Source organism: Meles meles, chromosome 17, assembly GCF_922984935.1.
Source record: "Meles meles chromosome 17, mMelMel3.1 paternal haplotype, whole genome shotgun sequence".
NCBI classification, from domain to species: Eukaryota; Metazoa; Chordata; class Mammalia; order Carnivora; family Mustelidae; genus Meles; species Meles meles.
In genome coordinates, this window is record NC_060082.1 from 33,005,663 (window position 1) to 33,294,020 (window position 288,358).

General features: G+C 36.5%; 4 protein-coding genes and 1 non-coding gene across 10 annotated transcripts; 3 read left to right on the forward strand and 2 right to left on the reverse strand.

Moving 5' to 3' along the window:
* Nucleotides 1–39,953: 39,953 nt before the first annotated feature.
* Nucleotides 39,954–40,140, reverse strand: LOC123928570. The gene has a single exon (XR_006815776.1). It is a non-coding gene; the product is annotated as a U2 spliceosomal RNA (small nuclear RNA).
* A 12,668-nt stretch (nucleotides 40,141–52,808) lies between these two features.
* On the forward strand, nucleotides 52,809–104,523 carry ZBTB41 (zinc finger and BTB domain containing 41). 2 transcript variants are annotated; one of them, XM_045982424.1, is made up of 12 exons: nucleotides 52,809–52,916; nucleotides 53,567–54,813; nucleotides 63,298–63,505; nucleotides 64,202–64,271; nucleotides 66,709–66,856; nucleotides 70,449–70,578; nucleotides 76,161–76,256; nucleotides 77,627–77,733; nucleotides 79,315–79,420; nucleotides 85,183–85,271; nucleotides 94,663–94,770; nucleotides 98,231–104,523. In XM_045982424.1, exons 2-12 carry the CDS (start codon nucleotides 53,691–53,693, stop codon nucleotides 98,884–98,886), a joined length of 2,841 nt encoding a protein of 946 aa, XP_045838380.1. In that variant the 5' UTR covers nucleotides 52,809–52,916; nucleotides 53,567–53,690; the 3' UTR covers nucleotides 98,887–104,523. The 2 variants fall into 2 exon arrangements, with proteins under 2 accessions (XP_045838380.1, XP_045838381.1); XM_045982425.1 differs by lacking the exon at nucleotides 94,663–94,770.
* Nucleotides 104,524–105,992: 1,469 nt separating this feature from the next.
* ASPM (assembly factor for spindle microtubules) lies at nucleotides 105,993–172,348 on the forward strand. 2 transcript variants are annotated; one of them, XM_045982423.1, is made up of 28 exons: nucleotides 105,993–107,253; nucleotides 108,659–108,802; nucleotides 112,182–113,682; nucleotides 122,858–122,962; nucleotides 123,364–123,510; nucleotides 124,692–124,937; nucleotides 125,453–125,520; nucleotides 129,108–129,249; nucleotides 130,022–130,152; nucleotides 130,660–130,835; nucleotides 133,339–133,484; nucleotides 133,575–133,660; nucleotides 134,124–134,345; nucleotides 135,471–135,678; nucleotides 135,776–135,918; nucleotides 136,015–136,143; nucleotides 142,073–142,267; nucleotides 153,161–155,536; nucleotides 159,801–159,967; nucleotides 161,364–161,460; nucleotides 162,580–162,789; nucleotides 163,787–163,936; nucleotides 164,767–164,958; nucleotides 165,408–165,600; nucleotides 165,735–165,889; nucleotides 167,282–167,458; nucleotides 168,404–168,573; nucleotides 172,109–172,348. In XM_045982423.1, exons 1-28 carry the CDS (start codon nucleotides 106,960–106,962, stop codon nucleotides 172,209–172,211), a joined length of 8,073 nt encoding a protein of 2,690 aa, XP_045838379.1. In that variant the 5' UTR covers nucleotides 105,993–106,959; the 3' UTR covers nucleotides 172,212–172,348. The 2 variants fall into 2 exon arrangements, with proteins under 2 accessions (XP_045838379.1, XP_045838378.1); XM_045982422.1 differs by having other exon boundaries at nucleotides 105,994–107,253; nucleotides 153,161–157,912.
* Nucleotides 172,349–186,282: 13,934 nt separating this feature from the next.
* On the forward strand, nucleotides 186,283–220,140 carry F13B (coagulation factor XIII B chain). Of its 3 annotated transcripts, none has more exons than XM_045983550.1 (12): nucleotides 186,283–186,549; nucleotides 190,352–190,556; nucleotides 192,220–192,405; nucleotides 194,489–194,665; nucleotides 195,044–195,220; nucleotides 198,742–198,921; nucleotides 199,006–199,191; nucleotides 200,251–200,433; nucleotides 208,867–209,067; nucleotides 210,095–210,277; nucleotides 216,104–216,317; nucleotides 220,098–220,140. In XM_045983550.1, the coding sequence occupies exons 2-12, from the start codon at nucleotides 190,442–190,444 to the stop codon at nucleotides 220,129–220,131; spliced, it is 1,836 nt and encodes a 611-aa protein (XP_045839506.1). In that variant the 5' UTR covers nucleotides 186,283–186,549; nucleotides 190,352–190,441; the 3' UTR covers nucleotides 220,132–220,140. The 3 variants fall into 3 exon arrangements, with proteins under 3 accessions (XP_045839506.1, XP_045839505.1, XP_045839507.1); XM_045983549.1 differs by having other exon boundaries at nucleotides 190,352–190,552; XM_045983551.1 differs by lacking the exon at nucleotides 190,352–190,556.
* A 20,230-nt stretch (nucleotides 220,141–240,370) lies between these two features.
* On the reverse strand, nucleotides 240,371–269,133 carry CFHR5 (complement factor H related 5). Of its 2 annotated transcripts, XM_045983695.1 has the most exons (10): nucleotides 268,981–269,133; nucleotides 265,302–265,499; nucleotides 264,043–264,219; nucleotides 257,251–257,427; nucleotides 255,553–255,735; nucleotides 254,917–255,096; nucleotides 253,345–253,521; nucleotides 245,235–245,417; nucleotides 242,099–242,281; nucleotides 240,371–240,612 (listed from the first exon to the last, which is right to left on the reverse strand). In XM_045983695.1, exons 1-10 carry the CDS (start codon nucleotides 269,036–269,038, stop codon nucleotides 240,416–240,418), a joined length of 1,713 nt encoding a protein of 570 aa, XP_045839651.1. In that variant the 5' UTR covers nucleotides 269,039–269,133; the 3' UTR covers nucleotides 240,371–240,415. The 2 variants fall into 2 exon arrangements, with proteins under 2 accessions (XP_045839651.1, XP_045839652.1); XM_045983696.1 differs by lacking the exon at nucleotides 257,251–257,427.
* Between the last annotated feature and the right edge of the window lie 19,225 nt (nucleotides 269,134–288,358).

Consider the following 288,358-nt stretch of genomic DNA (forward strand, 5'->3'; position numbering starts at 1 on the left):
ACCAGGTATAGTAACAGCAGGAAGGGAAGGGTCCCACTGAATTGCAGTCTCATTCATTCGTAATCCTGCTAATGAACACACTGGTGTGATCTTGCAGCGGCAGAAGCAGTCCGGTGTGGGTGCATGGCTGGGAGACAAGGGGATTCCTCCAGAGTTAGGAGTTTTCAGAATGGGGGTAAGTAAGTGATGGAGGGACTCATAAGTGGTTGCAAGAGACACTGGGTACTGAGCTGTGTAATGAAGAAAGTGATTAACAGACAAAAAAGGAATAAGGTCCTATTGGATAGATGGTCTTGATCTGATAGAGGAACCGATGATATGGGACTGAGGTTGATTGAATTCAGGCAGTGAGATATTGACGTGTGTAAATACAAAAGAGATTGCTGATCAGACTTGATCTGGGTTATCTTGGAAACAACTGGTGGAAATTACAAGAAAGTAGATTTGGGGTTAGCCTATGGAAGCTGTGGGTTAATATAGTTTACCTTGACATGAAAGTATTTAAGAAGCTTATGACCATGGGGGGGGGGGACACTAAGTAGAGCTTTCTCCTCAAAGACTTCTAATGTGTCTCCCAAATCTTTTTAATGCAGTATTCTGTGCCGTAGGAAGAAGTAGAATAGGGAAAGTTGAGAAAAGTAGTTTTCTCTTGCTTCGAGAATGTAAAAAATTATATATTACAAATTTCCTCAAAAGACATAGAATCTCTTTTTAGGTAGCTTTATACTACTGGAGCCCTTTTGCATCTAGATTTTATTTTTAAATCCTTAACAAAATATAACAATTCTTAAATTTGGGGATCAGTAGATAGTTCCTGGCACATATGTTTCTGCTTCATATGAACTCCCTTTTCCTGGATCTGGTAAGACCTTGTCATTTGATAATAAGGTTGAATATTATCTCAACTAACATAAATTTAAATGGTCAATATTTCTTCCAGATGGTTGAATATGCCAAATTGCCTAGGACAGTTTTAGGTGTAATGTCTAATTCTCTGAATAATTTTAACGTCATAAACTGTAAAAAGATAGTGCTTAATGATGATCTTAAAATTGAGTTTTGATAAAATACCTACAAGAGATTTTTTTTTGTACTCACTTCATTTTAACCGTGTGGTTATGATTCTATTTTGGATTCCCACAGTCTAATATTTCCTTTATCCATTCTTGTTTATGCAACTGATTTCTGTTATAATTAGGTTGTTGAAGGTCTCCATAATCTTCTTCCCAAATATCAATTATTTTTCTCAATAAATGTTATTTGTAAGCACTATCCAAAAATAAATTTCATATTGAGTTTAAAAATCTATGTATTCAAAGAGGAAGAGCTACTCTTTAATCCAGAGAAGTATTTTAACTTTAGTTCTTTTCCATTCATCTTATTGTTTTCTGATTATATATTAACAATGTTTATAATGTCATTTTCCTGTACTGTTGACTTAAAGACTTTTTCATTTGTTTTTGAACTTTGTTTTAGATTTGGAAAAATTGTAAACTATAAAAACAGAAAAGAAAGCTAGGTTTCATGAATGGATTTTAATTGCTGGTTCAATTTCATCTTTAGCTAAATACAATTAGCATTAATTTGATATGAACATTATCTATAGTCTATAAGAATAGGTATGTCTCCTTACAAGTATAAGAGAAAGAGTATAGAGGGAAACAAGACATTCTATTAAAAATGCACTGAGAATACCTAGTACCAGTGCTAGGGCTCTCTCTTTTACAATGTCATAGCCCCACAAGGAGTCAAGGGCTTTGCCTTCTATTTTGGGGGAACCATCTAAGGAACCTGGTCTTTTAACAATAAGGAGTTAAGGACACATGGGACAAGCCCATAGGAAGTTGTCAGAGAAAGGTCTACTACAATAACCAGGAGAACTGGCCACTTCCTTCACATAAACAATAATGTATGCTCACAAGAATGGAGAAGAATAATTTCAGGCTTTGGTTCAACATTCATATGTCTCCTTGGTGATTAACCATAGTCTTCTGAAGCTGACTCACCTATTACTAATCTACCCCCACCTCCCCCACCCTCAACCAGGTTCAACTTACTCTTTTGTCTCCTGTCACTGACTTCTCCAGAGTCAAGCTGTACTACCCCCTCTCTGTGCCTCCAGATCAGTTGGCCCTCATCTAATAACCACGAGGGTGGATCCTGAGTCTCTGATTTTATAGAGCCCAACGTCCTGCAAATACGAAATATACATATATAAAAAAAATCAAGGAAAATATCAAAAAGCACAAAAAATAACATAATAAATGATAAGAGAGATAAAATGATTAAAGAGGAATGTTGTTAAATTTTTTTTCCCATTTTATTTATTTTTTTCAGCATAACAGTATTCATTGTTTTTGCACAACACCCAGTGCTCCATGCAAAACGTGCCCTCCCCATTACCCACCACCTGTTCCCCCAACCTCCCACCCCTGACCCTTCAAAACCCTCAGGTTGTTTTTCAGAGTCCATAGTCTCTTATGGTTCGCCTCCCCTCCCCAATGTCCATAGCCCCCTCCCCCTCTCCCAATCCCACCTCCCCCCAGCAACCCCCAGTTTGTTTTGTGAGATTAAGAGTCATTTATGGTTTGTCTCCCTCCCAATCCCATCTTGTTTCATTTATTCTTCTCCTATCCCCCAACCCCCCATGTTGCTTCTCCATGTCCTCATATCAGGGAGATCATATGATAGTTGTCTTTCTCCAATTGACTGCATCAGGGAATGTTGTTAAATTTTAAGAGATTACTTTTTGTAATTCTATGTAAATACAGAAATCTAGATTCAGTGCATAATTTTGTAGAGAAATACTAATAATCAAGTCTGAACCCAGTAGAGAAGAATAAAATAATGCTTCTTTGTGTGTGACTGATGAAGCAAGGGACAATTAAGGAAAGTACCATTTTATATTTCCTCCCATCCTTTTCTCTTTCTCCTTTACCTCTTTCTTCACTCCTTCTGCTCTAGGATTAATCCTAAAATAAAACATTAGCACGTAAGCCTTGCATCATTGTAGGAAATCCAAACAAAGACACATAAATATGTAGCATGTTAAAAAGACACTCATTTGAAATGTAATCTTTATTGTTACTCAAGTAGAGTAAGGCCAGTGGATCAGTACGTGATTGCCACTGAAAAGGTAGTTTATTATTCACAGTGTCCAAGACCAGAGGAAACGGCAGACTGTGCAGGGACAGACAAGGAAGCACCATGGTCAGTTAAGAGACAGAGGGAATGGGAGAAAAATGTGGGCAAATGTTTGATTGTGATTTCTGCAAGAAGGAGCAGGTGAGACTGTAAGCGGGTTTAATTTGAATCATTTTAGCAGGCTCTGGAGTGTAGAGTAAGGAGAAGACTGGTGGAAGATGTCAGAAAGGCAAGAAGGGACTGGTTCTTGGGAGGTCCTTTAAGCTATTGTAAATCTGCCTCAAGTATAATGTGTTACATACCAAATAAAAGAATTATGCAAGAAAGCAGTCGGTATAGAGAAAATGCTCCTAACTTTCCTTAGGAAAGTGGCCTCTAAGATAAATCTTAGATTATGAATCTGAATTAATGATCTGAATAAGGAAGTGGAAGAGAGGTGGGGGTGTCCTAGACCAAGAAAATAGAAAGCAAGACATAGACTTATGAAACATTATAATGAGTGTGGAGATGTATACTTCACTTGAGTATAGAATGAATGTGGGAGAATGAGAGGGAATGAAGCTAAGCTAGAAATACTATAGTCAAGTCTTAAAAAGGGAAGGTAAGCAGGCTGGACACCATCCCGTGGAGCATCTGTCTCCAACTGGCTATCCAGTATTAGGTTCTCTGGGGTAGGGCCAGGAATTCGCATTTTAAAGATTTTATTTATTTATTTATTTGACAGACAGAGATCACAAGTAGGCAGAGAGGCAGGCAGAGAGAGAGAGGAAGGGAAGCAGGCTCTCCACTGAGCAGAGAGCCCGATGTGGGGCTTGATCCCAGGACGCTGGGATCATGACCTGAGCTGAAGGCAGAGGCTTAACCCACTGAGTCACCCAGGCACCCCAGGAACTTGCATTTTAAATACTTCCTAGGTGATTCTGGTACAACTAATCTACTTCAGTGACTCCCAAAATCTAAGAGTTTTTTAAGTGGGGAGTAATAGTATATAAATTGGAGGAGGACGGCTTTGAAAGGGAACAATTGAAGGCGGAGAGTCAAAGTATGAAGTCAGCACATTTTTCTTGGCTGAGATACAAGGGTCTAAACTGGACACTTTCACAGAGGAGGGGTCAATTCAAGAAACCCTGGCAGGACTTAGTTATTGATAGAACGTAAGAGTGCAGGAGGACTCTTCTGGCCTTGCAAACGGGGATATTTAATGAAGACAGTAAAGCCAAAGAAGTAGGAATTCCTTTGTGTCTCAATGCTAGGCAAAGTGAAAAATTGAAAGAATTCAAAAATACAGAATTTACTGTCATATATAAAAATATATTTTGCTACAGAAAGCATACACACATGCACATCTATAGGGAATGGACAGGATGCAAATAAATGCATAGCAAAACATGTGTTTTCACCAGCTGGTGTGTAGTTTGCATGGTACAGCAGCAGCACTAGATAAAGAATCATACCCAGAGTCAGGAGGTTTCAAGTTGGTCTGTTTCGAACAGAAGTTCAGCCAGTGGTCATGCTCTAAGGCACTGGGCTCGATCACAGCAGAGAGAATACTGACATGATCTACTTAGGGTACTCAGGACTCCAGGCTCATGGGTTGTATTCAAAACAGGGACTCACACCCAAAATGGGAAAAAAAAAACCAAATCAGCAAGCTCAAGCAGAAATTCAAATGTGCTGAAAAAAGTATAATAGGAATTAAAATGAAAGAACAAGCTTTGTAATCATGTGAGAGAATATTCTAAGGGCAAGCAGACTAATTCCAGTTCCCAGTGTCTACTACTTTGACAAAAATATCAGCAGCTCTGTAAGGCTTAGTCTGGAGTTTAAAAGTTCTCTTGTGACTATAGCTGAGCAACCTGGAATAAAGCAACTGACAGACAGGAAAGAGAGTCTGTTTCTCCAAAACAGGCATATGTGACAGCAATCGAGGTACGTTCAATTGTGGGCTCCTTCTTGCAATTATTATGATTATTTTTTAAGATTTTATTTATTTATTTGACAGACAGAGATCACAGGTAGGTAGAGAGGCAGGCAGAGAGAGAGGGGAGGAAGCAGGCTTCCCGCTAAGCAGAGAGCCCAATGCAGGGCTCCATCCCAGGACCCTGGGACCACGACCTGAGCCGAAGGCAGAGGCCTTAACCCACTGAGCCACCCAGGTGCCCCACCTTCTTGCAATTATTAATGCTCATTTTTAGCCAGGATGTGAACCACTGAAAGGTATTGACTCAATAAATATTTTCCTTGGCTACATTCATATCTAAGAAAGAGTTCTTAGATTATAAGTAACAGATTACCTTAAGAAACAAAAAATTGGCAGAATACTTAATGCCTCATAGAATAGATGTGAGCTCAGGAGAGCAGGTGTGACTAGAATGGAACCATGATAATGCAGAATCAAGACAAGAAAAATCACATAATTTTATCAGGGTTAATATCACTCAAATGAATTTAATTTCCCATCTGTCAAAGTCCAGAGAGAATCAGAGTAGCATACCTAAGGTAGGACAGCGCATGTTGATTTGCACATAGTACTGCCAAACTACAGCAACTGGCAAAGTGATTAAGTCCTCCAAAGGAATGGAGAATGTTGCCATCAAAGAAGAGGAAGTGGATGCAGGCAGCCAAAAGGAGCAAATGCCTATTATGAGCCTAAAGAGAAAAAAATTAAGAAAATCCATGACAAGCTTGAGTATCCTTAAGAGGTTTTTAAATTTAAACAACAACGAAATCCAATGAATAAATCATTATACATTATGACATAGAAAAAAATTAATCCCTACAGAAGAAAAGTCTCACTGCAAATGTATTGGATATTTTTAAAATGTCCTTATTTGTGTTACCGAGTTCTGCAGATGTTCCATTGAGATATTTTTTAGAATTGCAGAGAGAGAGCACAAATATTCTAAATTTAAAATTGATAAATTTAAAAAGTCACGTAATAGGATAAAGCAATTATTTGATTAATTTATTGGAATATATGAATTTAGTATTCTTGGAATATATAATTTAGAATTTAGTATTTTCTACATTTTTTGAACTTAGTATTTTCAAACCCTGTAATTGCCTTTAGAAATTATTGTATTTCATTTAAAGATCTATAAAGACACCTTTTTAAAAACTGATTTACTGAGCTCAGGTGGCAGTCCTGGTTCTAGTTAATCTATGTCAGAAATCTACTCAGAAATTCAAACCGCTGAGGCTTTTTTTGCTCTCTCCCTTCATTCAGTCATCACCACTACAGAGAAGTAGAAATAGCAACAGAGCCAGAGATTCAGGTAGAAGACACAATATGAAAAAAAAAATCTGTTCACATGATAGATCATCGTGACATTATTAAGAATACAATTCTGAGTAATCGTTATTAATGATAAAATATTCATTTCTAAAATCCTTAATGGACTGAAAACTTTAGCACCTATAGTAATTTGTTCTTCTATTTTGATATGAATAATGATTCCACAGAGTTTTGTGTGCATTGCTCATGACAAAGGAGGGCAAAGGGATACAGAGGGATTCATGTGCTGCCTCTGGTCTTTGAGGGGCCCGAGTTGCCTTTCGAGGCGAATAATCACAAGGTGTTCGAGCCTGTAGAATCTCCAGGAAGCTTTTTATCCAATGCATGTGTTGTGGCTTTCTTCCCTGGAATGATGCTTATATCTATAAATAAATTTATCTAGCCTCTGTGTGAAGAAGAAGAGGGGATGTATGAATTGGAAGCTGAAGAGAGTAGAAGGGAGGCTCGGAGTTTGGATCAATAGCCGCCTGAAGCTTTTTCATCATTAGCAGCCCTAGGACATTTGGGATGAGCTCTGAGAATATTTCTGTGCCCAAGTACTTATTACTGAAAAAAAAACTCCCAAACCTCAGATTTAGAATTTTGATCTCACCGGGCCTCCCTATAAGTGATAGTAGAACCTATCGGCACAAAGAGCCCGTTATTTCTTTAAAACCTTGATCGTTTTAGCAACTGAAAGTATAGCCTTAAAAATTCAAACCCACTAGGAAAAAAATCCAAAACAAATTTTAGAGTGATTTTTAATTTGCCAAGTGAGTCTTTGTTTTGCAAAATGACAAACCCCTATACTCCTTTCCTTCCAAAATGTACTATGTATCTTTTTGTTCATTATAAAACAGGGTTTGTGTGAATTATGGCAGATGTGGACATTCAAATCTAATTCTTTTGTGGTAGCATCCGAAGTCATTCATCAAATCACAAATATGTACCAGGTTTTGAGAAAGTAAGAATAAAGTCTCTTACATTAAGAGCTCATGCTGAAATTGTTGTAGATAATCATGGATACAATGCATTATAACAACATGAGATAAATGTTTTAAAGCATGTTCAAAGTGCTATGAAAGCGTGAATGCAAAAGTAATTAATTTTTCCTGAATATTTAGAAACAACTTCATGGAAAGGATGACATTTTAAAATTTATTTATTTTTTTGGAGGTGCTATTTTATTATTTTTTTAAAGATTTTTATTTATTTATTTGACAGAGAGAGATCACAAGTAGACAGAGAGGCAGACAGAGAGAGAGAGGAGGAAGCAGGCTTCCCGCTAAGCAGAGAGCCCGATGCGGGGCTCGATCCCAGAATCCTGGGATCATGACCCGAACCGAAGGCAGAGGCTTTAACCCATTGAGCCACCCAGGTGCCCCTGGAGGTGCTATTTTAAATAGACTTTTAAAGAATAAGTAAAAATATGCCCAGTAGCAAAGCGAGATAAAGGTATTCCAGCCCCAGGAGAGAGTAGAATGTATTAACATATTTGTGGAACTGGCAGATAACTGGGACGGGCTTGACCAAGGGATGCTAAGAGAAAATGCTGAAAGATAGTCTAAAAGAAGTAAACTCACAGATTGTGTGACCAGTAAGGCCATGCCAAGGAGTTTCGAGAATCAATGAAATATCATAAGGTAGGAAATGATAAAAGTAGATTAGTAGTTTAAACTTAAGAATGATAATTCGATCTTCTGGATAATAGGGATTGTGGTTATCAAAGGTAGGAGGAGGGTGAATACACTATGGTTTGCAGACCAACTCTTAACAGCTGCCTATTTTTCTGTAACCTGCCAGCCAAGAAGGGGTTTCTACATTTTTAAATAGTTGAAGAAGTTTGAAGAGAATAATGTTTCATGATGTTTAAAATGCAAAAGTTGTATGAAATTCAAATATCTGTGTCCATAACTAAAATTTTATTAGAGCACACCCGTGTTCATTTGCATGCATATAGTCTCTGTATTCACACTACAATGACAGAGTTGAGTATCTGTGACTGAGACCATGTAGTCCACAAGGTCTAAAATACTTATTACTCAGCCCTTTACCAGAAAAGTTTAATGACTGGCAATCAAGGATATATACCAGCTGGATGCCTAGGTCCAATATGTTCCATTCAGAAGGATTCTACCACCATTTGTAAAGTATCAGCATCACCTAGAAATATTAATTGCTCTAAATATTGACCCAGTTCAGGTTCTGGTAACTGATAAAAATCCTCAATAGAAAAAAATATTAGTACAGTAGAATATTGAGTAGACTGGTAATAAGCAGATAATTTAATTTTCCTCTTTCTTTCTAATTCCACAACACCAACTGGAATGATTTTGTAGAAAACAACATTAAAATATTGGAAAATCCCATATTGCACTGAAAACTCTGGGAGGAAGCCAGCTCTGTGGTACAAATTTTGAGGCATTCTTGACAGAATGTTTTGAAAATGAGACCGAAAGAAGCCAGAGAGAGTCACCATGCTACTGCTTTGGGACAAAGTGATAGTAATTGGTGGGAAGTAAGTAGAAGAGATATTTCGAGAAATAGTGATTAAAAGCACAAGCTTTGATGTCAGCTTTATCTTCAAAATATAACTCGATCCCTATAATCTCACTCATCAAATATGTATTTAATGAGTACCAGCTGTATGCTAGGCAATTACATATTTTATGACCTTAACATCTCTGAACCTGTTTAAAGCAGTACCTTACCCTGTAAAAATGAAATCGCCACCACCATCGTTCTGCATAAAGAAAAACAGACATTTCACAGTGCTTGCTATGTGCTTAGCATTTCTCTAAGCACTTTGTATACAGTGGTCCCACCGTATCGGCAGGGAATGCATTCCAAGACCCCGTAGTGGATGCCTGAAACCACAGAGTAGTTATTTCTGTATATGCTATGTTCTTGCCTATACATTCATACCTGTACTAAAGTTTAATTTATAAATAAGACATAGTAAGAGATTAACAGCAATGATAATAAGTAGAATTATTATAACAATACACTGTAATAAAAGTTATGCAAGGGGCACCTGGGTGGCTCAGTGGGTTAAAGTCTCTGCCTTCGCCGTGGGTCGTGATCCCAGGGTCCTGGGATCGAGCTCTGCATTGGGCTCTCTGCTCGGTAGGGAGCCTGCTTCCTCCTCTCTCTCTCTCCGCCTGCCTCTCTGCCTACTTGTGATCTCTGTCAAAATAAATAAATAAAATCTTTAAAAAAAAGTTATGCAAATGTGGTCTCTCTTTTACAATATCTTATTGTCCTGTACTCAGGGATGTGATGATGTGAGATGATCAAACGCCTTCACGATGAGATGAAGTGAAGGCAATGACATAAGCACGGTATCATCCTGTTGGGCTACTATTGACCTTGTGATGGTTGATGAGAAAGAGGGTCATTTTCTTCCAGACTGTGTAACTGATCCCAGGGAAAGGGGAACCATGGATTATGGGAGACCACTTTAAGCATTCCTTTTAATCCTCATGACACCATTTTATAGATGAAGAAATCAAAGTCCAGAGAAGTTACATAAATTGCACAAGCGTCCACAGCTTGTGACTGCAGAGCCATGACTGGAAATCAGTCTCTACACATTCCTGCTCTTAACTACTGCTCTCTATTTATTGCTCCAAATAAAATAAAATATGCAAAGCTGCGTGAAGTCTGTTTTGTTGTTCAGTAAATGGTGGCTATAATTATATTTGGGGGATAGCATTTTAATGTTGACATTATATATATATATCGTTATATATATTACATTATTATATGTGCTACATATAATATATATTACATTGCTGAACTGGTACAATTTACATCAAGCAATGCTTCAAAGTAAAATCTGAAAGGGGCCATTAACAGAATGTAGGTGGATAGTAAGGGGGTCTGAAAAGAATCTAATCGTGGAGCTTTTGGGAAAATACTAGTCTACATATTCAAAAATGAATAAAGAGAAGAAAAGGAGCTTTGTACTATCTTTGAAATTAAAGAAGACATTTACTTTATTAAACAAGAATTAAGCGATGAGAGAAATTGACTGAATAAAGGGGACAGCATAAGCAAATGCCACAGGAGAATTGAAAATAGTTTTCAAAGTATTTTTCCCTGCTTAAAACTATGCATCAGGAGAAATTTCTAATGGGAGAAAGATTTACATGAAAAAGATAAAACAGGGGCGCCTGGGTGGCTTAGTGGGTTAAGCCTCTGCCTTCAGCTCAGGTCATGATCTCGGGGTCCTGGGATTGAGCCCTGCATCGGGCTCTCTGTTCAGCAGGAAGCCTGCTTCCTCCTCTCTCTGCCTGCCTCTCTGCCTAGTTGTGATTTCTCTCTGTCAAATAAATAAAATATTTTTAAAAATCTATCTTTACGATAAAAAAGAATGCTTTATTGCTAAAAAAAAAATGCTAATTATCCTCTCAGCTTTCAGTGAGCAAAATCTTTTTGATGGTGGAAGGTCTTCCCTCAATGTTGATGGCTGCTGATGGATCAGGGCGGTGGTGCTGAAGACTAGGGTGCATGTGGCAATTTCTTAAAATAAGACAACAATGAAGTTTGCCACATCAGTGGACTCCTTTCATGAGTGATTTCTCTGTAACGTGCGATGCTGTTTGATGGCCTTTACCCACAGAAGAAGTTCTTCCAAATCGGAGTCAGTCCTCTCAAACCCTGCTGCTGCTTTATCAACTATGTTTATGTGATATTTAAAATATTTTTTTGTCAGACCGCCTGGATGTCTCAGTTGGTTGGGCGTCAGCCTTCGGCTGGCGAAGGGTCCTGGGATCGAGTCTTGCTTTGGACTCCATGCTCATTGGGGAGTCTGCTTCTCCCTCTGCCTGTTGCTCCCCCTGCTTGTGCTCTATCTCTCTTTCTCTCTGAAAAGTGGGTAGATAAAATCTTCAAAATACATATATATATATTTTGTCATATCAACAATCTTCACAGCATCTTCAGCAGGAGTAGTTTCCATCTCAAGAAACGGCTTTCTTCATTCATCCATAAAAAATAACCCTTCATTTGTTTAAGTTTTATCATAAGGATGCCCCAGTTCAGTCACCTATTTGGACTCCACTTCTAGTTCCAGTTCTCTTGCTATTTCCACCACCACATCTGTGGTCACATCCTCCACTGAAGTCCTAAACCCCCCAAAGTCATCCATGAGGGTCAAGATCAACCTTTCCCAAACTCTTGTCAATGTTGTCATTTGGACCTCTTCCCATGAATCACAAATGTTCTTAATAGCATCTAGAATAGTTAACCCTTTCCGGAAAATTTTCACTTTACTACTTTGCCCAGACCCATTAGAAGCATCACTGTCTGTAAGAGCTATAGCCTTATGAAATGTATTTCTTAAATAATAAGACTTAAAAATAAACATTACTCCTTGATCTGTGTGCTGCAGAATGGACTTGTGTTAGCATGCATAAAAACAAAATTATTTTCATTGTACATCTCCAGCACAGATTTGGGTGACCCAGTACAATGTCAATGAGCTGTAATCTTCAAAAAGGAATTTTTTTTGAGCAGCCGGTCTCAACAGTGAGCTTGAAATACTCAGTAAACTTATATGTTGGCTAACTGAACATAATAAAAAAAAGAAAAGATATTCAGTACACCATGTTGTAAACAGACATCCTATCACTAAGGCTTCTCCCCCGCATTTATAGAGCACAGAGTGGATTAAGCATACTTAATTTTCAGAAGGATTTTCAGAATGGTAAATGAGCACTGGCTTTTAGAGAAAGTCATTAGCTGCATTACCCCTAACAAGAGAGTCAGCTTATCCTTTGAAGCTTTGAAGCCAGGCATTGATTTCTCCTCTCCACCCATGAAAGTCCTAGATGGTGCCTTCTTCCAATATAAGACTGTTCCTTCTACATTAAAAATCTGTTGCTTAGGGTCGCCACCTTCATTAAGTCTCTTAGCTCACTCGCTGCAGCTTCTCCATCAGCACCTGCTGCCTCACCTGGACCTTTACGTTATGGAGATGGCTCCTTTCCTTAAACCTCATGACCCAACATCTGCTAGCTTCAAACTTTTCTTCTGCAGCTTCTTGACCTCTCCTAGCCATCACGGAATTGAAGTAAAGGTAGTGGTTTATTCTGAATTAAGCTTTGGCAGATGAGAATGTGTAGCTGGTTTGATGCTCCATCTAGACCACTAAAATGTTCTCCACATCAGCAATAAGGCTGTTTCACTTTCTGTTGTTTGTGTGTTCACTGAAGCAGCACTTTTATTTCTCTTAATTTTTTAATTTTTATTTATTTACTTATTTTAATTTTTATTGTGTTAGGTTAGTCACCATGTCATTTGTTTCTGATGTAGCGTTCCAAGATCCGTTGTATACGTATAACGCCCAGTGCTCCATGCAGTACGTGCCCTCCTTAATACCCATCACCAGGCTCACCCATCCTCCCCACCTGCTTCCCTTCTAAAACCCTCAGTTTGTTTCTCAGAGTCCACAGTCTCTCATGGCTTATCTGCCCCTCTGATTCCCTCCCCTCTTCACCTTTCCTTTCCTTCTCCTAATGTCCTCCATGTTATTTCTTATTTTCCACAAGGAAGTGAAACCAAGACTCTCTGCTTGACTTATTTCACTCAACATAATCTCCTGTAGTCCCATCCAAGTTGATGCCAAAGTGGGGTATTCATCCTTTCTGATGGCTGAGTAATATTCCATTATGGACCACATCTTCTTTATCCACTCATCTGTTGAAGGGCATCTTGGCTCTTTCCATAGTTTGGCTGTTGTGGACATTGCTGAAGCAGCACTTTTAATTTCCTTCAAAAACTTTTCCTTTGCATTTACAACTTAGTTAACTGTTTTCTGCAAAAGATCTAGCATTCAGCCTACCTCAGCCTTTGACATGGCTTCCTCACTAAGCTTGATTATTTCTAGTTTTTTATTTCAAGTGAGAGATGTGTGATTCTCCTTTTCACTTGAACACTTAGAGGCCATTGTAGCATTATTAACTGGCCTAAGTTCAGTATTGTCGCATCTCAGGGAATAGGGAGGCCTAAGGAGCGGGGGAGAAATGGGGTAATGGCCAATGGAGCAGTTAGGACACACACATTTATTAAGTTCATCATCTTATATGGGGCGTGATTTGTGGCACCCCAAAACAATTATAATAGTAACATCAAAGATCACTAACCACAGGTCACGATAACATATAATAATAATGAAAAAGTTTGAAATATTTGCGAGAATTAACAGAATGTGATACAGAAACATGAATGATGCTGATGCTGAAAAATGATGTTGATAGACTTTTCAACACATGGTTGGCACAAAGCTTCAGTTTGTTAAAAAAAAAATGCAGTGTCTATAAAGACCAAAGTACAATAAAATGAGGTATGCCTGCCTTTGAAATACTGTATTATTTGGAGTTGTTTACAGTAATCACCATTTACCTAACCCTTAATCCAACCCTGTATATTAGGTAATATTGTCTTATTTTATAGATGAGGGAACTCCCAAGGGAGTTAGGTAATTAAAAAGATTCAGAGCCTGGGTACTTCCCACTCAGCTATATTTTGTTTTGTATCATTTTAAAATTATTTCATTTGCTAATTTTATAACAAATTAGGAGTAAGCCCTTTGTAGATGGAAATACTAACAGTGCTCAGTTTTGTCCTTCACAGCACCAAGCACAGCTGTGAGAACTTAATCATTATTCATAAAATGCTTTTGCATGATGGGGACATATTTTGTTGAAAATCATGATATTTGGGAAAAGAGCCATTAAATATACGTTTATAATTAAAATATGAAAATATACTTTCAGGCTTGAAATATGCAGTTTTGATTGATATTAATGTAGTAATCTTTTTTGTGTCACAGTACTTTAAAATGGGAATATTTTTAAGAGCTTATAACATTTATAATAATTACTACAGGGTTAAACTCAGAGTATACTTCTATGCTTATGGATTTAATATTAACTAAAGCACCTACTCGTGGTAGATTAATTTATTTAAGATTCAGATTCATGTGATGGTTGCTTGTCCAGAGTTCCAAAGTTCAAACTATTTTTCTTTAACATGCAAACTTCCTCTGAGCACTTTGCATTTTCTAGACCAAACAAACTGACTCAGATAAGATGCTGGCTACTCTCTAGGGAGTTCCTGAAAGCAATGGTGTGTGATACAGCTCTGCTTACTTTTGATGAATTCCTCCATGAAGACCATGTTTTCCCTGCCTTGCCTGTGGTTGATACCACCAGGGAGCAATTCCACTGTCACTGATGAATGTTAGCTAGGTCAGACCTTGTCAGTGCAAATGAAAGTCTTGTGATTAGTATTCTGTACCTTCTTACTAATGAACCTTCTAATCATGAAATCTGTCTGTACTTATAATGCTCTTCTAACTGCTAAGTGCCCTTGAAAGGTTAGATAGGTGGGAAATAGTACCATTGGGTGTTTTTTTCTTTCTCACTTACATCATGCCTTTCCAAATTAGTTTTGGACTTACTGTTTATGACTCCTAGGATAAGAATTGGTCAACATTATGACAGTGACAACCTTGGTTATACAATTACAACATGAAAACAGAATTACAAATACACAAAAAATGTACAATCATAACAAAAAATGTTTTTTGGAGATGTTCAAACTTCTTGGAGAATATTTTGACAGTAGAAAAAATACATAAGAATATTTGTACCAGACTTTGCTAGAAAAACATCTAATTGGAAAAAATTATAGGTGAAAATATTTTGCACCAAGAAGAATTTAAAAAGTAACTTTGAAGTCAATGTGTAAGGAAAACTGATTCAGTATAACCTGAGTAGATTTTGGCTTAAACTCAAAAAGGTATGTTTTCTTAACTGCACAAGAATTTATTTGTAATTGCTCCAGATCATTTGCGCATTTCAATAAATCTAAGACATCATCAGTTCTAAGGTACATCATTAATTGACACATGATTAAGAAAGAAAAAATACCAATTAAACTATGACAAGATAATGGTTGTAAGTCACATCAGAGATGTTCAAATGTGAGAAGTACTTCTTAGAATTGATGAGATAAGGATTGTTGTAAAAAAAAATATGGATACGAGGTAGTAGGAGTAGAGGAACCTTCTGTGATAGCATCATCTTTCCTGACCAGGATTTCAACTAAACCTGTATTCACCAGAGTATAAAACCGAGTAGAGTCTGTCTGAGTTTACACATCCCTTTCTATTATTTTTGTTTGAGGAGGTACTCTACTCAGTTCTGTTAATAAAATGCTAATATTTCATTCCATTAGGTGACCCAAGGGTCAGCCAATTTCTATAAAGGATCAGATAGTAAATATTTTATGGTTTGTAAACCATATGGTCTCTGATGCAGGTACTCAGACTGAGTCTGTATACCACAAAAGCAACTATAGACAATTAAAACTTTACTTACAGACACTAAATTTTAAATTTCATATAATTCTCGTGTATCATGAAATGTTATTCTTACATCGTTGTTTTTTTTTTTAAATCTCTTAAAAATACAAAAATATTCCTGGGACCTGTTCTGGGAAAATGGAGTCACATACTTTCCCTATTCCTTCTGCTAATTGTAACTTAGGACCCTGGGCAGTATTTGTAAAGGAAACATAAAGAGACTCTCAGAAAGAAAGAGAAGTAAGCAGACTGGCTGGTGTACTCAGGGCTCAAGAAATGAAAAGAATTTAGTTCCTTGGGTGTTTTGTTTTGTTTTGCTTTGCTTTGCTTTGTTTTGTTTTATTGTTTTGTTTGCCATCAACATCCCAGACTTGGAACTCAAAAAACCAGCAGCTCAGAAATGCCAATGGGTGCAAACAGAACTCCAAAAAAAAACCTGCCCTCTTCGCCAAAAGACCAGGAAAGAGACAACCTAGCAAGACAGAAAACTTTTAAACAGCCACTCAAGTCTAGCCAAATAACATAGAAAAAAACTGTGGTCCCACTTCTGCTGATTCCAGCAAAGGTCAAGTGGGGAGCCCAGATTTTCATGCCATCAGGCTTTAACAAGTCACCCCAACTCTCCTGCTGAGGTATTGTTGGAGAAGACTAAGCAGGGGACTAGTATTTATACCCACTCAGTAGGTACAGGCCCTTCCTGATATTGCTAGTAGAGACTATGAGGGGAGCCTGTATTTCTAACCACATTCAGTTATGAAGTATCCCTCCTCACTGGGATGGCATCATAGGAGCCTTATAGAAAAAAAAGAATGTTGGCCACTGCCCAGAATTAATGAGATCACTCCCACTGCTATCATGTTAGTGAAGGCCTATGAGAGCAGTGAGACATTTCTTCCTTTCTCAGCCAAAAAAGTTACATGACTCTTGGATGTCAACAGAGACTGAGTGAGTTACCCAGATTTCTACCCCCCTGACAGTAATTATAATACACCTGTCTCATTCCCATGCAGTAGTGTCAGAGGAAGCCAACTAACACAGAAGGTTTAAATAAGACCCAGAATTTCTTAACATAATATGCAAATTTCTGAGTTTCCATAAAAAAAAAATACTCTCATAGCAAGAACCAGAAATATCTCAAATTGAATGAACAAAATAATAATACTAATCACTGAATGTCAACATCACTGAATGTCAACAAATATGTTAAAGCACCCGTAACAAAAATGCTTCATTGAGGAATTACAAACATCCTTGAAGCAAATGAAAGAACATAAACCTTCAGGAAAGAAAAGGTCTCAGTAAGGAAGTAGAAAACATAAAGAAGATCCAAATGGAAATTTTAGAACTAAAAATACGATGACCTAAACAAACAAAAAGCACTATAGATAAATCAAATGGAATTACAACCTACACCAAGACAGAACAAAAAGTAGAGAAATAAGAGAAAACATAAACTGTAAGGGCAGACTTTCACCCTCATGTATCAATAATTGTATTAAATATAAATAGACAAAATTCACCAATTAAGAGACTGAGATTCACAAAGTGAGTCTAAAGTCATGGGCTAATTATAAGTTCTTTCTTTATAACAATATAGGCAGATTAAAAGCAAAAAATGTAAGAGGATACATAATGCAAATATTACTTAAATGAAAGCAGAAGCGGCTATATTAATATTCTTTTAATTTGACTTCAAAGAAAAGAAAATTCCCTGAGAGAAATAATTATACATACCAGAAATAAAAATACAATCTTAAAATGTGTATATACCAAAAATCAGAGCTGCAAAATAAGTAAAGCAAAAGCTGATAAAACTGAAAAGACAAGTAGACATGTCTGTAATTATAGTTAGAGACTTCAACACCCCTTTATTAAAAATCGATGCAAAAATACGGAAAGTCAGCAAAGAAATAGGAGAACACAAAAACACAATAAACCAGTGTGATCTAAGTTACATTTATAGAACATTTTACCCAACAACAACAGAATACGCATTCTTCACAGGCTCACATGGAACACATATCAAGATAGACCATAACCTATGCTATAAACAAACCTCAATTGAAAATAATTGAAATAGCATATTCTCTAACTATATACAAAAAAGAAGAAAGAATAAAAATTAAACAAAAAAATTAGTAACATAAGGATAACAGGAAAATTTCTAAACTTGGACAGTGAGAAACATCTAATGTTGTATCTTACAAGCAGGCTGGTTAGTTTCCTCATAGAATGTTTCAGTGTTATTCTCCATTGCTATCAGTTTGGATTTCCAAGAGCAGCAGTAACTGAATAGATAAACATCATGTTGTTGGGACCATGAATATCTTTTGTTCCTGCGTCATGGCTTCCTATTCCTGCAATCATTTTACTAGCACTGGAGTGGCTGATGACAGAGGCTGACTGATGACAAGTGAGTTGTCATTTGTCTATTTAGTGCTTCTTCAATAGTGGATACTTTTAGATGGTGATTTACAAGCATATTGATAATCTGTTGCTATGTAACAAAGTCCTCCAATACATTTTATTTAACCTGCGTGTATTTGTGTTTGTTCCAGATTTTTTCCTGTGGTTGATTTCTAGATTTATACTTTTTGGTCAGAAAAGATGCATGGTATGACTTTGATCTTCTGAATTTTTGGAGACTTGTTTTATGGTCCAGTATGTAATCTTTCCCAGAGAACATTCCATGTGCACTTATAAAGAATGTGTATTCTGTCTGCTCTTTGAGGATAAAATGTTCTGAATGTATCAGATCCGTCTGGTTCAGTGTGTCATTCATATATATCATTCATATAATTTTTTTTTTTTGATCATTGATGCAGAATATTTTTATTTATTTATTTTTTATTTTTTTTATTATTTGTTTATTTTCAGCATAACAGTGTTCATTGTTTTTGCACCACACCCAGTGCTCCATGCAGTATGTGCCCTCCCTATTACCCACCACCTGGTTCCTCAACCTCCCACCCCCCCACCCCTTCAAAACCCATGGTCCATATAATTTTCTTTTTGAATGATTGTTCCATTGATGTAAGTGGGGTGTTTAAGTCCCCACTTACTATTGTATTACTATCAATGACTTCCTTTATGTTTGTATTAGCTACTTTATATATTTAGGTGTTCCCATATTGGGTGCATAATATTTACAATTGTTATATCTTCTTGTATTGTTCCCTTTATGGTTATATAGTGTCCTTTTGTCTCTTGTTACAGTCTTTGTTTTAAAGGCTATTTTGTTCAACATGAGTATTATATTACCTTTGCTTTCTTTTTGCTTCCATTTGCATGATAAATACTTTCAATCCCTTAGTTTTTTTTCCTATTCACTTTTAATCTGCATTTGTCTTAGGTCTAAAATGAGTCTCTTGTAGACAGTATGTCAGTTGTCTTGCTCTTTCATCCATTCCATCACCTGATGTCTTGATTGGAGGATTTAGTCCACTTACATTCATTCATAGTTATGTACTTATTTCCATTTTGTTACTTGTGTTACAGTTTTGGATTTTTTTGTTTTTTAGTTCTTTTCTGTTAATTTCTTCTTTTGCTCTCTACTTTCATGGTTTGCTGGCTTTTTTTTTTTAGTGATATACCAGGTTTCTTGCTGTTCATTTTTTTGCCATTTATTAATGGGTTTTGGCTTATGGCTACCCTTAGATTTATATTTAACATACTATGCATATAACAGTCTATATTGTTGATGGTCATTTGAGTTTGAACTCCTTCTTTACTCCTTACCCCCTCACCTTGTCTTTAGGTATCATACTTTACATGGTGTCATGCCTTACATCATTTTATTTTGTGAATCCCTTGACAAATTTTGATAGATATCCTTATTTTTACTGCTTTTTTTGGTGCTTATCTTATTCCTTATATATGGTCTTTCCTTTCACTCAAAGTGTCCCCTTTAACATTTCTTGTAAGGCTTATTTAGTGGTCATGAATTCCTTTAACTTTTGTTTTCCTGAGAAACTGTTTATCTCTCCCTCTATTCTGAATAATAGCCTTGCTGGATGGAGTATTCTTGGCTGCAGATTTTTTTCTTTCAGTACTTTGAATATATTTTGCAACTCCCTTCTGGCCTGCAAAGTTTTTGCTGAAATATCAGCTGATAATCTTAGGGGTTTTTTCCCACTTGTATGTAACTCTGCTCTCTCTCTCTCTCTTTTTTTTTTTTTTTTTTGGATACTTTATCACTAGTTTTGCCATTTTAGTCACTATTTGTCTTGGTGTAGACCTCCCTGGGTTGATTTTGTTCAGAGTTCTTGCTGCCTCCTGGATCTGGATTTCTGTTTCCTTCCCCAGATTTAGGAAGTTTTCAGCTATTATTTTTTCAAATAAACTTCCTTCCTCCTTTTCTGTCTTCTCCCCCTGGGATCCCTATAATATGAAGATATTACGCTTCATAGTATCAGTGAGTTTCCTATGTCTGTTTTCATTTTTTATTATTTTTTTCTCTCTCATGTTCAGGTTGGTTGCATTCCATTACTGTGGCCTCCAGTTTGCTGATTTGTTCTTCTGGTTCCTCTAGTTTACTTTTTATTCCATCTAGTGCATTTTTGAATTTCAGTTATTGAGTTCTTCATCTCTGATTGGTTCTTTTTTATGTTTTCTATCTCTTTTTTAAGAATGTCACCAAATTCCTCCACTCTTTTCTCAAGTCCACTGAGTATATTTATGACCATTAATTTAAATTCTCTATGAAGCCTATTATTCATTTTAGTTTGTTTATCTCTTGCTGTGACTTTGTTCTGTTCTTTCATCTGGGACACCTTCTTCTGTCTCCACATTTTATTTAACTCTCTGTGTTTGTTCTGTGTGTTCCAAAAGTCAACTACATCTCCTGCTTGAAAGTAGAAGTCTCATGAAGAAGAGGTGCTATAGGGCCCTGCAGTGCAATGTGCCCTGTTCACCAGAACCTGGCCCTTCATGGTGTCTCCCATGTGTGGGGTGCACCTAACTGCACCTAACTGTTGCAGCTGAGCCACTTTTGGCTTCAGTCCTGTCATCTTCAATGACTCTCTTTGCCTATTCTGAGCAGGGTTTGGTCCCTTTGTTGTTAGTAGATTAGCTTGGGACCACATTGGACTTGAGTTGAGTCAGACCAGGCATTTTCCAGAGATATAGAAGCACTGAACTGTGATGTACTTTCCCTATTTTATCCCCTGAAAAACTTGTTGGTGGGCAAAGTCTACAGTCAGACCAGATGTTTGCCCCCATCCCATTGCTGGGGTGGCAGTGTGTGTGTTATTCTCTTCCCCTGTCCCCAGAGAAGGAGTCACTTTGGAGTGGTACTGGCCCCTATTGGGGCTGTGTGCACACTGCCAGGCTTCTGGCACCTCTTTGAGTGAGCTCTGTCCAAGGATGTGCTGGAAGGGACATGTCCACAAGAGAACATGGGGGCAGGAGGTATGATGTTAGCAAGATTTGAGCAGGTCTTTGTGGGATGGGACGTGGAGCTACTTTAAAAATTCCATCCTCAGGGCTTGAGGAAGCAAGTCTGCAGGAGAGTATGGTGGACATGTAGTACCAGCAAGGTCAGCACGGGTCCACTATAGGAGGGAACATGCAGCTGCCCCAAACTCCCGCCAACACGAGCCATTGGAGTAGGGGTATGCCCAGAGGAGTGTGGGAGAGAGGTATTAGCAAGGTTTGCATGAGTATGCTCTTGGAGAAGAACTGGATAAGGCCTTGCTGAAGGAACATGTACACAGGAGAACACAGGGCAAAAGTGAGGTACATTGTTAGCAAGCTAGGTAGAGAATGTTGGCACCAGGCTGGTTTCTGCAGGTATCTGTGTGTCTAGGCTGGGAGATGAGGAAGGGAAATAGCAGTACCAACCAGCTCCTTTGTTCCTGAAGAAGTCTCCCAATCATACCTGCCCCTGCAGCACATGCTCTAGGATTAGTAAACAAATCTCCTGTGTACCCCAATGTTTTTCAAACTACTGCTTCTATGGTGTATCTCCATGGGGCTGTTTGTTGTGCTGTGTCTTTAAGGACATGGTCTCAGTTTCCTCTTGCCCTCCCAGCACTCCCAGAGCTGAGCCCACTGATTTTTAAAGTTCCAGACGTTAACCCCCACTGATTGTAAGAGTTCATGTAATGATTCTCTTCTGGTTTTCTCAAAGTCAAATGTTTTGTGGATTCATCTTCTTTTTGTGTGTCCCCTGTGCCTGGAGGGCCTGGTGCGGGTATGGTCCCTTCCCCTCTGTATCCTGAAGTGTCCCTCCCTCAGACAGTCCCATGAGTCCATTTAGCTCCAGATTGTATCTCCACCTTTCCTACCCTCTTCAATGTAGCCTCTTCTCTATATTTATCTGTGGAGAGTCTGTTCTGCTAGTCTTCCAGCCATTCTCTGGGTCATTTACACTGATGTGGGTGTTATCTAGTTGTATGCATGGGTGAAGTGAGCTTAGGATATTCCTACTCTGCTATCTTCCCCAGAAATCTAATGTTGACAACTCTATAACATTTTTTAAAAGAAGCTATTAGGTATTTGCTTTAGTATGGGAACCAGTTCTAAGTTGCTGATGATGTATACATTTTATAGTATCTCTTCTCTATAGTAGAAAGCAAAACCCAATTAATAATAATCAACATTTATATAACACTTGGTTTGCAAAACACTACCATTTGTATCTTATCATTTGATCTTCATGATAACTTTATAGAAGATATTATCATTAGCTAATTCCACTAGTTAAAAACTTGATCCCTCCCAGAGATTCAGCAACATGGCCACGTTTTCTTGATTAATGAATTGTAGAACCAAGATTTGACCTATATCTCCTGACACTGAAGTACATGCTCTTCATATTTTACTGTTAACTTTTGCTTGAGTAAATTATCTTTGCCAAGTTTTTTGATGAATCTGAACCTTATTTCCCTCTACAAAATACAGGGAATATTTAATTTATCTTAAAGTATCTTTCCAGCTCTACATATCATTTCCTTTTGGATATTCTTGGTAGATATGGAGGTGGATAACTTTATTTACTTTCTGGGCCAACTATAAATAAAGAGAACTAGACATAATCAGCACATTATCAAACTGAATAATTTGATACCTGATGATTCTTTCCCAAGACTGAATCTAAACCTGAGTTAAAACATTCATCCTAATATCTACATATGGTGAAGTCATAGAAAAATAAAAAAAATTATGAAGAATTTGAATGAATGCTATGACTGTTTCCTTTGGAAGTTACTTCATTTAGTAAAAAAAAAAGTTAAAATGTTAAATTATTAATGTAATAAATATTAAGATGGTGATGTGCATAAATTTACCTTTCAATACTAAGAAAGAGGATCTGAAAAGCATAGATCAAAAGTTATCTTTAATAGTTTTGTATATTTTTCCAATTGTATTTTTGATTTAGTTAATTTAATGCAATAATTGTAACAATTCTCTGAATGTATTATGTTTTTTTAAAAGACTTTATTTATTTATTTATTTGTTTATTTATGAGAGAGAGAATGTGAGCTGGGGGAGGGGCGAAGGGAGAGGGAGGGGTAGAAAGAATCTGAAGCAGGCTCCACCATGCTGAGTGTGGAGGCTGATGTAGGGCTGTAACTCATGACCCTGAGATCATGACCTGAGCTGAAATCAAGAGTCAGATGCTTAACCAACAGAACCACCCATGCACCCTGGAATGTATTAATACTTTATAATAATATTGCAAGTTCAAAAAACATGGGTTCAAGTCCTGTTATTTCCACGTTAGCTGAGTGATCTAGAGCAAGATATTTAGTATTATTGTGATTCAGTTCCCTCAGCTACCTCTCAGAGTATTGTGAAGGTCGAATGATATTACATACAAATCACTTAGTACTGTGCCAAATACATAAGTACAACATAAGTAAGATGGTTTTATTAACAAGCATACTATGTTGCTACTGTTAATTGTTACATATGGCAATCTTAAAACCTGTGTGATCTTCATAATTCCCATAGACTTTTGGTCATCTAATCTAGAATGAAGTTTATGGGGTTTACCCCCAACACTTTGATTAAACCACAAGGAAAGGGCCTTGAGACAACCCTCATTAATCTTTTCCCTTAAATAAGAGGCTGGCAGCAAGTTTAAAGAGAGGACAGCAGAAGCTAGGCTTGTGTCTGAGCAAAGAGGATATGCCAGGAAATAAAGTTTATGAGTTCCTTTATAGAAAATAACTGTGTCATACTTATTCTTACTGCAAAGCCATGATACTAATCTCATAAAATACTATTTAATTTATTTGACTGCAAGAAAAGCTCACCATAGTATTCTTCCTGGTTACAAAAAGGGAAAGATAACCTGGCAAGAATTAAAATATTTTAAATAATTGACAACTTAAAAGTGGGTCACAAATTGTTAACCTGAGTAGAACAATTTGTACAATTAATTTTGAACTACAGGTAGAAATGATCTTTAAGAAAATTATGGTGTAAAAAAATAACCAGTATTACTAGCTTAAAAAATAATAAAAAATAATGTAGTCTGAAAAAATAATTGATGACCTCATAGTAGAGTCACATCTATTGAGTAAGTCAAGGGTCTGGTGTTGATAAGATTAAAAGATAAATGGGCTCCTAGGGGCACCTGGGTGGCTCAGTGGGTTAAGCCTCTGCTTTTGGCTCAGGTCATGATCTCAGGGTCTTGGGACTGAGTCCTGCATCTGGTTCTCTGCTCAGCGGGGAGTCTGCTTCCTCCTCTCTCTCTCTCTCTGCCTGCTGCTCTCTCTCTCTCTGCTGCTCTTTCTGCCCACTCTCTCTCTCTGTCTGCTGCTCTGCCTACTTGTGATCTCTCTGTCAAATAAATAAAATCTTTAAAAAAAAGATAAATGGGCTCCTAATGCTATCAAAATCTGTTAACTGTTAATATAATTAACTACAGTTGCCTATAATAGAAAAATTCAAAATAGAGGCTTAAGGGAGACAGAAGTCCTCCTTCTTGCTCTGTCATTCTGTCATTTATCTCGCCCCAAGGCTCAAAGTGGCTGCTTAAGATCCAGCTGCTCTTCATGCCAGCACTACAGGCAGTGGAAAGAATAAGGAGTAAATATTATAAGGCATGGACCTCATTTTTCAAGGAGAGTCCCCAGAAATCCTACACAACACTTACATAACACTTTATGACCCACTTCCTTGTGCAGCCGTGAATCTCTGAGACTGCGTGAGATTGGGCAATGCAGTCTCCTGCCCGGAATGACATGTGCCAACCCAATATTGCTCTTCTGTCACTGACAGGGAAGATGGGTTGCCAAGGGAGGCGATTAAGAGTCTGTGCCACAAAATCATTTATCTAAATCATAAGTAACAGGAGTTCTAACAGTTTGGGCCAAGTTAAAATCACATTTGATTGATGTTTTTGAGATATTAACCCCACCATGGAAAGTACCTATCTGCAAGTGTCCAAAATAAAAACCCAAGACCTTACTATCTAAGTAGCCCTGGTTGGTACCAGTGAATTTCACATAATTATTAAGCAGTGATTAAGTCTGGGCCATGGATTTAGGCTACCTATGTTGAGTCCTGGTACTAACTGAGTCAACTTGGGCAAGTCACTTGACCTTAGATTCCTCATCTGCGGAGTAGGGGAAATGGTGCCTATTTATTGAAAATGTTGTGAGAATTAAGTAAGTTAAAAATGGAAAGTTAATTAATTTAGAACTCTACCTGACACCAAGCTGGTGTTCAATAAATATTGGCTGTTACTATAATTCATACTCTGTTAGTATTATATCTAAAGCACACATTATCTAATAGCCTTCATACTCTGTGAAGTATATAATAAAAGCAAACATATTTTCAATTAAATGTATGTATTAGTAGCACGTTTATTAAATTTACATTTAATGTTAGACTCCATGTAATTACTGCATGTGAAATCTAATAACGGGAAAGTGATTTATATTTTGTAGAGAATTTTAATGAATACATAGACTGCTGGGGAAAACAACTGCAAAACATCATAATATATAGGTAAGATTGTATTTTTCTTTATTATGAATTATTACCATACACTTTTGCAGTATTAATAACCAAGAGAGAGGTGCCTGGGTGGCTCAGTGGGTTAAAGCCTTTGCCTTCGGCTCAGGTCATGATCCCAGGAGCCCTGCATCGGGCGGGTTCTCTGCTCAGTGGGGAGCCTGCTCCCCCGCACCCTACCTGCCTCTCTGCCTACTTGTGATCTCTGTCAAATAAATAAATAAATAATCTAAAAAACAAAAAATAACCGAGAGTCGTACATAGTATCCAGAAAATAGAATAAAAGAATAAAACATACCAGCTTATAAATCACTTGATTCCAATTATATCATAAGTATATTGTAGAATAAAGCTCAGGTTCCTATTAGTGAAATTTCACTTATTTAAAGTTCATGAAATCTACTCAGCATTCTACATTAGCATCTTGGCAATAATCAGCTCTCTTATATTATTTATAAAGTACACTCATTTAAGGAACTGTGGAAATCTTGATATACTGACAAATTGCACCCTCCAGTGGAAAAAAAATCTTTATCCATCAAAACATAGTGTGTTTCTGCATTGTGGGTTTGTTTATTCAAATGTGTTTGTACCTAAAAATTTTTAATGCAATTGTGTTTTATGACCTACAGTAATGTATATCAACCACTATTCATTTCCTCTGGGTCTCCAGAAAGTTGCTCTGAGTTTCAGAGTCTGTTATGTAAATAGTACATTAAATGTTGGGAAAGTAAAAAAACTTGAAAAGAAAAATTTAAAAAAGAAAAGTAAAAGTGGGGGCCGCCTGGGTGGCTCAGTGGGTTAAAGCCTCTGCCTTTGGCTCAGGTCATGATCCCAGTGTCCTGGGATCGATCCTCCACATTGGGCTTTCTGCTCAGCAGGGAGCCTGCTTCCCCCTCTCTCTCTGCTTCCCTCTTTGCCTACTTGTGATCTCTGTCTGTCAAATAAATAAATAAAATCTTTTAAAAAAATTTAAAAAAAGAAAAGTAAAAGATGAGATTGGGCCCTAAATTAAATATTTTCTAGAAGAATATCCTTGACTATGTATTTAAAACAAAACTATTTCAGATATACCATATCATCAGGCAAATGTTTCCTACTTCAAAATGTGTATATTTTTTTCAATGTAGAAAATAAAAATTACGATTAGTAAAATTAGTAGTTTTTACAAAGGACCAAAAGACTGATTTCATCTCTGTTTTTCACTCTAGTCTGAGAAGCATAAAAGGTCACACTAACAGGATGTAAGAGGTATGTTTTGAACCCAGATCAGTTTGACTCCAAAACTGAACTCATATCACTATATTCTATGTCAATTCTATGGTTAGTGATTCCTTACACTATCTTCTTCTGTTGCTTATGAATTGGGGGCACACGATCAAAATCAGCCACAGGTATCACCTAAAACTGAGGTCCTTTTCTTAACTGTCATCTCTCCTTGAAATCTCTTCCCTCTTGGATGGGATGGGGTGAGTGATGGGCAAAATGGGAGAAGAGGAGTGGGGGATACAGGCTTCCAGTTATTGGAATGATTAAGTCTCGGGGACAAAAGGGAATGTAGTCAACGGTATTTTAAGAGTGTCATACGGTGATAGATAGTAGCAACACTTGTGAGCCTAACATAACTTATAAACTTATCCAGTCGCTATGTGTACACCTGAAACTAATGTGACATTGTTGTCTCAACTATACTTCAGTTTAAAAAAAAAGTTTCCTCCCTCCTTGGCTTTCCTCTCTCCACTGCAACACGACCTCTGAAAATCTCTTCTCTTTCTCTAATTCTTCTCCAGCCTTCATCTTACACACCTACACACTCCAGGCAAAACAAAAGCCTGATAATCCAACTGTGGCTACCTTTTAACCTCAACATGCTCTTTAGAGATTTACAGGTCTCTTTCTTGCAGAGAATGCTGCTAGGAAATAACATTTTCTCTCTGTGTTACCACTCTGCCAAACAAACATTTGGCGTCCTTCACAAGTCAACCTAAACCTTTCTCTGAAAAGAAAGCAAACACAGTATTTCTATCTGTTGCCTAAAGCTCTTACAGCCCATGGACTAATTCTGACCCCTCCTTCTTCCTTCTTTTCCTTTGACCTTGTCTCATCTTTGAAGCTCCTGTTTGGAAGCAGCCTGGACATTAACCTGTCAGGTGAGGTTTGTTCTCACTCCTCTTGGGCACCTTCCTTATCCTAACTCAGTGTTTTGATGTTACTTGTCCCAGGTCTTACTTCTGCTTCTTCTAAGTCCTTTATTTACTTCACTGTTTTACCTATGTATAAATATTTCTACTTTATCATACTTAGATCTTACTTTTTGTTCATCTATTTTAAAAATAGATGAACTTCCACTTCCTAAACTGTTATTATACTATTTTATTCTTTAAACTATTACTATTTCCTTTTATCTCTTTTCTTTACACATTCCAATCCATGTTTTTCTTTTTCTTTTCTTTTTTTTTCCCCTTTCAACTCCACCACATTAGACAGTAGATTAGGCCCACAGTAAAACAAAGAAAGAAGATGGTCTCAGGTCATGTGTGACTCAAAAACACACATGTAAGCTTAAAATTGTAGCTATCTTAAATGCTACAAAGGAGAGGTGTGTCGTTTTATGAGAGCATATTCACTAGGTTACTAGCCTAGTCAGAGAAAATTAGCGAAAGCTGCATTGAGGTCTCATGAAAGGGTGAATATTTGTAAGACAGCAAGTGCCAAAGATGAACAGCAGTACACAAACCCAGCAGGAAGAAGAACATGTAAGTTGATTTGCAAGGAATCAACCAAGGCCCCTGTGACTGGAGCACAGACAGGGGGAATCCTGGCATGAGATTTAGGCGCAAGTGGGGTTTGGATTAAACAGATTTTATTCAGAATTTTGGTGTGTATCTTAAAACCAAAGGGATGGTGTTTGAATATTTTAGCAGAGTTCAGAGTGGTGTGAGGAGATTTCATTTGAAATTGTATTCCTTTACATATGAGCCATGCAACATGACTTTGGGGAACTTTCTTAACTTTTCCTAGTCTCATCTGTGAAATGGCAGTAAAACAGGCATGACAGTAGCAAGAGTATAAAAAAACAGTAGTGATAATGATGATTCAGGTTTATGGAGCATCTACCTTGCATCAGACACTGTTCTCAGTGTCTCAGGCATTGCTCCTTTAGGTCCTGTTACTACTATCCCTGTTCTACAGATGAGAAACTGAGGTATAGAAATGAAATGAAACAAAGCAGCGAGTAAATGGTGGATTCCCCACATCATAGGATTTTGTGAAGACCACAAGAACTGATATATTTAAAGTGGTGATCACAGAATCCAGTACCTGGTAAGCATTTGGCAATTATTAAATACTGTACTGGAGATCCAGCATCAAATTAAAATATGAATCAGATTTTAAAAACACTAGGTTGAATTCTAAATGAATTTTGGAGATGAACCCTTTATCAGAGAGGCCATTTGCAGATATCTTCTCCCCTTCCATATGTTTCCTTTTGGTTTTGTTGATTGTTTCCTTCACTGTGCAGAAGCTCTTTATCTTGATAAGGTTCCACTTATTCATTTTTGCTTTCGTTTCCCTTGTCTCAGGAGATGTGTCTAGTGAGAAGTTGCTACAGCCAAGGTCAAAGAGGTTGCTGCCTGTGTTCTTCTCTAGGATTTTGATGGTTTCTGTCTCACATTAGGTCTTTCATCCATTTTGAATTTATTTTGTGTATGGCGTAAGAAAGTGGTCCATTTTCCTTCTTCTGTATGTGATTGTCCAGTTTTTCCCAACATTATTTTTGAAGGGACTATCTTTTTTCCACTGGATATTCTTCCCTGCTTTGTCAAGGATTGGATGACCATTTCTGGGTCTTCTGTTCTGTTCCATTGTTCTATGTGTCTGTTTTTATGCCAGTACCATACTGTCTTTGACTACAATTTTGTAATATAGCTTGAATTCCAGAATTGTGATGCCTCCTGCTTTGCTTTTCTTCTTCAAGACTGCTGTGGTTAGTCTGGGTCTTTGTGGTTCCACCTCAATTTTAGTATTGTTTGTTCTAGCTATGTGAAAAATACTGGTATTATTTTGATAGGTATTTCATTAAATGTGTAGTTTACTTTGGATGGTATAGACATTTTTAAAATAGAGCGTATCATGCTTAGTGAAATAAGTCAATCGGAGAAAGACAACTATCATATGATCTCCCTGATATGAGGACATGGAGAAGCAACATGGGGGGATAGGAGAAGAATAAATGAAACAAGATGGGATTGGGAGGGAGACAAACCATAAATGACTCTTAATCTCACAAAACAAACTGGGGGTTGCTGGGGGGAGGTGGGATTGGGAGAGGGGGAGGGGGCTATGGACATTGGGGAGGGGAGGCGAACCATAAGAGACTATGGACTCTGAAAAACAACCTGAGGGTTTTGAAGGGTCAGGGGTGGGAGGTTGGGGGAACAGGTGGTGGGTAATAGGGAGGGCACGTTTTGCATGGAGCACTGGGTGTTGTGCAAAAACAATGAATACTGTTATGCTGAAAAAAATAAATAAAATGGGGGAAAAAAAAGAGAAAAAAAATATTTGTTCTTTAGTCTATCAGGAAGGAATGTTTTCCATGTCCTTGTGTCATCTTCAATTTCTTTCATAAGTGTTCTATAGTTTTCCGAGTATGGATCTTTTAACTCTTTGGTTAAGTTTATTCCAAGTTACCTTAACAGGTTTGGGTACAATTGTAAATGGAAGTGATTCCTTGATTTCTCTTTCTGTTGCTTCATTATTGGTGTAGAGAAATGCAACTGATTCCTGCAACTTTACTGAATTCATGTATCAGTTCCAGCTAGCTTTTGGTGGAATCTTTCAGGTTTTCTACATAGAGTATTATGTCATCTCTGAAGACTGAAGCTGACTTCTTCTTTGCCAGCTTTGATGCCTTTTATTTCTTTGTGTTGTCTGATTGCTGAGGCTAGGACTTCCAGTACTGTATTTATTATTATTTTTTATTAACATATTATGTATTATTTGTTTCAAGGTCTGTGATTCATCAGTCTTACACAATTCACAGCACTCCAGGACTATGTTAAACAACCATAGTGAGTGTGGACTTCCCTGTCTTGTTTCTGATTGCAGAGTAAAAGCTCTCGGTCTTTCCCCATTGAGAATTAGGCTAGTGGTGGTTCTTTCATATATGGCCTTTATGATGTTGAGGTATGTTCTCTCTAACCTTCTTTGTTGAGGGTTTTTATCAAGAATGGATTCTGTATTTTGTCAAATGCTTTTTCTGCATCTATTGAGAGGATCATATGGTTCTTATCTGTTCTTTTATTAATATGGTACATCATGTTGATTGATTTTTGAATATGGAAGCACCCTTGCAACCCTTGCAACCCGGGAATAAATCTCACTTGGTTGTGGTGAATGTACCGTTGGATTAGATTTGTCAGTATTTGCTGAGAATTTTTGCATCCATGTTCCTCAGGAATATTGGCCTGTAATTCTCTTCTTTAGTGGGATCTTCATCTGGTTTTAGAACCAAGGTAATGCTAGCCTCATAGAAGGAGTTTGGAAGTTTCCTTCCATTTCTATTTTTTGGAATAGTTTGAGAAGAATATATATTAACTCTTCTTTTTTTTTTTTATATTAACTCTTCTTTAAATGTTTGGTAGAATTCCCCTGGGAAACCATCCATCCCTGGACTGGTTACTGATTCAGTTTCTTTGCTAGGTTATCAGTCTGCTTAAGTTTTTTTTTTTCCTGTTTCAGTTTTGCTAGTTTATATGTTCCTAGGAATTTATCCATTCTTCCAGATTGCCTAATTTGTTGGCATACAATTTTTCACAATATCTTAATTTTTTGTACTTCTTTGGTGGTGGTTGTAATCTCTACTCTTTCATTCATGATTTTATTTATTTGGGTCTTTTTTCTTTTGGATAAGTCTGGCTAGGGATTTATAAATTTTATTAATTCTTTAAAAAAAAAACAGCTCCTAGTTTCACCGATCTGTTCTAGAGTTTTTTGTTTGTTTGCCTCTACATCATTCATTTCTGCTCTATTCTTTATTATTTCCCTTCTTCTGCTGGCTTTAGGCTTCATTTCTTGTTCTTTTTCTAGCTCCTTTGGGTGAAAGGTTAGGTTGTACATTTGAGACTTTTCTTGCTTTTTGAAATAGGCCTGTATTGCTATGTATTTCCCTCTTATAATGACTTTTGCTCCTTCCAAATATTTCAGACTATCATGTTTTCATTTTTATTTGCTTCCATGTATTTTTTCTTCTTTCTTTAATTTCCTGGTTAACTCATTCATTCTTCAGTAGGATGTTTTTAACTGCCACGTATTTGTGGTCTATCCAAATTTTTTCTTGTGGTTGACTTCAAGTTTCATAGTGTGTGGTTGGAAAATATGCATGGTATGATCTCAATCTTCTTGTATTGATTTATGATCCAGTACATGATCTATTCTGGAAAATGTGCACTTGAAAAGAACATATATTTTGCTTTAGGATGAAATGTTCTGAATGGATCTTTTAAGTCCCATCTGGTTCGGGATGTCATTCAAAGCCATTGTTTCCTTGCTGATTTTCTACTTAGATGATCTGACCATTGCTGTGAGTAGGGTGTTAAAGTCCTCTATTATTATTGTGCTATTATCAATGAGTTCCTTTATGTTTGTTATTAATTGTTTTATATATTTGGGTGCTCCCAACTGGGGGACATACTTACAAATGTTAGATCTTCTTGCAGGATACCCCTTTATTATATATAGTGCCCTTCTTCATTTCTTGTTCCAGTCTTTGGTTTAAAATCCAGTTTGTCTGATATAAGTAGGGCTGGCCCAGCTTTCTTTTGACATCTGTGAGCATGACAAATGGTTCTGCAGGTGTCTTTAGATCTAAAATGAGTCCCCATGGGAAAGTATATGGATGGGTCTTATTTTTTTATCCATTCTGATGCCCTGTGTCCTTTGATTGGAGCATTTAGTCCATTTGCATTCAGAGTAATTATTAATAATATGAATTTAGTGCTATATTATTACTTGTTTTGTCATTGTTTCTGGAGATTTTCTTTGTTTCTTCCTAGTCATTGTTGCTTTTTTTCTTTCTTTCCCAAATATTCCTTCCACTTCAATTTTTTGTAATTGTTTGAGAAGTGTAAGTACTACTCCTATTTAGATACTTAGTATAATTCACCTATGAAGCCATTTGGTCCTGAAATTTTGTTTGTGGGTAATTTTTTGATTTCTGGTTGAATTTCATTAATAGTAATCAGTCTGTTCAGATTTTCTCTCTTTTAAAGATTTTATTAATTTAGTTGATACACAGAGAGAGGGAGAGCATGCACACACAAGCTGGGTCATCAGCAGGCAGAGAATGAGGGACAAGCAGTGTCTCAGCTGAGGAGGGAGCCCAATGCGGGATCCATCCCAGGACCCTGGGATCATGACCTGAACCAAAGGCAGCCACTTAACTGATTGAGCCACCCAGGTGCCCCCCTGTTCAGATTTTCTTTTTCTTTCTCCGTTTGGGAAGATTGTGTGTTTCTAGGAATTATCTATTTTTTCTAGGCTGTTCCATTTGTTAACATATAATTATAATCTCTTTATATATCTGTGGTATTGTTATAACTTCTTTTCTTTCATTTCTGATTTTGTTTGGGCATGCTTTCCTTTTTTCTTGATAAGTCTTGCTAAAATAAAGGTTTCTCAATTTTGTTTTTCTTTTCAAAGAACGAGCTCTTATTTCCATTGATCTTTGTTGTCTGAGTATGTGTGTTGTAAGTCTCCATTTCATTTATTTCTGCTCTGGATCTTTCATATCTCCTTCCTTCTAGTAACTTTGGATTTTGTTGTTCTTTTTCTATCTCCCTTAGGGGTAAGTTTACATTGTTTGTTTGAGATTTTTGTTTCCTGAAGTAGGTCTAGATTGCTATAATTCCCCTCTTAGAACTGGTTTTGCTACATCCCGTAGATTTTGGAACATAGCATTCTCATTTTCCTTTGTCTCTAAGATATTTTCTTATTTCCCCTTTGATTTCTTTGTTGACTTACTGGTCATTTAGCAATATATTGCTTAGCCTTCATGTGTTTGTGGGTTTATTTTCAATTTTTTTCTTTAAGAAAAGGTTGTTTTTTTTTTTTAAATAAGATTTTATTTATTGGGGCACCTGGATGGCTTAGTCATTCAGCGTCTACCTTCCAGCTCAGGTCATGATCACAGGGTCCTGGGATGGAGCCCCACATTGGGCTCCCTGCTCAGGGGAAACCTGCTTCTCCCTCTCCCACCACCCCCTGCTTGTGTTCCCTCTCTCGATATCTCTCTCTCTGTGTCAAATGAATACATAAAATCTTAATTATTTATTTTTAAATATTTTATTTCTTTATTTGAGAGGGAGAGAGCACAGAGAGAGTGAGAGGGAGAGGCAGGCTCCCTGCTGAGCAAAGAGCCTGATGTGGGGCTCAGTCCCAGGACCCTGAGATCATGACCTGAGCCAAAAGCACACGCTTAACTGACTGAACCACTCAGGTGCCCCTTCAAGGTTTTTCTTGTAATTGATTTCTAGTTTCATACTATTTGGGTTGGAAAAGATGCTTGGCATGACTTCAGTCTTCTTAGACTTATTTAGTCTTGTTTTGTGAGCTAATACAGGCTCCATCCTGGAGAATGTTGCATGTGCACTTGAGAAGAACATGTATTCTGCTGCTGTTGGATGGAATATTCTTTATACGTCTGTTAATTTCATCTGGTCTACTATATAATTTAAGTTTAATGTTTCCCTGATGAACACAGATGTAAAAATTCTCAACAACATATTGAAAAACCAAATTCAACAATATATTGAGAGAGGGTCGTACATCATGATCAAGTGGGATGTATTCCAGGAATTCAGAGGTCATTGAACATCTGCAAATCAGTAAATGTGATACACCACATTAACAAAAGGTTAAAAACGTATGATTACCTAATAAATGAAGAAAAGCGCTTGACAAAATTTGATATCTGTTCCTGAAAACCTCTCAACAAACTGGCTATATAGGGAATGTACCTCAACAGAAAAAGGCAACCCCACATCTAACATAACAAGCCCACAGCTAACATAGTTAATGTAGAAAACTGAAGATTTTCCTTTCAGACTAGGAATAAAGCAAAGATGTTCCCCTCTTGCCACTTTTTGTATTCGAAGATTCGGCCAGAGTAATGAGGCAAGTAAAAGAAATAAATGCATCCAAATCACAAAGAAAGAAGCAAAATTGTCTGTATTTGCAGATGATATGATACTATATAGAGAAAATCTTACAGCTTCCACCAAAAAGCTATTATTAGAACTCATAACTAATTCAGTAATTGTAGGATACAAAATCAACACACAAAAATCAGTTGCTCTTCTATACACCAGCAACAAATTACCCAAACGAAGAAGAAATTATAGTGGTTCCTGGGAGGCTCAGGTGGTTAGGCATCTGCCTTTGACTCAGGACATGATCTCAGTGTCCTGGGATTGATCCCATGTTGGGTTCCCTGCTCAGCCGGCAGTCTGGTTCTCCCGCTCCCTCTGCCCCTCCCCCCAACTCATGCTCTTTCTCTCTCTCAAATAAATAAGTAAAGCCTTTTTTTAAAAAAAGAAGAAATCATAAAAACACTTTGATTTATAATAGCATCAAAAGTATAAAAAACTTAAACATAAATTTAGCCAAGGAAGTGAAAGATCTGTGCATGGCACATTGTAAGACTTTGATGAAAAATGTAGAGTACACAAATGGAAAGATATTCTGTGTTTGTGACTGAAAAATTACTATTGTTGAAATGTTCATAGTGTGCAAAGCAGTCTACAGATTCAGTACATCCTATCAGCATTCCAACAGCATTTTCCACAGAAATTTTTTTTTAAATCCTAAAATTTATATGGAGCCACAAGTAGCCAAAGCAATCTTGAGAAGAAACAGAGCTGGAGGCATCATGCTTACTGATTTCAAGCTATGTTACAAAGCTATACCTATCAAAACAGTGTAGTATTGGCATAAAAACAGCTACATGAATAAATGGAGCAGAAAAAGGAACGCAGAAATAAACCCATGTATATAGTCAGTTTTGTTTTTTTTTTAAACAAAGGAGCCAAGAATATACAATGGGGAAGGAATTGTCCCTTTGATAATGGCTTTGGGAAAACCACATGAAAAGAATGAAACTGGACTCTGATTTTTACACAATACACAAAAAAAAATCAATTCAAAATGGATTAAAGACTTGAATAGTAAGACCTGAAGCCATAAATTTCTAGAAGAAAATATAGAAGGTAATGTTTTTGACGTTAGCCATAGTAATGATTTTTTGCCTCAGACAACGAAAACCAAAATTAACAGGTGGGACTATATCAAACTGAAAAGCTCCTGTACAGCAAATGAAACATTCAGCAAGATGAGAAGGCAAACTTCAGAGGGAAGAAGTATTAACAAACCACATAACCAATAAGGGATCAATATCCAAAATATTCAAGGAACTAATATAACTCCCTAGCAAAAAAAAAAAAAAAAAAAAAACCAACCCAATTTAAAAATGGACAAAGGTCCTAAATAGACAGTCTTACAAAGAAGACATACAAATGGCCAGTGAGTACAAGAGAAGGTGCTCAACATCACTAACCCTCAGAGAAATGAAAATCAAAATCATGAGATACTGCCCATATCTATTAGGATGTTTATTATCAAAAAGACAAGAGATAAATTCTGCTAAGAGTGGAGAAAAGAAACACTTGTAAAGTGGTGGTGAAAATGTAAACAGGTATATCCACTGTTAAGAAATTCCTTAAGAAATTCACAAAAGAACTACCATATAATCAAGCAGCCTCAATTCTGGGAATATATCCAAAGGAAATAAAACCATTGTCTTGAAGAAACATATGCACTCCCACGTTTATTATAGCATTATTCACAATAGCCAAGGTTTGAAAACAACTTGAGGCATGTAGATAAAAGAATGGATAAAGAGTATTATGTGTGTGTATATATATATATATATATAATATTATAATATTATATATATGTGAATATAATTCAGCCTGAAAAATAGGAAGTCCTGCCCTTTGCAACAACATGGAGGGCATTATGCTAAATGAAATAAGCCAGAAAAAGAAATACTGAATGCTGTCACCTACATGTGATATCTAAAACAAAGAAATAAAAAAAACAAAACCCTTGAAGTTATGGAAACAGAGAGTAGAAAAGTGGTTGGCAGGGGCTCAAAAGTTAGGGGAAATAGGGAGAGATTAGTAAAGGGTACAGATTTTCAGTTATTAGATAAATAAGGTCTGAGAATCGGATGTACAGCATGGTGACTAAGTTGGTAACACTGTATCAAATAATTGAAATTCACTAAAAGGGTAGGACTTAAACATCCTCACACAAAAAAAGGAAATATACGAGGTGATGGACATGTCCATTAACTCAATGGTTGGAATCCTTCCCCTATGTACATGTCTATCAAATCATCATGTTGTACACTTTCTTTATTTTTAAAGATTTCACTTATTTATCTGAGAGAGAGAAAGGGAGAGACAGAGGGAGGGGTAGAGGGAGAAGGAGAAGCAGACACCCACTGACCAGGGGGCCCAGTGTGGGGCTCGATCTCAGGACGCTGGGGTCATGAGCTGAGCAGAAAGGCAGATGCTTAACCAACTGAGTCACCCAGGTACCCCTATGTTGTACACTTTAAATCTTACAATTTATCAATTACACCTCAATAAATTTGGAAGCAATTTTTTCCCCTTTATTTAGCAGAGAACTCCCTAAGACTATGTGAAGTTTTTTTTTTTTTCCTAAATATTTATTTATTTGACAGAGAGAGATCACAAGCAGGCAGAGAGGCAGGCAGAGAGAGAGGAGGAAGCAGGCTCCCCGCCGAGCAGAGAGCCCGATGCGGGACTCGATCCCAGGACCCTGAGACCATGACCCGAGCCGAAGGCAGCGGCTTAACCCACTGAGCCACCCAGGCGCCCCCTATGTGAAGTTTTTAGAGTCATGATATTTCCATGATAGGATGGGGGGAAAAACCCCCAAAACCTTTCTTATTCCTTGCCCAACATATGTGACAAAGCTCTGACTTTGGAGTCTGAAGTCTGTATGAGACCACGAGTACTATGACATTATCTGACACTTATTCTTTATGGTATTTTTTTAAAATTATAAAAACACGTGTTTTCCATAGAAGAGTTGGAACGGTTTTTTGTTTTTGTATTTTTAATTAAAGAAAAGAAAATCTGAGACACCTGGGTGGCTCAGTTAAGTATCCCAACTTTGATATGGGCTCAGGTCATGATCTCGGGGTCATGGAGCCAAGCCCATGGTCAGGCTTCAAGATCGGTGGGAAGTCTGCTTGAAATTCTCTCTCTCTCCTTCTGCTCCTCTGCCCACTCTTTCTGTCTCTCTCTCAAATAAATAAATCTTAAGAGAGAGAGGAAGGAAGGGAGGGAGGGAAGGAGGAAGGGAGGGAAGGAGGAAGGAAGGTCAATCTTACATCACCCCACCACTCAGAGAAGATTTCTATTAATATTTTGGTGCAATGTCTTCCAGTCTTCACTCAGTATAATTCTTCTAAACATGTGACCATACCATACAAACAAAAAGTACTCTTTTTTACACATAAAAGTGATTACATACTATTACAATTACAAAAACAAATATACCATTTTTATTGAGGTATAATTTGTATACCATATGGTTTATCATTTTAAAGTGTACAATTCAATAAATCTCAGGATATTTGCAAAGTTGTACAACTGTTACCACAATCTAGTTTTAGAACAGTTTCATCACCCCAAAAAGAAACCTGTACCCATTAACAGTTATTCTCCATTTCCCCCTTCCTAGCCTTTAACAACTACTAATCTTTTGTCTTTGTGAACTGCCCTGTATATTTCATATAAATAGAATCATAGAATCATGTAAACAGAATCACTTCTTTGACATAACATCATTTTTCAAAGTTCATCCATCTTATAGGATGTATCAATACTTTATTCCTTTTTATGGCAGAATAATATTTAATGTAAAACTATACCACATTGTGTTTATCCATTTTTGAGCTAATAGACATTGGGTTTTTAACCACTTTGGGGCCATTATGAATAATGCAGCTATGAATATTCATGCACAAGTTTTTGTGTGAACATGAGTTTTCAGTTCTCCTATGAGTGGAACTGCTGAGTCATATGGTAACTTTATGTTTAATATTTTGAGGAACTGACATTTGAGAATGTTTTCCAAAGTGGGTGCCCCATTGTATGTTTCCATCAACAATATATGAGTGTTCCAACTTCTCTATATCCTTGCCAATGCCTGTTGTTATCAGTCTTTTTAATTAAGGGCATCCTAGTGGGTGTGAAGTGGTAAGTACCTAATTGTAATTTGGATTTGCATTTCCATAAAGGCTATGATGTTGATCATCTTTTCTTATGTTTCTTGGCCTTTACCTTCTTTACAGAAGTGTCTATTCAAATCCAATGCTCATTTTTAAAGCTGCATTACTGTACTTTGTTTTTGATTTATAAGTTTTACAAAATATATTCTTTATACCAGATCCTTAAATATACAAATATTTTCTCCTATTCTGGGGTCCTCTTTTAACTTTCTTGATAGTGTCTTTTCTTTTTGGTACTTTTACAAGATGGAGGGCTTGAATGTCACTTTCCAACTATGTTTTTCTTATTTCCTCTAAATCTTCACTATTTTTCTCTACTGATAGAGACTAAAGGGAGCCAGCCTGCAAAGCTGAGTTCTAGCCCCACATCACAATGCAGAGTATTGAAGGGTGGACTTGAAGTCAATAAACAGCTTAATAAGTGGCACACAGGAAAGTAATTCTTCTAATGGGTTTGTCAGTTATATGTGGTTTTGTTTTTTACCAGAAGAAATATTTTTTTCGTTGAGCTTGTCTGTTAAATGGTTGTTTTCCATTTTATTGATATCAGTTCTTTGTTATTTCCAGCTTTGTAATTTTTTTTTGGTAATTTCTTGAAATGTATAGATCAATATTTTCAGATTTTTTTCATCTCTAGTATATGCATTTGAATTTAATATTGCAAAAGAAAGTTAAAATTGCCCTCTAAATATGATTTTGGCTGTATCTCACTTGTTTTGATATGTATTTTTTTCTAAAGATTTTATTTATTTATTTGACAGAGAGAGGGAGAGAGATGACAAGTAGGCAGAGAGGCAGGCAGAGAGAGGGGAAGCAGGCTCCCCGCCGAGCAGAGAGCCTGATGCAGGGCTTGATCCCAGAACCCTGAGATCATGACCTGAGCCGAAGGCAGAGGCTTAACCCACTGAACCAGCCAAGTGCCCCTTGATACGTATTTTAAACTGATAAGAACAGATACTACACTTGATCTTATCCAGAAGGCCGAGAAGCGATTGATACATATTTTTAAATTACTATTCAGTTCAAAATATTTCCTAATTTTCATTGTGATTATTTTCTTTTATCTATGAGCTATTTCCTCATGGGCTATGCATGTATTAATGCATTTCCAAATATTTAGGATTTTTAAGTTACATTTTGTCATTAGTAAGTATATAATGATGTTATATATAATAATTAATGTACAAAATTCTACATAATAGTATTCTTATCTTTTTATATCAGGATATAAAATAGTAATTATATATATATACACATATGGATAGATAAATAGAAATGTTTAAATATATGAAATATATATAGATAATTTCATATGGGCATACGTATTTGAAATTACTGTATCTTCTTCATAGATTACAAATTGTATTATTACGAAATGTCCTATCACAAGTAACTCATCTTCTGTTAAATTTTACTTTGTCTGATATTAAAATAGGTAGATCAGTCTATCTTGGTTAGTACTTATATAGTGCATCATTTTCCAAATATTTACTTTTAACTTTTCTTTAAATTTATACACAAGTTTGTCTATAGTAATCATCATGTAGCAAGTGTTGGTGTTTTTTAATCCAGTCTGTCAATTATTGTCTTTTTTTTTCTTTTAAAGATTTTATTTATTTATTTGACAAACAAGGGATGATAAGTACGCAGAGAGGCAGGCAGAGAGAGGAAGGGGGAAAGCAGGCTCCCCGCTGAGCAGAGAGCCCAATACAGGGCTCTATCCCAGAACCCCGAGATCATGACCTGAGCCAAAGGCAGAAGCTTAACCCACTGAGCCACCCAGGTGCCCCAATTATTGTCTTTTTAAATGAATAATTTGGTCAATTTACGGTTAAATAGTTACCATATTTGGTTTTAAATCTACCATCATACTATATTTCTCTATTTTTTCACCTGCTCTGTTTATTTTTCTCTCTTTTCTTCTTCTGGATTCTTTTTTCAATGTTCAATTTCCCCCCTCTATTAGCTTTTAATATTGATTTTAGTAGTTACCCACAGATCATAACAAACGTCTTTGAGTTATTTAAGTTATATGTGAATTAGAACTTTGTAACATACGCTGGACAACACAGGATTTGAGAATCTCTTAATTCCATTCAGTATATCTTGCCTTTTATGTTATTATTTTGTTAATCCCCAATTATTATTATTACTGTTTTCGGAGTCAATATTTATTTACATGTAATCATGTTGTTCTTTATTCTTTTCTTTATTATTTTAGTTCCTCTATGATCATTTTTTTCTTTGCCTTAAAGTCTCCATTTGGTATTTCTGTAACTATGAGTCTGTAGCTAATGAATTCTCTCAAGATTAGTTTACTCCTAACAGTTTTTATTTCCCTTCTTATGTGAAGGGTTTGTTCACAAGATATATAATTCTAGCTTGCTGATTATTTTATTTTAGTATCATTAAGATATGAAGATATCTTTTGGATTCTAAGGTTGCCATTGAGAAGTCAGCTTTTGGTCTAATTTTGCTCTGATAATGCCAATGCCTTTTTTGTAGTTGTTGTTCTGGATTCTTTTGAGATTTCTCTTTTTCCTTATCTGATTTTCAGCACTTTCAATATGACATGTCCAATTTTCTTTTTTCTTTTTTTAATTTTTACTTATCCTGCATGAGTTCCTAGTGTTTCTTGAATGTCTCACTTGATCTTTTTCATTAGTGGGAATTTCTCACCCACTATCTTTTAAAATATTGACTTCTCTTCATTCTCATTTTCCTCTCATTCTGTGGCTCTATTAAGATTTATGTTAGGTCTATTCATGTTTCACTTTTATGCTCTCTTTTCTGTATTATCCATTCTTGGTCTCTGTGTTTTATTTTGGAGATTTCTTCTGATTTATCTTTAGCTCAGTGGTTTCTCTTTAGCTCTTTTTAATCTCAAGTTAAATTCATACATTGGTTTTAATTTCATCATTTGTCTTTTCCTATTCTAGAATTTAATTTCCATTTCTTAGTTGGAATCTTCAATATCGTCTGTCAGTTTCTTGAACATATTACTTACAGTTTCTTTGTTGTTTTTGTCTTGGTCGAATAAATTCATTTTCTTGATCTCCTGTGGAACTGTTTTGTCTACTTGTCTGTTTCGTCCCTTCCTTTCTTGGAAATACCCTTTTCTGTCTATGTGTTTGATTTGATGCAGGATATTGTATATTAAAAATTAACAAGTTAAGAGTGTAGAAGATGTCATTTTAATTGAAATAGGATTAGGTTTTGCTTCTGGCCAACATCTAGGCTGAGAGAAGAAACAATTCCAGATTGCCTTTCTCAAATAAGGAACAAAAATATTAAGGACTTTAGTCTTGTGATTTTGACTATTTCAGGTACATTTTTTACTCATAGGTCAGGCTTTTTATAGTCCCTGCTGAAAACAAGAGATGTTTATTAAGGTCCTTCATTATTTTGTGATCCTTTAATTTCAGTTTTTATCTCCTTGCTTCATGAGTCAAACTTCTCTCATCTTACCAGCTTTTCAGTTGTTTTTCAATAAGTGACTGCTTTGAAGGAGAAACTCCCCCATGTGACAGGATCATCTCTAGGCTTCTTTTTCTTGCTGATCATGACGTCTTAGTTTCCAACACACAACTTCAGTAGCTATCCCATGCATTCAAAACAGAAACTTTGGTTAAAACAGCATTTTGAGCCAAAGTGTGGAAGGAGCCGAGATGCCCTTCAACAGATGAATGGATAAAGAAGATCTGGTCCATATATACAATTGAATATTACTCAGCCATCAGAAATGATAGATACCCTCTGTTTGCATCAACATGGATGCAACTGGATTGAAGTGGAGGGGATTATGCTAAGTGAAGTAAGTCAAACAGAGAAAGACAATTATCATATGGTTTCAATTCATATGTGGAACATAAGCAATAGCACGAGTACCAAAGGGGAAGGGAGGGAAATCTGAAAGGGGAGAAACTGGAGAGGGAGACCAACCATGAGAGACTACGGATGCCGGAAAACAAACTGAGGGTTTCAGAGGAGGGAAGGAGGGAGGGGGTAACGAGGTGATGGGTATTAAGGAGGTCACATGTTGTGATGAGCCCTGGGTGTTTCACGTAAGTAATGAATCACTGAACACTACATTAAAAACTAATGCTGTAGGGGGCATCTGGGCGGCTCAGTGGGTTACGCCTCTGCCTTCAGCTCAGGTCATGATCTCAGGGTCCGGGATCAAGCCCCACATTGGGCTCTCTGCTCAGCAGGGAGCCTGCTTCCCCACCTCTCTGCCTACTTATGATCTCTGTCTGTCAAATAAATAAATAAATAATTTTAAAAAAACAAAACTAATGCTGTACTGTGCAGCAATTAACCAAACATAATTAAAAAAAAAAAAAGAAAAAAAGTAAACCCCAGCATTTTGACCTAGCTGTTCACAGCAGTAGAACTGGTTTGCGCTACTTAATATATCATTACTAATACTAGAACAACTCCCTGCAAATTTTAAGTTTATGTGGCTAATTTAATAATTTTATCCCTTAATTGCTTCTGAATTCTGATTCATGTTTAGAGTGACCATTCCCATTTTGCAGTTATTAGAAGTTTGTGTTTTATTATAGTACTTTTACGGTTTCAGTCTTCATATTGAAAATTTTGATCTATTTGGAATTTATTTCGATCTGCTGATCAAAATATATATACAACTTATATTTTTGATGCCCACCTCTTTATCTATTCTCATTTACTTGACAGTCTATCTTTTTTCATAGACTTAAAATTTTACTTTTTTATATACTAAATTCATCTGTGAATCTGAACCTGTGGGCTTTCTGTTTTTCTATTGCTTATTTGTATATCTCTATTCATATGTCTGACATTCCCTGTTTTTAAAATAACTTTATTTATGATAAATTATCATGCAATACTCTGCATGCCTGTAAAGTGTGTATTTTGGTCTGTTATAACGTGTATACACTAGTGAAACCATCACTACAATCAAAATAATGAAAAAAATTTTCTTTTTGTCCTATTTTAATCTAGCACAAACTGACCCCATTTGCCGTAACCAAGCAACAAAGTAATTGGCTTTCTTTCTTTATAATTTACAGTTCCTAGAATTTTGAAAAATGGAATTCTACAGACTGTATTCATTTTGTCTTTTATTCAGTGTAGTTATTTTCAGACTCATCTATGTTAACTTTATCATAAGTTTGTTCTTTTTTATTATAAAGTAATAGTATTCTATATTTTGAATATACAACTTGTTTATGAAGTCACCTATTGTTGGACATTTGGGTTAATTCCAGTTTTTGTTAAATTTTGATTCCCCTGTAGTTGACATACAGTGTTATATTAGTTTCAGGTGTACAATACAGTGATTCAATAATTATATATATTTCTCAGTGCTCATCATGATAAGTGTACTGTTAATCCCCTTCATGTAATTCACCCATCCTTTCTCTCACCTCCCTTCTGGTAACCATCAGTTTATTTTTTGTAGTTAAGTGTCTCTTTTTTCTTTGAACATATTTTTTGTTTCTTAAATTCCACATAAGTGAAATCATACTACATGTGTCTTTCTCTGACTGACTGACTTCACTTAGCATTATACTCTCTAGATCCATTCAAGTTGTTGCAAATAGCAAGATCTCCTTTTTCATAACTGAGTGAAGTTCCATTGTATTTACATACTACTACTTTATCCATTCATCAGTGGACACTTGGGCTGCTTTCATAATTTGGCAATTGTAAATAATGCTGCAATAAATATAGGGGTGCATACACATTTTTGAATGAATGTTTCAATTTTCTTGGGGTAAACACCCTGTAATAGAATTTATTGGATCATATGGTAGTTCTATTTTTAATTTTTTGAGGAACCTCCATACTGTGTTCCACAGTGGCTGCAGCAGTTTGAATCCTACCAACAGTGCATGAGGGTTCTTTTTTTCCCACATCCTCACCAACACTTGTTTTTTCTTGTGTTCTTGAAATTAGCCATTCTGACAGGCAGGTGTGAGGTGATATTTCATTGTGGTTTTGATTTGTATTTCCTTGAGGATGACTGATGTTGAATATTTTTTCATGTGTCTATTGACTTTCTGGATGTCTTCTTTGAAGAAATGTTTAGTCATGCCTTCAGCCCACTTTTTAATTGGATTATTTATTTGTTGTCTTTTTTTTTTTTTTTTGGTGTTCAGTTATATAACTTCTTTATATATTTTGCATACTAACCCTTTATCATATATGTTATTTGCAAATATCTTCTCCCATTCAGTAGATTCTCTTTTAGTTTTGTATTTTTCCTTTGTTGTGCAGAAGCTTTTTATTTTGATTTAGTCTCAATAGTTTACTTTTGCTTCTGTTTCCCTTGCTCAGGAGACACATTTAGAAATATGTTTCTGTGGCCAATGTCAGATACCTTACTGCCTGTGCTCTCTAGTAGGAGATTTATGGTTTCAGGTCTCAGTTTTAGGTCTTTAATCCATTTTGAGTTTAATTTTGTGTATGGTATGATAAAGAGGTCCAGTTTCATTCTTTTTCGTGTAGCTATCCAGTGTTTCCAGCACCATTTGTTGAAGAGACTCTTTTCCCATTGTATATTCTTGCGTCCTTTGTCAAAGAATTATTGACCATATATGTGAGGGTTTATTTCTGGGAGCTCTATTCTGTTTTATTGATATATTTGTCTATTTTTGTGCCAGTATCAGACTGTTTTGATTACTACAACTTTGTAGTATGTCTTGATATCTGGAATTGTGACACATCTTTTTTTGTTCTTTCCCAAGATTACTTTGGCTATTTTAGGTCTTTTTGGTCCCACACAAATTTTAGGATTATTTGTTTTGATTCTGTGAAAATTGCTGTTTGTGTGTTTTTTAAAAGATTTTATTTATTCATTACAGAGAGAGAGCACAAGCAAGGGGAGAGGCAGAGGCAGAGGGAAAAGCAGACTCCCCACTGAGCTGGGAGCCTGACATGGGACTCAGTCCCAGGACCTGGAGATCATGACCTGAGGGGAAGGCAGACGCTTGACTATCTGAGCCACCCAGATGCCCCTTGTTGTTGGTATTTTGATAGAGATTGCAGTAAGTCTATAGATTGTTTTGGTTAGTATGGACATATTAACAATATTTGTTCTTCCAATTGATGAGCATGGAGTGGCTTTCTTTTTCTTTGTGTTTTCTTCATTTTTTTTTCATCAGTGTTTTATAGTTTTCAGAGTACAAATCTTTTACCTCTTTGGTTAACTTTATTCCTACATATTTCATTATTTTTGATATAATTGTAATTGAGATTATTTTCTTAATTTCTCATTCTGCTACCTCATTATTTATGTATAGAAATGTAATAGATTTCTGTATATTGATTTTGTATCCTGTGACCTTACTGAATTCGTTTATCAATGCTAGTAGTTCTCTGGTAGAAACTTTAGAGATTTGTATGTAGTATCATGTCAACTAAAAATAGTGAAGAGTTTACTTTTTCCTTACCAATTTGGATGCCTTTGGTTCTATTTCTTGTCTGATTGCTATGGCCAGGACTTACAGTACTATGTTGAAGAAAAGTGGTGAAACTGGATATCCTTGTCTTGTTTATGATCTTTGGGGGAAAACTCTCAGTTTTTCACCATTGAGGATACTGTTAACTGTGGATTTTTCTTATATGGCCTTGATTATGTTAAGATATGTGCCCTCTAAACTTACTTTGTTGAGAGTTTTTAATCATGAATGGACATTATACTATGTCCATTGTTTTTTCTGCATCTATTGAAATGATCACATGGGATTTATCCTTTTCTTTTTTGATGTGATATATCTCATTGATTGACTTGCAAATATTGAACCCAACCTTGCATCTTGGGACTAAATCCCACTTGATTGGGGTGAATGTTTTTTTTTAACGCATTGTTGGATAATTCCCATTTTTTCACTATTACAACTAGAGTTGCTATGAACTTTTATCTATAAGACTTTATAGATAGAGTGCTTTTGTTTTTCACAGATAAAGATGGAATAGCCAGCTGTGTGCTTTGTGTAGGTTTAACATTGCTCAACTATTTCCAAAGAAAATGTTTTTATTTTCTTTAAATTTTACATTCCAATAAGAAGTGTATGGGATTTCTGGTTGATCCACATCATCACCAACACTTGATACCATCAGTCTTTACAAGGTTAGTTATTCTAATGGATATATAGTGGTATCTCACTGTAATATTAATTAGCATCCTCTCTAAGATGCGGTGTAAAGATAAAAACAATCTTTCATGTGCTTATCTTCTTTCATGAAGTGTTTGTTCAAAGATTTTGTTCATTTGTTCATTTTATGATATTTCCCCTTCTCATTTGTTGTAAACGTTCTTTTTTTTAAAATTTTGGATATAAGTCCTTAATCAGGTATGCTTTTTAATATCTTCTAATCTGTGAATTGACTTTTTATTTACTTGTCTTTTGGGGGAAAAGAAGCATTTAATATTGATGAAATCCAATTTAATGATGTCTTTAAATCTACACACAAATTTGTGGACAACTGACATCTTCACAATATTGATTCTTCCAATCTATGAATATGGCCTCTTTCTTCAATTATTAAGTTTTCTTTAATTTTTCTGAGGTATGTTTTAGGGTAAAGGCTCAGAAAACAATGGCCAATAGCTCAAATTCAGCTCATGGCTTGATTCTGTATGGTCCATGAGATAAGATTAAATTTTACATTTTAAAGAGTTGTCAAGAAAATAAGGAATAAAATGGAATAGAGATTATCTGTAGCTTATAAGCCTAAGATATTTAATACATGGCCCTATACAGAAGAAAATTTGTCAGCCGTGTTGTAAAGAATTGTGTGTAATGGTCTTGAACATAACTCACTAGATTAATTCCCAGGTATTTTATATATTTTTTAATGCTGTTGAAAAACATCTTTTTATTAGTAAGTTTACTTAAAATGTAACATTCTTGGTACATGTTAGTTCAATGGATATTCAATGAATAAATGAACAAAAACATTTTCACTTTCTCACATAAACTTGTGAAACAGTCTGTTAAAGGATATTGATTTAAGACCATGACAGATGAGCAAAAGGGAAACACAGGGAAGAGATTCTGGAGGGGGTAGGTTTCATTTCTTTTGTGGTTTTCTACTTTTGCTCTTTCCTCATGGGCCTTTTTCCCAACATCTACTTCCTCTGAACTTCTGACACCTTGGAGAAATGGCAGTTGGTGCTATATAATTGAGGAAATTTAAAAGGCATTATTTTTAAATTTTTTATTTCTTTAGTATTCACTGCTGGTATATTGGTCAGGGTTCTCCAGAGAAATAGAAGCAATAAGATAAATGTTTTAAAAAATTGGCTTACAGAAACAAAACAGAGGATCATAGGGGAAGAGAGGGAAAAATAAAACAAGATGAAATCAGAAAGGGAGATAAACCATAAGAGACTCTTAATCATAGGAAACAATGGGGAGGGAGGTGGGACATTAATTAGTGATGGACATTAAAAGGGTATGTGATATAATGAGTACTGGGTATCATATAACACTGATGAATCACTGACCTCTACCTCTCAAACCAGTAATATATGTTAATTAATTGAATTTAAATTTAAAAAACAAAGAAATTGGCTTCATGTTTGATTGTGGGTTTTGTTAAAAGTTTCCATAGGGCAGGCCTGTGGACTAGAAGGTCAGGTAAGAGTTGATGTTCCACTTGAGTCCAAATACCTCAGGGCAATAGGCTGGAAACTTGAGCAGAGTTTCTATGTTGAAATCTCAGGGAAAATTGCTTCCTTTGGGAAAGCTCAGTCTTTGCTCACAAAGCCTTCAACTGATTAGATGAGGTCTAACAAAGATTCTCTCTTGACCAAACTTTAATGAGGCTCCTCTAAGCTGTCCCTCAACCAGGACCTAACTTTTGAGCTTCTGAGTTGATTTCCTCATTGTTCAATTTTAGCAAGAACCCACTAACTCTGTCCAAATTCCCACTATTCTTTATATGTGAAATTAAGGCCAATCTCTATAAGCTGGAAGCCTGTTTCTCCGTCTCCCACTCTCCCTGCTTATGTTCCTTCTGTCACTGCGTTTCTGTCAAATAAATAAAATCTTTTTTTTAAATGTCAAATTAAAGTGAGGACAAAAGGCATTTTTTTTAAAGATTTTATTTATTTATTTGATAGAGATCACAAGTAGACAGGCAGGCAGAGAGAGAGAGAGAGGGAAGCAGGCTCCCTGCCGAGCAGAGAGCCCAATGTGGGACTCGATCCCAGGACCCTGAGATCATGACCTGAGCCAAAGGCAGCGGCTTAACCCACTGAGCCACCCAGGCGCCCAACAAAAGGCATTCTTCATGCATTCTCAATCTCTGTGGAAATCTTGACTTCTTTCTTTTGGTCAAGTATGGTATTTGCTGACTTTCCATTTATCATACCGAGAAGATATTTTTATTTCTAGTTTGAGATATTTTTTTTAAGTCAGGACTATGTGTTTATTAAATATTTTTCTGCATCTGTTGAGTTGGTTTTTCTTCTATTCAGTTTATAAGAATTACATTAGTTCATTTCCAAATTTAAACAATTCGTGCATTCCTGTATTAAATCCAATTTAGTTGCATTGTGACCCTTTTTCCCTCCCTCTCACTCCCACTCCCCATACATATACACACAACACACATATAGAACACTTGGATTTGATTTTAAGACTTTTGCATCTAAATTTTCAGTGAGTTTCACTTGCAATTTTTACTTCCTGCAATGTCCTTCTCAGATTTTGATATTATGATTATGCTGGCCTTGTAATGTAAGGTATACATTGCTCCCTTCCTCTTTTTAAATGCATTTTTTGGAAGAGTTGCATAAAATTGGTAATATTTCTTCCTTAAGTGATAAAATTTATTATCTGGAGGACTCTTTATAATGAATTTACTAAAAATAAGACAGTTAAACTTTTATTTGATTCAATTTTGATAATTTATGTTTTCCTAGGAATTTGTCTATTTTATATAAATTTTGAAATTTGTTGTAATTTGCTTATAGTACCTTGTTATGTTTTTAATGTGACTAGAATCTGTAATAATACCTTTTTTTATACCTCATGTTGTTTGTTCCTTCTTCTGGTGTTGACTATTCTTTCTGGTAAGTATATATCAATTATATAAGTTTTAGTATCTGAATAATTTGTCCATTTTATATTATTGAATTTATTGGAATAACATTCTTATTAACTTTTAATAATTATAGGATGTGTGATGTCTTCCTCCTTTCTTTTTCTGGGGGAGGGGCCTAGGGAGAGGGAGACAAACAGACTCCTAGCTGTGCGGGGAGGCTGATGCAGGGCTTGATCCCAAGACCCTGAGATCATGACCTGAGCCGAAATCAAGAGTCCAATGCCCAGTTGACTGAGCCACCCAGGGGCCCCTGTCCTCCTCCTTCTTGATATAGGTATATGTGTGTGTACACACACACACACACACACACACACACACACACACACACACACGGTCCGTTTATAGATTTTTTTTTTTTTCCTGAAAGAACTAACATTTGGCTTTGCTGATCTGTAAGAATGCTTCCTTTCTTTTTCATTTAATTCCTGTCTTATTCTTTTTCTTGCTTTTCTTTGAAATATGTTGCTAATTCCTTTATGGCTTAATACCCGATTTTTTTTTTTTACCTGATTGATTTATATAAGTGCTCCATATGTATACTGTAACTGTTAGATGCACTATTTCTTGTGGGTCATTTAGGTCAATTTTGTTAATAATTTTTTAAAAATGGTATAGCTCTTAGTAATTTTTATCTTCTGATCTAGTTAGTTACTCTAAGTTAGCATATTAATCTAGATTTGCCTTTCTCATTTCAGTTCTGTCCATTTTTAAAGTACAGGTTGATATTTTGTTAGAGGATTACATCCATCATTTTAATTACTATTGCATTCAGTTATATTCTCTTTATGTTTCTAGGATTTGGCAATCCATCAAATAGATTTACAGCTCATTCAGTTAAGCATGCAGGGAATAACAGGGTAAAGACTAGCAAAGTACATCAGAATAGCTAAACTCTTTTACATATTTAGACATTATTAATAATGGAATGTTTGGAATTTTTAAAGTAAATTCTAAAGAACTCATCTAAATGTCACTTTGTTAACAGTGACAGTATGTGCATTCCACACGATTTATAAAACTATTAAAGAAAATAAACTCTTGGGTTTATATTTGTATTTTCTCTTTTCTTTAATAACCATATCTTCCCAGAAATGTCTCGACTTTTCAAGTATTCTAATAGTCAGATTTTTGTTCTGTTGTTTCTTTTTCTTACATTTCAGTAAGGTTTTCTTTTTTCATTTCTTTGGATATATTCATTTTCTACTTTGTTTTAATCTTTCTTCTGCTTTAATATAAGAATTCATAATTATGCATTTCTATGTTCTAAGTACTAGTATAATGATAGCTTTCATATCTAAGTTATTTTCTTAATCTGCTTGGTTATTTTTAATAATTTTTTGTTAATTTTCCTTTCACTTTTTTTATTTTAAAAAATATTTTAAATACACTTATTTTGTTTTCTGTTTTTGAAAAATACAGTATCTTCAGGCTTTGTATATCCGAAACCTGTGGACATTGTTTTTATAGTTCTTTTACTCTCTTATTTTTTATTTACTCATTTACTCTCATTTTAGACGGCTGGTTTTTATGGGAATGAGTCACCCAGGTGATAGGCATCCTTGTCTGGAATTCGTATGAGTGCTTTTGCTAGGAATTTTCATTAAAAGTTTTAACTATTTACAAATCAAAGAAAATTTGAGTAGGTCAAGTTTCCTCAAGTTTCCATTTTCCTAGGAGAAATTTTCCACCCCTACAAGTTCTTCCACTGAGAGCGGTGGCCCTTCTAGATTCCCAGCTATACCTGTAGGGGAGAGGGGTGATGGCTGGAGTGGGTAACCAATTTGGTTACGCATTCTATTTGGCCTCAGTCTCTTATTTGTCTTGCATCTGTAAAGTCACCTGATCCAGGACCTTGCTACTAAAAAATGTGGTGCTTAGAGCAGCAATTATCAGCATCTCTTGGGACTCTTGTTAGAAATGCAAAATCTTAGGTACCGGTTTCAAAAGTTGTTCTTTGGATTTTTCTTTTTGTTTTGGCTGCCCTTCCTGTCCTAACACGTACATTTTCCAATGTCTTCTGTGTACAGTAAGAAGTTAAAAAATAATTTTAGGAGCAATCGCGTTACCCATTTAACGCAGAAATAAAAAACAAAACGAAAGGACATCGACATCTGTTCTTTACACGCAGTGTGTTTGCTAAGACGGGCTTATGTCCGTTGGCGCGCGTGATCGATCACATGCTATTAAATGTATCAGCGAGGATGAAATCCATTCGTGCTTTCGTGCCTCTGCCAGGTTCTACTAAACTCATAGGTCTCCCTACCCCACCGTGCGCCATTCCCCGGCGAGGTTTCCTGCAAAGGTTCGTCTAGTTCAATCACAGTAGGCCACCAAAACCACCGCGAAAACCCGGAGTAACGGATTTGGGGCGTAGCTAGGATCCCCTAGGGAGCAAGGAGAATTTACAGAGCATGCGCAAAGACGGGTGCGCACACATGCGCAGTGGTCCGCGCAGGGCCGCGCGCCGGTCTCTCCGGGAGGCTTGGAGCCTGCGCGCGGTTGACGTGTTCCGTGGCTGTGAAGGCGGCGAGGCTCTGGGAGGGGAAGGAGCAGAGGGAGGGAGGGTGAGGTGGGGGGCTGAACCCGGAAGTGGGTAGGCGCTGGAGCGAGCGCGCCGAGAGTGGAGCTCAGCGGCTGGGAGCCAGCGGGGGAGCCCTGGGTTCCCGGTAATGGATCTGTGGGGCGTTTGCCCAGGGAAACTGGGGTGGGAAGGGTAGCGGGTTCGCGTCGGCGAGTGCAGTCTTCGCTTGGGCAGGGCCCGGGAAGGCTCTTCTGCTTCCTTTCGTCGTCCCTGCGGTTGACCCTACTCCTCCTGCTCAGCGCCCCTCCTGGGGCCGTCTCCTGCTGGGTGGTTTTGGCTGTGGGACGCTCTCGGTCCCTGAGGAGGTGTGCCTTGCCCGCCCTGGGAAAAGGCATGTTAATGGAGAGACATGGATTTCGCGGCCGCGACGGCCTTATTGTCACCAACCCAGCGCCCCTAAACATGAATGTAGCGCGCCTCAACCTGCACCCTCAGCGATCTTGGAGGGGGTCCTTCCCTTTTTTGCCCTCCTTTTTCCCACCTCGTTCGTGAACCAGGCCTGAAAGGTGTGCCCCGGCTTCCTTTAAAATTATTCTTTTGTTGGCCGTCTTTTATAACCCGGCCCTCCTTGTTCTCCACCCTAAAATCTTAGCCACGAATGAGTAGAACGTGTGACTTTATCCTAATTTAGTTGTGATTTAGAAAGGGTTAGTAGATGAATGCCGCGAATAATTTAGGATTGCTTTGCCATGGAGTTTTTTTCTTTTTTTTACGTGGTTTTACTCTTTTTTGCAGACCATGAAAGCCTCGGGCACGCCCCTCCAGAAGCTGTTAACCAAGACAATCTAGTTTTTTGTTTTTCTAAATAAATCCTTTAAGACACTTATGAAGTTTCTTGTTCTGAAATTGTTGTACTGCAATGAAGAAAAGGAGAAAGGTTACTTCAAATCTTGACGAGAAGATCCATCTAGGCTATCGCAGAGAGTCTTCAGAAGGCGATGTTGCAGTGGAGTGTGACGAAGTAACCTATACTCATTCCATAGAGAGACCAACTCCTGAAGCTCTTCACTGTTACCAGGAACTTCCTCCCTCTCCAGATCAGAGAAAACTTTTGAGTTCTTTGCAGTATAACAAGAATTTGCTGAAGTATTTAAATGATGATAGGCAGAAGCAACCATCCTTCTGTGACTTACTTATCATAGTAGAAGGAAAGGAATTCAGTGCCCATAAAGTTGTTGTTGCTGTTGGCAGTAGTTATTTCCATGCGTGTTTGAGCAAAAATCCAAGCACTGATGTTGTCACCCTGGATCACGTAACACACTCAGTTTTTCAGCATTTGCTTGAATTTCTTTACACATCAGAATTTTTTGTGTACAAATATGAAATACCCCTTGTTTTAGAGGCAGCAAAATTTCTGGACATTATAGATGCAGTTAAGTTGCTAAATAATGAAAATGTTGCCACTTTTCAGTCTGAGCTGGCTGAAAAGTCATCACCAGAAGAAACACTAAGTGAATTAGCTGGAAGACTATCAAATAATCATCAGTGTAAATTCTGTAGTAGACATTTTTGTTATAAAAAGTCTTTAGAGAATCATTTAGCTAAAACTCATAGGTCCCTTTTATTAGGGAAAAAACATGGGTTAAAAATGCTGGAGAGAAGTTTTTCCACAAGAAGATCGAAAAGGAATCGCAAGTGTCCTGTTAAGTTTGATGACACCAGTGATGATGAACAAGAAAGTGGTGATGGGTCAGACAATTTGAATCAAGAAAATTTTGATAAGGAAAAATCAGACAGAAATGATTCCGAGGACCCTGGAAGTGAATATAATGCTGAAGAAGATGAACTAGAGGAGGAAATGTCAGATGAATACTCTGACATTGAAGAGCAAAGTGAAAAAGATCATAACGATGCAGAAGAAGAACCTGAAGCTGGTGATTCTGTAGGAAATATTCATGAGGGGTTAACTCCTGTAGTCATTCAGAACAGTAACAAAAAGATATTGCAATGTCCTAAATGTGATAAAACATTTGACCGCATAGGTAAGAAAAGAAAGCTTGTTTTCTGTCTCTAATAACTTTTCCTGGTATTTTAAAGGTGGTAATGAAAAACTAAACTTTGAGGGTAACTTTTGAAAGGAATGCTTAACTAGGGTAGGTAGGTATTTGATAGTCAATACATATTATATCCTGTTCTTTTAAAATTGTTTCGATTCAGGAATTTATTTTTTATTAGCTTTTATTTTCTCTACCCCATGTCCCATTAAAAGGTGACATCATTAATACAGGTATTTGGTATGAAAAACTCTAGACTTAATAATTATGAATGTAATGTTTTGATTTATATGTTGATTTAATTTCATAGATAAGTGCTATTTTTGAGTGATAGAAAATGGAATTCGATTATATTACTCAGTTTAATAATTTGTGTACTATTTCCCCTTGAACCTGGTTATATTTGATTTAGAAATACAGTCCCTTCTCTAGAATCTAGTACTATATAGAATTGGAATGTTTCAGTTTAGCCTTGTAGTTAAGAATAAAACTGAATTGGATATAATTTATTCTGTAGGTAGAGACTTTAGGATATGTCTTGACTAGTAATAGTCATTGATTATTTTAATAACTAATAAATTGACTTTTTCTTTATTAGAAAAGTATATGCAGGCAATGTGGTCTATAACCTTAAGTTAAAAATATGTCAGTGAACATAATTTCAAGAGGTCTAATATTTGCTAGTAAAATAATTTTTAGAGGTGTTTTACATGAGGAATTCTAATGTGAACTTTTAAATTGCAGCAATTAAGCTGTTTCTATATAAATCAAAGTTATGAAATTATGAAATATATTCCACCACATAAAATGTTAAAAGGAACATTTAAGTGCAGTTTGACCTTGCGACATTTTTCAGTGTTGAGTTACTTATGTTCATTGGTTTAGGTAGAAATTGATTTAATAAGATACTGGTAATCATTTGCTCTCAAAATATTGGACAGTACACACTACAGCATAAGTGGTAACTGCTTTTTGCTTTTTATTATGCCTTGGAATCTCCAAATCAGAATTTTTGACGGTCCAATTTAATAATTACTTATCACTGTTTTTACTGTGTTTGAGACTCAAACATGAATCACATAACTTTTTATGAGTAATTCAGTTGGAAGAACATAGGAATACAAGGAACTTGCTAAACTCAGACTGGATAAATACTTTATCTCTCATAGAGCTGAAACAAGTACTGTGAGAAGAGAATATTTTTGGATTCAGATACCTGAGAGCACATTATCTTTTCAATAGGTTCTGCTTCGACTTTACATTCCTAGTACATGCCTCCTCTGTTCTGCCTTAACTTGGCCTGATTTGGCTGGAGATGAATGAACGGGTCAGGGCACAAATGGCATTATAGGCCCAACACTTAGATTTCTGAACTGTCCTGTTGAACCCTAGGGCTGTGAGATACTTTAAGAGAGAGGATTTCTTGTTCGAGTAAGATTGGAAAAATTATATACTATAATTCATAGTGTGTAATAACTGTCAAATTCTCTAGTAAAGAAACTTGGTCATTTCATTTAGTCTGGCATTTCCTCAAATAATTTTATCATAAGACCCTTCTGTGGTACTTCTTTAATGTCCAAAAAACCACTACAGTTCTTTGCACACAATTTAGGAAAACAGTGCGCAAGATTAAGTTCCTCATATACTAAGAGGAAGGTGTTTGCAGTATCTTTAACCAAGAGCAGCCCAAATAATTGTGAATCAATAGGTTACATTGTAGACATACCTGTAGCCTACCTTTCTGAATGCATTGGATGTTATACCCCTCTTTTATCCACCCCTCTTTTGCTTAAGTCTCACACAGGGCTGCTTGCTTTTCAAAACCCAGGACTGAGAGAGAGAGGGGAAGATTGAAAGTGAGATTATATCATACTGGCTAAAAAAACATGAGCTATAGTGATTTCAGACCATCTGCATTTTTTAATCCAGGTTTTGGGCAGGTTACTTAATCTGTCTGTATTTTTTGTTTTCCTCATAGGTAGAGTGGGATGATGCTAATATAATGCTAATAGTACCATTTCATGGAGGTTGTTATGAGAATTAAATGGGATAGTCTTGTGAATCACTCAAAATACTGTGTGAAATTTAGGTGTTCAAGGAATATTAGCTGCTCTTATTAATTTATCGAATATAGTTATTGAATCGCTCTAATACCAATAAGTAGATGTGAAGTTATATTTTCTGTGTTCTCAAGAATGTTCAGGTACATGCAGAAACACAATCATATTGCAGTAAAGGTAATCTTACCAGGAAAAGTACAAAGGACTAAAGGAATCAGTAAAGGTTTTATAGAGCAGGTAGCATTAGAGCTTAGAACTAAAGAATAGGGAAGAATTTATATGGCAAAAGGACCAACATGTGCAAAGACATCAAGGTATGTTGTGTTCTGGAAATTGCTGAGGGGTGATTTCAAGATGCATAAGGAGGTAAAATGAAAATGATAGATGAAGATTGGCACCTAAGCAGAGGTCAAATTTTGCATGTTTTTCATGCTGTATAGAATGTTTAGATTCTATCCAGTGACTGATAGAAAAAACTTGGACAAAGGAAATGAAAGCCTATTGAAGTTTTAGGAAGGTCATGCTGGCTTCAGCACAGAGAATGAAATTGGAAAGGACCAGAAGGATATTGTAGGCTTGGACTAGTTAGATGAGTAACGTTGAGAATGGGCTGTGGGACAAGGGTAGATCAGAGAGTAGCACTGAATATAGACTAAGTGGACTGGGTGATGGATAGAATGTAAATGTGGAGGGAGAAGATCTGTGTTTCTTAAATGTCCTCCTTTTTCATCTCCATCAGAAGTCCCGTTTATTCTTTAAAAAAAAAAAAAGAAAACAAAAAACAAGGACCATTTTCCAGTAAGCCTTATAGCATCCATATTCCTATCATGATTTAAAAATGCCTACCTAGATTTTTGGTTGTTTATTTCTCATTAGATTTTAAGCCTGAAAATTTTGTGTCTTCTGGTTACTGTCCTTCGTTGATACTCTAGTTATTTCAGATATTAAGTTTTCATTCAGTAAGCTCCTGTTCAAGTGAACAAAATCGAAAGATTGGTGTCTGACTTAACTTTGGACTTGTAAGAAGCCAGTTGGGTTTCTTTATGAGCTTCCAACTTTGGTATCTTGGAGTAGGTTATGAAAATTAATGAATAAGCTGTGAGACCTGCTGGAACCATTAGCTCCACAATTTGTAGTCGACTAATTTGATTCCATTACTTTGGATCTTTTATCCTTTCTGATGTTTTTAATAGTTGCTTGGGGTGGGACTCCCGATCCAGTTATATTTTTCCTAAGGCTACCAGCTGTCTTCCTCTCTGTGTATTCTCATGCAAAAAAAGTCCTTTGACCTTTCCCCTTAAGGTTAAAGTGGGTGAAAAAACCTAGTGGGTGAAAAGGCAAAAATAGGGAAATAATGACAGATGGGGTGAGGGAGAAAATTTGGATAATATATCTTTTTTATTTTTCCTACTGGGAACTAAAATCTTTACTTGGATTAAATTTATAATCTCTTCTAGAGGTAGAAAATGCTTTATATCTTTTTTAAAAATGTGACTCTAGACCAACCTGACAGAGATTCCACTTTGTTCTTAATAGAGAAGAGTTATAGCAGTGACACAATTCTTTAAGGTTAAGTATTTTAGTTAAGTATTCTTTAGAATATGCCATATGAATAAATTCAAGGAATAATAGAAGATTTAGCAATATCAAATAAATAACGAGCTAATTTGACAATGTTTCTCTTTGTAAAAACTGCTCATGAAATCTGACAATGGTAATTTTGCATAACCCACAGTGAGGGGCAGATAATAAATTCTTAAGCACAAGGTCAAGTGTTTTCATGTGAAAATTTCTTTATTTTGGGATGCAGTTCATATTGGAATTCATTTCAGAAAAATTCTGTCGGTGAAATTTGTTAGTATTGTTCATTTTCTTTTGGTGATCAAGAATGGTTGGATATAGTGTATTATTCTCTGAAGGAATACTATTTTTTTATTGAAAGTTTATTTGAAATGCACATTTTGACTTATTGTTGAATTTCCCGCACCCCATTAAAAAAAAGAAGAAACAGATTTAGATGTTGACTGTATTTATGCTGAGTACCTCCCACATTGCTGCCAATTTTTTTAAACATGAAATTTCTTTAGAGATTACAGTTCTTCCCCAGTGGCCCCAGGAGATCTTCCTGACTCTTAGGGGTTCAGTGTTTCCACAGAAGTTGTGTCTCTTCTTTTGTTAAGAAAAGAAAATCCACATAGATAACTGGCCTTGCAATGCTTATGTGCATAAAACTGAATTAATAACTTAAAAGTTTTTTCATCTTAGAGATCCTTAATGTCATAATCAGTCATTCAGTTTTATGTTATTTTCATTCATCTCTTTGGACTCTGCTGAATTTATTGAATTTTTAAAAAATTTTGTCTCTTCTGATTAAAATTGTTTTTCTTGGTTGAAGCTTAAGTCTACTTGTCTGTAGGAGAATAGAAGTTGAATAGTTAAAATTGCTTTTGATTTTTAATTTAACTGTCATTTTGATGGTCTTACTATTCAACTACATGTATCTTAATTTGTATTTGCAACCAAGACAGAATTTATTTAATTAAAGGGAAAATGTTACTAATGATTAACATCTTTTCAGCAAAGACATTTTCATAAAAATTACAAAATTTGGTGAAATATTTTTCTTACTTTTCTTATACTTTAAGATTTTATTAGGTTGCTGGTTTTGTTCACTTGGGTATAAAAATGAGATTTAAGCATTAGATGGTTGGTTTTCTTTTAACTTAACGTGCACAGTTAATGCCCAGTTAAGAGTGGGCCTAGTCTAGGGCGCCTGGGTGGCTCAGTGGGTTAAGCCGCTGCCTTCAGCTCAGGTCATGATCTCAGGGTCCTGGGATCGAGTCCCACATCGGGCTCTCCGCTCAGTGGAGAGCCCACATCGGGCTCTCCGCTCAGTGGAGAGCCTGCTTCCCTTCCTCTCTCTCTGCCTGCCTCTCTTGTGATTTCTGTCAAATAAATAAATAAAATCTTTAAAAAAAAAAAAAAAAAAAGAGTGGGCCTAGTCTAAAAAAAAAAACTTCAAGTTAATCACTTAAAATCACACTACATATATATACTCTTGATTTGTTTATACTTTTTTTAACCACAAATATGTGTCACTTGCATAATTTGAAATTTAATAAAAATGAAATGTGAAAACTTTCACAATCAAGGAAAACTTTTAATTGCATGCAAAGACCTCAATCTTTTCGAAATTAAAATTGTGGGATTTTAATATATATTGATAATGTTTAAATTCTATACTTTATATTTAATTGATATGTAATAAAGGTTAAGGAATCTAACACTTACATGCCATATTATTAAATAGAAAATGAATAAAATCAAGAAAATATTTTCACTTGAGAAAGATTATTATAACAATAATGATCTGGTTATGCCCTGCAAAAAGTAATATAAATCAGTGTTTTGGATAGTTCAAGGTCAGAGATACATATTTTATTATATAACATACATATTTACACATGTGCTCATATATAAATTGAAGCAAAAAACTGCACAAAATTAAGGTGAATACACTCTGGTATTTTCTACTCTTTTCTTTCCCCTAATTCTCGTCACAACCTAAGGAATTTATTTCATGAACACTAATGACCTTTAGTTTGTAAAACACTGATTGAAACCATAACAGCTCAACTCTTGTTCTATAGAACCTACTTACTTGTGCTGTTTCAGATTTCACTTTGGGACACAAGAACACCTTTCCCTCAATAAATTCCAGAATTGAATCTCATCCCTTGAAACAGCAGAGGAAGTGCTGGTAGGGTGTATGTTTGCATGTGTAAGTGGAGAGTATGCAGGGCAGAGAGAGGACAGAGATACTGGCCATTTTAACGAAGGCAAGGGGAAAAGTGAAGTTCTTTTTTTTTTTTTAAGATTTTATTTATTTATTTATTTATTTATTTGACAGAGAGAGAGAGAGAGAGAGAGAGATTACAAGTAGACAGAGAGGCGGGGGAGTGGGGGGGAGCAGGCTCCCCACTGAGCAGAGAGCCTGATGCGGGACTCCATCTCAGGACCCTGAGATCGTGACCTGAGCCGAAGGTAGAGGCTTAACCCACTGAGCCACCCAGGCACCCCAAAAAGTGAAGTTCTTACAGCATTCTCAGCTGAAGCCCTACTTTGATATATTACAGTGGATATTCATTAATCAGTTTTATCCATGTTTATATTTGCAGTATACCTACATGTCTGCACTGTGACTAGTAACCACATAATAACAGTACTAAATGACTAATATTTCTTAGCGCTTACTATGTGCTAGAGTGTCTTAAGTATTTTATGTATAATAACTCATGTACTTCTCACAACCCCATGCAGTATTACTAAATTCAGAGAGGTTAAATTGTTAGCTTAATTAAGATTTACACAGCTAATTTAACAAGTGACCAAACATTGAGTTTTCTGACTATATATAATGTAAATAATGCATCAACCATCATCTCTGTGGTCTATACATAAATACCTAATGGATTTTTCATCATACTTCTGTTTTTCTTTGCCTGTAATTGTCAGCCTTCCCCACTCCCTTGAGGAAAATATTTTGTTTCCCTTTCCTGCCTATTCTTTATGTAAGTGGAGCGGAATTAATTTTTAGGTAATATACTATGTGTTTATTAAATTTAATCATACATAGATATATGTAATAGATTGGTGAACTCATTTATTTTACTAAATAGGAAAATTATTGTGATTATCTTTTTTCTTAAATGGTATGGAATATTTTGGGTTTTTTCTAATTTCCATGCTATATATAGAATTTTTCCTAAGTGTATGAAATGCTGCTACACTTTTTACATTAGCTTTGGCCTGAAGAAAAACTCATACGTTTATTTTGCAGAGCATAGCTAAGCTTTTAATTGAAAACTGTTGTTCTTACCGATAATATTTTTTTCTTATTTTTATTGCTTTTCGCTCAGAAATTTCTACTTTAAACTGCTAGATGTGGGGGCACCTGGGTGGCTCAGTGGTTTAAGCCTCTGCCTTCGACTCAGGTCATGATCTCAGGGTCCTGGGATCGAGCCCCTCATCAGGCTTTCTGCTCAGTGAGGAGCCTGTTTCTCCCTCTCTCTCTGCCTGCCTCTCTGCCTACTTGTGACCTCTCTCTCTGTCAAATAAATAAATAAAATATTAAAAAAAAAAATAAACTGCTAGATGTGCACATTCACAGCTTTGATTCCAGAGTAATAATAGCAAACATTAAGTGATAGTTTATAATGTGTCAGACACTGTAGAAGTGTTTTTTTTTTTTTCAGAAGTGCTTTAATGTGTATTGATTCATTTATTCCTATGACAGTCCTATGAAGTACATATTTTCATTTCGTATTTTCACTTGAGAAAGATTTTAGGCCATAGAAAGGTTATTTTTCCAGGGTCCCACAGCCTGTTATTTTACGTGCTAGCATTTATATCCAGGTGCATGGACCCAGGGTCTGTGTCCTTATCTATTTCTATTCTAATTGATAATGTGAATAAATTTTAGTCTAAATAAAAAAAAAAAATTAAGCCAATTTTTACTTGATTTTTTATCGTAACTTTTTTCCCTGTAAAGTCCACGTTAAAATTTCTTTATTTTTTTTTCCTGCCCTTGCTGGAGAAACCTGTAACATTTGTATAGAATTTAGATATGTATTCAAATTATAATACAAATATCACATTAACATAACTCTTGGTATCTATGCATTATACCAGTTCATCTTTTCCTTTTCCTGCTTTCTTCAATGCTGCCCATATATGTTGGATTTAGCAGTGTAATGTTAAGCATGCACCAAGTACAGGTGATTTACTTGTTTCCTAATATCTTACAAGTTGGAGAGATTTTATAGGAATATGCTGTAGTGAAGTATAGGTTTTGTTGAGTATTCTAGATATGTGGTACCATTTCCAGATTACTTTCTGTGGGAAGATAGATAAAACATACATATAATGTACTTAAGTATATTATTTTGCCTTTTTAAGGTATTTTTGGAAGGACTGTCAAATCTGAAAATTTCTTTCAATTCAATACATGGTAAAAGTGAAGTATAAAAATAGTAAGTCTTAAGTGATAAATAGAACTTTTAGTGAAGGTTAATTTTAAATTAAAAAATACATATATTTTAAAGTTTTATTTATATTTGGAGAATTTGCCAACAGAATTTTAAGCAAATTTACCTGAAGTCTTGATTTTTAAAATTTGTAAACATGAATAATTAGTTTTTTTAAATGCCCCAAGTTTTCAAGGAAAGCAGTGAGATCAAAATAGTAAGTCTTGAGGTTTATCAATACCTATATTTAGGTAAACTTTTTTCTACTTTGTGTGTAGGTGAGTGCGTGTATTAAATATGTTATTAATCATGAGATTTTATTCCACTGTCAAATTTCAGTCACTATGTACTAAATGTACTGAATTTAATTTTATCTCTTTTTATAGGGAAATATGAGAGCCACACACGTGTTCACACAGGTGAGAAGCCCTTTGAGTGTGATATTTGTCACCAGCGCTATTCGACAAAGTCTAACCTAACTGTTCACAGAAAGAAGCACAGTAATGAAACAGAATTTCATAAGAAGGAGCACAAGTGCCCTTACTGTAATAAACTTCATGCAAGCAAGAAGACTTTAGCCAAGCATGTTAAGAGGCAAGTATTATCTTGCTTCCATAATGTACTTTTATTGTGCCTTCCAATTTAAATACGGAGTAAGCTAAAAACATCTAAGGAGTGCTTGTCTCCAGTTCTTTCTTTGCTTAATATTTTGCAAACAATTTTGATTGCAAATATATTTGATCACAAATTTATTAAGAACAAATGTTAGTTTGTTTTTTTTTAGTGCTATTGAGATGGAGGATTTTTTTATATTGAAATGAGAATTATAGAAGTTTAAGACAGCATTTTGGTTATCCTTTTTTATTTTGGATTTTGACAAGTATATCTTCAGAGTACATGGTTTTAGAATCCTAGGAACCTTATTCCTCATGCTCAACTTTGTCTTTAGTGTATAAAAATTTGTGAAAGAAAGCATGTTTAGTACAGTATTGCATATTTAGTTTTAAGAAAGGAAATTTTTTGACATGTGGGCCAAAAAAAAAATCAAGTGATTATCTGTGAATAGCTAGGTTCCTGAATGTATAACTTTTCTTTGACTATTTCTGTATAAATTTAGACATACACATTTTTAAGTGTTAACAATACCTGTATTCTTAAGGTATTTACATGTGCCTATCTCTTTATGAAAGAAATCAGCACCTGATTCTTATAATCACTGTTGACAGATTGTATAGAATATGGACTTAACTAATATAATCTTTTCCTAATAGTCTTTTTTTTTTCTTGTAGATTTCATCCTGAAAATGCTCAAGAATTTATTTCCATTAAGAAGACCAAGAGTGAAAGTTGGAAATGCGATGTAAGAGCTTTTGATTTGTAGTAGAAAACCAAAATAAATGTAATGTTACCTTTGGGGAAGGTAATTAGATTTTAGAGTAATACAAAACCTAGCTTATCTCACTTTTAGAATCTTTCTTTTATACAAAGTTATCCTAATTTTTGTAAATTAAGCCCCATAGAGGTTAGTTTTTAGATGGTGGACCTGATGGAAATCTTAATTTTTATTTTTAATATAAGTACCCTACTGTGTGCTTATAGTTATATATATAAACTGACATTACTGTATAAGTAGGAGTTAAAATTTGTGTTAGAATACCCCCCCCCCCCCGCCCCCTGCTTCTGGTTATCTATCTCAAAACTTAGTGGTCTTTTACAGCCGTTTTATTATATCCCACCATTTTATGGGTCAGTAATCTAAATCTGGAGCACAGCTTTGCTGGGTAATTCTGTTCCACATGTTGTCAACTGAAATCACTCACTTGTTTTCAGCTGATACAGGTGGTCTGGTTTGGTGTGGAGCCACTTCCAAGTGGCTCACTCACATGGCCGGAACTTGGTGTTGGCTGACAACAAGGAGCTCGGCAAGAACAGTTGGCTAGGGACCTTGATTCTTCTCTACAAGTAGTCTACTTAATCTTCTTTCTATCATGGTAGCTAAGCTCCAAGAAGCATAAGTAAAAACTATCAGACTTAAAAAAAAAAAAAAGATTTATTTATTTTTAGAGTGAGCAGAGGGGGGAGGAAGAGAATCTCAAGCAGACTCCCCACCAAGCATGAGCCTGATGTGGGGCTCAATCCCACGACATGATAACCTGAGCCGAAATCAAGAGTCAGATGCTTATCCAGTTGAGGCACCGAAGCACCCCAAAACTATCAGATTTTTTATGGCCTAGCTTCAGAAATCAGACAGCATCACTTTCAGCCCATTCTGTTGTTCTGACAAGTCACCATAGCCAGGTCAGATTTAAGGGGATGGGGATTAGTAGCAAAGAATTTTTAGTAGCATTGCCCTCAGCATGGTTCATAAATTCTACCGGGGCAGTGGGGGGAGTTTCAGCAAAGCTCAGGAGGAGTGGACCACGGGGCATGGAAGAACCCACACGTGCAGCAGGCGGCCCAGAATGCAGCCATGGGGGTGGCCCAGGGTGCTGGGCAAAGAATTTTTGGATAGCCTACCACACCCCCTAAAGTACTTTTTATAGGTACTATTGTTTGAATATAGGTAAATATATAGGTAAATATTGTTTAAGGGAGTCACAAGCTCTCATTTGTCTTCCTTATTTTCAGGCTTCAGTTTATGTATATAGCAAAATTACCACCATTTCTCTGATTTCAGCTTCTAGGGATTAAATTGATTATTAACTATTTGGATCTACATAAGTTGCTTTCTTCTCCTTGCTAAGCTTCATCATCCTCAGCTCTAAAATGATGATAATAATTATATCTACCTCATAGGATTATTGTGAGAATTAAGTAAAATAAACGATGAATTATTTAGCATGGAGCCTGGTGTATAGTACATGCTCTATTACTGTTTTATTGTTGATGTCATTGTCATCCTAGCAGCCCCTTCTCTTCTCCCCCTTTTAATAAAAAAAATACAGACTTTATTTTTTTAGAACATTTCATTATAGCATATTTTTTTAAAGATTTTATTTACTTATTTGACAGAGAGATCACAAGTAGGCAGAGAGACAGGCAGAGAGAGAGGAGGAAGCAGACTCCCTGCTGAACAGAGAGCCCAATGCGGGGCTCGATCCCAGGACCTGAGATCATGACCTGAGCTGAGGGCAGAGGCTTTAACCCACTGAGCCACCCAGGCGCCCCTATAGCATATTTTTTGAGGAAAGTATAATGATTTTCCATATGACCCCTGCCTCCACAAATGCATAGCTGCCCCCATTATCAGCATTCTCCCATCAGTATATCTGTTACAATGATGAACCTGCATTGACCTCCCTCTTTTTAAATCTCATGTCTGCCAGATTTCTTTAAAAAGCTGTATCTCTTACTTTTGACTACTTTAAGAGATAAATTCTGAAATTATTTTTCTGTGGTTTCTTATTCCTATTGCTAATTAAATATATGACAACAATAATAAACCATTTTATTCATGACATATTAAGTGATTTAAAATATAAATTTAATGGATTTTAGAAACATTGACTAGAATTAAGATACTGAGATTATTGTGTAATCCTAGAAATTAGCCTGTTAGAAATGTAAGGAGTTGAAATTCAGCTACCTTTAGTACAAATTTAAAATAATACCATATTATAATTCCTCCAAGGCATTTTTTTTCTGCACAATGAGAATTTGATTATACGTTTGGTAACTTTTCTGTTGGAAGCAATTTCTCTTTAATACTTGAATTTATATGTTTATTTCACATCATGAGTGTGGTATTTTAATTTTTAATCTATGTTCCCTTACATTTTGTGTACGTTTTATTTTAGATTTGTAAGAAATCTTTTACTCGAAGACCACACTTGGAGGAACATATGATTCTACATTCTCAAGATAAGCCTTTTAAGTGTACCTATTGCGAAGAACATTTCAAATCACGATTTGCACGGTTAAAGCATCAAGAAAAGTTCCATCTGGGTAATATGCAAATTACTTTTTCTAAGAGCAGTCATGGCAATTACTTTTTTAATTTTTTTAAAATTTTTTATTTATTTTGGGGGAGGGAGAGGCAGAGGGCGAAGGAGACAATCTCAAAGAGACTCTGCACTGAGAGCAGAGCCTGACATGCAGCTTGATTTCATAAACCTGAGATCATGACCTGAGCCGAAATCAAGAGTCAAGATCAAGATCAACCGATTAAGCCACCCAGGCACCCCAGTCATAGTATTATTGATTATCATTTAATGCTAGAGGAACCTGCTGCTGTTGAACCACTTAGGAGAAGGAAGTCAGCTAAATTGGGAGGAACACTCGTCTTGTTGCTGTTCCTGCAGACGACTAAATATGTTTAATTTCTGTTTTGGTGGCAGATGTGCCTGTGGTCATAAACTCTTTATTCACAGTTGATTGCTGGATAGGTCTGTGAGTGCTTGAATAAGGCATTTTTGTTTTGGAAAAAACTCATTTTCAGGGAATGAAATGAACCTAGTATATGCGGAATTCCGTATTGTGTTTGATGAAACCTCTGTCTAATGTTTATGGCCACGGTGGAAACTTGTGTGCTAGATGGTAGTACAATTAAGTACATTTACGACAGTTAATACTGATAACGAATTACTCTAGTCCAAAGTAGAGGCTATTAGCTCTGCAGCATTTGGTGGTATAGTGTTAAACATAGCTGCCTTCCAAGCAGAAGGCAGCCTTTTGCCTGTCCTAGTCAATGTTTTTATTGACAACTTAGATAAAAATATATACTTTGTGCTTATGAAAAATTTGTGGATGACATAAAGCTGGCAAGGGTAGTTGATATGGCAGGAAATAAAAATGTAAAAAATCTTTGTGCTATAGAAAAGGTTAAAATAAATTAAGTTAAATTAATTAAGAGTAAATACAAAGTCATAAACATGGGAATTATCTGACTTTTAGTCATTGAGGACTGCAGAACTATAAAATGGTACAGAAGTCGAACTCCTCTATTTATAGATGGGCTTAAAAGCAGAAACTTTTTAGGCACAATCTGAACCAAGACAATTGCTGACAAAAACCACTATAGTTTTAAACTATATTAATGAAAATCTGTTGTTCAAAATCAGGGAGGTAATTATCTCACTGATTTTAATTTCATCTGGAATATTGCATTCATTTCTGAATACCACATTCAAGATGGATATTGAGAAGTATATTCGCAAGAGGTGGGTAATTACGGAGGCCTAGGATCTTAAACTTATTTGAAAGAACCTTGCAATAATTTGTCTGGGAAAGGTAGAACAATTGTGCTATAAGGAACCTTTAGTCTTTGCAATTTTATTATATAAGACATGTATGCTGGAAGATTATTTTCTTAGTACGTTTTGAATGGCCTTTAGTAAGTTGTTCTACCAGAGTATTTCATCTTAGCATTTCTAAGAAGCCATCATACGAAGCAGTTTTTATACTAACTAGAACTGTACTTAGAGACATATTCATGATGCATGTTCCATGTGAGAAATTTCTTTATACATTAGTTCTAGGAAAAAGAATTTCTTTTGGGGAGTTGGGGGTTTCTTCCTTTTTGAGATGAAAACCATAGGTAATCTTTTTGTCCCTTGTTATAGAAACATGCAAACTACAGTAATTTTTATGGTTAACATAGTTGCTTCCACTTTCTTTTTCTGTTCCCGATTTTCTATTTCAGCATTTGTTAAATGTATCATTTAGTAAATACATAGACATTATAAGACTAGCAAGTGAATATCCTAAGGTATAAGTTTAGTTTCAATTTAGAAATTTTATAAAGTATTGGAACTTATAAGTTGAAATAACTTATCTTGCACAATATTTATTTTCCTATAAGTAAAATTATACAAGCAGATCCATGAACTGATAGCAGTTACAATTACTGAAGAAAGCATTCCTGAAAAGGTGGTTGAACTAGAACTATGTGCATATGTTTTATATATGTATACTATTTGTATATATATATGTATACTATTTGTATATATATATGTATACTATTTGTATATATATATGTATACTATTTGTATATATATATGTAATATGTAGTATATATGTTTTATGCATACATACATCACACCTCTATGCTTCTGTTTACTTGAATCACTGTATGTTAGGTGAGTGGTTCAAGTCTGAGGGGGAGCCCAAGAATCTGCATTTCTAATACGTTTGCAAGTGATGCTGATGCTGATGGTCCTGTATATTACTGTGTATTATAGACAATGTAATTGCTGCTGTGTGTATTACTGCTTTAGGTTATTCAAGGACATACATTTGGATTATATATTCTGTAAATCAGAGGGAGAGATTTCTAAGAAATACAGTCTGAACAGTTAGGGTAGAAGAATATTTAATATATCTCTGTGTATAAGTATAAAAATCATAGTTGGCTTTAAAGTCAAATCTTCTAATTTTATCCTATTTAGAGAACACAGAAACTGCTTTAGTAACTTCTGAGCATAGCTTCATAAATACAAGTGCAAGGACGTTTAACTGCATGCAAAACTGGGTATCTAATATAGGGGAAAGAACATCGGTATTTCCTTTGACAAACTGGTAGCTAACTGAACATGAAAGAGAATGCTCCTTTCTTTCTTTACCCAGCTGGAGCCTTCAGGAATACTTATAATTATTTCACTGTTTGCCTAACATACATTTCTCATAATATGCTCATCTCACTTTTGTTTCATCTATTTATCTTAACTGTACAAATACAGAATCTCTTTTTTTCCACCTTCTTGGAATTTTTTTCTGGGGTGGGAGAGGGATGTTAAGAGGAGGTAGAGGGATTTTCTGTAGCACTCACTACTTTACTTAAGCCAGTGCTAGATATGAATTAAGAATCAATAAATATTTGTTGAATTAGTTAATAAATTAATAAAAGGCTCAGACCTCATGGAAGATGAAATATTAGAGATTTTAAATGAGAATATGTTAAAGATACCTAATATATTTTGAGGTCATCTCTCAAAAATATGTTGAAACTCCCCCAAAACTACTGAGGCTACTGAACAATTCTGCTTATAGACATAGCTTCTGAATTTCAGTGTCCAAGTGCTATTTTCTTCCCATTGTTCTGTTACAATTAATTTCTCATTAAAGTTCACAGTAGAGTCTACAGTATTTTCAGTCTAGGCAACATCATTAAAAATTTGTGTTTTTGAGGAAAAGCAGTTCATTTCCAGTTTATGAACTCTCTGAAGTCCTTTGTTTATTCTTCGAAAGTTTCTCAGTACCTTCATTTCCCAGAAATCTGGTATGTAATGTTTTTTACTTTGTTCCAGTCTGATTTCAAAGTAGGAATTGGCCATTTCAGGTTATTGACCCATTAGATTATATAACATTGATTATATTAGATGCCACACCCTAAATTCAACTCTAGGCATACAAGGATGATTGTAACTTGGCTTCTAGGAATAAACAATCTAGAAGAGAAGAGAAAACTGTAAGTGAATAACTGCATTGTGTTATAATACATGCATTTACAGTGGTAGATAAACATTCATAATATACCTATTAAATTTAATTTAGTATCTATTCTTTAAACTTTAAATATACACTCTCCTTTCCTTTTTAGGTCCTTTTCCATGTGATATATGTGGTCGCCAGTTTAATGACACTGGAAATTTGAAACGCCATATAGAATGTACCCACGGTGGAAAGAGAAAATGGACTTGCTTTATCTGTGGAAAATCAGTACGAGAAAGGTGAGGAATTATCTACACACCCAGAAAAATCCTGGTATCCGTTATATAGAAATAATTAATGAATATAGTTTATAAGGGTTAGGGTAATGCCAAATATAAGATACTTAAATTATACTTTAATTTGGAATTTAAGGACACAAGAAGAAATAAAATGATGCGGAAGTTGGTATGAAGTCAAGATATGCAGGTTTAGATGGTAATTTTTTCTTTTTTTAAAGATTTTATTAATTTATTTGACAGAGTGAGATCACAGGCAGAGAGGCAGGCAGAGACAGAGAAGGAAGCAGGTTCCCTGCTGAGCAGAGAGCCCGATGCAGGGCTTGATCCCAGGACCCTGAGATCATGACCTGAGTAAAAGGCAGAGGCTTAACCAACTGAGCCACCTAGGTGCCCCCTAGGTGATAGATTTCACATAGATACCACTTTGTCTCTTTCTGAAACCCCACTAAAACTACATTAAAGGTTATTGACTGGTGGACTCACTTAAAAGACAGTAAGCTACGAAGACAGGGAGAACAGAAGTGTGACAAGAGTAACACAGATTGGAAGCTAGAAAGCAGATTGATCAGTGGAAACTGACTTAGCAGATCTAAGAAAATAAATCCTAAGGTGGCAATGGAGAAATCAAGAACATGGTTTACATCATAGAATCCACAAAAGGTATAGGAGTGGGCAATATCAGGTATGTCTGGAACTAGGGCAAAGGAGAGGCAGAACAGGGAACACTAGAGTAAAAACTTCCTCAGAAGTTAGATTATTTGGATTTTCTTCTGCCACCCATATAGGTCATTGCTGCTGGGCACCTACCCCTATCCCAACTTAAAAGATACCTGGACTGAAGTATACCATGTTGTTATATGATGAATGTATTCTGAATGCTGAAAGCAGTGAGTCCCAGGCCTTATGCCTGCTGAGATTTTGGATTTTAGATTTTAGTCCCCAGGCAGTAGATTAGAGAATAATTCCCTGAAAATCTGAAAAACCAAAGGGCAAACATATTCCCTAACAAATAGTACACTCAGGTCACCTACTGTGAAGCCTAGTCACCAAGGCCCACTCCTGCATGCTCTTTGATTGTGCCATCTGCATTTTAGTCTATCACACATAATCATAGACAGATAGAAGAATTAAACACAGAAGGAAAACATTTAACATGGAAGCTAGGATCTAACATAGTCAGGAAGAAAAAGGGAAAAAAAAAAAACCTTGAAGGAAACAGATTATTCAGAAAGAAGAAAACTTTGCAAGAAAATAAGTAAACAACTGGCGCTTCATGAGAAAAATATTCATATTTTGACTATCCTCAGTTGAAGACCTAGAATCCGTTCGACAAGAACAGGATGCTATAACAGATCAGAGCTCTCAGAAATTCAAGGCATAATAGACAAAGTGAAGACCTTAATGGATTAAAGAACAAAGGATTAAAGAACAAAGTTGAGGGAATCTCCCAAAAAATAAAGAGCAAAAAGTTACACAACTGTAAAATAAGGATTAGAACATTAGAGAACAGTCAAGAGGTCCGGAAAGAAAGAGCAAACAATGAAAATAGCAAGGGAAAAATCGTCACTGAGTAATTCAAGATAATTTCCCCAAACTGAAGGACATGTGTTGCCAGACTAAAATTATCCATCAAATGCTTAGGACATCAGATGAAAATAAACCTACTCCCAGATACATCACTGTGATATTTCAGAACACTGGGGACAAAGTGAAGCTTCTGTATGCTTCTAATTGTTCAGGGAAAAAAGTTACATACACTGAGTTATGAATTAGAATTATTTGGACATCTCTCTGAACAGCAACACTAGAAATAAGATGATACAGTGGTACTTTGAAGATTTTTTTTTAAGATTTTATTTATTTATTTATTTGGTAGAGAGAGATCACAGGCAGGCAGAGAGAGAGGGAAGCAGGCTCCCCGCTGAGCAGAGAGCCAGATGCAGGGCCTGATCCCAGGACCCTGGGATCATGACCTGAGCCAAAGGCTGAGGCTTTAACCCACTGAGTCACCCAGGCACCCCGACTTTGAAGATTTTTTTTTTTTTAAGATTTTATTTATTTATTTGACAGAGAGATGACAAATAGGCAGAGAGGCAGGCAGAAAAGAGGGGGAAGCAGGCTCCCAGGTGCCCCAACTTTAAAGATTTTTTTTTTTATTAAGATTTTATTTATTTATTTGACAGAGATCACAAGTAGGCAGAGAGGCAGGGGGAGAGAGGGTGGGGGATGGGGAACAGGCTCCCTGCTGAGCAGAGAGCCCGATGTGGGGCTCGATCCCAGGACCCTGAGATCATGACCTGAGCAAGGCAGAGGCTTTAACCCATGAGCCACCCAGGCACCCCTCGACTTTGAAGATTCTTAAAGAAGCTTTTTCCAGCTAGAATTTTGTTCTTAGTCAAACTGACAATCAGGTCTGAGGATTATTAAGACATTTTTTGTGACATCATAAAGTTGGCCTTTGATGTATTCTTTCTCATGAAGCAGCTGAATTCTCAGTCACCAGAATGAGAATATAAACTGATGAAGAGGAAGACAAGGGCTACAGGAGATAGAAATTCTAATCCTGGAAAGAGGCAAAGGGAATTCATAGGAGGATGGTGCATGAAGTTTCCAAGTTGTCAGATGTGCAACATGTGTAACAATGGGTAGTCAGTCCACGCTAGTAGTAGTAATGCCATGGGACAGATTGAAGTTGTCATTGCCAAGATCCCTGCTGGCATGTTTCCTCTTTGAAATAGGGGGCAAAATGCGAGAGTAGGTCTGATCCCAAAATTTGTTTTTTATTTTCTGAAGAACATTTGACATGAGGTCTACCCTCTTAACAAATGTTTAAGTGTACAATACAGTATTGTTATTAAGTTATAGTATTAAGTTACTAATACAGTATTATTATTGTGTTATGGCACAATGTTGTACAGCAGGCTTCTAGAATTTGCCCATCTTGCGCAACTGAAAATACCCAATGAATAGCAGTTCCCCATTTCCTTCTCCTGATTCAAATTGTTATCTCTACTCTGCCACTGTATAGTACGTGCATGCTAGTGAGGTTCCTACTATTGATTTTATTCCTTGCTACTTGATTTAACCGTACTTGTTTCATTTCACAGAAATGTTCTTTTTTGACCTGTCTCTGAGAATTAGAGGTAGTTCATAGTAAGTTTAGAAGCAAAATATATACAGCAGCCTATTTACGTTGGCTCTATTTCTGTCAGACTTCTAGTGCCTGATCCACTCTAGATTGTCAGATGCTCTAATTGTGATGTACCCTCTTTTCCAGTATTCATTTTTGACCTTACCTGCTTCCTTGTTGGAAAGGACTCTTGCCAATGCTCAGGCAAGCTACAGCCAGACTTTGATACGGAGACCCTGTTTATACTATTCCTATAGGCTCTTTAGCTAATTAGTAGCAATATTGTTAGATTCGTGCTTGCTACTATTTTTCAAAAATACGTCATGTATATATACTGCTAGGTAGTAAAACAAAGAAGAAAGGGAATGGTTAACATAAATGGTTATCTCTGAGAAATCAAGGAGGAACATGTAGAGGCATTCTAAGGTATAACAATGTTCTAGGTCTCATCCTGCATTGAAGTATAATGATAGAATTCTTTAAAATATATATATACATTTTATAGCCTTCATTATATAAAAGTTCCATAATTTTAAAGCATTAGAAGTGCCACGATCTTAAAATATCAAATTGATATGATGGTAAAATAGGAAAATCAGTATGCTATATTTACATGAAAACTTACAGATGGATATAGTTCATTTTATGCATGATACATTCTTTTTTCTTAAAAGTCTTTCGTTAAAAACAAAAAACAAACCCAAAACTAAAACAATCTATCTTTTCACTTTTAATTACCTAATAGGTAGAGGTCTGGAATAGTTCTAGGGATAATTTCTACGAAGCAGAATATGCCTGCAGATGCACCTGTCAAGTGTTGATGGGCCTTGTAGAAGAGCACCATCTACTGGCATAGATCTGCCTTCATTTCAGGTTCAGCCTTAATACTCAGTAGATGTGGGATTAAAATAAATACCAAGTAGTAGAAACAGTAAAAAGCCTGCAGAAGTCAGACACATTGCCTTTTACTGTCTTTCCTCCCAAAATAACTTTGCTGTCCTTACTCAGCACTTTACATATGTAGGAAATTTCTGAGTGTTAGAACTATAGGAAATGCTAGCTGTGTGTTTGGAGCAGCAATGGTTGTACAATACCCGGTTCAGAAGTAACAGAAGTAAAACCAATGCATCACCAAAGTAGTAATTAGTAAAAGCTGATTGTGCATCTATAAAAAGAGAGTTTGCAAACTAGGAACACTCAAACCAAAACACAGAATGAGACTCAGGTATGTTGTTATATGCAGCTTACACAATGAGAAAACAGTGACTGATTATTCTTTACAGTGGTTGGTTGTGTCATTAGAATTTTCTTAAGTGATAGGGGATTGGTTAATGGTTACCTCAATCAGCCTTGGGAAAGGGTTTAGGTTTTGCCTATGGTTTTCAGAGGCATAAACAAATGACCCAGCGCAAGTTATCCTTGCAAAATAAGCTACATTAGGCTTTGTTTGTGGGACTAAACTGGTTTTGTCTACTTGGGGAATTTTCAAGGCTAATCTCTGTTTTTTATTTTAACAAGTCCATCCCAGGTTAGTAGGGCTGGAGGATTTAGGAATGACAGTAATTGTATTCTTTATATGGTTTTCCTTTTTCACATTGGCATCTGGAAGTTACAAGGACCTGTAAAGCTTTCTTTGTCCTAAAACATTCTTTTCACAGATTACTGAGCACATATTTGAAAGGAATGGTACTGATAAACTGGATTGTTTATATATTATTAAATTCTCTCTGCTAAAATTCACATCAGCTTTGCCTAACACAGTAGTACAATTGAGCATTTTTTATTATACTTTTTTTAAATGATTTTATTTATTTATTTGACAGAGAGATCACAAGTAGGCAGAGAGGCAGACAGAGAGAGGGGGGGAAGCAGGCTCCTTGCAGAGCAGAGAGCCCGATGCAGAGCTCGATGCCAGGACCCTGGGATCACAACCTGAGCTGAAGACAGAGGCTTAACCCACTGAGCCACCTAGGCACCCCCTTTTGTTGTACTTCTTAATAGCTGCTTAAGTTGATGGCAAAGGAAGCCAAAGTTAATTTTGTGTATGTGTATGTGTTTTTAAAGGAAAGAGACAAAACAGGCATGATTATGCACTGGTGAGACTAACCCAATAAAAAGCAAAAATACTGTAGGAGAAAGGGAAAATTGTCATAAGATCTGTTAGCTTGAATGCCTTTCTAGTAAGCTTTCTGAAAATCGTGCCTGAGAGAGAGAGAATGCAAGCAGGGATAGGGACAGAGAAAGAGGGAGAGAGAGAGAATCTTAAGGAAGCTCCACACTCAGCATGGAGCCCTATGCAGGGCTTGATCTCACAACCCTGAGGTCATGACCTGAGCTGAAATCAGGAGTCCGATGCTTAACCGACTGAGCCACCCAGGCACCCCTGAAAACCTCCTTAATATAAATATTGATGATAGAAGTCTTTAGATAAATGTATATTTTTTTAACACAGGACTACTTTGAAAGAACATTTGAGAATCCACAGTGGAGAAAAACCTCATCTTTGTAGTATCTGTGGGCAAAGTTTCCGTCATGGAAGTTCATACAGGTAAGTCAAGCCACTTTTCCCCTATATTAGGTAAGAAAAATTATTTTAATTCCGTTTTATCATTGCATTAGTTTGTTGAATTAAAACATTTCTTAGCACTTATAGTAAACTTTATTTACAGACTTTCCCCAACATTACAACTTTTAATAGTCTTTATTCTATAATGCAAAATATTAAATATTTCATCACCAAGTTTGCTAAATGCTTTACTGTCCAAGTAACTGTCATTTAAATGTTTATTGCATTACTTTTATTTGAATCAAAGCTCATTAAAACTCTGATATTCTAACCTCATCATATCTAATGATTTTTTATTACTCGATCATCTGAAAATATTTCAGTATGAAATATGGCAAAATTGAAAACTCTAGGACTCTAAATGTTAGAAAGTCTTCTGTGTATTAGTTGTAACCTGTTTAACTGTTTTTAATAGCTGAATACCTGACCACATTTCCAGTTTATGAAAATTTGGCTTTTTCCTGAATAAATTATAAGTGACTACCTTCTGTGAAACATATGTACTTTTTACATGTTTACTAATGCTCTTGGGGCTTTTAATTTTAAGGCTTTAATGTTTGCACTTTCACTTATTATTTACCTCTTTTACCTCTTTTTAAAAAAATTTTAAACTGAATGTCACCTTTTTAGATGTAGTTCAGTCATTTACTGGCTTTTGTTATGGAATCAATATCTGTTTTGGCAACTTGAATGGGAAAGCTATTCATTTCACTGGGATATATATAGGTGGAGGATTATGGTGCTAAAAATAATTCAAGTTAATTGAATTTTAATAATTTAAACCTTTTATAATCTGTCTTTGGGTGACTATAAAATGAACTACACTTTGGTTAGTGTGAAAAAAGTAACAAAATGTAATTGTCAGAAAGTTGATTACTTATAAAATTTACTAAATTATCGTGTTGATTTGTAAGTGGTATCAATTGTACAGAGAAGGGTTAATTCTTAATTATTTGCTATATCACGAGTGTAAGTCACTTACCCCATTTGTCTGATTTGATTCCTCCCGGCTCATTCCTACTTTTGCTGTCTCTGAAACTCCACCAGTCAGATAGCGACCCTAGACATTTAGTATGTTCCGTAAAGTAGATTTAGGATCTAGGTCAGGAAGGAAGGTCTTGGAGACATAGTGTATGTGCAAATGTTGAGGTGTTTCTTTTTTTGAAAGAGATGAGTAGGAACCCCGGAGTTAGGTAGTAAGAGAGTAGGGAAAGATGAAAGTCATAGAAGTGGAGCAAATAATTTATGAAGGTGGGTGAGTAAACAACCCAGTTTCCCTTACTTAGAGTTAATCAAGATTTTTCCTTTAGTGTCACCAGTTTTTATGGTCTTCAACTTTTTTTTCTTCATAGACTTCACTTACGAGTACATCACGATGATAAAAGATACGAATGTGATGAATGTGGGAAAACGTTTATTCGTCATGACCATCTTACAAAGCACAAAAAAATACATTCAGGTACTTTGTAATGATGTTTACAAAATCCTTTGAAAAAGCATCTACTAGAGGACATACTACATCATGTTTATGTTGGCTATAATTTTAATAATTTGGCACTGATAATGCTGATTCTGAAAACTTTTTTTTAAATATCTGAAAGGAACATAATTTTGTGACATGTTTTTGTTCACTGTAATTTTAATCATTTGGTTACCTGTTATGACTACAGACTATATTTTGATGTTTGTTTTAATCAAATTCTCAAAATTTGCATTTTACATATTGTATGGATGTCTGCAATAATTGGGTAGCAAAACGTATTTGAAGAGAAATGATTATAATTTTGTTTTAAAGTTTATGTAATAGGAATTTTTAACACCCTATTTTTGGAAAAGAGTACCTTAATAATCCTGATCAATTTCAGATCTTTATACCATATTTATAATTTTTATATTCTGGGGCTTTCTTTCAATATTTTCCTCTTGGATTGATGTTCAGGAAGTGCTTAGAGAGTCAACTATATGAGCACAATAAGGGGAAGGAGACAGCTATGAGCACAGTAGAACAGGTGATTATTATTATTATAAACATAACCTAAATATAAAGTATGCAAATTATTTTTATTATTTATTATTTTAATTATTTTCTTAAATGATCTCAGTGAGGTTGCAGGGTGCAATTGTTATCAATACTTTTAAGAGATGCTAACAGTCTGGTGACATTTTCACTGAAATTGCACATTTTCATTTTCAGGAGGAGAATTCTAAATTCCTAATTCTAGAGATCACATGCTTTAATTGCATACTGGATTAAGTTGAGACAGTGGTTTTTAAAGGCAAGCCTTTGTAACTGAATATAAGAATAGAGATGAGAAATGGGACTCATCTAGAATTTTACTTCATATTTGTATTTTGGCTCATTACAAATAAATGTGTGAAATCCCCACAGATGAAAAATACTTTAAAAATAAAGTACAAAGAGGGGTGCCAGAGTGGCTCAGTTGGTTAAGTGTCTACGTTCAGCTCAGGTTGTGATCCCATGGTCCTGGGATCGAGCCCCTCGTCGGTCTCCCTGTTCAATGGGGAGTCTGCTTCTCTCTCTCCTCCTACTCCTCCATCCTGCTTGTGCTCTCTTGCTCACTATCGCTCTCAAATAAATAAATGAAATCCTGAAAATACAGCAAAGATCTGAAAATGTTCAGGTCCCTTTTATCAACAGTAAAACAGCCTCTTCTTGATTCACTATATTTTCATTTGAAGTCTTTGACATCTAGACCTACTCTACTCCCAGAAAGCTACTGAGGTTTGAAGTAATTTCATTTATTTTGCTGTGTTATGTTGAAAGGTAAGATTTGAAATCTACAGCAAAAATCCAAGTGGTTTCTTTTCCAAGTGAGGGAAAAGGGCTCACATCCATGAAAATAAGCATAGATTTCACTGAAGAAAGATATTTGATTAAGGAATATAAAGCAAATAGCCCCGAATAAAGGGTGGCTTTACTTTTCTGGTATGTTTCCCACTATGTTATCTTACTGTTTGATAATATTTCTGGAGGTAAAAGTGAAGTGCATATTATAATCAAAATATTTGGGTCTTTAAGGTGAGAAGGCTCATCAATGTGAAGAATGTGGAAAATGTTTTGGTCGTAGGGATCATCTCACTGTTCATTACAAAAGTGTACACCTGGGAGAGAAGGTGTGGCAAAAGTAAGTGAAAAAGCAGTTTGATTACTACATTAGATAAGTGTAGGTTAGAGGAAAGTTATAACTTGCCTCAGTTTATTTTGTTTAGTTGGTGTAAGTTAACTAGCTCTGTTTTTCTGGCTTCTATTCCTTCTCTGCTGACCTAAAGGAACTGAATGAAACATTTTTGTTTTACTTGTTTTCATTTGACTTAAGGCTAAAGGTGGTAGACATTGAAGTTAATGATTAATAATATAAAATCTTGAAATTCTTTGGGCATTTCATTTATCTTTGGTTGCTGTGGCTCTTACCTAAAAATATAAGTGTGCTGCCTATATATTAATACTTAATAAGAGCAATTATTGGGATACTTTCTAGTCAGAATTTAATTTCTTTTTAACCACATTGAGCATTTAAAATGGTATTTTATTTGAAGGAGGCATGTGCTGTCCTAAACACAAACTTTTTTTTTAATTCCAATATACTTAACATATAATATTATATTAGTTTCAGATACACAATATAGTGCTTCATCAATTCTATACATTATTCAGTGATCATCATGATAAATGTACTTGTAAATCCTCAGCCTGTTTCACCTATTCCCCCTGCCCATCTCTCTCTGATAACTATCAGTTTACTCTCTAAAAGTCTGTTTTTTTGGTCTTTTTATTTTGAACACCAACTTTTTAATAAAGTTTAGTTGAAGTTTAACTGAGATGAGTTGTTGAGTGTAAAATGTTCAGAGAATCTATGTTCTTGGATTAGATGTTGGAACAAACGCTAAGTAATAATTATATATAAAATATAGTAATAATAATTATGTATATAATAATTATATATAAAATACTATATAAAATAAGTAATAATGGTCTAGGGTGCCAAGAAGCTTAGGTTAATATACTGAGCTTCTTATACTATGTATAAGATATATACCATGTATATATCTTTAATAGTATCTTTAAATGTAGTGTGTGATAGACCATTTTGAAGAAGAGTAGGAAGTGCTGATTTGTATCTGTTTTTTATATTTCCATATACTGGTTTATATTTTCTTTCACTGAGTTTATTCAGTGATTCACTCATTGAATCAGTGTATTCATTGTAGTCTTGAATTCTTGTATTCATGAGATAATAGGAATCCTAGTAAGTGCTAGGATAGAAAGATACATATGATACTATATCAAAAAAGAAATAAGGGGGCACCTGGGTGGCTCAGTCAGTTAAGCATCCAACTCTTGATTTTGGCTCAGGTCATGATCTCTGGATCATGGGATCAAACCCAATGTCAGGTCCCTTGCTCAGTGCAATCTGCTTGTTCCTCTTCCTCTGTTTCTCCTGTAGATCAGGTGCACGCTCTCAAATAAATAAATAAATAAAATCTCTTTTTTTTTTTTTTTTAAAGAAAATAAGAAATTCCACATATTTTATGAATGGGTGGAAAATAGACTGAACTGCAGACTCACTTGCTCCTGAGATTCTATAACTTTTTCTCAACCCCTTTATACTTTTAAAAATTGTTCAGTATCTCAGGAGCTCTTATTATATAAATTACAATATAAAAATTACATTATTTAAGTTATGTAAATGTATTAGAAATTCAGTTGAGAAAAAATTAAGTACTTATTTATTAATTCACTTAAAAATAGTAATATGCCCATCACATGCTCACATAAAAAGCAATTTGTGATGAATAGCTACTTTAGAAAACAAATTTAAAAATATTAAAAGAGTGGCATGTTGGGGCACCTGGGTGGCTCAATGGGTTAAGCCTCTGCCTTCAGCTCAAGTCATGATCTCAGGGTCCTGGGATCGAGCCCCACATCGGGCTCTCTGCTCAGCAGGGAGTCTGCTTCCTCCTCTCTCTCTGCCTGCTTCTCTGCTTACTTGTGATCTCTCTCTGTCAAATAAATAAATCTTTAAAAAAAAAAAAGTGGCATGTTTTACATTTTTGTAAATCTGTCTCATGGCTTAATAGAAGACAGTTGGATTACTATATTTACTGCCATGCATTATTTTATTTGAAGTAAATGAAGAAAATCCAGCCTCTCTATACATAGTTGGTAAAAGGTAGAGTATTATGATAGCAGTTTTAGATAATTGTGGCTATTACCTAATTGCTACTACACCAAAACTGTTTAAGTGCTAGTTTCTTCAAGGTAGTTGCAAGGTGCAATCTGAAACAAGATTAATGAAATTGCATACTCTGTTACAGTCTCTTGGTCTTTTACTTGAATGAATTTTTTAACCTATGCACAAGTTGTACTATGCATTTGTCATTTGGAAGATACGTGTTCAGTAAGTTGTCTAAATGTTAGCACATTTATGTCTAATGCCGGTTGTCTAAATGTTAGCACATTTCCCAGTAGCAGATCAACAAATCATGTTTGTTAATGTTGCCTCCAGTCTCTCAAAAAGGTGTACTGGGAAGCTGTCAATGTGACAAGGGCAGCCACAAGTTCTCCAAAATCTTTATACTAGCTCGAAAGCTCAAACTTTATCATTGATGACAATATTGAAGTAACAGGTTTACTTCTTTTAATTTTCAAGAAAGTGTCTGCCAAATACTCAAGTCTATAACCATGGCTTGTCTTTTATTCCTTCAAGCAAAATGGTATTTCATAAGTGGTTCCTTCAGCTCATCCCTCAGACTCATGTACTTCAGTGTGCAAAAGTGCTTCTTGTGTCCTTGTGCCTTCATGACAGAGAACATTACAAAGGCCACAGTCTGAAAGGTTGAAACTTAGTGAAATTAATAATTTAACTCCTTTAGCACATTTTTCTTTTCTTTTTGTGAGTGCCTGGCAGTGAGGAGCACGATGATCATTAGTACACTTTGGTTCCACTGCCTTGTTTAGAGCTCAGATACCAGTACCTTTACCTGCCATGTTTTTTTTGTTTATGCCATTAGTGTAAATGCCACCACAATGAGAAAGGCAAATAATGTTACAGTATTATTTTGAAAATAACTTTGATCTTGGAAACCTTATGAAAGAATTTTGGAATTCCCTCATTGCTACAGGAGCCTGTGGGTCTGTCTGCTGGCTTAGATAATTTTGGAACCAGAACCTGTAGGTTCCACTTTCTACAAGGGCTGGCTAATGGTGGATCTAGAATATGAACCCTTGCATATCATTTAATGGAACCAATACTTACTCCTATGTGATACAAAGCCATTGAAGATTTTAAACAAGAGGGTGACACAGTTGGGTTTCTTTTGGGGTAGATCACTCTTATTGGTGTAGGGAAGCTGGGTTTATAGTGGATAAATTGAGGGAAATAAATCAACCAGTTAGAAAGTTGTTAGAATTTTGGAAAAAGATAGTGGGGGCCTAACTAGGGAGTAGCATTAGTAATAAATAGTAGAAGGTGCTTATTTGAGAAATACTTAATTTTTTGAGAGAAGGGGAGTAGTCATGGATAATTCCTGTTCTCAAGGAATTCCTCTTTTCAAATGGATGGTTGATAAATGAGCCACTGAGAGAATACAGAAGATGGACTCAGTTTACAGAGGGAGATGATGAATTGTTTGGTGTGCATTTACTTTGAGATGCTTAATAGAAACTCAAACATAAAATGTGATAGGTAAATCTAAGTCTGAATCTCAGGAGTTAAGTTTGACCTGTGGATAAAGATTTATCCATGAATACATAAAAGCCCATTATCCAGGAAAAGAATATGGAGTGATGAAGGTTAGCACCCCTCCTCCTACCCATTATTTTCTATGTTTCTTCTTCCCTTTTAAACATTTAAAAATGGTATCTCTATTTCAGTATCCATATCTACTTCTCCACTTTCCATTTAGTGTAACAAGCTGTTGTGATGTGATCTCTGACTTTACTATACCTCTTAAATTGCTGTCAGCATAAGTTCCTTATTTCCAACTCAATAGACATTTTTTAAAAATAATTTTATTTATTTGGGAAAGAGGGAGAGTGCACAGGTTGGGGGAGGGCACAGGAGAGGGAGAAGCAGGGAGCCCAATGCAGGGCTCGATCCCAGGACCGAGAGATCATGACTTGATTCGAAGGCAGACACTTCACCAACTGAGCCACACGTTTTTTTTAAGTCCTTTTCACAATGGGCATCTCAACTTCATTTGGAACTTTTTATCACTCCTATCCTGAAAGTCTATACTCCAGCATCCGTATGAGAAAGAAGAGGTACATGCATAGGGCCTGACCCATTGAGGTCTTTGTAGATTTTATCTTTATCCTATGTTCACTGTGAGACACTTAAAGTGTTTTGAGCTTATGTATGTTTAAAACGTCACTCTGTTCATAGTATAGACCAAGATTTCTTAGTCACAGCAATTCAGACATTTTGGGCCAACTAATTCTTTGTTGGGGAGCTGGCCAGTGCACTTTAGGTTTATTTATTGGTATTCCTGACTTCTGTCCACCAGATGGCAGTAGCACCTACCTAGCCCCAGTTGTGAAAACCAAAAATGTCTTCAGGCATTGCTAAATGTCCTATGCAAGGCAAAAAAGACCCCTGTGTCTTTCTATGTGTGCCCCTGTTTGTATCTCTTTTTGTACTTACTGTGGATATGAACAGAATAAGACAAAACAAGTATACTAGTTACAAGTCTTTTGCTAAGTTCATCAGTGACACTCCCAAGCCACTAAATCTAGATTATCTTTTTAAATGTTTCATCAAGTAGAAGTAAGTTTCTGGAAGACAGGACCTTGCATGGAGTTTTTGTGGCCGCTTTGTAAATGTTAAGTTGAATGGCTTGAAAAGTATGAGTGGCATTTGAAACCTTAGGCGTACTATTGCTGTTGAATATTTGTAACGATATGCTAAACATTCCAGTAAGACTCAGTAGATAAGTTAAAAGCAAACTGTCTTACAGAACATTATAGTAACCTGTGTTTGAGTTAGTTTGGCATGTGCTCATCAGATATGAATTACTTCCAAGGTGAGATGATAGGTTTCCTAATACCCACCACTTAAATGCTAATCATTTTACAATGTCTTAATCCTCACAATGAAATTGGAGTCTAGGATTGTTTAAATCACAAACACATATTCTTAGGTACTGCACTTTACTGCCTGATAAGGTAGATTTGAGTACCTTGTAGTTTCTTATGTCTATTAATCTGTGATAAAAATAAAGGTCTGATATTGTGTTCTTTTAAAATTTAAGTATAAAATTTAAGTTCAAGTTTGTAATATTTATTACTTATTTATTAAGAGAACCAGTTGGAGCAATGTCACCTTTTTGATGGAGGCACATTTTGAGTTGCTGCAGTTTCTCTTCATTCAGCCCCAGCATCTATTTTTTAAATTTAAGGTATACTCTACATACAGAGAAATTCCTTGTTTGTAGTGTATAGTTCTGCAGGTTTGACAGATGCATGTAGTCATATAACCATTACTACAGTCAAGATACAGAATAGTCCATCACCCCTAAATTTCCACCAGACCTCGTTGTTCAACTCCTTTTTTCTTCCTTGAACCCATAATTGGTCTGTTTCTGTCCCTATAATTTTTCCTTTGATATTTTTAATAGCAAATAATAATAATACAGGAGTCAAGTGATTTAAATCTTAAAATTAAGTGGTTTAAAGTCTAAGGCCTCTTTTTATAGATTTGCTTATTGAATGTAACTGGAGGAGGAAGAGCCAGAGGTAAGGTTGGTACTTTAAAAGTATTTCTACATTCCTTTGGAGTTATGTGCTGTATTAATGTGAGAATTTATGTAAACTTTTTAAGTGTTATAACCCATTTTCATTATATTATTAAAGTTATATTGAAAACTCAACCCTTTTTATGTTTCTTAGATACAAAGCAACCTTTCATCAATGCGATGTTTGTAAGAAAATTTTTAAAGGTAAATCAAGTCTGGAAATGCATTTTCGGACACACTCAGGTAAAAGTTAATGGGTACTTTATTTATACCTTTGTGTAATTATTCAGGAGTAAGATATGGACTTTTAAACTAGGTTGTTCTTGGTTAAATTTTTTGTTTTTTCCCCATATGATTTTTACTTACTTTATTAAAATTGAGGTCATGGATGAGTAATATTCTGCCCTTCAGTTCTCTATAAGCTTCAATATTTTTGAATATTATTTTGTAAATTTTGGGCAAATTTTTCTTCATGGGGAATTTACTCACCTTTTAGCTCTAATACTCCCCTTTTCTGGATTTTTTTTTTCCTCTTTTTGAAAGAATAAATCAGATAGGATTTGATTCTTACCAGGTTACCCTTTTTTTTTTTTTTTTATAATTATTAACATATAATGTATTATTTGTCCCTGGGGTACAGGTCTGTGAATCATCAGGCTTACACACTTCACAGCACTCACCATAGCACATACCCTCCCCAATGTCCATAACCCAACCACCCTCTCCACCCCCCCTCCCCCGAGCAATCCTCAGTCTGTTTTGTGAGATTAGGAGTCTCTTACGGTTTGTCTCCCTCCTGATCCCATGTTGTTTCATTTTTTCCTTCCCTACCCCCCAAGCCCCTCACTCTGCCTCTCAATTCCTCATTATCAGTGAGATCATATGATAATCGTCTTTCTCTGATCAACTTATTTCGCTCAGCGTAATACCCTCTAGGTCCATCCATGTCGTTGCAAATGGCAAGATTTCATTTCTTTTGATGGCCGCATAATACTCCATTGTATATATATACCACATCTTCTTTATCCATTCATCTGTTGATGGACATCTAGGTTCTTTCCATATTGGCTGTTGTGGACATTGCTGCTATAAACATTCGGGTGCACGTGCCCCTTCGAATCACTACATTTGGTATCTTTAGGGTAAATACCTAGTAGTTTGATTGCTAGGTCATAGGGTAGTTCTGTTTTCAATTTTCTGAGGAACTTCCATGCTGTTTTCCAGAGTGGCTGCACCATCTTGCTTTCCCACCAACAGTGTAGGAGGGTTGCCCTTTCTTCACATCCTCTCCAACATCTGTCGTTTCCTGATTTGTTCATTTTAGCCATTTTGACTGGAGTGAGGTGGTATCTCAATGTGGTTTTGATTTTTATTTCCCTTACCAGGTTACTCTTGTATACTTTCCTTTTCACATAGTGAGTTGTGATTTGTAGGTAGTTTATAATAGAATGATTTGTTTTAGCTGCTTTCCAGAAGATACCATTTTCTAAACCCTTCTTTGTTGCCCCTTAGTAATGCTACCATATTTTGAAATATACACTGTGTTGGATTCTTTCTTAGATGTTGTCATAGTCCTTGTTTGACTTCCCATAGAAATTAAGAATTCTTTTTTTTCTCTTCATTTTTTTTTATTAATTTCTTTTCAGTGTAACAGAATTCACTGTTTCTGCACCACACCCAGTGCTCCATGCTATATGTGCCCTCCATAATACCCACCACCTGGCTCCCCCCTCCTCCCACTCCCTGCCCCTTCAAAACCCTCAGATTGTTTTTCAGAGTCTATAGTCTCTCATGGTTCATCTCCCCTTCCAATTTCCCTCAACTCCCTTCTTAAACCTAACCTTTCTTTCTTTAAAAAAAAAAAACTTATTTGTGCATTTATGGCTGTTTTATTTTATATTTACTTGGACTTTGTCAAGCTGCTGTTGTAGAAGAGAAAAATAATTGATTTCATAAATACCAGAATGGCAAATAACTGGATTTGGGCAATTTCATTTATTGCTTGTACAGTGCTGCTATTCAAAATAAAATATATCCCCCCCCAAGGAAAAAGTCATAATTTGGGGGTACATAAATAAGAATATAAAATGAGGAAACCATATTAATGCTATCTTCCATATTATTTATGAATAATAAACTTAATAAACTTATGGTTTGAAAGAGATGAACTTACAGGAAGTTAATTCAAGACCATTAATGATTTAAGAATTGTAAAACTGTAGGAATTATTTAAGAGGAAAAACTTAATAAGGGCTGGCTTCATAAATATTAAGTTTTTGAAAACATTGACTTACAGTAATTAGTCAGTGACCAGTGACAATGTGGAATTTCCATCTCTGAATGTCTCAATTGGAATTAGGGACAAGTCACTCTGCCCATTGAAAACTGCAGAAATGAACTCAGTTACGGAATAAGATAAAGTTTATGGCAGTTAAGAAATGAGAGGGAGGGGCGCCTGGGTGGCTCAGTGGGTTAAAGCCTCTGCCTTCAGCTCAGGTCATGATCCCAGGGTCCTGGGATTGAGCCCCGCATCAAGCTCTCTGCTCCACAGGGAGCCTGCTTCCTCCACTCTCTCTGCCTGCCTCTCTGCCTAGTTGTGATTTCTCTGTCAAATAAATAAAATATTAAAAAAAAAAAAAAAAGAGAGGGAGAAATCACCTAAAGCAGAGGTCAGTGAACTTTTTTGGTAAAGAGCTAGATGATAAATGTTTAAGACTGTGGGGCGCCTGGGTGGCTCAGTGGGTTAAAGCCTCTGCCTTTGGCTCAGGTCATGATCTCGGGGTCCTTCAGGGTCCTGGGATAGAGCCCCACATCGGGCTCTCTGTTCAGCAGGGAGCCTGCTCCCCCCCCCCCACCCCCACCGCACTCTCTGCCTGCCTTTCTGCCTACTTGTGATCTCTATCTGTCAAATAAAATCTTTAAAAAAAAATTTTTTTTTTAATTTAAAAAATGTTTAAGACTTTGTGGCCCAGACAGTCTCTATCACTCAGCTGTGCTTCTGTAGCATGAAAGCAACTGTGGACAATGTGTAACCAAATAAACATGGCTATATTCGAATAAAACTTCATTTACAGAAACAGGCAAGAGGCTGTATTTGGCTTTTGGGCTATAGTTTGCCAACTCCTAATCTTAATTTAATCATCAGGCTACCCAGACAGTGTGGCGCTTCCAAAAACTGGTGCCATATTCCCAAGTCCATTCCTGAGATTTAACTTACTTTTATATCTGTACACTGAGAGTTATAAATACTCTTAGGAGTCTCCATAATAACCACTGGAAATAGATTCATAAGAATGTCAGCTTATTATTATTCACTTTCTAGAGAATGAATAGTGTACTAGCCAAGGTATCCTTTTTCTCAAATCAAGGAAGCAGAGTTGCTAAATGTATTAACTAGAAAAATTGCTAAATACAGTTATAGAGTAAAATTAAGTAGTAATTTTATGGAATAGTTTATCAAGGAAATGGTGAAGGATACTGAATCATCTTTAGTTTTGTAAAACTAAACTTAGTACCTCTCTTATGACGAGAATAATTTTGCTCCCCAGATTCCTTTTGCCTAGCCGGGATACCCTTAGCACATTATCTGTACTGGTTTTTTCAAGAAACAGATTCAGGTTTTTTTGGAATCCCCTTAACTAGATTCCATATAGACCTTTTCTTTTCTGTTAATATATTCTTTCTCTAGGCAAGCTGTAACTAATGGATTGGTTTCAGTTTTGGCCAGGTCAGTGTACTTAATGGTTCAGATGAGTAGATATGATCATTGCCTAACCCAGGACTTGCAAATAGTAGGTGCTTAATAGTATTTGTTGAATGAATGAATTTATCATATTTACCTATGACGAATCTCTAATCTATCTGATGTTTTCAAACCGCACAATTAGGGAAATAAGTTGAAATACAGATGACTTACTCTCATCTGTTACGCGTTTTGCTTGTTGTAATTCTCAGAATAGTGATTAGATCTGTTCTCAGCAGTAGTCTTGAAATGTAGTGCATTTATTTAAAACGGGCATTAAAGCTGATAGATTTAGGGCCTGACTTTAGACTTGGTAGAATTTTTTTAGCTGTATGTAAAGTACCCAAATCTTAATGAACAGTTCAATGAATTTTTATAAATGAATACATCTACGTAAACACTACTTAGATTAATATAAAGTATTAATATATTACTAGTAACAGAATTGCAGAAGTATCCTCTCTGGTCCCTCCCAGTTAATAATCCCCTTGCAAAATAATCATTATTATGACTTCTATCACCACAATTAGTTTTGCCTGTTTGAACTTCGTATAGATGGAATCATACAGTATGTACTCTTTTTTTTTTTTTGTCTGGTTTACTTCACTCAAGTTTGATGTCTGTGGTATTCATCCATGGAAATGGGTTTATTTCTTTTAATTTTAATAATAATATACCACAGTTTATTTATCCATTGTACTTTGATGGACACTGGGTTTGTAATTACCTGGATGTATTATGAATAAAGTGCTCTGAAAATTCTTGTTCATGATTTTTCATTATACATACACATTTATTTCTTTTGTGTGTATGCCTGGCCAGGATTGTTGGCTGATAAGATATGCATATATGTTCTACTTTAGTAGACATGACTGAACAGTTTTCTAAGGTAATTATGCCAGTTTGCGTTTTTACCAGTGAGTATATGATTTATGAGAATTCCGATTGCTCCCAATTTTCACCAACATTTGATATTGCCTTTTTTCTGAGCTATTCTGATGGATATGTAGCACTGTCTCAAAGTGGCTTTAATTTGCATCTCTGTGAAAGTAATGATACTGAGCATCTTCCCATATACTCATTTGAATATCCTCTTTCTTGGAATACCTGATTTATTCTTCTGTTGATTTTCTCAAACTGGATTGTTTGTCTTTTTCTAATTGATCTCTAGGAGTTATGTCTGTATTCTGGATGAGTCCATTGTTGGATATCTAAATTGCAGATTCATTCTACTCTGTGGCTTCCCTCTTCACTCTAGTAATGCTATCTTTCAGTGAATGAAGTTTTTGAATTTTATAGAAGTCATGTATCAGGGTTTTCTAGTTTGTTTTTTACTGTATCCTCTTTAAGAAATTTTTGCCTTTTCCAAGGTTGTTAATATATTTTTCTGTTACCTTCTAGAAGATCTGTTTTAACTTACATATTAAGATTATGAATCTTCTGTAATTTACTTTTGTGTTCATTATTAGGTAAAGATCAAATTTGCTTTTTTATTGTTTTCTTTTTGCATGTAGCTCTCTAGTTACCCTAGCACCATTTATCAGAAAGACCATCCTTCCCTTACAGCATTTCACTGGCATATTTGTTTTAAATTAAGTGATGATATATGTGTGGTTTCTTTTTGGGCTTTCTCAGTTCTTCTTTTGGGCTTTTCTCAGTTCTTTTGTATTATTTGTATATCCTTGCACCATTGCTATATATGTAAATTACTATGACTTGATATCTGGTACTATAAATTATCCAACTTTTTTTTTGGTTTCTTTATTATTCTTGTTCCTTTATGTTTTTAGACAAATTTTGAAATACTTATTAATTTCCAAACTCAAACACCTGCTGGAATTTTATTAGAATGTCCTTGAATATTATATTCAATATTATAATTGAATATATTACATTATAATTATACTATAATATAGATCATATAATATATAATAATTATATAACAAATTATATATAATATAAATAAATAATATAAAGCATATAATTATATTTTTTATCATATATTTTACAATATATTGTTATATATTATATAATATATTTAATATATACTAATTATATAATATAACATTATATCAGTATTATATTCAATTTTCAATTATATAGTCAATTTTTCCTTAATTGATTATCTTTATAGTATTGAATCATCCAATACATGAACAGTTTGTACATTAACTTAAGTTCTTTTAAATGTTTTTAAAAGATGTTATGGTTTTGGGGAGTACCTGGTTCATTTGGTGGAGCATGTGACTCTTGGTCTCAGGGTCATGAGTTCAAGTTGGCCCTTGGACATGGAGCCTACTTAAAAAAAAATTACAACTTTTTAGTGCAGATATCTCACACATTTTCATTAGATTTATGCCTAGATATTTGATGTTTTTATACAAAATTGAAAACTGTGTTTTTATTTGTATTTGTTTTTGATATATAAAAATGCAGTTGAGTTTGTATATTGACTTTCTATCCAATGACTTTGCTGTAAGTTCTCTTATTAATTTTTATAGTTTAGCTCTTTTTTGGATTTTTTAGGCATACAAACTGGCCATCTGTGAATAGTGACAATTTAATTTATCCCTTTCTAAATCCTTTCCTTTCCCTCTTGGACTTATTGCTTTGGTTGACATCACTAGTGGTATATGATTAGAAATATTGAGTAGTGGACATCCTTGTCTTATTCTGAATCTCCAGGGAAAAGCTGTCAGTATTTCATAATTAAGTAAGATGTGTTCTGGGGCTCTTGGGTGGCTCAGTCAGTTAAGTACCTGCCTTCGGCTCAGGTCATAATCCTGGGTCCTGGGATTGAGCCCTTCCAGTGGGCTCTCTGCTCAGTGCGGAGTCTGCTTATCCCTCTGCCCTTCTCTCCTGCTCATGTTCTCTTTCTTCTCTCAAATAAATAAAATCTTTAAAAAGTATGATGTTTTCTATATACTGTTTATCAGATAAATTACCATCCATTCCTCATTTAGAGTGTTATGAATAGGTGTTGAATTTTATCAGATTTTTTTTCCTGCATTTATTGAGGTGATCTTATCGTTTCCCCTTATTAATAAGATAAATGACATTGATTTTTTAATATGAGATCTTGCATTCCTGATTGGTCTTTTTTTTTTCTTTTTTTTGGCCTATGTTGATTAGACATTCTCCTTTTTTTCCCCTCTTGTAATGTCCCTGACAGGTTTTGTTACTATGACTCTGCTGGCCTCAAAAATTATTTGGGAAATAATACATCTTTTTAAATGAAATGGAGTTTATGTAAAGTTGGCATTATTTCCTTATTAATATTTGGAGGAATTCACTGATAAATCCCTCTGAACTTATTTTCTTTAGAGAAAGACTTCAGTGAAATATTTAATATAAAGCTGTCAGATTTTTTATTTTTAAAGGACTCCATGAAATCTGTTCAGAATTAAAGTTATCATATTATGTATCTTTTCAGTGACTATAGGAATTTGTTGATTTTTCCCTTCTTTTTTTTTTTTTTTAAGATTTTATTTATTTATTTGACAGAGAGAGAGGTCACTGGCAGGCAGAGAGGGAGAAACAGGCTCCCCACTGAGCAGAGAGCCCAATACGGGGCTCGATCCCAGGACCCTGAGATCATGACCTGAGCCGAAGGCAGCGGCTTAATCCACTGAGCCACCCAGGCGCCGCTGATTTTTCCCTTCTTTATGCATATTTTTAAATTTCATTTCTGCTTTTTTTTCTTTTAATTTTGTTTGGGTTTAATTTCTGTTTTTCCCTAGCTTTTTATATCCATGCCTTACTGAATTTTAGCATTTCTTTTTATTTTTCCTTGTATGTATTTTAAAGTTGTAAGTTGCCCTCTAAATACTGCTTTAGTGAGATTCCACCCTTTGTTTTATGGTTCCTGTTTTCATCATAGTTCAGTTAACAATATTTTCTAATGTCTATTCTGATTTATTCTCTTATTAATGGTTTATTTTTAATTGTATTGCTTAATTCCTAAATATTTGGGGGGTTTTCTAAGTATTTTTATGTTACTGATGTCAGTGGTATATTTTTTCTGTCTTTACTTTCAGTTCTTCTGTGTGTGTCTTTGGAGCATCATTTTATTATCCATTATAATCTCTTTTAATTGGGATGTGTTTAGTCATTAGAATTTTACATGATATTTATTTGGGTTTAAATCTGTCATCATGCTATTGGTCCCACCTGTTCCTTGATGTTTTCTCTCTCTTGTCCTCACTTCCCTATAATCATGAAAAATTTTTATTACACATTTTCCCTTCAGTTAGCTTGTCAGTTGAATGTTCTTGCATTGTTCTTTAGTAGTCACCCTAAAGATTGCTACCTTGTTAGCACCCTAAAGAGTCTATCTTGTTAGTTCTTTATGAGTTCCTAGACAATGCAAAGACCTTACAATACCTTTATCCTGACCTTTTATGCAGAATGTATTTTAATCTACATATACTTTAAAACACAAAGACATTATTTTTTGGTTTGTTTTAAATAACCCATATTATTTATTTTTAACCATATATTTGCCCTTTACTGTTTACTACTTCCTGCATTTGCATTCTTCCACCTGGGATTTTTTTCTTTTTGCATGAAGAATGCCTTTGGTGAATATCTGTAGGATAGGCACCAACTTCTCTTAGGTTTTGATTAGCTGAAAATGTTTTGTTTTTGTTTTTGTTTTTTATAGAGAATATTTTTCCGGACTATAGAATTTACATTAGAATTTAATTTTCTTTCAACATTGTAAATATGTCATTTTTTTCCTCATTGAACTTATTTTATTTTTGTTGAAAAGTATACTGTTATTATTGTTGCTCATTTAAAGGAAATACCTCTTTTTAATCGGTTGCTCTTAAAGATTTTTCTAGCTTTGATTTTTAGTAGTTTTATTATAGTGTGCTCAGATGTACTTTTTGGCTTTAGGGTTGTTTTGTTTTGTTTCTTTTTTTAATTTTGTGAGGTTTGTAGAACTTACTGCATCTGTGACTTGAGATGTCTTTCTATTGTTTAGTAAGATCCTCAGCCATTTTTTCTTTCAAATATTGCCTTTCCTCTGTACTCTCTCCTTTTTCCGGGATTCCAATTTATGTATGTTAGATATTTTACTTTGTCTTTTATATCTATCTCTCATTCTCTTTCTGGTTTTTTTGTTTTGTTTACAGAGAGAGAAAGAACGTGTGTGCTGGTTGGGAGGGGCAGAGGGAGATAGAAAGAGAGAATCTCAGGCGGGCTCATCTCAGGCGGGCTCCATGCCCAGCCCTGAGCCCAGCATAGGGCTTGATCTCACAACCCTGAGATCATGACTTCAGTTGAAATCAAGAATCAGGTGCTTAACCAACTGAGTCACCCAGGCATATTTCTGTATTATCTATTCTATTTTTCTGTGTGCTTCATATGGATAATTCCTGTTGATCCATTTTTCAATATACTGATTATTCTTCTGTAGTGTCTAATTTGCTACTGCATCCATCTACTGAATTGCGCAGTTTTTTTTTTTTACCTGTTCCAGAATTTCCTTTTTTCCCATAGATTCCAATTCTTGAACATGTTACTCATACTCAATTTAATATTCTTTAATAGTCTTAATGTAGTTTTTCTTCACCTTTAGGTGTATCTGTTATCTTTTTTTTCCCTCCCTCTTTTAGCATTGGTCATTTGGTTCTGTTCTTGATAGGTCTAACAGCTTTGAATTGAACTTTAGATTTTGTGAATGAAAAATTATAGAAGCTCTTGAAGTTGTATTTTTTCCCAGATATATTTAAGATAGACTGAGATGGCATTGATCTCTTCTGGTCTGTTTCTACTCTACTTTTCTTCTAGTTCATCATCATTCTGGGGTCTCAACTGAAGTATGATGTTTATACCAAGAGTCTCCCCACTTTGATGAGACTTAAACTCTAATCTTTGTCTCCCTAGTACCCCCTTGGGATTGCTGCAGTATCTGTTCAAACATTCAGTATCCCAGCCTCTGGTTTTTAGCTATCTCATCCAGCAAATGGTCATCTTGGGAGTTGGAAAATACAGGTATTTTGTTCATTTCTTTTTTCTTTTTTCCAGGCTCTTGACCCCTTAAATCCTTGGTAGTTCCAAAGTCCAGCTTTTACCTGCCAGCTGCCACTTGCCCTCTGTTTCCCCATACATTAAATCCGAAAGTGCACTGAGGAAAGAAGACACCTCCATATCTTCTTGTGTCTCCAGAATCTTGGCTTCTCACATCCTGGGTGCCTTGTTTGTACTTCAGTCCCTTTAAAGAGTAGATTGAGTTTTTAAAAATCTTGTGTCTTTTCCCCTTCAGCAGCAAGAGACATAGTGTGAAATGAATTACTCCATTAAGTCTGAATGGAAGTTCTATTTTCATATACTTATTTTTTTTTATTTATTTGATAGGGAGAGATCACAAGTAGGCAGAGAGGCAGGCAGGGAGAGAGGGGGAAGCAGGCTCCCTGCTGAGCAGAGAGCCCAGTGCGGGGCTCGATCCCAGGACCCTGAGATCATGACCTGAGCCGAAGGCAGAGGCTTAACCCACTGAACCACTCAGGTGTCCCTCATATACTAATTTTTAATGTCTAAATATAACTGATCCACTGGAAGACTGTTTTTAGTTGTAAAGATTTTATTTTTTTTTATTTAGAGAGAGTATAAGTGGGGGAGGGGCAAAGGGTGAGAGGAAGAGAGAATCTCAAGCAGACTCTGTGCTGAGCACGGAGCCTGATGTGGGGCTTGATCTCATGACTGAGATGATGACCTAAGCCAAAATCAAGAATGCTTAACTGACTGAGTTACCCAGGTGCCCCAACAGTTAATTCTAAAAACTCATAAGTTTCTGTGGTTTTAGCTGAGAAATAGATTAGATTTCTTTGAGCGTTGTTTTATCTACTTCTACTCTTAAAAAATAAACTTCTTTCAATATATCTTGTAAGAGACCTTTCCTTTGTTTCCTTAGGTCTCTGATTTATGATCTTGAGATGCATCCAATTTGAATTGTTATCAAATAGGTAATTTTACTACAGAAAGACTTGCTGTATAAAGTATGTTTCTTTGATATGTATTCCTCTTTTCATTAAGTTCATAATTGTTGACCCTTTTCACTATGTTTCTTTAAGCACTCTAGATTTGCTTTTTAAATACGATAATATCAGCATTTCCTTTGTGGATCTTTATCTTTTTACAAACCTAAATTTATTTTTCTGTTAGAAAATGATATTTGTTTAAAATGATCATAAAAACTTCTCAAAGAACTTCTCAATATGCCTGTTTGGGTCCCAGTTTCTTAAAAGTATTTGTGGGACACTGGAACTGATTGACTATGATTTTATTAAGTCTGTTATAAAAGCTTTTTAAGAAATGTGCTTAAGAAACTATCATGGCTAGTGCTGTGCCAAAGGAGAACACTTAAAACCAATACTTTTATCTTTAAAAATAAATTCTGTGCTTTGTGGTGGTATTAATAATGCTGTGCTACAGTTTTTATTTTTTAAAAAAAGTCATAAAAGCTCCTGGTGTGACTGGTTTTGATGCCAGGAAATTACAGAAAGAACTTTGTAGTTCTTCTTGCATTTTGGAAGTATAATTTTGTTTTTCAGAACACTCTTTTATAACCTTTTTCATATTGTCCCTGATTCTGGATATTTCAGGCGAGATCATATGTTGGATACAGTGTTTTCTATACATGGTTGCAAACAGTATCACTTCAGGAATTTTAACCCTTTATATAATGTGTTACTTCAGGTCTTATTTCTTCTTTAGTGACATCAATAATGATACCAGTCCAGAAATGAGTAGGAATCTAATAGTGCCAGAAACCAGCATCCCAGTCTGTATAAATTTTCTTCACTGGGATTTGAAAGTTCTAATGGTCTACAAAGTAACAATTAAGCAATAATATTTAACAAATAATTAATTGTTTGATATTAGTGGCTCAACTTGAAGATGTAGTTCTCTTAATTTTCTTAGAATTGGCCTTGTTTTAATGGAAGGAAAAAGAAAATGGTGCTATCAATAAACCCATCTAACAATATAAAATCTTTTCATTTAGCTTTAAAAATACGTGCCTTTATGTCTGTTGTATGTCTGGATTTATTTGTTTTGTATTGCTGTTTTAACAAACTACTACAACCTTAGTGGCTTAAACAATACAGTGTGTATGATCTTACAGATCTTTTGGTGAGAACTCTGACACAGGCTAAAATGTGTATTTGGATAAGGCTGCATTTCTTTGTGGCAGCTCTAGGGAAGAATCGGGTTCCTTCTCAATTGTCTTATTGGTAGAACTGATTCTTTAAGCTGTAGGACCAAGACCCAGGTTCTAGTTGTATCACTTACTGTAAGCTGAGAGTTTTTCCTAGCTTCTGAAGGCCACCACATTTCTTGGTTCCTGGCCCCTTTTTCCCTGTTCAAAGCCAGCAATGCAGGGAGTGAATTCTTCTTACTGCATCTCTCTGACCCATTCTTCATCGTTTGCCACTTTTGAAGACTTGTATGTTTACACTGAGCCCACCTGGATAATCCAGTTAATCTCCCCGTTTCAAGATCTTTACTCTTAATCAGATCTGCACAGTCCCTGTTGCCAATGGAAATCGCATATTTATAGCTCCCTAGAATGTGTATGTCTTTGAGAGGCTGTTATTCTGCCTACCACTTGGCTAACCTAGAATTGATAATGTTTCATATTAAAAAAAACAAACAAACTTAAAACTACAACGTGGAAACCTGACTCAGGGAGAAGTGAAAACCAGTCCAGCTTCCTTGTTCTTTACCCTGATCAACTCTCCTTCTGTTGACCTCAGGCTAGACATAAATATCACTACTTAGTATGATTCTAAGAACCTGGTTAATTGGAGTTGCTGTTTTACTTTCTACCCTTCTTGTGTGGGAGAAAATCAGATATTTTGGTTTTACAACTTTTTTAGGGGTTGTAGTAGGAATAAAAGAAAGCAATATAATAGGCTGAGTCCATTAAGTACTTATGCCAGGTACAGATCTAAGCACTACTCATTTTCTTATTCATTCCATTTACCAACTCTGAGGTAGGTACAATCATTATTCCATATTACTGGCAAAGAAACAATGCTTAGAAACTATTTTGCGGGGTGCCTGGGTGGCTCAGTGGGTTAAAGCCTCTGCCTTTGGCTCAGGTCATGATCCCAGGGTCCTGGGATGGAGCCCTGCATCGGGCTCTCTGCTCAGTGGGTCGCCTGCTTCCTCCTTTCTCTGCCTGCCTCTCTGCCTACTTGTGATCTCTGTCTGTTAAATAAATAAAATTAAAAAAAAAAAAAAAAAGAAACTTTTGGCTGGTAAGTGGTACAGATAGAATTCAAGCCTGGATCTTTTTAATGTTTGAACCTGTTTTCTTTATTGTGATAACATGTAATATCACTGCTTTTTTAAAGTTCTTATGAGTATTCATGCAGATAATTTATTACTTTAAATCATTGTCTTACCAAGTGAGTGCATTTTACACTTAATTTCATTTTTGTTCATACAGGTGAAAAACCATACAAGTGTCAAATTTGCAATCAGTCTTTCAGAATTAAGAAAACTTTAACAAAACACTTGGTTATTCATTCTGATGCCCGGCCTTTCAACTGTCAGCACTGTAATGCAACATTTAAGCGGAAAGACAAGCTGAAATACCACATTGACCACGTTCATGGCATAAAATCTCCTGACGATCCTCTCAATACTTCTGAGGAAAAACTTGTATCTTTGCCAGTAGAATACTCATCTGATGATAAAATCTTTCAAACAGAAACAAAACAATATATGGACCAGCCCAAAGTTTATCAGTCAGAAGCCAAGACTATGTTACAGAATGTGTCTGCTGAAGTGTGTGTTCCAGTAACACTGGTTCCAGTTCAGATGCCTGACACTCAGAGTGATCTGGTGCGTCATACAACCACACTCCCACCATCTTCTCATGAGATCTTATCACCACAGCCACAAGCAACTGATTATCCCCGAGCAGCTGATTTAGCTTTTCTGGAAAAGTATACTCTCACTCCTCAACCTACAAATATAGTTCATCCAGTACGACCTGAACAAATACTAGATCCTAGAGAACAGTCTTATCTTGGAACATTGCTAGGCCTTGATAATGCTACTGCTGTACAAAGTATTTCTAATAATGAGCATCATTCATGAGTAAATCTAAACATTCCACAGACTTTTTTGATGGTTTTGTGCTAATGGTAGCCTAGACTGATGGCTTTTAAATTAGTAAGGCTGCTATTTTTCATTTTCTCTAGTTTCTCCAGTCCTCAGAACCATTTCAAATCAAGAAAAATATATGTATCTCTGTTTACTGAACATAATATTGGGACACATTTTGAGGTATAATATTTGAAATGAACATTTTTATGATTTTTAAAGATAACTTAGTGCTAATTTTTAATGGTTTCTCAAACTTTTCAAAATTATTAGCTGTTGACTTTGTGGTTTTGTTTTTAGGTTTGTTCTTAATTATCCATGGAAATTTTCATTCTTTAGTTTCAGTCCGTTTTTTTCCCTTGACCGTCTTCTAAACAAGATTAAGGACTGACCATGTAGCCTTTAAGAAAGAATATAAGAGTACACTGATAATTTCAACTCTTCCTTATTAAGATTCATTATTCTTCCACATTTTAAAACGGAATTTAAATTTATAGGGAACTCTTGGCTATTTCTGTGTTGGTTTGTTTTTTTTAATGTGGCCCTAATTTCAGGTTATTATTAATCCTTTGGTCTTTTCACAAACTCAAAGCGAGGAAGCTAACTTAATGTAAGATTAGTTTGTTAAATGAAACCTAGAACTGAAATAAGTATCCAAATAATTGGTTTTTGCTTCAATTATTGCTTCAATTATTATGAATAAGAAATGCACATTTTTAATGTATAGGCATTAAATTATACAAGTTGAAAATGTATTAAAGGCAAATTATGACAGTTTTAACTAGATAGCTTTAAAGGTAAGTTCATCTTTTAAATTTCTTCATTTAAGAAACATCAGCAATACATCATAGCATGTATCTTCATCTCACTAAAGGAGGGGCAATTATAACTAATCAATGAAATTTAATTAACAAGCTACTTTTGGTTTCTTTTACTTTGGCTAATAAAATTGTGGGAAATAGAACCTAGATATTTCATATATAATCGTAAGGGAAGGTGCCAAAGTATAAAATTTATGTCTAACTAAACTTAATGTTTACTTTAATTAAAGGGAACCACTACTTGTATACAGATTTACATGTAATGTAGACTTTTATTTTGCTTTTCACATAAGCCCGATATCTGTAATTATCCTTGATTTTTTATTTTTGTAAGAGATAAAAGTTGAGGACTTGGTGAAAAGAAACAGCAGTTAGAGCAAAAACCACACTGATAAAAATTAATCGAGGAAAAAAGTCAGTTAAAATTATAAAATACCTTTAAAGATGTGCACTTTCCATATTTTCAAGTCAATTTAAACTTAAACTAGGATAATGTTTCCTAGTAGAGCTGCTTGAAGGATTAGAATAGGCAGGGTTGATTTATTATTAGCATGTCATTTGTATGTAAACTACTGGAAAAGAGCAATTTTAAGAGTTTTCTAGTTCAGTTTTGTTTACACTCCTAATTGCTTTAAGCACTTTTTTTTTTTGTGTAAACTGTAAAGTCTGGCCCAGCCCTTGTGAAAAAAATCACAAATAAAATAATGAAGTTTTAATGAATAAAATTTAACCACTTAATAATGGGGAAACTTGTTTGCTGAAGCACTTAAGAAATGAAGGTACTTTATAGGAATATTCACCATACTAGTGGAAATAAAAGAAAAAAAAAAAGTTGAGATTGAGGCAGTTAACCAAAGTAGCTCATATAAATAACAAAACCAACCTGAGTTTTGCCTCAGTTATCAAGGTTTGTTTGTAATTAATCTAGGACCAGTAGATATAATTAATGTATTCTTCTTTTTAAAAGAATCTTACTTTTGTGTGGAAATGTTATATCTGGGGTACTTACATGATTGAACTTGACTATATGAGGTACTATTAGTCTGTTAGTCTTTCAAATTGACTTTTAAAAATGCAGATCTTTATGATTTTTATCATAAAGACCAGCAAGACTTTTAATTAAAAAACTTACTATAATGAGATGAAATAATACCTAAAAGTATACCCTGCCTTACATATAAACCATCGTAGAAAAGTTTGGACTTACAAAAAGGCAGATGGTATGTATATGTCTGTGTATGGTATATTATATGATTGGTAGCAAGAAAGAAGGAGAGTGTTGCATTTTCACATTGAAAAGAATACTTTGCTTTTTGAAGGTATTTACTTTAGGATTCTTTTAATAATAATTTCCTAATGCTTTAAATATGTAATTTGATTGTAGGAATTGGTTTACAGTATGAAACTTTTCTGGAACACATCTCTTATATAAAGTGAAATAGAATTATATTTAGTTATTGTTGTAGATAAACTTGAATACTGGTTTAGTCTTTCATAAAATGCTTTCAGTTATCTCATTTAACCTCATAACCAGCTCTAAAAGAGAAAGGACATGTTATATTCCCATTTTAGAGGTGATGAATCTGAGGTTAAAAGACTCAGTTAAGCTCACATCATTAATAAATGTCAGAGCTACTAATGGGGAAAGAAAGCTAGCATTAATAAATGCTTACTGTGTGCCAGGCACTACATTTTCTCATGTCATCGTAAACAGTCCGGGAATTAGATAGTATAATTCTTATGAAGAAATTACTCAGCGGGTGGACAAACACACACAAATCTGCTGCCTCTAATTTCCAAAATTAGAATATAGGAAATTTTAAAATTGTGAAAACCTCATGGATTTGGGCAAACTGAATGTATATAAGTTGTTGAAGTTGGCACAAAAAATATGTAATGAGGCCTACTCTTTTCAGTTAACCTTTTATAATATTTAATTTGGAGTATTTGGACAAATGTTCCATTAACTCTAAAATCCATTAATTTTGTAACTATACTTAAAATTTTGAATCTTGCAACTAAGCTTAGCCTCATTCAGAATTTTTATTTTATAAACATAATTTATTGTTTTAAATTAATTTTTTAGCTGATAGCAGTTAGCACTTAATATGTAAATTGAATAATTTATCAAGTGTAGAAATTTGTTAACCTAATCAGTTTTTACTTAAATGCACCAAAGATTTTTAGTAGGTATTAAAATAGTTTAAGAGAATTAAACCTCTTTGTTGTTTGAATAAATATTTGTCCAAAGAAGCACAGTTGAAGTCCTAGGATTATGGATTTTTAAAAAAAAAATCATTAGTTTGAATACTAAGATTAAGTGTTTGTGTTTATATGTATAAAAATAAAAACAGAAGAAAATACTCTGGGAATAGTCATACTGACAAACCAGTTACAAGTAAGAATACTCAGTTTTCCTCAGTTTAATTAATTGAATGTTATCTTTAAGTGGACACTATTAAATGCTAAATAATAAGCTTATTTTTTACACTACACTATTAAAATAATTTTGCCTTAGAATTTTTTTTTAAGACAAGTCAAAGTTATTTTTATAAGAAACCCCACCTACTTTTTGCAGCCTATAATACCATTTAAGATTAGCATTTGTTCTTCATGCCAGCAAGATTTAACCAACAACTGTAAAGGTTATTATCTTTGCATACTTTTAAGTAATTTAGTTATTTACTGGTGGAGAAAAGGAGTAGAATAAATAGGGTTTTAAACTGGTGCTTTATTAAGTGACTTCCTTTTAAGTGATTGTAGGTCATGAAATAGGTACACTAATAATATTCTGTCAACTTTAAAAGTGTCAAGACATCTTTGCAGAGTGACTATAAACTGTTAAGGGCTAATAAGTAATTAAATATCATTCATTGCTTTTCACTCTTTAATTGCAAACAAAAACACAATTAAACTGGTATGTTTGAAAGTTTGAGTTCTCTTCCTACCAGATCATTTTAACATATCATTGATGAAAAGTCAGATTTAGAGCATTAGCTCTTTGACAGTGTCCTTTTTATACCCACTCTTTTCTGAAATGAATGCTTTGTGCCTTTTCACTGTGTTGTAGTTGCTTCAAATTGATTCTGCTGGCTAGATTGTACTGGTTAATAAATGATTTTGATTTTGTTGTTGTTGTTATGGGTTCTATGTTTGTGCTACTTGCTGGTCAGGCAGCACTTTTTTTAGATTACTTTATGATTCTTTAGGAAAATGGCACTAAGTACTAGTGTGAGCATTTGTTGTTTTGTTTTTTTTTTTAAATCTCTTTTGTGGCCTTTATAGTTACTGTGAAGCCACTCCAGGGCCTGTCTCTAGATGCTTATTAGAGGAATCTGACAAATAAAATAAAATGAGTAGTGTGTCTGCCTCTCTGTCTTCTCCTCCCACTCACCCTCCTATCCCTTTTTAAAAATAATCAGTTCCCATAACTACACAGCTCTACATTGAATGGCTTCTCATTTCAGTTTGCCTAAAACTGAACTAGAGGTGATGATGGCTTGAGATGAGTTTCTCATTAGGAGCAGCAACATCCCAACCAACATGCAATTTGAGTTGATGAACTCAGGAAAAATCAGGACTTTTAAAGTCCTATTTGGATTATTCTAAGATTCAGTGCCAAATTTGAAGTGACTCAAAATGTATTCTTTAATAAGGAACAAGTAGCATTTCTAAGACTTTAAATAGTATTATGATAAATGTTACTTGTGATTAGGGTAAAAATGGATAATATGAGAATAATTTTCTAAATAATTTCTAGGAACTATAGGCAATTCTTCCTTAGATCCTCCCCCTTTCTTTTGCACATTCCTCTCTTGGTAAAGTCTGTAGCGTTCTTTTGGGGGACTTACCCCCTTTTTCCTCTAATGTTATTTCAACTTAAAGATACTTTTATCCTAGAATATTAGCATGCTTTCTGCCCTTCTCTTTGGAAGTAGCATTAATAAGATAGAAGTAATAGGATTAGCTTGTGTGGAAGATGAGAGAAAGAAGGTCTTGGTAGAGAGAGTGACTATGTTTTGTTTACTCTTCATGTTTCATTCAACTTGCTATGTATTGATCTTGAATCTATGACTATTGAAGAATCCCAAGACAATTTAAAGTTAGCCTCTGCAGCCATTTATACAAAGAGAAAATAAGAATTATATTCAGAGAATAGAGGTTATACAAAGATGGATGTATCTTTTAAATCTTAAGTAAAAGTAATTTCAGTGCTTGCATTATTGTTGGAGGTTCTAAAACATTTCTTGAATGAAGAGCATGTATACTTCTCATTGTTACTTTGCCTCTTTGCTTGGTATTCCTGCTTGTGTTAAAGTTGGACAGTGTACTGTGGTGTAATTACAAAATTTTTATTCCAACAATTGGACTTTTCTTATCCCTATAGATACAACTGTATTACAATAGATTGAGTGTGGCTGCCAAAAAGAATGAGTACAGAGGTGGGCATTTCACTGCTCCATGTTGTGTAGTAAGTGTTATAATTTAGGGGATTTATGATGTACATTAAAGTGGAAAATGCTTTTGAACTTAGCCTTCAGTCTCAAATCATAAGTTTTGTTTTTAATCATTAAAGGACACTTAAAAGCAATTACAAAGATCTAAAATATCAAAATTTATTATTTTGTCAACTGTGTGTGAAGTATCTTGTGAGTTACATAGATATTTTAGCCGTCTCATGTTTCATAAGTACAAATGTCTTTATAGAAAAATTCAGTTCTCTGTGAAGACTAGGAAGTGTATTGTATATTGAACTAGTTCTTTGTGTTATTTTGATATTTAAAATAAATATAAAATTCTTTGGTCCTAATAAAGTATATCTAGGTTTTATTGAACACCTTTTAACTGTATGGGGATGCAGAACATGCTCTGCATGCCTCCTTAAAAATTGAATGCAAAGACCATAAGCAAATGTAAAATCTGGCTTTCTGTACAGTTCCATCCATAAACCAGGCTTTCCCTTCCTTTACGAAATGGTCAAAAGGAAATCCCCAGTTTTCCCAAGGTGTAAACTGAAAGAGAGGCTGCAAAATACAGTTGACTCTTGAATAATGTGGGTGTTGGGGGAACTGACCCCTGGTGTAGTTGAAAATCTGTTGGTAACTTTTGACTCCTCAAAAAGTTAACTACTAATAGCTTATTATTGACCAAAAGTCTTACCAATAACATAACATATTTTGCATGTTACTATATTCCTAACAATATAGTAAGCTAGAGAAAATAAAATGTTATTAAGGAAATCATAAGAAAGAGAAAAACACTTATAGTACTGTAAAAAGGCATGTAGGTAGGCCAGTGCAGTTCAAAGCCATGTTTTTCTAAGGTCAACTGCATTTGCAAAGATGTGACTGGGATGTAGGGAAACAAGCAATAATGCAGTACCCTGGAACTATTAACAACTATGTTATTCCCTCCCCCAGATCCAAAGGGTTGAGGGGAAAGACCCATGTGGAGAGGGCAGCTGTTCAGCTGTGTGTCGCTTTTAATGTTGAGATGTAGTCAGCCCAAGGTGGGAGAAGGAAGTAAGTACCCTCACCTCCCCCTTCTCCCTCTTTGAAGCAAAACAGAAGCCACAGAGTAAAACTATTAATGTAGCATATACAAAATACAGATCAGAATCCCACAGCAAAGAACAGTCTGGAATATAGTGGGGAGTGGAAGTGGAGGTGCAAATAAAATATATCCAGCACAGTTCATTGTGCTTCTTAAAAAAAAAAAAATAATAATAATTGTGAGTTAATAGCATTTCTTAATGAAAAACTACAAAGGGAAAACAAGCAAAATGTGCTATCACCATGTTAAAAGAGTTGAACTAAACTATTTCAGTGACTTAAGCTTTAAGAGGGTTTATATTTGCAACGTTAATTTGATGAATAACATTAACAATATGAAATAAATTAAATGTACCTGAAAGTCATAGTAATTCATACTAACATTTTTTTGCTTAAAAAAACCAGTAGTGTTCTTATTGTGCATCAATCCTAAAGGCTTCCCCTGCCCCAGAAAACAAACAAAACCTAAATAAACAGTTTTGTTTAAAAATTAAGAGATTCAACTTCAGGTTATGTTGGGTGTCCATGAATGTAATTTAATATCTCCCCTTTCTCATTCTTCTACTCAGACTTTGCTTTCCATATAGTTGGTGTACCCGTACACACACCCATTCGTTGTATTTTAGTTTCTTACTACCTTTAGAGGCAGTATAGTATAGTAACAGCAAGACGGCAAACTGCCTGGGTACCTATCCTAGCTTTGCAACTTGCCGTCTGGTATGCCCTGTATTGTTCGTCTGTAAAATTCAAATAATTGTAGTTATTTCACAGAGTTGAAGTGAAAGTTGAGGTAAATGTGTAAAGAACTTTAAACAATCCCTGGAATATAGGAATATGCAAGCCATAATCGTTATTATTAGATACCTACAATTAAAAACCAAGAAGTTGTCGAGGACACTGGATCTCAAAACCATCACTTAGGAATTCTTGGGAATCTCGGTTTTCTGCATCTACTTTTTCTCGCAGAATCCCAAGGTAAGAACCCGCATGTAAAATTACTGAGCACTTGCAGGGTCAGTCACTGAAATAAGCACGTTCACACAACTAGGAATTTAATTTTCTTCATTTTTTTTTTTCTCCCAACTCTCCACAGGAAACCGCAAAAGGAAAGCGAATTAATATAATTCTGGGTGGGGTGTATTATATTAGTTTTGCCTACTTAACGGTTTTACCTAGGGTTGTCTTGGGCACCCGCAGTGATTGCTACATTTACTGTGGCAATGCTGTTACTCTCTCCCCTTTAAGCCAACCTGTTTACACATAAAAAAGCTAATTGCTAGTCTAAACCACGGGGTTTCGGGTGTCGCTAAGATTCCCCCAAGATTTTCACCCCCTTCTCTCAGTGAGCGGCGGCCCACGGCGTCGTTTAAATAAGGCGCTGTCGCCTCATTGGCCGGAGGCTGCTGCGCGCTGATTGGCCTTCCGAAGAAGCGGCGGCGCCCCGGCGCGCCCATTGGTGGAGGCGAGAAGTTTAAACCGAGCTGGGGCCACACTTGTTTTGCTCCCCTTTAGAGTTTGCGAACCTGTAGCGTTTGTTTCTTTTTTTCGGCGTGTCGGCGACTGGAAACGGAAGGGGGGTGAATTCGCTGTCCGACCTCCACGGCCGCCTCCCAGGGGCCGCGGCCGGGGTCCCCGCTCCGCAGCAACCTTGTGGGAGTTGAGCCGGGATCTCCGGGCGGCGTCTTGAAGCTGCCATGGCGACCCGGCGTGTGGGGCGAAGCTGGGAGGTGAGCCCCACCGAGCGGAGGCAGCCGGCCGGGCTCCGGGGCCCCGGGGCAGAGGATGCGGCAGCTTCCCCGCCAGTCCTGTCTCTCAGCCACTTCTGCAGGTCGCCTTTCCTCTGCTTCGGAGATGTGCGCTTGGGAGCCTCGAGGACGCTGCCTCTGGTCCTGGACAACCCTAACGAAGAAGTTGCCGAAGTGAAGATCTCCCACCTCCCGGCCGCTGAGCAGGGCTTTAGCGTCTCTCAGCGCTGGTTCCAGCTGCAGGTAAGTGGTGGGCGGGGCGTGCCCGGGCCCCCGCCCCGGCTCCCGGCTCTCTGCCCCCTGTGGTGGGGGTCCGGGGGTAGACCACTTGGAAAAGAAACCCACAAACGTAGGTACCTCCTCACCGACTCTGGGCTAGTCCTTATCCCAGATGCTCTATAGATGGGTAGATAGGCGCTGATTTGGGCGGTGACAGCAATCACCTCGTGTGCACCGTGCATCTTTAGAAGAATTTTAATGTGTCCATCTATTTATTTATTTTTAGGATTGCTAGGAGTAACCTAGAGCAGCTTTTTAAAAATTACTGCTTTCTATCAGTCATCTTAATATGCATTTTAGTTTCCATATGTATCAGGGAAACTGACTCCAAATAGAGTCAGGTGAAATAGTGAGCTTTGTTTTGGCTGAATACCTCTACAGCAAAAACAAACAAACAAACAAAAACAAAACAAGCATGGGCGGTGCATATGCTTTAATATCTTAATCTCTCTCCCCCCCTTTGCTACAGTGTAGTTTTAATGGTGAATCAAATTTAATTTTACAACTGTTGCTTCAAGAACAACCTATCTTTTTTGCATTGCATTGGCCATAGTAATGTTCCCATCCCTCTTACCAAAAGCTAGAGAATTTCTGTTCTTATTTTGACTGCTGTGGCCTTCCCATTGAAAACTCTGACAGTATGAAACTAATCCATTAGCTGAGAGAGTCTGTTTGTACAACTGCTTCATAAGGTAGTGAGAAGAGGCTCTAATCTGAGGTCCTTGCAGCTTGTGTGCCAGCAGTGGTCCAGTTACACTTAAGAAGGGGTCTGTCCCCTCTAATTCATGAATGCCTGCTTTTCCTTCTACGAGAAGACAGAATTTTTTTCCGTCTGTATAATACTTTTTACTTTTGTTATGTGGCCTAGAGTTGTTTTATGGTTTTTCAATTTATTTTGTTAGAATTTGCTGTTTTGTAGAGTAGAAGTTCACTTTTTTAAAGTGTTATCTTTTAACAGCTAGCCGTTTATGGGGTTCTACTTTAAAACAAAAAAAGCCGTTTGAGGGGTTCTACTTTAAAACAAAACTTGTCTTTTTTCCCCTGAAAAACAGTGGATACAGAGTTTGTTTTGTCATTGTCAGGGTTTTGCATTTGACAAATTCCTACCAGGCTGTGGGGTGTAGATGCAATTAAGATTTCATTATAATTTTTATTTTCTTGTTGAACCTTATTATTAGTGGTTTTTTTCCTTATAATGAAATTAGATAGGGTAGGAAAATATATTCGACTTGTTAAATGTTAATTAGGATGTAGAGCGTTGGTGACTAATAATTAGTAATCATCTACTGTATTCTAAACTGTATATAATGTTTTGATTATTATGCATCACTACTTTTATATTCATTCAAAATGTGTTCTTTGATTATAGCCTAAAGAAAAAATTGTTATTTCTGTTAACTGGACACCATTAAAAGAAGGCCGAGTAAGAGAGATTGTTACATTTCTTGTAAATGATGTTCTAAAACACCAAGCTATATTACTAGGAAATGCAGAAGAGCAGAAAAAGAAAAAGGTATGTGCTTTACTCTCAGAAAGTAAGAACGTGTAAAAATTTTGAGAAGTCTTTTGTGTTGTTTTTGTTTCAGACTTTTATTTGAATTCTGGTTAGTTCCCTCTCTGCCTACTTGTGATCTCGGTCAAATAAATAAATACAATCTTAAAAAAAAAAAAAAGACTCTGAATTCTAGTTAGTTAACATATAGTGTAATATTGGTTTCAGGAGTAGAATTTAATGATTCATCATTTACATATAATACCCAGTGCTCATCACAAGTACCCTCTGTAATACCCACCACCCATTTAGCCCATCCCTTACCCACCTTCTCTCCAGCAACCCTCAATTTGTTCTGTTTAATTAAGAGTCTCTTAAGGTTCGTCTCCCTCTTTTTACCCCCTTCCCCTATGTTCATCTGTTTTTTTTTAAATTCCACATATGAGTGATATCATAATTTTTATCTTTTTGTCATTGACTTATTTCCCTTACCATAATACACTCTAGCTCCATCCACCTCATTCAAATGGCAAGATACTCTTTTTGATGATGGAGTAATAGTCCATTGTGTACATATGCCCATCTTCTTTATCCCTTCATCAGTCAAAGGACATTTGAACTCTTCCCATAATTTGGCTATTGCTGATAATGCTGCTGTAAGCTTTGAGGTGCATGTGCCCCTTTGAATCAGTATTTTTGTATCCTTTGGGTAAATACCCAGTAGTACAATTGCTGGGTCAGAGGGTAGTTCTATTTTTAACTTTTTGGGGAACTTCTATACTGTTTTCCAGAGTGGCTGTACCAGTTTGCATTCCTACCAACAGTGTAACAAAGTTCCCCTTTCTCTGCACCCTTGCCATTATCTGTTGTTTCGTGTGCTGATTTTATCCATTCTGACAGGTGTGAGATGCTGTCTCACTGTAGATTTTTTTTTTTTTTAAGATTTTGTTTATTTATTTGACAGACAGAGATCACAAGTAGGCAGAGAGGCAGGCAGAGAGAGAGGAGGAAGCAGGTTCCCTGCTGAGCAGAGAACCCAATGCGGGGCTCGATCCCAGGACCTGAGACCATGACCTAAGCCGAAGGCAGAGGCTTAACCCACTGAGCCACCCAGGCGCCCCTCACTGTAGTTTTGACTTATATCTCCCTGGTTGTGAGTGATGTTGGGCATCTTTTTATGTCTGTTAGTCATCTAGATGTCTTCTTTGGAGAAATATCTGTTACATCTATTCTTGTCTCCTACCCATCTCCTAATTTGTTATTTGTTCTTTGGGTGTTGAGTTTGATAAGCTTTTTATAGATTTTGGATACTAACCCTCTATCAGATAAATCATTTGCAACTATCTTCTTCCATTCCTTAGGTTACCTTTTTACTTTTGTTGTTTCCTTCACTGTGCAGAAGCCTTTTATCTTGATGAAGTCCCAATAGTTCATTTTTGCTTTTCTTTCTCTTGCCTTCCGAGACCTGTCTAGTAAGAAGTTGCTACAGCTGATGACAAAGAGGTTTCTGCCTGTGTTTTCCTTTAGTATTTTGATGGTTTCCTGTCTCACATTTAGATCTTTCATCCATTTTGAGTTTATTTTTGTGTATGGTATAAGAAAGTGCTCGTTTCCTTCTTCTGCATGTGCCTGTCCAATTTTCCCAACACCATTTGTTGAAGAGACTTTTTTCCATTGAATATTCTTTCCTTCTTTGTTGGAGATTTGTTGACCATTTAGTTGTGGGTCCATTTCTGGGTTTTCTGTTCTGTTCTACGATGTATGTGTCTGTTTTTGTGCCAATACCATGCTGTCTTGATGACCACAGCTTTGTAATATAACTTAAAATCTGGAATTGTGATGCTTCCAGCTTTTCTTTTCTTTTTCAAGATTGCTTTGGCTGTTCAGTTTTTTTTGTGGTTCCATACAAATATTAGGATTGTTTGTTCTAGCTCTGAAAAATACTGGTGGTGTTTGTTTTTGTTTTTTTTGTTTTGTTTTGTTTTTGTTTTTGTTTTTTAAAGATTTTATTTATTTATTTGACAGAGAGAGAGATCACAAGTAGGCAGAGAGGCAGGCAGAGAGAGAGGAGGAAGCAGGCTGGTGGTGTTTTGGTAGGGATTGCTTTAAATGTGTAAATCGCTTTGGGTAGTATAGCCATTTTAACAAAATTTGCTCTTCTAACCCATGAGCATGGACTATTTTTCCATTTTTTTGTGTCCTCTTCAATTTCTTTCCTAAGTGTTCTGTAGCTTTCAGAGTAGAGATCTTTTACCTCTTTGATTAGGTTTATTTCTAGGTATCTTATGGGTTTGGGTGCAATTGTAAATGGGATCAATTCCTTAATTTCTCCTTCTGCTCTTTATCAGTATATAGAAATGCAATCGAGGGGCACCTGGGTGGCTCAGTGGATTAAAGCCTCTGCCTTCAGCTCAGGTCATGATCTCAGTGTCCTGGGATCGAGTCCCGCATCGGGCTCTCTGCTCAGCAGGGAGTCTGCTTCCTCCTCTCTCTGCCTGCCTCTCTGCCTATTTGTGATCTCTGTCTCTGTGTCAAATAAATAAATAAAATCTTTAAAAAAAAGAAATGCAATCGATTTCTGTACATTGACTTTATATCCTGCACCTTTACTGAATTTGTCTATGGTTCTAGCAACTTTTTGGTGAAGTCTTTCAGGTTTTCTACATAGAGCATCATATCATCTGCACATAGTGAAAGACATCTTCCCTGCTGATTTGAATGCCTTTTATTTCTCTTTGTCATTGACTGCTGAGGCTAGGACTTCTAGTACTATGTTAAATAACAGTGATGAGAGTGGCTATCCCTGTCTTGGGTCCACAGAGGAAAAGCTCTCAGTTTTTCTCCTTTGGGGATGATATTAGCTGTAGGTCTTTCATATATGGCCTTTATGATATTTAGATGTGTTCTATATATACCTACTTTGTTGAGGGTTTTATCAAGAATGGATGCTGTACTTTGTCAGATGCGTTCCCTGAATCTATTGAGAGGATCATATCATTCTGATCCTTTTATTAATGTGGTATATTACACTGATTGATTTGTGAATACTGAACCACCACCCCCTCCCCTCCACAGCACTTGTGATTCTTTTCTCCCCCAAATCACACGTCTGCACCTCCTACCTTCCACTGGTCATGGAAGAGGTCATGTGACCTCTTTTATCCGTCCAGTTGTGCATTTTGTTTCTCAGTCTTCAGATCAGTTTCTTGGGTGTTCAGAATGATTGTTTATCTAGCTGTGCTTGAGGGACAAGGCAAGCATCGGTTCCCCCTACTACTCCGTCATCTTAACTCCTCTGGAAGTTATTTTGGTAAGTCTTAAGGTAACATAATGTTGCTAATTTAAAGGTAATATTCAGTAGCTATCAACTTAACCTCTATGTTTTGCTTATTTTTTGCAGAGGAGTCTTTGGGATACAATTAATAAGAAGAAAATGTCAGCCTCTTCAAGTAATAAGAGGATTTCCTGTATTCAAAATGTTAACAAAACATTTTGTGTTTCACAAAAAGCTGACAGAGTTAGAAACCCACTACAAGCTTGTGAAAATTTGGCTATGAATGAAGGCCATTCTCCAATAGAAAACAATTCTTTAATCCTTGAAGAAAATAAAATACCGATATCACCTATTAGTCCCATTTTCAAAGAATGCCATGGTGAGACTTCCTTGCCTCTTTCTGTACGTCGATCTACAACATACACATCTCTTCATGCCTGTGAAAGTAGGGAACTGTTGAAAGCAGAAGATGCCAGCATTTTGGAAGATTTTAATTTTAGTGAGAAAGTTGTAAATGAAACTTCCTTTAACTCCACAAATAATATTAATGGCCAAACTGAAGAGAATAGTAAACTTACTCTTACCCCAACTTGTTCCTCCACTTTGAACATTACACAAAGCCAAGGAAACTTTCTAAGTCCAGATTCCTTTGTAAATAACAGCCGTGCAGCTAATAATGAACTAGAGGTAGTGACATGTCTTTCATCAGATATGTTTATGAAAGATAATTCAAGGCATGTGCATTTGGAATCAAAAACTGTACATGAAAATTACCGGACAATCTTAAGTCCTGATTCTTTCATAAATGATAATTATGGACTAAATCAGGATCTAGAATCAGAGTCAATTAATCCAATTCTATCCCCAAATCAATTTGTAAAAGATAATATGGCCTATATATGTATATCTCAGCAAACATGTAAATTATCACCATCATCAAATAAAAATTCTCAATTCTCACAGTCTCCTCAAGATCAGAGAACAAATGGAGTTTTACCCCTTATTCCTGAATGTCAAGGTTCACAATCTCCCAAAGCTATTTTTGAAGAACCCAAAGCTTTAGAAATGAAGTCAAATCATTACAATTCTACAAAAGGTCGACCTAACAATTCCAGAAAAGATGGACCTAAATTTTCTACAATTCAGGATGTTTCTAGTCACAGCCATAATAAGCTTATAAGACGCCCAATACTTTCTGCTACTGTTACTAAAAGGAAACCCACTTGTACCAGAGAGAACCAAAAGGAGACTAATAAACCAAAGGCAAAAAGATGTCTCAACAGTGTAGCAGGTGACTTTGAAAAAGTAACAGATAATCAAAAAGAGAAAGATGATATTCAGTCTTGTCTTCCAGTTATAGATCCAGTATTCAGTAAATCTAAGAGTTATAAAAATGTCATAACTCCTCCCTTGAAGACCACTTTAGTTGCCCGTAAAAGAAAGAGTGAGGGATACAGGGATGATGCAAATGTTAGAATTACAGAACATACAGAGGTACAAGAAATCAAAAGAATCCATATTTCTCCTGTGGAGTCTAAAACATCAACTGTTAAAAAATTGAAAAAAGTGACAATACCCATCTCAAAACATATGAACAGAGAGAAATTAAACCTGAAGAAGAAAACAGGTGAGTCTTGTTTATAAAATCTTTAATGAAAGTATATCTACAAGGTGTGTATTTGCTGTTTCTTCAGGTTTAGTAAATTTCCTATTGATAAGCTTGAATTAAGTTGCGCTTTTCATTTGCCAGTTTGCTTGGTAGAAGATGGGGCCAAATTCTAAAATAGTTTTGATTTGTTCTTATTGCAACTTTGATATTTTGTTCATTATCTTTTTGCATTAATTTCAATTTAAAAAACTGCATTAAAATATTTATCTTGATTAGAGAGTTATTTGGCATACCTCCAAGTTTTATACCTAAGGGAAGTACTTTACTTGCCTCATCTTAGTCCAGGCCCTGACTGGAACATCCAGTGATGTGCCTGGCCCCCATCATACCATCTGAGAAAATGCAGAAGAGGCTTTGCATACCCTATGCACCTCCTGACATTATCCTCCCTCAGCCTTTACTTAGTTCTTAATTAAGAATGAAGATAGGGCCCTAGATTTTGTCAGACCTCTGGGAAAAACATCATTGTTCCTGTTACTCACAGCCTTACTGTCAAGGCTGCATCAAAAACAGGACTAATTCCATCATGCCCTTTTTACCCAAATTAACCACATGACAGTCAAGGTCCAGGCAGGAAAACGAATCACACTACCTATTTAGCAGGTAACTTAAAAGAATCCTGTAACTGCCAGGAAGTATCACACATCTCATTTCTGTCATTTATTATCTCATTTCTCTTTGAACATCCCCTAATTTGAAACATTTTCTCTATCTCTCCAGCTCTTTAAAGTGTCTATGCCCTCTGAACTCACGGTCCTTCATTAGCATTGTCTTTTATAACATTCCCTCTTTCTGTTACCTTGCTGAAACCTGGCTTTCCCCTGAAAACCTTTGTGTTCACAGCAACCCTCTCAAGTTCTATCTGTTTTTCTTTCCTGTTCCTTTGACCGTGGACCTTTTGATGGGATAGTGGTCCACCGTCCTTCTCACATCTACTTCTAGACTATTTTTTCTCCTTTTTCCTTGAAAACAAACGAAAAGAAAGCAAACAGCAACAGAACAGCTGGAAGTTCATTTTTCATTCTCTTTCACCTATATTCCTCCTTGTTTAATGAAAGAGTATTCTCAAGATTTTTACATTTGGCTCATTTGTCTTCTCCAAAACTACCATCATTATTTTTACCATTTAAAAATCCTTATAGGATCTTTCCAATATCCTGCCCTTTAAGTTCCAACATACTTAGTCCTAAAAATATCTCCATCTCTAATCACCATCTATGATTTTAGCGTTTTCTCTACAAACCCAACTCGCAACATTTTCCCCCCCTTTCTACACACATAATCCTTTAATCCTTCATGGTTTCAGCAGCCTTCACTCTGATATGTCCTTACTTTCCTACTTATACAGCTTGGATTCCATAACTTACATGATCATTCCATTCATCTCTCTTCCCCTCGTTGTATTTGTCTAGCAAATTCCAGTCCTAATCCAACTCTACCTGCTCTGGGCCTGAATCTTGCTGGTTGGTCTTTAAATTAATGACCACAAATCTCTAGTAAGTCCTTAACTCCTTGGCTATACTTTGGGATTTATTAACTTTTATCACTTTGCCACAGACTCTCTTCCCTCCCTTCTTTTCTCCTGAAACCTCTAGCACTTTTCTTTCCTCCTCTCTGATGATTGAGAATGGTAGGTAATATTTACAGAACATGTCTTCTGTCAGATCCAGTTGTAAGTGCTTTACTCTTCCCTCTCTAATACTCATGACAATCACACAAGATAATTGTTATCAGTACAACATTTTCAAAATGAGGAAACCAGTGCATCCAGAAATTGAATAATTTGCCTAAGATTGCAGAGGTAGTAAATAATAAAGCTAGGGTTCTACCCCAGGCACTTAGGCTCCAGAGATTTTCCTCTGAACCTTGTCGAAGCTGATGATCTGCTTCCTACTTCATTGAGTCAGTAGAAGTATTGAAGAAAACCTTAACACACTCAACATTTACCTCCCTTACTTGTGTTTAGTCCACTACTTTCTTCCCACCTACTAAAGCATGAAGTGTCTGTGCACTCGATATAGCGAGACTCTTCACTGGTATGACAGATCCTATGTCCTTCTACCCAGTGATTGTCTTCTCTCTCCCATATCTTCCTACTGAGTCATTTCTGATACAAATATGCTGTTACTCCATCTTTTAAAAAACACAAAATCGTATTAATACCATTTATATCTCCTTCAGCCCCTGCTCCATTTTCTTTTGAGCAAGACTCCTTTGAAGAACCTAAGTCTTCACTTTGTCATTGTTTACTGAGATATATATATATATACTTTTATGTGTAAACATGATACTTGAATTAAAAGGTGCTTTTTAATGTAAAAAACTCATTTAGAAAGTTGCTTGAATTAGCTGTTCTACTGTGTCTCTTCTTTTTTGAACCCACTTCAATCAGGTTTTGACTACTGAAATTTTCTTGTCAAGATTACTAATACCTCCACACTATTAAATCTGATAAATATTTGTCAATCTTCATCTTGAACTATTAGCAAACTGTTTGATACTTTGAACCTCTCTCTTCTTGGAATACCTGATTCTGCTACCCCCACTTTCTCCTGGTTCTTTTCCTTCAGATTATGAGACTGACGCGCTGCCCACTACGCTAAGAAGGCTATTCCTGGTTCTTTTCCTACTTTACTGGTTGCTTCTCAGTTTTCCTTGCAGAGTGCTCTTTATCACCCAACCTCTAAATCTTGGAGTAAGTGAAAGCTTAGTCACTGACTCTTTTTCATACTTTTTCTTATTCGTTTTTTAAGATTTTTATTTATTTGTCAGCACAAGCAGGAGGAGCAGCAGGCAGAGGGAAAAGCAGATTGCCTACTGAGCAAGGAGCCCTATGCAGGATTTGATTCCAGAACCCTGAGTTAATGACCTGAGCTGAAATCAGCCACTTAACTGACTAAGCCACCCAGACATCCCCCTTTATCATATTCATACTCTTACTTATTCCCTTAGTGATTTCATTCCATTTCCTAGTTTGCAGGACTACCCGTACATGGAGGCCTCCCAATTTTATATTTTAGGATGAACCTCTAATTTATAGACTCATTTCTTCACTGTCTAGTGAACATCTTTATTTAATTTGTCCAAAGTCAAACCTTTGCTGTCCCTTCTCCCATGATACACCTACCTGGTATGTCATTCCTATCACAATCCTTCCTGTGGGGACCTTTCATCTCAGGTCCAAACCTAGTAAATGTCCTTAAGTATATTTCTCTCCGACCTTTTCTTTGTAAATGTAGTCTGTCTGATTCCAAATTCAGTCCATCAACAAATCCTATCTTCTCTTTCTTCTAAGTACAGCATCTGATCCCTTCTCACTATTTCCAGTGACACCTGATTTAGTCTGTGTCATTGCAGAGCATACTAATAGATCTTACTTTCACCTTTGGCTTCTATATAGTCTATTTTCCACATAGCAACCAGGGCAATACTTTAAAAATTAGTTGGATTCTGACATTCTCCAGTTTTGTACCCTCTAATGGCTTCCCATTTCACTGAAAGCCCAACTTTTTACAATGATGTACAAGGCCTTGTAAGATCTGTATTACCACCCATCCCCCCCACCCCACCCCTAACACTTATCTCTCTCCCCCTTGGTCACTCTGCTCCTACCACCCTGGCTTCCTTGTTATCCTTGAATCCTCAAACATGCTCTGTCCTCAGGGTATTTCAAGTTTATTGTCCCATCTATATAGAATGACTTCCTTCTCTAACTCCTTCGTATCAGACTCAAAAAGGCCAATAATTTGCCCAAGGTCACAGAAGCCACTAAAATAGAGTTGTAATTTAAACTCAGGTCTCCCTAACTACAAAGTAAATATTCTCTCTATCATATTTTATTATACTGTTATGGTTTAAGAGAAGGAACAGGTAAATATAAGGGTTTTATTTTGGGCATCGACCAATGATAGTGATTGGGATCCACCTGCTTTCAAATTTTTGATGTACCAAAATAAGTGGAGGCAGTGAGTGGTATCCAATATCTGGATTTCCCACTCCCTTGCTCAGGAACCTTCAGTCACTCTCTGTTATCAGATTATTTACAGTCTTGTTATTCTACCATTTAAGGTTGTCTTCTTGTGACCTCTATGTAGCCAACCTGCTAGCTTATATTCTACAACATTCCGTGCCGTACTAGTCCTGTCATTCCATCCATTTTTCTTTTTTCTTTTTCTTTTTTTTTTTTTTTGCTGTTGTTAACCTCATACAGAGTTATACAGTTTTTTTCGTGTGATGAGGACTTATAAGATTTACTTTCTTAGCAACTTTCAAATAGGCAGTACAGTAGTATTAACTAATCATCATGCTGTCTATTACATCCCCATGACTTATTTATTTAATAACTGGAAGTTTATACTTTGACCCCTCTCACCCCTACCACTCCCCACCTTAGGCAGTCACAAATCTGTGCTCTGTATTTATGAGCTTTGTTTTTGTTTTCAATTTCACATATAAGTGAGAGCATATGGTATTTCTCTTTCTCTGATTTATTTCACTTAGCATAATCCCCTCAAGGTCTTTCCATGTTGTCACAAGTGGCAAGATTCATCAATTTTTATAGTTGAATAATATTCTATATATATATATATCTATCTATCTATCTATATATCTATCTATATATATCTCTATCTCTATATCTATCTATCTATCTATATATCGATATATAGATATCGATACATATCTATATATGTATATTTACATATATATATTTCTGATACAGAAATACAAACTCAAAAAGATACATGCACTCCCATGTTCACTGCAGTATTACTTACAATAACAAAGATATGGAAACAACCTAAGAGTCCCTTCAATGGGTGAATGGATAAAGAAGATGCTATCTATCTATCGATATATCGATATCTATCTATATAGATAGATATATATAGATAGATATATAGATATATATCTATAATACTGCAGTGAACATGGGAGTGCATGTATCTTTTTGAATTTGTATTTCTGTTTTCTTCATAAAAATATCCAGAAGTGGAATTGTCAATATGGTAGCTCTAGTTGTAATTTTTTGAGAAACTCCATACTGTTTTCCATTGGCTGTACCAATTTACATTCCTACCAACATTGCACCAGGGTTCCCTTGTCTCCTCATCCTCGCCAACACTATTTCTTGTCTTTTTGATTTTAAACATTCTAACAGGTATGAGACGATAACTTATTGTGGTTTCGATTTGCATGTGCCTAGTGATGAATGAGTGATGTTGAGCATCTTTTCATGTGTCTGATGGCCATCTGTATGACTTCTTTGGAGACATGTCTATTCAGATCTTTTGCCCACTTTTTATTTGGATTATTTAGGGAATTTTTTTTTTTGTTATTGAGTTGTTTGAGTACTTTTTCTGTATTTTGGATATTAACCCCCATCAGAGTTTTCTCCCATTCAGTATGTTACCTTTGATTTGGTTGATGATTTTCTTTGCTGTGCAGAAGCTTGTAGTTTGATGTAGTCTCACTTGTTTGTTTTTGCTTTTGTTGCCTTTCCTTTTGGTGTCAATCCAAAAACTCATCACCTAGTCAAGGAGCTTACTGCCTATGTTTCTTTCTAGTAGTTTTACGGGTTTTGGTCTCACATTCTTTAGTCCATTTTGTGTTGATTTTTGTGCATAATATAACATAGTAGTAGAGTTTCATTATTTTGCATGTGGCTATTCAGTTTTCCCAACATCATTTATTGAAGAGACTATATATTGTATATTCTTCCCTCCTTTGAATGTAAAACAATTGACCATGTATGTGTAGATTTATTTCTGGACTCTCTATTCTGGTCCACTGATCTGTGTGCCTGTTTTTATGTCAATACCATACTGTTTTATTTACTATAGCTTTGTAATACAGTCATAAAATCAGGAAGTATGATGCCTCTAGCTTTGTTCTTCTTTCTCAAGATTGCTTTCCCTATTTGGGGGCTTTTGTGGTTCCACAGAAATCTGAAGACTATTTGTTCTATTCCTTTAAAAAAAAGCCATAGAAAATTTAATAGGGATTTCATTGAATCTGTAGATTGCTTTGGGTAGTATGGACATTTTAACAACATTAATTTTTTAAATCCATGAGTCTGGAATATCTTTCCATTTATATGTGTCTTCAGTTTCTTTCTTCAATGTCTTATAGTTCTGTGCATTTATTTTGTGTCCTGCATCTTTACTGAATTAATTTATTCTAATGGTTTTGTGATGGAGTCTTCAGGGGTTTCTATAATATAATATTTCATCTATGAATATGGCAGTTTTACTTCTTTCTTTCTAATATGGATTCCTTTTATTTCTTCTTCTTGCCCAATTGCTCTAGTGAGGACTTCCAATACTGTGCTGTATAAAAGTGGCAAGAGTGGGCATCCTTGTCTTATTCCTGACCATGTATCCTCTTGTTAACTTTCTTACCTATTGTTTTCTCACTAATCAGATCTTTCACTTATTTCAGGTACTATAGTCAACTTTTATTAACTCCCTGATAGTTTTCTCTCTAGGTATGTTTCCTAAGCAAATCTGAATTCAGCATATATAACATCTCCTAGGTTAACACTATTTCTTTGCTTGTATTTCTTGTTTCCTATAGATATTATCTGACCAGATAACAAATTCTTTGAGTATAAGGAACATACCTATACTTATTTTGATCTCCTACAAGGTGTACAATAAATGATGAACAATGAGCTTGTTTAAGGTGGCCACCTAGTTGGGCTTCTTTGCAAGGGTTTAAAGAAAATTGGACACATTGAGTATCTGACTGATGAGCTTATATGAGAGCATGGTAACACTCACTAAGAATAACTGACTCTTTCTATTCTGGCAAGCCCAGGAAAGCAAAGAAAGAAGTCCATTTTCCAAGATACATTTATTCAGTTTTGGTAAGGTGCCTAGTGTGTGCTATGCATTGTTTGAGACTCTGTGGATACAAGGAGAAAAGGTATTGTTCCTATCTTCAGGCTGCTCTCAGTCCTCTGACTGAGCTATGCACAGGGAATCATGGAAGCACAGAAAGGGAAGCACTTTACTTGGCCTTTCTGAGTGATGAGGAGCTATGAGATGGTTCCAGGAAAGGATTCCCACAGAATAAAATGATTCCACACAGAGATACCAGCTTCTCTGGTGTTTCAGAATGAGGATTTTTTCCTCTTATTTCTATTTTTTAAATGTTCAAATACAAAGAAATTATAACCTCATAAATATGTCACAATGTGACTGTGTTCCTTATTTTCACAATTGGTGCAGATATGTAATTCCTCTAAATCAAAACTAAGCTAACTTTTTCTCAAAAGGTTCAGATAATAAATATTTAGATTTTGTAAGCCAAATGATCTCTATCACAACTACTGAACTTCCACCACTGTAGAAGGAAAAAGAGCCACAGACGATGTATAAATCAATAAATGTGACTGTTCCAGTACAACTTTATTTATGGACACTGAAATTTGAATTTCATGTAATTTTCATGTATCATAAAATACAATCATTTGAATTTTCCCTCCAATTATTTACAAATATAAAAACTAGTCTTAGATTGTAGACCATATAAAAATAGTCAGTGGGCTGGATTTTGCCTGTGGATCATAGTTTGCTCTCTTCTGCCTTTTCTTAGCTCTTTGTTTATATTTAGTAGGTGTATCATCTGGTATGAAACCTGCATTTGAGGGAGTGAACTGCCGTTCTGATATAACCTATATTAACCTATAAAGTATATCACTTTGCCACTGTCACCTTTATTGCAGTTTCCTTTGTAGTTACACCTATTACCGCCTACGATCTCCTTCAGTCACCTGGGTTGGATGTCTGGAAATCCTCCGAAGTTCTCATTCTTTACCACTTGCCTAGCCAGTAGTTATTAAGGCTTGTAGGTTCTACTATTAAAATAACTCTTCTTTCTAATTTATCTCCACTGCTTCTGTTTTAATTTAAATTCTCATAATAGCTAAGTTGCGCCACTGTGATAGCTTCCTCTTAGCTTTCTATCTCTAGTCTTGACCCCTTTTATTCCATTGGCCACTGTTTTCTAAAATGTAAATGATAGTGTTACTTCCTGGATTTAGATCTTTCACTGGCATACCAGAGACATCAAACTGATTAATAGTGCCGGCTCTGGGAGTATACTGCCTAGCTCGGCCACTTACTGGCTTGTGTGACATTGACCAAGTAGCTCAATTTTTCTAAGCCCCGGTATCCTAATTATACAAAATATGGATAATAATAGTACATTTCTGAGAGGTTTGCTGGGGTGATCGCCTGAGGTATTCTACATTAAAAGACTGTGATAGTGCCTGCAACAAAGTATTCAAACATTAGCTGCCACTACCTTTATTATGATTCAACTCTTTTCTACTGTTTTCAACCTCTTCTATTGTTCTTCTGATAGGTATTTTTTATTCCAATCACATTGCAGTTCTGTCAAACAGGCCACATTCCTCTTGCCTAACTTGCACTTTAATAAGAGTGAGCTCAAGTGTATTTGCATTTAGGAAGGCGGTCCTACCCTTCTAGGTGAAGTTAACTCTCCCTTCTTGTTCTCACAGTTGCTTAAATATACTTCTCCTTTATGCGGTGTATTATAATTTCTTTTAAACTTCAGTACTAGACTGAGAACTTCCAAGAGCTGGGACCATATCTGCAATTCTGCATTCTCAGCACTAGCACAGAATCTGCAATATATACATAACAATAAATGGTGGTTTAGCTTCTGCAGACACAAGATAAAGTGTAGTTTCTGGTCTGTAACTTCCATATGTAGGTTTTTGGTTTTTTTTTGTTTTTTTTTTTTTAATATTTTTTTTTTTTTTTTTTATTTGACAGAGAGAGAGGTCACAAGTAGGCAGAGAGACAGGCAGAGAGAGAGGGAGAAACAGGCTCCCCGCTTGAGCAGAGAGCCCGACGCGGGGCTCGATCCCAGGACCCTGAGATCATGACCTGAGCCGAAGGCAGAGGCTTAAACCACTGAGCCACCCAGGCGCCCCCCATATGTAGGTTTTATTGACCCCCAAGTTCATAGCATAGTACCAGGCACATAGTAGTTATTTGCTAAATGGATGTGATATTGAAGAACTCAAATATAACTTTAAAAGAGTTCATTCATGGAATTTATTTCAGTTTTTAATGTTATCATTCTGCTTTCCAATTTATTTTAGATTCATTAGTATACAGAACTCCTAATTCTAAAACAAACAAAAGAACAAAACCCATTGTTGCTGTGGCACAGTCTACTTTGACCTTCATAAAACCATTAAAAACAGGTAAGTGTTCATTATTTTTAAAGTCACCGAAAAACTGACATGGAGTACAGAATTAACTGCATTTCAAGTGGAAATGAATTGATACTTTTTGTTGAATTAAAGCCTTAGAGAATTGTAAAGATGTGTATTCAAATAACAGGATATTTTCTCAGACTTTGGTGAAATTAACTCATGGTGACTTGGGATTTTTAAGTAATCAGGAAGTACAGTGGTGCTTTTTCCCTTCAAACTTTGATGACATTTTATACCTAAAACGTTTTCAACGGTTATCTGCAAGTAGTGGAAAAGCAAATATTATTCAGTGTTTTAGGTGGTTTTGCTAACAAAAATGGTCTTTTGCTATATGTTGCATAATAATTTAAAAGAGAATTTCTCATTTAATAAACCAACTGTATTCTTAGATATTCCTAGACACCCAATGCCGTTTGCTGCAAAAAACATGTTTTATGATGAACGCTGGAAGGAAAAGCAGGAGCAGGGCTTCACTTGGTGGCTAAATTTTATATTAACTCCTGATGACTTCACTGTAAAAACAAATATTTCTGAAGGTAAACATTAAATTAATGATTAAATTAAATAAAACTCTTGTTTTAACAGATAGTTCTTAACATAAATTGCCATTTTTAAATTATGCATATATATTATAGTTAATGGCATGGTTCACTAACTCATTGACATCATTGCTAAAGATTGTGTAGGTAAGAATTTTTAGGGAATTCTTTACTGAAAGTACTAAATTTTGCTTTTTCCTTTTGCTTTCCATTCTTGTTCATCAGCCAATGCAATTCCAGCCTTTCAGGGGAATGAGTTTTATTTTAATATAGATTCAGTCTGAGTTAACAGTGAAACATGGCTACTAAGAAATCCAATTCAATCTTCACTGAATAAATGAAGTATACTATCCTGGTGAATAAATCTGTCTTGCCTGGCAAACATCTCAGTGCCTGTTCTGGAAAAGACTCAGGTGTAGAACAAGATGGAAGCATGCTGTCTTTCAGATATTTGAAGGCTTTTTTCCTGAAGAGAAGGAAACTTAACTTGTGATGCTCTTGAATAGAAATTATAGGGATCAATTCAACTCAAGATAAGGAAACATCTTTGTAAACATTTAAATTGCCAAGCCATTATATAAGCTGTCTTTAAAATGAAAGTTTCTCCATTGTTACAGGTTCAAAGAGAGGCCTGTCTGTATTTGTTAGAGAATAGTGTATAGCATATTTACATTAAAAGGCTCTTTGGCAAGACAATCTCTAAAGGGAGCTTTTCTTTTTCCCCAGAAGTAAACAGAGCCTGATTTTTAGTTTTCTTCTTGAGAGAAAATGTGTTTTATAAAAATTCAAGTTGCATTTCAAAATTTAATTGATTTTTTAAAGTCACATTCTTTAGAGACTTCTTTTTTTTTAAATTTATTAAAAAGAATGGAAACAGAGAAGCTAGTTGAGAGATGATAGTGTGTGAACTTGGGTAATAATGGTGGAGGTTGTGAGAAATGGTTAGACCTGAGATTCATTTTGTAGGTAGAGCCCCAAGTTGCAACGATAGAATGGTCTGAGGTACTGAGTGAACCAGAGGACACCCATATTTTGTGAAAAGAAAGAAAAGAACAAGCTAGGAAGGGGCGGGAAAAAGACCCTATTTTGGCCATCTTAAATTTGCACTTACTGCTAGATTTAAGGATATATGTATATATTGTTTAACCAGAAACTTTCTTCCTTTTCTTTTTGCCCAGTAAATGCTGCTACTCTTCTTTTGGGATTGGAGAATCAGCATAAAATCAGTGTTCCTAGAGCTCCTACAAAAGATGAAATGTCTCTCAGAGCTTATACTGCTCGGTGCAGGCTGAACAGATTACGTCGTGCAGCATGTCGCTTATTTACTTCTGAAAAAATGGTTAAAGCTATTAAGAAGCTTGAAATTGAAATTGAAGCTAGGCGGTTAGTTGTTAGAAAAGATAGACACCTCTGGAAAGATGTTGGTAAGAAGATTACAGAAATCTTTATAAAGATTCTTTAAAGATGTGATTATATTTTTTAAAGATTTATTTATTCATTTGAGAGAGAGAGCATGGGTATTCATGAGGGGGAGGAGGAGGAGAGGGGGAGGGTGGAGGAGAGAATCCTCAAGCAGACCCCTCACTGAGTACAGAGCCTGAGACAGGGCTGATCCCAGGACCCTGAAATCATGACCTGCACCAAAATCAAGAGTCAGATGTTTAACTGACTGAGCCACCCAGGCACCACTTGAAATTAATTCTTTAAAAACACTCAACATTTTGTATTTCAGAGTCATATATATACATGATTTGACTTTGCTGCCTAAAATCTTGTGTACTTTAATACAATCATATATATAAGAATGCCATATATTTAAGTTAACTGATTTCATATAAGTGATTATCCCTATTTTTTGATGATTTCCTCCATAGAATTTTATTTATTGTCTCTATTTGAGTAGTGGTCTGCGCTTACTTGCTTTTCACATACATTTCAGGAGAACGGCAGAAAGTCCTGAATTGGCTGTTGTCATATAATCCTTTATGGCTACGAATTGGCTTAGAGGTAAGTATATGCTTCAGTTTTTGAAATTTTATCCCTTTCATGATATACTTTTATTGTATACTTCTTTTATTATATATACCTTTAGTAGGCTTTTTATTATGTATTTTTAATAAAATATGATTTCACCTATAAAGTCATTTAGTTAGCTTAATTGCTTTTTCAGTATAAAATTTAAGTTCCTGGGGTGCCTGGGTGTCTCAGTGGGTTAAGCCTCTTCCTTCAGCTCGGGTCATGATCCTCAGGATCCTGGGATCAAGCCCCGCATCAGGCTCTCTGCTCAGCGGGGAGCCTGCTTCCTTTCCTCCCTCTCTGCCTGCCTCTCTGCCTACATGTGATCTCTGTCAAATAAATAAATAAAATCTTTAAAAAATAAATAAATAAATAAATAATAAACTTTAAGGTCCTTTAAAAAATGCTTAGTAGGTAATTAGATCATGCCAGTATATATTATTGCCATATCATCACATAGTAAGTAATTTTCTTGTTTTCTTAAATATGTATAATTTGGTACTGGATATAATAACAAGTGCTGAAAGCTCGTTCTTGAGCTTTTACAAATGATATACTAGGCTGTTTGAAATATATTATGTAATTTAAACCTCTTCAAATCCCAGTGAGGTGTGTCTTGTTTTTTTCACTTCACTGACAATACTGAAGCTTAGATTTTAAGTGACATGCTATATGCCAATTATTAGTCAGGATTTGAATCTATACTTGTCTGATACCAGAGCCTGAACTTGTAACCATTTTAATGCAACATTTCTTTCTTTTTTTTTTTTTTTTAGAGATTTTATTTATTTGACAGAGATCACATGTAGGCAGAGAGGCAGACAGAGAGAGAGGGAAGCAGGATCCCCGCTGAGCAGAGAGCCCAATGTAGGGCTCAATCCCAGGACCCTGGGACCATGACCCGAGCCAAAAGCAGAGGCTTTAACCCACTGAGCCACCCAGGTGCCCCAATGCAACATTTCTTATAAAAATGTTGTCAAATTTGGGTTTTTCACTTGGTGCATGGCTCAATAATACTTAGAATTTTTTTTTTTAAGATTTTCAAAATTTTTTTATTTGACAGAGAGAGATCACAAGTAGGCAGAGAGGCAGGCAGAGTGAGAGGGAGAAGCAGGCTCCCCGCTGAGCAGAGAGCCCTATGTGGGGCTCGATCTCAGGACCCTGAGACCATGTGACCTGACCTGGAGGCAGAGCCTTAACCCACTGAGCCACCCATGTGCCCCAATACTTAGAATTTTAAAACTAACTGAATGTGGGAGGCTCAGTCGTTAAGTGTCTCTATTAGGCTCAGGTCATGATCCCAGGGTCCTGGGATAGATCCCTGCATCGGGCTCCTTGCTCTATGGGAAACCTGCTTCTCCCTCTCTCCTGGCTTGTGTTCCCTCTGTAGCTCGCTCTCTCTCTCTCTCTCTCTCTCTCGAATAAATAAATAAATAATCTTAAAAAAAAACTAAATGAAAAAGACAATAGTAGTTGACTATTAAAAATACGATTCTATTCTTTGCTCCGTTGCTCCGCCGCTTGCCGGGAGCCGGCCCCTCCCCCCGCGGTCTATCAAGATGGGATTGGGAGGGAGACAAACCATAAATGACTCTTAATCTCACAAAACAAACTGGGGGTTGCTGGGGGGAGGTGGGATTGGGAGAGGGGGAGGGGGCTATGGACATTGGGGAGGGTAAGTGCTATCGTGAGTGCTGTGAAGTGTGTAAACCTGGCGATTCACAGACCTGTACCCCTGGGGATAAAAGTACATTATATGTTTATTAAAAAAAAAAAAAATTTGGAAGGGGAGGCGAACCATAAGAGACTATGGACTCTGAAAAACAACCTGAGGGTTTTGAAGGGTCAGGGGTGGGAGGTTGGGGGAACAGGTGGTGGGTAATGGGGAGGGCACGTTTTGCATGGAGCACTGGGTGTTGTGCAAAAAGAATGAATATTGTTACGCTGAAAAAATAAATAAAATGGAAAAAAAAATACGATTCTATTTTTCAAATGCTCCATGTTTCCAGTTTTCTTTTGTCTTTTACTGGTATACTTTTACATTTTCTTTAGGCTTTTTGCCATTGTCATTTGGGATATTCTATTCTTCATTTTATTCCAGGTGTTAGAATAGAATGGTCTTTGGGACTGAAAGGAATTATTAACAATATTTGGCTTTTATTTATCAAGAAATTGAGGCCCAAAGAGAACAAATGATAAGCTTTCTGTGGTCACAGTTTGATAGTATCTTTAATAAGTTTTCTTATTTCAATTTAGTATGCTTTTATTAATCAGAAAATTTATACATCAACTAGCTCTGCTTTCACAGTCAAATAATTCTGGAACCTTAATTGAAGTAGAGCCCCTCTATTTGGGCCGAAGTAAAAAACAAGAGAGTTAGGCAGAAACTTGCAATGCCTTTTAAAACTGCTTAGGAGCACCTGGTGGTTCAGTTGTTTAAGTGTCTGCCTTCAGCTCAAGTCATGATCTCAGGACCCTGGGATTGAGTCCCGCATCAAGGTCCCTGTTCAGCAGGGAGTCTGCTTCTCCCTCTGCCTCTCCTTCCCTGGCTTGTGCTGTTTCTCTCACTCACTTGCTCTCAAATAAATAAAATCTTTAAAAATAAATAAAAAATAAAACTTCTGCTTAGATGTAGTAGGTGTCCCTCCATCTGTATTCCACTGGACAGAGTGCATTATTTGGCCAAACACAGATGAGGTAGGAATATTATCCTCCATGGACACAGCAAGTCCATGTCGGTTGGTGGGAATGTACAATCTTTTTTAGATAGAAAGGAGGTATGAAAACCTGTGAACACCTTAAGGTTCTAGTGGTGGGCGTGACCTTTGAGGATTTTAAGAAAACATCAAAGGAAAAAAAAATAGGTAAATATAAAGTTTTTCTATTTTGACATATATTTACCATGCTTTTATCTCTACAGTTGGTCAATGTAAGCTTATAAGATATAATCTGATATGGTTTTAGTTTTTTCTAATGGCTTTAAAAATCATTAATAATAAACATGTTGGTGTTAAGTAAATTTCATATTTAAATCAATTATATTATACACAACTAATGAATCATTGAACATTACATCAAAAACTAATGCAACATACAGTGGCTAACTGGACATAATAAAAAATATTGTTAAAAATCAATTATAAACAGATCTGAACTTTCCAAATTATTATCTTAGATTATTTGCAGATGGGTTTCCACCTGTTAACTATTAAAAATTTTTGAATATTTAAGTTTCTATTGTATCTTCATGTTATACTTAGTATGATAATTAAAATTGAATTTGAGCAACGTGCCTATATTTGATAGTTCTTTAAAGGAAAAAATTAAATGTAAATATGGTTTGTCAGATGATTTTTAAAAATTTAACTTAGTCCTGAGCTTTTGCCTTTTTTCATCGTACATCATATACACTAAGGAATGCATAAAGTATATACAGTTTTTTTAAGCAAATATTCATGTTATTTCCATACTACTTAGAAAATAGAACATTGCCAAATCCTTAGAAGATTGTAGTTTGCTCACCCCCTGTTGTATCCTTTTGCTTCTTGAAAGTCACATAGTCTTTAATTTCTTTTCAGACAATTTTTGGAGAACTCCTATCTTTGGAAGACAATAGTGATGTCATGGGGTTGGCTGTGTTCATTCTGAATCGCTTACTTTGGAATCCTGATATAGCCGCTGAGTACAGACACCCCACTGTTCCTCATCTGTATAGAGATGGTGAGTAGTTCTGCCTCCATTGCATTCTTTCCACACTATGCATAAATGACTTATTGTTATTCTTTCTGGTCCCTGTTTAAATTTTACCTTCTTAGAGATGCCAATATAAATAGTTCCTCTCTCCACTATCCTCCCTTTCTCTTCACCCATCATTCCCCAACACTTCCTCCATCACTATAATTATTTTTACCTTTTTGTTGTCTCTACCCACCCTCTCCTCACAAGTAGGCTGTATGCCCTGTGGAGATCATATTTCTTTTAGCTTGTTAACTATAAATGTGGCATCTAGGATGCTGCCTGCATAGAGTAGGTGCTTATTAAAAATTTGTTGCATGAGATAGACTAAATCACTTTTTAAAAGATTTTATTTGTTTATTTGACAGAGAGGGAGATGACAAGTAGGCAGAGAGGCAGACAGAGAGAGGGGGAAACAGGCTCCCCTCTGAGCAGAGAGCCCGATGTTGGACTCAATCCCAGGACCCTGAGATCATGACCTGAGCCGAAAGCACGGACTTAACCCACTGAACCACCCAGGCGCCCCAGACTAAATCGCTTGATATCTCTGTGCCTCTGCTTCCTCCTCCATGAGTTGGAAATATTGGAAACATAGAGTTATATTAGGAATATTACATGAATTCATACATTTAAAACACTAAGAAACAGATAATGTTCTATTTGTGCTTACTATTAATTTTCTTTATTAGTACATTTTCATATTTTAAGGTAAAGCTTTTCTTTCACAGATTAACTTGCTATGTTTTTTGTACTTAAGGTCATGAAGAAGCTTTGTCTAAGTTTACATTGAAAAAGTTATTGCTGTTGGTTTGTTTCCTTGATTATGCTAAAATATCCAAACTTATTGATCATGACCCTTGTCTCTTCTGTAAAGATGCTGAATTCAAGGTATAGTTTCCGTTTTCTCTTTTAGAGTTCACATTTAAGACTTTTACTTGTTTTTATTGTATATTTTCTCTTTAAAAACTTCTAAGTTTCTCAAAGAAGAGTACTCTTGAGTGGAATAGGATAGGAATTCTTATCTAGTCTGTCTTATTAATAGTTCTAACCCTGCCTAACTTATTGGTTGACTTTTTACCAACACAATACTCTATGAAGTTTTGTTGATTTGAGAATTCTGAGGAATTAACTGGGTAGGGGGCAGATTTCTTTCCTAATTTAGCATACTATCAAATGAAGACTAATTTTTGGAGTCTGTTGTTAATTATGAGCAATTTTTTAAAAGGCCTTAAGTTAGAAATAGATGTACATTATTACCATATGATACGAAACTGACTTTTTTTTATGCTACCATTAATTTGACTTCATTTCTATATGCACAGAATAAGAATTTGTTGTTATTATGAACAAAATTATAATCTTGGGATTTAATACCTGCAACTTGTTTCTCCACAGACTAGTAAAGACATTCTTCTGGCTTTTTCACGAGACTTCCTAAGTGGTGAAGGTGATCTTTCCCGTCACCTTAGCTTATTGGGATTACCTGTTAACCATGTTCAGACACCATTTGATGAATTTGATTTTGCTGTTACAAATCTTGCTGTAGACTTGCAGTGTGGGGTGCGTCTTGTGTAAGTATGAGCAATAAGAATTATTTTACTTAATGGAATAGACTAAAATTTTCTGGTAAACACTTTTTTTTGGTATTTATATAGTTTTTCTTGCTTTTTCTTTTTTTAAAAAATTTCTTTAGAAAGAGAGAGAGAGAGAGTTGGAGGAGCGGGTAGAGAGAGGGAGAGAATACTCTTCAGACTCTGCTGAGCACAGTGCCCAACATGGGGCTCAGTCTCACAACGCTCTGGTCATAACCTGAACCGAAATCAAGAGTCAGACACTTAACCAGCTGAGCCACTCAGGCGCCCCTCTTTCTTACGCTTTCATATGATGCAGTAAATTTTTTTAGGGTAAAAAGGATTGGGACAAGTATGTGCAGCACCTTTGTAAAATAGTGTCACTTTTAGGTCTAGAAACCTTGTCTCCTATGCACATTTTTTTTTCATGCTGACAGTGACAAAGGTCTGTGAGTAGTAACCAGTGATGCCCTAGAACAGAAGCTGAGACAAGCATGGAACCATTTAAAATATCAAACATTTAAGTAACACATTATGGTGACAGGGTTTCATAAGTACTATTATTACTTGGGACCAATTCTAGTTGCATTATTAACCTTGTTTTACACAGGAGGAAAAGCAGGCTGGAGAAGTAACAGAGTGTGCCCAAGTTTTATATCATGATATTGAGACATAAGCTCAGGATGTCTGGCTTCAAATCATGCGACACTTCTCAGTAACAAACCAGAATCGTCAAAATTGGCTTTTGTAGGAGTCCAGTGAATTAGCAGTTCCTGCTTTGGCAGGAGTGACCATGAGCTCTGTACTACAGTTGGCCTCTTCGGGATATTTGCATTGGAGACATTTGTCTTGTTTCTAGGAAAGTCTCCAATTTACATTACATTTGACATATGTGAGGAAGGGATATCTAGAATTTTATGAATCCCTAGTTCTTCAAAAACAACATACATGTCACATGCTTCCTTCTAAATTAAATTTCCATGAATATTCTTTTCTGATTATATGTTCTCACGACAAAGTGATGGTCTTTTGAACTTTTCTGTAGTTATTTATCACTTGAGTAATTTCCATATAGTCTAGAGCATTTGCTGAAAATGTTTCACATGTTATTTTTATATTTAATTTGTTCATTTCATACATCCAAGCCACTACATGTGTTTTCTGGCCAATAGGAAATCACGTTTTTAGACTTTCTCCACTTTCCAGGAGGGGCACTGACTGGTTTTATGTTCATATGGTTTTATGTATATATGCTATTTTCCACAATCGAAGACATTTTTTAGGTTTTTACAAGCGTTACTAAGGACTTAGCAGCATTGGATATTGATGCTTTTTTGTTGGTCAGGAATTCTAATTAGTTAAGAGACTTGATTTTGCATACCAGATTTCTACTTTCTTCAGTGTCAGCAAAATGATCATGAATCTTCAAGGTCATTTGAGAATGCTTGAGAATGGTTAATCTGCTGATGCCATAGGTAATGGATTGGCCTACTGTTGCAGAAATACTTCATATGTTGATTGATTTGTTAGCCTGGAATGATCTTGAGTAACTTTCTAGCCTTTAGAAATTATGGTTATATAAACAGTTCTCCAAATTTTAGTTCTATAAACAATTCTGCCAAATTTTAGCTATCTGCATTAATCTGTTGGGGTTTGCTTTTTCTGTAGAAATATTGATTATTGTCTGGTAGATAAAATACTAGTGGCATAGATGATATTAGAGGTTTGAATTTATGTTGTAGTATATATGTCTTTTTAAGGTAGGCACTCAAATATTTTTACAATAATCTAGCATAGATATAACGGAATGGCTTTTGAATCTGATAAAACTGAGTTTTAGTTCATATTACTAACTATATGACTATAGGCAGTTTACTAAATTCCTTTGGGCTTTGGTTTCTTCATCTGAAGAAAAAAAAATAATAATAATGCCTGATTGTGGGACTTACTATGAGGACTAAAATAAGAAAAGAAAGCACATGCTTGATGTGTAGAATATAGTAGTCCCTCCACTAATATACTTTCGAAATCCCTTCCTTTCCCTTTCTTTTTTCTGATCTAAATTAATGGACTCTGTTATTTTGTTCATGTGTGCATTTGTGTATTTCTCATCTTTTTTTCTTACATTCTGTTCATAAACCTCAAACTGCAGGCTTAAAATGAGAAATGACTCTTATTTGCTAATTGTGGAGCAAGAGTTTTCAGTTAGTTTTTGGGGATCTTTCTCACTTAAAATCCTTCAGATTAGGGGGATTTATGTGGGTAGTAACTGTAATTAAATAAAGTTCATCTTGTATTTTTTGTTTTTTGAAGGAAAGTTGTGTTTATTTCTTTACATGGTAAGAACAATCATACATTGATTCTTAGTGTCTCAGTGTGGGGAGGGTAAAGCAGGATATTTACGATATTTTGGGGTCTGGTTTGAGCCTCACCTTTTGATGCCAGGAGCTTTTCACATATGTTTTTATATGAGAGTGTCATCTGAAAATTTCTTTATTGTTAGGCGAATCATGGAACTTCTCACACGAGACTGGAATCTCTCAAAGAAACTCAGGATTCCTGCAATAAGTCGTCTTCAGAAGATGCATAATGTTGATATTGTTCTTCAAATTCTTAGATCACAAGGAATTCAATTAAATGATGAGCATGGTAAAAACTGAGTAAAGATAAAACTTTTTCTTCTCACCAAAAACTGATATGTACATATATTGTGCTAATAGGCTATCTTTTCATTTATAGGAAATGCAATCCTATCTAAGGATATTGTGGATAGGCACAGAGAAAAAACTCTTGCATTACTTTGGAAAATAGCATTTGCTTTTCAGGTATTGTACATTTGGTAAATGTTATACTTTTTATCAAATTTTTATACTTTTTATCAAATTTATCAACCAATAATATGGGTTGATAAAAGCATTTTCATCAAATAGACTAACAATAACTGTTACTTACTGGGATTTATTCTGTCCCAGGAACTGGAATAATTGCAATTTAATCTTCACAACACCCCTGTAAGGTAGGTGTTGTCACTGCTTCATAGGTAAGGAAAGTGAAGCTAGATGTTAGAACATTGATAGGAAGAAGTGATGAGATTAGAATCCAGGCTCGTGTGACCCCAGATCTCAGACATGACACACTATACATGAACCACTATGCATTTCGTCACTTCTGCATAAATTATTTTTGTGTTTTTTAAAAAAAAATGAAGACGACAATGACTAACTTCTATGGGTTAAAATGGTGTATGAAAAACATAGAAATATTTATCCTTCTTTGTGTGTGTTTCAGGTGGATATTTCCATTAATTTAGATCAGTTAAAAGAAGAAATTGACTTTTTAAAACACACACAGAGTATGAAGAAAACAATGTCTGCACGATCTTGTCATTCTGATGCTATTAACAATAAGAAAAAAGACAAAAGAAATAATGGTTCCTTTGAACGATATAGTGAAAGCATAAAGCTGTTGATGGAGTGGGTAAATGCTGTTTGTGCTTTCTATAATAAAAAAGTAAGTTTCTTTGTTTTTGTTTAAGCTCGCTGTCTTTAAGTACATTTTGGTTAAAGTCAAACTTTATTCATAAAATATTTTGTTGCATTTCTTAAATAATGTAGCTTATGTATAAGCAAACTTTTCCTCAAATGAGTGAGGGTGTTTTCACATACTGTATTTTATCTAATCTAAGATGTCACCAGTTGTATAATGCACAATTTTTTAATGTATTAGAGAGAAAAAATGCCGTAGTCAGGAGTCTCAGTAGGAGACATTTGTCAGAACAGGGGCACCTAAGGATTACACCCCTATTTTAAATGTAAATGCAAATAAACTCACCAAGCTTCTAGAAGTGGATGTTAGAGAACCTGGCCACTGGCTACAAGGCGCGGGGGTGGGGGGTGGGGGCGGAATCTAAGTTGAGTGTTTTGTAATCATTTGTTAGATTAATACTGTATTTCTGTACCCTTAATGAAGTGTGCCCTTAAATGTAAATATGTGAAATAAATAAAATATCTGGTAAAGAATATGAAGCCAGAAAAATGATAGAGATCATGTTACTAAATATAGTAAATGTTACACCTTGAACAGTTTGGTTAGTAGAAAATTTGTCAGATACATGGATAATCTTCTATGTTTTAACTAAATACTAGAGAGCTATGGAAGCTCTAGGGGAGCATGTGTTCCCTACCTTTGTCTTAACTTATGGTGTTGCTGGCAATCCTTGGCATTCCTGGGCTTGTGGATCCCTTACTCCAGTCTCTGCCTCTGTCTTCACATAGCATCTTCCAGTATGTCTGTCTCTGTGTGTCTCTCCATATAAGGATACAAGACATTGGATTTAGAATCTACCCTACTCCACTGTGAAAAATTAAACCTGCAGTGGCCCTATATCCAAATAATGTGATTAGGACATGAATTTTTTGAGGACCCTATTTCTCCTAGCACAATAATCAAATTCTATTTTTGTAAGAGTATTTTATCATTGAGAATTTGGCTATAAATAAGGTATTAATTATTCTAGGCACTATTAGCCACTGATGTGATTTTCCTAACTATTAAAAGGAAATATGCACTACAAAACCATTAATATCTGTATTACTGTCCAATGTAGTTAATCATTTTCCTGCTATTTCCAATCAGGTGGAGAATTTTACAGTATCTTTCTCAGATGGCCGTGTATTCTGTTACCTGATCCATCACTACCATCCTTACTATGTGCCTTTTGATGCTATATGTCAGCGGACTACTCAAACTGTAGAATGCACACAAACTGGCTCAGTGGTGTTAAATTCATCATCTGAATCTGACGGAAGTTCTCTGGATTTGTCTTTTAAAGCATTTGATCATGGTTAGCCCCTTTTGGCTGATTCGCTTTTCAAGTTTTTTCTTTGTCACATCAGATTTTTGACTGGAGCTGTCTAATCCCTTTTTTATTTGCATTGTAGAAAACACTTCAGAACTACACAAAGAACTTCTAGAAAATGAAAAGAAAAATTTTCAGTTGGTCAGGTCTGCAGTTAGAGACCTAGGAGGAATACCTGCTATGATTAATCACTCGGATATGTCCAATACAATCCCTGACGAAAAGGTAAGTGTTCTTCAACTAGTAAGAGTCTCAGCAGGTGACAGTAAGAAGCGTATTCTCCGGCAAACTTCTGTTTCCACCTCTTCTGTTTTCTTTTAGGTGGTTATCACTTATTTGTCATTTCTTTGTGCAAGGCTTTTGGATCTTTGTAAAGAAGCAAGAGCTGCTAGACTTATACAGACAACTTGGAGAAAATACAAACTAAAAACAGATCTAAAACGCCATCAGGTACTCCCCCAAAATGAAAACACTGCAGTGTGAATTGTACTTCACAAAATACCAGTTGATTGAGTTTCGTTATGATTTTTACAGTTTACTGATATATGAAGTTATTGACCCAATTTTAATAATTTTTTGTGTTTTGGGTTAGGGATGGGTATTTCTCCCTAAGCCTTGGTGTTTCTTTCACTGGATGTGTCTTCCAGGCACTGTTCCCTCACTTGCTCTGGCGGAAGTAGAATAACTTACACCCTTTGTAAATTTACAAAAGCAAACTGAGGATACCTGACTCAGCTCTTTTCTCCTTCATGGAATTTAACCTATCCCTTCCTGGAATCTAAACTATCTCTGAGAGCAGTTTTCAATGAATTTTTTCATGTGGTGTTCTGGGAGTCTTGATCTTGGTGCTGGAGAGTGCCCCTGGAGTCTGGGTGTCTGTCTGATTTTGTAGTGCAGTTAGCCAGCTCATTTTGTTTGTCTGAAACTGTTTTCCAGTGTATCCTTTATTAGTTTAAAAGTAGAGGGACGTCTGGGTGGTACAGTTGGTTAAGCATCTGCCTTTGGCTTGGGTCATGATGCTAGGGTCCTGGGATCAGGCCCCAGATCAGGTTCCCTGCTCTGTGAGGGGAGCCTGCTTCTCCCTCTCCCTCTGCCTGCCACTCCCCCTGCTTGTGCTCTCTCTCTTTCTGTCAAATAAATAAAATCTTAAAAAAGAAAAAATTTTTAAGTGGAATTTGGTTTCTATTGTTTTATTTATTGTTTGGGATCTGGGCACAGGGATAGTGATGTTACTATTTGTCATTTCCCTTTTTGACCCCAACAGTACAAAATTTTATGTTAATGTAAGCTTTTTTTTTTTTTTAATTCTGAGAAAAATGTAATTTTTAACCAAAACTGTGAAATGGTCTCCTTGATCAAGTTGAACAAACTATTTTAATCCTTTTTTCTCCCTCCCCCTTCCACTAATGATCTTATATTCACTTATTTGGAAAATCAAATAAAATAAACAGCTATGTTTGATAAACTTATCAGGTATTTCAGAAATACTTTCCACTTTATACTGCTCCTCAATTTTGAGTTACTATGCATTTATGATAGAGTTCTTAATAATTCTATAAAACAGCTACATTTTGGCAACTCTTAAACATACCATGTATTTTGTCATAGTTTGTCAGACTTGGAAATAACAGTAATTGAAATAATTTGCTGTTACCCCACTCAAACTCCTCGTAGTAACTTTTGGGAAATAGGCAGTGGCTTATACTCACAAATGGTCTTTTCTGCTACTGTATCTATTCTTTGTGCCTTCTTTTGCCCCTTATCTTCTCAGAATCTGCCTCCTTGCCCACATATGTCTTAGAGGATAACTTTGTACTCTTGAAGCTTATAGGAGAATTGCTTTAGGAGGGTTTTCAGCAAAGACTCTTTCCTGGCTGGTCCTCAATTTATTTCACTCATTCTGTTTATATGACATAATATGAGAGACTAAAAATCCCAGGAAACAGGTATTTATCAGAATTAGGGGGGACTGGTAAATGAAATCTTTATTTTCTGCTCAAGATGACCTTATACTAATAAGATATAAACTACAAAGATTTCCTAGCTGTTTGCTGGTGAGATCCCTTTTCCTGATTTAAGAAGTAGAAAGTTCCCTGTTTTTTAAAGACAACTGCTTCTATCCTTTCTCCAGGTGACCATGCTCCCTCTCTTATACAATTGCACTAACATCCAATTATGTGTTTTCGTTTGCTATTTGGAACATTAAGCAGTAGGTTCCCTATATATTGTCATAGAAATATTATAATCTAATAAACATATAAAAATTACCTTGAGATAGCTAATTTTTCAGGTATTATATTTTACTTCCACGTCATTGTTATAATTCACATAAACCATCCATTGAGAAAAGACTGGCTCAAGTTTTTGTAGTGACAAGTGAAAATTGACTAATGGCCCAATTCCTAATGAATGAGGTAGGATTATCCAAGGGTACCCTGACACATTAGTTCTTCTGTCAAAGAGTAGGCGTAAACTGTAAAGCAAAGTAAATCCCTATATGTGGCCCATACGCAAGGTAAAATAAAACAAGCTTGTAATAGGTTAGCTTAGCAATAGCATAAGATTAAAAATGATAACATGCAGTCTAATTTAGCAAAGAAACAGTGACTTAACCAGCATTGGAATTTTTACCATCAGTTTATAAATTTTTCAAACAGTTGCTAGTTTGGATTTATCTATTTTCCATCTGTAGCTTCTCTAATGTCACATAAAATTGTTCCATTTTAGTTTGCTTGAGATTGAGATGATCTACAAACTTACCTTAGCCCACTGTATCTAGGAGTGCCCCTTGCCTTGGAACTTTTGACTCAATGCAACTTTAGACTTTTTTTTTTTTAAGCTAATAAATGCTTATTTTTAATCCAGTTTTTGTTTAATTGTGGTAAAATTTACTATCTTAACTCTTTTTAAAGTGTACAGTTCAGTAGTGTGAAGTATATTTACATCACTATGAAAGAAATCTCCAGAAATTTTTTAACTTGTAGAACTGAAATTGTGCTCCTTAAATAACTCCTCACTTCCCCCTACCCCTAGCGCTGGTAACCACCATTCTACTTTCTATTTCTATGAATTTAACCATTTTAGATACCTCATAGAAGTGAAATCATGCAATATTTGTCCTTTCGTGACTGGATTCTTTCACTTAGCATATGTCCTCAAGGTCCATCCATGTTGTAGCATGTGGAAGAATTTCCTTTGTTTTTAAGTCTACATAGTATTCTGTTTGTATGTATGTAACACATTTAGTTTATCCATTCATCTTTCGGTGGGCATTTAGGTTATGCCCACCTATGGGTTCTTGTGAATAATGCTACTATGAACATGGGTGTATCTCTTTGAGAACTTGCTTTCAGTTCTTTTGAATATATACCCAGAAGTGGGATTGCTGGATCATACGTGGTAGTTTCATTTTTTAATTTTTTTTTTGAGGAACTGCCATACCGTTTTCCATATTGGTCACTATGTGTCACATTTTACAACCCTGTCAGTAGTGGACAAGCATTCCAACTTCTCCACATCCCTGCCAATACTTGTTAATAGTGTGGAATATCTCATTGTGCTCTTGATTTGCATTTCTCTGACAATTAGTGTTATTGAGCATCTTTTCATTTGTGTGTTAGCTGTTTGTATGTCATCTTTGGAGAAATATCTATTCCTTTGTCCATTTTTAGATAGGGTTATTTGATTTTTTTTATTGTTGAGTTGTAGGAGTTCTTTATATATTCTAGATACAAGTCCCTTATTAGATACATGATTTGCAGATACTTTTTTCTCATTCTGTAGATTGTTTTCACTTTGTTAATTGTGTCCTTTGCTGACAAATTTTTAAGTTTTTTATGTAATCCCGTTTGTCTATTTGCTTTTGTTGCCTATGCTTTTGGCAACCAGTAAATCATTGCTAACTATGAAATTTTCTCTATGTTTTCTATAAGTAGTTTTACAGTTTTGTGTCTTACATTTAGGACTTTAATCTATTTGGAGTTAATTTATGTGTATTGTGTAAGAAGAGGGTCCGACTTCTTTCTTTTTTTATGTGATTATCTAGTTTTTCCAGCAGCATTTGTTATAGAGACTCTTCTTTTCCCATTGATCGCTCTTAGCACCCTTGTCAAAGATCATTCATCCATGTATATGAGGGTGTATTTCTGGGTTCTCTATTCTATGCCATTGGTCTGTGTGCCTGTCTTTATGCTAGTACTACACTGCTTGATTATTGTAGCTTTGAAATATGTTTTGAAATTGTGGCTGGGTTGGGGGAGGGTTTTAATTTGGATATCTATAGTCTTTTTTTTTCTTTTTAAGATTTTATTTATTCATTTGACAGTCAGAGATCACAAGTAGGCAGAGAGGCAGGCAGAGAGAGAGGAGGAAGCAGGCTTGCCGCTGAGCAGAGAGCCCGATGCCGGGCTCAATCCCAGGACCCTGGGATCATGACCTGAGCTGAAGGCAGAGGCTTTAACCCACTGAGCCACTCAGGTGCCCCACAGATATCCATAGTCTTAAAGGCCATATGCTCTACAGTGGTAGATAACTTAATCTACACTGTAGAGCATAGTGGTTAGATAACTTAAACAATTTGTTGGACATAATTCTACCCCAATTTTAGAATTGTCTAGTCTTTTTTCACTTAGGAGTGATGTAATATATGACTCTCACCATTTCTTAGTATTTGTTTCAATCCATTAACTACATTTCCTTTCTTAGAGTGGCTGTTCGATCCCTTCCATAGTTGAATGTGTTCCCATACTGTGCAGTTTCCACCCCTAGATCTCAATGCCTGATTATAATTAATCAATAATTAGAATCTAATGTCTGTGTAGAGCCCATCCTTAGATTGTGAGTTGTTTCAGATAGCTACATAAAGTTATAAATGACTATAAATTTATAGCTACATGCTATAAATTGTTCTTTCCACCACAGGGAATAATTTATATTTTAGTTTCCAATTCAGGTAACTGAAATGATAAATCTGGCTTTGAGAGTGTGGCAAAGTGATTGTTTCATTTGAATACTGGTAATCCACCCAGTAGACTGACAGTCTACTTGACTTCTCTGTCTCAGTTTCCCTATAGTCATAAAAGTGGTACCTGTTCATCTGTTCTTATGGTTGTGTGAGATTTAGATGAAGCATTCATGAAGTGTTTAGAATGGTGCCTGAAGCCTAGTAAGTATTCGACCTGTGTTGTTTTTGCTAGTACTTCATCATTAGAAGTAGCAGAAATAGAGGTGTATAGGGTATCAGCCTGTGGTGCTCCCAGGGCAGGTAGCTCTTTTTCGGCCACGTAAGCTATCGAGCAGTCCTGCTACCACTTTCCATAACCTGATATTCTGCCATCTTGATTGTCTATGCCTTAAAGCCATAAAGTATTCGGTGCTAAAAGTTAATACTTTGCTGCTTCTCCCTTTTTGTTAATTTCCTCATTCAAGTTGTTAAAAGTAAGACTACCTTATATTGTAAGGCATTTGTTTATTTTAGGACCTCCTTTTTTCTTTTTTATTTCCTCCTATGGTCCACCGCTTTTTTCAAAATCAAGCATGAATTCTCTGGGCTCTAATCTGAGAAACATACTTCATTCATTCATTCATTCATTCATTTTATAGCAGCAATGTCTACAATAGCCAGACTATGGAAAGAACCTAGATGTCCATCAACAGATGAATGGATAAAGAAGATGTGGTATATATACATTTTAAAAGATTTTATTTCTTTATTTGACACAGAGAGACAGCAAGAGAGTGAACACAACCGGGGGAGTAGGAGAGGGAAAAGCAGGCTTCCTGTTTGTTCCTGGACCCCGGGACCATGACCTGAGCCGAAGGCAGGCGCTTAATCACTGAGCCACCCAGGCACCCTGAAACATACCACATTTAAATAGCCTTTATATTGATTATTGAGATGATATATCAAACATGCCTGTGATCTTTATTTTAGGATTATAGTCTTGGGAATTTTTGCTCCATTATATAAATATATGCGTTTCTACCCTATCAGACCTTTCAACATTCCTGGAAGTATCTGTATTCCAAAGATGAGCATATCTTAAGTCAGGGGGATGTTTTATTTTCAGGATCAATTTGATTAATATTTAATAGATGATTTTCTTTCAAACTTAAGTAATTAAGCTTTTTTTTTTTTTAAGATTTTTATTTATTTATTTGACAGACAGAGATCAGAAGTAGGCAGAGAGAGAGAGGAGGAAGCAGGCTCCCTGCTTGAGCAGAGAGCCCAATGCGGGGCTCGATCCCAGGACCCTAAGATCATGACCTGAGCCGAAGGCAGAGGCTTTAACCCACTGAGCCACCCAGGTGCCCCAGTAATTAAGCTTTTGATTCATCTTTGCTTTTTTGATTCATCTTTACTTTTTTTTTTTTTTTTTAGGAGCGAGACAAAGCTGCAAGAATTATTCAATCAGCTGTAATCAATTTTCTAAGTAAACAACGATTGAAGAGGGAGATTAATGCAGCAGCGACCATTCAGAAATATTGGCGAAGACTCCTAGCACAGAGAAAATTATTAATGTTAAAAAAGGAAAAACTAGAAAAAGTTCAAAATGAATCAGCGTTAGTTATTCAGGTATAGTATCCTGGTTTTTGGAACTTAAAAAGTTTTAATGACTTTTTTTAAAGATTTCATTTATTTATTTGACAGCGAGAGAGAGATCACAAGTAGGCAGAGAGACAGGCGGGGGTGGGGGGAGCAGTCTCCCCACTGAGCAGAGAGCCTCATGTGGGGCTCGATCCCAGGACCCTGAGACCATGATCTGAGCTGAAGGCAGAGGCTTAACCCATTGAGCCACTCAGGCACCCCTTTTAATGACATTTTTAAGGAAGAAAGTAAAATATGATAAAGTTTTCAATTATATTTTAGGCTTTCAAATTTTTCTGGTACTTGAACAAATATTTAATATCTTCCTACTACCTCTAAAACTCTTTGCTATATTCAGGATCTCAAACAAATTGAAATACCTCCTTTTCTCTGAAGTCTAATCCTTTACCTCTTCTGTCTTCTTTGTTTTATAGTAGAGATTTACAGTCTTATGCTCCATGGGACATGCTGACATACTGCACCATTTTACTTTGTATATCCACACACTCAACCAAGCTCTTTGTTTAATCTCCACTGTGGGTTCTGGAACTTATTTTGGGATAAATGTGTGCATGTTTTCCCCTATAGCCCATATAGTTGGCATATAACAAAATATCACCTATAATCTATAGAATACCTATGTTAATTTTCTACTTAGTAAAAAAAATTGAACATATCTACATAGCAGACAAATTCTTTTTATGTTTTTGATAATTAGGTTCTGTTTTAATAACAGCAGAGGTGTACTATTAAATTCTTTTTTTTAAACTTTTTTTATTGTGAAATATTACACATAGAAAATGGCACAGAACACAAATGTAAAGCCTGATAGTTTTTCACAAAGTTAATACCCATTTAACCACTATTAGGTCAAGAAATAGAATATTGTCAGCTTCTCAGAAGCCATTTCACAATCCATTAAGTCCCTTACCCCTGCCCATAACCATTATTCTAATATATGCCATTTTTCTAGTCATCTTCTCTAAACACTATAATTTTGTCTTGCCTGTTATTTGAATTTTATGTAGCTAGGTTCAAACCATGTAAATTCTTTTATTCTACGTTATAAAATTTGTGAGATTTATCAGTGTTGAGTGTCACTGTGATTTAACTTTCAGTCTATAATATTCTGTAATTCACTTATCTTTTCTATTGTTGATGGACATTTGGATTTCCAGTTGTGAGTCATTATGAGTAATGAATGCTTCCATGAATGTGCCTTCTGGTGTGAAATGTATTCACTCTGTTTGATATATACATGAGTACAATTGTTTGGTTTTTGAGTGTATAGATTTCAGATTTTGTAGATAGTGCCAAAAAGCTTGTAAAGCAACTGTAGCACACACCAGCTGTTTAAGAGCGATCATGTAACTCCATGTTCAGGTAAATAAATACATGGAAATTTCTTTTTAATTTTAGCCATTCTAATGGTTGTGTAGTAGTATCCTGGAGTAGTTTTAATTTGCATTTTCTTGATAATTAATGATACTGGACACCTTTTTAAACTGGAAATCTTCTCTTGTGAAGCGCTATTTCAAGTCTCTTTTCAGTTTTTCATTTTGATTGTTTGCCGCCTTATGGATTTGTAAGACATGTTAATATTCTGGTTATTAGAATTTTGTTGGATTTGGGTGTTAAAATACCTTCTCCTTGACTGTGATTTATTGTTTTATGAAATGAAAATGCTTAATTTTCTATGATGGTTAGTGTTTTTTTGTGTACCATAACTCAAGGCCTTTTGAAGATACTCTTCTACATTATATTCTAAAAGCTTTAGTGTATTATCTTTCACATTTAGATCTCTCCTGATTTGTGTTACAGAACTTTTTTTTTTTTACGGATATCCAGTTGTTTCAGTCTCTTTACTGAAACAACCATCCTTGCCTTATTACTGTGCCACCTTTAGCGTACATCAAAAATTCTTATATCTGTGCTTCTGTTTCTAGAATTTTTTTCTGTTCTATTGTTCATTTTTGTCTTTCTTTGGGCCTTGTATTCTGACTTTATGTGAAATCTGGATATCTAGTAGATAAGTCCTCCTTCTTTGTTTTTTTTTTTATTTTTTTATATTTTATTTATTTGACAGAGAGAAATCACAAGTAGGTAGAGAGGCAGGCAGAGAGAGAGGAGGAAGCAGACTCCCTGCGGAGCAGAGAGCCCGATGCGGGGCTCTATCCCAGGACCCTGGGATCACAACCTGAGCCAAAGGCAGAGGCTTTAACCCACTGAGCCACCCAGGCGCCCCTGTTTTTTTTTTTTAAAGGAGTTTTTAGTTTTTTTGTTTTTTTTTTTAAGATTTTATTTATTTATTTATTTGAGAGACAGACAGCAAGAGAGGGAATACAAGCAAGAGGAATGGGAGAGGGAGAAGCAGGCTTCCCAGTGAGCAGGGAGCCGATGTAGGGCCTGATCCCAGGACCCTGAAATCGTGACCTGAGCCGAAGGCATATGCTTAGTGACTGAGCCACCTGGATGCCCCAAATTTTTAGTTGTTTTAATTCTCTGCATTTTCATACATATTTAGAATCTGAAGTTGAAAAGTGTTGGAATTGGAGATTTAATAAATACTGAACATGGCATCTATTCTCTATTTATTTTGGTCTTGTTTAAATGTCTCCTAACTTGGTTTTATGATTTGATACAAGAGGTCTATCTAAAAAAAAAAAAAAAAAAAAAAAAAACAAACAAGAGGTCTATCTATATGATACATTTTTAAAAATTTAGTTTAAAAAATATTAAAATTTTAATTTTTAAATTAGCACTCAGTAAAGTAGACCTTTTTTGATGTGCAGTTCCATACAGTTAAACACATGTACATATTTGTGTAATCACTATCGCAGTCAGGTTACAGAACAGTTCATCACCCAGAAAAACTTCTGGGTGCTGTATGTTGTCATTCCTCCAGCTACACTCAGCTCCAGGTGACCATAACTCTGTTCCCTGTTACCATAGTTTGGCCTTTTTGAGAAAGTCACCTAAATGGGGCCATAGAGTATGTAACCTTTTGAGATTCACATTTTGTCACTGAGCATAATGCCTTTGAGACTCCTTTAAGTTGTTGCATATATGAATAGTTTGTTTTCATTGCTGAGCAGTATTCTGTTGTATGGAGGTACCACAATTTGATTTTTTTTAAAAGATTTTATTTATTTATTTATTTGTTTATTTTTTATTTATTTGTTATTATTTATTTATTTATTTATTTATTTATCTTGACAGAGAGAGAGAGATCAGAATTAGGCAGAGAGGCAGGCAGAGAGAGAGGGGGAAGCAGGATTCCTGCCGAGCAGAGAGCCGATGCAGAGCTTGTGATCCCAGGACCCTGAAATCATGACCTGAACTGAAGGTAGAGGCTTAACCCACTGAGCCACCCAGGTGCCCCCCACAATTTTATTTTATATTAACCTGTTGAAAGATATTTGTGTTGTTCCCAGTTTTAGGTAATTTGATTTTCTTTTTTTTTATTTTATTTATTTGACAGACAGAGATCACAAGCAGGCAGAGAGGCAGACAGAGAGAGAGGAGGAAGCAGGCTCCCTGCGGAGCAGAGAGCCCGATGCGGGGCCCGAACCCAGGACCCTGGGATCATGACCTGAGCTGAAGGCCAAGGCTTTAACCCACTGAGCCACCCAGGCGCCCCTGATTTTCTTTTTTTAAAGGTTTTATTTATTTATTTGACACAGAAAGAGAGATTACAAGTAGGCAGAGAGGCAGGCAGAGATAGAAGGGAAAGCAAGCTCCCTGCTGAGCAGAGAGCCCGATGCGGGGCTTGATCCTGGGACCCTGAGATCATGACCTGAGCCGAAGGCAGAGGCTTAACCCACTGAGCCACCCAGCACCCCGGTAATTTCATTTCTTTAAAGTAAATATTTATGAATGGGATTGCTGGGCATTTGATAAGTGTATGTTTAACTTTATAAGATACTGGCAAACTGGTTTCTAGAGTGGCTCTATTATTTTTCATTCCAACCCCAGTGTATACGAGTTCTCATTGGTCCATGTCTTCCAACACTATGATGTCAATGTTTTTTAGCCATTGTTTTAGATGTGTAGTTGTATCTAATCTTGGTTTTATTTTTCATTTCCCTAATCACAAATGATGTATATGTTTTCAAGTGCTTGATTGTCTTCAGGATATCTTACTTGTGAAGTGTCTGTTGAAATCTTTTGCTTATTGTTGTAATTGAATTGTTTATCTTATTGAGGTTTGAGAGTTCTTTCCATATTCTGGAGACAAATTCTTTGTCAGTGCTTTGCAACTATTTTCTTCTAATCTATGGGTCTTTACAGGAAGTTTGCTGATCCCTAGTCTTGGTGAATGTTCTGCATACTTAAAAAGAATGTATATTCTGTTGTTGTTGGGTAAAGTGTTCTGTAAATGTTAAATCTATTTGGTTGGTGTTATTTAGTTCTTTTATATCCTGACTGATTTTCTGTTTGCTCTCTCAGTAAAAGAATAGTGTGTAAATCTCTCAACTGTAATGAGATATGTGTTTCTTCTTTCAGTTCTTTTCATTTTGTCATCATGTCTATTGATACTCTCTAGTTAGGCACGTGCACATTTGAGATGGTTCTGTTTTCTTGGTGAGGTGGTTCCTTTATCATTATGTAATGTTCTCTTTTTATCTCTCATAGTTTTCTTTGCTCTGAAGTCTACCTTGCTGGCTGTAATTTAATTACTCCAGCTTGGTTCTGGACGTCACTACCATCTGCAGGATAATTTTTTTCTTTCCTTTTACTTGTTAATTACTTACATGATTATGTATGACATGAAGTCTAGACAGCATTTCATTTTTTTTTTCCATGTATCTCTGTCTTTTGATTGGTGGCTTAGACTATATTTTAAGCATTTATTGATATTTGTGATTTTAGGTCTATCCTTTTATCGTTTCTGAATGTTTCCATTCTTTTTTTTTTTTTTAAGATTTTATTTATTTATTTGACAGATATCACAAGTAAGCAGAGAGGCAGGCAGAGAGAAAGGAGGAAGCAGTCCCCACTGAGCAGAGAGCCCGAGGCGGGGCTCGATCCCAGAACCCTGGGATCATGACCTGAGCCAAAGGCAGAGGCTTTAACCCACTGAGCCACCCAGGCGTCCCTGAATGTTTCCATTCTTTCATTCTTCCCTTTCCCCTTTCCTGGCTTTTCAATTCTTTGAACGCTTGGTAGTGTTACACTTTAGTCTATTTTCTTTCTATTTCCCTTTGTACAGGTTTTTATTATTTGTTTTGTCTTTTGGTGATTGCTCTAGGGGTTACAGTGTATGTAACTTTTAATATACTTAGAATTAATATTTTATTACTTTAAGTTGAATATAGAAGGCCTACCACTATCTAAGTCCCTTTGTGCCCTGTCTCCCACTTTTATGTTTAGTTATCTTGCTTACTACATCTATATGCAATTAAAATCACATCAGGGAATGTTAATTTTTGCTTAATCATAATAAATATTTTAAACAATACATGAGAATAATTCTATGCTGTTAATGCAGATGTTTTTCATTTCTGTTGCTTTGCTTTATTTTTTTGTAGTACATTTTTTACAACTTATAAACCCACAGTGATACATTATTATTAACTAAAGTCCATAGTTCAATTAGGGTTCACTGTTTGTGTGGTGTCGTTATATGTGTTTGATCAAAATCCTGCCCTAAAAATCCTGTGTACTCCCACCTAATCATCCTTACCCCTCCTCACAATTCCTGGCAAACCCTGATTTTTTTTTTACTGTCTCTGTAGTTGGTTTTTGTTTTGTTTTGTTTTTGTTTTTGTTTTTTTTTCCAGAATGTCCTGTAGTTTGAATCCATCAGTATGTAGCCTTTTCAGATTGGTTTCTCTCCTTTAGCAATATACATTTAAGTTGCTTTAATGTGGGTTTTTTTGCTTGATAACTTACTTGTTTTTATCATTGAATAACATTCCATTGTAGGATTTACTTCAGGATTTTTTTTTTTATCCATTTACCTATTAAAGGGTATCTTGGTTGCTTCTGATTTTTGGCAGTTATGAATAAAGGTATTATAAACATCTGTGTACAGGTTTTTCTGTGGACCTGTTTTCATCCTCTTTGGGTAGGTACCTTGGAGTGGAATTGCCTGATCATATGATAAAACTAGGTTTGTGAGAAACTGTCAAACTGTCTTTCACAGTAGCTGTATCATTTTGCATTCCCACCAGCAATGAATGAGACTTCCTGTTGCTCTCCTTCCTGGCCAGCATTTGGTGTGCAGTGTTTTAGATTTTAGCCATTCTAATAGATGTATATTGGCATCATGTTGTTCCAGTTTGCAATTCCCTAATGCTGTATGATGTTGAGCATCTTTTCATATGCTTATTTACCATCTGTATATCTTCTTTTATTATGTGTTTGGATCTTTTGCCCATTTTTTAATTCTTACTGTCCATTTTTTATTTTCTTGTGGAGTTTTAAATGTTCTTTGTTTAAAGGATTTGGATACAAATCCTTTATCAGATATGTATTTTGCAAGTATTTTCTCCTAGTCTGGGGCTTATCTTTTTGTTCTGTTAACAGTTTTTCACAGAGCAGAATTTTTTAATTTTAATGAAACCAGAGATCAGTTTTTTTTCTTTCATAGATTATACTTTTGGCATTGTATCTATTTTTTTTTTAAGATTTTATTTATTTATTTGACAGAGAGAGATCACAAGTAGGTAGAGAGGCAGGCAGAGAGAGTGAGAGGGAAGCAGGCTCCCTTCAGAGCAGAGAGCCGGACATGGGACTCGATCCCAGGACCCTGAGATCATGACCTGAGCCGAAGGCAGCGGCCTAAACCACTGAGCCACCCAGGCGCCCCGGCATTGTATCTAAAAAGCCATTGCCAAACCCAAAGTCCCTCAGATATTCTGTTGTTATCTTCTAGGCATTGTTCTATGATTTTACATTTCACATTTAGATCTATGACTTCTTTTGGTTAATTTTTGTGAAAGGTAAAGAGTCAGTGTTGAGATTCATTTTTTTCTTATGTTTGTCTGCTTATTCCAGTGTCATTTTTCAAAACCAAACAAAATTATCCTTTGTGTACTCACCTGGGTTGTTCCTTTGCTAAAGATCAATTGACTGTGTTGCATGGGTATACTTCTGGACTCCCTATTCTGTTCTAGTGACCTATTTGTCTATTAATTTGCCAATACCACACCATCTCAAATACTATAGTTTTTTTTAAAGATTTTATTTATTTAGGGGCGCCTGCGTGGCTCAGTGGGTTAAAGCCTCTGCCTTCGGCTCAGGTCATGATCCCAGGGTCCTGGGATCGAGCCCCGCATCGGGCTCTCTGCTCAGCAGGGAGCCTGCTTCCTCCTCTCTCTCTGCCTGCCTCTCTGCCTGCTTGTAATTTCTGTCTGTCAAATAAATAAATAAAATCTTTAAAAAAAAAAAAGATTTTATTTATTTATTTGACAGAGAAAGAGATCACAAGTAGGTAGAGAGGCAGGCAGAGAGAGGGGGAAGCAGGCTCCTTGCTGAGCAGAGAGCCTGATGCTGGGCTCAACCCCAGGACCTTGAGACCATGACCTGAGCTGAAGGCAGAGACTTAACCCACTGAGCCACTCAGGCGCCCCTCAAATACTATAGTTTTATATTAAGTTTTGAAGTTGGATGATGTTGGTCCTTCAGCTTTCTTTCCCTTTAATATTATGTTTGCCAGTCTGGGTTTTTTGCCTCTCAATTTAACTTTAGAATCAGTTTGCTGTTATCCATAGAGTAACTAGGCAAGATTTTGATTAAGATTGCACTGAATTTATAGACTAAGTTGGGAATAACTGTCAGCATTGAGTCTTCTACCAATGAACGTGATCTCTCTCTCCATTTAATTAGATCTTTGATTTATTTCATTAGTTTTATAGTTTTTCTCAAATTCTGTGTATATTTAGGTGTATTTTGAAGTGGGTTTTTTTGTTTTTTTGTTGCTACTAATATGGTGCTATATCCTACAAATTTGCTCTAATTGTTTGTTATTTCCAGGAGTTTTTTTGGTTATTTCTTTGGATTGTCTACATAGATGATCAGGTCACCTGTGGACAAAGAAAGATTTATTATTTTTTCTTTTGTATACCTTTTATATCCTTTTCTTACTACATTAGCCAGGACTTTTAGTAGATGTTGAATAGGAGTGGTGAGGGTACCTCCTTTTGTTATTCCAGATCTTAAGGGAAAAGCATCTAGTTTCTCACAATTAAGTTTGATGTTAGCTGTAGGTTTGAATAGATGTTCTTTATCATATTGAAAAAGTTCCTCTCTATTTTTAGTTTGTTGAGATATTTATTTCTTAAATCATTTTTCTTTTTCAACCTAGATTCTTTGTATTGATCTTAAAGTATGTTGATTTTTTATCATCTTTTTTCTGCTATTGAGGCATTCCAGTGAGTTTTTTTTTTATTTTGGTTATTGTGTTTTTCAGTTCTAATATTTTCATTTGGTTCTTATTTGTATCTTTGATGTTTTTACTGAGATTTCTATTCTTACATCAGTTTCAACTTTTGGAACATTTTTTACATCTGCTGTTTTAAAGTCTTTGTCAGGTAACTCCAATGTATAGGTCATCTCCATTGGCATCTGTTGATCGTCTTTTCCCATGGAAGTTGACATTTTCATTCTGTTTTTATGCCACGTGATTTTTAATTACATCTTGAATATTTTGAATGTTATGTGAATGTTGATATTTTAGTTTTATGAGCTGATCTGCCATGCTGGGTTCAGGCCACAACTTCTTATCAGCCTTCTATGGGTACGGCTTCAATATCAGTTCCTTTTTTAAAGCGTTTACAGTGATACTTGAATCGGTCCCATGTGTATGTCACCAAGTAGCCAGTTTGGGATCTAGATGGTGACGTGTTTCTTAATTCATTACTCAAAGGCTAGTCTGCTGTCAGACCCACGTGTACACAGCTTAATGGTGAACCCAGGAATTCATAACATTAAGGGATTGCTTTTCTGAACTATCCCTTCTCTTCAGTCTCCCTGGGACTTTCCAGATGTTTTTAGGGCTACGCTGTTTAGTTCTCTGGCCAGAAACCTCTGTAAACCTCTGGTTACACTGGTATGCTGTGTTCTTTCTATGACTACCCTAGCCAAGATCAAGCAGAGACTCTGTGTCTTTAATAAGAGGACAAATGTTGTGGAGATAGGGAGAGATGAAGAGTAGGAGCTGTGAAAGCAATCGACTACAGATATCTATGGTGGAGAAGAAAGAGCACTTTATTTTATAGGAAAATCTAGCCCCTAATATCAACTGTTGGTACATGCTATGTGACTTTGGGAAAAGTTTTGCATTGTAAGTTTTCTTTGTTTTTGTGAGAATTAAATAAGTAAATTATACATAATGCTCTGTAGTTAAAGCTGCTTAGTTGTTTTGTTTTTATTTTTTTATTTGACAGAGAGAGACACAGAGAGGGAGGGAACACAGGCAGGGAGAGTGGGAGAGGGAGAAGCAGGCTTCCCTCTTAGGAGGGAGCCCAACTTAGGGCTCGATTCCAGGACCCTAGGATCATGACCTGAGCCAAAGGCAGACACTTAATGACTGAACCACCCAGGCACCCCAAAGCTACTTAGTATTAACAGACAGATGGCAGTGCTGCTCAATCTCTACTGCGATGAGAGGGGAAGAACTTACCTTCCATGAGCTATACCAACACTGATTACCATTTCAGTAACAGAGACTGGTAACAGTATTCAGAAGAAATGATTATCAAAGTATAATCAGCTATCCACACTCACTCTTTAATTTTTGAGTTTGAAGCTTTCACAAATGAACATCTAGAGGAAAGAAAAGAAGAAGAATGGCAACTGCAACTCTGAATAATAACTGCTTTACTTTTTCCTACTTTTTTGAGGTGGCTTAATAAAATACTTAACATTTGCATCAAACTTACAGTTTTTAATGCCATTTTTCATTAATATGCTTAAATATAGTTGGATAAATGTTTTAATTACTTATGCATCTCTTCATAGTAATGTGATATTTCATTATTTCTTATCAGACTCAAGAGTAGGAACAAAATCACAATTGACACATAGTAAAGAATAAGGCAGTATCTGTTGGGAAAACAGAGTGGTCCTAACTCTCCTCTCCCATGGATAGGTGTGCTTGGAACAGGCACAGATGCATAACAATTTTAGTACTTCTAGGAGACAGAAGTACTTAGCCCCTATCCTGTTTAGCTTATATGTAAGATAAAGTAGGCTAAAATGGGGATTCTCCCCTCAGTGTTGCCCCAGTGAAGGAGTTAGGGAATGTGGGTGGTATGGGAAGAAAGCAACATTGGCTATTCAAGAAACAAATGGTTCACTTCTCGTATCTTTTCAGAATTCTACTTTCTGACCATCTGTCCATAATTCCTAAACTTACGAAGAGGTAGTAATTTAATTCTTAATGAAAAAAATGACTAAGAATGATCTAACTCACTTGTTTCTAAGTGTAGGATCCCTCACATAAACAGTTTCCAATCATTACAAGATAGCTTAGCAGCCTTGAGATTAAGGGGAGAAAACAAAATCCAAAAATATATTCCTAGGAAATTACTTAGAATCAATAGATAGCAGAATATTACTATAGTTTTATTTAGACTATTTTTTTGTATGTTATTCTTTTAGAATATGAACTTGCTTTGTATTTCTTTGTCTTTGGAATACAAATGCAATATAAATACCATTAGGATTGAGACAAGGGTTTCTGAATTGGCTACAGCTCTATCAATATAGAAATTAAACTACAAACAAAAGAGACAAGTATTTTCCAAAAATAATATTGTTTTTTAATTTAATATGTTTATTTTTAAGCCAAATGTTAGAAAAATTGATACTTGCAGAGGTTCTAAGTATAGAAAGTTATGTGTTTTACTTTGTTTCCCTTCTTACCTTTTTCAGAGATATTGGAGAAGATATTCCACTAGAAAACAATTTCTGAAATTGAAATATTATTCAGTCATCCTGCAATCTAGGATAAGAATGATAATCGCTGTTACATCTTACAAACAATATCTTTGGGCTGCAGTTACAATTCAGAGACATTGGCGTGCTTATTTAAGAAGGAAACATGATCAACAGAGATATAAGATGCTAAAGTCATCATGTCTCATAATCCAGTCTATGTTCCGAAGATGGAAGCAACGTAAAATGCAATTACAGATAAAAGCTGCAATAACACTGCAAAGAGCTTTTAGAGAGTGGCACGTCAGGAAACGAGCTAAAGAAGAAAAATCTGCCGTTGTCATACAATCATGGTATAGAATGCACAAAGAATTACAGCAATACATTCACATTAGATCTTGTGTTGTTATCATTCAGACAAGATTCCGATGCCTTCAAGCCCAAAAGTTATATAAAAGAAAAAAAGAGGCTATACTAACCATTCAGAAGTACTACAAAGCATATCTAAAAGCAAAGACTGAGCGCACCAACTATTTGCAGAAACGGGCTGCGGCCATTCGACTGCAGGCTGCTTTTAGGAGGATGAGAGCTCGCAATCTACACAGACAAACCAGAGCTGCTTGTGTTTTTCAGTCCTACTGGAGGATGAGACAAAACAGATTTCGATTTCTAAACCTTAAGAAAATTACTACCAAGTTGCAGGCACACGTAAGAAAAAATCAACAATTACAGAAATATAGGAAGATAAAGAAAGCTGCCATTGTAATTCAGACTCATTTTCGAGCTTATGTTTCAGCAAAGCAAGTTCGAGCATCTTACCAGAAAACACGTTTTGCTGTCATTGTTCTCCAGTCGGCATATAGAGGGATGCAAGCCAGGAAAAAGTTTATTCACATCCTCACAGCCATTATAAAAATTCAGTCATGTTACAGAGCTTATATTTCCAGAAAAAATTTCCTGAGACTAAAAAGTGCTGCAGTAAAGTTACAGTCCATTGTCAAGATGAAGCAAAGCCGTAAACAATATTTACGTTTGAGAGCAGCGACGCTGTTTGTCCAGCAGCGGTACCGCTCCACAAAAACAGCCGCACTACAGAGGCAAGAATTTGTGCAGATGCGGGTGTCCTGTATCAAACTGCAAGCTTCTGTTAGAGGTCACCTGGTTCGAAAGCAGATGTGGTTGCAAAGACGAGCTGCTGTCTCACTACAGTCTTATTTCAGAATGAGAAAGACGCGACAGTACTACCTGGAAATTTATAAAGCAACTGTTGTCATTCAGAGTTACTATCGTGCATATAAAGCACAGGTCAATCAGAGGAAGAACTTCCTGCAAGTCAAGAGAGCAGTCACTTGTTTGCAGGCAGCTTACAGAGGTTATAAAGTACGCCAGCTAATCAAACAACAATCCATAGCTGCTCTTAAAATCCAGACTGCTTTTAGGGGCTATAGGAAAAGGAAGAAATATCAATATGTGCTTCAGTGTACTATCAAGATTCAGAGATGGTACAGAACATACAGGACTGCCCGTGGTGTTAGAATGCAATTTTTAAAGACCAAGGCAGCTGTGATTTCTCTCCAGTCTGCTTATCATGGCTGGAAAGTGCGAAAGCAGATCAAAAGGGAACATCAAGCTGCAGTGCACATTCAGTCTGTTTTTAGAATGGCCAAAGCCCGGAAACAGTTTAGATTGTTCAAAGCAGCAGCATTAGTCATCCAGCGACATTGGAGAGCATGGACTGCAGGAAAGAAGCAACGCATGGAGTACATTAAACTCTGTAAGGCAGCACTGATTCTTCAGTCTACATGGAAGGGCCAAACAGTGAGAAGGCAGATTCAAAAGCAGCGCGAATGTGCTGTCATCATACAGTCATACTATAGAATGTATGTGCAACAAAAGAAGTGGGAAATCATGAAAAAGGCTGCTTGTCTGATTCAAATGTACTATAGGGCTTACAGTGTTGGGAGGAAACAGCGTCAGTTGTACTTGAAAACCAAAGCAGCCACAGTCCTCTTACAGTCAGCTTACCGAAGTACGAGAGTAAGAAAAAAAATAAAGGAGTGCAACAAAGCAGCAGTCACTATACAGTCCACATACAGAGCTTACAAAACCAGAAAAAACTATGCAACCTGCAGAGCTTCCGCTGTTAAAATTCAGAGATGGTATCGAGATATTAAAATTGCAAGCCATCAACGTAAGGAATATCTTAATTTGAGGAAGACAGCCGCTAAAATTCAAGCAGTTTATAGAGGTATTCAAACAAGAAGACAAATCCAGCACATGCACATGGCAGCCACTATTATTCAAGCCATGTTTAAGATGCATCAGGCAACAGCGAGATACCATAAAATGAGAACAGCAGCTGTCATAATTCAGGTAAGATACAGAGCATATTGTCAAGGTAAACTTCAGCGTGCAAAGTACTTGACAATTCTGAAAGCTATTACTGTTCTTCAGACAAGTTTTAGAGGAATGAGAGTTAGACAGACTCTCAGAAAGATGCGAAGTGCAGCCACACTCATTCAGTCGTATTATAGAAGACACAGAGAACAAACCTATTTTAGTAAGTTAAAGAAGGTAACAAAAACAGTACAGCAAAGGTACCGCGCAGTGAAGGAAAGAAACGTACAATTTCAAAGGTATAACAAATTAAGGCATTCTGTCATATGCATTCAGGCTGGTTTTAGGGGGATGAAAGCTAGACAACATTTAAAAATTATGCATTTAGCTGCAACTCTTATTCAGAGGAGATTTAGAACTCTCAGGATGAGAAGAAGATTCCTGTCTCTCAGGAAAACTGTTCTTTGGGTTCAGAGAAAATACCGTGCAACTGTTTGTGCAAAGCATTGCTTCCAGCAATTCCTGCAGTTACAAAAGGCAGTCCTTAAAATCCAGTCATCATACAGAGGATGGGTGGTCAGGAAAAGGATGCAAGAGCTGCACAGGGCCGCTATGGTCATCCAGGCAGCTTTCAGAATGCACAGAGCAAATGTGAGGTATCAGGCCTTGAAACATGCCTCAGTTGTAATCCAGCAGCGATACCGAGCAAACAGGGCTGCACAGCTACAGAGACAATGGTATCTCCAACAAAGACATTCTGCTCTGATCCTTCAGGCTGCATTTAGGAGGATGAAAGCTAGAGGACGTTTGAAAAATATGCATTCCTCTGCAACCCTTATTCAAAGCAGGTTTAGATCTTCAGTGATGAGGAAAAGATTCATTTCCCTCAAAAAAGCTGCTGTTTTTGTTCAGAGGAAATATCGGGCCACTGTTTGTGCCAAGCATCACTTGCACCAATTCTTGAAATTAAAAAAGGCAGTCATTACAATCCAGTCATCTTACCGAAGGCTGGCGGCAAAGAAGAAGTTACAGGAGATGCACCGGGCTGCAGTTCTCATCCAGACCACTTACAGAATGCACAGAACTTACGTTGCATTTCAGACTTGGAAACATGCCACAATTCTAATTCAGCAACGTTACCGAACATACAGGGCTGCGAAACTGCAAAGAGAAAGTTATGTCCAACAAAGACATGCTGCTTTGATCATTCAGGCCACATATAAAGGAATGAAAGCAAGACAGCTTTTAAGGGAAAAGCACAGAGCTGCTATCATAATACAAAGCTCATATAGAATGTATAGGCAGTATCTTTTTTACCAAAAGATTCAGTGGGCTGCAAAAGTAATACAAGAAAGATATCGAGCAAATAAAAAGAAAGTTCTTCAACACGATGCCCTCAGGAAAGCAGCAACCTGTACTCAGGCAGATTTCCAGGACATGATCATAAGGAAAGAGATTCAGAAAGAGCATCAGGCTGCCACTATTATTCAGAAGCATTTTAAAGCCTCCAAAATAAGGAAGCGTTTTCTCCACTTGAGAGCAAAAGTAGTTTTTGTTCAAAGACAATACAGAGCACTAACCGCAGCGCGCACCCAAGGAGTCATTTGTGTCCAGTCCTCATACAGAGGTTTTAAAGTGCAAACGGATATCCGGCAGATGCACCTGGCTGCCACCCTAATACAGTCGGTCTTCCGAATGCACAGGGCCAGACGTGATTATCAAGCAAAGAAAACTGCCGTTGTTGTTATACAGAATTACTATAGGTCATATGTCAGAGTAAAAATGGAAAGAAAACGACCTTTAGCAGTTCAGAAATCTGTACTAATTATCCTGGCTATTTTCAGAGGCGTAAAAGTTAGACGGAAGCTGAGAAACCTGTCGGAGGCAAACACGGTCGCCGTGGCCCAGCAGTCCGCATCCTGCCCGCACAGAACGGAAATGCAGTGTGGGGCTGGGAGCAGCTCGGCCGGTGGGATTCAGAAGTGGCGCAGAGCTTCCCTAGTGGCGTGTTCACAGGAGGCAGAGCACCCTCAAAGAGAGGCTTCAGGAACAACTCAAAAAGCTTTTTGTGAAATGGTCACAAGGAAATTGGAAACGCAGATGCGGGCTGCCCTCCAGATTCAGTCCTTCCTCCAGATGGCGGTGCAGCAGAGAAGATTCGTTCAGCAGAAAACAGCCGCTCTGACCCTCCAGCGGTATTTCAGGACATGGCAAACAAGAAGGCAGTTCTTATCGTATAGGAAGGCAGCAGTGGTTTTACAGAATCACTACAGAGCCCTTTTGTCTGCACAGCGTCAAAGACAAGTGTATTTACAAATTAGGAGCAGCGTCATCATTATTCAAGCTAGAACAAGAGGATTTATACAGAAACGGAAGTTTCAGAAAATTAAAGATAGCACCATAAAAATCCAGGTAGTTATATATTTAAATGTAAAGATTGCATTCTTTCTTTAGCCAATATTTGTTAGAATTTGTAAAATTAACTTAAGCAGGTCATAAAGAATAATACTTCATTTATGTGACCATTTCATTTATCTTCTAAAACGGAACATTTGAGAGCGGATAAAGGGCACTAATGATAATTCAGCTAATACAACACAGAACTGGGATTTTTCTGAACATGATCACTCTCTGCCTACTTGTGATCCCTGTCAAACAAATTTAAAAAAAGGCAAAAAACCTTAAAATAAATAAATTAATTAAATAAATAAAAATTTTAAAAAAGAGAATACTGAAAGGAAAAGCCAAAACATGGTAGTAAGAGAGAACAAGGAAAACTGAAAGATTTATGGTATTAAGAAGCCAAGGATTGAGGGAGGAAGAAAAGAATGCTCAAATTCCAAGCATGAATGCTGCCAAAACGTTAATGGTTGAAATATGTTAACTGGTTGTATTACTTAGGGTTATATTCAACTGAAATGACAGAAAAGCCAAAGTAACAATCTTGGGAAATTTTGGCTATTTTTCTCATGTAGAATTAAATTTACAAATTGAATTTTGCCCATCTTGTTTTATTTATTTGACAGAGAGAGATCACAAGTAGGGAGAGAGGCAGGCAGAGAGAGAGGAGGAAGAAGGCTCCCTGCGGAGCAGAGAGCCCTATGCGGGCCTCGATCCCAGGACTCTGAGATCATGACCTGAGCCGAAGGCAGTGGCTTAATCCACTGAGCTACTCAGGCATCCCTTGCCTATCTTGTTTTAAACATGTAATCAGTGGTCTCAAACTTTAGTGCACACTGGAATCACTTGGAATTTTTAGAAATACTGATGCCTGGCTCCAGTGTGAATACCAGTGTGTTGGTATTCAGGTTTGTTTACATAAAGACCTCATATAATATACTTCGAGTAAGTTAAGGACATCACAAGAGTAATTTTGACATTCATATACTTCTTGCCTGTGAGCTAACTTTGAATCCTGATCCTCATACAAGGCGTGGCTGCAGTATTTGTTTTAGGTATTTTGGAGTCCGACCGACTTGGGTTCAGATCTGACTCTGTTGTCTTCTGGTATAACAGGTCTCTTCTTCCTCAGCATCAATTTCTGTTTTGTAAAATAGAGATCTTAATCATCTCATGAGATATTTGTAAAGAATAAATAAGATACTTTTTCCACTTATTACTGTTGTATCAACAAGTTACTCAGTTTCTCCTGATTTACTCATCTCTAAATTAGATAATGATATATCTATGCTTATTGTAAGGACCTACAGTGCTTAGTACAGTGCTAAGGGCTTAATAAGTCGTATTGTCATTTAAACATTTAGTCAGCCTCAAGGTCACAGAAATTGGAAATGCTGATAGTCCTCTGACAGCGAGTTGCTCTCAGGAGTTTGCTGCAGCCTGGACACCAAACCCAGGATATAAGCGAGGTGGGAAGTGTTAGGATTCCTTTCCTTCCCAAGAAGTAGAGTAGTCAGTGTTCCTTCTCCTTCTGTTCTTCCAAATGGATTGAGATAGTGAGGACAATGCACGTATCTGGCTTTTCAGACACTGTACATATATTACAATTTAGAAAGATTTGTTAGGGTTATATTAGTCTTAGCTCCCAATTGGCCATGGGTTATGTGTGATAAAGTATATAGGAGGTCTTCATCATGGTTAGCCCCACGGTTTTCAGAGGGCTCATAGGTGTCAGGAGTGAATGAGCCTAAACGAAAAGAGAGTTACTGTATGACTATATTTCTGCAGTTGATTTTTGGCTAACCATTCTTACACTGGCTGTTTGTAATACTGATTTTTTTTTTCGATTTATAAGAAAATAGATCTCATTGCATATTTGTTATATTTATGTGTTTCATAGGCTGTGTGGAGGAGCTATAAAGCGAGGAATTATTTACATAAAGTGAAAGCTGCCTGCAAGATTCAAGCCTGGTATAGGTATTGGAAAGCACGTAAAGAGTATCTAGCTGTACTAAAAGCTGTTAAAATCATTCAAGGTTGCTTCTATACCAAACGGGAGAGAACACGGTAATATATGGTATTTGTGTGGGTGGAGCATGTGTGTGTGGTAGCCAAGTCTGTATATAAAATAATATTGCTTACTGATTTTTCTTTTAAATATTTGCTATGCATAATTTGTATGGTTTGTTTTGTTGATGTTATCTCCATTAACGGAACAAAGTATACCTCTAAGACTGTCTTATTTTTTGAGATAGGGCCTTCCTATAATTCAGTAAAAAGTACTTAAGGTTGATTTGGTTTCATGGAGATGAAGGTAAGGGGAAGTGAATGAAATAATCTAGTAAAATCTTGCTTTTCTTATTAGTGTATTGGTCCATTTTGTTTGTCAATTTAGCTACTAACAAAATTTGTTTTCTCATTTATTTTTCTTTTCTTTTTAACTTAGCCCCCACACTCCTTTACCTTGATGATGAAGACCTAATTATCAAATTATTTATGTTCATTGTATCTTCCTATTCCTTGTTCATTTCTTTAAAATACCTTTTCTAAAGCTCTTGTCAGGTTATTGATACTATTTTTTATTTCATAGCGTAAGAATTTTTCTTCAGTTACCAGAATTGATGAATTATTGTATCATTGGTGGTTTTAAAGATTGTTTTAGAAGAACCTAGTGTTAGAAGAGTTTCTTGATAAATTCCATGGGTAGAAGCCCAGGGCTTACCACATAAAGATATGTTGCTGCTATCAGCTGTTAAGGACCATTATCTAAGTTTCTTGATCCAAAAAGCTGAATTTTTCTCATTAACATTCAGCTTTGTTTTCTAAGAAATGTGACAACATGATGTAAGTTAAATCCATTCTTAATTTTTATGAATTGCACCATGTTGATGCCTAAAGTTTAATATCTGACCCTCACTTTCTAAGTTTTTCTCCAGTTTTATTTATAGAATATTTCTTTTTAGATCTTTGCGTGATGAATAGCTTTCCTTTCAAAAAAGTGTCCATGCCTCATTTGCCTGAGCTATTTTAATCTCCCAAGTTCCCTTTGTGACCTCGTCCTGTCTGCTTAATGAATCAATTGCAATATGGACTCGGACTTTATACTCTGCCATTATTTCTACCAGCACCCGCTTTATCTAGGCTTTGTCTAGGTCTGGGTAATTGTACTTCCTTTTGATCCTGTTCAGAATTCTTTCTCATTCTAGAAATTCATATTTCTTATCACTGGAATATTGCTAATTGCAGAACTTCTTTTTCATTGTGTCAGTTCAGGGTGTGTTTATGTATATGTATAGAATTCTGATTGCTACAATTTAAATATAAATTATACTTTTCCACTTTCTTTTATTCTCATTATCTTTCTTTTATTTTCTTTCTCTAGTATTTGGGGGGGGGATGTACATAAATTCTTATTGAGTAGATTAAAGACATTTGTAATTGCTTTCCACTAACGACTTTTTAGGTTTCTGAATGTGAGAGCGTCAACAATTATCATTCAGAGAAAATGGAGAGCTACGCTTGCTGGAAGAATGGCTCGTGAACACTTCTTAATGATGAAAGTAGGTGCAGAAAGAAAAAAAGAGCTCATTTGCAAAGAACTATTTTATGAAACAAAACAAAAATTGTTTTTGTTAACTATACATTTTAAACACATCATTGCAGTTAATTAAAAATTGTATTTACTCATAAAAATATTTTTATGAATACTTGTGTTTGTATATTTATATTTACAAAATACTCTCAAATCCAAGGTTGAAGTAACTAATTTTAGAGTAAATAATTTATTTGGAGGAAGTCCTAATAGATATAGCAAATTTTGTCTATTATATTCTTTAATAATATATTCTTTAAGCTATAATTGATGATCTATGAAAAATATTTAACATCAAAGTCTAGAATAGCTGCAGTACCTATAGCCTTTTTATTAAAGAAATCAAAACTAAAATTCTGCTTATAAATTTTAATATTCATATAATATTCATTATTATCGTATAGCCATTATTATTATACCTGCTAGTGTATATTTGCTGAATGGATCCTCATAATCACCCTCTGAAGTAGTTACTATTAGCATACCTATTTTACAAACAGGTCTAGAGAGGTAAAGTGACTTGCCCAAGGTCATTCAGCCAGTTGATGAGGGAATCTATGTTTTAAAGCAAACCTCGTTCCCATTTTAATTTATATACTTCTTCAGGTATCTTAGAATTTGGTTGTCAAGATGTTATTTATTGAAAAAACTAAGATATGCTGGTTCTAAGATGTACTTCGTGGTTCTTGAAGGAACAAACAGCTTCCCTGATAGCTGTTTACAATGCCCATTCTCTTCTTTACATTGCTAGCATTTTTATTAAGTGTATTTGTCCTGTGGTGATATTATTCCTTTTCTCCCTCACAATGAGAGGTATCAAGAAAATAAGAGGGAAACAGAACCAGATAACTATTGACCTTGGCTTGCACATTCATAAAAATTTAATGTTTAGCTGTAGACCTATATAGGTTTAGAAATTATACACCATCACCTTTCTTGTATATGAAATATGACATTCTTAAGCTAAAAATGTAAAGAAAAATCACAATTATACCATCTCATTCTACACTGAGAAATTAAAAAGCCTCCAGTGGATTGAAATTATTAAACCTTTCTATTAATGCCACTTGCACATTTTTCCTTATAGAGACATCGAGCTGCTTGTTTGATCCAAGCAAATTTTAGAAGATATAAAGGAAGGCAGGTCTTCCTTCGGCAAAAGTCTGCCGCTTTGACCATCCAGAGATATATACGAGCCAGGAAGGCTGGGGAGTATGAAAGGATAAAATACCTAGAATTAAAAAAATCTACAGTTGTTCTGCAAGCACTAGTGCGTGGTTGGTTAGTAAGAAAAAGAGTAAGTATTTTCAAGTAGAATATCTCAGTCATGTGAAATGAAAGTATTTGGTGTTAAATTGTGTCCAGAAATTTTAGAGCTAACATAACCAATAACTTGACTTTATTCAGCTCTGCAGAGCCATGTAACAAGATCACTGGTTGCTATCAGTTTTTGTTCTATGAGCCTATTTCTCATAGATGCTCACCAAAAAGGCACACTAACTTTTCTCTTGTAATGAATCTTAGCAAAGGAACTGAAAGAATGAGGGAAAGGCTCCACACATGAAGGAGGTTGTAATTCAGGTAGCCCTTTGCTACCACCAAGCAACTCCGAGGAGCTACCATTCCTGTCATAACTGCCACATCATCAGGGAGAGAGAAAATTCCTCCGAGAGAGTTCATGACATTTTTGGCATCCAATATATGAAGCACTGACAAAGACAAAAATAATTAAATTTGAAATGAAAAAGGAAATCTTTTATGTTGTGTTCATTAAATATAAGTTGGAAGCCTAAAGGCCACTATGGAGAGGTTCTGCTACAGGAGTCTTGTGCTAGATTTGTGCAGGACTACCTAATAACTGGAGAAATCAATTTGAAGAATTTTGTCTGACTTACTGTGACCATCTCCAGCAGTTTTGCTTAAAATACTATAATTTGAAAAAAAAATTACTATAATTTGTTTTGAGTTTAGTATCCATATACTTCTCTCATTATAGTTAGTACATTCAAAGCTTTAATTAGCTGTTTTTGTGTAGTCAGGTTAAACACTGTTCTTTAGTAAAGTGCCCCAAATAGAGTTTTGCTTCTTATAGCCCAAGTTAGGAGTTACACATGTGGAAATATTGTATAGTAAAGGATTATAATCACTTTGAGTTACAATGTAGATAATCTTAATAATTAAAAGTTAGCTTATGGCTAATTTATATAATTTGGTATTGAGGATATACAAAAATAAACATTGATCAAGTTGTCTGAAGAGTCAAATATTTGGTTAATTTTTTATTTCTCTGTTAGATTTTAGAACAGAAAACCAAAACTAGGCTTCTTCACTTCACAGCGGCCGCATATTACCACCTGTCTGCTTTTAGAATTCAAAGAGCATATAAATTTCACATGGCTTTGAAGAATGCTAACAAGCAGGTTAATTCAGTCATCTGTATTCAGGTTAGCTTTTCCTTTGCAATAAAACTGTGTGGTATAATTTTTGTTAGAAATTTTCTATTTTAGTAAATAATTTTCAAATACCTTATGCTAAAGTCATATAACATTAGCCTTTTGCTTATAAGATGATATATTTAGGATGGCTTGATGGGTTCATAGGTTGGCATTTTAAGGCACAGGAATAAAGCTATAAATTATTTTCTGAAATAATTGTATTCATTTATACTCATCTCAAAGTCTGAGGGTACCTGTTTCTCTACACTCTTGTCAACACATAGCATTAAAGACTGATTTTCGCTATTTGATGAATGGCAAAGTGCATTTCATTTTTGTTTTGAATTTCCTTTGCTAGCTGTTCTAAAAAATGTTTCTGTTGGCTATTCAGATTATTATCTGTATATTGTGTGCTTTTTCTTAATATATGCATGTGTGGGGTTTTTTTTTTCCATATACTTTGCCCTTTTCTCTTTGGGATGTTCTTTTTTCTTATGATTCATATGCATTCTTTATGTATTTTGGATAAGAACTCTGCTTTATATACATTAACATATACTTATATGTAAAATATTGAGTGAGAAAACAAACTGCAGAATGACATAGGAGACTTGATAGAATTTGTATAAGTTGTGAAACGAAGGCTATGATGTATAGGGTTAAATTTACACACACACAAACCCAGTGAAGACTAGAAGATTTGCACCAAGTGGAATAGCTGGGGAAGGTTGAAAGATATTTCAATATATGTTGTTTATTTCATTTATGTATATATATGTATATATGTATTTGTTTGTTTTTAAAACCTGAAGTAAAGAAAATCTCTATGTTTTAAACAGAGATGGTTTCGAGCAAAATTACAGCAAAAGAGGTTTGCTCAGAAATATCATAGCATCATCAGCAGTCAGCATCAAGTTCAAGAATGTATGAGCCAGCAAAATAGGGCTGCATCAGTAATACAGAAAGCAGTACGCCGTTTTCTCCTCCACAAAAAACAGGAAAAATTTAATAATGGAATCAGTAAAATTCAGGTAACTGGAAATATTATGAAGTTACTTCCAGATTCTGGTTTATAATTCACTTACATGCTATCTAACATTTTAAAAACACAGTAACATACATTTTAAAAAGCTGAGGTTCACCAGTTGAATAACTCATAAATACTATATCATTATTAAACTCTTTATTTTCAAATTTCCCTAGAGACACTTAGGATTGAGATGAAAAAGTATTTTAGCATTTTGTATAGATTTAGACATCTTTGGTCAATGAATTCAGGTTATATCTAGGAATATTATATATATTTCTTTCAGAAAAATTGCTTTAGCTATTTATTAGAACATGAATTGAGGTTTTATTTGCAAAGTGCTTATATCCTATAAATTTACTGAAAATCCTTATTTTGTAGAAATGGATGAAGATATAAGTTCAAAACATCATGGCTTGTAATCTTAAAATTACTGTATTTTGTCTCTTTAAGGCATTATGGAGAGGATACTCTTGGAGGAAGAAAAATGATTGTACAAAAATTAAAGCTATACGACTAAGTCTTCAACTTGTTAACAGGGAGATTCGAGAAGAAAACAAACTCTACAAAAGAACTGCACTTGCGCTTCACTATCTTTTGACCTACAAGCACCTTTCTGCTATTCTTGAGGCTTTAAAGCACCTAGGTTAGTTTGTCTTAACAATATCTTGTATGAGGTTAGAAATTCGTTTTTGCCTTTGAATGTACAAAGAATGTTATAATACACTATTAGCTAAAATTTCATTTTGGTGAATTTATCTCTCTTTTCCCTCGTTTCAGAGGTGGTTACTAGATTGTCTCCACTTTGTTGTGAGAACATGGCCCAGAGTGGAGCAGTTTCTAAAATATTTGTTTTGATCCGAAGTTGTAACCGCAGCGTTCCTTGTATGGAAGTCATCAGATATGCTGTACAAGTCTTGCTTAATGTGGCTAAGGTAGTTTTCCCTTTTAATAAGGAATCGTTCGTTGGTCAAGAAATCTGACCCAACACATTAAGTTCATGCTTGCTCACTAGAACTTACTAGATCACCCAGTTAGAATTCATTTATATGCAAGAGTCTTAGGGGGAAAAACGTTTACTCTCATAACATAATTGTACATAGAAACACTAATTGTTTATGATTTTTATTTTTTCTGTCTTTATATTAATAATAATTACTAACATTTATTGAGTATCTCCTACATGCTAGTGTTTTTCATGCATCATTTAATTTTTCTTAAAATAATAGTCTCAAGCAGTCCATGTTATTATTCCAATTTTATAGAGAAGAGATAATAATTCTTATAGAAATTAAGTCTCCTGCCTAAACCCTTGAGTGTGATAAGTGGTAGGGCTGAATTCAGATCCTTTTTTGTCCACCTCTAGAGCTGGTGTTCTTATCCACGGCATTGTATCAAAACAGTAGAAACTCTTATAATCATGTCTGGCAAAACATGATTGAGATATTGCTATCACTTGGTTACCCTGTATTTAAGACTCTATATAAGGGTTAGCATTTAAGTTTTTTGGCTTTGGACTGGTAGCAGATATCCGTACTAAACCATAACGCATGCAGCCAGAAGTACTGAGATGGCAAATTTATCTTCCCCATCCAGCCCCTCAGCCACAACTCTTTACCTGGTATTTTCTTACTGAGAAGTAGTGGTTAAGAACACAGACTGATGCCAAACTGCCTGGGTTTGAATCACCGCTCTGCGGCTTATTACAAGCTACTTAGCCTCTCTGTACTTTACTTTCTTTAACTGTAAATGGGTATAATAGTAGTATCCACCTCATATTGTTATTGTGAGAATGAAGTAAGTCACGGTACATATAATGTGCTTCATATGTAAAAGTGCCAAATAAATGTTAACTGTTAATATTATTTTGTTATTTTTATCATAGCATTATTAGCATTATTTGTTTCCACACAAATTTCCATATGAATCTAGTGATACAATTAGGTATATGAGGCAGGAAAAATGTATCCTAATCTTAGTTTTTATCACTATTTTACCGTGTGATTAATTACCACAGATAAGTTATCTTTTTCCTGTGAGGTTCTCAGTAAAACTGCCTTGTTTTTGAGCTTTTTATTTACTCCAGGGTGTTCATGTTCAAAGATTTTAGATTTGATTCCTATTTTGTGGAACTTTCAATTAAAATGCAGATATACATATAAAATGGATCCAAAAATGACAGTAATATCAAGAAGTCATTTCACAAAGTCCTTTGCACTTGGTGTAGATAGTCCAAAAAGTTGGTCCTCGGCTTTCTTTTTGCTTGGGCTGTTTCTAAGGCTACATGTGTGTGTTGTAACAGTTGCTTTCATTCTGTCCTCTTCAAGTATGAGAAAACGACTGCAGCAGTTTATGATGTAGAAAATTGCATAGATACTCTGCTGGACCTTTTGCAAATGTACCGAGAAAAGCCCGGTGACAAAGTCGCAGACAAGGGTGGAAGCATTTTTACAAAAACCTGTTGTTTGTTGGCGGTTTTATTAAAAACGACAAATCGGGCCTCTGTAAGTATTCGTTATCATCCTTTGAGGTTCTCTTTCCAGGTTTTTAGGTTTAAGACTTTTATACTTTTCCTTCAGTAGTTATCACAATTTAAATAGAGTTTTGTGTATATTCAGACCTGCCTTTTGTGTTGATGAAGGAGGTGTTTGTGTGTTGTGTTGTGTGCCGGGTGTATTGTGTTGATAGTGGTTTCCTAATGTAATAAACTGAATTTTAAAAAGAAAGCTTATTACAGCTATGTAAGTAGCCATTTCCCATTTACTTGAAAGTAATAAATTATCGAACAAGGTAGACTACACCATCTATGTGACTCCTCATCCTCCTGTTGTAACCATAAATACATTTCAAGCTTTTCCATGGTGAGAACTCTGTAGGTGCTACTTACAGTTGACATGGGGGGGCCACAGGCTATGATAGGATTCTGGCCCTCATCCTGAGAACAAAACCACTAAACGATTATATACAAGGGAGTGTGTTCTAGTTTAAGTTCTAACATGAATTTGGCTCCTGAATGAAGAATGGTTTTGCAAAAGCATGTGTGGATGTAGGGAGACCATTCAGGAAGGAGGGAAGCATAGATATGGTGGTGGTCTATGCAAAAGACTGTACTTAATCTAGGTTGTGAGAGAGACGTAGATAACTTTGGAAACTTAGAGAAAATTCACAGCACTTGGAAACTGGATATAATAGGCATATTGACTATAATATTTACTGTATTCAGTATGGAGTAAGGTATACGGTCTTTAAATATTTACGTTTTTGTAATTGTCTTACAAATCAGTTTATAGCTAAAACATGTCTAACTACTCAACTTGGAAAGCATGGCTTTTAGATTTTGTTAAGGACTCATAAGTTTACTGTATGGTGTTATTATGGTTGATTTTACTAGCATATAAGGGATACAAAATTTGTTTTAGTCTTAATAATTTGTACATTTTCTTTTTTAGGATATTCGAAGTAGATCCAAAGTTGTTGACCGTATTTATAGTCTCTACAAGCTTACAGCTCGTAAACATAAAATGAATACTGAAAGACTGCTTTATAAACAAAAGATGAATTCTTCTATAAGTACTCCCTTTATCCCAGAAACACCTGTAAGAACCAGAATAGTTTCAAGGTAAGCAGTAAATGTATTCTATAGTTTTACGTCACTGTTCAATCATTCATTTAGCAAACATTTATGGAGTACCTGCTGTCAGCAAGATACTGTGCTTGACGATGGAGAAACAACATATGAGTAAAAATAGGATCTTTGGCGAATCTAAAGTAGACAGTCTCAGTAAAGAATAAAGTAATAACACTGTGGCTTTGGGTATTAATAGTTATTCAATAAATTCCTTGTATTAAGTAGTTACATGCTAAGTCTAACAGTTAACTTTTTATAATCTTTGCTGTATAAACTTTCTTCTCTCTCATGAAGAACAAGCTACCCTGTTTAAAAGCTGCCAAAAATCCCTCCTGGCTACAGTATCAACTTCCAACTCTTCTCCTAATCATCCTGAAACTTGAAATTTCTCCTTCTAAAGAAGTTCTTTATGATACCTTGTACTACTTTCCCTAGAGCTGCTGTAACAAATTACCACAAACTTGGTGGCCTTAAACGACAGTAACATTCTCTGAGAGTTCTTGAAACCAGAAGTTCAAAATCAGGGTGTCAGCAAGGCCTCACTTTCTCTGAGGGCTCTAGAACAGAATCCCTCCTTGACGCTTCCAGTTTCTGGTGACTGTAGGTTCTTCTTTGCTTGTGGCTGTATAATTCCATTCCCTGCCTCTGTCTTCACGGGTGTCTTCTCCTCCTCCCTCTTCCTCAAAAGGACGTGTGTTGGATTTTGGGCCAGTTCAGATAATATGGGATGATCTGATCTCAAGATACTTTGGTTAAGTCTATCTATGGAGACCACTTTTTCAAAATAAGGTAATATTACAGGTTCTAAGGATTAGGATGTGGATATATCCTAATATATCCTAACATATCCCCACCATATCCTTTTGCTGGGGGGTGACAGCCATTCACTCAACGGCAAACCTATAGTGATAATAGTAGTTTAACTAGTTTAAGACATGTAACTTTAGAAATTTTTTAAAAACGAGTATTAGCTTATCTGGTTAACCAAGTAGACACCTGTATCAGTGTGAGAGCAAGCATAGTATGGAGCTGCACCCTATGCTTTAAGCTTGTAATTATGGCACAGCATGGAGCCACATAGTTCAGGAGAATGACCGTAAATAAGCAAGTAAGTGAATAGCGTAATAAAGATTGTGGTAACTGCTAGGATAGAGAATAACTTAGAGGACGTGCTCAAATAATGTGACTGGGGAACTGTCTCTGGGATGTAGTTACAAGAAGTAAAAGTCAAAAAGGATAAGAAATGATATGGTGGGAAGGGGCATTGAATCATGGGTTTTGTTTTAGAAAACCTGAGGTTTCTGTGACAAATTAGAGGAGAGACAAACAAGCTATTAATCAGGGCTGTGGTTCTAGGCAGAAGTATCAGTCTAGAGATTTAAATTCAATAATCCTTAGATTAAGGAATCATTAGATCACATTTATGGCATGGTAATAGATACAGTCACCTTGGGGGAAGAGAATACCTAGAAAGGAAATAAAGAAATTCCCAAACCGAACCTCAAGGCAGCCCCAATTTCTCCAGAAAGAACAAGCCAACAGCTCTGAAAAGGAATTGGTAATTGGTTAGAAGATATTCCACAGTGGTGTCTCATCAGCTGTGTGGAATGCTTCTGAGAGGTTGTGAGACAGGGTAAGAAAAATGCCCATTGGACTTGGCAAGATGGAGGTTAGTGGTTAAAGTAGTGACAGGGATAGATTAAGGTGGATTGAAAAACAAATGGACCAGATCATATGAAAAATTCATCAGCTTATGATGATACTAAGGAAAAAAAAATCATTGGTTACCCTTGAAGGACGCTAGAGAAACAACTCATGATGCTTGCTATGGGTAAAAGGAAAAAATCAAGTAGGTCCCATTTTTCTTACATATAGTGCATCTTAGGGTAACCCAATGTTTGATGTAGGAGTTTTCTATTAAAAAATTGTTTAATATGTGCAGAAAGAATGTGAAATTATCATTATTTGTAGTCCCTAATGAAATAATAAGTCTATTCTAAGCCATGATCCGTGCAAGCCTGCTTCTCCCTCTTTCTCTGCCCCTCACCTTGCTCATGTTCTGCCTCTCTCTTTCTCTCTCAATTAAATAAAATAAAATCGAAACTATGATTAACATGAATTAATAGCTTCCCTTTTTTTCAACTGATACAAAATATTTCTGTCACACCAAAGTTCCCTTTGCAGTTCTTTATCTCCTTTTAACCCTGGATTCTGGCAACTGCTGATCTTATTTCAATACTTTTGCTTTGTCTTTTTTTTTACATTATTACACAAATGGAATCATACAGTATATAGCTTTTTGTGACTGGATTCTTTTTTTTTAGCTTGATTTTTGAGATTTATTTGCATTGATATATGAATTAGAATTTCATTCCCTTTTATCACAGAGTACTAGTCCATTATATGGCTATAACACATTTTGACCATTTACCAACAAATAGGTATTTGGGTTTTTAACCAAATGGAGAGAATAAGGAGATGGAAATGCAACATAGTAGGGAGTTATATGAGAAAGATGTATGAGCTCCCCTCTGATGGATGTTAATTTCTTAATGAAGATGAGATTATAAGCATCAGCCCAAAAGCAGACCAGGGAGGGTATGGTGAGGACATTTGAAAAGAAGAAAGGAATAAAATAGTCATCTTAGGGAAAGAGGAAGAGCATACAAGGCAATTTCAAGCACCCATTTAGTTTTGTAATTATTGACACAAAATCAGTCAGCCTGGTTCTGCAGTCTTTCTTTTCTTCCTGTTCAGCTGTACAGGAATGGAGAAAGCAGATATTTGGATTCAATTTGGAATCCAAATAGAACTTTACATTTGAATTTAATAGGAGAGAGAAACAATAGCATTAGTGAAATTGCCAAGGAGATTTTATTGATGGAGCTAAGCTGGACGAGGAGGAAAGTGAGGTCAGCATTCTGACGGATGATGGGTCTGTGTTGAGGTCAGTGAATTAGAGATCTCAGTGGGATGGAAGACTATGTGCAGTAGATGTGTTAAATCGAATGACATGGGAATCTGGAGTGGTGGGGGAATGGCAGTCTCGAACGGAGATATCAGTGGTGGGGTACTTTCTGATAATGACGAAGGCTATTTTGTGATCGTGTAAGAAGGAGTGGTTGAAGTAGAACTGATCATGTAAGAAGGAAGGGAGGGTAGAACTGACAGATGAGATTGTAGGATTTTTTGCTAGCTACACGGATGTTGAAGTTACTGAGAATGGTGGCAGGAGTTGAGAGAAGACCAAGAACCAAGGTTACAAAGAACAAAATAAACAGGAGTTTGAAAGATGACTGGAAGGCAGTGGTGAGCTAAATAGCATAAGCCTCAAAGGAAGAAGGATGATGAGGACTAGCCTGACAGTGGTAAATGGCAATCATATGAAACCCTCACCTGTTTGAGAGGGTTGTAAGGGGAGTGATATGTTCAGGAGGAGCCACATTTTTGTTAAGACAAAACAGAGAAGGTAACTCTTTTTTAAGAGAAGAACTTCATTAATCTAAGGTTTTTATTCTTTTCACAGACTTAAACCAGACTGGGTTTTGAGAAGAGATAAAATGGAAGAAATCACAAATCCCCTACAAGCTATTCAAATGGTGATGGACACACTTGGCATTCCGTACTAGTAAACATTTTCAGTATGTAAAGTAAAAAGAAATATTAAAGTTAATCATGAATGTGTAAAGTGTTTTTGGCTTTCTTTTGTATAACTTCTAAAATCTGATTTTGTATTAAAATTAAAAAATGTGTAATAACAACTGAATTGTTTTCATATTCTTTATTGTTTCTTTTATTATTTTATGGGTTTATGCATGTAAAAAAATACTATGTCATAAAAAGATTCTATTATTCATGTCTTTATCTTAAAATATTAGTCTAAATATAATCATATTCCAAAAGGAAAAGAATAGCTTATAACTCTCATTTTATAGATAAATTGAAGCATTTTTCTAAAACAAATTTGGAAATGTAAGATTCTGCCAACACACTTAGAAGTGACAAAAGGATAAAATAATCTCACAAATGCTAGAAACTCTCTGACTGGACCATCCAGATAGGCAAGTGAACTCCTCTAGAGAAATTAAATTCAGCCAGCCCATTATATACTAAAAACCCTTAACTTTGAACTGATTAGAGTTATCATTTGACCCGAAAAGAGCATGCTGCTACTTATAAGAGAAACTTGTCACTTAGTTACATACATAGACCTGATAATGATTAGGTGTTAAAATCTTTCAACAGCTTTGGGTCACTATTACCAGTACTAAACCAGTGTGGTTTCAGGACTATAGAAGCGTGATTCCAGTGGCTGTTTGAAATTGGATAGCATCCCAAAGTCTGTTCATTTATGGGAGCCATAAAAGTTTTTAACTTTTAAATGATTCAATAGTAGCTAAAAATGCAGAGATCATTTAACTACTTAGTTTACAAATTTGTCAGAATAAGGATTAAACCTAATTAGTCTGAAACTGGCTGAGATTTGGTTAGGATAGCTCTAAAGACCATTTTTGGTGTATTAGAATATAGTGAAATTAACTGTAGAATTTTTAGTATTTCTTTGCCATTTTTTTTCTTCCAATAAAATGTTTTATGAATTCTCAGCACTCAGTATTTTTCAAACATGATTTTTGTTGACTTTCCCAAGTGTTTTGCTTTTCTCTTTCATTTAAGAAAATCTTAGTATAAGCAATCTATTTAACTGGTAAATTATACCACTAGGATATAATATTTATTGGTATTAATTTCCTTTAAGATGGTTCTAACCAAAAAGTATTTCTATATAGTATACTATATATATGATAGTACTATACTGTATACTATAGTATACTATATGACTTCCAGATGTTAAAAAAATTTCCTATTGTTGAAACTCAGACTAAATTTTTTAAAGATTTATTTATTTGAGAGAGAAAGACATGCTCGTGCACTGCGGGAGGGAAAGGGTGGGGCAGAAGGAGAGGAAGAGGGAAAATCTCAAGTAGACTCCCCACTGAGTGTGAACCCAGGCCCTGAGATTGTGACCTGAGCTGAAACTGAGTCTGATACTCAGCCAACTGAGCACCAAGGTGCCCCAGACTAAATTTTTATAAATTTTATGTAATATCCTATATTTATATGAAGAACATTCCTCCTGAATTTATCTGATAAATCCATATCAGGATTCTAAGACCCAAAAGCTAAAAGGCTAGTCTGTGTCTGTGATTGTGATTGGGAGGACTGATTGAGAAGTAATTAAACCTTTTTTACCTTAGAAGTAACATTTTCTGCAGAGATATTACATTATATTAAAGAAGGAAAATAAATGTATTAACTGCAATCTAATTTTATTTTACATGATTTTATTGGTCGTGAAGTTAGGTGAGTTTCAAATTAACCTCTTCTTAACTGTTATTAACCCAAATGTCCAGTAGATGTCATTATGCCCATACAGTGTCATTTTTAATTTAGTTTTAAATGTATAAATAAATATATTGTTATATAGCTATGATTTTTGTAACTAAAGTACATACTTTTAGACCCTTTGAAAATGTTATCTATATGACCCAATATATAGCTTGTTATTCCTACTGTATTTTGGCTTCATGCTTGAGAGGAATAAATTCACATTAGTCATTCTATATTCAAAATTGTTGAATTTTTCTTGATATGTGATTTTTTTCCAGGTTTATTATCTTTGTAACTTACAAAATTTTTGCCTTTAGCAATGAAAACCTGGTGCATTTACATTTTCTGAATAAGAAAATACTATCTTTTGGATTGCTTGTTGTTAGTAGCTAAATTTGCTAATAGGCTTGCTTGCTTTTTTTTTTTTTTTTTAAGTAAACCCTACCCTCAACATATGGCTTGAAATCCCAACACAAGATCAAGAGTAGTATGCCCTAGGGCATACTGGGCATGCCTGGGCGGCTCAGCTGGTTAAGCCACTGCCTTTAGCTCAGGTCATGACCCCAGAGTTCCCAGATGGAGTCCCACATGGGACTCCCAACTCTGCAGGGAGTCTGCTTCTCCCTCTGACCTTCTCCCCTCTCATGCTCTCTCTCTCTCACTCTCTCTCTCTCAAATAAATAAAATCTTAAAAAAAGAAGAAGAAGAAGAAGAAGAAGAATAGTATGCTCTACTGACTGAGCCATCCAGGTGTCCCATCTGATAGGCTTGCTTTTAACTTCTATATTGTTCAGTTGTTTATTCTTATTATAAAGAAAGAGATAATAATCTTCTATAGTTCTAGTTCTGTAATTCTCCCTCAACAGAGAGGGAGAATTCCAGTGAAAATACTTTAGTTATAACTTCTTTATTATTTCTCAAATATGCAGAGAAATATTTATTTCAATTTATATTTGAGTGTGTATTAAAATTTCCAACCTATGGGGATGCCCAGCTCAGTCGGTTAAGAGTCTGTCCTCAGCTCAGGTCACCATCCTGGGTCCTGGAATCGAGCCCCACATCAGGATCCCTGCTCAGTGGGGAGTCGGCTTCTCCCTCTCCCCACTGCTCATGCTGTCTCTCAAATAAATAAAAAAAAAATTTTTTTTTAAATCTCAAACCTATGTAAAGGAAGAAGGAAATATTCTAAAAACTTGCTCATTTCAAGAAATGTTTATAGAGGGCCACCTAAAATAACTTCTGAAGCTTGTGTAAATTAAGGACACATTTTTACCTAAAAATTTTATAGAAGCCTATTTCAGAATGTAGACTTTTATTCTATGAATAATACTTCATTATTACTTCAGATAACTTTTTTATTTGTAATAGTGGTATTTTTATTTGTGATAGTATTTTTTACAATTTTACAATTATGATTTAAATGAAAACAAAATGAATTTGATCGAAACCTAGCCCTTGCTTTGCCAAAGCATCATTAAGTTTCACACATGCCGAACATTGTTTGAATATTTGAAATAAATTCTTGCTGTCAGTCTTTGTGACGGATCTTTATCAAGGTACATCAAAAGAATAGTCCAATAGTATATTTATTTTCACGGTGTTACTGAAGACATAGGTTTACAGTGTTGCTCAGGGTCTTCCTCCTCTGAGGCCATCTGAATTCCATTGCCAATTCCAATTCCATTGCCACAGCCATTTTCCTAAAAGGCCTTTCCATTCCCTTTGTGTTCATATTTGCTCTAAAGAGTACAGACTACGGGTTAGAAGAAGCAAGCTCCTTCCCATCATACCCAGGCAGCTTTCACAGAGAAAACCCATCTTGATTCAGAGCCTCACTGTCAGTATGAAGATGTCTGCCCTTTAACAACCTCCATATTGTGCAATTTGGGGATACTATTAATTCAGGTTACCTGGAAACCAATCAAGGAAATTTGGACAACAAATGAGCCAAAAAGTGGCTCCAGGCAGATACTGGTGTTCAAATCACAGAAAGTGTTGCATCATGTCTCCGGTGTGTCCAAGTGGAGACTGGGCAGACTCATCAATCAGCTTGTGTCCAATTTTCCTTTTCTGGGAAAAAGGGGTCAAGTGACTTCTAGCATGAGTCATCAGCACCAGAGCTGAGAGAGAGAGACAGCCAAGAGGATTTTCAGGTAAAAACCTCTTCTTTGCCAGACATCCTGTTTCTTTTATTGCATACTGTTTTAACCTGGACCTCCCTCGCCTGGCTCAGCTTTTCTAATTACCCTTAACTTAAAGCAGACAGTAACATCAATCTTACCATGGCCTCCCATTTGTCCTTTTCCCAGGGAGATGTGTTAGACTTGACAGATAAAGAATTATAGGACTGCTCTTGCTGCTTAGTAATGGGACTGCATTCACCCCTAATTTGGCCACATCAGGGAAAGGTGTGATGACTCTGATGTTCCTTTAGGAGCACGGACTGTCAAATTTAATGGTGTGGTTGTGACGTCTTGTGCAGGGACAGTGTGCTCCACTAGTACGCAGCAGAGCAGTGCTGGTCTTGAGACAACTGAATCAGTCAACAGAAAAGAAAATGTGAGGAACAAAAAAAAAGTGTTATAACTCCATCCATCATCATTCTCATTTTCACCTCTGGTTCTAAATGCTTTTCCAGGAGAGTCTCTTCTGGCTCTTTATATCATATCGAATGTGTGAACACGTTCACATAATTGACTTTGTCAGCTCTGCACATCTTTTCTCCTCCTGGTTTATGAGACCACTGCTCTGAGGGTGTGAAGCAATGCAGTGTGTCTACCCAATATATTTCTTTGCATGTTTATACATTGGTAACATCTTCAGGAACACTTGCTATGGTCAAACATAAGAATCCTAGAGGAGAACATAGGCAGTAACCTCTTCGATATCAGCCACAGCAACTTCTTTCAAGATTCGTCTCCCAAGGCAAAGGAAACAAAAGTGAAAATGAACTTTTGGGACTTCATCAAGATCAAAAGCTTCTGCACAGCAAAGGAAACAGTCAACAAAACAAAGAGGCAACCCACGGAATGGGAGAAGATATTTGCAAATGACAGTACAGACAAAGGTTGATATCCAGGATCTATAAAGAACTCCTCAAACTCAACACACACAAAACAGATAATCATATCAAAAAATAGGCAGAAGATATGAACAGACACTTCTCCAATGAGGACATACAAATGGCTATCAGACACATGAAAAAATGTTCATCATCACTACCCATTAGGGAGATTCAAATTAAAACCACATTGAGATACCACCTGACACCAGCTAGAATGGCCAAAATTAGCAAGACAGGAAACAACATGTGTTGGAGAGGATGTGGAGAAAGGGGAACCCTCTTCCACTGTTGGTGGGAATGCAAGTTGGTGCAGCCACTTTGGAGAACAGTGTGGAGATTCCTCCAGAAATTAAAAATAGAGCTTCCCTATGACCCTGCAATTGCACTACTGGGTATTTACCCAAAAGATACAGATGTAGTGAAAAGAAGGACCATCTGTACCCCAATGTTTATAGCAGCAATGGTCACGGTCGCCAAACTGTAGAAAGAACCAAGATGCCCATCAATGGACAAATGGATAAGGAAGATGTGGTCCATATACACTATGGAGTATCATGCCTCTATCAGAAAGGATGAATACCCAACTTTTGTAGCAACATGGACGGGACTGGAAGAGATTATGCTGAGTGAAATAAGTCAAGCAGAGAGAGTCAAGTATCATATGGTTTCACTTATTTGTGGAGCATAACAAAGAACATGGAGGACATGGGGAGATGGAGAGGAGATGGGAATTGAGGGAAATTGGAAGGGGAGGTGAACCATGAGAGACTATGGACTCTGAAAAACAACCTGAGGGTCTTGAAGGGGCCGGGGGTGGGAGGTTGAGGGAACAAGGTGGTGGGTATTAGGGAGGGCACGTATTGCATGGAGCACTGGGTGTGATGCAAAAACAATGAATACTGTTACACTGAAAAGAAATTAAAAAAAAACCATAATTTTAAAATTCTATATGGATGAGTAGGGTCATTGTGGTTTAATTTACATGTCTCTAATTATAATGATGTTGAACATCTTTCCATGTGTTCTTTTGCCATCCATATGTCTGATGAAGAGCCTGCTCAAGTGTTTGTCTACTTTTTAAAAAAGATTTATTATTTTAGAGAATGCCAGTAAGTAGAGGAAAGAGAGAGAGGGAGGGACTCTTTCAAGAACACCCCTGCTGAGCACAGAGCCTGACCTGGGTTTCCATCCCAGGATCCATGAGATCATGATCTGAGCTGAAACCAAGAGTCAGTCACTTAACCAAATGAGCCACCCAGGCACCCCAAGTCTTTGTCTACTTTTAAAAACTGGGTTGTTTTCCTAAGTTTTGAGAATTCTTTATTCTGGATAGAAGTCCTTTACCAGATAAATGATTTGCAGATATTTTCTCCTTGTCTGTTACTTGTCTTTTCATTGTCATAACAGTCTTTTGAAGACCGGAACTTCTTAATTTTGGTGAAATCTAGTTTACCAATTTTTTTTTATTCATTATTCTTATAGTGTTGCATCTAAAAGCTCATTACTTAACTCAAGTTTACAAAGATTTTCCACTGTTTTTCTGCTAGAACTCATGTCATCTTTCTTTGTTGTATGTTTTTTTGAGCCATTTCAAATTTTTGCATGTGGTACAAAGTATGGATCAAAGCTTATTTTCTTACATCTGGATAACCAATCATTCCTACATCACTTATAGAAATGACTATCCTTTCACCACTGAATTAATTGCTTTTGCACATTTGTCAAAAATCAGTTAGTCATATACACATTTGTCTCTTTCTGAATTATTTTCTTTTCCACTGACCTGTTTATTCTCTTGCCAATATTATTCTGTTAATTACTGTAGCTTTATAATAAAGCTTGAAATCAAGTAGTTTAAGTTCTCCAAGTTCTTTTTCAAAGTAGCTTTGACTATTCTAGATCCTTTGCATCTTCATAGGAAATTTAGATCAGTTATTAATTTCTCCTGTTTACTTGCAATTTCATTTGGCCTTCATTTTCTAACTCTTTTTTATTTTAAGATTTTATTTATTTATTTAAGAGAGAGAGACCACAGGCAGAGGGAGCAGCAGAGGGAGCAGGTTCCCCACTGAGTAAGGAGCCAGATGATGTGGGGTCTGATCCTAGTACTCTGAGATCATGACCTGGGCTGAAGGAGGACGCTTAACTAACTGATCCACCCAGGTGCCCCATTTTCTAGTTCTTGAAGTAGAAGGTGAGTCATTGTTTTGAAATCCTTGTTTTCTAAGATAAGTAGTCAGTGCTTTAGATTTACCTCTCAGTATTGCTTTTTCTGTGTCTCACAAATTTTAATACGATGTTTTTCATTTTCATTTACTTTAAAATACTTTCTCTTTTGATCTCTTGTTGTTTGACCCATGGATTATTTACAGATGTGTTTATTTTTTTAAAAAGATTTTATTTACTTATTTGAGAGCGTGAAAGTAGAGAGATCACAGAGGTAGAGGGAGAAGCCTACTTGCGGCTAAGTGGAGAGCCTGATGTAGGGCTCGATCCCAACAACCTGAGATCATGACCTGAGCCAAAGGCAGAGACTTAACCAACTGAGCCACCCAGGCATCCCTACAGATGTGTTTAAATAACAAATACTTGCAAATTTTCTGGATATCATTGTTAGAAGTTAATAACTTAATCCCACTCTAGCATTTTTTATGACTTGACTTCTTTTAAATTGATTGAGGCTTGCTTTATGGCCCAGAAAATGGTCTGTTTGATAAATATTTTATGTGCACATGAAAAGAATGTCTATCCTGCTATCATTTAGAGGGCACTGCAAATATCAAGTAAATCAAATTGGCTGATAGTGTTGTTCAAGACTTTGGTATGCTTACTGGTTTTCTCTCTACTTGTGTCTGTTATTGAGAGATGATTAGTAAAACCTTGGACTATAATTGTGGATTTGTCTATTTCCCCATGAGTCAAAAAAGAAAAAGTGATTAGACCACATATATTTTCAAGCTCTCCTATTAGTTTAGAAATCTTTAGGATGATTATGTCATCTAGATAAATTGATCACTCTATAATTGTGGAATTAACTTCTTTAACCTTGGTAATATTCTTTGTTCTAAAATCCATTTTATTTGACTTAATATAGCAACTCCTGTTCTACCTCTCTCTCTTAAATTTTAAAAATATTTGTGTTAAAATACACGTATCATAAAACAACATTTTGATCATTTTAAGTTCATTGGCGTTGACTACATTTACAATATTCTATATTCCAGTTCTTTTTTGATCACTGTTAGCATGTATATTAGTTTCATAGAGCTTCTGTAACAATTACTACAAAATTTCTGATTTAGAACAGCAGAAATGTATTCTTTCACAGTTTTGGAGACCATTCATCTGAAACCAAGGTGCTGGCAGGGCTGCACCCTCTCTTGAGGACTCTGGGAAAGAATCTGTTCTTGATTTTTCCAGTTTCTGGCTGGTTCCAGAGGTACCTTGGCTTCTGGCCACATCACTTCAATCTCTGCAACCTTCGGGGTCACAGTGTCTTCTCTTCTGTATAATTTCCCTTCTCTTACAGGACATTTGTCATTTGATTTAGGGCCTGCTGTGCTAATCCAGAAGGATCTCAAGATTCTCAACTTAATTATATCTGCAATGTAATTAGAAATTTTTTTGGAAAAAAGGGTCACATTCATAAGCTGCAGGGATTACACTATAGACACATCTTTTGGGGGCCACCATATAGCCCACTATGGTATGGTATATTTATCCATATTTTACTTTTAACCTATATGTATATATGTGTAAAATGGGTTTCTTGTTGAATGCATACAGTTGGGCCTTTATATTTTAATCCAATCAGCCCATCTCTGCCTTTTAATTTGGATATCTAGACTTTTTATAGTTAATGTGAGCACTGAGATGGCTGAGTTTAAATCTGTCCTCTTGCTGTTTATTTTCAGTTCATCCCATCTGCTTCCCCCATAATCATCTTTTTCTTGTTTTCTGGCTGGTTTTGGATTAATTAAATAGCTGCTGCTGCTGCTGCTGCTTCTTTTCTTCGTCTTCGTCTTCATCTTCATCTTCTTCTTCTTCTTCTGATTCTGCTTCTGCTTCTGCTTCTGCTTCTGCTTCTGCTTCTTCTTTCTCTTTTAATGATTCCAGCTTAACCACTTTTTTGGTTATTACCTGTAAGTCTTTGTTATGTTTGTTTGGTTACTTTCATGTTTTTAGTAAATATCTTCAACATATCACAATCCATCTGTAGATATTAAACAGTTCACATATAGTATAAAGAAAGACCTTATAATGTACTACATTTCTGCCTTCCTAACTTTTGTGCTATTGTCAACATTTTACTTTTAGTATGTTATAGACCTACAATAAATTGTTATTTTCATCATTTTTGCTTTAAACCATCAGATATCTTTTTAAAAGATTTAAATAATCTAAATATCTTTAAACTTAGGTGCTATTTTAAGGTGCTCTTCACTTTTTATGTAGATCTAGATTTCCATCAGGCATCATTTTCCTTGGGCCTGAAGGAATTCCTTTAATATGATTCAACATGTAGGCCTGTTGGTGAAGAATTTCAGCTTGTATATGTCTGAAAAAGTCTTTTTGTTTATCTATTCTTTCGTTCTCATTTTTTAAAGGTATTTTTACTGGGCATAGAGCTCTAGGTTGCAGATTTTCCTTATTCCTTTCTTCTTTTTCGTTTCTTTCTTTTTTTTCCCCCTTATACTTAAAGAAGTTGCTTCAACTGTTTTCTGGCTTGTGGTGTTTCTGACAAAAAGTTTACTCTCTTCTTGTTTTTGTTTCTCTGGGGTGTTTTTCTTCTGAGTGCTTTAAAATTTTCTATTTCTAGGTTTAAGCAATTCAGTTATGTTGTGCTTAGCTGAAATTCTCTTTATGCTTCTTTTTTGTAGTGTTTGATCATCTTTGATCTATGTTCTTATGGTTTCCATCAAATTTGGAAAATGTTCAACTATTATTTCTTCAAATATTATTTCCTTTTCTCTGCATTCTCTCCATTGGGGACATTGTGAATTTTACATCTTTGATGTATTGGATAATTTTGTACTCCTATAACCTTTTGAGTTTGTTCTGGAATTCAGTTGGTTTACCTAGAAACTGATCTTTTCTGGTCTTGCTTTAGCTCTGCTGGGCAAGACCAGTTTTTCCCCTGCTACTGAGGTAAAAACCTCAGAGCACTATTAATGCCATGTAAATCATGAAGAGATCCACTCTGACTAGTGAGAACAGGAATTCTCCCCAATTCCAAGTGAACTCCAGACATCCTTCCCTTTAATCCTCTCAGGTGATTCCTTCCTTGGCTTCTGATACAGTTTTCATTTGGATGTTCTGGTCAGTGCTAAGCTAAAAACCTAATGTAGATGCTCTGCAGATCTGTCTGTATGGTTCTCTTCTCTCCTGCACTTGCACTCTGAATCCTACCTGCTTTGGTTTCATAATTCTCAGTTCCATCTCCTCACCTCAGGAAGACCACCATACTATCTAGCATGGCAGGAAACCCTCAGGCAGCAGGCTGGGATGATCAAGGGCTCATTTCATTGCCTAATCTCCAATATCTTAAAAACTATTGTTTTTAAAGTTTTGTCTTTTTTGTCTTTTCTTTCTTTCTTTTTTTTTTAATGTTGTTTCAGGTGTGGGGTGGTATATCCAGTTCCTATTATTCCATCTGGACCATAAGCAGATATCTGACTGACCAGTTTTTGTTCCTTATTTTCTACTTTCTTTCTTTCTTTTTTTTTTTTTTACAGAGAGCAATCACAAGTAGGCAGAGAGGCAGGCAGAGAGAGAGAGAGAGAGGAAGGAAGCAGGCTCCCTGCTGAGCAGAGAGCCCGATGCAGGGCTTGATCCCAGGACCCTGAGATCATGACCCGAGCCTAAGGCAGAGGCTTTAACCAACTGAGCCACCCAGGTGTCCCTCTTTTCTACTTTCTTATCTTTAATTAGGATAATCAAATGTGAGGTTTTTGTGATTACTTTTATCCCTTTAATCTATTAGTTACACATTTTTTTAACATTACTCTGCAGTGGTTAACCTAGAATTTTAGTACTGAACCTTGAGGTTGATAATTAAGTAGGCATTATTACTTCTACAACTTCCTTGAGAGTTCTAGAAACAGAGCACATTGAGTCCATTTCTTCACTCCTGGCTTTTACATTATTGATGCCATATATTTTAATTCTATGTCTTTATTTGCCATGTAAGCATTATTGGTTTTCTTTTGTGTAGTTAATATTCTCTTATATTTATCCATAGACCTAAGCTCCTTCCTCTACCCCTTATTCTTTGCTCTTATTTCCTTCCTGAATTTTCATGTTTTTTTTTTTTTTTCGTTTAGTCTACAACACTGCATTTAGCTATTCTTTGAGTGGAGTTCTACTACTAACATACTCTTTACATTTTTATTTACTTGAAAACACTTATTTTTGAAAATATTTTTAGTAGTTATAGCATTCTAGATAGGCAGTAATTTTCATTTAACAATTAAAGATGTTATTCCACTTTCTCCTTGTTTTTATCACTTATGTTAAAAAGTTTATCAGTCCTATTATTGCTTGTTTGAAAGTAATGTAGGTTTTTTTTCCTTGTAATAATATCAAGATTTTCCCTTTCCCTTAATTTCTATCAGTGTCATACTGGGGTTCCAATTAGATGTATGATATCCTTTTTGATGTTGCCCCACATGTCTATATGCTCCCAGTACTCCTAGTTGCACACTACAAAACTGGCCTGGGCATCTGCTGTTGCTGTCATGATCTTGAAGTTGAATCAGGAAGACACCTCACAATGCTGGGCTCAGGACCATACCATATTTACTGTATTGGCTATCTGCAGTAAATACTCCATAACTTGTCCTTTTACATCCATGAAGTGAAACACAAGAGTCTCAGGCTTCTGCTGCAGCAATTTCACTAAAGCCATGTGCTCCCAGGACTGTTCAAATTAGGCAAAATGGTAGAACCAACATAAATGTGGCTTCTGCTTTATGACATTCACTTTTCACATCTGTTTTTTCTGAGCATGCCTCTACTGGGTAAAATCTAGGTTGGTACAAGAGCCATGGTGTCCTAAAATCTTGTAAGTGTATTTTGGCAGGTATTAAGCAAACGTTACAGGAGATACAAATAAGATATGTGAGCCAAACTTTTCATTGTTTATCCCTAATATGCCAATTTTGGAAAAATATTGGATAGAAATGGTATTTTGTCAAGTATGTATGTAGTTCATAGAATATACTCAGTTATAGAAATAACTTATACTGTATGAAGTAGAGAGATTTTAGAGTTTTGTTATTGACAGGTGAGTTTGAGAGATAATGAAGGAAAAAAGAAGGGAAGAGAATTAGAAAGAATGACACATCTATAAGTTTATCTTTATTATCTTTTATTATTTCCACTAAATGTATTCTTACCCCTTTTCCCCCTGAATTGAGATATACTTCCTTGGAATGTATATGAAATTTGGCTTAGGATTTTGTTCTAAAACCATTTTTAATAGTGACTTTTTTTAAGGATCAGCAAAATGTGGAGTACTAAATTACCCTCAGCAGAATTTCCACAACATGCTTGAGGTAGCTACTATTTTTATCATTATTTTAGAAATGTAGAAATGTACGTACAAATGAGTTCTCATTTTCCAAAGTCACAATCTGGATATTGAGATTATAAGAGAGCTGAGTTACTCCAAAGTCTTCCTCTTAACCCCGTAGTACATCACGAGTAAATAAGCAAGCAGCACCAGACAGGAAATTTCTGCAAAGAAAGACTATAGTATAAGGACTACATTTGTTAAATGCTCGCATATGTTCTATAGCTAGGGTAGCTAAAAGTATAGTGCTAAAAAACATGAGTAGATGCTGAAGCATGCAAGAGTTTAGCATGAAAGAAAGGTGGAAATTCAGATCAGTGGCAAAAAGCATGAACTATTTGATAAGTGATTGGAATAACATGGCAACTCTCTGGGAAAAAATGAAGTTGTGGGGCACCTGGATGGCTCAGTCAGTTAAACACCTGCCTTGAGCTCAGGTCAGGATCCCAAGGTCCTGGGATTGAGCCTGAATCCAGCTCCTGCTCTGTGTGGGAGTCTGCTTGTCTCTTTCTCTCTACCCCTCCCCCACAACTGCAAGCGTGCATGTGGGCGCGCTCTCTCAAATAAAGTCTTTTTTTAAAAAACGAGGTTGTGTACTTACCTGACACTGTTCACAAGGATTTATCTTATATTCATTGGTTAAAAATTAAGCCAAAGGAGCATTATAAAATACCATGGCTACAGAGAAAGGAAAGAGAGAGCTCACAGGGGTGCTGGTGGGGGCTGGGAAGAGGAAGAGAATCATTACGGCAGACTACTCATGAAACAAGGAGCCCAGATGTGGGACTCAATCCACAACCTATGAGATGTTGGTCTATTCTGTTTCTTATTGTGAAATGTGTTCACCTGGTAAGGATTCATTGTTCTGTGCTATTATGGCATGTGTACTTTCCTCTGAATATATTTTATTTTAATAAAAAGTTACAAAATGAAAATCATAACAGCTCTCACCTCACTAGATTATTTTATAGTTTAATTAAAACCCATTCGAATGTAAACTCCATGAGGACAGTAATTTTAATCTTTTTTTCCACTGCTGTATACCCAAGATTAGAGCATAACCTGGTATATAGTGATCATTCAAAACATTTTTCAATATGAATGATAATATAGCACAGTGCTGATTTCATCACCCACCACAGATTACAAACACTAAACATTAGACATTACTATCAATAATATAATTTTATCATTGCTTGAAACAAGTAGGTCATTTTTCTCTTTAAGAAATGTAACCTAGGGGCGCCTGGGTGGCTCAGTGGGTTAAGGCCTCTGCCTTCCCCTCAGGTCATGATCCCAGAGTCTTGGGATGGAGCCCCACATGGGGCTCTCTGCTCAGCAGGGACCCTGCTTCCTCCTCTCTCTCTCTCTGCCTGCCTCTCTGCCTACTTCTGCTGTCTGTCAAATAAATAAATAAAATCTTAAAAAAAAAAAAAAAAGAAATGTAACCTAGACAACACATGAGGTATCCATTATCTCACGTTTCTAAGTTCATCTCTCCATTTGATCAATGGTGGCAAAGAAATCAATGGCCACAGGTGAACTTTACTCCATGGACTTACAATTAGGGAATTGAGGTTGAAAATTTACCTTGATTTTATGCAGTCTGAGTTAATGATTTGTGCTACTGCTATTGTTGCCCTTATATAAGTTATCACGTTTTTATTGGACTCTGGCATGAAAAGTATTGTCAATTAACAAAGTTATGTTATTTTAGTATTATTTGAAAATATTTTAAATGAAATATAAATTTTGTTTCAAAGACACTTTGACAGAGGTTGTAAATAATTAACTTTTTTCTTCAGGCAAAGTATTGTGTACTTATGAGTCCCTAGTGCTTTAGAATTGTTAAAATCTTTGTTGGGCACACCATTGACGATGAGGACGAAAGAGTTGGCTTTTATCATCATATTAATCATCTCAGGAGAACTCTATGCAGAAGGTAAAATTAATTTTTCATAATCTTTATTTTCTAAAAATTATCAAGGGAAATTCTAACATTCATTTAACTTGAACTTTTATCAATTGTCTTTCATTTGCATATCAGGTTTATAAAAAGCATACTTCTTATAATTGTTATAAATATTTAGGCAGATTTTTTTTTCCTTTGGACATAACTAGTAAACTATTCTTATAAAGACAAACTTAGAAAAACAACACAAGACAAAAAAGAAGAAAACAGCTTTGTATCTCTAGGTTTTGTGGCATAGGGTTTTCAGTCTAGCAGTACCACTGATTAGAAGTCATATGTTAACCTTAATTCTAATTTCATACTAGAATTTATTCCTAATGCTGCATAGCTTGTACAATTTTAATTCTCTGTTCATAAAGTGAGAGCTTAGTTTTGGAAATCTGAAAAAGAAATATCCAAGAATCATCAAGATTTTGGAATCTTTACCCTTTGATTTTTATCCTACTTTATTCATTGGTTGAAATTTTTTAGTGATTAGGAGGAAGACTGTATAATTGATTATGCAGATAAAGACACTTTTGAGGATGAAATGGAACTCTATTAATAGTTATAGGAGACAACAGTGTAAGTTAGGACTGTGCAGACAAACCAGTACACATGGACTCCTTAACTCTTAGAAATCTTTATAGCCAGATGGCCTGGTGTGTGAATAAGTGTGAGTGAGACAGGCAATGTGCAAGTGTGGGTTATTTAGGAATAGTTAATAGTGTTATTAGGCTGTAGGGATAAGAAACAAGAAAGGATAATTAGGTGTCAGCAAGAGTGAATATACAAATGAGGAAACCACACAGCAATAAGACTTTTCTAAAATAAACACTTTTGGAAATTTGTTGAGATAAAATATCCTATGAATTATAATTGCCTTTTTTTAAAGGATTTTATTTATTTATTTGTCAGAGAGAGAGAGAACACAGGCAGGCAGAGTGGCAGCAGAGGCAGAGGGAGAATCAGGCTCCCTCCCTCTCTCCCTCCCTCCCTCGAGCCCGATGTGGGACTCCAGCCCAGGATGCCAGGATCACTACCTGAGCCGAAGGCAGCCGCTTAACCAACTGAGCCACCCAGGCGTCCCTATAATTGCCTTTTCGCTAATAGTTTACTATAAATTTCCTACCAAAAAAGTTTCTGCAGTTAAAATTATGAAAGTGAAATAAGTAGAATTCATCTTATTTGATACATTCAATTCTACAATAAAATAATTTTTGCATGAATTATTTCCTTTGGTTTTATTTTTCTAAATAGGGAAAAATCAGCTGATATAATTCTCTACATCTATATACCACGAAGACATTGCATTTTCCTCAGGATGCCTGGGTGGCTCAGTTGGCTCAGTCAGTTAAGCATCTACCTTCTGCTCAGTCTTGGTCCCAGGGTCCTGGGATGGAGTCCCACATCGGGCTCCTTGCTTAGCGGGGAACCTGCTTCTCCCTCTGCCTGCCATGTGCCCTACTTGTGCTCTCTCTCTCTCTGACAAATAAATAAAATCTTTTAAATAGAAGACATTGCATTTTCCAGATAACTTCCTAGTTATTATATGGTTATAATCTCCTTTTACTCAAACGAACAAACAGACAAAAAAGCTAACCATAATCTCATATTTCCATGCTTTCCCTCACCACATTAGGAACATTAGGGGCAAGAATTGAATTAATGGTACCTCTCATTTTAGAGCATGCAGTCATCATTGGCCTATGACATGTTCCACTTTTGCTTTATTTATACATTTCCTCCCTATATCCCTGACCCTGAATTCCATTTCCTCTAGCATCAAACTGGGAGCCACTGTTGTGTATTTGACATATTCATATATATGTCACTATTTTTCTGAACTATGCCTTGTTTTGTGTATGTGCTTTATATTCACATAAATGAAAGCTTGCCATCAGTTTGATCTCCTTACTGTTTTGTTTTACTTGCTACCATTTAAATATATTTCCGTGTTGATGAATCTATCCTGTTGCTTTTAACTGCACATAGTGTTTCATATATTTTACTTATCCATCTTCTTTGTGATGGACATATCATTACTTCTAATTTCCTTCTAGCCACAAATAACTCTTAATGAATGTATCCTACAATCCCCTTATCCCCTTATTTCTTTGTTACAATTTGCCCTGTATGTGTTCACATGTGTGTTAACAATGCTGTATTGTCTATTTAAAAGTTGCTAAGAGAGCAGATCCTAAAAGTGTTCATCACAAGGAAAAAAAATTATAAGTGTGTGGTGACAGATGTTAACTAGATTTATTGTGAGATGATTTTGCAATATGTGCAAATATATATGTGAAATCATTATGCTGTACACCCAAACTAATAAAGTGTTATGCATCAATTATACCTCAATAAAAATTTATGTCAGTACATGTAATGTTTACTTACATGTGACAGGCTTCTTTCACTGAATAATATGTGAGATTCACTATCCAACATTCACCACTGCTGCATGATATTCAGCATTGTATTGTTGTGTAATATTCCACTGAATGCATGTCTAAAATATGTTTATCTTTTCTTCCATGAATGGGCATTTGGCTTGTTTCCAGTTTGGGACTACATGAATAGTGCTGCTATGAACATTCTTTTACATGTTGTTGGGTGGACAGAAGAATACTTTTATTCCTTCTTTCATTTTGTTGATGTGATGTATAAGATTGACCAAGTTTCACATGTTGAACCATCCTTGCATTCCAGGGATAAAATCTACTTGCTCATTGGTCCTTTTAATATGCTGCTGAATTCTGTTTGCTAGTGTTTTGCTGAGAACATTTGCATCAGTGTTCATAAGGGATGAGTGCTTTTAAAAAAATACTACGTGTATATTCTGCTTTAATATTGCTGAAGAAAGCTGAGTACTTTTTATGAAGCCTGTGACCATATATATTTCTTGTTTTGAAAAGCTCTTGCTCAAGTCTTTTATTTATTTTTTAATTAGTTGTCTGTCTTTTTCTTTTTTTTAAAAAGCCATTCATTTCAACATTTTGTGGGTTTGTGTATCTTAAGTGGAACTTCATCTACTCTAAACTCTGCTGTCCAATATGGTAGCCAATAGCTGCATACAACTATTGAAATGTGGTTAGTCCAGGTTGGGAGTGCTGCAAGTATAAATATACTCAAGTTCAGACTAGTAAGAAAAAAAAATGAAAAACCTTTTAAACATTTTAATGGGTTAAATAAAATGTATTATTAAAATTAACTTCAACTGTTCCTTTTATTAATGTAACTACTAGAAATTTTAAAATTACATATGTGGCTTGCATTATATTTCTATTAGAAAATGCTGTTTTACAAAGCTAGGGAAAACTTCCCTGAGGAAGTGGCTTGACCAGTTTTATTCTGACTATTGGTTATTAGGGTTGCTAGTAGATTAATTTCTATTGAAAAACTATTGCCACAGGGCGCCTGGGTGGCTCAGTGGGTTGGGCCGCTGCCTTTGGCTCAGGTCATGATCTCAGGGTCCTGGGATCGAGTCCCGCATTGGGCTCTCTGCTCAGCAGCGAGCCTGCTTCCCGCTCCCTCTCTCTGCCTGCCTCTCTGTCTACTTGTGATCTCTCTCGGTCAAATAAATGAATAAGATCTTTTAAAAAAAAATTTAAAAAAAAAGAAAAAAAGAAAAACTATTGCCACAGAAGTCCCTTAAAAAGTGAGGTAATAAAAATAAGTGCTGGTCCAAGTGGCTTCAAACAAGTTGAATTTTAAAATTTGCTACCATTTGATCACACAGCCTATGGTTTTAGATATACCTTTCTGTTTTCAGCTTGATATTTACTCATTTCAGAGAAACCCTGTGGTCTTCCTAGTGTGGAAAATGGACGGATTGCCCAATATTACTATTCTTTTAAAAGCTATTACTTTCCAATGAGAATAAATGAAAAACTGTCATTTTCCTGCTTGGCTGGTTATACAACTGAAACTGGGAAACAAGAGACACGAGTCACGTGCACCCGAGAGGGCTGGTCTCCAGAACCACGTTGCTTCAGTGAGTGTGTGGGCTGTGTCCACAAAATATTTATAATATTTAAGGAGATCAGTTCATAAAAGTGCAAGAAAATCTGGTGGGTGATGAAACCTTTGGTAGATAAGTACAAATAACCAGCCCATTCATTCTTTCTTTTACAAAATGAAGGCATATTCTGAAATTCTGTAAATAGTATTTCTTATTAAAATGTTATTGTCTTTGTTCTTTAGAGTACCTGTAAAGAGAATATGGATACTTACTGAAAATGGTATTATAATACTGTAAGAAACAGATGCAAATGAGTTACTTTAAGGAATGAGGAACTTATACAGATAATAGTGCATAGGAAGCCAGAAAAATGCTCAACACCGGACTTAGGAAGAATACGATTGTTACTCTAGTGTTTTGTCATTTGAAAAACTTCTCTCTTCTTTGTGTGCCAACTCCTTCTCCCCCAGATTCAGAAAAATGTGTTTTCTGAATTTTGAGTTCAAATTTAGATAAAGGGAAATCTGATTGGTTCATCTCATTATTTCATGCCAGGCTACCCTATAGTCAAACTAGTAATGGGCTTCCCTTAGTTCAGCTGACCTCTCTTGAACAAAGAAAGGGCTCTCTAAGCTCTGTTTTACAGAGTAGAGGTTTCATTTAGAAGAGGAAATGAGTATGATAGTGCTTGGTATGTATAGTGAGCATATCCATGTAGGATAATTAACATTTCCATGACTTGAGAATGGACCATAAATTTAAGCATTGCACTTTTAGTATTAACACAGACCACAGAAAGATTTATTAATATATAGAGCTTAAAAATAAATGAAACATTAGCAAGAGCTTTGAAATAGGAGCCAGAAGGAAGAACTCAGGTTTAGCATGTAGTCTAATGGTTAAGATACAACCTCTGCGGTTAACCTGCCTGTATTTGAATTCTGCTCCCTCACTGGGAAGAGAGCATTGTGAGTCTAAGCTTCTCATCCATAAAATGGGCATAAACCTGCTTCACTGAGATAATCCATAGATAGTTCTTGGCTTGTTATGAGGGTCTAATAGTAGGGCTTTAAAAAATTACTGAGCTATTCAGTGCTGAGGTAAATTTATTATCTAACACAACACTGTTGCAAGTATCTGCTAAAAAATAATTGCAAACTCAAAGGTTTTGAGTAACAGGTCTATGATTCAGTCACGGTCTACACGGACTGACTCGGGACAGGCTATACAGACTTACTGTGTGGCTAGGTGATTGTTTGCTGAGTTAGAAAAAAATGAACGAAGTTTTCATGTTAAGGTAACTGCAGACTTATTTAAGGACCCATCAGTTAGGTAGGCGCTTTTGTTACACAGCATTAAAAATTGTCAAACACAGTAGATTTAAATATTAGGAAGTCAATCCAAATGAAATGCCTTCTATTTGTCATTAATGACAATTAGGGGAAGAGTTCTGTTATGTTTTCTAAAAGTAGATGTGATATGTGTGGGAGTCACAATAAGAACTGAAGTTAATAAATACAAAGAATGTCATTGTCAAGTTGAATAAATTTTTTAAGAAGTTTGATTCAGAATATCTGGAGTGAAATTTTTCTCTGTCCTTTAAATTCCAAGAAAACTATTAAACTTTTACCTTAGTTTTACAAGTAAGTAAAAGACAAGTTTAATTTCACCAAGTTAAGCAGAGATTTTTTTCCCCATAGAAAAATGCGTTAAGCCTGAGCTAAGAAATGGTTACATCTCTGATGTAAAATTAATGTACAAAATTCAAGAGAACATGCGTTATGGTTGTAATTCAGGATATAAAACCACTGGAGGAAAGGATGAAGAAGTAGTTCAATGTCTTGCTGATGGATGGTCTTCTCAACCTGCCTGTAGGAAGGAACATGGTATGTGTTTAAGAATCATTTCCTAAATCAGTAAAATTAATTCTGATTGCCTTTCTTTTAGACTAATTCATAATTTTCTGCTTATATTTCTAACAATTATGAGGGCATATTTTTGTCATAATGCTTATTATTAAAAAATTTTGGGCTACAAAAAGGAAGAATCATTTTCTAAAACTGAAGATAAAAGACTGTGAGGCTAGTACTGTCTTATATTGATAGTCATTTTTATTTAATGTAATTGATTTTTTGTATGTCTGTAAGTGCAAGAAGTTATCATATTGTTTTTCTTAAATGTTTGGTGTTTCCTTTACCCACGAGTTCCCAACTCCCACAACTCACCTACTCTACTAGTTCCTATTTAATTTTTTTTAACATTAATGCACTTATTTTTAGAGCAGTCTTAGATTTGCAGAAATACTGGGCAGCTAGTACAGAGAATTCCCATATACTGCTTCCTGCCCTTGGCCACATTTGATTTCCCCTATTATTAACATTTTGCATTTAGTGTGGTATATTTGTTGCATTAACCAAAGTTCATACTTTAGGGTTCATTCTTTGTGTTATACATGCTGTGGATTTTGTCCAATGTATAATGACATGTATCCACATCCACCACTGAGATATCATACAGAATAGTTTCAATGCCCTATGAATCCTTTGTGGTCCACCTGTTCATCCATTTTTCCTTCTGCCAACCGTTGGTAACCCTTGATCTTTTTTTTTAATTGCAGTAAAATATACAGAACATTAAATTTTAACTATTTTTAAGTGTACAATTCAGTAGCCTTAAGTACATTCACAATGTTGTATAACCATCACCATTATTTCTTCTTCATCACCATTATTTCTTCTTCATCAACCCAAACAGAAGCTCATACCCATTAAACTATAAGCCCGTCTATTCCCCACCCTACCCCAGTATCCGGTAACTTCTATTTTCTGTCTCTATTAATTTCCTTATTATACGTACTTTGTATAAGAAGAGTCACAGAGTATTATCCTTTTATGTCTGACTTACTTCACTTAGCATAATGTAGTCAAGGTTCATCTATCTTGTAGCATGCTTCAGAATTTACGTTCTTTTTATGGCTAAGTAATACTTTATTGTGTGTATATAGATAGACATATCATCTATAGACAGTTTGTTTATCCATTATCCATTGATGAACACTTGGGTTTGTGGCAGTGCCTCTAAAAATTAAACATAGAGTTACCATAGGATCCAGTAATTCCACTTCTAGGTATATACCAGAGGGAAAGCAGGGACTCAAACAGACTCTCGTACAACAATGTTCCTCACAACATTTTCACAATAACTAAAAGGTGGAAGCAGTTCCTACTTTATACTATGAAGAAAGAATGGAATGGAATAGGGGTGTCTGAGTGGCTCAGTTGGTAGGGCATCTACCATGGGCTTAGGTCGTGATCCTGGGGTCCTGGGATTGACCCCCATGTCCGGCTCCCTGCTCAGCAGGGAGTCTGCTTCTCCCTCCCACTTGGGATCTCTCTCTCTCTCTCAAGTGTGTAAATGAAATCTTAAAAAAAAAAAAGAGACTGGAATGGAATGGAATGGAATGGAATAGGATGAAAAAAACCTTAAGCCTATTTCTCACAACATATATAAACTGCTCATTCCTTTATTAGAGAGGAATTTGAGGTAATGACCATTATCTTTATTGGTAAATCAATATCAGATATACTTAAAATAATCCAATAATTTGAATATGTATACTTTGTTAGTGTGTTGTTAGTTGCTTAAATTGTATAAGTCCTCAAATGACACAGACTCAAAAAATTGTCACTGTACAAGCCTTCAGTTGAATTGTGGCCTTCTGCCAAGTATACTAGACCAGAATTTTAAGAATAGAAGACTGGTGGCATTAAGACACAAGATATATTTAAAAAAACAAAAACAAAAACAGGAACTAGAGATGCAAAGGCAAACTGGCTATTTTTCAATTTTGCTGAAGTTTGATTTGGCCAAATATGCTTCAGTGTGAAAATACATTTTGAGATTTATTTCTAATATTATAGTATTAGTGATAAAGTTCAGAAAATAAATAAAGTTGATTTTTTTTTTTAGAAACGTGCTTGGTCCCTGAATTAGATCATGGAAATTATTCCACAACGCAGAAAACGTTCAGAGTGAAGGACAAAATACAGTACGAGTGTGCTACTGGTTACTACACAACTGGGGGAAAGAAGACAGAGGAGGTAGAATGCCGCACATATGGATGGTCTCTCACACCAAAATGTACCAGTAGGTTCTTATTTTAAGGACAATCTAGTCTCATTTAAAAAACTTTCTCTCATCCAGTAGTGTATATAAATTGTCACACTCATGTTTCATTTTTCATACTTTTTTTTTTTTTTTTGCTTTGGGTTTTAATTATGTTGATCACAGGCTTTGATCATTTAAAGCTCTCACGTGGAAAAGGATTTCTCTTTGCTCAGATAATTAAATTAGAATAAGCCTAATGATATTTAATAAATATAGGAATGGGCAAGCTTTTGTTATGTGTAAAAAAATATGGCAAATTTACTCATTTCTATTCCAGACGTGGTATATACGTAGGTGAATTGTGTTCAACAGAAAAAATAATACATTTTTGAATTTTATTTGTGCTTTCATTTTTAGAATTAAAGTGCTCTCCTTTAAGATTAATAGAAAATGGTTATTTTCATCCTATAAAGCAAACATATGAAGAAGGTGATGTAGTTCAGTTTTTCTGTCATACAAATTATTATCTAAGTGGATCTGACTTAATTCAGTGCTATAACTTCGGTTGGTACCCAGCATCTCCTGTATGTGAAGGTAATTTTTAAAATTTCACACTCATACAAATAAAATATCATGTCTTAATTAGCTTAATTTCTATGAAAAAAAATGTTTCTGATATTATCTAATTCTTGTCCTGAGTGCTTTTTTTTTTTTTTTTTCAGTTTCAGAGGTAGACTTTAGTGATTCATCAGTTGCATATAACACTCAGTCCTCATTACTTCAGGTGCCCTCCTTCATGCCCATCAGCCAGTTACCCCATCCCCCCACCGACCTCCCCTCCAGCAACCCTCAGTTTGTTTCCTAGAATTCAGCGTCTCTTATGGTTTACCTCCCTCTCTCTTTTTGTCTTATTTTATTTTTCCTTCCCTTCGCCTGTGTCCATCTGTTTTGTTTCTTAAATTCTACATATGAGTAAAATTATACAGTATTTGTCTTTCTCTGACTGACTTATGAGAACTCAGCCATCAAAAAAATGAAAGCTTGCCATTTGCAATGACGTGGAATGACGTGGAGGGTATTATGCTGAATGATATTTTTAAAAATAAATATGGTCTTTTAAATCATTGCTAGATATTTTTCAGCAATATTTAATCTTAAGAAATTTAAGAAAAAATTAAGAAATCTTAAAGGTTGTATTAGTTTGTAGAGTGGATGTAACTTTTAAACTCTTATTATAATGAATACATTTTACTTATTGGGAATTACTAGATTCAACTATCTCACGCAGGTGGTTTTGTGAGAGTTCTTAGTTGGCCACATATTTCCTGATGTGAAAATACAGTCTTCAAAATGGTGGGTGTAAAGAACAGAAAAATTAAAAAAAATATTACCCAGAGTAAAAATGAAAAATATGGTCCTCAAGTAAGAGTGTTCCTAAAATGTAATGTCTATGATAAGTTTCTATCACTGGACATGTTCAAGCAGACAGTATGATCACCTGTTGGGAGACAATTCACACATCATTTAAACATACCTACTGATATATGAAGAAAGTCCAAGCCTAGCAGAGGAAACAAATTTAAAAAGGTAATTGACACAATGTGACAAATGTAATAAAGTCAAATATAAATTATTTGAACAAACACTGAAGATTTTGATTGGTATGATGTGGGATAGCATTTTTTGAGGTGATGGATATCATTTGAACTGAAAGATAAATAGGATTTTGAGGATTGGAGGGGATGGAGAGTATATATACTCTGTAGTATAGAAAATAATATCATTATTGATCAACAAGAGAAAGACAGGAAAGTGGAAACTTGGAGAAGGGGGCGAAGATTTGAAACAAATTTTGGGAGGGACGAAAGAGGGAGATGACCAGGGGTATGAGATGAGATTGCCCAGAATGATCCTAACTCTTTAAATGCACCAAATGATAACATTAATGTTTTTGGTTTTGTTTTTAATTTTCCAGTCCTGCCCAAGAGACTTGGTCTAACAGTAGAGAAGAAGATAGTTGGCAAATTGTAGCATTTTATTACAGAAATAAATTGCAAACCTGCTTAATATCTACTCTACTCCCCCATCCAAATTAGCATGCCAACGTGCCTATTATTTTCTCTAGTAAATAGTCATTAGATGTAGAGTAGGCAGTGCAGTTGGCTCAATAAAAATAAATTATATCCTAATCCCTGGAACCAATGAATGTTACCTTACCTATATGGCAAAAGGGACTTCGCACATGTGATAAAGTTAAGGATCTTGAGGTAGGAATAATTTCCGATTATTTTGAGGGTCTAATTGTGGACCCTCAATATAATCACAAGCCTCTTTATAAGAGGGAGGCAGAGGGAAATTTGACTCCAAAAGAGGAATAGAGATGTGACAATGGAATAGAAGCAAGAGGTTGGAGCAATAGGAGGAAAGGTCATGTGCCTCCGAAGGCATGCAGCCTCCAGAAGCTTGAAAAGGCAAAGGAGCTGAGTCATAACCTTGCAGAAGGAATGCAGCTCTCCTGACAACTTGATTTTAGTCCAATGAATTCTGGACTTTTGGCTCCCAGAACTGTAAGAGAATAAATTTCTGCTATTTTAAGCCACTTAATGGTAATAATTTGTCACAACAGCAATAGGACATTAATACAGTCTGTGTTTTAGAATACTGAAGAACAGATTTAATTCATGTAGTCATAGGTACAAGAACAGATCCATGGGGCACCTGGGTGGCTCAGTGGGTTAAAGCCTCTGCCTTCAGCTTGGGTCATGATCCCAGGGTCCTGGGATCGAGCCCCGCATCGGGCTCTCTGCTCAGCAGAGAGCTTCCTCCTCTCTCTTTGCCTGCCTCTCCACCTACTTGTGATCTCTGTCTGTCAAATGAATAAATAAAATCTTAAAAAAGGGGCACCTGGGTGGCTCAGTGGGTTAAGCCGCTGCCTTCGGCTCAGGTCATGATCTCAGGGTCCTGGGATCGACCCTGCATCAGGCTTTCTGCTCAGCGGGGAGCCTGCTTCCTCCTCCCTCTCTCTCTGCCTACTTGTGATCTCTGTCTGTCAAATAAATAAATAAAATCTTTAAAAAAAAATCTTAAAAAAAAAAGAACAGATCCACTACTTAATAGTTAATTTATTTACGTCAGAAATTTCAGTTTATTTATCTATGAGAGAAATAATTATCCTTGCTTAATAGTTATTTTAGGATTAGAGGAGATAATGAATGCTGTTTTGATTTGCTTGCTTTGTTAGTTTTCTATTGGTGCATAACAATGCATTACAAATTTAGCAAGTTAAAACAGCACACTTGTAGGGGCGCCTGGGTGGCTCAGTGGGTTAAAGCCTCTGCCTTCGGCAGATCACGAGGTCATGATCTCGGGTCCTGGGATCCAGCCCGCATGGGGCTCCCTGCTCGGCGGGGAGCCTGCTTCCTCCTCTCTCTCCGCCTACTTGTGATCTGTCTTTCAAATAAATGAATAAGATCTAAACAAACAAACAAACAAAAAAAAGCACACTTGTATTATTTCACAATTTTTGTAGGAGTCTGAGCCTAGCTTATCTGGCTCCTCTGCACTCCTGTTGAACAAACTGCAATTAAAGTGTCAGCTGGGACTTCTGTCTCATCTGAGGCTGGACTGGGGAAGAATCTGCTTTCAAACTCGTGGTTATTGGTAGCACTGAGTGTTTTGCAGACAGCTGAACTGAGAGCCTCAATTTCTTCTCGGCTGCCATCTGGAGGCAGCCCTTTGCCCCTTGTCTTGTTGTATCATCCCCTTTTTGGAAGCTCACAGTGTGGGTGCTTGCTTTTTATCAAAATCAGCAGGGAGACAGTCTCTCAGCAAGAATGGCCTTACCATACTATGTTGCATATCATGCATATGTAATCACATACTCCCATCATCTTTGCTGCACTCATTGGTTAGAAGCAAGTCACAGTTCCTGCTTATGGGGAAGGTTATCACACAAGGAAGCGAGCATTAAAAACATCAAAAGTGGAGTTCAATGGGTGACCCTAGGGTCTGCCTACCATGCTTCCTATGGTATTTGGATCTAGGAATGGTGCTTATTAAATCTACATATTATTTTTTGTAATTCTATGACTAACTCCGGTGATATTTTATATCAGGAAGAAGAAACCGATGTCCTCCTCCACCTCTGCCTCTACACTCCAAAATTCAAACATATTCAACAACTTATCGTCATGGAGAAACAGTTCATATAGAATGTGAACTTAATTTTGAGATACAGGGATCAGGAGAAATACGTTGTGAAAATGGAAAATGGACAGAACCTCCGAAATGCATAGGTTAGCAACGTTTATCAGTTTTCCCTACAATGAAGTCTGCGTGTGCAGCTATACACATGTGTAATACGAAATGTCTCTTTTCAGAAGAAAAGGAGAAAACAGCCTGTGGGGACCCACCCATCATTGAGAATGGCACAGCAAACCTGCACTCCACGATTTATTACAATGGGGATAAAGTGGCGTATGAATGTAAAAGTGGGTATCGTCTCCGAGGATCAACAGAAATAACTTGTAAACGTGGAAAGTGGACTCGTCCTCCCGAGTGTGTTGGTGTGTATGCCACATTTACCAGCAATAGCTAAGCCTGTTGTGTAAAAGTTTTTCATTTTCCTTATTTAATCTATATATTTCTAGCAAGAGACTACTGCTTAGAAAAGTTATAAAACACCCTGATTCAGCAGCAACTCTGCTGCTTTTTTTGTGCATATGCATCCTTCTGCAGAAGCTGACTCAATATAAAGAATCGGGAAACTAAAAAATTTTTTTCCAATATATGTTAGTGCTAAACACTGTTTTCTGATCTGCTGACACCAGGACTCTTGAGCGAAAGCACATAGTAATAGTCAGTTGGGTGACTTGCCATAATCATGATCTACTTCCTCTCCCTTCATGTCCTGCAAAGTCATATTAGCGCACTCTGTTCCTGCTTTTGGGTCAGTCCTTCTGATATTACTTACGTATCTGGCCAGTCTGAGCCCGATACCCTTCTGAGACCTGTACCTGGTCTTTTGTTTCACTAACATGCACAACCGGGCTACATTGCCACTCCCGGGTGCTGCCCTTCCTGTTACCCTTCTCATTTCTTGATCTCTCCTAGAAAAAGCTCCACAAACATGTTTACTTATGATATTTATTGCATAAGAGAAAAGCTATTAAGGATGCTAAAGAAATGAGAAGAGTAGGAGAAAAACTAAAGAGAAAAAGTGGACAATGTCATCCATGGATTGACTAAGATCTGGAATGCAAAGAATGAGAATTAAAAAATAAAAGTGGGTGATGACAAAGGGTAGTTTTAGAACTGACCATAATATTCAGGTCATTGTTTACCTTTCTATACATTTTAAGAATATTTGTGTCATGATTCCTTCATAAGCAAGAAAAGTGACAGATATGCATATGTGTTTTTGGTAAAACATTTGCTGTTTATTCTTACTAAGTGAATTTTTTAAATATTTGGTCTGAATAGCACTTTTCTCATTTCTGGAGAATTTAGAAAACAATTGTCCTAAACTATATAATATAAATAATGAGGTACAATAGTATAAGTAACTATATGATATCATTGTTGTTATAAATTCATATTAATTTTAAAATAACCTCTTTTCTTAGAAAATAATGAGAATTGTAAGTCACCACCTGACATAATAAATGGGGCTGTTGTTGATGGATTGTTAGCAAGCTACACAACAGGATCCTCAGTAGAATATAGATGCAATGACTATTACTTACTGAGTGGAGCAAAAGTATCTCATTGTGAACAAGGAAGATGGTCATCCCCACCTATTTGCTTAGGTAAGACAGAGAATACATTGTATTTTTAAAAAAATTTTCCCAGCTTTGTTGAGATACAATTGACATATAACATATGAATTTAAGTTATACCATGCAGTGAGTTGATACACATATATGTTTTACAATAAGGTTAATTGACATTCCCTTCACTTCACATAGTCATAGTTGTATCACTGTTGTTCTTGTCATTACTAAGAGTGCATTTAAGATCTACTCTCTTGGCAACATTCAAGTATTCAAAACAAAATTGTAAACTGTAGGGGCGCCTGGGTGGCTCAGTGGGTTAAGCCTCTGCCTTCAGCTCGGGTCATGATCTCGGGGTCCTGGGATCGAGCCCCGTGTCGGGCTCTCTGCTTGGCGGGGAGCCTGCTTCCTCCCCTCTCTGGCTGCTGCTCTGCCTACTTGTAATCTCTCTCTCTCTCTCTGTAAAAAAGAAAAAAAAAATTAAAAAAAAAATTGTAAACTGTAGTCACCATTATATACGTTAGATCCCTAGAACTTATTCCTTTTGTAACAACCCATTGAATTTCTTATACCATTATGTTTGTATTTTTATGTGGTTTTTATATAACATTTTATTGCATGGAAATGATGTTTTTTGTATAAATCTTTTTTTCCAAGTGTTTTTCCTTTTCATTTTTGTAAGCAGAAAATCCAATATCAGAGAGTCTAAAACTATTCTTACTTACTATTTTTTAAAATTGTGGTAAAATATGAACAACAAAGCTTTACCATGTTAGCCATTTTTAAGTGCACATTTCAGTGGCATTAAGTAGATTCAAATTTTAGTGACTGATTATTTTCTCCTAACTGATAGCCTCAATGTCTCTCTCTCTATTGTCCTCAGAATGCCATTTGGAGAGAATAATCAATCCAGTTCTTTCCTTGGTAGAGGATATTGTTAATAGCTTTCTTGGCTGTCAATTCCTCACTTAAATGGTCACCTTTGTTCTATTTTGTTCAGCAAATAAAAACATATTTGTGATTAAGTATATTTTAGATTGAAACATAGTGTAATTTACTTTAATGATTCAAGTGGAGAATGAAGGGAGCTATCTAAATATGTAAGTTGAGATAACTTTCAGAACATAAATATTCACCTTTCATTTCAAGCCTATAGATTTGCCTCATTTTTTTAATTTTTAATTTTTTATTATGTTAGTGAACATACAGCATGTCATTAATTTTTGATGTAGTGTTCCAAGATTCATTGTTTATATATAACATCCAGTGCTCCATGCAGTACATTCCCTCCTTAATACCCATTACCAGATGCAGCAATTGCACTACTGGGTATTTACCACCAAAATACAGATGTAGTGAAAAGAAGGGCCATATGCACCCCAATGTTCATAGCAGCAATGTCCACAACAGCCAAACTGTGGAAAGAGCTGAGATGCCCTTCAACAGACAAATGGATAAAGAAGATGTGGTCCATATATACAATGGAATATTATTCAGCCATCAGAAATGATGAATACCCAACTTTTGCATCAGCATGGATGGGAATCGGCATTGGTGGTATAGTGGTGAGCATAGCTGCCTTCCAACGTGGACGAGACGGGAGGAGGTTATGCTGAGTGATATAAGTCAAGCAGAAAGAGTCAATTATCATATGGTTTCATTTACTGTGGAACATAAGGAATAGGATGGAGGACATTAGGAGAAGGAAGGGGAAAATGAAGGGGGGAATTTGGAGGGGGAGACAAACCATGAGAGACTGTGGACTCTGAGAAACAGAGATTTGCCTCATTTTTTAACTTTGCTAGTCAGAACTACATGTAATTGCAGTGTAATTGGTCACTACAGTTGCAACGAACTTGTTACATTGTGACTTTTGCAAACAGGTAATGGTATCATAAACTTTCTCTAAGTTACAATAAAATAGTCACGTAATTACAAATATTAGCATTTCAAACTATATAAATGCAAATCATTGTTATTTACCAAAAGTTGATAAATATGTAGAGGCAACTAGAAGAAAACAGAAAATATCAGTAATTTGGGCTGAAACAAATGGTGTTAATGACTTAGATAATGGTTTTCTAAACCTTTTTGTACACACACAAACACACACACATACAACACCTATTTACCAAAAAATATATGCTGTCACAAGAGGCTATGTAACTCATTTTTCCCCACAAACTATATTATGAACATGGTTTGATATACCTCTACATATACATTTTAATGGCTACCTAGTTTTCTGTAATATAGATATGTCATAATTAAGTTAATCACTTTTTGATGGAAGTTTAGTGCGTTTTCAACATTTTTATATTCCAAACAATACATTTTTTACTAAACGTCTGCACATATAAAAAACATTTTATTTTTTAATTTTTAAAATTAAATATATTTATTTCACATGATTTATTTTGTTTTGGGTATCTTTTCTTCAGATTTTTTTTTCTTTTTTTTAAAGATTTTATTTATTTATTTGACAGAGAGAGAGAGAAAGCACAAGTAGGCAGAGCAGCAGGCAGAGAGAGAGAGGGGGAAGCAGGCTTCGCATTGAGCAGAGAGCCTGATGGGGGGCTCGATCCCAGGACCCTGAGATCATGACCCAAGCTGAAGGAAGAGGCTTAAACCACTGAACCACCCAGAAGCCCCTTTTTCAGATTTTCTGAAGAAGAATTTCTGGTTCAAAAAGATCTGGAATTTAAATTATTTTTCTGTTAATTGCTAAATTGTCCTTCAGAAAGTTAATTGATTTACAACTCTACCATCAGTGGATTAATGTCGTAGTTTTCATAATCCTTGTCAACTTGAATATTTTAATCATATATTGTTAACCCAACAATTAAAATTATTTTAATTTGGTTTATTTAAGTACTAATCAACTGAGTTTATTTTTATTTGATTTGGTTGATTTAAGTTATATTTTTTTTCCATTTTATTTATTTTTTCAGCGTAACAGTATTCATTCTTTTTGCACAACACCCAGTGCTCCATGCAAAACGTGCCCTCCCCATTACCCACCACCTGTTCCCCCAACCTCCCACCCCTGACCCTTCAAAACCCTCAGGTTGTTTTTCAGAGTCCATAGTCTCTTATGGTTCGCCTCCCCTCCCCAATGTCCATAGCCCGCTCCCCCTCTCCCAATCCCACCTCCCCCCAGTTATATTTGATTTGGCTTATTTAAGTATTACTCAACTGAGCATTTTTTTTTTTTATTTTCTAGTGGCCACAGGTGGTTTTTTTTCAATGACTTTAATTTTTCATACTTGTAATAAAAGTTTTATTTATATAAATTATATGATTTCATTTGACAATGATGCAAGATACAACAATGTATATTGCAACCATTTTTATTTTCCTTTTATTTTATTTATGTTGTGTATATATATTTAACTTTTAAGTCCTTAGTTCTTTCTTGATGGTTTCTCTATTCCATGTCATTCCTAAGCTACTGTTCCCATTCAAATTCAAATACGTCTACCTATAACTTTTCTATTGCCCTCATATTTTCATAGAGGTTTTTGATACTAAGTTTTTGATGATGTGACTGATAATGCATTGAATGGAAGTACAGTCATCTCTGAGGACAAAGACTGGAAAGTTTAAGGAAATCTGTCATGCTGTTTCTGGAAAAATTGCCTCTAGACACATAGACTTGGTGCTAATAAATCAAAGCAAATACTGAATGAAGATCATTTACTGTCATCAGGCCAAGAGGCAGAGTTCGGTACATCTTATTTATCCTTAGGAACTGCAAGTATTCTCACTACAAATGGGAAAAATGGTGTAATAACAAGCAGAATCTTCCATCTGTGAATTATTGTTCCAGACTTTATGAACCTTTTTAACCTCCTAGTACTGATCTTCCCTATCTCATTCTACTCCAGCCACTCTGTCTCCTTGCCCTTCATCACATAAGCTAAGTATGCTCACCTCAGGGCTTCCTGAACACCTGGAACACCTTCCTCTTCCTGGAACACCGTTCCCTCAGAAAATGCCATGTTTACTCATTTGTACAAATACTACTTTTTCCTTAGGCCTATCCCAACCACATGGCTTCAAAGTGTAACTTCTCTTACCTCATCCCTTTCTATAGGCCCTCCTCTCCCTCCACTACTCATTTCCCATCAAATTTATGGCATGTGGTTTAAATATAGCCATAAATTATAAACCCATATATTTATTATAGTTATTGCTTGTCCTTGTGTGTTTCCCCCATTTAGAAGGTATGTTCCATGAGGGTGGGGATCTTTGTTTTGTTCTTTGATGTACCTCAAGTGGTAGGTCTCTCACACATATTGTACAATAAATACATTTTGTATTTCATGATTTTTTATTTTTTTAAAGATTCATTTATTTATTTTAGAGAGAGAGAAAAAGAGAGAGTATGCCCATGAGTGGGGCAAGGGACAGAGAGAGAGAATCTTCAAGCAGAGTTTGCACTGTGCATGGAGCCCAACCTGGGGCTTGATCTCAAGACCCATGAGATCATGACCTGAGCCAAGACCAAGAGTCAGACACTTAACCAATTGAGCCATCCAGACATCCCTCATGACTTTTATTTTATAGAGAGGAGATCATGCTTAACCTAAGTGACTATAATATACATTTATATGTATACATATATGTGTATGTATGTTTTTTACTGAAGTATAGTTAGCACACAATGTTGCATTATTTTGGGGGGTACAGCATACTGATTCGACAAGTCTAAATGTTATGCTATGCACACCACCAATGTAGATACCAACAGTGACCATATAATGTTATTACAATACCATTGACTAAATTCTCTCTGCTGTACCTTTTATCCTCAGGACTTACTTACTCATTGTGTAATCAGAAGCCCATATCTCCCAGTCCCCTTCACCTATTTTGCCCATGCCCATCCTCCCCTCCAGCAGCCATCAATTTGTTTTCTTATATATGACTTAATTTCTGGGTTTTTGGGGGGGGGGGGTTATGCATTTATTTTGTTTTAGATTCCACATACAAGTAAATCATATGGTATCTGTCTTTCCATGACTTATTTCACTTAGGATAATTCCCTCTAGATACATCCATGTTGTTATAAGTGGCAGGGTTTCATCCTTTTTAATGATTGAGTAATATTCCATTATATGGACACTTGTGTTGCTGCCATATCTTAGTTATTGTAAACAACCCTGCAATAAACATAGGGGTGCATACAGCTTTTGAATTGCTGTTTTCATTTTCTTTGAGTAAATAGCCGGAAGTGGAATTATTGGATCATATAGTACTTCTATTTTTAATTTTTTGAGGAACCTCCACAATGTTCATCACAGTGGCTGTAGCAATTTACATTCCAACCAATGCAGCATGAGGGTTTTTTCTCCCTCCACAACTTCACCAACATTTGTGACTTCTCTTTTTGATTCTAGCCATTCTCATAGGTGTGAGGTAATATCTCATTGTGGTTTTGATTTAATTTCCCTGAGAATGAGTGATGTTGAGCATTTTTTCATGTGTCTGTTGGCCATTTATATGGTTTTTTTTTTTTTGAAAAATGTCTATTCAGGTCCTCTGCCCATTTTTTTAAATTGGGTTATTTGGTTTTTTGTTGAGTTTTATAACTTCCTTATATATTTTGAATATTAGCCCATTCTCAGGTGTATCCTTCGCAAATACCTCCTCCTGTTCAGTGAGTTGTCTTTTTGTTTTGTTGATGTTTCCTTTGCTGTGCAAAAGCTTGTTATTTTGGTATAGTCCCAGTAGTTTATATTTGCTTTTGTTTCCCTTGCCTCAAGAGACATATCTAGAAACATGTTCTTAAGGTCAAAGCCAAGGAGATTATTGCCTATGCTTTTTTCTAGGAATTATGTAATTTCAGGTATCATATTTAGGTCTTTCATCCATTTTGAGTTAATTTTTGTGTATGATATAAGAAAGGGGTCCAGTTTCATTCTTTTGCATGTCATCGTCCAGTTTTCCCAGCATCATTTATTGAAGAGCTCTCTTTCTCCCACTGTAATATTCTTGCCTCCTTTGTCATAGATTAACTGACCACATGAGCATGGATTTATTTCTGGGCTCTCTATTCTCTTCCATAAATCTATGTGTGCATTTTTATGCGAGTATCATACTGTTGTGATTACTTCAGCTTTGTCATATATCTTGAAGTCAGAGATTGTGATACCTCCGGTTTTGTTCTTCTTCCTAAGGATTGCTTTTGTTATTTGGAATCTTTTGTGGTTCCATACAAATTTTAGGCTTACTTGTTCTAGTTCTATGAAAAATGTTATTGGTATTTTGATAGGAATTGCATTGATCTGTAGATTGCTTTTGGTTAGTATGGACATTTTAACAATATTAATTCTTCCAATCCATAAGCATGGAATGTCTTTCCATTTCTTTCTGTAAGCTTCAATTTCTTTCATCAATATGTTTTGTAGTTTTCAGAGTACAGGTCTTAACCTCCTTGGTTAAGTTTATCCTTAGGTATTTTATTCTTTTAGCATATTTATAAATAGAATAGTTTTCTTAATTTCTTTTTTTGCTACTCTGTTAGTAGTGCATAGAAATGCAGTTGATTTCTGTGTATTAATTTTGTATCCTACAATTTTATTGAATTCATTTTTTTACTTTTAATGGTTTTTTTTGATGGAGTCTTTAGGGGTTTTGTGTATAGTATCATGTCATCTGCAAATAGTGACAGTTTAACTTTTTTCCTTATCAATTTGGGTGTCTTTTTTCCCCCGATCGCTATGGCTAGAACTTTTAGTGCTTTATTGAGTAAAAGTGGCAAGAATGGACATCTTTGTCTTGATCCTGACCTTAGAGGATAAGCTCTTCATTTTTAACACTGAGTATGATGTTAGCTGTAAGTTTATCATAAGTGGCCTTTATTATGTTGAGGTAGTTTCCTCTAAACCACTTTATTAGTGTTTTTATAATGTCAAATGTTTTTTCTGCATCTACTGAGATGATTACTTGTTTTGTTGATGTGGTGTATCTCATTGAATGATTTATGACTATTGAAACATCCTTGCATCTCCAGAATAAATTTCACTTGATCATGGTAATTTTTTAAATGTGTTGTTGAATGTAGTTTGCTAATAATTTCTGGAGGATTTTTGCATCTATGTTCATCAGGAATATTGGCATTTAGTTATCTTTGGAGTGTCTGTCTGGTTCTGGTATCATGGTGATCCTGGCCTTGTAGAACGTATTTAGAAGCTTCCTTCTTCTTCTGTGTTTTGGAATAATTTGAGGAGAATAGGTATTAACTCTTTAAATGTTTGGTAGAATTTACCTATGAAGCCATTTGGTCCTGGACTTTTGTTTGTTGGGAATTTTGTTTTATTACCAGTTCAATACAGTTACTAGTAATTGATCTGTTCAGATTTTCTATTTCTTCCTGATTTAGTTTGGAAGATTATAGGTTTCGAGGAATATATCTTTTTCTTCTAGGTTGTCCAATTTGCTGGTGTATAATTTTTGTAGTATTCTCTTATAATCCTTCATATTTCTGTGGTGCCAGTTTTTACTTCTCTTTTGCTTCTAATTTTATTTATTTTTGTCCTTTTTTTCCTGATGAATCTGGCTAAAGGTTTATCAATTTTGTTTTTCTTTTCTAAGAAAGAACTCCTGATTTCACTGACCTTTTCTTTTCTTTCTTTCTTTCTTTCTTTCTTTCTCTCCTTCTTTTTTGTCTCTACATCATTTATTTCTGCTCTGGTCTTTATTATTTCCTACCTTCTACTAATCTTGGGCTTTTTGCGGAGGGGTCCCTTTAGGTATAAGTTTAGACTGAGGGGGTTTTTTGGGTGCATATATGTTTATAATTGTTATATGCTCTTGGAATGATTTATCATTATGATTACATAATGATTCTTTATCTCTTGTTACAGTTTTTGTTTTAGGTCTCTTTTGTCCAATGTAAGTATTGCTACCCTGGTTCTTTTTTTTTATTCCCTTCTATTTGCAAGGTATATCCTTTTGTATCACCTCACTTTAGGTCTAAAGTGCATCTCTTGTAGCTTAAACAATATTTTTTAATGTTCAAATTAAGTGGTTTTAATTCATAATATAACAATATTAAGAAATGTATAAATTAATTTGATAGCAATAAACTATATGTGTATATGTGTATATGTGTGTATATGTGTGAGGAATTTTAATAATGTAAATGTTAAATATAAAACATTGCTTTTGATACTTGTCAAATTTTTCTTTTTTTTTAATTTTTTTTTTTTTATTTGCCAGAAAGAGAGATCACAAGTAGACAGAGAGGCAGGCAGAGAGAGAGAGAGGGAAACAGGCTCACCACTGAGCAGAGAGCCCGATGCGGGGCTCGATCCCAGGACCCTGAGACCATGACCTGGGCCGAAGGCAGCGGCTTAACCCACTGAGCCACCCAGGCGCCCCTCAAATTTTTCTTTTAAAAATACATTAAACTTCATACTTGTCAAATGAATAAATAATTTAAAATAATATTTTGTTTTACAGAGCCATGTACTATTAATGTGGATTACATGTACAGAAATAACATAGAGATGAAGTGGAAGTATGAAGGAAAGGTCTTACATGGAGATTTAATAGATTTTGTATGTAAAGAAGGATATGACTTATCTCCATCAACCTCGTTGTCTGAATTTTCTGTACAATGCAATAGAGGAGAAGTGAGATATCCTTTATGTATTAGAAAAGGTAAAACGGTGCTTTCTGACAATTTCTTGGGTGATTAATATTACCACTTGGGTTCAAAGTATAAGAAAGACTCCACCCAACTTACCACCATCATCTTCTACTCTAGAAATTGGGAATGATCTGATCTCGTACAGTAAGCACATACACTTAAATAGGATGACTATGCTGAAATCTTTTAATTCCAATAAGTCAGTTTTATAAAGGGAGAAATTAATAGGTCTGATAGATAATCACTAGACTATCAGAAGACTGTTCCCCCTAATGTGAACAATCAACAACGGTGGAAAACATTGCTTTTCTGGGGGTTTGGTGGAGAGTATTGTTTCAGAAGAGGGCTTGATGCAGATTGAAAGACTCTGTGTGCTCCTTGGATATGGCACGATTGCTTTTAATAAGAAAATAATTTTTAATAAGAAAAAATATTAGAAAATATTTTTCTATATTTTCTATAGAAAAAATAAAATTTTTCTTTAACAAAGAAAAAAATACATACAGAAAGCATGACTTCAAAGGGGTTTCATACATTTTCACTTTTGACTCAATAAAAGGGGAAAAATAAAATCATGATTATTATTATTATTATTTTGCCAGTTTTAAATGTTTTTCAGTTTTATAATATGAGATTCTCATTGCAATCATCAATTTTATAGTACAAAGTTATTGTAGAACTATGCTCTCAGTACTTAAAATTTGGCAGACATCTTAAAAATGCTTTTACGTGAAATATCTTATTTTATTCCTTTTAAAAAATATTTATTTGTTTTAGAGAGAGAGCATGAGCAGGGGTTGGGAGGTAGGAGGGGAAGAGGGAGAGAAATCCTCAAGTAGACTCCATGCTGAGCATGAAAACTGAGGTGGGGCTCAATCCCACACCCCTAGATCGTGAACTGAACCAAAATCAAAAGTCAGTGTTTAGCCATCTGAGCCACCCAGTCGTCCCTATCTTATTTTATTTCTATAGTAATTATTAAAGTATTGGATGCTTATCATAGAAATTCATTGTATGCTTTTAAAATAATTTTTTCAGAATCTAAAGGACTATGTGCATCTCCTCCACTTATTAAAAATGGAGTCATAATTAGTTCAAGATTGGAAATCTATGAAAATGGTTCCTCGGTAGAATACAAATGTTTTGATCACCATTTTCTTCAGGGGTCTAGGGAGTCCTATTGTTTAGAGGGAGTGTGGACTACACCACCATCGTGTTTAGGTATGTACTATGAAATATTCACCTATTTAATAAAATAAAACCATATTTTTCACTTTCTCTTTTCTGTTAATTGATATAATACTATTATAATGCTTAATTTGCAATATTTGTGTATCAGTGTGCCTACCTCATCACTGGTTTCTGGTCTTTCCTGTAGATCATAAATAACTATAGTCCATCTTGCCCTAACAAATATTTATTAAATACAAACCATACACCAATACTGTTGTCTTATGGGCTAAAAGATGAATAAGTCATGGTGATGTGAGTATATGTATTAACAATTATCATTCAGTGTGATTGGTACTATCATAGAAATCATGAGTGCAATGAGGAAGCAAAGATAGAAAGTGGTTCAAAGACAAGTTATGCCTTATTAGTGAAGCATTTGAATAGAAGTAACAGTATCTACCAAGATTCTCAGGAGGCATTAAAAAAGCATTTCTTTAAATAAAAAGAAAATATTTTTTGTTTCTGTATCTGATTTATTTACTATCTTATTTTACCAACTTGGACTTGAGTACAATACTGAGTAGAAATAGTGGGTATCTTGTTTCCCAATCTCATAAGTAAAACTTTCAACAATTCATCTTTACAGTGTTATAAATACTTTAAAATCAAACTTAAAATGTAGAAAGCTTTAATCTCTATTTTTTAAGAGTTTTTTTAAAAAATCTTCAGTGAATATTTAATTTTAGCACTATCTATTGAAATAATCACATTATTACTTTTTCCCCTTGGAATTATATTGCTTCTTCTTGAATGTTAAAGTAAAATTACATTCCTACAATAAATCACACTTGGTTGTGATGAATTATTCTTTTTATATATTGTTGGATTTTATTTGCTTATATTTTTCTTAGAAGTTTTCCATCTATTTTCATGAGAGAGATCAGTCTGTTATTTTCCTTTTGGGTTTGGTATGGTTTCTACTACCCTCATATGGTGAACTGGTAAGTTCTCTATTTTTCAATTCTCTGGAATTTGTGTAAGATTGGCACCATTTATTCCTTAATAATTATAATAATCCACCAAACATGCCATTTGAGCATCAAGTTCTCTTGAGGAAAGATCCTGACAGCTGTCAGTTTTGGTAGGGTGGTTTATAGAAATTTGTCCATAATATCTAAATTGTCAAATTTGTTGACATAATGTTATTCACAACATCCTTTCACATTCTTCTTAATGCCTTTAGTGATGTGTCATTTATTTTTACTGCTATTAAGCTGTATCTCTTTCTTTCTTGACATGTCTTGCTAGGGGTCTTTTATTTTTTTATTTTTAGAAGTTTGGTTTTTTGTTTTTTTTTAAGATTGATTGACTGATTGATTGGCAGTGGAGTGGGAGATCACAGGAAGAGGGAGCCAGGAAACAGACTCCCACTGAGCCCGGGGCTCAACCTACGGCTCCATTTCAGGACCCAGAGATTATGCATGACCTGAGCCAAAACTAAGAATTGGCCAGTTAACTGACTGAGCCACGGAGGCACCCTGGTCTATAACTTTTATTAGGCCTTTCAAACAACTAACATTTGCATTTGTTACCCTTTCATCAAATGTTGCTTACTATTTTTTTTATATTTAATTAATTAATTTATTTTTTCAGCGTAACAGTATTCATTGTTTTTGCACAACACCCAGTGCTCCATGCAATACGTGCCCTCCCTATTACCCACCACCTGGTTCCCCCAACCTCCCACCCCCGCCCCTTCAAAACCCTCAGGTTGTTTTTCAGAGTCCATAGTGTCTTATGTTGCTTACTATTTTAATAATTTATATTCTTATCATTATTTCCTCTCTTCTAATTTCTTAAATTTATTTTATTACTCATAGCATTTTAGGTGGATACTTAGATTACTGATATTCAGCCTTTGTTTTTTTAAAGATTTTTAAAGAAAGTTTAATTTAATTTGTTAAGGAAGCTTAAGGATATAAATTTCCCACTGAGCCCAACTTTAACTTCATCCCCACACATTTTTATGTTCTGGAATTTTATTGTTATTCACCCATTCAGTTTAAAAAAAGGTGATACCCGGGGCGCCTGGGTGGCTCAGTGGGTTAAGCCTCTGCCTTCGGCTCAGGTCATGATCTCAGGGTCCTGGGATTGAGCCCTGCATAGGGCTCTCTGCTCAGCGGGGAGCCTGTTCCCCCTCTCTCTCTGCCTGCCTCTCTGCCTGCTTGTGATCTCTCTCTCTCTCTCTCTCTCAAATAAATAAATAAATAATCTTAAAAAAAAGTGATACCCATTTTTGATATCCTGTATTCAGTCTGAGTTATATAGAAGTGTGGTTTTTAGTTTCTAAACATTGGAAAATTTTCTAGTTTTCTTTTGTTATTGATTTCTAATTTGGATCCATTAAGACACACTTTGAATTATATTAATCTTTTTAAATTCATTGATACTTACTTTATTATAAGCATGTATTTATTGTACTTGAAATAAACTAATAACTTGAAATAAACTAATCTTTTAAATAAACATCTTTTGTACTTGCAATAAACTAATAAACTGTGGTCATTTTTGGATTCACTGTTGCTGCGTATATGTCAGTTGAATTTTGTTTTTCGTATTAAGTTCATTCATATCTGTGCTGATTTCTGTCTGTTTTTCTATCAGTCACCAAAAGAAGTATGTTAAAATCTCTTATACTCTGTGCATTTAAAAGCATTTCTCATATTAGTTCTCTCAATTTTTGCTTTTGTACTTTTATACTATTCTACTAGGTCCACACAAACTGAAGCATATTAAATCATGGTGTACTGATCCTGCATAATTTTAAGAGTCCTCCCTTATCTATACTAATACTTTTTGTTTGTTTTTGCCCGAAGATTCCTTACCTATACAAGGTTCAACAAGTATTTACAAGGCATACATTTTTTTCATTCTTTAACTTTCAACATTTTGTTTTTTTATAAGCAATATATAGTTATTTATTTTAAAGCATACTTATTTAGTCTGACAGTCTTTCTCTTTATAGTATTTGCCCATATACAAGTTAATTTGGCTTATAGCTACCATCTTACTGTATTAGATATATATCCTATCTGTTCTTTATACTTCTCTCTCTCTCTCTTTCTTCCCAGTAAATCAATTTTTTCATACCCTTTCACTCTCTACTAGCTTGTCGATTATACTTTCTTCTTGGCTTCCCTTCACTGTTTTCACAGAGCTTACATAATTCAACCAAGACTTATTACATTTAAATATAAGTTAGTACTCATACCACCTCTCCAAGCCCCAGAAAACTTCAGCTTGATTTACCCTTCCCACTTTTTGTATTACTGTGTCATGCATTTTTGCTCTACATGTAGTTTAAGTCCCAAAGATACAATGAATATTACATTATCCAGAAATATTCTTTAAGATTTGTCGATATGTTTTTCAGTGATTTGTTTCTCATCTTCTCCTGTTTGTTGCTATTTCTGATTGGGATTATTTTGCACATGCCTGAAAAATATTATTTCTTTATTATTTTCTCAGTATTTGTTTGCCTGAAAACTTTTGAAGAGTAATTTTATCAGAGATAGAATTCTAGTTTGGCCTCTTTTTCCTTCCCTGCTTTAGAAGATGTCATTTTATCCTTTTCTGCATTTTATAGTTTTTGTTAGTCAATGCCAATTTTTTAAGGATTTTATTTATTTATTTATTTGTCAGAGAAAGAGGGAGAGAAGGAGAGAGAGACACAAGCAGGTGAATTGGCAGGCAGAGGGAAAAGAAGGCTCCCCGCTGAGCAAGGGGCCCCATGCTGCGCTCAGTCCCAGGACCCTGGGATCATGACCTGAGCTGAAGGCAGACGCTTAACTGACTGAGCCACCCAGGCATCCCAGTCCATGCAATTCTTACTGGTATTTCTTTGAAACTAAGTTTCTTTTTGTACTCTGCTGATTTTGAGATTCTTTTCCCCTTTACTTTCAGTAGGCTGTTTATGTGGGGCCTTGATGTATGTTTCTCAGAGTACTTCATTTTCTTTTTATTTAAGATTTTATTTATTTAATTTTGCAAGAGAGAGAGAGAGACAGCATGTGCATGAATGGGGGTGGAGGGCAAAGGGAGAAGTAGACTCCCTACCCAGCAGGGAGCCTGATGCAAGACTCGATCCCAGGACCCTGGGATCAGGACCAGAGCCAAAAGCAGATGTTTAACTGACGGAGCCCCCCAGGCACCCCTGAGCATTTCATCCTTCAAGTTCGTAGCACTTCTTGAAACGGTGGCTTGATGCTTTTCATAGGTCTAAAAGTTACCTTTAATATTTTAATCTTCTTTGTTCCCATTTGGTAGTTTCTACTGATAGACCTTACAATTCATTAATCCTTTCTTTAGATGTGTCCAACCTGCTTTAAACTCCTCTACTGAGGTCTCAGTATCCGTTGTATTTCTAGAATGTCTGCTTTATGCTTTTCTTTTTTTTTGTAGATTTCAGTTGTCTGATGAAAGACTTTATCTTAACATCTATTTCTTTACCATGTTACTCACACTTATCTTTAAGTCCTTGCCTGCAAAGTCCATTATCTGGATCATCTCTAGGCCTATTTTTATTTCTAGCCTAATCTTTTGCTATTTCTGTTAACAGTTGAATGAATATCAAATATTACGTATGGAAAATTTTAGAAACCTGAAACAATGATGTCATCTCGTTCCAGAGAATACTCATCTCTTCTTTTGGCTGATAGTGTAGGGGAAGTTGGTCTCAATCTAATTAGATTTGCGGTTTTTTCTAAGCTTATTTTCAGACCTTTGTTTGTTCCCACTAATAGAACATAACCCTGCAGGTTTCTTCATTAAGAGTTTGGTGTTTATACCAAGGTTCCTCCTTCTTGACTGGCTTTCATATTACTGGGAGACTGCCAAAAAAAAAAAACCTTAATGTAGTTTTTCATTCACTTTCTGCTTGGCTCTTTATCCTCTCTCTTTGCACAAGTCAAGAATAGGCTTCAAGAGAAAAGCCAGTATCACGTTCATTCTCTGTACCTCCCATTCTTCTGGGTTCTTGACCACTCAGGTCCTGGCTGTCATGGCTGACCAAAACTTCCATTTTTCTATCCCCAACAACATGCTCCAAAAGCTCTGCAGCTTCATGTTTGCTGTTGACCATTCTCTACAATTTCTCAGCTCATGCTGAAAATCAACAAATGTCCCAAGAGAAAGATGCCACACAGAACGTTGAACTCATCTGAAGGAGCTTTACCCAGAACCTGAGCATCTTGAGTGCCTTGGAAATGCTCTAATTCCGTGAAATACTGGCTTCATGTCTGTTTTCATATTTTCTAGTTTTAGTAGACGTGCTGGTCTGATATAGACTATCCCGTCATAGCTGAGAATAGAAGGTCCATGAGTTGATTTTTAATTTTCTTAAATTAAAATTTCATGTTTTATAGAACCATAAGATTTTAAATTGTCGCACTATTTGACCTCATTTTCAAACATATTTTGCAGTGACTATATTCTCTTAGAGTCTTTCTGATTATTCTTCTTCATTTTTATTCTGTCTATAAAACTTCTAGCACAACATCTGACAACTAGGTTTTCAATAAATACTTACCAAAAATATTGACTAAAGAAGTTTGTAAATGTATTACAGTTGTATGATTCATATGCTGTATTAACAACTCTGGACCTTTTTTGGGACCTACTGTTGGGTGTTATGGCAGCCAGGAGGCAAATAAGGACAGAAACTCCATTTTCTGAAATAACTTGTAATTTCATTTTACATTCATTATTTCATTGTTTCATTATTCATTATTTCATATTATTTCACTGTTATTTCATTTTACATCCCTGTTAGTGCTAAGATGTGTCAAGATAATTTTCTTCTTTTTATTTTTTCAGAGCCTTGCACATTATCTCTTGTTGAAATGGAAAATAATAATTTACTCCTGAAGTGGGATTTTGATGATAGACCATATATTTTCCATGGCGAGTATATTGAGTTTCTTTGTAAGAGAAATACATATGTAGCTGACCTCTCTATTTTTGGATCTGAACTCAGAGTGCAATGTAACAGAGGGCAGTTAAAATATCCAACATGTATTCACAGAGAGAGGTAAGAAGAAGCTTCTGCCTACAATTAATTATTTTCTTCAGGTTGTTATTCAAGAGATTCTTTATATTACAAATTCAAGAAATATTAGGCTTTACAAAACTACTTCATGGTCATTATATAGGAAAAAACAATTTCATTTTTTAAGCCAAGCGAATCCCAGAAGGATTAATTAATTCAACAAACTCAAAAAGTTTTTATATTTGTGACACTTTGACAAGTTTGGCAAATATTTGCAAACTTTGACAGTTTGGCAAATAATTTATATGTACAATATTTAAATATGGAAAAATTAACCTATATGTTGATATAGAATATTACATTTTCTCCACTATATGTCCAAGTATAAATTGTAAAGATGGGAAACAAAGTTGCACAAATCTTTCTATTGATAGAGAGCATATTAATAACAATGAATAAAATTAAGTCATTTTCAGGAACATATGTCTGTGTAAGAGCTTGGAAACTCTTAAGTGTTTCCTCATATGGTAATTTAAAAATACATATTTTATACTTTTTTATTTGTTCTTTTCCTCCTTTTTTGGTTTTTATTTGAGTATAAATTATGCACAATATTACATTAGTTTCAGGTATACAGTATATACCCTATTGTTATGCTATGCTCACCACAAGTATAACCATGATCTGTCACCATCCAATGCTAGTATAATACCATTCACTATATTCCCCGTGCTGTACCTTTTATTCCATGATGTACTTGTCCCATAACTGGAAGCCTGACTCTCTCACTTGGTCCCCTTTTCCCATTTTGCCCATCCGTCTATCCCCCTACTCTCTGGCAACCATCAGTTTGTTCTCCGTATTTAAAAATCTGTGTCTGCTTTTTGTTTCTGTGTTTTGTTTTTTTTAGATTCCACATATAAGTGAAATCATGTAGTATTTGTTTTTCTGTCTGACTTATTTAAAGACCTGAATAGCCAAAGCAATCTTGAGAAAGAAGAACAAAAATGGAGGTATTGCAATTGTAGATTTCAAAATATACTACAAAGCTATAGTAATCAAAATAGTATGGTACTGGAATAAAAATAGACACATAAAAAATAGACACATAGATAAATGGAACAGATTAGAAAGCCCAGAAATAAACCCATACTTTTTTTTTTTAAAGATTATTTATTTATTTGACAGAGAGAGAGATCACAAGTAGGCAGAGAGGCAGGCAGAGAGAGAGGGGGAAGCAGGCTCCCTGCTGAGCAGAGAGCCCAATGTGGGACTCGATCCCAGGACCCTGGGATCATGACCTGAGCCAAAGGCAGAGGATTTAGCCCACTGAGCCATCCAGGCACCCAATAAACCCATACTTTTGTATGGTCAATTAATCTATGACAAAGGGAGCAAGGATATACAATGGAGAAAAGAAGTCTTTCAATAAATGGTGTGAGGAAACATGGACAACTACATGCAAAAGAAAGAAACTGGACCACTTTCTTACATGATATAAACACACACAAAACTTCAAATTGGGTAAAAGACCTAGAATAAAACAGGTAGCAATATCCTTGTCTTTGGCCTTAGCAACATTTTTCTAGATATGTCTCCTGAGGAAGAAAAACAGAAGCAAAAATAAACTACTGAGACTACATCAAAACTAAAATGTCTGCATAACAAAGGAAACAACCAACAAAACAAAAAGACAACCCACTGAATGGGAAAGGATATTAGGAAAGGACATATCTGATAATGGGTTAGTATCCAAAGTATATGAAGAATTTCATTTTATTTTTTTTAAAGATTTATTTATTTATTTGAGAGCGAGAGTGAGTGCAGAGGGGAGGCGGAGAGGGAGAGAATCCCAAGCCAAATCATCGGTGATCATGGGGCCTGATGTAGGGCCGATTCCATGACCCTGAGCCAAAACTGAGTGTTGGGCCCTTGAGTGACTGTGCTGCCTAGGTGCCCCAATATATGAAGAAATTTAACCTCCACCCCCCAAATGGGCTGCAAGTGTTGCTAAGTCAGTTAAGTGTCTGACATCTGATTTTGGCTCAGGCCATGATCTCATGATTGAGATGGAGCCCCACGTCAGGCTCCATGCTCACCGCGAGTCTGCTTAAGAATCTTTCCCTGTCCCTTGGCCCCTCCCCACATGCTCACGCTTTCTCTCTCAAAATAAATAAATACCCAAGTAATTCAATTAAAAAGGGGGCAGAGGACATTTTTCTGAAGAAGACATGTAGATGGTCAGCTGACAGATGAACAGACAAAAAGACACTCAACATCACTAATCAGGGAAATGCAAATCAGAACCATGAGATATCACCTTCCACTTGTCAGAATGGCTAGAATCAAAAAGACAGGAAATAACAAGTGTTGGCAAGGATGTGAAGAACAAGAAATCCTCATGCCCTCTTGGTGGGAATGTAAATTGGTACACCCACTATGGAAAACAGTATGGAAGTTCCTAAAAAAAATTAAAAATAGAAATACTATAGGATCCAATAATTCTACTTCTGGGTATTTACACAATGAAAACAAAAACAGTAATTCCAAAAGATATATGCACCCCTTTGTTTACTGAAACCTTATTTATAATAGCCAGGATATGAAAGTAGTCCAAGTGCTATTGATAGATGAAGGGATAAAGAAGATGTTGGATATTATATATACAATGGACTATTATTCAACCATTAAAAGGATGAGATCTTGCCATTTGTGACAACATCGGTGGACCTAGAGGGTATTATACTAAATGAAATAAGTCAGACAGAAAAACAATAACTCTATTTTATATTTCTTTTTTTTTAAGATTTTATTTATTTATTTGACAGAGAGAGAGATCACAAGTAGGCAGAGAGGCAGGCAGAGAGAGAGGAGGAAGAAGGCTCCCCGCGGAGCAGAGAGCCCGATGCGGGGCTCAATGCCAGGACCCTGAGATCATGACCTGAGCCGAAGGCAGCGGCTTAATCCACTGAGCCACCCAGGCGCCCCTATTTTATATTTCTTGATGAATGAAATATAATCTTGTCTTTAGTAAAATATTACAATAATATAATTAAATGATGTAAATCATTTTATAGGATCAGGATTTTGAGACCTTTAAAGATACAGTATTAAATGGAAATTATACGTTATGTCTGATTAAGAATATTATAAAAATAGGGGTGCCTGTATGGCTCAGTCAGTTAAGCATCTGCTTTTGGCTCAGGCCATGATCCCCGGGTCCTGGGATCAAGCCCTGCATCAGCTTCCTGCTCAGTGGGAGTGTGCTTCTCCCTCTGCCCTTCTCCCTGCTCATGCTTACACTTGCTATCTCTGAAATACATAAATGAAATCCTTTTTAAAAAAGAATATTATAAAAATAACTCATGGTAAAGTGTATGTGTTCTAATCATGAACCATGAACTATATGAACAACATAAGGACAACTTTTTGATACTTTAAACAGTCTATAAAAACATTCATAAGACACACATGGGTGGAAAACTTAAAAAATTTTTAACTATGGTAAAATCAGGACAGAAGAATTTTGTATGTATTTAAGTGTTTTGGTGTATCTTGGATTTCTCATTTCAAAAAGAAAAAGAGGTAAGTAACTTAGAAAAAGTTCTTTAAAAAATGGTATTACTGTATCAGATAACACTGAGATTTGAAAAAGGAATTGGTGATAAATTACCAAGTCTGTCTACTTGCTTTTATCAATAACTAACTAAAACAATGACCAATTATATTAAATGTTGAAGAGCTAAGTTATAATAAATACTTGACCAAAAATGGTGCTTATTTCAAAAAATCTCTCTTCCTTCCTCTCTCTTTGTCATCAAGGATGCTGTCTTATCAACAACACTTCAGGACATAAAAATGTGTGACAGAAAGAAGAATAGTATATCAACACATCATAAAATCCTTTACAAAACATAATTTTTAGAAGAAAAATTACAAATCTCTAAGTTTTAACTTGTTTGAAGATTTGAATCTAAGTTGTCTATGTTGAACATTTTTTATTTATAGATAAGCCAGAACATGTTGTTTCCTTCCTAATTTGACTGATCTGACATGTAACCTAACCTTTATTGCATGCTTTCCCTCTGTTAAAAAGATTAATCTACATGTTAAAATATTTGTTTCCTAATATCCATTCATTGTGCTATATTGTTGCCTTCAAGATATTTGTTTTTATGATATTCACTAATATTAGAGTTTTCTGGTACTTTTAATTAAATCTTTATGTCAATACTAAAGAACCAAACACACTAGAGATAAGAAATTGTACATCATAGCGGCACTTAAGTGGCTCAGTCGTTAAACCTCTGCCTTTTGGCTCAGGTCATGATCCCAGGGTCCTGGGATCTAACTGCATCAGGGTCCCTGCTCAGCAGGAAGCCTGTTCTCCCTCTTCCACTCCCCCTGCTTATGTTCCCTCTCTCGCTGTGTTTCTCTCTGTCAAATAAATAAATAAAATCTTCAAAAAAAAAAAAAAAACTATATATCATATTGGAGGATTTATTGTATTAAATATGGAAAACACTGCCTTTCACACTTTCTAAATGTAAAAAACTTTAAAAATTAACTGTAGTATTAGTTTCAAGGTTAATAATAATAATAATGGTGAACTATCCATATGTTAATATGTTGCCCAAGGAACGTGACAAAAAGAATAACCCTTCCCATTTTTATATTTTACTCTTTCAAGTAATATTTTTAAGTTAAGGAATTATCGGAATGATGCAGATTATAACATCAAAAAATCAGTCCTGCAAGCAACAAAGCCTGAGAGTGTCAGTATTACCGAGTTCTGTTGAAGACTTCAAAGAGTCACACTGTCGCTTTTTAGTTTGAAGTAACAGTCGAACTTCCATTTGTTATTAGGGTTCATGCATAAGCATATGTAATAGCACCACAAGGGCACTAGGACCCCTAGTAAGAGAGGTTGTCATTACTAGAATAACACATTTTCTTATCTGGGAGCTAATCAGTTCACCTAACTCAAGATCTTCTCAATATGATGACAATTTTCTACAATTACAATTTTCTAATGAAAGACAACTGGACCTAACCGTGGATTAAATATGAATTCATTCAGTGTAAACATGTATATTTCAGAATTGTCCTTGAGTTCATAATCATTCTTTCACTATTCTAGTGGTTATTGTCCACAATGGATCCCATAAAATTGAAATTTGATTGAAATTAAATATCAACAGAAAAGGGTTAATCATTTTCAATTAATCAATCAACCCATTAATACACAATATTGAGCACCAGCTCTATCCCAGAAGACAGAAGATTTGCTCAAGGTGGGTAACTGTCTTGGGACTAAGTATTTAGTATTGTCATGTCTTCTGATTTTTCAATTGTGAAATCTACTGATTTTTATATGTGGAAGGGGAATCGAAAAATATATTGTGAGCGTGAGGCTCATGAGCTGTCAATTTGTAAACTAAATGCTAAATAAATGAATGTGTGAAAAATGCAACACAGGAAACATGTACAGAGTAAAGTGGTGACATGGAGGAGGAGGAAATTAACTTTTTAGGGGATGTGTTGGAAGCTTCCCAGGAAAAGGCTGAGGTGCCCCAGCCTAGAGAAGACACGCCCACACAGAGAAGGGATGGCACACACAAAGTCAAATATTAAGCATGTGCCCTAGGCTAGGCATCTGCCGAGCACTAGTGATAAAACAGGGAGTAAAACAGAAACATTGTTTCCGTTGCTGTGGATCACGTGCCCTGATGGGAGAGGAAGATGTTGACCAAATCCTCACAAGATGGCGCCTATCAGGAAAGACACTCTCTTTGTTAGTGAACACCAGGGGGGTGCAGCCTGGTCCCAGAGGATGCTCGAGAAAGGCTTCCCTGAGGAAGTGATATAGAAGCTGAGCCTTGAAAGGAGAAAAGAAAATATTTATGGTGAGGGGGCTTATGTGGAAAACATATGCCGAGAACACGATGTTTGTAAGAAGCTAGTAAATAGCCCATGTGGATTGAGTGGAAAAAAGTAAAGGAGAGAGTGGAACCAGTTAAACCTGGAGAGACTGGGGTCCTGTGATGAAGGCCTTTGTAGCCCAAACTAAAGATATTGGAAGTCACTGATTGAAATGAGATGTTTATAGCGATTGCAAAAAAGACAGCACTGAGTGCCATAAGGAGAGACTGGGCTGAAGTAGGGTTAGGGAATGTAGGCATAGCAAAACTACTTTCTTTTAAAATTAATTTATAATATATTATTTACCCCAGGGGTACAGGTCTGTGAATCATCAGTCTTACACAATTCACAGCACTCACCATAGCACATACCGTCCCAATGTCCCATCACCCAGCCACCCCATTCCTCCCACCACTCCACTCCAGCAACCCTCAGTTTCTTTCCTGAGATTAAGATTCTCTAGGGGGCACCTGGGTGGCTCAGTTGTTAAGCATCTGCCTTTGGCTCGGGTCATGATCCCAAGGTCCTGTGATGGAGCCCCGCATTGGGCTCCCTGCTCAGTGGGAGGCATGCTTCTCCCTCTGCCACTCCCCCTGCTTGTGTTCCCTCTCTTGCTGCATCTCTCTCTCTCTGTCAAATCAATAAATAAAATCTTAAAAAAAAATCTCTTATTGTCTTCCTCTCTGGTTTCGTCTTGTAGGGAAACCACTTTCAAGAAAAGAGTGCCATCATCCAAGCAAAATACGATGGCAATTTACACTGGAGGCTTTTGGGGATGGTCATGGAAAATATATGGCCACCGGCTGACCTGTGAGCTGGACCCCAGCTCCTCACTCCCTCCCTGTCCTTGGAATGTGGGTTCCTTTGCCTTTCCCACCCCCAGAGGTTACTGCAAAGACTCAGATAGACAGTCATGCGGTATTGAGAACACCTGCATGGTATGCATGACTGAACCTAGTTAAGGCCTCTCTATAAACTCCAAGATCTGACGAGCAGGTACCGGGACCTTGGTGTCTTGCTGCTGCCCAAGGCAAGCTTCATATGTAAGTTCCCTTTGTTTGTTACACCTGCCACCTACCCACCTGGGATGGGCTGCCTTTCCTCAGTTTCTCCCTGCCCTCTGAGTGCAGGGGACGGTTTCAGATTCTACCTGGGAAACTCCCGGGAGGGTTGCAAATCAACAGAGGCCGCAGTAGGGAGGGTGCAGGCTAGACTGGAGCAAGAGATATTTAGGGTGTGACGTCATCATGACATCTAGACGGATCAGATGTGGGTGGGGGTGAGGCAGACAAAAGGTTCAAGAGGATACTTTGGTTTCTGCCTGGATTAAGTGGATGGTAACCATCTAAGTGTGGCAGGAGGAATCGGAAGACAAGGCAGTGAGAGGGAGTGGAGTTTAGCATGAAGTGTTTAGTGTCAAAAACGTTAGTTTTGAACTATATGTTGGGTAGCCAAGAAAAAAAATACTAAGTAAGCAGTTGATTCGTGCAGTGATGCTGTGAAGACCGGCCAGATTCCTTTCAGAAACAGAAGACTTACTCTCTCAGCTGCCAGAAGTTCTCAGTTATCAGCTTCCTAAGGCAGTTGATACAGCTGAAGAAAATCTTTCCTCCAAAGGTCATGACTTCTTCCGAGGGTGGCCTGTCATTAACCAGTCACTGGCCAATAGGAATTATTAAAAAATGACCCTTAATTCCAACTTGGGACACTTCTACAGGACATCCCAGCTTCAGAGGTACCAGAGTTCACAGACATCACTGCTCCTTTCCAATCCCTTCCACAGATGTGAATCCTAAGAGTATACCCTAAAAATGTTCTTGGCTGCTAATTTCCATCCCATAGGTTGGGAACCCTTATACAAGCCTGGGTATCAGAACAGAGCTCAGCAAAATTTGCAGTTATCAATTAGCAGATGTCTATGAAACTAGGGTAATGAGTTTTTCAGGGTTAGCTGCAGGCCTAGTTCAGGGTCAGCTGCAGGCCTAGTTCAGGGTTTAGAGGGTGTCTGAAGTGTAGTGATTGCCATAGGAAAAGCTACGATAAAAGAAACTGGTAAGGAATGGCTGGAATGCTCCAATGGAAACCAGAAGAGATGAAGATCAAAAATGCTGTCTCAGGCACCTGGGTGGCTCAGTGGGTTAAAGCCTCTGCCTTCAGCTCAGGTCATGATCTCAGGGTCCTGGGATCGAGCCCCGCATCGGGCTCTCTGCTTGTCAGGGAGCCTGCTTCCTCTTCCTCTCTCTCTCTGCCTGTCTCTCTGCCTACTTGTGATCTTTGTCTGTCAAATAAATAAATAAAATCTTTTAAAAAAATGCTGTCTCGATGTTATTGATTACCTTGAAAGGAAACATCACTGTTAAGTGTGAAATTGAGAGAGGAACAGCTTGAGGGAATGAACGTAAGGTACAAAAAACAGAGACATGACTATAGTGAGCTTGGCAGTAAGTGTGACAGCGAAGGGGAGTGAGGTAGGGTGGCATGGGGGTGGGGAATAGGGATAAAGCAGGGATTTTTTTTTTTAATGGAATGGAAAAATTTTGAGCATGTTCTAACTGGGATGGGAATGCGTAAGGAAAGAAGGACAAGTGGAAGATACTGAGAAAACTTTGCACAACAGTTTGCAGAGGATTCTTGAAAAGGGGAGGAGAGATGGGGCCCAAGACACAAAGTAGAGGGTGGCTCTTGGCTGGGAGGTGATTCATGTCGGGTAGTTTCTGTCCCCCCTATGGAGGAAGGGAAGTGACTGCTGGAAATGTGGGCAGGGGAGCTGAAGGAGTGAGGAGACCAGAGACACTGAAAGAGACAGACAATGAGGAAGTAAGCGCAATCCAAGGAGGCGGTTTGGCCAACTGCTTCAATGAGTCATCACGTCAGTGAGAACGTGTGAAGTGTTGAGCATAATGTTACGATAATGGCCATTTTGCTTTTTAGAGAACATTCTGGGGGCGCCTGGGTGGCTCAGTGGGTTAAAGCCTCTGCCTTTGGCTCAGGTCATGACCCCAAAGTCTTGGGATCGAGCCCCGCATCAGGCTCTCTGCTCAGCAGGGAGCCTGCTTCCCTTCCTCTCTCTGGCTGCCTCTCTGCCTATCTGTGATCTCTGTCTGTCAAATAAACAAATTAAAAAAAAAAAAAAAAAATTCTGTTGTAAGATTACCTTTAGCATGATGAACATGAAAGCAAACTGTGTTTAGGTGGTTTGCCACCCCTGCAGGATAGAGCAGCTCAGTCAACAACCAAAGAATCCCTACCATGGTGACTGACTTACGGTGTTCCAAAGTTTTAAAAGGGCGCTGCCTGGTTCTGCAGAGAGAAACTAATTTTTCAAAGGGAAGTTAAGTTCATAGGTATCTGTTCGTTACTTCATAGCGAAAGTAACAAAAAGTTACTTCATAGGGAAAGATCGAAACCCTAGAGAACATTACACATTAAAAGTGAATTCAGGGAAACTCGAAATTCCTTTGGAGGAAAAATGTACAGCATGGGAAGTATTAAAAAGTCTAACCCAAGCTGAGAAATACGTTACCTAATACACTTCTTCTCAAATGTAATTTAAGAAATATCATCCCATAATAGGCAAGGTTTCAACTGACAAGGATTTTAATTTGTTTTTATACACTTCATTACCTCAGGAACTATTTTAGTCTTTAAATGAACATTGTGTTGTATTTTATATACTTCAGTGCACATTACAAGGCCCTCAGAAGGGAAACTGCTAGAAACCACTGCCCCTTTGCGGCTTGTGGAACCCCAAACATACAGATTTCTCAGCAAGAGAAAGAAAGTATGGTTCTAGTTAAATTTTCCAAAGATTAAAAAATTCACTTCGTATAAAATGTGTTTAGCATCAAGTAAATTTTTCTGGGACGAGATTTTTTTTTAAATATTTTATTTATTTATTTGACAGACAGATCACAAATCGGCAGAGAGGCGGGCAGAGAGAGAGGCGGGCAAAGAGGCAGGCAGAGAGGCAGGGAGCCCGATGTGGGGCTCAATCCCAGGACCCTGGGATCTGAGCGGAAGGCTGAGGCCTAACTCACTGAACCACCCAGGTGCCCCAAGAGCAACTCTTTGACATTGTAAAATAAACAATAGAAATGTAAACAGGATAAAGACTGAAAATTTCCTTTATTCCCCTCAAAACTCCAGATTTTACTTCCTCAGTCCAGATATTCTGAATTTGCTCTGTATCTTCCAGAAGCTACTACACACAGTTAAAAATGTATTTTATACATGTGTGCCTATTTTTGGTTTTGTATATATTAGGTGGCATGTATATTGCATATCATACATTGTACACATTGTTCTAAGACTTTCATTTTCATTTGGTATATGATAGACCTATCCTCATATCACTACACACGGATTGATCTCATTATAAGATGTCAATACTCAAAAGCTGGAGTTAACAGAATATAATTAATCATTCTCTGTTGATGGACTTTTCAGTTATTTTATTTTCCTCACTTCCTTTCTACCTTTCTTCTATTTTTAATTCCTTCCTCCCTTCATTCCTTCCTTCATAGGTTATAGGTAGATATCAAATAATTTAAAGCTGAAATGAAATCGAATTCTAAATATATGTAAAACAACAAATACAAACGCCAAGAAAGATCTTAACATTCAATAAAATTAGATGATGGAGGAGAAGGAAGGGAAGAAGAAAGGAAAAAGTTGTAAGGTAATTTTATTGTTTCTCACTGGGACAAATAGACATTGCCTGAAGCTTGTGGGAGTAAATTGTATAAAGCAGGACATCAGACAGGTAATGAGGCGAGTAACTTCTTCAGTCTAAAATACTTCATGTGAACAAAATACAGATATTCCAACAAGTAGTCAATAACATATATCTTACTAATTTATGTTAATTTTGTACCCAAATGACAGTGGGCATGAAGCAGTCATGAAAACTGTATATATTCAGCCATTAAAAAATCCAATGAAATTCCAAATAGATTAATATAAGTAAAATTCTCTGGTTATATGCAAAACATTTACAACTTAAGCAAAACAAAAAAAGCTATTCTAAAAATGTACAAACTTTTTATTAGACAAGTTGGGTTGAAATGGAAATATGAACTAAAATTGCAGGATTTCTTTATGGACTTTATGGATTATAGATAAAATAGTGCTCAGAGAAAATAATAGCTTAAAAACTATATCAGTTAATGTTCTTAAAAATTTATTGAACAGCCAAATCTAATAGTTGGAGAAAGAATATAAGTAAAACAGAAAAAAAAATTTAAAAAAGGATGAAATTGGACACCTGGGTGGCTCAGTCAGTTGAGTGTCTGCCTTGGGCTCAGGTTGTGTTCCCGGGGTCCTGAGACGGAGTCCCGCATAGACGTCCCTGCTCCGTGGGGAGGCTGCTTGCTTCTCCTCTTCCTCTGCCTTTCTCTCTTTCATGGATAAATAAATAAAACTTTTTAAAAAAAGAAAGGAAGAAATTAACCCAAATAAACAGAAACCTTAATAAAATGGGAAACATACGGACGATAAGAAAATAAAAATTGACCTAAAAAAGAAAAATAGAAAAATGAATGAAGATACCATACAGCACAAATACAAATAACAAGAAGTGATACGGAGTAATAGCTCCTCAACTCACTGCAAATTGGCTTCTTGCTCCATTATTCAGGTTATTCGAATATGGAAAATTCAGGGAACATAGGTGCATTTCAGCCTTAATTTTTTTGTAGTTAAAGTATTGTTGACACACAGTTACATTAGTTCCAGGTGTACAACACAGTGATTCAAGAAATTTATAAATTACATTGTGTTCACCACAAGCCTATCCACCATCAATCATCACACAAAGCTCTTACATTACCATTAATTATATTACCTATGCCGTGCCTTTCATCCCCATGATTTATGCATTCCATGACTAGAAGCCTATATCTCCCATTCCTCATATCCCATTTTGCCCAGCCCTGCCCACCATCTTCCCCTCTGGCAACCACCATTTTGCTTTCTGTATTTGAGAATTTGTTTCTGCTTTTTGTTTCTTTGTTTTTTTTAGACTCTGCATATAAGTGAAATCATAGGGCATTTGTCTTTTTCTGGCTAGTTTCACTTAACATAATTCCCTCTAGGCCCCAGAAATACATAAAAGAGGTATATATACACTGTATCTTCTTTAGCCGTTCATCTATCAATGGATATGTGGGTTGTTTCCATATCTTGGGTATTGAAAATAATGCTGCAATAAACATAACAATGTATATATCTTTCCAAATTAGTGTGTGTGTCTTTGTTTGGGCAAAAATCCACTATTGGAATTTACTGGATAATATGGTATTTCTATTTTTAATTTTTTGAGAAAACTCCATGCTTTTCCACAGTGGTACTGTGGAATTGAGTATGATGTTAGCTGTGGGTTTTTCATATACAGCCTTTATTATTTTGAGATAAGTTCACCTAAGCCCACTATGTTGAGTATTTTTATGACAAACAGATGTTGAATTTTGTCAAATGCTTTTCCTATTATCTACTATTTCCTCTTACCTATCTATTAAGATAATAATATGATTTTTACCCTTTGTTTTATTGATGTGATGTATCATATTGATTTGCCAATATTTAACCATCATTTCATCCCCAGAATAAATCCTACCTGATTGTGTGAATATCCTTTTAATGTGCTGTTCAATGTGGTTTACAAATATTTTTTGAGGACTTTTTTCCATCTATGCTTATCAGGGATATTGGCCTGTAATTTTCTCTTTTTGTAGTGTCTTTGGTAGTGTCAGGGTGTTGGTGGCCTCATAAAATGTGGTTGCAAGTTTTCTTCCTCTTTTACTTTTTGGACTACTTTGAGGAGAACACGTATTTTACCTGTTAACTCTTCTTTTTCTTTGGTAGAATTCACCTATGGATCTGTCTGGTCCTGAGCTTTTTTCTGTTGGGAGGTGTTGTTTTGTTTTTGTTTTTTTGATTACTGATTTTTTTGTTGTTGTTACTAATAATCGGTCTGTTCGATTCTTCATTTCTTCCTGATTCACTTTTGGAAGATTGTATGTTTCTAAGAATTTATCCATTTCTTCTTTATCCAATTTGCTGGCATATAATTCTCCATAGTCATCCCTTAAAATCATTTGTATTTCTTTTGTCTTTCTTTTCTTCTTTTGTTTCTGATTTTATTCACTTTTGTCCTTTCTTTTGTTCTTGCTATGTGTGGCTAAACATTGATTGATTTTGCTTATCTTTCCAAAGAACTAATTCCCAGTTTCAATGATCTTTCCTATTATTTTTATTTTGTTTGATTTTAGTTTTTATTTCATTTGTTTCTACTCTGATCTTTATTATTTCCTTTCTTCTGCTAACCTTGGGCTTTGTTGTTCTTTTTCTAGCTCCTTTAGGTGTAAGTTTAGATGGTTTAGCAGATTTTTTTTTCTTTTTTTTTTTTAAGATTTTATTTATTTATTTGACAGAAAGAGATCACAAGTAGACAGAGAGGCAGGCAGAGAGAGAGAGGGGGAAGCAGGCTCCCCGCTGAGCAGAGAGCCCCATGCGGGACTCGATCCCAGGACCCTGAGATCATGACCTGAGCCGAAGGCAGGGAGCGGCTTAACCCACTGAGCCACCCAGGCACCCTTTTTTCTTTTTTTTTTAAACAATTATTTTTTTAAGATTATATTTATTTATTTGACAGAGAGAGATCACAAGTAGGCAGAGAGGCAGGCAGAGAGAGAGGAGGAAGCAGGATCCGCATGGAGCAGAGAGCCCGACGCAAGACTTGATCCCAGGACCCTGAGATCATGCCCTGAGCCGAAGGCAGAAGCTTAACCCACTGAGCCACCCAGGTGCCCCAATTTTTCTTGTTTCTTGAGACAGGCCTGCAGTGCTCAGGATTTCCCTTTTAGAACTGCTTCTGCTGCATCCCAAAGATTTTGGACTATTATGTTTTCATTTTCATTGGTCTCCATGTATTTTTTTTTCCATGTATTTTTTTCATTTCCTTTTTGATTTCTTCATTGATTTATTGGCTGTGTAGTAGCATCTTGTTAGACTCCACATGTTTGTGTTTTTTCCAAGTTCCTTTCTTGTGATTAATTTCTAGTTTTATTGATATGGTATATCACACTGATTTGTCAATATTTAACCATCCTTGCATCCCCAGAATAAATCTCACCTGATTGTGGTGAGTGATCTTTTTAATGCATTGTTCAATGTGCATTTTATTTTATTGAGTATGATACTGTTGTGGTCAGAAAAGTTGCCTGATATGATTTTCATCTTCTTAAATGTATTTCAAGTGAGAAGAACCAGCAGTAAGTAACAGGACCGACAGGTTTTGGGACACCTGAGAAGAGCTACTGGTTTGCAAGAGTGGCTTACATTTTCCTTCTCAAACTAGGTGACTGAAGGATAGTTACCAGGAAAAAACCCTGAGAAGGAAGAGATTATAGCTAAAAATTCATGTTAGATTCATACATATTTCTTCTTTAAAAAATTTCTGTTTAAAATTAAGAATTTAGTTAACATATAGTGTACTATTAGTTTCAGAGGTAGAATTTAGTGACTCATTAGTTGCATATGACACCCAGTGCTCATCACATCAATTCCCTCATCCATGGGCATCACCTCCCCCAGCACTCCTCAGTTTGTTTCCAAGAGTTTAGCATCCTTTATGGTTTGCCTCCCTCTTTATTTTTATCTTATTTTATTTTTCCTTCCCTTCCTCTGTGTTCATCTGTTTTGTTTCTTAAATTCCACATATGAGTGAAATCATATGGTATTTTTCTCACAGATTTCACTTAGCATAATACCCTCTCATTCATCCACGTTATTGTAATTGGCAAGATTTCCTTCTTGCCAATCAGTTGGCTGAGATATATATATATATAATGGATAAAGAAGTTGTTATAAATACATATATATGTAGATGAATGGATAAAGAATATATATATTTTTTATTTGAATTTGATTTGATATTTTTGATTGAATATTCTTTATCCATTCCTCTGTTGATGGACATCTGGGCTCTTTCCATATTTTGGCTATCGCAGATATTGCTGATATAAACATTGGGGTGCATGTGCCCCTTTGATTCACTATGTTTGCATCCCGTGGATAAATACCTAGTAGTACAATTGCTGGGTCATAGGGCAGTTCTATTCTTTAACTTTTTGAGGAACCTCCATATTGTTTCCTAGAGTGGCTGGACCCATTTGTATTCCCACCAATAGCATAAGAGTGTTCTCCTTTCTCCACATCCTCACCAACATCTGTTGTTTTACTGAGTTGTTAATTTTAGCCATTTTGACAGGTGTGCAGTGGTATCTCATTTTGGTTTTGATTTGTGTTTCCCTGATGGCAAGTGATGTTGAGCATTTTTTCATGTGTTTGTTGGCCACTTGTATGTCTTCTTTAGAGAAATATCTGTTCATGTCTTCTGCCCATTTCTTAACTGGAATTTTGTTTTTTGGGAATTGGATTTGATAAGTTCTTTATCATTTTAGATACTCACCCTTTATCTGATATGTTGTTTGTGAATATCTTCTCCTATTCTGTAGGTTGCCTCTTAGTTTTATTTCTTGTTAACTTTGTTGTGCAAAAGCTTTTTATCCCAATGAAGTTCCAATCGTGCGTTTTTGCTTTTGTTTCCTTGACTCTGGAGATGATTCTAGCAAGAAGTTGCTGCAGCCAGGGTCAAAGAAGTTGCTGCCTGTGTTCTCCTCTAGGATTTTGATGGATTCTTGTCTCATATTTAGGTCTTGCATCCATTTTGAGTCTCCTTTTGTGTGTGGTGTAAGGAAATTGTCCAGTTTCATTCTTCTGCATGTAGCTGTCCAATTTTCCCAACATCGTTTGTTGAAGAGATTGTCTTTTTTCCATTGAACATTCTTTCCTGCTTTGTTGGAGATTAGTTGACCATAGAGTTGAGAGTCCATTTCTGGGCTCTCTATTTTGTTCTATTGATCTATGTGTCTGTTTTTGTGCCAGTACCATACCGTCTTGATGATTACAGCTTAGTAGAGCTTGAAGTCTGGAATAGTGATACCTTGAGTTTTGATTTTCTTTTTCAAAACTACTTTGGCTCTTTGGGGTCTTTTCTAGTTCCATAAAATTTTAGAATGATATATCCCAACTCTGTGAAAAATGCTGGTGGCATTTTGATAGGGATTGCACTGAGTGTATAGATTGCTTTGGGTAGCATAGACATTTAAACAATATATACATGAACATGGAATTTTTTTTATTTCTTTGTGTCTTCCATAATTTCTTTCATAACTGTTCTATAGTTTTCAGAGTACAGTTCTTTTACCCCTTTGGTTAGATTTATTCCTAGGTATCTTATGATTTTGATGCAATTGCAAGTGGGATAGATTCCTTGAATTCTCTTTCTGCTGCTTCATTGTTAGTGCATAGAAATGTGACAGACCTCTTTATGATGATTTTAATCCTGTGACTTTGCTGAATTCCTATATGAGTTGTAGCAATTTTTGGGTGGCGTCCTTTGGATTTTCTACATAAAGTGTCATGTCATCTGTGAAGAGTGAAAGTTTGACTTCTTCTTTGCTGATTTGGATGCCTTTTATTTCTTTTTGTTGTCTGATTGCTAAAGCTAGGACTTCCAGTTTATGTTGAACAATAGCAGTGAGAATGGATATCCCTGTCATGTTCCTGACCTTAAGGAAAAAGCTCTCAGTTTATCCCCATTGAGGATGATATTTGCTGTAGGTCTTTTGTATATGGCCTTTATGATGTTGAGGTATGTTCCCTTTATCCCCACATTGTGGAAGGTTTTTATCATGAAAGGATGCTATATTTTTTTCAAATGCTCTTTCTGCTTCTATTGAGAGAATCATGTTGTTATTATTCTTTTATTAATGTGGTATGTTGTGTTGATTGATTTGTAGATGTTGAGCTACCCCCACAGCCCAGAAATAAAACCCCTTGTTCATGATGAATAATTCTTTTAAGGTACTGTTGGATTCTATTAGCTAGTATCTTGGTGAGAATTTTTGGATTCATGTTCACCAAAGATATTGGTCTGTGGTTCTCCTTTTTAGTAGGGTCTTTGTCTGGTTTGGAGATCAAGGTAATACTGGTCTCATTGAATGAGTTTGGAAGTTTTCCTTCTATTCTGATATTTTGGAAGAGTTTCAGAAGAATAGGTATTAATTCTTTGAATGTTGGATAGAATTCGCCTGGGAAGCCATCTGGCCCTGGACTCCTATTTGTTGGGAGATTTTTGATTAGTGATTCAATTTCTTTGCTGATTATGTGTCTGATCAGGTTTTCTATTTTTTTCTTACTTCAGTTTTGGTAGTTTATATGTCTTTAGGAATTTATCCATTTCTTCCAGATTGCCTAATTTGTTGACATATAATTGCTTATAATATTCTCTTTTAATTGTATTTCTTTGGTGTTGGCTGTGATCTTTCCTCTTTCATTCAGGATTTTATTTATTTGGGTCTTTTTTCTTTGGTTTTTGAAAGTCTGGGCAGGGGTTTGTCAATGTTGTTAACTCTTTCAAAGAACCAGATCCTAGTTTTATTGATCTGTTCTACTTTAAAAAAAATTTCTATATCATTGATTTCTGCTGTAATCTTTATTATTTATCTTCTCCTGCTGGATTTAGGCTTTATTTTCTGTTCTTTTTCCAACTCCTTTAGGCATAAGTTTAGGTTGTATATTTGAGACTTTTCTTGCTTCTTGAGGTATGCCTGTATTGCTATATACTTCCCTCCTAGGACTGCTTTTGCTGCATTCCAGCGGTTTTGAACTGTCATGTTTTCATTTTCACTTGCTTCCATGTATTTTTTAATTTCTTCTTTAATTTCATGGTTGAGCTATTCATTCTTTAGTAAGACTTTCTTTAACCTCTATGTATTTGTAGTCCTCCCCAATTTTTTCTTGTGCTTGACTTCAAGTTTTATAGCATTGTGGTAAGATATATATATATATATATATATATATATATATATATATATATAATGATCTCAATCTTTTTGTACCAGTTGAGTCCTGATTTGTGACCCAGTATTTGATCTATCCTAGAGAAAGTCCTATGAGCACCCGAAAAGAATGTGTATTCTGATGCTTTAGGATTAAATGTTCTGATTAAATGTTCCATCTGGTCCAGTGTGCCTTCTATCCTTGTTGATCTTCTGCTTGGATGATCTGTCCATTACTGTGAATGAGTGTTAAAGTCTCCTACTATTATTATCAATGGATTTCTTTTAATTAGTTATTAATTGATTTATATATTTGGCTGCTCCCAAGTTAGAAGTGTAAATATTTACAATTGTTAGATCTTCCTGTTGGATAGACCCCTTTATCATGATATAGTGCCCTTGTTTGTCTCTTATTGCAGTCTTTGGTTTTAAGTCTAGCTTGCCTGATATAAGGATGGCTACTCTGGCTTTCTTTTGATGTCCATTAGCATGATACATGGTTTTCCACCCACTCACTTTCAACATGGAGATGTCTTTGAGTCTAAAATGTATCTCTTGTAAGCAGCATGTAGATGGGTCTTTTTTTTTATTCATTCTGATACCCTATGTATTTCAATTGGAGCATTTAGTCTTTTTATGTTCAGAGTAATTATTGAAAGATATGAATTCAGTGCCATTGTATTATCTGAAGAGTCACTGTTCCTATCGATTGTTTCTGTTCCTTTCTGGTTTTTGTTACTTTTGGTTTCTCTTTCCACTCAAAAGAAGAAAGAAAAAGAAAAGAAAAAACCAACAAAAACAATAACAACAATAAAAACAATAACAAACTAGATCTGGGATGTGTTTTGGTCTGCTTGTTAAAAAAGAGACTAGATCCCTAAAGAAAAAAAGATACATATATTACATAAATATATAATATACATAATATTATACACTAAGGTATGTATGTGATTATGTATGTATTATATGTGTACTATGTACTATATATAATTATGTATTATAATTACATATAATCATACATATTGTACATATAGCATATATTTTATATATTATACACAATAAACATATTGTTATGTATTATATATGTATACATTATGTATATTATATTATATATTATAATTATATATAATTATACAAATTATATATAAATAAAATACAGTGAAAGGAAACAAAAATAAGAAAAAATATACAAAATATATGTAAAAAATTTTAAAAGGAATTAAAAAGAATTGAAAAAAATAAGAAAGTAACTGAAAAAATAACACTAAAAGACTGAAGAATAAAAATACAAAGAATGCTATATACTGTTTTCCCCAAGAGTGGAAGCTCTGGAGCCCTCCACGATCAGTAAACTTGGTGTAAAGGAGTTCTTTGCGCTGGTCTTCTGAGGGAGGGGTCTGTTGCCGGGATTCTCACATGGACTTGCCCTGGTGGACATGAGCCTCCAGGGCGCAGGGAGGCTGGGCTCAGTGTAAGCGTCGCTGGACTCCACTAGGTGGTGCTGTTTTGCTCCCTGAAGGCTTTCAGCACTGATAGGTATTAATATGGCAGTGCTCCTAGTCCTGAAGCTGAAAATATGCACCCACCACTCTTCACTGAGCTTTCACAGAAGAGCAATGAATCCCTTTGTCCCCCCAGTTTCCGTAAGAATTCTGTGTTCACTCAGAATTTGGCCCAGCGTTTTTATCTCAGACATGCAACTGAGTTTGAAAACTCCAAATTTTAAGGAGTCCTGCTGTTCCTCCCGGGAAGAGTCTTGCCCCCCTTTCTGCCTTTTGCTGGGCCCCTTCCAGGAAAGCTGTCTCAGGGGCAGGCAATGGTTCGAAGTTTCATGGCAGCACAGAGCAGAAAGCCGGCGCCTACGTTCACTGTTCTCAGCCAGTTTCCCGCCTCTGAAGCCTGGGAACTCCTCCGCACTCGGGCACCACCTGATCTTCCGGTGACCCCAGGGATCCTCAGACCACCCTGTCACACCTGGCATTCCACCCCGCTTCTGAGCACATTTAAGCCAGGCACGTCCCCCACTGTAGCAGACTTCTAAAAGTTCGGATTTTGCACTCTGCTGCTTATACTACCTTAGGGTAGCGGCCCCGCCCCAAGCAGGCTCGCTCCCCTCACCTACCCTGGGCTCTATCTAGCTTCAAGTCTCTGCACCTCCTATCTTCCAGGCAGTGGTCATTTTCTACTGGTAGAATTGCAGTATTTGTTTTCTCAGATCTCTATTGGTTCTTCAGGGGTTCAGAATGATTTGGTAACTATCTAGTTGTATTCGAGGAACAAGACAAACGTAGGGTTCCCTAACTTTCTTTCTCCTAACTCCGCATGCACACGTTTTTTCCCCTGATAGTGCAGGTCTCCTGGCAAGGACTTGCCCTAGTTAATTAGTTTACTTTTCTTATTTCTGAAAATGTGCTTATTTTGCTTTTTTTTTTCTTGGATTTTATTTTCACTAGACATTATTTTGGGTTCAAAATGTTTTATTTTCGTACTTAAAAACTGTTTTTCATTCTCTTCCAGTTTCCATATCTGCCAATAAGACAATACAATTCCATTGTATGAAATGCATCTTTTTTTAAATGGCTGTTTTCAAGAGTCTCATTATCTTTTGCTATTGGTAGTTTGTATATATTATATTTTCTTTGTATTTATCGGACATGGACTTTATTAATTTTCTAGCTCCTATATAGTTATCTCAGTCATCAAATTTGAGGAATTGATGGTCTTGTTTCTTCAAGTAATTTTTCTTCCATATTCTTTCTCCTTCCATTCTCAGACTCCATGTACACATTTCCTTTTTCTATTGTCCAGCCATTCCCACAAACTCTTTTTATAATTTTTTTTAATTTAAATTGGATTATTTCCATCGTATATTTCCATTATTTCCGTTTATTTTTATGCTCATGGTCTTTTGTCAATTCCATCTGTCTTAAGTCCCCCCAGTGAAGATTTTTTTTCAGATATTGAACTATAAGTTCTAGAATTTCTTTCTCTTTTATGGTTTCTCTTTTTCTATTAATGTCTTATATTTTTATTCATTGAGGGCATTTTTTATAATGTCCTTTAGAATAGCTATAAATCTTGTATAAAATACTTGTCTATTCCAATATCTGGATCGTCTCACACTCGGTATGCTGATTGTCTTTCTCTCTCTTTTTTTTCAAGACTTTATTTATTTGGCAGAGAGAGAAACCGCTAGAGAGGAAACACAAGCAGAGGGAGTGGGAGAGAGAAAAGCAGGCTTCCTGCAAGCCTGATGTGGGGCTCCAGTCCAGGACCCTGGGATCATGACCTGAGTGGAAGGCAGACGCTTAACAACAGAGCCACCCAGGCGCCCCTTGATTATCTTTCTCTTGAGAATGGGTCTGGATCACGTTCTTCTAGTTATTTGTATATCACGTCATTTGCTCACCTGACAACTGCCTATAAGAAATGCTTTCTGGAATTTCCAATCCTACTCCTCCTTTTTTTTTTTTTTAATTTCTTTACATCTTGGAGGAGAGTAGAAATCTAAGGATAGCAAAGCTTCTCAAATACTACACTGCTGCTAAAGCAACTTGTTCAGAAATGTGTGCCACAAATAGTTTGAGAATGAAAGAAAATAGTTCCCTTTCAAGATTTCCCCCTCAGAATCGAGGAGGGGAAATGAAACTTCTACCTGCCTTCCTCCTATTTGCTGCTTTAAGAGATAGCTAGTGTGAGTTACAAGTTTTTACTTTTTTATTCAACCCCATCAATCTTTGAGTTAGTACAAATTCATTATAAATTCTGATACTGTCTTAATTTTTCATTTTGTTTTTAAATTCCCAGTATTTGTCATGATTTTAAAAAGTTGGCCACTATTGTCTTGAATTACTTTATTGAGCTATAATTCACATATCCTACAATTCACTCATTTAAAATGGATTGTGCATTCAATGATTTTTGGTATAATCACAGGGTTGAATAATCACCACCACAATTACTTTTAGAACATTTACTGCTGTTAGCCAGCCCTGCTTCCCTACTCCAACACTAAGCAACTACAGGTTTACTTTCTGTCCCTCTATATTTGTCTATTCTGGACATATCCTATAAATGGAATCACATAATATGTAGTCTTTTTTGACTGGCTTTTCTCACTAAACCTAAAGTTTCTGAGGCTCATCCCTGTTGAGGCATGTAATAGTATTTTATCCTTTGTTATAACTAAACAATATTATATGAATAATAACTAAACAATATTAATAATAACTAAATATTACATAAGATGTGTTTGTAAATAACTAAATATGAATAAGTAAACATAAATAATAACTAAATAATGTTAATAATAACTAAATAATATTATATAAGATATATGTTTGTGTATTTTGCTAAGTATCTGGGTTGTTTCTACTTTTGATTATTATGAATAATTCTGCTATGAACACTCATGTCCATTGCTTCTGTGAACATGTTTTTATTTCTTTTGGTATGTATCTAGAAATAGATTACTGACTCTATGATAACTCTATGTTTAGCCCTTCAAACAACTTCCAGATTGTTTTCCAAATTGGGTGTACCTCTTTACATTCCCATCAGCAGTGTATATGGGGTTCCAATTTGTCCATATTCTTAACAACACTTGTTACTATCTGACTGATTATAGTCATTCTAGTGGGTGGGAAGTCGTAGCTCATGGTGATTTTTATTTGCATTTGCCTAATGATTCATGAAGTTAAGTATCTTTTCATGCGCTTACTGGCCATTTATTTTTTGGAGATATGTCTATTTAGATCTTTTGCTCATTTTAAAATTGGGTTGTCATTCTATTTTGAGTGGTGAGTTCTTTAATTCTAGATATGAATCCCTTATCAGATATATAATTTGCAATTCTTTTCTTCTATTATATCTGTTGTGCTTTCATTTTCTTATTGGTATTGTTTAAAGCGTAAAGGTTTGTAATCTTGATGAAGTTCAATTTGTCTATTTTTTCTTGCTTGCTTATGTTTTGATGTCATATAAAAGAATCTATTGCTATATCCATAGTCATGAAGATTTTAAGCCTTCATTTTTGCCTGTATTCATTGTCAGCATATTCATGGATACTTAAGAAAAAAAAGAAACCTGCTGACCAAAAAATATTTTAACTACGAAATGCTACCAAAAATACAGGAACACACAAAGTTAAAAAGTTAAAAGTTCCTGTTCAGTATTTCCCTGAACTATAGTACATCAAAAAATAATGGATTTTTTTTTTCTGAAATCATCTTCATGACCTACAGGGTCTTTACACTCTCATCTTCTACTTTCTTGGTCTCTTATCATAGTTCTTGAGAACTTTCATCTAACTGTAATAATAATATAATTCAAAATGAAAAATTATAAAATATGGGAAATATAAAAATTTGCAAGTATTTAATTTCTTAACCTATTAACCTCAAACTACATTGAATTGTTACAGCCATACTTTGTATTTCTTCCCTATCACCTCTAAGTATTTACACGTCTAGGTAATCTGATAAGTATTGTAACCTCATAATTTTCACTTATAACTATAGTTACCTTTGTGTATGTTTTATCACCTCTTGACTACATTGGAAGTGCTGGACTAGGATTTGTAAATATTTCAGTCTTCTACTCATTTGTGGAAGATGATGTATTTGTGCCTTTAAGGATCATTTAGTATTTGATGAATAATTAGTCTCCCATTGGAGGACTTACTAATATTTGCTAATGCTTGCTACACGCACAAGAGGTGATAGTTTTTGTATTTTTATGATGTTAGGAAGATAGATAGTACATGAACAACTTTATTTCAGAAGAAGTAGGCTCAGAAAGCATTGAAGTTATCTTATAAATTTTAGACAATTGGAAGACGTTAGAGGGAATTAACTGAATTGAGGCTCATGCTCACTTTCTGTGGATACTGTATGTACAGGGGACCCAGTGCTAAGATTTGCCCAGGTATAATGTAGTCCACCTAATACCCGAAGCACTGCTCTCAGTTTCTAAACATGTGAACCTCTGAAAATCCAAGTTCAAAGTAAGACTGAGATAAACAACACTTGAAAGAATAAAGTATAGAAAAGAATGCATACTTATACATGTAGGATTACCTTTTTTTAAGAACTTATTTGTTTATTTGAGGGAGACAGAGAGAGAAGGAGCACAAGCAGGGTGAAGGGCAGAGGGAGAAGCACACTCCCTGCTGAGCAGAGAGTCCGATACGAGACTCGATCCCAGGACCCTGAGATCATGACCTGAGCGGAAGGCAGACGCTTAACGCACTGAGCCACGCAGGCGCCCCATGTACGACTCCTTTTTTAAATTATATTCAACGAAACTACACTGGTTTCATTCACACATGGGGTATTCTAATTTCCCTTCCTGACAGACTGCCCGAAAAGATTCCTTTGATGTCTTCGCTTTATATGGCCGTTTACAGCCAAATTCAACAAAATCCCCTGTTTTCACATAAGGTTTTTTGATGTCTTGCCGTCTTAACCGTATCTTATTTTTGTTCATGTTAACTTCAGAAATTATACAGGCATCTGAAAGAAGAAATAATAAAAAATAAATTATTAATAATACAACTTTTCCTTTCTAAGAATTAAATAAAATTATGAATTAATATTAAAAGCTAATATTTATTGAGTTTGCCAGATACTGTTCTCAGTATTTTGTATGCATTTTCTCTAAATACCACACATCATTTCCCTGGGCTACATAAGAGGAGAAGGGGGTTCAGAAAGGTTGAGTAATTTTTGCAAGGTCATGTAATTGAGTTTTTTGAGCCAGAATATGGAAACTGGCAGTTTGACTTCAGACCTTATGGTCTTAATTCATATGCATTATATACCTAAACCCCACATACCAAATAGGATTAAATTAAAATGTTCTATTGGGGGGGGCGCCTGGGTGGCTCAGTGGGTTAAGGCCTCTGCCTTAGACTCGGGTGGTGATCCCAGGGTTCTGGGATCAAGCCCCGCATCGGGCTCTCTGCTCTGCGGGAGGCCTGCTTCCTCCTCTCTCTCTGCCTCCCTCTCTGCCTAGTTGTGATTTCTCTCTGTCAAATAAATAAAAAATATTAAAAAAAAAACCTTTAAAATGTTCTATTAGGGTCAATTTTATTCATTCACCCTCCTTTCCCAACTCAGGATTCTCTTTTACATTGTTTCCAAAATGAGCACACTGTGAGCACATGAATATATTAACATCTTACTAAATATTACAGTAAAAATAAGTTTATTTCCATCTACAGTACAGAAAGTTGGCTGAAGAAGACAACAATATATATAAAAACCAATCATCTCTTTAAGTATTCACTTAGCTTTAAGTATTCACTTGAAGGTAACTATCAATGAGCTATTATATTACTTGTTTAGCACTCCTTCTCCACAAACTAATTATTGATGGTTCGTGACTTTCATGAAACCTTGATTTCTGTAGAAGAGAAGTGTTACTTTCCCCCGTGATCAGAGTCCACTCCTCCTTTTTTAAATTCAGCATTCTTAGAGGTAGCATCCCCCTGAGTAAATAGTACACCCTGTCCCTACTAGCAGCATGTTCTCTACAGCCCATCATCTCTGATACAGGACTTGTTCAGAGTTGATGAAATAAGTCCATGGTCAAACTGGAGGAGCCATCCGAGGCAGTGGCCACCATAAGGAACTTCTTCTAGTCCCTAGATTTGCCCACGCCCAGGACACTGTAAGATACATTACCAAGTATTTTGTTGATGACATATGACAGACCAGTCCTTGTACTGTTAAGGAGAGGCTGACTTTTTTTCTCCCTTACTTTTCTGTAGACGTGAGATGAGAAGCCACCAGAGCATCAGGCTTAAATACATGAAATTTGGGACCATATTGCTGTGTCTGAATCCTAACTCCTCCTAACTTGCCAAATGGCTTGATCAATGTCAGGCAGGTTTTCAGCTCAATTCAATTGAAGTAGAAGTCATCCTATGAAATTAGTCCATGAAAAGTTTACTAGGAATAACAAATATCAGATTCCAGGAGAACATGAAGAACTCACCTAGGCATTTGGGTGGTTCTGACCACTGTCCATTTCTGCATATTACATCTATAGAGCCCCGAAGCTCATAGAAGGACTGACAACGGTACTGGACTGTTGATCCTGGAGGATATGCTGATAACGGGAATGAGGTGATGTCTCCATTGCTAACAGGTGGAGGGGGACCACAATATAGTGTGGACTCTGGAAAGTAAATAACATTTATGTGTTAAGAGAAAACCAACATGTAGTTTAAAATAGTACAAATAAATCTCCTTATATTATATCTTCAATGTCTTAAATGATGTCTGAGAGCTCAAGTATCTGATTCTATAATTTTGATAATACAACTTGATAGCCAAAACTATTATAGTGGTTCTTTTTACCCTAAAGTAAAATACACTGAAGTATTAAGTATATATATATATATATTATAAGGACATGCAAGTATAAGTATTAAAAATAGTTTTTATTTAAAGCAAAAGGAACAGATAAGTAAATCTTATCTGGTCTACTGTCCACCGTCTTCATAAAAAATTTTATTTAAACAGTTAAGGTAAAAATAAAAAACTCCCTTTCCATTTCTATTCTCTGGGACTACTGTTATTTTATGCAAATAGAATGTGCCTATCAGTACATGATCATAAACTCATAGTTCTACTGAAATGAATTATTGACATACTATTTTCCATTTGTTTTCTGATTCCAATTAATAACACAGCATCTTTCTCTGTCAATAAATGTTTGAACTTCATTTTAAGAGTAGCTGGGATAGGGCGCCTGGGTGGCTGAGTCAGTTAGGTGTCTGCCTTCAGCCCAGGTCACGATGCCAGAGTCCAGGGATCAAGTCTCACATCAGGCTCCCTGCTCAGTGGGGAGGCTTCTTCTCCTTCTGCTCCTCACCCCTCTCGTGCTCTCTCTCATTCTCTCTCTCTTTCAAGTAAATAAATAAAATTTTTTTAAAAAAGAATGGCTGGGGAACAGGGGCAATTGGGTGGTTCAGTTGGTTAAGCCCCTGACTCTTGATTTCTGCTCATGATTTCAGGGTTGTGAGATTGAGCCCCACACTGGGCCCCAAGCTCTGTGAGGAGTCTGCTGGAGATTCTCTCTCCCTCTCCCTCTGCACCTTCCTCTGCTCTCTCTTTCTCTCTCTCTCTCTCTCTCAAATAAATAAATAAATCTTAAAAAAAGAAAAAAGAAAAAAAGGAATGGCAGGGATACATTCCATTGTACTGATTTCTCTTCCCATACATCACCAAAGATATAGATAAGAAATGGCCAAATAAATACCCTTATCCCAAATTTCTTCTCCCTCTTATTTCACTGAGTTACTATTTCTGCATTTTTCTCAGACTCTTTCATGTGAGCATTAGATTCCTTCCCCTTTAAATTCAGCAAAGACCCTACTCCATGAATTGTCCCCTTTCATCTGTATTATCAATTTCTCCTTACCTGCCAAATCATTCACCAATATACAAACATGCTAAAAATGTCACAACTGAGTAAGGTAAAATTTCCTTTTATCCATGCCTACCCTCCCCACCCCCCATCTAGTTACTGCCTCATTTCCCTATGCCCGTGAGAGCAAAACTACTTGTTTCCTAGCCTCCCTGATCTGACTTAATCACCTCACATCCTCTCCTGAACACACTGCAAATAAGTATTCCCCTCTACTGAAATAACTAAGCAAAGTTACCAATTACTTTAGGTAGCTGAATTCACTGTTCAGCTATCAGTCAACTTGTCTCGTTCTAGGTAATCTCTGACATGTTCGCTGTCCTGTTGAATGATATTTTGCAATATGTCCTTGGCATTGCTTCTGGGACACCAGCTCTGGTAATGTGATTTATGATAAATATTTGGTTTTTCTCCCCATTGCTGGCACAGAGGTCCTAAAACTCTTGGGATTTCCCAAGTGATGAGACAGTACATGTGTCTTTTGTTAGGTCAATGAGACGAATTTTGGAAAACTCGAAGATAACCTGAGGATAGAGTGGTTGCGAGGAGAACTAACCATGTGATTAGAAGGTGGAACTTTCTGGAGGGACTGGAGATTTGAATCAATCACCAATGGCCAAAGTTTTAATCAATCTGCCTATGTAATGAAGCCTCCCTAAAACTCCAAAAGGACACGGTTTGGAAGTTTCTGGGTTGGTGAACTTGTGGAGATGTAGGGGAAAAGTGTGGGCTGGAGAGAGCATGGAAGTTCTTGCTCTTTCCCCATACCTTGCCTTATACATCTCTTCCATCTGGATGTTCCTGAGTTAAGTCTTTTTATAATACACCCATAATCTAGTAAGTAAAACATTTCTCTGAGTTCTGTGAGTTGCTTTAGCAAATTAATCAAACTCAAGGAGAGGAGTTGTGGGAACCTCCGAGGTATAGCCAGTCAGTCAAAAACACAGATGACAACCTAGACCTGGAACTGGTCTCTGAAGTGAAGGTACAAGGAGTGGTCTTCTAAGAGGGCATTTTAACCTGTCACGTCTGAAGCTATCTCTGGGTGAATAAGACAGTGTCAGAACTTAGAGGTGAATTGTAGGACACCCAGCAGGTGTCTAAGTCTTGCTTGTTGGATGTGGGGAAATCCCCCTACACACACACACACACACACACACACACACACACACACACACACACACACAATGTAATTGTGTCCTAGAATCATTTTATCAGCCTTCCCTAGTTTTTCTTCCACAACTCTATCTGGCTGCTCCTCATTTCCCAGATCTCTAATAATGGAGAGTCGCCAAGGCTGTCCCTTTGACCTTCTCTCTTATTTAGCCATTTGAATTCTCTGTGTGGTCCCATCCAGTCCTATAGCTTTACATATTCTGTAAACTTATGGTTGCCAAATTTACATCTTAGCCCTGGCCATTTCTGTATTGTCCATTATATTGTATTGTCAAGTAAATATACTTAATAGAAGTGGGTATCCAGTGGAGATCTCAAACTTATTTCTTCTGTGGCCACTGTTGCAAGTACTTCATAGAGGAACAGTTTTTGAAAGTCACAGAATTGGATAACTAGATGACAATTTAATGCTTTAGAATAATAAGTGCAATAAATAAATCACAAGTTCTTTTTCCTGTTCTTTAGAGAAAACAAAGGAGATTAGTAAACACTTTTTAAGTAGCATTAGAAATAAACTACTAACCAATACACTGTGGTAATGACTGCCATTGCCCATCTTTACACACAATTTCTCTTGGTCCATGAAGTAGATAATTTTCTTTGCAGAGAATGGCTACTTTTGCTTTATTCCGATAATTCACTGTGGTTAGCATTTTCTGAGCATTAGGTATCTGAGGTGGAGGTGGGCAGAATTCTCTCCATTTTCCTAAAAAAGTTTGGAATTTAATTATTTCACTAATAAAAGCTAAGGAAAAACATCTCAACAAGATAATATTTCAGTATAGTGGAACATTCAATAACTAGTAACTCCCTCGGGAGGGGTATGTGTGTGTGTATGCGTGTGTATGCGTGTATACGTATGATGCTATGGTAACAAATATATTTTATCTTTTTTAAAAGATTTATTTATTTATTTATTTGACAGACAGAGATCACAAGTAGGCAGAAAGGCAGAGAGAGGGGAAGCTGGCTCCCCACTGAGCAGAGAGCCCAATGTGGGGCTCGATCCCAGGACCCTGAGATCATGACTTTTGGTCATGATTTGAAGGCAAAGGCTTAACCCACTGAGCCACCCAGGTGCCCCAAATATACTTTATCTTAACATAGTTTATGGTTTGTAAAGCACTTTTGTGCTATAACCACTGGATTAAAATTTCTCTGGTATTTCCCTCTATTTCCTATTCATTATTCCATCAGTACTCTTATATAATTTTCAAATTAACCCTTTTACATTTTTTTCTAGCTAACTCATATTATTTAAAAGGTTATGTACATGTGATTCAAACAAGTTAAAACAAAAAAATTAAAATGGTAATAGTAATGATAAAACCCGAAGACTTCCCCTAATAACCTAACCCTTGACCTCAATGAAAGATTTTCACGATTTGCCTTTTGTTCTAAACATGACAATGACTGGCAATTGATGTAATTAGAATGCCTCTGAGTAGGAATGAACTTCATTTTGATGGCTTGGTTTATTCTAAGGGAAAAAATTTTAAATGGTCAATTTGGATGCTAAAATATCATTATCTGAGCCATATCCCACCTCCTGACCTGGGCTGATAAAGTGTTCTCCTTCAGCTCATTTTTTTTTCCAGGATAGGTGTTGCCGTCTAGTGGCAATTCCCTTCAAAATAATTACAAATAAGTTGTTGGACATTTTTTAATTCCCACTATACTGTTTTCTTTTAAAACCAAGATAGAAGAATGAGCTAGTATCTCTTGTTTAAGACATTTAAAAATATAATAGAGTAAATATTTCAAAAATTATCTTAAAATAGAATCTAAAATCAATATAAATTCAGCCAAAATACACATATAGTCTCTGAAACCGGAATTTTACATTAGGTTGTTTATTTTTTCAAGGGAGGACAGACACACTAGAATTCTATGCTGCAAATCCTCTAAGCAAAAATTATTTCTGTAAAAAACTAGATGGGTGCCTGGGAGGTGGGACCACTCATGCCTATGTTCTATACGACTTGCCCTATTTATTTGTTGGTTTGAGAAATATGTGACATAAAAGAATTTAATTCCAGTGGCATCATTATTCCAGGCAACCTTTAATAAGGCTGGTCTTTCATGAACTGTTTTGGCTTAATAACTCACCCTACAAAAGAAAATGAAGATTAGCCTGACATTTTAGCCTGACCTGAGGTGAGTGAAGGGACTTCGATTTCGATTTAGGTCATGATCTCAGGGTCCTGAGATCAAGCCCCACATCAGGTTCCAAACTCAGCACAGAGCTGGTTTGGGATCTTCTCTCCATTTCCCTCTGCCCTCCCACTTGTGCTCTCTCTTTAAAATAAATAAGTAAATCTTTTTTAAAAAGATTAGCCTGGCATTATTGTTATTGTACATTTTCAGTTAGTAAAGTCTGATTCACAGGCTAGAGGACAAGCTATAAAAAGCACATGAAAAGAAGACCAGGCACATTCAGTAGATGGATGGGGCTTTACTATGTAGAAATTTTCCTACTTGTCTCATTTTCTCTTTGTTGAGGAATTTTGTGTGTCATTTATTAATTTTTGTTTAGGTATTCAAATATTTTTTTTAAAAGATTTTTTTTTTATTTATTTATTTGACAGAGAGAGAGAGATCACAAGTAGGCAGAGAGGCAGGCAGAGAGAGAGGAGGAAGCAGTCTCCCTGCAGAGCAGAGAGCCCGATGCGGGGCTCGATCCCAGGACCCTGAGATCATGACCTGAGCCGAAGGCAGCGGCTTAATCCACTGAGCCACCCAGGTGCCCCTCAAATATTTTTATATAAATACAAAATCACAAGGATGAATACTTGGTAGATTTCATTAACCCTTTCTTGGAGGGGCACCAAGGTCTGTGATACTAATCCTGGGAGTCAGCAACCACCTGCTGTCTACCTCCTAGAAGTCCCAATGCAGGGAAATAGGGAGGTTGACGTTGTCTGTAACCTCAAGCATATAAATAATAAAAAAAAATTGTAAGCGAAGTCCCAACTAACCAAGTTAAATGTTCAAATAGCATATAAATATCATTGCTGTTACATTGTGGTAAAAAATTATACATAATTATGTCAGTTTTCCAACTTAACTTTCCTTATTGAAGTACAGACGTTGTCTTTAGAAATTTCAACCTAGGATCACTATGTTTGTATCTTTAGGGTAAATACCCAGTAGTGCAATTGCTGGGTCATAGGGTAGTTCTATTTTCAACATTTTGAGGAACCTCCATGCTGTTTTCCAGAGTGGTTGGACCAGCTTGCATTCCCACCAACAGTGGAGGAGGGTTCCCCTTTCTCCACATCCTCTCCAGCATCTGTCATTTCCTGACTTGTTAATTTTAGCCATTCTGACTGGTGTGAGGTGATATCTCATTGTGGTTTTGATTTGTATTTCCCTGATGCCGAGTGACATGGAGCACTTTTTCATGTGTGGTATATATACACAATGGAATACTATGCAGCCATCAAAAGAAATGAAATCTTGCCATTTGCGACGACGTGGATGGAACTAGAGCGTATCATGCTTAGTGAAATAAGTCAATCGGAGAAAGACAACTATCATATGATCTCCCTGATATGAGGACATGGAGAAGCAACATGGGGGGGTAGGGGGATAGGAGAAGAATAAATGAAACAAGATGGGATTGGGAGGGAGACAAACCATAAATGACTCTTAATCTCACAAAACAAACTGGGGGTTGCTGGGGGGAGGTGGGATTGGGAGAGGGGGAGCGGGCTATGGACATTGGGGAGGGGAGGCGAACCATAAGAGACTATGGACTCTGAAAAACAACCTGAGGGTTTTGAAGGGTCAGGGGTGGGAGGTTGGGGGAACAGGTGGTGGGCGATGGGGAGGGCACGTTTTGCATGGAGCACTGGGTGTTGTGCAAAAAGAATGAATACTGTTACGCTGAAAAAATAAATAAAAAGGAAAAAAAAAAAAAAAAAGAAATTTCAACCTAGGATAGATGCAGTGTAGTTGAAACAGCACTGATAGAAGAAACTAGAAACAATTCCAGTTTTGATTTTGACCAAGTGACTTCTTGGGGCCTCGTATTCCTGATTTGTAAAATGAAGGATTTTGTTGTCTTTCTTAAGAATAAGTCTGACATTTCCTGTGACAGATATTTGCCACTTGTTAATGTCCTCACCTAATCTCCACCTGCCACCCACTGGTACCTCCCCAAATTCTTATTAGACTCTTCTCTCAACTTTCAGGAAGGCCTCCTCCTAATTTTTGTCCTCTCTGGAAAGATAATTTCATTATCAGTAAGTACAACCTTTAAGAAAATCAAGATGATACAATAAATCAAATTTTTTATGATTTTTATCTAACTCATATTGGGTAATTGGGGAATTCTAAACACCACTGCTAATGTGTTCTATAAATTTTATATAGTGTTTTTAGTATTAAAAACTATCAGTAATCTGGCAACGGGCAATGGAGGAATGGAACATTATACTGCCTTATCTAATATAAAAACATATTTAGGTCAAGGGGCGCCAGGGTGGCTCAGTGGGTTAAAGGCTCTGCCTTCTGCTCAGGTCATGATCCCAGGGTCCTAGGAACCCCGCATCGGGCTCTCTGCTCGGCGGGGAGCCTGCTTCCTCTTCTCTCTCTGCCTGCCTCTCTGCCTAGTTGTGATTTCTCTCTGTCAAATAAATAAAATATTTTTTAAAAAGAACATATTTAGGTTCTAATGTTAAATCAACCATGCAAAATATTTATTAATGTAAAAGATATGATAATAAGGTTAATGAATCAAAGACCACTGAAGTATAATTTTAAACGCTGCTGCTTCTCCACAAAGGCAGGTATGTTTTTCCCAAAGTCACTTGAGTAGCTCTCTTAAACATAAAGCATCATAGGGAATGAGAGTGGCAGGATATTTTTTTGTCATTTGGCAGAAAATACATTTTCTCCCCAAATGGAGATAAAGGTATGAGTAGACTCGAAAGGAGAAAGGACCTGTCAGGAAGTGAAAAAAAAAATTACACAAAAAATTCTGGGATTTTTAAGCAGCAATAGAACAATAATTGCATTCTCTTTTTCCCAAGATTTTTTTGTGTAGATTTTGCCAAGATGAAGAAACTGACCAAGAAATATTGTCTGGAAAGGGAACTCGGGACTCCAAAGAGAACTCAAGGGGAAGACAGGTGAGCGATCTGAAGTCATCTCAGCATTAAGGCTGGGGAGAGACAGACTTCCTGGATGCTTTATTTCGATTTTCTTGCCTTAACATCAGATGTTATCAGGATACTTGGAAAAGACTGACACATGTTTGTTTGTTTGTTTGTTTCTGATCGCTTAGAAATTTTAAATCATGCTAGCCTTCATTCCACTTATAATATTCTTTAAAAATTCTACATTTTATTTATGTTTATGTTTCTGGTGGGTTTCTCACCCTCTCACCATTCCAGGAGGGATGAAAGCAGCAACGTGACTTTCTTTTTTCCTTGGAGAGAAATTTCTGGAATTTCACTAATTAGTTTCTTAGCTCTCTGATAGACTTTTTGTTTAAACTATAATTTTATATTTTATCTTGATTTTTTCTTGTTTTCAGAGTATAAGTAACATTATCTTCTTCCTTTTCTTAATAAAAGAAACTGAATTCTACAGATATAGTAAAATTACTTTTGTGACCCAGCTTGTTTCATCATTTTTCCTTCTACCCTACCAAATGTGTTTAATTTCAAGTTTTTATTTTCTACTCTAAACACATATATATGAATCCATATTTAATATACTATTAGTGTCTGTGAATTTTTTTTTAGCATTTATAAGGGCTATGCTATAACATATTGTAAGGCAACTTATTTTTTTCATGAACTATGATGTTTTGAGACCCATATATGTTTGCATATACAACACAGAGCATTAAAAGAATACTATTATTTCCTTTGCCTGGTCTTCCAAATTCAATTATACCATTAAAGTGAGATAATAGAGGCACCCAGGCAGCTAAGTCAGTTGGGTGGCTGACTCTTGATTCCAGCTCAGGTCATGATCCTGATCAGTGTCCTGAAATGGAGCCCCGGGTCAGGCTCCGTGCTCAGCACGGAGTCTGCATAGGATTCTCTCTCTCCCTCTGCCCCACCCCCTACTCTATGCTTGCTATGCTCTCTAGCCCCTCCAATAAATAAATAAATAAATAAAATATAAAATAAAAAAGTGAGATGATAAACAACTTTTATAACACATGCCAAGAGATTATAAAATATACTCTGTCACCTTTCAAATAGTATTACAGACATTCTTGAGAAGCAAAAGAAAAGAGTTTTAAAGAGCCAGTAGTGAAGATTTCTTTAAAAAGTGCTGTCTGCATGTTATATCACGGGAGAGAGAAGGGGAAACTCCCATTCAGCTTAAGGCAAGTAAAAACAGGAAGCTTCTAAACATCTGCTTTTTCCATGGAATTAATGGTACAGGGAATAGTCTCTGACCCAGTTAAAATTTAAGATTAACTGAAGTGGTCTGTCTGATAAAACGCCTAAAGACACAGCTGCACTGGTGATTCTCTCCATTTCCAAATCTTAGTGGCTAGAATTGAACCCATGGGAAAAAGCTAGCTGTGGGTTGCCTTAAAAGGGCTCTCCCAGAAAAGTCAACTGTGGGGAGCGAAATAACTCTAATGGAGAAATGGACTCAAAACTGAGGGCTGGTAGAGTTTTGTCAAGGCAACATCCTTGTCAAGGCAAATCCTTGGATAAGGGAAATCTCCAGAAAGAGTATTCTCTCAAGATCTGTAAATGCCCTTTTCATAGTGTTTTCCTTTTCAGTTATGTTTTTAATTTCTTTATTTTTGAAATTGCATTCTTATATTATTTTTCCTATATTTGTATTTTTGTCTGCTTTCTGGCTATAGAAATGTCTATTTGGACCTGCCCACTATTCTTCTTGATGAGAGTAGAAATGATTAGAAGTTCTGCTTATTAATCTTTTCCAAAATTAGTATTATTTCATGGATCAGCTATAAGTAAAACATTCTATTTCATTCACACTGCTTTGACTTTTATTATTTACCTCCTACTATCTGGAGTTTACTTTTCCTAGGTTTTGGAGAGATAGATAGATAGATAGATAGATAGATAGATAGATAGATATCTCCAAGCTTATTTTTTTTAAGACTATGAATGTCACTCCAAATTTTGGTTAGGTTGCATTTCATAGGTTTTACCACATGTTCTTACAATTATTATGTAGTTCTTACTATTTATCAAGTCATTTGGAAGTGAATTATTTCACAAAATGAAGGGTAGGGGAGTAGATAAATGTTATTATTTTAAATATTATTTCTCTGTGGTTATAGAAAGTGATCTATAGGTATTAGTATTTGAAACTTGTAAGAATTATTTAATGCACAGTAAGTGGTTAATTTAAGTAAACATTCCATGGGCATGGAAAAGGCTTTATAATTCTTGAAACTCTCAGAACAATATATCTTCCTTATATAAGAATAAAATTATATTGAATAAAGAAATTTAATAAGAATAAAAACATTTTACTTATTTTTTAAAAATTAGCTACCTTACCTTCTTGAAATTATTGCTTACTTAAATTTAACATTTTCTACGTTTTACTCGCAATTTCTAATGACATCACATACTTTTGTTAAGAATTAATACTTCATCTTGCTGATTGGTATATATTTTTTATGACTTCTTTCAAAGGATGATTTTTTTCTTTAGGTCCTCTTTTTTTTTATTAACATATAATGTATTATTAGCCCCAGGGGTACAAGTCTGTGAATCTCCAGGTTTACACTTCACAGCACTCATCATAGCACATACCCTCCCCAATGTCCACAACCCGACCACCCTCTCCCTACCCCCCTTCCCCGGCCACCCTCAGTTTGTTTCGTGAGATTAAGAGTCTCTTATGGTTTGTCTCCTTCCCAATCCCATCTTGTTTCATTTTATTCCTTTCCTATCAAAGGATGATTTTGAGTGGTAAATTCTCTTGGTCTTTTCTATGTTTAAAAATTTCTTTATTTTGTAATCATCATAATCTATGTAATAATAAGTAATTTAATTGGTTGCCAATTATTTCCTTTAAGCACTTTGGAGATGTTACTGTGTTTATTATCAACTTAAAAATTACATATTGGGGCATATGGGTAGCTCAGTAGTTTGAGTAATTTTTAAGTTGATGGTGAAGTTTGAAACTCATAATACTATTTTCAGACAAATATTATCATTTAAAAACCCTTGCCCTAATGGAGTAAGCCCATTTTTACTCTATTACAATTTCTAGAAATCATAAAAGAAAAAAGAAAACTGTAAAAACAGAACAAAAACTCAGTCCTCAATGACATTAGGAAAAAACTAAAACCCAAATGACATTGTGAAGGATAACTAACAGATACTATAAATTCTGGACCAAAAGTAGAAAGTTAGGGAAGAAAAATTATCTGATTAAGAAACTATTTTCCTAAGATTAAATCTCATATTCCTCAAAGGTTTATTTTCAAATTATTTGAGCAACAGGACTATAAATTACAAACAGTTGTAAAATGGGCACCATGTTAAATTAAAATAAACCAGATATAGAGAAGATATAGTGCTTACAGAGAAATCATAATAAAATAGAGAAAACAGAGTAGACTTCAGACTTCTCACCAACAATATAAGAACAAGAATAAACACAAACCTTACCTACGCAGTTTGGTTCAGGATACCAATTCCCATTGATGCAGACTGATTGCATGCTTTTGTACCTCGGAAGACAATTGTAATATATTCTGGTACTATGATTATATCCACTCAGATTTAATCTCATCAGTACTCTTGGATGAAATGTTGGTGTTCTGCACCCTTTAAGTTGGTTTGTTTCTATAAAAAAAGAAAAATATTCAGACATGATAAGAATATTGAGCAGAAACTAGCAATTATTTCAATAAAACTTCTGACATATTAATGGCATAATTAAATTATGTTGGATGCCTTCAAGCGATATCATACAAAGCTATTCTTAATTTCATTGCACAGACGATGCTGTTGAAAAAGGGAAAAGGAAACAAAAATCTGTATTCCATTTTTGAATGACAGAAAAACATGACGGAGTCTTTTGGGAAATGGAAGTGCAAGATGGGTTAATCTGGTCCGGGGTCTTGACTCAAGGACAGTCCTTATGAAACGTCATTCAGCCTAATTTTGAAAGGCACAAAGAGGCATACATATGTGATTGTTTTCCACAATTATGTTAAATAAATGTTGTCAAAGCATTTCAATAATAAAAAGAGGTGATGCATGAGTAAGTCTGTGGGAAGTACGGTCTTAAGAGAGAGAAATCTGGACGTCTCTTGAGGTTCGATTACTCCCACATTTCAGAAGCTTAGTTAAGACCCTGACTCAATAAGTCAGAGTAAGCTCAAAGGAAGAAAACCCTGATGACAACAGTCAGACAAGAATTTGCAATGGGCCACTTGCTAGTCTAAGTAGACTTTATTGTTACAATTCTTCCCTATTGTCCATACATACATAGGTCATTGGGGAACCTTTCCTGACGGTGTCAAAGGATGGGATAACGAGACATAGACTGCTCTGCTGCCTCTCTCCCTTTATGTGTTTTTCTCTAATAATCCCTATTTATAAATTTACGCTATGTAATGCTAGTGATTGGATGTCTGTGTTCTCCTTATATAAAAACTGTTGGCCACGAACATATATAATTTACACCTTTTCATAACGGAGTCCAGGCTCTTGGGGATGGAACATATTCCTTCCCTGCAGGTCATCATGAATGGGCAGTGACCGGGTATCTGCCACAGCTACAGTTGTCATCCCCAGGAGTGGGGAAGCCAGCTGAGAATCCAACAATTTAAGAGATGAGGGAAGAGAGTGGTTCTGGATTTTCTACTTTAGAACCCTGAAGAATAGCAGCAAAGCATCTGCTAGTCTTTAAAGCTTAAAATTAAAGGCTTGACTATATTGGGATTGCTGGACATAGGACAAAGGAGAACAGTATCCACTCTTACCCTGAAGTAGAAGTCCCAGACTCTCTTGGTTCACAGAGCCCTTAGCATCTTCGTAGTTTTGCACAGTGTACAGAGATCAAAGGAAATCTTTAACAATTCAGTTTCTTAGGTAATTAGGGGCGAAGAATTTAGGGTCTTACATTCTAATTATTTAATAGGTGACGGGATTGGCACGTGCTGTTCTAAACATATCTATTGATTTAAAAAAACTGTAAACAATCAAATACACAAGTAGGAAATGTGTTCTCACCAACACACATAGGAAGTTCAGTCCACGTTCCATCAATACAGGTAATTACATTATTTCCAATCATTGTATATGTATCTCTGCAATTCAGCTCCACAGAAACACCATGTTGGAAGGGAAGAATAGAGAACTGGGCATAGCCATTCTCGAGGTGAGGTACAGAGCCACATGGTTTAACTTGTCCTAAGAGAATGTAATAAAAGATATGCTTACTTTTAAAAATATTTAAATCCATGTTATGCTGAGTCAAATAAGTCAATCAGAGAGAGTCAGTTATCATATGGTTTCACTTACTTGTGGAGCATAAGGAATAACATGGAGGACATTAGGAGAAGGAAAGGAAAATGAGTTGGGGGAAACTGGAGGGGGAGACAAACCATGAGAGACTGTGGACCCTGAGAAACAAATTGAGGGTTTTGGAAGGGAGGAGGGTGGCAGGATGGGTGAGCCTGGTGGTGGGTACTAAGGAGGGCACGTATTGCATGGAGCATTGGGTGTGGTGCATAAACAATGAATCTTGGAAAACTGAAAAAATAAAATTAAAGAAATAAATAAAATATTTTAAATCTTTTTTATGTATGTGTTTATATATAAGTGCGAAGTTTAAACCATTCTGCTTAAACATTAGCATCTATTTACCAACGCAAGTGGGCAAATTTGTCCATTCTCCATCGATGCACTGTATTTTCGCAGGCCCCGTCAGTAGAAAGTAGGGAGGGCATTCATATTCCACCGTCTCGCCGTGTCCATATACTTCTTTCCTTATCCCCTTTATTTTACCATTGGGGACCTGAGGAGGTTGACCACATGACTGTACTTGCCCTATCATAAAGAAACTATTTAAGTAATGCTTAAAGAATCTTAGGACTCTGACAAAATGTAAAATTACTGTTCTGGTTGACCTAGAACTAAATTATATTTATGCTATGTTCCTATTTTTTTTCAGGTTTTCTTTTTACAGGGTACATAGTGTCCTGAGTATTCTTTTTTCTCAAATGTTGGCTTTTTATTATAAACAATTCTGAACAAATTAAAGAAAAATGGATACATATACTGATCACCTAGATATATATGAATGTTACATTTTGCCCAAATTACTTAATTTTTTGCGAAGTTATTTATTTATTTATTTATTTAAGATTTTACTTATTTATTTGAGAGAGGGAGAGCGTACAAAACAGGGTGGAGGGGCACAAGTAGGAGGAGGGGCAGAGGGAGAAACAGACTCCCCATTGAATGAGGAGCCTGACACTATGCTTGATCCCACTGGGATCATGACCTGAATGGAAGACAGACACTTACCCCAACTGAGCCACCCAGGTACCCCTGGTACCTGATATGATAGACATAATAAGATTTTACTTCTAAATTTTTCAGAATGCCTATCTAAGAAATAGGATGTTGACCTGCATATACGAAACACCGTATTGCATTTCTTTAAATTAACAATAATTTTAATGCCATCTTATATTTTTTCTATATGTAAATGTACTGATTGCCCAACCCTCAATATTTTACAGGTTATTATAACCAGGATATTAATTGTGCCCTAAGGATTTTAAAGAAGTTCGATAATCTGGAGGTCATATAGAAGTAAGTACTTATCAAATACATATATATTTATATGTATATAAATATATATATAATGTAGTAAATATAAATATATATTATATATAATATACAACATAAAATAATATATATAATATATAATATAAATAAAAAATAAAAATATATAAATATATAATATATTATATATATTATACACATAATATTTTATATAATCTAATATATAATATATGATATTATATATTATATATAAATATACATAAATATAGATTAATAAATACAAAGTATATTTATTGCATATGTTTAATTAATTAATTAATATCTATAAATATATATAATAATTTTATCAAATATTTTTTAAAAGTAAGATCAACTGAAGCAAGTAACAAATCATTGGTTTATACTGAATAATTCATATGTTTATTTGATTACTTCTTGATTACTTAACAAAATATAAGAAGGCCCATGCAATATTTTTTAAAGCATAATTTTTTATTGAGTTTGGGGAAAAATTCCTAACACTTCCCCATTCTAGCACCTATATGTTGATCTGTAAAACTCCATTAAATATTTCAAAACAGAGGTAGAATTACTCCCTTGTTAAAGGAAACATAACTAATTGATGACCCAGCACCTCTTCTCCTTCTCAGTTAAAATATCATTACCATGTTTTTACAATTTGTCAGATTATATGTATAAGAACAATAAAATACATAGACATTAATATAAATTGATATAAGTTGTTTCATCAGTTCTAAAATTAATGTTGACCTTTGCATGTTGGAAAATTAGGTGACCATCCAAAGTGATAGCATTGAACTGAATCTGGTCCAACTCTTAAAAGTCCTCCTCCACAGGAAAATTCCAAGATATCTCCAGCTTTGTATATTGCTTTTTTTGGATAAATATCTATATTTGGTTTTAAAACTGGAAGAAGACATTCTATATCTAAAATGGAATAAAAATAAATAAGTATGTGTGAAATAATCATTGTAATATTAAATTTAATATATGCTATTAAGTAGCAGAGGGCTTCATACACAGGAGCACTTATAGTCTCACCTTAAAAAAAAAAAACCTGTAATTACTTACACCCCAAAAATATGTGTAAGCCCCTTTAGAGAAATTAGGGTTGAACAGAAAAGTAAAATTTTGTATGACAATCTCCTCAGTATTATAATAAATAAGTCCCGAGCAATCACTTACAAAGTAAATTATTTTATTTATTTATTTAACCATATAAGTTTAATAACTTTTATTTGTCTATAAAACAGCATATGAACAGTTTTCACAGATTGTGTGAAAATCAGTTTTTCAAGTAATAACAATTAAAATGCAACATATTTAATTAAATGATAGGTATGTTTAAAAAGTTAGTAACTGGAATAGCCCAAACAAGAATTATGTCTAGTACATTTTAAGTAGGAGGGAACATTAAAAAGCAAATAATTCCTAACTTTACAAGGGGAACTGTATTTAGTATGTGGACTTTTTCAGAAACACATGGCCAAGCTGCCTTATGAGTGTTCAGAATCTTTTCATTATACCCAACCTCATCTCTAATATTTTTCTAAAAACCAATGCAGTATGAATGCCTTCTGATTTAAGTAAAAATTAATACTTATATGAATATATAGGTGTATTTTTCTCATTTAATCTGTTATTTGTGGTTCATTTATAAAATTTGATATTGAAATTCATGTGTGAAAATATAAATGACAGGGGCACCTGGTGGCTCAGTCAATAAAACATCTGCCTTTGGTTCAGGTCATGATCTCAGGTCCTGGGATGGAGCCCCACATCGGGCTCCCCCCCTCAGTGAGGAATCTGCTTCTTCCTCTCTCTCTGCCCCTCCCCCCTGCTCATTCTCTCCCTCTCAAATAAATAAATAAAATCTATTTTAAAAAAAGAAAATATAGGGCGCCTGTGTGGCTCAGTGGGTTAAGCTGCTGCCTTGGGCTCAGGTTATGATCTCGGGGTCCTGGGATCGAGTCCCGCATCGGGCTCTCTGCTCAGCAGGGAGCCTGCTTCCCCCATCCTCTCTCTGCCTGCCTCTCTGCCTACTTGTGATCTCTCTCTGTCAAATAAATAAATAAGATCTTAAAAAAAAAAGAAAAGAAAATATAAATGACATGCAAGACAAATACTCTGAATAAATCAAGCATATGCCACAAAAATATGATGAAATATTTCTAACTAAATCTTAGAAATATTATTTAAACTAGCCAGTTTTATGCATTGTTCCTGGCAATTTAATAATTTAATAACAGTTTTTACATATCCCCTTGGAATGTGACTCACTCAGCTTTAGGAAGAACTGCACACCTGTATCTCTGTATTTCATTCCAGTAATTTTGCATGACAATTCTTTGTTGTTTATATTCCCTTTCTAATCCAACTGAAAAAAAAAACAAAAGCACTATTGAAAATAATTGATCTTGGCTGATGTAGGATTTTCCAGTTGATTTATTCAAGTATGGTTATTACATGGTATTAGAGATAGAACAATGGCCTCCCCCAAATATCCACATCCTAATCCATGAAACATGCAAATATGTTACCTTCCTTGGAAAAACAGACTTTGTAGATACAATTAAGTTAAAGATCTTCAGATGGAGAGATTATTTCGAATTATTTGTATGGGAGTGGACCCAGTGTAATCACAAAGGTTCTTACAAAAGGGAGCAGAGGCATCAGAATCAAAGTAGGACGTGTGACAACAGAAGCAGAGTTGAATGGTGTAAGGAAGGGTGGTGAGTCAAGAAAACGCAAAGGGCTTTGAGAAGCTATAAAAGGCAGAGACTGAGTCTTTCCTAGGACCTCCAGAAGGAACTGTAATTCAACATCTTGATTTTAGGAGTTTTGACCTCCAGAACTGTAAGATAATAAGTTTGCACTGTTTTAAGCAATTAGGTTTGGGATCATTTGTTACAGTAGTGGGAGAAAACTAATGTATATGGGGGGAAATGTACAGTCATATTTAAGGAAGGGTATGATTTGGCATAACTTGAAGGCATTCTGTGCAGCATTTATGTCAAAGACTGTGCAACACCAAGAATGGACTGTAATATAAACTATAGACTTCGGGTGATTATGATGTGTCAAACAGTTCGTCAATTGTACAAATATGGCTGGTCAGTCAAGTTGATATTGGGACAGACTATATTGCATGTATGGGCCAAGGGATACATCTCTGTACCTCCCCCTCAGTTGTGCCATGAAATCCCAAACTGCTCTGAAATAAACAAACAAAGAGAATATAAGTTTCTGACTATAAATTTCTTTCTAAGTTTTATTTATTTGAGAAAGAGAGAGAGCACACACACAGAGGGAAAGGGAAAAGCAGACGCCCTGCTGAACAGGGAGCCCGACATGGGACTCGATCCCAGGATCCTGAGATCATGACCGGAGCTGAAGGCAGACACTTTATTGACTGAGCCAGCCAGGTGCCCCAAGTCTCTGACCATAACTTGTGAATTTATAATCAAATGACAAGGAAAAGGATGAAAATCCAGGAGCATAATATCTAAAGTTGCTGTAGCAGGCATCGCAAACTATAACTTTGGTGAGTTTGCTTAGTTTTGAATTATTTGGCAGCATGAATTCAAAGTACCTTTAAAACAGCGTTCACCTTGCTCGTAAATATTACAATGCATGTGGCATATAAACAATATTATTTTGGATGAGCTAAGTTGCTTTTCAAAGATCTGTTATTAAATCATTATTTAACATTGGTCTCTTAAAGCTATTTGGGGACACCTTAAATTTTTATGATTGTTCATTAGGAAACATCTTTCAATAGAGTCTACTAAAAAAAATACATTCAGAATTGCTTTCGTTTCCTAGAAGAAACCATACTTACCATAGCCTGTGGGCAACATGGGACCAGCCATCGTCATCCCTCCTATGGACCCTGGGGTGCTCCCATCTCTGTTTTATATCCATCATGGCATTCATAGTCCAACTCATCACTGAGGTTAAACCATATGCTCTTACCTGTATTTCTGGCATGTGCTAATACTGACACGTCCTAAGACTTGAAGGCATATTAAAAATCAGGGTCTTATTCCTAATGTTATTGCAAGCACACAACAAGTGGACAAAAACCTTTAATCATTATGTACCAAAGCACAAGTTATCTTTTAGGAAATATTATTATGAATAATTTAGTCAAAATTGAATTTATGTACATTTTCCTTATATATAAATGATACTCCTAAATAAATGATACTATTTTTAGATATATTTAAGTATTCTGCTATGTAAATATATATGTCATGTATACCTATAAATATATAGATATACATAAATAGATATACAATATACATAAATATATACATCTATGTATATACCTACCATCTATAGTATACTATATGTTCTCATAGTGTACAGTAAGTACCTGGTGTACTGGTGTGTGTGTGTGTGTGTGTGTGTGTGTGTCCATGCATATGGAAATGTATCCTCCTTACAGGAAACATTAGTTCTCTAGATCAGAGACGAAATAAGTGATGACTCGCAAAGAGCCATTAGTGATGACTCTGAGCTCTAGGCTCTAATCTGTCAGCATCCATGTAATCAGACGCAGTGACGGCCTGAGGTGCTCGTGCTTGGGCAGTGGCTTTGCACCATGGGAAGGGAACCTCTGAAGTAAGAGACTTGGAGTTTTCCAGGGCAGCTGGCCCATTGGTCCGTTCTCCCCGCAAGAGAGAAAGGGAAAGAAAGCTTTGCTCTGGAGCAGAGACATGTTTGTGGGGAGAGAGAGAGGAAGGTTTTTACTTCTCTGAAATGTAAGCGAAGGCTCCGGAAAGATGGCTCTCAGTCTCACTGGAGGCATACGTTAGCTCTGACGTCCAAGATGTGTTTTCTATTTCATCATTTTCTAGCCAAGTTTGCTAACACTCTTTGTTCAGAAAGCCTGGACCATGCAGAAATGTGAAGACATCCTAGGAACTGTCTCCTAATACTGTGTGGTAATGAACTTGCTGAAGTAGAACATGCGTGTAGATGAGTGTAAAAACCAGAAGTTCAGTAAGTTTTTACAAAATAAACACACCTCTGTAACTGTCATCCAGTTAAAACAACAGAATGATCACTCACATGTTCGAAGTTCCTCATGACGTCTCCAGCCACTAACCCTTTCTTTTCTGCAAATACCACAGAATAATTTTGCCTATTGTAAAATTTATGGAATCTTTAAACCTCATTTTCATATTGGTGAGTGTCAGCATTGTTTTTGTGGTTAGCTGTAGTTTATCACATCATTTCATTACTTAAATAGATCAGATTTTTAAAGGGTAAGTACACATTTTAAAATCACCTTAAAGGACCAGTCAGTGGTAACATGCTTCTGATAAAATTACTAAAATTGAAAATTTAATTTACTAGCATATTACTTTCCTAAAGACTTGAAGCTTCTTAAATATGAACAGTATGGATGGTTTTCTCTTTAAGACCATAGCATTAAGAATAAAGTCAACACATTTTTTAAGATGCTGATTTACAATGTCGTTAACATTGCCACAAAATTCAAATGTATGTGTATATCATGATTGACTTAATGAAGTGATTATTTTATCAGTATTCCCGCAGCTCATTTTGGGGAACAAGGGGTGTGCAAGCTTCAGAAAAAATTTAGAACTCTTGTTCTAGATATTTATTTTTCTCTATTCTTTTCCTGTGTTCCTCCTGTTTTTTCATTCTTTGGAATCTCTGCCATTTTGTTATCCACTCCTTATCTCTTCCCTTGACACTCTAATTCTTGTTAAAGGCCATTTCTGACTAAATATTTGTCCATAAATCTAACACAGTTGGCAGAAAATAAAAGCTTCCACCACAGGTGGAAACAATTTAGGGATTTAAAGAAAAATGGTTGGGTTTTAATCATCGTTACCTAGAGAGTTTAACATAATCATGTTATGGATCCGTAACCTTAGCTCAAATGGGTGATCATTTACTCATGGTCACAGAGGTGACTTTTCTCAGAACCCATGCTAGAATCCAGTTGCACTGAAATGTCATTGACTTACTGTGGTGTTCTTCATCCAACACCCAACCTTGGATACACAGAATTTTTCAAGGGCTAATAGAGTCTCACAAAATATACACAGGAGCCAGCTTGTGTAGGTTACCACCAGTCAAACTGGGTTGTCGGGCCTCTACAATACAATTGGTGGTCTGACAACTGCCATTGTCCCACAAAACGAAGAGAGATGGTTCTTGAGATGAAGATGACAATGAAATATTTATACCATAACTAAAGCCTTATAAATCATGAGACCTGTTCAACCACGGGACATTTCAGGTAGGAAGTCACTAAATGCGTTCTTTTATTATTCTTCTGCAGGTATTGGTCATGTGTAAGCCCCTTGTAATTGAAAGAGATTGTGGCCTAACTGGGAACTAAGTATTTTAATTCAAGTTGCTTTAAAAAGGCTCTATTTTCTAGAAGTTTAAATTTAAATAATGAGTTCTGGAATAAATTTTTTAAAAAAAGCATATCAGAAGACTTCATTTCCTGATAAGATAGATTAGCTGGTATCAGCATACGTTTCTATCAGAAAAAAATGTTAGAAGACTGTACAAAACATCTCTAAAAAAAACAGAAATTGCTCAGTGCAAGTCTGTGATGATTAAAAAAGGGGGGGGGGCGCCCAAACCCCAAATAACAGTATATGATTGTTTCAGCTTTCTACTAGAAGAGTAATTTCCAGACTGTATTTGGGGGGTGGGAGGGGCAGGGAGAAGCCAGGAAGAGTCCAGGGTTCTTCCTGAATTGAGAAGAGCAAGGAAGATCACAGACCATGGTGGTTAGAATGGCTAGAATTTACAGGGCAGAGTAACAGAGAGGGTATTAGGAGGAGGTGGAGCTAGAGAAGTTTTCTTAAGAGTGTTCTTGTGTCTTTGGTTGAGTACTAAACTCTGCAAGCCTAGGCTGGAATTCCACGAACTGCCTTAAGAATGATTGCCAGGGAGTTGCAAAGATGAAGAATCCCAAACGTTCACACAGGTCTAGGAGAGGCCATCGCATTGTACAGTTTCTTACGGAGTAGTTTTCCAAATTCTAAGCCACAGACAAATAAACATAATGCTCACAGGTACAAAACATTTTAAACAAAGAAACTGAGTGCTTATTGAATTAAGCCTGTAAATTTAATCTGCACCCATAAAATAACTATATAAAACTGTCTTGGTCATAAGACATTTTAACTAGGATTGGACTTAGGGTCACTTAAAGTCTCTTTTCAGTTTGACACTCCAGTTTTAAATAAAGTTTATTTCCAACTAACGTGATAATTTTCCTGTAAGCAATAAATGGGTGTTCCTTTAACATAAAGGGACTGCCTTCAAAGCCTTTGTATTATCTAATATTTCTATTTATTGCATGCACTGGACTTGTGTAGACAGGCAAAGTATGATTTTTTGCAGATCTCTCCGACTCAACTGGAACTGAAAAACAAATGCATAAGCATAAAAGCCAGCGATGAAACCTACACATAGCCCCGGACATATTTTTTTAAAAATCACATCACATGTCAGGATGTGACAGGACAGCATTTTACTTACTGGTGGCACTGCATTTGGGAGGAAAAGACCAGCCATCTTCCAAACATGAAATGGTGTCACTATTATGAGGAAGGCTGTAGCCCACATCACAGATAATCTGTACACTGTCACCTTCCAGGTGTGTTTTTCCTGAAGATGCAGAATGACCGTTTTCCACAGAGGGAAAGAAACACTGCCCTAAGGACCAAAGATTGTTTAATGTACAAGATGGAACTGATTTAAAAACAACAACAACAACTAAATTTCCTTTTTACAATATTTTAAGAAGAATGGCAAACTTTCAAAACTGAAATCCGGTATGAAAACAAAATGTCTCAAGAATTCTGTTCATGCTATTATAGGCATATTACTTCCATTATGAAATGTAAATTAACATTTCGTTCCGTTTTATGGTTTTTACAAAAAATATTTTGTTTTTATAAACTTTTCAAGGTACAAAATTAGATTTTAATATATCCATTTCTCTCTTAGTTCTCATAAATGTTGCTTACAGAACAAGAAAGACCATTACTGTCTCCTTTGCTGGCACATTTTTTCTGCCTCCCATTGTTTTTATTCTTTTTTCTTTTTTTTTTTTAGATTTTACTTATCTATTCGAGAGAGACAGAGCGGGGGGTGGGGAGGTGGGAGGAGAGGGGCAGAGGGAGATGTACCAGCAGACTCCTCCGTGAGCACAGAGCCCAGCATGGGGCTCCATCTCATGACCCTGAGATCATGACCTGAGCCAAAATCAAGCATCAGGTGCTTAACAGACTGAGCCCCCGCAGGCACCCTCCCCCCACTGCTATTCCGTCCTGAGTCTGCTCTTCACATTCACTGAAGGATTAATAGAGATATCACTGTAAGAACAAAAGACGTGTTTTCTGGAAAATATGAAAGTGAAAATATTTACACTCACACGATCTTTGCAATATTCAAAAGAATGGTAAGTTTCAAAATAGAATGTGTATGTAAAAAGATTTGTTTTAAAGGAAAAAATATGCCCAGGCTGATACCAAACAAATATTAGGAAATACATATTAATGTCAAATGTATAAATCTTCAGTTTTTAAAATTAAAATATGTAAAGCACTTCTAGGTAACACAAGAAATTTCACATATTTATTCTTCATTTGGTTTTCAGAAAAGGCCTCTCCAGGAAGGACTACGTTTCTCATCTTCTCTGGCTCATGCTGATCCCTGAGACTGTCTCGAGACATCTGGGCCCTTCTAACCACCGAATGCTTCGGCCACATCTGCTGAGCAAGGTATTCACTCACCGAGACACCTGGGTGTTGGTGACCACCCTTCCTCCGTGCAGATGATGCGAGTCCAAAAGGATCGTGAAGGAGATGCAAAATTATATTCACAAGAATAATAATAAATTTCCCCTACAGTAGCCAGGGAAAGTTCCTCCAAGCGCTCTCCACCATATATAATTCCGTGGTCTATTTTTGGGAAATTACAGTAGGAAGATGCTGGGAAAAATGAAACAAAACTGAAGAATTAACCCACATCAGTGAATCATTGAGTTTCTTTCATGCAGCTCAGGTTCCTCTAGTCTACATGCCTTCCAGTGTATTCATCATCAAGAACAAAAACGATCTCGAATTAAGAGTACAAGAGTATTTGAAAAGCCCATTGTCAATGAACATGAAATTTATGCTTGGAGTCACGTGGAATAAAAATCTTTTCCGCAGTAACTTTGAGAAGAAAATTCCACACAACTATCTATGAGTGGCGGCAGAGGGGAGCAGGCAGCGGCCGGCTTGGGGCCACTCTACGTGCTGCCAGGTAGGGACAGCATCGTGTGGGCTCCCTGGGGCCTTTCCTTTCTCTGTTCTGATTCAGTCCCTGTGCTGTCTGGTTTTTCCTGGTGCCATGAGGATGAAGAAGTTTTGTTTTCTCCATATGTGAATAAAGAAAACAACTGCCAAAAATTCAGCTCACCAATCAATTACCTCGGGAAATTCTCTCTTGCATTTGTCTAGAGGTGACTTTCCATGTGGCACAATAGTGATTCCCATGACGTTTAACCTGCAAAACCTGAGCTAACTTATCTGTTTACAATTTGACTCGTGGTAGTTTTGGAGAACGTGCAGGAAAAAAAGACCCTTCTAACACTGATAGTTGCACCGCCCGTTAATTCTTTTTTCCAGATATGCCTTGCCCTCCCCTCAAATTACAGCATTTGATTTCCATCCATTTCTATCTCACTTTGCTATCCAGAGTAATATCCCTTCCATTCTCTGATCGTCTCTCTTCTACCTGTCCTTCAATGCTCATTCTGCCACATTTAGCAAAAATATTCATTGTGTGCACAGCAATGGGCTAGCTTTCAACCTTAACCTCTCTTGGCAGACCTCCTTTAGCCAGTCACCCCCTCCAAAAGGAGGAGATGATGACTCCCATCTCTACATTCTGATAAAAGCTCGTGACTACATTTCCTGTGAAATAGAGCCATACCCTTCTACACACGTACATACACACCTCACACGTACATGCATGGACACATAGTCTTGCAATCTGTTACTTATTGGCACATTCTGCTTTCCTCCAAGGACACTCAAAGCTATGGTGGGACACAGTTTTCTTTCTTTTCTTTCTTTCTTTCTTTTTTCTTTTCTTTTTTTTTTTTTTTTTTGAGCTTCCTTGCTGCAGGACACACCCTAATCCAGTGCTCCATCAATATTTCACTATGGCAAGCACACAGGGTTTTTATATAAAATGCTGCTTTTGCTCTGGGGCCAGTTTCTCACAGGCCTCTAAGCCTTAGTGCAACACAGACTTGGAGGTCATTTAACGTCTACACAACTTCCGGATGGATCTTCACTTGACGGTTCTCTGGGAAATGCGTGTGAAGTTTGAGTATCTTTTTCTGGGTCATGGGTTGGAAAAAGTCTACCTGTTATTCTCATCTTGTACACTTATTTTCCTCTGCTTTTTGCCCATTTCGAAATCCTCTCTTAATGTCATCGCTAACAGATGTTTACAACCATCTATACCAGATACACAGATTTCAACAAAAATCGGATACACCTATCCACCCATCCATACAGTTCTTCAGTGAGACTCGTCCCGTCTAACCGGAGAATTCGGAATTTCTAATGGAGATGAAGCAATGCCTGTTGTTGTACTTTTACCCCCGTCAGCTAACTGCTCTCCTGTGAGTCTATCTCAATGCTAAAAGTAGTATCAAACAAAAGGAGTTTCAAGTCCACAGAAAGGAGGTTTTATAACTTTTATGAGGGTGGCTCTTAAAAGTAAAGCATTTGTATTTTTCCTATTTTTCTCTTATGTTAGGATTAAAGAGAAACTTCCCGCAAAGAATGTCCATTAGAAGTAAAAATTAGCAAGCAACAAAATAGCAAAATAAACCCCTTCTGGAAATCAAACAATAAAAGGCAGCACTGAAACTCCACTTCCACCCGTGGTCTAATCAGCCGTCCTGGATCTTGTTAGAGGTTTTGTTTGCCATTATTTGGATATGATGATTTTTATCTCAACATGAAATAAGACGAGACAGTTTTTAAAATATTGTAAGATGTGGTTTCTAGTTTTAATAAACAAAGGATGGACAATTTCTTTTCACTTTTGACCTGTACTGAAGAGCTCAGAAAAAGCAAATAACAAACAACAACAAAAAAACTTACTGGGCCACCTGGGTAGCTCAATGGGTTAAGCCTCTGCCTTGGGCTCAGGTCATGGTCTCAGGGTCCTGGGATCGAGCCCCGCATCGGGCTCTCTGCTCAGTGGGGAGCCTGCTTTCCCCTCTCTCTGTCTGTCTCTCTGCCTACTTGTGATCTCTCTCTCTGTGTCAAATAAATAAATAAAATCTTAAAAAAAAAAAAAACAACTTACTGACATCTCACTGGCATATTATTCACAAAAATTAGAATATACTGTACTGTTTTACTAGAAGAGATTTCCCTTTCTTAAGTGACAGATTGAAAAAGGATGTTCCTGGTTTAATAATACTTAAATTAGCAAATCTATGAAAATGCAAACATTTCCAGATTTTCTTAGGATCCTTTTCCTGGCCAGTGGCATTGCAGAGCTTACGGAGAATACACTGGTGCTGGACCCTTTAGACCTCATTATATGCAGCTTTTTCATTCTGTAATTCCTCTCCAAATGTTGTCTTTGGTGGCTTTCACACTTGGGAACTTAGAGGACAGAGAAAATAATTTCATTCTATTTTCTCTTAATTTCATATTAGAAAACATTTTGATAAAATAAATCATAAGCCTTTATTCAAAATGTTCTTACCTATTTATTCATTTTATTTTTTAAAAGATTTTTTATAAGTTTTTTTTTCTTTGTTTATTTTCAGCGTAACAGTGTTCATTGTTTTTGCACCACACCCAGTGCTCCATGCAGTACGTGCCCTCCCTATAAGCCACCACCTGGTTCCCCAATCTCCCACCCCCCGCCCCTTCAAAACCCTCTGGTTGTTTTTCAGAGTCCATAGTCTCTCATGGTTCATCTCCCCTTCCAGTTTCCCTCAACTCCCTCTCCTCTCCATCTCCCCATGTCCTCCGTGTTCTTTGTTATGCTCCACAAATAAGTGAGACCATATGATACTTGACTCTCTCTGCTTGACTTATTTCGCTCAGCATAATCTCTTCCAGTCCCGTTCATGTTGCTACAAAAGTTGGGTATTCATCCTTTCTGATGGAGACATAATATTCATTTGACAGACAGAGATCACAAGTAGGCAGAGAGGCAGGCAGAGAGAGAGGAGGAAGCAGGCTCCCTGCTGAGCAACAGCCCGATGTGGGGCTCGATCCCAGGACCCTGGGATCACGACCTGAGCCAAAGGCAGAGGCTTAACCCACTGACCCACCAGGCGCCCCTATTTATTCATTTTAAAACATATTTACACACACATACTCCCAACATCCACACATATGAGAGAGGAACTAAATATTCAGATCTGCTCTCGTGTTTTCAACTTACCTTGCACCCCAGCAGTAGAAATCCGGAGGATTAGAATGGCATTAATTAAAAGCAGCATGGTAGATTATCCCAAGCACATATGTTTAGAAATGGCCCAACAGCGGTGGTGTTGCTCCAAGTCCTGCTTTCATTTGGGACGACATGCATGACTTTTGAATTTCAGGGCACTGCCAGAAGCTGGTGTAATGAAATAGCTTTGGTAAATACCAAAGTTCACAGAGGGTAGTGTGAAAAAAACTAAATAGTATCTTATTCATGTTTTTACATCAAGACTCTAAATTCCCCTCTTGATATTTATTTGAACAGGATAATAGGTTTGCAACTTCCTTGCTGCAGTCACAAAGTTTCTGAATTTGAAGCATTCAGAAATGGACCCCTGAGGAGGAGAAATGAAGCTCTTGGCTCTCTCCTCGCTAGCCAGGAGGTCAGCTGTTTCAGAAAGCAATCAAGTGTAGCTCATCCGTCCTCATTCTAAAGCCATGTCCAGCTTTAGTTATTATAAATTCCTCTTCAAACTGGCACTAAGAATTAGGTTCCCTCTTAATAGTTATTATAGGTTTGTAGGTATTTTTTAAGTGTATCCAAGAATAATTTTGTCAAATAATGCTTCCTGAAATTTTGAACAAAGTATATTTCAAACTCTTTTACGTGGGACTGGCAAGAATGGCTAGGACAGGGGTGTGGTAGATTCCCTTCTCCAAAAGGCAGAAATAATGCTGGACAAAATTATTTTGAAAAGCCAAAACTATTTTTAGTTTCCGTAATTTGGCCAAAGAGCATACTGTCGAGAAATGTTTATTAAAGGAAATCTCCGTAAGTCTCACTAAAAAAGAGTGGCTGCTCCCTTCCTTCTCTGACCTCTGCCCCACTCTGTGGCTCCCGTGGGTAGGCAGGCATCATGACCGGCAGCTCTGCTGTCCCGCTCGAGTAGAATGACATTATAGCAGATCTTGGAAAACATCCGCAACCAATGACCCTGGTGAACACAATGGAGATTACAGTGGGAAACAATCCAGGAAGGCTAAGGTCTCTACACAATACTGTTGGGGCAAGAAACAAAATGGCAGCCTGGCCGGAAATTTAACGGGGAAATTTGGAGGAAAAAGACCAAAAGAACCCCACTAAGATAATGCTTCCTGCTGGTGGTCCAGAAGTCCCTTGACATATAAGAGTTGTGCCCAATCAGAGAAACCAGAGAGGATCCTGGGAGCTGCTTGTCCCTGGTTGAACACGGAGCAGACGTGTACACTCCCTGAACATTGAAAGACTTCCTAAACCACACAGTTTCAGAGACAAAACATAGGGTGTTTAGCGGGTCGATGTGTTTAAGCATGACCTCTGACCCATTATGGGTTGACGTAATTAAGTTATGCTGACTCAGGAATGACTCCTAGGAAGTCAGACTAAAAAATAAAAAGAAATAAAACCTGAGCAGTGACATCCAATTCCAAGGCCTGATCGACACAAATGTGCACATTAGGGGCAGAGCTGGGGGAATCTGCACTGCCTTGGCAGAGTGGGGCCGGGAGTGCTGACCAGGGCAGTCTTGAATAAGAGATACCTGGGGGCCCCCGGTTGTTGATAAAGATCAAGACCCCCTCAGACAGCCAGTCCAAATGAGGACCCTGTTGCCAGGTTAAAGCTATGGCCTCAGAAAGACTTCCCAGGGGTGGGCTCCTTCTACTCAGAGGACATTGAGGTCATTGGGTTGCCTCTGCCACCCAAGGCCGCGTGGCAGGGTACAGAGTCTGCATGAGCAGGCCTGGCAGTTGAGGCCAAAAAGAAACTTGCAACAGCGCCGCCGCAGGAGAGGAGCATCACAGAGAAGAGCTAGTGGGGGTACGGGGTATTGGCCTAATGGACAAGGCCTACCTACATTATGGAATATGCCCCCAGAAGCAGAGCTGGAGGTTTTTTCAACTGCCTTACTAGGAAGTGGCCTGTGGTATGGAGACCCAGTGGAGTCCTGATTCCCCCAGAAGGCCTGGAGCCTGGCAGACAGCAAGTCTGCATTATGACTGCCTGTCGTCCTTTCACACCTATGGGCTCAGAGCGATTTTCAAAAGGTGGGCTCGCTCCCCACCAGGGGCGACGCTGGCAGTGGAGGCCTAAATTTCCCAAGCTCGGAGGGCAAGGTCTGTCCAAAGCTGGCTTTTGGGGTACATACTGTCCATGTGCACGCCTCCAAGGTAAGGGTAGCCAGAGACCTGGAAAAGAGGGCAAGCGTCCAGAGATACCTGGCCCCAGAAGCATGCTCTTAGGGTACAAGGAATCTAATTCTAAGCCCCAACCTATGCAAATGTAAATATTCCCTCTGAAGGCCTAACTAAAGTCCGGATTGCCTCGCCCTGCATGGGTCGTACAGAGGCCATGCTTCCTCCAGTAAGAGATGCTCCCTGGTTGCTGGAGAAGCCAAACACCCATCAGGCAGCTGGTCCAAATGGGACCTTGCTGCCTCTAGTTGAAGGGGGAGCCCCAGCATGATTTTAGTAGGGGGTGGGCTCTGTCCACTTGCAGGCCAGCAGGTGTTTGGGGACCCTCGCTTGACCTCCACAGGCATAGAAGGCCATGACAGCCGGAAGCCAACTGACAGAATATGGACCATGGAAGCCCAGGCCCCACAAGTCCGAGCAGCCAGTGTAACCAGGGACCTGGAACCGGGCAATGTTGGCTGAAGCTGGCTCACAGGACGGGGCAGCTGGGATCCCGGGCATCTGATATACTAAGGCTTAACAGACAAAATGGCACATATTCTCCCTGAAGGAAGAGGGGGAAGAATCCGCAGTGCCTTGCCTCAGTGGGGCAGGAAGGGGTGGCTGAGAAATGTGTAATAAGAGACAACTGGGATCCTTGATTGCTGGAGAAGCCACTGGACAGCTGCTTCCAATGGGAATGAGCCGTCAACAGGTCAAGCTGAAGCCTCAGGAAGGATTTCAGGCTCTCCCCACCCTGGCAGCTAGGAAGTATTTGAGCTCTGCAGGCCTCTGAGGGCCCCAAAAGCCAAGGGCTGGCTGACATGGTGTAGACCACATATATGTGGGCTGTGCAGGTCAGGGCGGTCAGGGACCTTGACCTGAGCAATGTCGGGTAAGGCCAGTCACAGGAGGCGGCCATTAGGGAATCTGGCATCTGCCTAATTCCAAGGTTTAAGCTCCACAAATGCATATATTACTCCTGAAGGTGGAGCTGCAGAAATAAGATCAGCCTTGCCTGGGCAGGGATAGGTTAGATGACCAGAGGATGCCCCAGAAACACCTGAGGAGCCACGATGGTTGAGAAGCTTGACATCCCATCAGGGTATCTAAGGCTGCTGTCTTAGAAAGATTATCAGGGTTGGGCTTCTTTGTCCTGGAGGCTATGTAGGTGGTTGGATACTGCCCTCCTGTCTTAGGGCAAGGCTGAGCAGGCCAGCTTGGGTATCCTATCATCAAATAAGTGATACCTGGGAGTCTTGCTTGTTGGCAAACCCATCAGGAAGCCAATGCAAATGGAAGCAAAGCAGACTGCTGCCTCATAAGGATTTTCAGGAGGTGGGGCTCCCTCCAACCTGAGGTCATTCAGGTGCCTGAGTTCAGGCTGGGGTTCCACAGGCCTGGAGTGCCCCCTGCAGCCCAAGGCCAACTGTGGTGTGCCAACAGCGCATGCGCGGGTCTCCCAGGTTAAATTGGCCTGGGATCTGGAACAGGGAAGACCTGGAGGTTTTTCAACAGCCTTGCTTGGGGAGAAACAGACCCATAGGACAGGTTGTCTTCCATGTGGAGACATCGGGGGATCCGGGTTCCTAAAGAAGTTCAAGACCCCATCCAGAGGCACGTCCACACAGGGACCGTCTCCCATTAGTAGGGGTCCACTAGAAGCAATTTTTATAAGGTGAGCTCCCTTCTCGCGGGTCGCTATGTAAGTGGTGGGTCCTGGCCAGCATTTCACAGGCTCTGAGGGCTGGGTCTGTCCAAGACTGGCTTACAGGATATGCGTGTGGCTGCACGCATGTATAGGTCAGGAAAGCCGGAGACCTGGAACAGGGTGAGCGTCTGGAGATGCCAGGTCAGGGGAGCAGGTTCTTAAAGTTACAAAGCATCTGCCTAATTCCAAGCCCTGCCCTACGGCATTGTGCATATTCTCACCGAAGGCAGTCCTTGAGAAATCTGGAGTGCCCCTCCGATGAGAGACACCTGAGAACGCTGGTGGAGGCAGAAACTCGGACCTCAGGAGACAGTAAGGCCACAAGGGACTGACTGTCGCTCATTTCAGTAGCTCAGAGTGATTTTCGATTTTCCGGGAGCTGGCTCTCTCCATTTTTGAGGCTATGCCAATGGCTGGCTCTGGGCATTTGTTCCACGGGCCTGGAGGGCCCAGCGGCCAAAGGGCAGCTGATGGGGTATGTACTGCATGTGCACAGACAAGGGCAGTCAGGGAGCTGGAAAAATACAAGTGCCCTGTGAGGTCGGTCACAGGGACAGGCTACGTCTGAACTGCCTTGCCAGGGTGGGGCCCAGCAGCAGGGCCAGGGTCCTCTCCAATAAAAGACACCTGGCAATATTTGCTGATTAAACCTGGGACCCCTCAGGCAGCAAGGCCACACGGGGGTGTCTGTCAACCATTGTAGCTATGGGCTCAGTGTGATTTTTTTTGAAAGGTGGGCTCTGTCCATACCAGAGGCTCTGCAGGTGGTTGGGTCTGGCTGGATTTTCATAGGCTTGAAGTACCGGGTCTGCCAGTGGCCAGATTACAGGGTATGTGCTGTGTATGTGTGGGCCGTGCAGGTCAAGGTAGCCAGAGACCAGGACCAGAGCAAGTCTTGTAAGTAGTAGGGTTCATAGGAACAGGCTCTTGGGGTTACAAGTCATCTGCTTAATTCCAAGCCCAACCTATACGATTATAATTGAGATACGAACATTCATATTCCAGGTGAAGGCAGACTTTGAGGAGTCTGGACTCCCTTGCACGGCTAGATCAATGGGCTGGTCGGGTTATCCTACAATAAGAGACTCCTGGGAACTCTGATGGACGCAGAAGCCCAGGACGTCAGCATGCAGGGAGTCAACATGAGGATGGACTTTTGCCCCTTTCCATGGCTGTTTCAGAGCAATTTGGGGGCAACTCAGAGCAATTTAAAGCTGCTATTTTGGAAAGATTTTCAGAGTTGGGCTCCTTTGTCCCTGAGTCTACGCAGGTGGTTGGATACTGACCCCAGCTTCAGGAGCCAGTATCCGAGGATACTGCCCTCCTGTCTTAGGGCAAGGCTGAGCAGGCTAGCTTGGGTATCTATCATCGAATAAGAGATACCTGGTAGTCCAGGTTGTTGGCAAACCCTGGAACCCTTACAGGCAGCAAGTTCAAATCAAGACTGGTGGTGGCTAATCTGCAGCTTCTGCCTCCACCTGATTTGGGGGCTGGGCCCTGCCGCATTCGCCTGGAGGGGCCCAGCTGCCTCAGGCCATCTGAGGGGGCATGAAATACCTGCAGTTCAAGTCAAAGCAGTTCAGTCAAAGCAGTTCAAGGTAGCCAGGAACCTGGGGAAGGGTATGGATCCAGGTGGACCATGTCAAGGGATAGGATGGGGTGGACAAAGGTATGTGCCTCAACTCAGACTGTTAACTTAGCAAATACACAGGCTTCCTTTGAAGACAGAGCTGAAGGATATCGGTCTGCCTTGCCTGGGTGGGGCGGGGCTTTCTCAAGGGGTGTTACCTAATAAGAGGCACCTGGGAATCCTGGTGGCTGAAGCAGCCCAGAACCCCCGCAGGCAGGAAGTGCAAATGGAGAGTGACAGTGGCCAGTTTGCCGCTGTGGCCCCAGTTACCAGTTCCATTCCTTGGAGGTCCCCAGCTGCCTCGTGTAGACAGGGACCTGCAACAGGGTGCTGGTCTTGGGAAGCTGGATTAGAGGAGTGGCTCTTAGAGACAAGATATGTGGGAACTTGCAATCCCTACCCTTCCCCACAGGCACTGTCCCCTCCGAGGCAGAGTTGGAGGTCAGGGTAGACCGAAACCTATGTGTTGGCTGTGAGTCAGGGTAGACAGTAACCTAGAATGGTGACCTTTGGTGGGTCAAAGACATCTCCCTAATTCTAAGCCCTAATCTTCATAAATGCACATATTACCTCCAAAGGTAAGACTGGAGGAAACCGGATATCTTGCTGGGGCGAGGCTGGCAGTCTGACTGGAGTATCCTTTAATAAGAGAGACCTGGAGTCTTGATTGCTAGAGAAGTCCAGGACCCCATCAGGCAGGCAGGCAGTCAAATGGGCACTGTTCCGAGTTTGAAGGTGATACCTCAGCAGGATTTTGGGACTGAGATCCCTTCATCCTGCCAGTAATTGTGGACCAGCCCAACTCCACATGCCTCAAGGTCCCTGGCTGCCAAGTTTAGCTACTGGGGTACACAGCGCACATATGTTTGCCATGTAGACTTGGAAAGCCAGAGAGACCTAGAACCTGCAATTTACGGAGAATCCAGATCTCAAGAGCAGTCTCTTGGGGTTCCATGGCATCCTCTTTATTCCGAGCCCTAACCAACCCAAATGCACATGTGAGGACCAAGGCAGGCCACCCAAAACGTGCCACTTTGCCATATTAATAATTTTGAATTAAAGTTATGTAAGAGTGCAAGAAAGACACCCAGACTGCCTCCCTCTGTCTCCAGAAAGCAGGAAATAAATCTTCCATGTGAAGAGGAGACATCTTGCAGCAGGAGGTAAAGAGATATCCCATCACCAGAGACAGGGAACTCAGAGCCAAGAAGGCTACATAAACAAACGTTTGATTTTTGCCAATTTACCACCCCTGTCCAAATTCTGTTTTAAATCCCTTACTAAACACATCTTCTTTGTCCTGTTAACTTCTCACAGATTTATTGCTTCTTTGTCTAAAAGAAAATATAACAGCAGCCTGCCTTAGTCATTTGAGTCTCAATTTTAATATCTGGCCTCTGTACACACAAAATTTTGCTTCTTTCTCCTGTTAATCTATCTTATGTCAATTTAATTCTTAGGCTGGCTAGAAGTTGAGGTATAGCATTTGCTGTTTTGAAAGTACAAAAATAATACACATGTATGTACACCTGAGGAGTGATGGTGGCGGGGGGCATCAAAATGTCAATGACAAACCTTGAATTCCTAAAATCAGAGTGGTAAGAATGTCATGGACAGTAGGCAGTTTTATCAGTCCAGTCGCTGGGAGAATCCCAAGCAGTTTTCCGTTGGTGCAAGAGGGACAGAAAGTGTTCTGTCTGTGAGACTTAGGAAAAGGAACTGAGGGGAGGACCCCAAGCCAGGCATTTTTGCAGGATGCATGTGAGAACCGAGGCTTTGGACAGCACTTGTGTCCTGGAGTCCTCAGCTTTCCACTCCTAAAGGTAATGCCTTTATGTCTGGAAGATTATTATTCAACCAATTATTTCTAATATGTCATCATATTCAATATAATTAGCATAATTTGTGCTATTTATAATTTCATTTATGATTCACTACATATTTACATTTAGTAGCTACATTAATACTTCAGTGCATGTTTGCATAGCTTTTTCTACTTGTCACTTCTAATTACTTTTAGCTTTACTGAGATGTAATTGAAATATAATGTTGTATAAGTTGATGGTGTACAACATAATGATTTAATTTATGTATATAGTGCAAAATGATTACCACTATGAGTTTAGTTAACATCTATTCCTTCACATAGTCACAATTTTTTTTCTTGTGACAACTTAGGATCTACTCTTTAAGCAACTTTGAAATAAACAATGTCTATAAAAAAAAAAAAAGAAAGAAAAAAAGAAAAGAAGAATGTTGAAGAGTACAGAAATATGTTGCCTCTGCACAACTTGGTGTGAGGGGCAGGGTGAACTTCCCTGGCTGAACAGAAGTACAGCTGCGAGAGGGTAGGGGGTGTTGGGGGGGAGGGGTGTCTAATGTACCTGCAAGTGGTAAGAGTCCCTTTTCTCTTTCTAAATTTAGATCAGCTAGAGAAAATATTTGTGGAATCGGTTGCTTGGACTTGGAAAATCTAGTAAATTTGGTAGAATAGTCTTGGTTTGACTAATCATGTCCTTCCTGAGGTGGTCAATGCTTTCCCTTATCTCGTGTCATCTGTCATAAATAGGAATCACTAAGGGGAAAGAATGTCACCCTGGGCCTTACCAGCCTGCTGTTCAAGTCGGGCTCATAGACTGGTGTGTTCACGGTTCTTCTCCAACTGGGGTCTGTTTGGACAGACTTTGATGTGGGCTCCCCTTGTAAAAACAAAACAAAACAAGACAAAACAAACAAACAAACAAAAAACAGATGAAGGTTTTCCTTTCATCTTGTTCTATGTCCCAAGAGCTTGACCCTGTGACCAGCAAGAACATTCTGTTTGTCTCCACCATTCAGAGAGTACACTTACTTGGATATACCTTGCTGGTCAATGGAATAGACCGGGGTTCTGAAGCAAGAGGTTATAAGCAGCACTCTGTCCAGCAAAGCCAAGGGAGTTGTCACAAGAGGTTGCTGCCCAAAGGAGACCTTTGTCATCTTAAACTTTGGTGCTTCTTAGCCCTGGAAAAGTCCCATTCTAGTAGTACCTGCCTGGTGAAATAGCTTAGGGGGTCTGAGACTGGAGACCTCTTATATTTTCATGGGAGACCACAGACACAGTCTTAACTACACCATCCTTTTTGTTACTGGACAAGGGCCCATTGCTCAATGTACACCAAGCCAAACACCGATGCTGGTTTTGTGGTAGAGAAAAAGGATTTTATTGCAGGCTGCCAAACAAGGAGATGGGAGAAAATTTCTCAAATCTGCCTCCCCAAAGGGTGGAAGTTGGGTGTATTTAAGGATAAGGGATCAGGATGTGACAGGGTGTGTAGGTTGATTGGAATATGCTAATTGCTTATATGGGAAAAGGGAGGCCTCCTCCTTTCTGGGTATGGGCATTCAGGAATCCTATCTTTTCATGGGACACACGTTCATTAAATGTCAGAGTAAGCATGATGATGGGGGAGATCTCAGAGTGTGTCATCACAAAAGTTAATTTCGTTCACTCTTGAACCTGTCTGTACAACTGCAAGAATGCTTCCCCGTTTGCTCTAGTCTCAGCTAGTCTTACTGGTGGTCAATCAACTTCTGAAAAATAAGCTCATAAATCAATCAGGTTAACCAGAGTTTCCTTAGGGTAGAACAGCCAAGCGTTCTTTAACTCGGCATATTGGTTTTAGTCCCCTCTATCATTTGATCATTTTCCAGTCTTGAGGGATTGGGAAGATGACCACTCTGGCTACTTCCTGCTCGTTTTAGGGGCACAGTTTGGGGCTTGAGGAATGAAATTATTTTGTACTCACTTGGAAGTATATTCTTGTTCCTGGTTCTGCATGTTCATTTTGCATAACTAGGATATTAGTTCTTTGTTTGACCATCTTGAAACAACCCTGCGCACACACTTTGTCATTCCAGATCTAATAACTGGTATGATGCACATGGACAAATCCACTTTAATTAGTCCCTGTAACATCAATACCTTAGAGAATCGGTGAAAATAAACCTGAAAACCAGGCTGATCCCAGAATCCCCATGTCACTATATCCAATTTTTTGAAATATGCAACTGGTTCTCATGTTACCAAGTCTTACATGAATAGACAAGTCAAAGGGTTTTCTTAGGTCCAGAAGTCCCAGTGCTGGTGCCTTTAACAAAAATTTTTAATGACGTGGAATGCCTGGTGACATCATCCTGTCCAATTACAGAGTTCATTGTTTCCTCAGTTGATGGCTTCATAGAAGGGCTTCGCTGTGAATCCAAAGTAGGGAATCTAGATATGGAATAATTCTGCCATATCTAAAAATCTCCACAGTTGTCTCTGGATAGTGGGTAACACAACCCTGGCTAATAACTCTTCTCTATCAGGAAGGAAACTTCTTTGCCCCTGAGAAGACCATTCAACAGCAAATATTTCACAGAGGGTTGAGAAATTTGCCCCTTTTTTTTGGATACTTCATCCCCAATAGCTAGAAAGTTCTGAATCAAATAGTCTTTAGTCTCTGGTCCTACTGGCTATCAAAATGTCAACCACATATTGAAGCAAGGCACCCTCTCTGAGCTGAAGTTCTCTAAGATCTTTAGCCAGAACCTCACCAAAAATAGGATATTCTTAAAACCTTGGGGGAGTACAGTCCAGCATTACTGCTGCTTAACCTTCATGTTCAGGTCTTCCCATTCAAAGCCAAATAGTTCTTGATATTCTGGACTTAGAGGCACAAAGAGAAACACCTCCTTTAAGAATCCAGGGAACCAGTGAAAAACTCCAGACAAGGTGATGAGCAAGATCTAAGGGTTAGGTACCATCAGGTGACCATTTTCCATTATTTGTCTAATTGCTCTGAGATCTTGGACAAAGTGATATTCTTTTTTTTTTTAAGATTTTATTTATTTATTTATTTGTTTATTCATTTATTTATTTGACAGACAGAGATCACAAGAGAGGCAGGCAGAGAGAGAGAGAGGAGAAAGCAGGCTCCCTGCAGAGCAGAGAGCCCAGTGTGGGGCTCGATCCCAGGACCCTGGGATCATGACCTGAGCCGAAGGCAGAGACTTTAACCCACTGAGTCATCCAGGCGCCCCAAGAGTGATATTCTTTTGTGCAGTCTTCTGAACCAGCAAGATTGGAGTGTTAGAGGTGAGGGACAGGACTGAATTAGTCCTGTTCCAAAAAGGCAATCGCCAGAGTCTGCAAATCTCATTTAAGATGTTCTCTTAGGGAACACTGTTTTAAGTTTGGAATCTTTGCCTTAGGCAAAACCTCACCTGAATGCGTGCTATGGTTTTTGCCCGTCCAGTCATCTATCTGCCCATGTTGGGGTTTACCTTTTGTAGAATCTCTTCTGACACGTCCATTGGCTGTTCCTGTCCTTACTGTAATATTGCCTGGAACGCTCACGTTGCTCTGGTAGTACTTTGATATCTCTTCATGCAGACAAAAAAGTGACATGACTATTGAGCTCATTCAGCAGGTCCCTTCTGAATAGTGGAGTGGGACACTTAGGCTTATACAAAAACCTATGCTGCAGGTAAGTTTTTCGAACTCAACAACATAGGGGTTGGAAGAACCATCTTTGCAAAGGTTCTCCTGATACACCCGTTACTTTCACGGAGGATAATTTTATTAATTGAGTATTTAACACAGAAGAGGTGATGCCTGTGTCGATCAAAAACTATGTCATCCACCTTCCCACTTTCAGTTGTGCCAGGGCTCCTTGTGAGAAAGGTTAATGGAGCCCGTGGGTTGTGATAGAGTGAAGGCTTCATCACATTTGCTCAGCCTCAGTAAGCTGGGACATTTCAAGAATAATGTGATCTTGCTCCCCTTTTTCTCCAGGAGCTCTATTTAATCTAGGGGCAATTCTTTTTTCCAACGGCTTTCTTGTTTACAGCAGGCCCATTGCCAAGGCTCCATTGTAATGTGCCCTTTCTGGTTCTGCTTGCCAGGAGTTCTTACCTTGGGTTTGTCACCTCTTTGTCCTTCCTGTGTAAGGGCAGTAGCAAGCAAGGTCACTTGTTTCATCTTGAATTACTTCTTTTTCTCCTGTTTGTGATCTCTACTGTTAAAGACCTCAAAGGCAATTTCTCCCAATTGTGACATAGACAATTCTATGGCCCTTCCAACCTCTGTCATTTCTTTTGAATATCTAGGACCCTAGCATAATTTCCCTTAGCATTCGCATTTCTGTTGGGGTCAGCCGCCAGCACCGCCATGGCAGCTGTGCAGCCCTTATCAGATGGCTAGAGCCTCAGCCTGGAGCTTATCAGCTTCTTCTAACATCATTCTCCACTCTTCTGACATACGGAGAGTGATTACTAAACTGTACATTTGCCCAGATGAGGTTATGGGTGGCAAGAATGGGGAGAACAAGTTTTCTATTCCTTTTGGAGTCATGTCTGTATGTTGGCTTGTTATTTTTCCAATCAAACAAGTTGGAAGTAGAGAAAAAGCAAAGGTACACAAATCATTTCAACCAACTGGTCACAATTGTTTCCTCAATGGTCACTTGCCTTAAAAGGAATTGCCCTGAGGGTTTTGAAGTGTCAGGGGTGGGAGGTTGGGGGAACAGGTGGTGGGTAATGGGGAGGGCACGTTTTGCATGGAGCACTGGGTGTTGTGCAAAAAGAATGAATACTGTTACGCTGAAAAAATAAATAAAATGGAAAAAAAAAAAAAAAGGAATTGCCCTGCCTGAATTTGAGTGGCTCCCTGGCCAAATTTTGCTCCCTGCCCTGTTGGGTATGAGGAGAGACTATTCCTTTTTGTTCTGACTCCTCACGAGCCTGGGACCCTAGAGCTCAGGGCTCGGAGCTTTGTGTAGCTAGAGCACCTGCTGCACCACCCTATGGAGGGTGACCTGGACCTTTGGTGAATTCAGCTGTATTAGTTAAGGGGTCATCCTGTCGCTTATTAGATTCTGGTAAAAACTGCTCTTTGGGGGTTTATCCCCCCGTTGGACCATAAACTTACATTTCTTCTGTACCAGCTTGTTTTGCTACAACAGCACGAAAGATTGTACAGAAAGAATATCCTCATCTCATTTCTCCTCTCTTTTACAGAACAATTCTAACTGGAGAATAGTATTATAATCCAAGGCCCACTTTCAGGTTGCATTTCTCCTTAGTCAAGGGAGCACTGTGGCCAAGTAATATTAAGGGAAAATATCATCTTGTTTTTCATGGGATCATAACTACAAGATGCCAAGATTTTAAGTATGCATACCAAAGGGCTGCATGAAGAGATCAAATTACTATGACCCATGCTTTGGCTTTAACTTACTTCCTTTATCCTAACCAAGATATTGCCTAATATAATGCTAGCAAAACTAGATGCACATTATCAAAAAATTCAAAAAGAAAGAAAACAAGAGGACTTCTATGGGTAGAGTCCCTAACTCTCCTTGATGTCAGGGTTTCCAAGGCTTCCTTTCAGAAGTCAAAGCTTCCTTGTGGAACTCTATCAAGTTGGCCCCCAGAAAAGGATCAAAGAGAAGAGAAGAAAAACTTGACCCATGCTGACGCACATGAAGTATTCAAGAACAGACTTTTTCCAAATCAAGTCCTGTTTTTCTACCACAAAAATGAAACTAAAATGTGAAGGTTGGCATCATTCTACCATGAGGGGACACCTACACCTTCCTGGATCAAAGGTCCTGGCAGCTGCTGGACCCTTCACAGAATCCTGGGCGAGCAAGGGGCAGTGAACCATAGACAAGTGTCCAGAGAGGACTTAGGGTCCCTTCCTGGTTACCAATTTTGTTACTGAGCATGGGTCCATTGTCCAGTGCTCAGCAAGTCCAACGCTGATGCTGGTTTTGTGGTAGAGGAAAAGGGTTTTATTGCAGGAACCAAACAAGGAAATGGGAGAAAATTTCTCAAATCTGCCTCCACAAAGGGTTGTCAGTGCATTCAACCAACTCCAAGGATTGAGGATGGTGTTCACAATGAATGTGTTGTAAAATCAGCCAAACAGCACAGACGCGTCAAAGCACCTGACCAGTACGATGGGTCTCTTAATCACTATGAAGTTTGAGAGAGGTATCCCAAGTAGAGATAATCTTTTCTAACCTAATTTTAGCCACAGAAGAGGCATTAGAAAGCTTCAGTCCAGTGAGAAAACATACAAACCATTACTAAAATACTTTATTCTCGGGATGGAGGGAGCTGTATGAAATCCATTTGCCAAGCCTCATATTGTTCATTTGGCAATTTAACATGCCCAGGGCCAGTGGGGATAGGTTTCCCAGTATTGTAATTTGGACAAAAGGAACAACCAAGGTAGGCAGTTTTTGTGGAATGGTTAACATATCCCCCACCAATACTTGTTCATGAACCCTACCATTTTAACAGTAGAACAGTAGTTTAATGCATATTCAGTCGTAAGTAGTGGGAATTTTAGAATTTCTGGTAGGGCCAGATAGTTATTTGGTCCAAACTAGAGTTCTTTATATCAAACCAAAAATGATTACATTTCTTATATTGTTTCTTCTTTTCTGGAGCCAAGTTTTGGACATCTCTCATCAGTTTTTCTCAATCGTCATTTGAGAGACTATCCCTTTGAAACATAACAGTGGTTTAACTATTGGTCTCTGTGCATATTTGGAAATATCAGCAAGGTAGTTTCCTTTGATATGCTGGGAGTCAGGTCTGGAATGTCTGAGAAGCTTAATAATAGCTATAGCCCCTGGCAAAAGTATGGTATCTAATACATTTGGACATAGGAACCATTTTTTAAATGTATTCCCATTGGAGGTGAGGAGACCTTATTGTTTCCATTGCATTCCAAAATTATGAGCAACCCCAAAGACATCAGTATAAATGTTTAGTTTTACCCTTGGCCAAAGTACACACTCAGGTAAGGGCATATAACTCAGCCTGTTGGACTGCAGTAGCCAAAGATAAAGGTGCTGTCTCAGTGACTTCAAAAGGAGTTGCAATAGCAATACTTGGCATAATATTTACCATTTTTATTCTTTAATTAGTAACCATCAGTAAACTGTGAAAATGCATTGGTAGTAGGGTTGGTTAGAAGAGTTTCCTGTAAATTGTCACAGGGAGTCAGAAGGTGCAAATTCCCGTCCTCAGCCATTGGGTTTCCCACAGGTAAAAAAGGAGTGTTACACGGACTAGTGTAGCAGAGAATGAGACCCTTGAGCCTTGTAATCCCCTGTAACCAGCTTGATACTTTGAAGGGGTTCTCCATTTATAGGGAATTAATACCAGGGAGAGGTTTTGAGTGATCTATTTGAATCCTGATGGGAGGTACTCTGTGGATATCACTGAAGACTTTACCCATAAAGAGGACGGTGGTTGATCTAATGGGAACAAATGATCAATGTCCTCGGACTCCACTCTAGCGCCTTTAGAGACTGGGCATAGAAAGGATGCCAAAGCATCATTTATTTTCCTTGCTTGACTATTTTAGTTATTACTGTCAAATTCTAGAATTATTTCCCCCTTTTGGGAGAAAGAAATGCCTGCATGATATTTTTCTGAGAAGTCTTGAAACAAATACAGGTGGAGGAACTAAAGAGAAAGGAATGCGTATCTCTCAAAGAGCCTAGACAAAAGGGAATATGTTCAGAGACAGGAACTTGTTGGGGTTTATTAGAGCCCGCCACTGTTGGAACTGCTTCAGTACTCCAAGGCAGGGGCTGCTTTATAGCAATGGGGCTGAGCTCCAAGAATGAAGCTCTGATGTTAGTAGGAGCAGGGAGAGATTTCATTCCCATTCTGAAGAATGGTTCCTCTGATCTGATTGAGAGAAAAGATTGGGAAGAGCCCCTTAGCTCCTTGGAGCCCCATCAGTGGAAATTAGGAGGACATTAAAAATGTTGGCTAGAGGGTCGAAGGCATATCAAGTACTTAAATTTGTAACAGTCTTCTTTCCAATGACCTTGTTCTTTGCAATAAGAGCAGAAATTAAGTTTCCAGTTTTGCATAAAGGTCTTAATTCCCTGGAGTTGAACACTGAAAATTTTAGCACTCTTTCCTTTAAATAATTCATCTAGGGTGCAAGTGAGCTGGTTTGCCAAATTAACTAAATTTGGAGTGGATGTGATTTCCCATTCATCATGGTCTTTTTAACTAAAAGGGAAAGATCTCAGATCCAACCATTAATAAAGTGTTAAATGCTACCCAAGGGGATTCAACATCTAAGAAGACCAGAATTTTTTTTAAAGATAGAATTTTTTTTTAAAGATAGTTTGGAATCAAGTATAATAATCATGAACAGATTCATCAGGCTTTGTGTTCAAGCCTGAATTTTCTTCCAATCAACAGGCTTTCTAAAAAAAGCTACTATAGGGGTGTCTGGGTGGCTCAGTCAGTTAAGCATCTGCATTCAGGGCATGATCTTGGGGTCCTGGGATGGAGCCCAGCATCTGGGCTCCCTGCTCAGTGGGGAGCCTGCTTTCCCTATGCCCTCTGCCTTCTGCTCCCCCTGCTTGTGCTCTCTCTCTATCAAATAAGTAAAATCTTTTTTAAAAAAATAAAAAGCTACTATAATTCTTTGGTGGAGATCGCCAGCAAGTGTTGCCTAACTTGCCAAAAGTTAGGGCTCTGTTTCTCTAAATCCTGTTCAAGATGTTCCCATCAGGCTGGTTTCATCTAACATTTGGACTGATTCTCATCAACAAGCATGTGGACTAATTGATATAAATCTGAGAAATCAGGTTGGCAAGTTTGAAAAACTACGTTTAAGGCTTCAGCAAACTTATGAGGGTCCTCAGGCACTATAGGAATCTCTTTATGGCTCACAATTCAGTCTTAGTCCAAGAACAAAAGAAACTTGGGATTTATTTAGATCCTCGGAAGACTTAACTTTAAAGGCGCGGGTTTTAATAGGTTTGGGAGAGGAAGGGGTGGAGGAAGGTTCAGAGGAAAACAGAAATTCAGCAAAAAGATTAGAATGAGGGATCAGAGGTTACAGAGGAGATGGGAAAGGTGCAGAGAGAATAGAGGAAGGTGATGCTAGAGATGGGGCCTGAGCATAAGACAGCTGTTATGTCAAAAAGATGAAGGAGGGAGCACCTGGGTGGCTCAGTGAGTTAAGCTTCTGCCTTCAGCTCAGGTCATGATCTCAGGGTCCTGGGATCAAGTCCCGCATCGGGCTCTCTGCTCAGTGGGGAGACTGCTTCCTCCTCTCTCTCTGCCTGCCTCTCTGCCTACTTGTGATCTCTCTCTGTCTACTTGTGATCTCTCTCTGTCAAATTAATAAATAAAAGCTTAAAACAACAACAACAAAAAAAAAAGATAAAGGAGGGGGAAAGAAGAAGCCTCAGAAGACTTTCTGCCTTTTCTCTCTTTCTCTCTTTTTTTTAAATTTTCACCTTCATTAATAGATTGTATTTTGCAGAAGTGATTTTGGATTCCTTGTCCAATTTGAATTCCAAATGATGAGGTTTGGAAGTTTCAAAATACCAATTAAGATGGGAGACTCATCCAGTTTTGTCAGTTTTAGGTCATGGCTGCCCAACTCAGTTTGGGGACAATTAAGTTTGGGGAGACTGGAAGTTCCGCATAATGCCTACTGAAGTTCTAGATTACTTTTGGTTAAGTCAGTCCACTTAGATACAAATGTCCATGCAGAGGGATGACAGTTTTTAAACATAAAACTGACCAAAGTCCTACAAGTTGGGGTGGGCACCTTTAAAGCATTTTGATAACTAGGATCCCATTTCTTAGAGGTTTTGTTTTGTTTTTCTCTAGAGCAAAAAGAAAATTTCTAAAGAGAACTTTTGAGAGGAACAGCCTGGTTCCAGAAAGAATTGGAACAAAGGCCAGCACAGTTCCAGTAAGAACAGCTTGGTTGCAAACAGAAGTCAGACCAAAGGTGAGCACATTTCCATTAGTAACAGTCCAGTTCCAAAAAAGAGCTGGACCAAAGGCCAAGTGACTGATCTCAGAGATGTTTTTTTTTTTTTTTAAAGATTTTATTTATTTATTTGACAGCGAGAGAGAGATCACAAGTAGGCAGAGGGAGAGAGAGAGGGAAGCAGGCTCCCCGGTGAGCAGAGATCCCGATATGGGACTCGATCCCAGGACTCTGAGATCATGACCTGAGCCGAAGGCAGCGGCTTAACCCACTGAGCCACCCAGGCGCCCTCAGAGATGTTTTATAAAGGGGGAGGCAGGGCTTAAAACTTACCCCCAAATAAAGCCTGGAGAGACAGAACACAAATTGGAGAGCTCAAAACCTAGGAGAAAACTTACCCTCAAACTCTAAGGTCAGAGAGAAAGTGGTGAACCCAGTCAGCTGTGTGTGTACCAGCACCCGTTTGCTTGCTAGCCTTGGCGTTCTTGGGGTGGGCGGGGGGCGTCTTCTCTAGATCTCACTTCTGATCACCAAGTAACGTTAAACTTAAAATTAAGCTGCTAGTCATTTTGCCAGCCAAATATAGGTTAATTAGGAAGAGCAGAGGGGGCGCCTGGGTGGCTCAGTTGTTAAGCGTCTGCTATCAGCTCAAGTCATGATGGGATCAAGCCCCACATAGGGCTCCCTGCTCATCAGGAAGTCTGCTTCACCCTTTCCCACTACACAGCTTGTGTTCCCTCTTTCACTGTGTCTGTCCCTGTCAAATAAATAAATAAAATCTTTTAAAAGGGGGGGGGGGGCGGATAGCAAAGAATTGCAATCCAAGACAAGCAAGCTCAGGCAAAACCATAAGCAGGTCTGGAGAACAAAGGTGGGGTATGCTTTTTTATAGAGGAGAGGGGAATTGGGGAAGGCCATTTTAAATGAAGAGTCTATTGGAAGGGCGCCTGGGTGGCTCAGTGGGTTAAGCCTCTGCCTTCGGCTCAGGTCATGATTTCAGGGTCCTGGGATCAAGCCCCTCATTGGCCTATCTCTGCTCAGCAGGGATCCTGCTTCCCCCTCTCTCTCTGCCTGCCTCTCTGCCTGCCTCTACTCGTGATCTCTCTCTGTCAAATAAATAAATAAAATCTTTTAAAAAACAAAAAACAAAACACAAAACAAACAAACAAACAAAAAACAAAAGCAAAAGTCTCCTGGAGTAAACTGGGAGTTTGAAGTATCGTGGCTTCTCATTGGCTAAGTTGTGACTGTATCTCATTGGCTGGACTGTGGGGCGGGGAAAGAGGAAAGCCTTTCTTCCTACTGCTGGAGCAGTGAAGTGGTATCCATGTGCAAGTTCCCTCTCTTCCTGTTGGATTTGCAATTTATAAGAAGTGGTAGGTCATGAGAGCATCTACTGCTGAACCTCCCAATTCCATTTTAGTGAGGTTTCCCTTTATTAATTTCCACAGTATTAGAGCTAATTTAAAGTTATTGGTTTAATTAAAGTAGACTTGACTTCAGAGTTAACAGCATTCAATATAATACATTTATCTTACATGAGTTCACTAATCAAATAACTTCATGTTATCCCTGTTACAAAATTTGTCAACAAAAATAACTTAGAATGATAACTGACTGATATCTCATGAATTATTCATTGTTGATTTAAACATAACTGTGAGCAAATGATTTACATATATGTAAGAGGAATAAGAATTTGTACATAAACTTTTTAGCACCAATTATATTTTATAGCATGCATATTTAAAAACAACTCCCAAAATGTTTTTGCTAAACTGAAACCTTTAAATCATTTCCAAATAGGACAAAATAATGAATAATTGCTGAACATAGGCTTATTTACTTTTGACTTCCCTATTTCAAACAAACCAAAGATAAAGTTTGGTTAGTAAATGTGTTTGTTTACTAACTGCTGGTTAGTAAACATGTTTCATGCTTTGTTGAAAGATTGTGCTATGAGGAAGCATGTTTCTAGAAATTATAAAATGTGTTATAAATCTAAACAAAAATGCTAGTGTATCAACAGTTCACAATTGCTTACTACT

Excerpts from the sequence above, each read along its gene's own strand:
- ZBTB41 (XM_045982424.1), top strand. The coding sequence starts at position 53,691 with ATGAAGAAAAGGAGAAAGGTTACTTCAAATCTTGACGAGAAGATCCAT. Across the intron at positions 77,734-79,314 it reads GCACAAAAAAATACATTCAG|GTGAGAAGGCTCATCAATGT; the intron begins GTACTTTGTAAT and ends TGGGTCTTTAAG. Across the intron at positions 94,771-98,230 it reads TTGGGAGTTGGAAAATACAG|GTGAAAAACCATACAAGTGT; the intron begins GTATTTTGTTCA and ends TTGTTCATACAG.
- ASPM (XM_045982422.1), top strand. The coding sequence starts at position 106,960 with ATGGCGACCCGGCGTGTGGGGCGAAGCTGGGAGGTGAGCCCCACCGAG. Across the intron at positions 142,268-153,160 it reads AATCAGCGTTAGTTATTCAG|AGATATTGGAGAAGATATTC; the intron begins GTATAGTATCCT and ends TACCTTTTTCAG. Across the intron at positions 164,959-165,407 it reads ATGGAATCAGTAAAATTCAG|GCATTATGGAGAGGATACTC; the intron begins GTAACTGGAAAT and ends TGTCTCTTTAAG.
- F13B (XM_045983549.1), top strand. The coding sequence starts at position 186,486 with ATGAGGACGAAAGAGTTGGCTTTTATCATCATATTAATCATCTCAGGA. Across the intron at positions 210,278-216,103 it reads TACACCACCATCGTGTTTAG|AGCCTTGCACATTATCTCTT; the intron begins GTATGTACTATG and ends TTATTTTTTCAG. Across the intron at positions 216,318-220,097 it reads ACATGTATTCACAGAGAGAG|GATGCTGTCTTATCAACAAC; the intron begins GTAAGAAGAAGC and ends TTTGTCATCAAG.
- CFHR5 (XM_045983695.1), bottom strand. The coding sequence starts at position 269,038 with ATGCTGCTTTTAATTAATGCCATTCTAATCCTCCGGATTTCTACTGCT. Across the intron at positions 257,428-264,042 it reads TCCCAAATGCAGTGCCACCA|ATATAGAATGTCTTCTTCCA; the intron begins GTAAGTAAAATG and ends ATTCCATTTTAG. Across the intron at positions 240,613-242,098 it reads AGAACCACCCAAATGCCTAG|ATGCCTGTATAATTTCTGAA; the intron begins GTGAGTTCTTCA and ends TTCTTCTTTCAG.